This window comes from Artemia sp. Qi Xiang Cuo, chromosome 7, assembly GCF_049724085.1.
Source record: "Artemia sp. Qi Xiang Cuo chromosome 7, ASM4972408v1, whole genome shotgun sequence".
NCBI classification, from domain to species: Eukaryota; Metazoa; Arthropoda; class Branchiopoda; order Anostraca; family Artemiidae; genus Artemia; species Artemia sp. Qi Xiang Cuo.
The window spans coordinates 9,133,641-9,401,197 of record NC_142800.1 but is presented as its reverse complement, the minus strand read 5'-3'; the positions used below and the strand labels follow the sequence as shown (position 1 = coordinate 9,401,197).

Here is a 267,557-nt window from a genome sequence, read left to right as displayed (position 1 = left end):
ACACACACACACACACACAAACACAAAATTACACATGCACACGAAAACTAACAAGCACACAAAAACTAACATACACACAAAAAATAAAACACACACACACAAAAAAAAATTACAAACACACACACACAAAAACGAAAACACACACACAAACTCAAAAACACAAAAGAACACACAAAAACAAACACACACACACACATACAAAAAAACTTACACATTAACACAAAAAAACTCACACACACAATCACAAAAACTAAAACACACACACACACACACACAAAACTTACACACACACACACACACTAAAACTTACACACACACCAAAAAACATACACGCACAAAAAAATAGAAACACACACACAAACACACGCACACCAATACACACACACACACACACACAAAACAAACGCCCACAAAAACAAACACACAAACACACAAGAAAAAACACACACACACAAAAAAAATATATCAACAATAAATATCTTATACACACAAAAACTGACACACACACACAGAAAATTACGCACACACACACACCAAAAATAACGCACACACACAAACATACACAAACAAACACAAACACAAAAAAACACAAGAACACGAAAACAAACAAGCACACAAAAAATAACAATCACGCAAAAAAAAAAGAACACACACACACAAACAAAACACACACACACACACAAACGAACACTAAAACACACACATACACATAAACACACACACACAAAAATTTACACATGAACACAACAAAAATAAACACACACACACACAAAAAAACTTACAAACACACAAGAAAACACAAAACTTACAAACACACGCAAAAAAACTCACACACACACGACAAAACTAACACACACAAAAACTAACACACATAAACACACACAAACAAACACACAAACTGACACACACATACACAAAAACTAACACACACACACACACAAACACACACAAACTTACAAACACACACAAAAACTTACACCCACACACAAAAGCTTAGACACACAAAACTTACACACACACACAAAAACTTACACCCACACGCAAAAACTTACATGCACAAAAAAACAAAAATTCACACAAACACTTACACACACACACAAAATTAAACACACTCACAAAAACGGAAACACACACAAAAAAACTTACACACACTAAAAAACTTACACACACACACACACACACACACACAAAAAAAAACAAACACAATCACACGAAAACTTACATGCACACAAAAACTTACACACACACACACACACACATGAAAACTTACACACACACACGTCAAAACTTACACACACAAAAGCTTAGACACACAAAAACTTACACACACACACACACACAAAAACTTACACCCACACGCAAAGCTTACATGCACACAAAAACTTACATGCACACAAAAACTTACACACACAAAAACTTACACACACGCACAAAAACTTACACACACAAAAACTTACACACACTCACACGAAAACTTACGCACACACACGAAAACTTACACACACACACGCCAAAACTTACACACACACACAAAAACTTACACACTTACCATATCCCAGTTGCATTGTTTTAATTTTTCAAATTTCATTTGAATTTCTGTAGTGAAATGCAACAGTTGGAATATTTCAGTAGTGACTTGTTGTGCTTTACCTTCTCACAGTTACATTCTCTTGATTTTTCCAAGTTCATGAAATGCAAGAGTTGGAAAATTGGGGTCTCAGTCCACCAGCCCGAATGGATGAAATTCACTAGCTCAGTATTGGGGTCCCACTCCACCAGCCTGAACGGTGGAAATTCACTAGCTCAGAATTGGGGTCCTAGTCCACCAGCCTGAACGGTGGAAATTCACTAGCTCGATATTGGGGTCCCACTCCACCAGCCTGAACGGTGGAAATTCACTAGCTCAGAATTAGGGTCTTAGTCCACCAGCCTGAATGGTGGAAATCCACTAGCTCAATATTGGGGTCTCAGTCTACCAGTCTGAATGGTGGAAATTCACTGTTTAAGTTAGGTAGGTTAACTTATCATGTGCGCTCATGATAAGTTAACCTAACCTTTTTCCGACGAGTATGGTTAGGTTAGGCTAGATTAAGTTAGGTTAGGTTAAGTTAGGTTAGGCTAGCATGTACGCTTCACTTAGGTTAGCTTAGGTTAGGTGAGAGACAGGCAAAAAGTTAGGTGTATGATTAGGTTAGGTTAGGTTAGATTAAATTAGGTTAGGTTAAGTGAGGTTAGGCAAGGTAAGCCTACGTCCGCGCGCGGACGTAGGCTAACCTAGCCTAACCTCACTGAACCTCACCGAATTTAATCTAACCTAACCTCACCTAATCATACACCTAACTTTTTGCCTGTCTCTCACCTAACCTAAACTAACCTCAGTGAAGCGTACATGGGCTAACCTAACCTAACTTAACCTAACCTAACTTACTCTAGCCTAACCTAACCAAACTCTTCGGAAAAGGTTATGTTAACTTATCATGAGCGCACATGATAAGTTAACCTAACCTAACTTAAACAGTGAATTTCCACCATTCAGACTGGTAGACTGAGACCCCAATATTGAGCTAGTGGATTTCCACCATTCAGGCTGGTGGACTAGGACCCCAATTCTGAGCTAGTGAATTTCCACCGTTCAGGCTGGTGGAGTGGGACCCCAATATCGAGCTAGTGAATTTCCACCGTTCAGGCTGGTGGACTAGGACCCCAATTCTGAGCTAGTGAATTTCCACCGTTCAGGCTGGTGGAGTGGGACCCCAATTCTGAGCTAGTGAATTTCCACCGTTCAGGCTGGTGGAGTTGAACCCCAATACTGAGCTAGTGGATTTCCACCTTTCAGGCTGGTGGACTAAGACCCCAATTTTCCAACTCGTGCATTTCATGAACTTCGAAAAATCAAGAGAATGTAACTGTGAGAAGGTAAAGCACAACAAGTCACTACTGAAATATTCCAACTCTTGCATTTCACGACAGAAATTCAAATGAAATTTGAAAAATTAAGACAATGTAACTGTGATATGGTCAGTGTGTAAGTTTTTGTGTGTGTGTGTAAGTTTTGGGGTGTGTGTGTGTAAGTTTTTGTGTGAGTGCGTAAGTTTTAGTGTGGGTGTGTGTGTAAGTGTTTGTGTGTGTGTGTAAGATTTTGTGCGTGTGTGCAATTTATTGTGTGTGTTAGATTTTTTGTGCATGTAAGATTTTTTTTGCATGTAAGATTTTGCGTGAGGGTGTAAGTTTTTGTGTGTGTGTGTGTGTGTAAGTTTTTGTGTGTCTAAGATTGTGTGTGTGTAACTTTTGTTGTGTGTGTTTATTTTGTAATGTGTGTGTGTGTGTGTGTGTAATTTTTTTTTTGAATTTAATTTTTCTTTTGCATGTTTAAGTTTTTTTTGTGTGTGTGTGTGTGTGTGTGTGTAATTTTTTGTGTGTGTTTAAGTTTTTGTGTGTGTGTGTAATTTTTTGTGCGTGTTATGTTAGTTTTTGTGTGTGTGTAAGTTTTTGTGTGCATGTAAGTTTTTGTGTGCATGTAAGTTTTTGCTTGTGGGTGTAAGTTTTTGTGTGTGTGTGTAAGTTTTGTTTGTCTAAGCTTTTTTGTGTGGTTTTAAGTTTTTGTGTGTGTTTGTAAGTTTTTATGTGTTTTTGTGTGTGTGTGTGTAAGTTTTTGTGTATGTGTGTGTAAGTTTGTGTGTGTGTGTGTGTGTGTGTGTATGTGTTTAATTTTTTTTGTGTGTAAGTTTTGGAGTGTGTGTGTGAGTTTTCGTGCGTGTGTGCGTAAGTTTTGTGTGTGCTTGTGTGTTTTTTAGTTTTTGTTTGTGTGTGTGTGCGAATTTTTTTTGTGTTTTTGTGTAAATTTGTGTATTTGTGTGTGTTTATGTTTGTGGTTGTGTTTTTGTGTGGGATTGTTTGTGTGTAAGTTTTGTGTGTGTGTGTGTGTGTGTAAGTTTTTGTGTGCATATAAGTTTTTGTGTGCATGTAAGTTTTCGTGTGCATGTGTAAGTTTGTGTGTGTGTGTGTGTGAGTTTTTGTGTGTGTGTAAGTTTTGGTGTGTGTGTGTGTGTTAGTTTTTGTGTGTGTGTGTATGTTTTTGTGTGTCTTAGCTATTGCTTGTGGATTTTAGTTTTTTGTGTCTGTGTTTAAGTTTGTGTGTGTGTGTGTGTAAGTTTTTGTGTGTGTAAGTTTTTTGTGTGTGTGTGTGTGTAAGTTTGTGTGTGTGTGTGTGTGTGTGTGTCTAAGTTTTTGTGTGTGTAAGTTTTGGCGTGTGTGTGTAAGTTTTCGTGTGTGTGTGTGTGTGTAAGTTTTGTGTGTGTGTGTGTGTGTGTGTTTTTGTGCATGTTTGTGTGAGTTTTTTTGTGTTCATGTGAAAGTTTTTGTGTTTGTGTGTGTGTAAGTTTTTGTGTGTGTGTGTAAGTTTTTGCGTGTGTGTGTGAGTTTTAGTGTGTGTGTGTGTGTGTTTGTAAGTTTGTGTGTGTGTGTGTGTGTAAGTTTTGTGTGCATGTAAGTTTTTGTGTGCATGTAAGTTTTCGTGTGCATGTGTTAGTTTTTGTGTGTGTGTGTGTGTGTGTGTAAGTTTGTGTGTGTGTTTAAGTTTGTGTGTGTGTGTGTGTGTAATTTTTCGTGTGTGTTCGTGGTTTAATGAGGTCTGTGGCTTTGTCTTTTGAGGTGGGTGTGATTTGGGTTCGTGTGTGTGTATGAGAGCTTGAGTGTTTTTGCGTGTGTGAGATTTCTTGATATTTTATTTTATATCTAGAGTTGTTTTGTGTGTGGTTGTAAGTTTTTGTGTGTGTGTATTATTTGTATTGTTTGTTTAAGTTTTTGTGTGTGTGTGTGTTTGTGTATTTTTTTGTGTGCATGTAATTTTTTGTGTGCATGTAAGTTTTAGTGTGCATGTGTAAGTTTTTGTGTGTGTGTTATTTTTGGAGTCTGTGTATGTGATTTTTGTAGTGTGTGTGTAAGTTTTTGCGTGTGTGTGTATGTTTTAATTTGTGTGTGTGTGTGTAATATTTTGTGTGTGTGTGTAATTGTTTGTGCGTGTGTGTAAGTTTTTGTGTGTGTGTAATTTTTTGTGTGAATGTAAGTTTTTGTGTGCATGTAAGTTTTTGCTTGTTGGTCTAAGTTTTGTGTGTGTGTGTGTGTAAGTTTTTGTGTGTCTAAGCTTTTGTGTGTGGATGTAAGTTTTTTGTGTGCATGTGTAAGTTTTTGTGTGTGTGTGTGTTTGTGTGTGTGTGTATGTTTTTGTGTGTGTGTAATTTTGTGTGTGTGTGTAAGTTTTGTGTTTGTGTGTGTGTAAGTTTTTGTGTGTGTGTGTTAGTTTTTGTGTGCATGTAAGTTTTTGTGTGCATGTAAGTTTTTGATTGTGGGTGTAATTTTTTGTGTGTGAGTGTAAGTTTTTGTGTGTCTAAGCTTTTGTGTGTGGGTGTAAGTTTTGTGTGTGTGTGTGTGTAAGTTTGTGTGTGTTTGTGTGTGTTTGTGTAAGTTTTTTTTGTTTTAATTGTTGTTTGTTTGTGTGTGTGTAAGTTTGTGTGTGAGTGTGTATGTGTAAGTTTTTGTGTGAATGTAAGTTTTTCAGTGTGTGTTTAAGTTTTTGTGTGTGTGTGTGTGTGTGTAATTTTTTGTGTGTATAAGCTTTTTTGTGTGTCTGTTGTTACTTTTGTGTGAGAATTTGTGAGAGTTTGTGTGTGTATTTTTGTGTGTTATTTTGTTAGTTCGTGTGCATTTGTAATTTTGTGTGTGTGTGTGTTTGTGTGTGTGTGTGTTAGTTTTTGTGTGTGCGTTATTTTGTTTGTGTTTGTGTTTAAGTTTTTGTGTGTGTGTGTGTGTTTGTGTTTGTGCGTGTGTGTAAGTTTTTGTGTGCATGTAAGTTTTTGTGTGCATGTAAGTTTTTGCGTGTGGGTGTAAGTTTTTGTGTGTGAGTGTAAGTTTTTGTGTGTCTATGACTTTGTGTGTGTGTGTAAGTTTTTGTTTGTCTAAACTTTTGTGTGTGGTTGTAAGTTTTTTGTGTGTGTGTGTGTAATTTTTTGTGTGTGTGTTAGTTTTTGTGTGCATGTAAGTTTTTGTGTGCATGTAAGTTTTTGCGTGTGGGTGTAAGTTTTTGTGTGTGTGTGTGTAAGTTTTTGTGTGTGTAAGTTTTGGCTTGTGTGTGTAAGTTTTTGTGTGTGTGTGTGTGTGTTTTTTTTTTTTTGTTTGTTTGTGTTTTTTATTGTTTGTTTGTGTGTGTGTGTTTGTGTGTGTGTGTTTTTTTTTGTGTGTGTGTAAGTTTTGGTGTGTGTGTGTAAGTTTTTGTGTGTGTGTGTGTGTGTGTTAGTTTTTGTGCATGTGTGTGTGTTTTTGTTTTTTCTTTTTTTATTTTTTGTGTGTGTTTGTGTTTTTAATTTTTGTTTTGTGTGTGTAAGTTTTTGCGTGTGTGTGTTAGTTTTCGTGTGTGTGTGTGTGTGTGTTTGTAAGTTTTTTTTTTGTTTTTGTGTGTGTAATTTTTTGTGTGCATGTAATTTTTAGTGTGCATGTGTAAGTTTTTGTGTGTGTGTTTGTGTGTTTGTGCGTGTGTATGTGTGTGTGTGTAAGTTTTTGTGTGTGTGTAAGTTTTTTTGTGTGTGTGTGTAAGTTTGTGTGTGTGTGTGTGTGTGTGTGTAAGTTTTTGCGTGTGTGTTTAAGTTTTCGTGTGTGTGTGTGTTAGTTTTCGTGTGAATGTTTAAGTTTTTGTGTGTGTAAGTTTTGGCGTGTGTGTGTAAGTTTTCGTGTGTGTTTGTGTGTGTGTTAGTTTTGTGTGTGTGTTTGTGTGTGTGTGTGTAATTTTTTTTGCGTTTGTGTGTGAGTTTTTTTGTGTCCATTTTTAAGTTTTTTGTGTGTTTTTGTGTGTTTAGTTTTTTTTTTGTGTGTTTTTTTTGGTGTGTGTGTGTGTGAGTTTTGGTGTGTTTTTTTGTTTTAGTTTTGTGTGTGTGTGTGTGTGTGTGTAAGTTTTTGTGTGCTTGTAAGTTTTTGTGTGCATGTAAGTTTTCGTGTGCATGTGTAAGTTTTTGTGTGTGTGTGTGTGTGTAAGTTTTTGTGTGTGTAAGTTTTTTCGTGTGTTTTTTAGTGTTCGTGTGTGTGTGTGTGTGTAAGTTTTGTGTGTGTGTTTTTGTTTTTGCTATTTTTTTTGCGTTTGTGTTTGTTTTTTTTTGTTTTCATGTTTATTTTTTTGTGTTTGTTTGTTTGTGTGTGTGTTAGTTTTTGTGTGTGTGTAAGTTTTGGAGTGTGTGTGTGTGTTTTTTTGTGTGTTTGTGTGTGTAAGTTTTGTGTGTGTGTGTGTGTGTGTGTAAGTTTTTGTGTGCATGTAAGTTTTTGTGTGCATGTAAGTTTTCGTGTGTGTAAGTTTTGGCGTGTGTGTGTAAGTTTTCATGTGTGTGTAAGTTTTCGTGTGTGTGTGTGAGTTTTTGTGTGTGTGTGCAAGTTTTTGTGTGTGTGTAAGTTTTTGTGTGCATGTATGGTGACCGGGGGAGGACCTTTGGGGCCCAGGGAGGGCTTTTGGGGGTCTGGAGGCCCTTGAGGATTGAGTGGTATTTTGGGAGCCCGGGGGACCTTTGTGGACCGGGGGAGGGCCCTGGGGAGCCGGGTGGAGTTTTGGGTGCCCTTGGGGCCTTTGGAGGGCGGGGGGGCCAGTGGCGGGGCGGGGGGACCTTTGGGGACCGGTGATGGGCCTTTGGGACCCCGTTGGTCCTTTGGGAGCTCGATGGGGCTTTGGGGGGCCCGGGGATGGCCTTTGTGGCACAGGGAGGGCGGTTGGGGGACTGGTGGACCTTTGGGGACCGGGGAGGGCCTTTGGGGCTCGGGTATGGCCTTTTTGGGGTCTGGGGGCCCTTTGGGACTCCGTTGGTCCTTTGGGAGTCGGGTGGACCTTTGGGTGCCGGGGGAAGGCCTTTGGGGGTCCGGGGGCCAGTTGGGAGTCTGGGGGACCTTTGGGGACCGAGGGAGGGTCTTTGGAAGCCTGGGGAGGGCGTTTGGGTGGCCCGGGGATGGCCTTTGGGGGTCTGGGTGGGCCGTTGGGGGCTCCGGAGGCCATTTGAGAGCTTGGGGGGACTTTGGGGGGCCGGGGGCGGGCCTTGGGGGCACTGGGTGGGCCTTGGGGGCACAGGGAGGGCCTTTGGGGCCCAGGGAGGGCAGTTGAGGGCGTGGGGGACATTTGGGGATCGGTGGCGGGCCTTTGGGATCCCGTTGGTCCTTCGGGAGCTCGATGGGCCTTTGGAGGGCCCGGGGATGGCTTTTGGGGGTGTGGGTGGGCGTTTGGGGGCTCGGGTGGCCCTTTGAGAGGTTGGGGGGCCTTTGAGGACCGGGGGGCTTCCTTCGGGGCACAGGAAGGGCAGTTGAGGGCCTGGGGGACATTTTGGGACCGTTGGAGGGCCTTTGGGATCCCGTTGGTCCTTCAGGAGCTCGATGGGCCTTTGGGGGACCCGGGGATGGCCTTTGGGGGTCTGGGTGGGCCTTTGGGGGCTCTGGTGGCCCTTTGAGAGCTTGGGGGGCCTTTGAGGACCGGGGGAGCTTCCTTCGGGGTTGGGGTGGGGTATGAGAAGCCTTTGGGGTTGGGGTAGAGGACCTCACAACACTGTTAAAATACAACTTGTGTATTATAACGACCACACTCAAAACCTCTTCCAAAATCTCTTCAAAAATCACCTTTTAAAATGTCTCTAGCTGTTTCGCCGAAATAGTTCCATAAAATATCTAAAACGGTTTCGCCAAAATTAACCCTAAACGGAATTTCGGCATGTTCCTTTTGTTTGGCATCTCTGCGCCAATGCATTTCAAATTATTTGGAAACCTTTTCGCGCGCTAAGATCAATACGTCTGCTCGGAAACGATTCTCTTGTTAGAAACAACAAATTAATTTCCCTTTCGTGAATCAATTCTCTATAGAACAACAAATTAATTCCCCTTTTGTGCCAATCAATCAATCATGACATCATGTGTGATCTAACTGTTTCTCGGTGACAATTCTCTTTGGAAATGCAAGGACATTAATTAACTTGACGTCATCTGTCAGACATTAATTAACTGTTTCCGGGAACCTCATAACATCTGGCTCGAATAACAATAACAAATACTATTTCCGGATCATAACATCTGCCTCGAACAGGAAGGAAGTGTCATTAACTTTGCTTCGAACGACAACAACATTTGGCTCGAATAACAACAACAAATACTATTTCTGGATCATAACATCTGCCTCGAACAAGAAGGAAGTGTCATTAACTGTTTCTTCGAACGACAACAACATCTGGCTCGAATAACAACAACATTGACCCCATTAACCACGTGTTCTCACTAATGACTCTGTTCGAAACAACAGCAACATTGACCTTGACATTTTGCCTCGGAAACGATAACAACAACATTGACATTCGCTAAGAGCGTGCCAAAAACACACCTGGAGAAAGAGGTCATTGACCCCATTACGCAATCATTCGCCCTAATGACTCTATGCCCATATATGGACTCCTGTCCGGACTCAATAAGGCATCTCTACTGTCCAATATCTATAGTTTTTGTGATGATATAACCCCCCATAGTCTCTGGGGAAAGGGCTGTAACCTGTATCGGTATCTGACGTATCGATATCACGCGTATCTGTATGGTCGTATTGTTACTGGGCGCATTGGTATTGGGCAGGTATCAGGATCGAGTATATCAGTACCGGGTGTATTCCAATATTTCCAACGTTTTCCATGGTGTCCCAATATTTGAAAACGAATTTGTCCAAGACCCCGTAAGAAATGGCATCAGATAAAATTAAAAGTGCACCATTGGTATTAGCATGGTCGGAAACCATGTATAAGAGGATCCAGGGGGACCCGGAGTCCCCCCCCCCGATATTTTTTTGGTGCCTTCAATTCATCAAGGATTTTATGGTGATTTTGAAAAACAGTCTGAAAACCCTAAAAAATGGCGTCTGATCAAAAGAAAAATTCTACCATTGGAATCAGCACGGTCGAAAACGAAGAGGAAATTACAGCCCCCCTTCATTAATAACAAGGAAAATGACTTTTTTGCACTGATCTGTCTCCCGTTTTTTATTTTTATTTTTTTTCTACCAAGGCTAGGGGGTGACCAGAACGTCATAAAGAGACGAGTAATAGCTCATTCGGATGGAAGTTAAATTTGCTAGTGCCCTTTTTAAGTGACCAAAAAGATTGGAGGGCAACTAGCCCCCTTCTCCCTAAAGGCACCTCCCCCCATCCAATCACAATTTTGAGATAGCCATTTGTTCAACATAGTTCAAAAGTCAAATATATATGGTTTTGGTAGTAATAAGGTACTCCATAGTCACTGGGAAGAGGGCAACACAATGTACTGGTACTAGATGCACTAGTATCACATATATCGATTCTAAAGTGTTGGTAATCTATGTACATAGATTGAATGAAAGAAGCTTATTTAAAAGAAATTTCTCATTTTCAGGTTCATCCTATAATTTCAATCATCAGCAAGTTCAAAATGCCACTAAAAACGGCACTTTTGGTGCCATGTCTCAAGTGGAAAGCCTGGGGCTAGTGGGCTAGCAGTACTTTTTAGAGTGACATTTAATGGCTCATTTGGAAGCTATTGTTCGTATCTTACCTTAGACCTTAGTTCCTCCTGTGCCTCCAGAGGCATCTAGGGCATCCACGAAGAGTCTCCAGTCATCTCGGAGGTGTGTTGCAGCTAGTACGTCTTCCTCTTCGGGCTGTAGGGACGCAAGTACATTTGACAAGTCTCTTTTGTGTGAACGTCTCTGGGTGTTTCTAGGACGGCCTCGTCTTCTTGATCCTTCTGGTTGCCAGTAGAGGATGGAGTCAATCGATGTCTGCCCATCCTGGTGACATGCCCAAGATAACGCCATCTTCGTTGACGGATAACGTCTGTTATTAAAGGCAGTTGGGCCTGTTGTCTGATGGTGTCATTTATTATCCTCTGGGTCCAGTTTATATTTAGGATTCTTCTGAGGCAAGTGTTTTCAAATGATTGTATTTTTTTTTTCTCTTGTTGCTGATTGAGGTGCCAAGTCTCAGATCCGTAAAGCAGTACTGACAAAACGTTGCTTTGGAACAGTCTTATCTTTAGCCTCAAGGAGTATTTTTGAGATTTCCAAACTCGTTTGAGATGGTTAAAGGCCCCGTATGCTTGTTCCAACCTAAATTGGACTTCTCTTACGTTTAAGTCTCTTACGTTTAATCCGGTGCCCCCTTTATAGAAATGTCCCTTGCCCCAAAGAAATATCCTCCACGGAAAGATTCTCCCGAGTAACACCCTCCTCCCGCCCCCCCCCCATGAAAAAAATCCTTCCTGAAAATGTCTGTTTACTTCCCAATAACCAATACAATATGTAAGCAATGGGCAAAGTTCATAACTTGCAGCCCTTCCCCTGGGAACTGTGAGGGATTAAGTCATCCTAAAAGATATATTTATTAGATTTTCGACTGTGCTGAACAAAATGACTATCTCAAAATTTTAATTGGGTGACTTTGAGAAAAAAATGAGCGTGGGAGGGAGCCTAGTTGCCCTCTATTTTTCGGTCACTTGAAAAGAGGACAAGAACTTCTAATTTGTGTTCCAGTGAGCCCACCTACGCTTTTATAGGACCCCTGGGTCAATACGAGTATCCGTGGGGAAAAGAAAAAAAACCAAATAAACACGCACCCGTGATTTTTCGTGTAGCAAAAATAGGAAATTCAGCTGTTCTGTAGATAGTATTTTACAACCACAGTGTTATACTTCGCTGGTACATTAAATCTGATGTTGTGTCTCTCATTTAGGCTCAATAATTTGTAGATGGTCTTTTCCCCTTTTTTCAAAAACAAGCCAAACTTCCTCAGGTTTCCCCCCTTTTTTTCAGCTTTTATTTTGGCTCACCGTCATTGAATAAGTAAACAAAATTTGCCTAAAAATTTTACTTTTCTTTTGCTAAATGGCTGTCTCTAAATTTGGTTCTGACGTGATTTACAAATTAACTTACGTAACGAACTTCTATATTCGTATATTTTTCTTCTGGAAAAAAATACATAGTTGCAGATTTTTGCAGATATGAGCTTGAAACCTATGTAATAGGGTTTTCTGATACGCTGAATCTGATTTTGTGATTTTCATTAAAATTCTTTCACTTGTAGGGGATGTTTCCCCCCTCTTTAAAAAATCAGATAAATTTTCTCAGGCTCGTAGCCTTTGATGAGTAATACTAAAATTAATAAAATTTATATATTTAGAATCAGCATTATAAGCCCATTCTTTTGATACATTTATTGACATCAAAATTCCGTTTTTAAAAGTTTCGATTACTATTGAGCCGTATCGCTTGTTTTTTTTTTATTTTTTTTTTCATTACGTATATGTTATTACGTATATGAGGGGGCTCTCTCCTAAGTCAATACCGCGCTGTTTACGCTAAAAAAAAATTTTAATTCACAAACCCCTAAACCAAAAAGGCCGTTTAATTAGAATAGATAGGTCTTTTGAAAGCACTAAAAAAAAGAACTGTAGCGTAAAGAGCGAGGTATTGACTTGGGGGAGAACCCCCTCATATACATAATAATTTCTGTTGCTTCTTACTTTCAATTGAAAAAACTTGTTTTTTTTAATTTAATTTCTGATCGTTTTTTAAATAATGCTTGGAAATCCGGTGCCCCCTTTATAGAAATGTCCCTTGCCCCAAAGAAATATCCTCCACGGAAAGATTCTCCCGAGTAACACCCTCCTCCAGCCCCCCCCCACACCAGAAAAAAATCCTTCCTGTAAATGTCTGTATACTTCTCAAAAACCATTACAATATGTAAGCAATGGGCAAAGTTCATAACTTGCAGCCCTTCCCCTGGGAACTGTGGGGGATTAAGTCATCCTAAAAGATATATTTATTAGATTTTCGACTGTGCTGAACAAAATGGCTATCTCAAAATTTTAATTGGGTGACTTTGAGAAAAAAATGAGCGTGGGAGGGAGCCTAGTTGCCCTCTATTTTTCGGTCACTTAAAAAGGGCACTAGAACTTTTAATTTCCGTTCCAATGAGCCCTCCTACGATATTCTAGGACCACTGGGTCAATACGATTACCCCTGGGGAAAAGAAAAAAAAACAAATAAACACGCATCCGTGATCTCTCTTCTGGCAAAAAAGGGAAAATTCCATATTTTTGTAGATAGGAGCTTGAAACCTCTACAGTAGGGTTCTCTGATACGCTGAATATAATGGTGTGATTTTCATTAAGGTTCTATAACTTTTAGGGGGTCTTTCCCCCTTTTTTCGAAAATCAGCCAAATTTTCTCAGCTTTCCCCCCTTTTTTTCAGCTTTTATTTTGGCTCACCGTCATTGAATAAGTAAACAAAATTTGCCTAAAAATTTTACTTTTCTTTTGCTAAATGGCTGTCTCTAAATTTGGTTCTGACGTGATTTACAAATTAACTTACGTAACGAACTTCTATATTCGTATATTTTTCTTCTGGAAAAAAATACATAGTTGCAGATTTTTGCAGATATGAGCTTGAAACCTATGTAATAGGGTTTTCTGATACGCTGAATCTGATTTTGTGATTTTCATTAAAATTCTTTCACTTGTAGGGGATGTTTCCCCTCCCCCTCTTTACAAAATCAGATAAATTTTTTCAGGCTCGTAGCCTTCGATGAGTAATACTAAACTTAAAAAAATTTATATATTTAGATTGAGCATTATTAACCCATTCTTTTCATACATTTATTGACATCAAAAATCCGTTTTTAAGAGTTTCGATTTCTATTGAGCCTTATCGCTTGTTTTTTTGTTATTTTTTTTTTTATTACGTATGTGTTATTATGTATATGAGGGGGCTCTCTCCTAAGTCAATACCGCGCTGTTTACGCTAAAAAAAAAATTTTAATTCACAAACCCCTGAACCACAAAGGCCGTTTAATTAGAATAGATAGGTCTTTTGAAAGCACTAAAAAAAAGAACTGTAGCGTAAAGAGCGAGGTATTGACTTGGGGGAGAACCCCCTCATATACATAATAATTTCTGTTGCTTCTTACTTTCAGTTGAAAAAACTTGTTTTTTTTAATTTAATTTCTGATCGTTTTTAAATAATGCTTGGAAATCCGGTGCACCCTTTATAGAAATGTCCCTTGCCCCAAAGAAATATTCTCCACGGAACTATTCTCCCCAGTAAAACCCTCCTCCAGCCCCCCCCCAACAGAAAAAAATCCTTCCTGAAAATGTCTTTATACTTCCCAATAACCAATACAATATGTAAACAATGGGCAAAGTTCATAACTTGCAGCCCTTCCCCTGGGCACTGTGGGGGATTAAGTCATCCTAAAAGATATATTTATTAGATTTTCGACTATGCTGAACAAAATGACTATCTCAAAATTTTGATTGGGTGATTTTGAGAAAAAAATGAGCGTGGGAGGGGGCCTAGTTGCCCTCTATTTTTCGGTCACTTAAAAAGGGCACTAGAAATTTTAATTTCTGTTCCAATGAGCCCTCCTACGATATTCAAGAACCACTGGGTCAATGAGATTACCCCTGGGGAAAAGAAAAAAAAACAATTAAACACGCATCCGTGATCCTTCTTCAGGCAAAAAATGCAAAATTCCACATTTTTGTAGATAGGAGTTTGAAACCTCTACAGTAGGGTTCTCTGATACGCTGAATATGATGGTGTGGTTTTAATTAAGTTCTGTAAACTTTAGGGGTTCTATCCCGATTTTTTCGAAAATCAGCAGAATTTTCTCAGGCGCGTGACTTTTGATGGGTTAGATTAAGCTTGATGAAATTTATATATTTGAAATCAGAATTAAAATCTGATTCTTTTGATGTATCTATTAGTATCAAAATTCCGGTTTTTAGAGTTTCGGTTACCATTGAGCCGGGTCACTCCTTACTTACAGTTCGTTACCACGAACTGTTTGATAGTCTTTTTCAGGGAGAAAGACCTAGCCTTTTCTGAAGTTAAACAACCATCCCTTCCATAAAAACCTTTAATACCCCCTGTGCATAACTTACAACCCCTGCCCCTAATATCTGGGGTTTGTTTCAACCCCAAAAGCCTTGCTAAGGATATTTAAACTATTTTGAATAGAATGGCTATCTCAAAATTTTTCTTAGACGCATTTCGGGACAATGTGACGTGTGTGTAGGGGTGAGAGAGTAGCTGCCCTCCGATCACTTTGACTCTTAAAAAGAGCACTAGCGCATCTGATTGCCAATCCAATGAGCCCCCTTTGAAGTTTATATGATCACACTTTCCATATATACCTTATATGTCCCAAGGTCACAACTTACAACCCTTGCCCTGAGGACTGGGGGGATTTTTTATCCTGAAAGACATAATTTCCAGACCTTTCTGATAGGCTTAACAAAATGGCTATATCAAAATTTTGACTGGAAGTGTTTGGGGAAATGATAGGCGTGGAAGGAGACATTGCCCTCTGATCAATTTCGACTAACAAAAAAGGCACTAGTCCTCTCAATTTCTAATCGAATGAGCCTTTTTTGAAGCTTCTACGACTAAACTTTCTATAAAAACCTTATATGCCCCAAGGGCATAACTTACGACCCTTGTCATGAGGGCTAGGGAGGGGGGAGGTTGTCATCCTCAAAGACATAATTTTCCAGACCTTTCAACTACGTTGAACAACATGACCATGTCAAAATTTTAATCGGAAATTTTTGGGGAAACGATGGGCGTCGGGGGGGGGGGGGGGGAATTCTCCCTCTTATTACTTTCGACTATCTACTATCCGGACCCTTTAACTACGTTCGACAACATTGCTATATCAAAAAGTTGATCGGAAGTGTTTGATGAAATGATGGCTATGGGGGGGGGGGTATTCGCCCTTAAATTGCTTTTGACTATTAATAAGTGCACTAGCCCTCTCAATTCACAATTGAATGAGTCCTTTTTGAAGTTTCTGCGACAAGGCTAGCAAAGACCTAATTTCCTAAACTTTCAACTAATTTGAACAAAATCTCTTTTTGGGGAAATGGTGGGCGTGGGAGGGGTGTTCGTTTTCCTCCAATCACTGTTGACTATTAAAAAGGGCACTAGCCCTTCGAAGTTTTCGAAGTTTCTATTACGAAGCTCTATAAAAACCATATTTGCCCACAGGGCATAACTTACAACCCTTGTCCTGAGGGGTGTGTGTGTGGGGGGGGGGGGTTATCATCCTCAAAGACATAGTATCCAGAGCTTTCAACTCCGTTGAAAAAAATGACAATCTCAAAATTTTGATTGGAAGTGTTTGGGGAAATGGTGGGTGTGAGAGGGAGGTTAGTTGCCCTCCAATCAGTTTCGAATAGCCTGTTCAAAAGGGCACGAGCCTTTTTTGAAGTTTCTACGAAAACATTTTCTATAAGAAACCTCATATGCTCCCAAGGCATGACTTACAACCATAGTCCTGAGGGCTCAGAGAAAAGTACCATCCTTAAAGACCTAATTTCCAGAACTTTCATCTACTTTGAACAAAATGGCTATCTCAAAATTTTGATTGGATGTGTTTGGGGAAATAATGAGCTTGAGAGGGGGGCTAGTTACCCTCCAATCACTTTTGACTCTTAAAAAGGGCACTTGACCTTTCAATTTCCAATTTGAAGCCCTTTCCAATTTGAAGCCCTTTTTTGAAGTCTCTACGAAAACGCTTTCTATGAAAGCTTATATGCCCCCAGGGCATAACTTACAGCCCTTGCCCTGAGGGGCTTTCGGGGGGTTTGTCATCCTCAAAATCATAATTTTGAGAACTGTCAATTACGTTGAACAAAATTGCTATCTCAAAATTTAATTGAATGTGTTTGGGGAAATGGTGGGCGTGAGAGGAGGGTTAGTTGCCCTCCAATTACTTTCAACTATTAAAAAGGGCAGTAGCCCTTTAAACTCTCAATCCAATGAGCCCTTTTTGAAGTTTTACGACAATGCTTTCTATAAAAACCTCATATGCCCCGAGGGCATAACCCTTGCCCTGAAGGCTATGGGTGGTTGTCATCCTCAAAGACATAATTTCCAGAACTTTCAAGTACGTTGAAAAAATGGCTATTTCAGAGTTTTGACTGTATATGTTTAGGAAAATGGTGGGTGTGAAAGGGGAGTTAGTTGCCCTCCAATTACTATCCCTTCCGACTATTAAAAAGAGCACTAGCCATTTCAATCTCCAATGGAATGAGCCCTTTTTGAAGTTTCTACGACAACACTTTCTATAAAGAAAGTGTTATATATGCCCCCAAGGCATAACTTACAACCCTTGCGCTGAGGGCTGTGGAGGTGGGGGGGGGGGGGGTTGTCAACCTTAAAGACCTAATTTCCAAAGATTTCAACTACGTTGAACAAAATGGCTATCTAAAAATGTTGATTATATGTGTTTGGGGAAAAGCTGGACGTGAGAAGGGGGTTTGTTGCCATCCAATCACTTTTGACTATTAAAAAGTGCACTCCAATCGAATGCACCCTTTTTCAAGTTTCTAGGACAAAGCTTTCAATAAAAACCTTATATGCCCCCAGGGTATATCTTTAACCCCTGAGGGCTCTGAGGGGCTTATAATCCTCAAAGACCTAATTTCCAGAACTTTCAACTACGTTGAACAAAATGGCTATCTCAAAATTTTGGTTGGGTGGGCTTGAATAAATGTTTGGTGTGGAAGGGGTGTTAGTTGCCTTCCAATCCTATTTAATTAGGCAGCGCTATTGCGCTGCCTAAGTTTTCTTCTCAAGAAAACGCAACCTTTCTTCTCAAGGTGGTTACGCTTTTTTCTCAAGGTGGACATTTATCTTTCCTAGCAGAAGGAGGTCATACCCAAACTCTTGTTTGTGGTGATTTTTGTTCGTTTCAAGATGGTTTGCAAACTCAATTTAAGTTTCACTCGTTTTAAGATTTATTTATTAGTTTACATTAATATCTATTGTATGTTTGTTTGTTGAATATATCTTTGTTTTAAGTTTGATTTATATTTCAACAGGAAAATATTTTTTTTCGTTTTAAGCTTTCTATTTGTACTAAATCCAGCCATTATTCGCTTTAGTGCCTATTAATTCCTTTATGTTTTTACCTGTTCAATTTTTTTGCGATGATTGTTTATTTAATTTCTGTTTTAAAATGCATTTGTATCTGCTGAGCTTAAGTTTAAAATAACCTTTACTTTTCTTTGAAAAACCTATATCTTGTAAAGTTTTTTAATTATTTCTTGTTCGTCTTTAATTACAAAAAGTCTAAATTTTTTAAAAATTCTTTATTTCAAAACCAAACTTTAAAAAAACATCAAATATTCATCACAATATTAAAACTGATATCAAAGTAACAATATCAAAGGGAAAAAATGGGTTTGTGTCAACCTCGGAGTTTTATTATCTGATGTTTGAACTATTTTTCACAAAATTGCTATCTAAAAATTTTTATCGGATGGGTTTTGGGAAAAGGGGCGTGGTGGGCGGGACTAGATTAAGCTTCGGTCTATTTTGACTCTTTAAAAGTGAAGTAGAACTTTCTATTTTCCATCAAATTAGCCCTCTCTGAAGTTTATATGAGTATGCTTTCTATAAGAACCATATATATCCCCTGAGTATAACTTGCAACGCCTGTCCCTGGGCCCTGGGGGGGTTGTGTCAACCCTGGAGTTTTAATATCTGACGTTGAACTATTTTTAACGAAATGATCACCTGAAATTTTTATCAGATGGGTTTGTCCATCCGATACACCCAAAGGCGTGGAAGGCGGGAAGGGTTATTTGCCCTCCGATCTTTTTTCACTCTGATAAAATAAACTACAACGTTTGATTTCCATTCAAATGAACCCTCTCTTAAGTTTATACGAGTATACCGTCCATAAAAACCCTATATGCCCCCAGAACAATACTTACACCCCCAGCACCGGCCCTGGTGGGGGGGGGGGCTGTGTTGACACAGGAATTTTTCTTATCTGACCTTTGAACTATTTTTAACGAAATGACCATACATAAAGGAGTTTTTGTTATATGATCTTTGAACTATTTTTAACAAAATGGCTACCTCAAATTGGGGGATCCGGTTGCCATCTGATCACGTTTGACTCTTAAAAAGGGTACTAGAGCTCTCAATTTCCAGTCGAATGAGCCCCCTTTGAAGTTTATACGACGACCCCTTCTATATAAAGTTGTGGTAAAGTGGTATTTTGGTTGCTGAGGTGAAGTTGTTGTAGATACCTTTGTTCTCCCTTTATAGGGATATAAACTATGGCCCTAAGATAATAAAACTTTAGTAGCTCGCCTTAGGCTATGACCTGACCAATGGGGCGTACCAGATGGGTATTTTCGAGAGACTAAATGTAGATTGTAGAGAGATGGGCAATAACACAATAGTTGTGTTCAGTTAGCATACACTAGTACAAAGTTTTATAAAAGATAAATATTCTGCTGGAATTGTTTGTTTTAGGTAGACCACTAGCGCCAGAAGTTTGCAATAATACATCATAAGGTACATGTATAATTACAATAATCCGACAATATTCCAAGGTATTTCTAAGTCAACGGACCAGAGGTCAGTCAAGCATAAAGTAAGTATCAGGCTGCCCCTTCCCATAAAATGTATCTTTTATACATTTTATCAACGACACCTTAAACAACCTCATTTTGACCCACTAACATACATAACTAGGAAGTGGTAATTTCTCAATTTCCCGTTAAGCATTGACTTGCCAGGATACGTTTCTTATCTTAATAAAAAGTGGTATTTCTAAAATTTAGTATTTGCGTCTTAATATTTTTACTAAATTCCAAATTGACTTAATTAGAAAGCGTCACCACAATACTCCCTATTTTAAGAAGAGTTGTCCCAACTCTCAGTATTTTACTTTTAAAACAAATTAATTTTGTACATAGTTATATGCTGCCATCTTTGGGTCATTCTGTGCAAATACCCTCAATGGGTTTCCTTAGGGTCATGTGTATGGTCAAATATATACCATGTTTTTTTTTCCAAGGATATCAATTTTTAAAATCATCCTTGTTTCTCTTTTTTCTGTCTTTAAGACTGTAAAATCTCTTTTCACCCTCATTCTCATATGCATCTTCTGTTTTAGCTTAACCCCCCGTGGCTTAAGTATTATATTATTGATTTTACTTAAATTAGATTTAAAGTTATATTCGAAACGTTTATTATTTATTTGAGTTTAAATTTAATTCCCATTAATTATATAATTTACCTGGGTAATGTGGTTGATATACCGTTTATTTTTCTGGGTTGAAAATGTCTTGGATAAATTACACATAACAATTTTGGTTTTTAAATTTTCACATATTTTTCTAACACAAAGAATTTTCCCATTCTTTCAAATATATACAGCCAATTAGGTTACGTAGCATATTTTCTAGGCCTAAATTAAGTTCTGATTTTATCTCACTTTATGATGAACTTGTAGTAAAGTCTGTAATACTGCATACAGTTTCCAAAATATTAGTTGACCAGTTATGGTTTGGTTTCTGATGGTATGAGCTGTTAGTATCAGGATACAACTGAACTGGCTTTGAAATTTGTTACTTTCCAAAAATGTGTAAAAAAAAAAAATGATGGAGAAAATGTATCCGAAAGGATGTTACGAAAAATTAGATTTCCAAAAACAACTAAGGCTGTATCTAAAATAAATATTCACATTAGAATACACATAAAGCATAAAGTGTAACATATATTGTAAAAAGAAACACTCAATTTTGTAAAGGTTAATTACTTTTAATTACTTTTCTCTCTTTTTACTCTAAACATAATATGCTACTTAAACAGAAACATTATGTTTCTTGCTGGTGATTTGTTTCATCATCCTTTTCAAACTTAATACTTAACAGATTATTTCACAATAAAAATATTTATACGTTGACTCGAAGTCAAACATTTATATATAACATTAAATTACTATTTAAAACTTAAAGTAAATAAAAACATAGTATATACACAAGCATTGTGCAATAACTTACACAAGCATTGTTAAGTCACAAAACTAAGATAGAACATTCAACTATTGGTTAAAAAACTGGGACACGGTACAGACTAGCATTGGAATGTATTCCAATTAGTATTTTGTTAATTGCTTATAAAGTATTAATGTAAGATATTTCTTGAATGATACAAAAAGCAAAATAAAAAAACAAAAATACTCAACATATTAATTCACTATATTTACTTATATATTTAGGTTGGTTTGAAATAGAACCAAATTCGTAAGACAATTTAGGTTATATTGGATAATTTAGGTTATATATATATATATATTAACAGAAGTTATGTTGATACATAACTTAATTTTTAACAAACAAACAATAATTATGTACCCTAACCATTTATTTAATCACTGCAATATTTGTTCTTTGTACAACTTTTAAATAAGTCCGTCAAGACTTTTATCTGATAAGTCTTAACTGCAATTAAAATATTTGCAAAAAAAAATTCAACTCCAACAATTAAATTTATACATTTTAAACGAGAACTGTGATTAGCCTCTATATAAGGGCTTGGCAATAATTCATATAACATGGCTTTGCTTTTAACATTTCTATATTTACATTTTTGTTACGATAACAATTCTATGTTAATTAAAAGTTTTTAGAATACCTTTATAACTATATATATTATCTCAGTAATATTTGTTACCTCTATATACATTTTCCATATACGACTATAATACAACTATTTTTCGTTTTTTTCTTATCTTTGTTTTACGAATTTGGTTCTATTTCAAACCAACTTGTGACCTTAACTGTTTTTAACTTACTCTGTCTATTTCTTTTTTTAAGACTTTTGAGATTTTTAATTCTTTTTGAATTTCAGGTACTTGAATCAGTTTAATAACGTTTTCGCCTGTAGTCTCTTTTTTTCCAGTTTTAATGTCCTTTTGGGACAAGGCTCCGTTTACAGCTTTGATCTGATAAGCTCAAAATTTAGCTGTTCATCTTTTTACCTGTTATTACCTAGCAATGGGCTTGTGCTTGCATTCTAAGGTTTGCTTACCAGGGCTGGTTTTTTCTAACTCCTTACAGCGCTTCCGGGTTTTCTTGTCATTGGCTGCAGTAAAAGGACTATTATGAACCTGTACACACAATAATTAATTATTTACGGCCATACTTTTTATTTTTGGCCGGAGTTTTCTCTTGGGCTATTCTTTTATCAAACAAAATTGCCCTTCTGCAGAAAATATACTTTGCCCTCTGGTACACGGTAATTTATTTTTTACACACAAGTGATAATGATTATTTTCACTTTTACTTCCCAACTTTTAGTGGTCTTGTCTTAAGTTTCAACTTCAACTTAGGTCCTTTAGGCTATTAATGTGCCTTCTTTTAATTGTTCATGTCATGCTATTCATTTGTTTTCGAAAATGACTCTCATATAAAAGAGCATAATTTTCCTTTCTCTACTTGGAGCATATCTCCATTATTTTTATTTAATCTCGGCCAGAGATTAGTTATTTTGTACTTATTTGGTACAAATGCACGTATGTCAGAGTTTAACTGACTACATTCAATTTTTTTTTTACTTTAATTTCGTCTGAATATTTTTTTCAACTTGAATCTTTAGGTTCAAGATGCTGTCTTACGTGTTATAGGGCTTTCCAGGATATTAGGGGTTTTAAATAAAAGATTGGAAAATAAGTTCCTAGCCCTGATAATTCATTGGTTACCATTTTCCCGTTATCTTTGTATACTGTTTTCATTAACGGATCTAGATTGTGTATCACTTCACAGGAGTAATTTGAGAGTCTGATTATCCATCTGATATTTTTTTTTTGAAACACCTCTATAAGTTTCTTTGAATCTGCTTCTTCTTTTAAAACTTGTAACAATTCCTTTTTTTCTTTCGTTATTTTTGTGTTAGTTTCCACCACCCCCTTTAATTTTGGTAAAAATCTGATATTATGATATTTTCCTACCTCTGAGAGGATTTGTATTAACACGGTTAACATACATTCTTTAGAAAAGTCTTCTATCACTACGGAATGGCGTTTACTGGCTTTAGTGAACTTTTTTAAACCCTCTTTGTCGCTTATTGGTGTTGAGAATTCGTGCGTCATGCCCTAGAAATTTATTTATTAACGTATAATTACCATACTTTTCTAATTGTATGCTTTCCGCCAAATTGTGTGGTTTTCATCGCAGACATATGTTTTTTTGCCTACGGTACCCCACGAAAAAATAGAAAAAAGAAATGGTTCGTGCCAAATTCTGTTTTGCGATAGGGGTTATCAGTACCCATTGCGGTTTTCCTATAATCTTTTATATTATTCGTGACTGGCATTTATCCTCAGTTTAATTTTCGCCTTAGTTTTATATAGTATCTGAGTGCAATTTGTCTCTTTCGTGATATTTTGACTATTATCCTGTTCTAAAAGTTTATGGGTTTAGTGCCCGGGTAGAGTGACAACATCCTATTTATTTATTTTTCTAGGATGTTGGACTCCACCCGAACATTCTGCTCAAATCTCCTCCAAATTTTGACTTTTATTTCTGATAAAAATTTGGTTAGCCTGGTGGATCCCCCCAATGACAATACGTTTAGCAGTTTTTATTTTTAAATGCCAATGGTCTCGTCATCGGTGTCTTTCACTTGTAATTTCCTTGCCCTGGTTATTTCTGTTAATGGTGTGCTATGAATTTATTTAATATGTGAAATTATATATACCCAAAAAACTTTGTTTTATACTGTGCTATACTTTTTAAATTGTGACAAATTTTATCGACGGATCTTATTTATATTTAGTGTCCTTATTTGGTAAGTATCCATTCCTTATCTCGTACTGTTTATAATAAGATTACAGCGAACTTATACATGTAGGGCACTTAATGTAAACTCTTACTGTATTTCCTATTAAAATTATTTTTAAATTTATTCAAAACAATTTTTTTTAAATTCGACTGGAGGTGCCACCCTAGAGGGTCAAAGGTCAATAGATGCAATGTCAAAGAATTGCAAAGGTAAAAGAATTTTTTCAATATACATATCAAAAGAATCGCCTTTTAATGCTGATTCTAAATATGTATAATTCAATTAATTTTACTACACCTATTAAAAGTTACGAGGCAATAATTAATTTCTTTCATGAAACGTAATTTATGACGAGTCTTATCAGAACACTATTCGCGAAGTTTTATTTCGTCCTGGAGACAAAATCAGTGAAGGAAAGCTGTGTCATGTCACTTACATCCGAGTTTTTTTCTCTGGGAACTTACGAGTCTCTAGGCTATAATTTTTTATGAGTTTATTTTCGATGTTAATTATTGTTACTGACAAGATACACTATGAAGGAAATTTTCCGTTAATAACATAACGATTAATGGAATAAAAGAATATAGATATTTCTTTCTAGGCTCTTTACTCGTTTTCTTTTTCCCAGGTTATCATTATTTTATTCAAATACTAATCAACTGGGAGAAACACTAGTTCTCCCTTTATGTGTTTCTTGATCTGGATTTTGAATTCCGAAATTTTTGTCTCTCTTCTTTATAATATTGACAAGTTTTTCCATGGACTCTATAATGTGGTTTACATGGTTCCGAATTCAAGCGTGGTTTTTTTGCTTCGTTAAATGTCTTTAGCCTCCGTTCTTTATGACGTTTGGCCTTTTCAATTAGTGATTTATCCACTTGTGCTGCTGAAGAAGGAACTTGTTGCTGTCTTTCTGGCTTCTTTACTGTTCTCCATAATTTTTCTCATAAGGAGGTTTTTCTTAACGAGGGCCCAGGTTTAGTTATATCCGTATCTGTAGAAGAATTATCGGTTTCACATTCTGTTAGCTCGCGTCTGATAAATGGCGTTTGTTCCAAAAGCCATTTTTCTGTTAAGACTGTAGGCGAGTCTAGCGTATGAAAATCAGATAATTCTTTGGTTTCTTCCAATTTTTCTTCCTCTTTGGATTTAACCTTTGGTTTATTATGTCTTAAACCAGTAGGTTGTGTTTGAGGCTCCTCTCCATCGCTTCCATCGCTAATATCCGATGAGCATTGCACTCTCCCCTTTTTCTCTTATTTGTTGTAGAAAGCGTGTAGGCAAGATTGGACTATATGCTTCTTCCACTTCTCCCGACTGTTGTGGTCGTTAAAAAGGTCATAGAAGTCATATGGCCTTTTGATGTATACTGGTGCAATTGCTTCACCCATTTTCTTGCCTGAAGAAATGGGCTTTGACTTCCGTGGTTTTGAGGGAAATCCTTTTTTCATTCTATGATGATGTAATATTTCTTCCTTCTCGTTATACTGATGTTTTAGAACATAGGTTAATTTATTCGGTAGAATTTTTACAATTCTATAGGGCCCGTCCCATTTCGGTTTTAACTTTTTTTGTCCCTTCTAGATTGGTTTTGTATACATAGACCAAGTCTCCTAAACAATAATTAGTCTTGTTTTTTCTTTTTCTGTCATATTTTTCTTTTTGTTCTGTTTTCGCATTTTCCAAATTGTCTTTAACCTGTTCCATAACTTTTTTCATTCATGTGGTCGTCCCAATTCTCATTTTCCTCTCTTGCGTGTATCCTCAGCATGTAAGCTAATTTCCTATGTTTGCGTTCAACTTTTCCATTAGCTGACGCCATGTAAGAGGAGGTAAACCATCACTTTATACCCAAATATTCCGTAATTTCGTCTAATAATTTGGCTCTAAAACATGGCCCGTTGTCACTAAGTAAAATTCTAGGGAAAATTTCGTGTTCCAAAAATAGCTGGTTGACTAAAACTTTTGCAATGGTTTTTGCATTTTCGTCTTTAATTGGGAAAGTGTATAAATATGAGTTGAAATGGTCAGCTATGGTTAGTATACACCTATTTCTTTTCCTGGAAAACGGCAAACTTCCTCCTACCCCCCAAATGTCTATAGACATTAATTCTCTTGCCCCTTGAGGGGATGGGGTATTGACCCAATTCGGCCCTAGGGGTCTTTGGTGGCGACTTCTGTTTGGCACACTCTTGGCAGCTTTGTATGAAAGTTTTTACTTTTGAGTACATTTTTGGAAAAATAAAATTTTCTTTTATCCTCCCAATAGTTTTCGCTTCTCCAATGTGACAGCCACTAGGTGTTTGTGCAATCTGTAAAATTTAACCTTCCAACTTTTTTAGACTTACTGCAACAATTTTTAAGTCATTTTTTCTATATTCTTGTGGTGCTCTGTAATGTCTTATTAAAATGTTTTTACTTTTATCTAGATCAAAATTATCTAAGTCCTTCAAATAAATGTTTAAAGTGTTCCGGTAATTCTATTTTTCTTATAAAAAGGATTTCATGGCTGAACAAAAATCATCTTTATCTTGATGATTCGAAATATTTCCATTACATAGTATTTCCACCCCGCCCAATTTGTCTTGGATGGTTGTTATTAAATTTCTTTCCGTGTCTGGATTTCGTGACAACGAGTCTGGTAAAATGTTTGTACCGCCCTTTATAGATATTGAGGTATATGAATATGCTTGCAGACGTAGTATCCATCGTATCAGCCGTGCTGAAGTATTTTGCATCGTATGTAGCCAAATTAGTGATTTTTGGTCTACGCTTAGAATGAAGTTTTGTCCAAGCAAAAATTGGCAAAAATATTCTGTAAAACCTATAACGGCTAGGCATTCTCTTTCATCCGTTGAAAATTTTCTTTCTGCCTCTGTCAGCGACCTGCTGGCGTATTGGACTATTGATTCTACTCCTTCCGAATTTATGTTTTATAATATGGCCCCAATTCCGTACCCCAAAGCATCTGTTTGTAAACAAAAGTTTTGTGACCAATCTGGTATTTTAAGTTTTGGCGCCTGTAATAATTGCCTTTTTGTTTCATTCATCGCTTGTATTGCGTCCGTTGGACATTTGTATTCGCCTGATTTTTTCAGAAGGTTTGCCAAAGGTTTTGCTATTGTCAGATAATATTTAATATATCATTGGAAATAACTTAACAAACCACAAACTGATCTGCAGCTTTTTTTATATTTCGGTGGCTGTAATTTTTCTATGACCCTAAATCTTTCTGATTTGGCGAAATAGTACCTTGGTTTATCAGATGTCAAACAAAAACTAGTTTTGGTACTAGTATTTTTATCTTTTCTGGTTTTAATTTTAATCTTACTTTTTCAAATTTTTCCAGTATTTTTGTAAGTCCAACTAAATGGTTTTCCAGGTTTTAAGTAAACAAAATTATATCATCTAAGTAAGCCAAGGTATCTTTTTTCTTTCTGGTTTGTTATCTTTTAACGTTAAATTTATTAGTTAACTAAAAAAATTTGGACTGAAGAATAAACCGAAAGACACTTATTCAAATACAAAAGTCCATCTTTCATCGATGATTACTTTTACCTTGTCATTTGTTCTTGGGTTGATGGCTATTTGACAACATCCTGTTGTCAGGTATAGCTGGTGTAGTATTTTAAACCTCCAAGCAAATACATGGTGTTGATTCGTGTATCAATTATCGTAGAACTATAATCGCTTTTAGCGTGACTGTATTTAGCGATCTAAAATATTCGTATGACCTCCAGGTATTATCTTTTCTTCTTACTACTACTATTGGAAAACACCAATCGCTAAAACTCTCTTTAATGATACCTTGTGCTTCTATTTCCTTTATTTGGTCGTCCAGCCATGGTTACAAATGATAAGGTGTTTTATGCGGTGATTTTTTAATTGGAGGGCCCTGTGTTTTATGTTTTTGGGTAAATGTTTTAAACCAATTTATTGCAAACCTTCAGTTTTGTCATTGTACACTTTTGGTGCGATTGCGGTTTTGGCGATATATGTTTGCGGCTAGTGAAATTTACGCTTAATTCTGGGCAGCTTAGAGATTTTATTGTTGAATTTGAAATCTTTTCCACTGATACAACCACTATTGTATTCAGCTTTACTTTGTTATTACTTAGATTTGATAATTTTTAATATGTGATACAATTTTCAATTTTAATAACTTGATTTTCCGTGAAAATCGTGGGGTATTCTTCGAGGGTGTATCCCCCTATCATGGCATTCATTGTTTTAACCTTTCCCTCTTTTGTTTTTAATGTCACTAGCACTGGAGCTGTTTTTCACCCTTGTATTGTGATATTTCCGTTTATTTTTAGGTTATAATCCGAATCGTCACTCTCTTTTTCTGTTGTTACGTAGATTTGCCTATTAGTTTCATTTGCCTGGCTTATGGTTATTTTATCAGTTAGGGGTTCCCATACGATCCCATATTTTCTTATAGCATCTACTCCTAGAACACAAGGAAATGGTAGCTGCTTACATATCATCACCGTTACTGTTATTTCCTTATCCCATGTGCTAAATTTTAATGGGCATTCCCCCAAAATTGTCAGTTTGTGACCTGTTACTAATGTCAGGGTATTTTGGCATCTACTTACGCAATTTTTGACACTAGGAGGAAACCTCTTAAAAACTTCTTCTTGAATTAATGATTTAGTCGCACCCGTATCCAGTAAACACGGTAAATTTTGGAAATACTCAATTTTAAAACAACGCAAAATCGGTAGATTATTATTATTTGCATCTGTATCACAGCACGCAAACTATGAAGGGGTCTTTCTAAGGATTCAGCTCTGTCGACCATTACAGGCTGGTTCCTCCGTTTAAAGGCCCACTACGTGACAAAAAGGTTCTGGGGTTATTCTAGTTTTCTTCACCCTTACAATTTTGACCCTAGGTATTGTTACACGATTGATTTCTTGGCCTAAATTCAGGAATATCATTCGGCGTTTGCCTAGGATTATTTGTTCCCTGCCTTCCTAAATTTCTGCCCTCCTGCGTTCTGAACTGGTGTCTTGTCTTGTACGTCTGGCCTTCCTTGGGTATTCTATTCCAGAAATCTGCCGCATAGTAATTTGGTTTGCCACAATAATAGCAATTGAATCTTTTCCTATATTGCTTGGTGATTTGCCCTTCCTCATGGGGTCTATACCTATTTCTGTATATTCTTGACCTGCCACTATTTGCTCTATAATTTTCCTCGGGAGGAGGAGGTGGGTGTCCATAATACTTGGTATTCCAAGTCATTAAGGATCTAATACCATGGGATTGGTCGTCAAATGGGGAGAGGTCAGTCCATGGTGGGAGAAATCGGCCTTCCTCGTGCCTTTTTCTTTCACGATTTGGCTCCCCAAAGCTCACCCGCTTTTTTTCCCCTTTCATATTGTACACTTCCTTGGGTTCCTGTGTTATTTATTGACATCTGATCAAACCTATTCATTGCCTCGTCAGTTTTTACCCTGTTTTTACTATGATTATAGCCTGCTCTAGATTATCAGGTTTCCGTGATAATATTAGTCTTAATAGCTTTTTTGGTAACCCTTGCGTAAAAGTATGTAATTGTATTTTCTGTAGTGTCTCATCATTTCTGCCCTTCTCTGACTGTAAGGATACAGATCGACAAATTTTTTCTGCATATTCCCTGATGCTAGATGATGTATTTAATGTCACTATCTCTGTTCTTTGCCTCTCGAAGATACTCGTTTCTATGAACCTTGTTTTAAAAGACTCGATTATAGTGCTAATGTCCTTGGGCTCTTTTTCCTTAGTCGCCTCAAAGTGTTTAAAGTCGCTTCCCTTTAATCTAGCTGCAACGCATTGCTCTTTGACCTTATCGTCAAATGACTCAGTTAGTTCGTCGAAAATTTTCAATTTTTTGATAAACTCAGCTACATCTGAAATTCCCGTGCATTCTTGTATGATTTTGGCAATTTCAAGTACCGTTCATAGGGAAGCCATTTTTTCCTCTCGTATAGCCATGTTACTTCAAAAATGAAATTTTATTTAGTCCTTTCGGCCCAGTTTTTACAACCGCCACCAGTTGTGGTAAAGTTGTATTATGGTTGTTGAGGTCAAGCTGTTGTAGATACCTTTATTCTCTCTTTATAGGGGAGATAACCTATGGACCTAAGGTAATTAAACTTTGGTAGCGTACCTTAGGCTATGACCTGACTAATGAGGCGTACCAACTGGGTATATTCGAGAGACTAAATATAGATTGTAGAGAGGTTGGCTATAATACAATACTTTTATTCAGTTAATATACACTGGAACAAGGTTTAATAATAGATATATATTTTGCTGGGACTGGTTGTCCCAGGTAGACCTCACGTATCAGAAATCTACAATAATGTATAATAAGATACTTAGACACTTACAATAATCCGACAATATTCCAAGGTATTTCTAAATCAACGGACCAAAGAAAGTCCGGCATAAAATTAGTATCAGGCTGCCCCTTCCCATAAAATGTATCTTTTATACATTTTATCAAACACACCTTAAACAACCTTATCGGGACCCACTGACGCACATAGCTAGGAAGTGGTAATTTATCAATTTCCTGTTAAGTATAGACTTGCCAGGATACGTTCCTTATCTTAATAAAAAGTTGTATTTCTAAAATTTTGTGTTTGCGTCTTAATATTTTTACTAAACTCCAAATTGACTTAATTAGAAAGTGTCACCACAAAGTGCCTCTGGGGAAAAAATATGGAGTGTGGGGGGAGGCTAGCTGCCCTCCAATCACTTTTGACTCTTAAAAAGTGAATTACAACTTTCAATTTCCAATCAAATGAGCCCTCTAGGAAGTTTATACGAGCATCCCTTCTATAACAACCATATATGCCCCCAGGACATAATTTACAACGCCTAACCCTGGGTCCTGGGGGGCTGTGTCGGCACCGGAGTTTTTTGTTATCAGAACTTTGGACTATTTTTAACAAAATGTCTATCTCAAAATTTTTATCTGATGCATTTAGGGTGTTTAGGAGGGGGGCTAGTTGCCCTCTGATCTCTTTTGACTCTTAAAAAGTGAACAAGAAATTTCAATTTCCAATCAAATGAGCCCTCTTCGAAGTTTATACCAGCATCCCTTCCATAAGAAATATATATTCCCCTAGAGCGTTACTCATAATGCCTGCCTCTGGGTCCTGGGGGGTTGCATCGACACGGGATTTTTCTTATCTGACCTTTGAACTATTTTTAATGAAATGGGCATTATAAAAATTTTATCGGATGGGCTTGGGGAAAAAAGGGTGTGTGGAGGGGGGGGGGGGCTAGTTGCCCTCGGATATCTTTTGACTCTTAAAAATTGAACTAGAACATTCAATTTCCAATCAAATGAGCCCCCTCTGAAGTTTATACGAGCATCCCTTTCATAAGAACCATATACTGCCCCAGGACAACACTTACAACGTCTATCCCCCGGGGTCTGGAGGGCGTTTTGTTATCTAATTTTTGAACAATTTCCATAACACTGGCTAACTCAAAATTTGTAGCGGACAGGTTTGGGAAAAAAGAGCGTGGGGGGATAGTTTAACTCTCTTGACTCTTAAAAAGTGAACTAGAACTTTCAATTTCCAATCAAATGAGCCCTCTATGAAGTTTATACGAGCATCCTTTTCATAAGAAACATACATGCCCTTAGGGCATAGCTTAGAACGCCTTCCCCTGGGCCCTGGGGGGTTCTATTGAAGCCAGATTTTTTCTTATCCAACCTTTGAACTATTTTTAACAAAATGTTTATCTCAAATTTTCATCAGGTGTGTTTTAAAAAAGAAGGAGTGGGGGGAGCAAGTTGCCCTCGGATCTGTTTTGACAATTAAAAAGTGAGCTGGAACTTTCAATATCCAATCAAATGAGCCCTCTCTGAAGTTTATACGAGCATCCCTTTCACGCGAACAATATATGCCCCAGGGCATATCTTACAACGTCTGCCCCCGCGCCTTGAGGGGTTGTGACGCCACGCGAGTTTTTGTTATCTGACTTTTGAGCAATTTTTAACTTAATTGTTATCTCAAAATTTTTATTGGATGCATTTGGGGAAAGGGGGGCGTGGGGGGGGCCTCCAATATCTTTTTACTCCAAAAAACTGAACTAGAACTTTAAATTTCAAATCAAATGAACCATCTCTGAATTTCTTACGAGCATCCCTTCAGTAAGAACCATATATTCCCCCAAAGCATAACCTACAACACCTGCCCTCGGGCCCTGGGGGGCTGTTTTGACCCCTGATTTTTCTTTATATGGTATTTGAACTATTTAAACAAAAACTATCTGAAAGGTCTTTTCGGATGGGTTTGAGGGAAAAAGGGTGTGGAGGGGGGGGGGGGCTAGGTGCCCTCCAAACTCTTTTCACTCTTAAAAAGTGATCTTGAACTTTCAATTTCCAATCAAATGATCCCTCTTTGAAGTTAATACGAGCATACCTTCCATAAGACCCATATACGCCCCCAGGGCAAAACTTACAACGCCTGCCCCCGGGCCCTGGGGGGTCGTGTTGACACCGTAATTTCTGTTATATGATTTTTGAACTATTTTTAACAGAATAGCTATCTCAAAAATTTTTATTGGATGCATTTGGGAAAAAAGGGTTTGGGGGGGAGCTGGTTACCCTCCAATACCTTTTGACGCTTAAAGAGTGAACTAGAACTTTCAATTCCCTATCAAGTGAGTCCTCTCTGAAGTTTGTACGCATAACTTATAACCCTTGCCCCTGAAGACTGTGGGGGGAATGTCCTGCTCAAACATATAATTTCCAGAAATTTCCACTACGTTGAGCAAAATGGCTATATCAAAATTTTTATTGGATGTGTTTGGGAAAATGGTGGGCGTGGAAGGGGTGACAGTTGCCTTAAAATCACTTTCGACTATTAAAAAGGGAACTAGTAATTTAAATTTCTAATCGAATGAGCCCTTTCTGAAGTTTCTACGACAACATTGTCTTTACAGAACCTTATATGCCCCCAGGGCATAACTTACAACCCTTGCCCTGAGGGCTGTGGGGCAGTTGTCATCCTCAAAGACCTAATTTCCAGAACTTAAAACTACGTTTAATAAAATGGTCATCTCAAAATTTTGATTGGATGTGTTTGGGGGAATGATGGGCGTGGGGGGGGGGGGCTAATTGCCCTCCAATCACTTTCGACTGTTAAAAACGGTACTAGTCCTTTGAATTTCCAATCGAATGAGCCTTTTTTGAAGTTTCTACGACATCTCCTTCTATAAAAACCTTATATGCCCCCAGGGCATAAGTTAAAACCCTTGCCCTAAGGGTTTTGGGGGAGTGTCCTCCTCAAAAACATATTTTCTATCTGGAAATCAACTACGCCGAACGAAATTGCTATCTCAAAATTTTGATTGGATGTGTTTGGGGGAATGATGGTCGTGGGGGGAGGCTAGTCGCCCTCCAATCACTTTCGACTATAAAAAAGGGCACATCCCTTTGAGTTTCCAATCGAATGAGCCTTTTTTGAAGTTTCTACGACAACGCCTTCCATAAAAACCTTAGATGCCCCCAGGGCATAACTTAAACCCTTGCCCTGAGGGATGTGGGGGTGTCCTCCTCAAAAACATATTTTCTATCTGGAAATCACATATGCTGAACAAAATGGCTATCTCAAAATTTTGATTTGATGTGTTTGGGGAAATGATGGGCGTGGGGGGGGGCTATTTGCCCTCCAATCACTTTCGACTATTAAAAAGGGCACGAGCTCTTTGAGTGCCCAATTAACTAAGTCTGTTTTGAATTTTAAACGACAACCCCTTCTATAACAAACATATATGTCCCCAGGCCATAACTTAAAACCCTTTCCCTGATGGTTGTTTGGGAGTGTCCTCCTAAAAAATATATTTTCTATCTGGAAATCAACTAACGCTGAACAAAATGGCTATCTAAAAATTTTGATTGGATGTGTTTGGGGGAATGATGGGCGTGGGTGAGGGGGGGGGGCAAGTTGCCCTCCAATTACTTTCAACTATTAAAAAGGGCACTAGAACGCTCGATTTCCAATCGAACGAGTCCCCTTTGAAGCTTCTACGACGACCCCTTCTATATGAAGTGCCTTTGGGGAATAAATAAATAATAAAACATTGGAGCCGTATGGCCTTTACTATAGGCAACGCTACATCGTTGTCTCTGAGGAGGGGGGCTAGTTGCCCTCTGATCTCTTTTGACTCTTAAAAGGTGAACAAGAACTTTCAATTTCCAATCAAATGAGCCCTCTCCGAAGTTTATTTGAGCATCCCTTCAATAAGAACTATATATGACCCTAGAGCGTTACTCATAATGCCTGTCTCCGGGTCCTGGCGGGTTCCGTTGACACAGGAATTTTTCTTATCTGACCTTTTGAACTATTTTTAATGAAATAGAATATTATAAAAATTTTATCGGAGGGGCTTGGGGAAAAAGGGTGTATAGAGGGGGGGGGGGCTAGTTGCCCTCGCAAATCTTTTGACTCTTAAAAATTGAACTAGAACTTTCATTTTCCAATCAAATGAGCCCCCTTTGAAGTTTATACGAGCATCCCTTTCATAAGAACCATGTACGTCCCCAGGATAACACTTACAACGTCTATACCCCGGGCTCTGGGGGCGTTTTTCTTATCTAATTTTTGAACAATTTCCTAAACACTGGCCATCTCAAAATTTGTAGCGGACAGGTTTGGGGGAAAAAGAGCGCGGGGGGCTAGTTTAACTCTCTTGACTCTTAAAAAGTGAACCAGAACTTTCAATTTCCAATCAAATGAACCCTCTATGAAGTTTATACGAGCATCCCTTTCATAAGAACCAAACATGCCCTTAGGGTATAACTTAGAACGCCTTTCCCTGTGCCCTGGGGGTTCTATCCAGATTTTTTCTTATCCGACCTTTGAACTATTTTTAACAAAATGTCTATCTCAAAATTTTCATCAGATGGTTTTTGAAAAAGAAGGCATGGGGGGGGGAGGGCTAGCTGCCCTCGGATCTCTTTGGCAATTAAAAAGTGAGCTCGAATTTTCAATATCCAGTCAAATGAGCCCTCTCTGAAGTTTATACGAGCATCCCTTACATACGAATAATATATACCCCAGGGTATAACTTACAACGCCTGTCCCCGGGCCCTTGGGGGTTGTGACGACACCTGAGTTGCATACCTATTGTAAGCATAACTTATAACACGTGCCCTCGGGCCCTGGGGGGCTGTGTTGACCCCTGAGTTTTCTTTGTATGGTCTTTGAACTATTAAAAAAAGCTATCTCAAAGGTCTGATCGGATGGGTCTAAGGAAAAAAGGGCGTGGAGGGGGGGGGGGGGCTAGGTGCCCTCCAATCTCTTCTCGCTCTTTAAAAGTGAATTAGAACTTTCAATTCACAATCAAATTATCCCTCTTTGAAGTTACTACGAGCATCCCTTCCATAAGACCCATATATGCCCCCAGGGCATAACTTACAATGCCTGCCCCTGAGCCCTGATGGGTTGTGTCGACACCGTAATTTTTGTTTTATGATCTTTGAACTATTTTCAACAAAATAGCTATCTTATAATTTTTCTTGGATGCATTTGGGAAAAAAGGGTTTGGGAGGGGGGAGCTACTTACCCTCCAATGTCTTTTGATACTTAAAAAGTGAACTAGAACTTTCAATTTCAAATCAAATGAGCCCTCTCTGAAGTTTATACGAGCATTCCTTCTATAAGAACCATATTTGCACCCGGGGCCTAACTTATAATCCTTGCTCCTGAAGACTGTGGGGGAGTGTCCTGCTCAAACATATAATATCCAGAACTTTCAAAAACATTAAACAAAATAGCTATGTCAAAGTTTTGATTGGATGTGTGTGGGGAAATAGTGGGCGTGGAAGGGGTGTCAGTTGCCATAAAATACTTTAGACTATTAAAAAGGGAACTAGCCATTTAAATTTCCTATCAAATGAGCCCTTTCTGAAGTTTCTACGACAATGTTGTCTATACAAAACCTTATATACACCCAGAGCATAAATTACAACCCTCGCCCTGAGGGCTGTGGGGCAGTTGTCATCCTCAAAGGCCTAATTTCCAGAACTTAAAACTACGTTTAATAAAATGGCTATCTCAAAATTTTGATTGAATGTGTTCGGGGGAATGATGGGCGTGGGGGGCTATTTTCCCTCCAATCACTTTCGACTATTAAAAAGGGCACTATCCCAATGAATTTCCAATCGAATGAGCCTATTTTTAAGTTTCTACGACCTCTGGGGAAAAAAATAATAATAAATAAATAATCATAGTTGCAGCGGCAGCTGCAACCTAGTAAACAGCGAACCACAGCCCATAGTAATCAAAAGTTGAAAAATGTGTTTTCAAAAAAAAACTGTCCTTGATAATAAATTGCCATCTAACACTTAATCAGGAACTATAACTATTGTTTCGGTTAATCTTAAAAGTAAAATTTTGTGGCAGAAAAAAGTTTATAGTTATCTAAAAAAAAGCCTGAATACCCTTGAAAATGGCGTTAGCTCGAAATAAAAAAGTGCACCATTGGAATCATTATGGTCCAAAACCTTTTATAGGATAAATACAGTCCCCCACCATTAACACCAAGGAAAATGACTTTTTTGCGTGGGTCGCACTGATCTGTTTCCCTTTTTTTCTTTCTGTTTTTCTAGAAGGGCTAAGGGATGGCCAGAGCATCATAGAGAGGTGTGTAATAGCTCATTCGAAAGGGAATTAAATATGTAAGTGCCCCTTTTAAGTGACCAGAAAGATTGGAGGGCAAGTAGCCCACCCCTCCCTACAGGCCCCTCCCCCCCCCCCCCAGCTGGCCCTATAAAAATTTTGAAATAGCCATTTTGTTTAACATAGTTCAAAGGTACAATATATATGGTTTTGATGATAATATTGCCCTCCATAGTCCCTGGGGAAGGGCTGTATGTGGTATCGGGCGTATCGATACCGCGCGTATCTGTATCGTGGGTATTGTTATCGAATGTATCGTATCGAGAATATCGGTATCCGCTGTTGTTTTTTTTTCGTCATTTTGTAGGCTCATTTTTTTAAAAGCATGTCCCGGCAAGGTATCATGGTTGCAGCGGCAGCTGCAACCTAGTAAAGAGCGATCCACAGCCCATAGTGACCAAAAGTTAAAAAACGTGTTTTGAAAAAATCTGCCTCGTGAAAAAAAATTTTCATCTGACACTGACTCAGGAAAGTTAACTATTATTTCGGTTCGTCTCAAAAGTAAAAGTTTATTGCGAAAAGAAATTTATGGTGATTTCGAAAAAAAAGCCACACCCCTCGAAAATGGCGTCATATCAAAATGAAAAGTGTACCATTGGAATCAAAATGGTCAAAACTTTGTACAGGGAAGTTACAGTCCCCCTCCCTGAACAACAAGGAAAATCACTTTTTTGTATCGTAGCATTTTTTTTTTTTCAACAGGTCTAGCGGGCTACCAGAACATCATAAAGAGATTCTCAATGACTCATTCAAAAGCTATTTCTCATATCTACGTGCTTTTTATAAATTTTGCCATCTGCAAGCGCCATATGGCACTAAATTGGCACTTTTTGTGCTATTTCTCAAAGGGTGGCACTATCAGGCTACCAGAAAATCGTTGGTAGATCTTTTATAGCTCTTATAAAAGATATTGCAGATATCTACGCCTTTCATATAAATTCCATCATCATCAAGTTCAAATGGCACTAAAAACGGCACTTTTGGTGTCGTGTCTCAAGTGGAAAAGCTGCACTGTAAAAAAAAAAATTATTTCCAACAAAATGTTTTGCTCGAATTCAAACGAGTCAAAAAAAAATCCCAATTTTTCTATTGGAATTGTGACTTGCTTATTTAGTTCAAACAAGTCACAAAAAAATCAATTTTTTTCTGTTGGAATTGTGACTTGCTTATTGAAGTCCACCAAATTATTGAAATTATTAAGATTTATGTACTTTTCAGTAGAAAAAATGTAATTTTCACCGTAAATATGCTACATCAATGAACACGGTTTGAACTTCAACAGTAGTTCGAATTTTCTTAAATATCATTTTAAATTTGACTATAGGGCCATTGAAAGTAATGTAATATGTTCAGTATAAGTTCAATTTAAATATTTGAATTATAGCAGAAAAAGGGGAATGCTAATTGAATTTTGAGCATTAAAAGATGATTATAAAAATAAGGAATTATATTTTTACTTTGAAATAAGTTGAGCTTTCTTGTCTGCAAAATGAACATGCAGAAATTTATGTACAAAAATTATCTTTTAACTTTTACAATCGCTTTTTTTAAATACATTTTTTGTGAGTTTCTGTGGGTAGAAAATTTCTTAAGATGCTACCCTAACCTTAACAGTACTAACGGTGAAAATATATTGCTTTCTGAATTCAGTTTTTTCTAATTAAGAACGAAAATCTTTTGTGGGAACAACTTATTTGAACTTCAACAGTAGTTCGAATTTTCTTAAATATCATTTTAAATTTGACTATAGGGCCATTGAAAGTAATGTAATATGTTCAGTATAAGTTCAATTTAAATATTTGAATTATAGCAGAAAAAGGGGAATGCTAATTGAATTTTGAGCATTAAAAGATGATTATAAAAATAAGGAAATATATTTTTACTTTGAAATAAGTTGAGCTTTCTTTTCTGCAAAATGAACATGCAGAAATTTATTTACAAAAATTATCTTTTAACTTTTACAATCGCTTTTTTTAAATACATTTTTTGTGAGTTTCTGTAGGTAGAAAATTTCTTAAGATGCTACCCTAACCTTAACAGTACTAACGGTGAAAATATATTGCTTTCTGAATTCAGTTTTTTCTAATTAAGAACGAAAATCTTTTGTGGGAACAACTTATGTTTTTGCAATGAACGTCATTTTTGTAATGAAACCCAAAAAGCGTTTCAAAAAAAATTCTTCCCTGGATTTGCCATAAATTTGCTGCTTACTCTGAATAACCAAGTAAGCAAATATAGAGAGAAAAAAGGATTTATTAAAAAAAAATAAAACACATTAACAACAAAACCCGAAGTTTAAGAAGACGAGGAAAAGAAGAAACCTGTAAGGGTATTTCAGTCCTTTACGTATACGTAAAGGAACCAAAAGCTTCCCCAAAAAAGAGAATTTTCTAAAATGGTGCACATTTCAACTGGACTCAGTAATACCACACTTTAGTAGCATGAATCATGCTTCAAAAACTCCGGTTTGCTCAAGGATTAATTAAAAAATAGGACGTTAGCCCAATAACTTTTATCAACCAGTTCATAGTGTTAAACTGTAATTAAGGAGTGACTCAGCTAAATTGTAATCAAAACTCAAAACTAGAATTTTGAAAAAAATTGATAAGAAGTAGGTTTTTATGCAGATTGCAAATATATAAATTTCATTACGTTTAACCAAAGGCTCCAAGCCTCTGAAGAAAAAGGGATTTTGAAAACAGGGAGCCTGATTTTCGAAAAAGGGAGAAACAACCCCCAAAAAGTCAATAAGTCTTAATGTATATAGTAAATCAGACCTTCAGATTCAGCGTTTCAGAAAATGTTGTTGTGGGGGTTATGATCTCCTATCTGCACAAATGTGGAATTTATGTTTTTGCCAGAAGACTGATCACGGATACGTTTCTATTTTTGTTTTTTTGTTCTAGTGTCCTTTTTAAGAGACCGTAAAGATTGGAGGGCAACTAAACCTCCTCCCAAGACTTAATTTGTCTCTTGTTTTGTTTTTGAATGTTATGATTTAAGACCAATTTGACAAAAAAAATCATCTCCTTGAACTACCTACAAACGTATAATACCGAAGTAGATTTAATGTTAAGACCTTCAAACGACGAAGCGACGATTTTACTTAGGGGGCATTCAGATCCAACAGAGAAGTCATTCTGATTGTGATGGGAAGTATTCAGTTTAATTTATTAATATTGATAACTTGTGTCTTATGTTTCCCAAAATGTTAAAGATAGTACATTTTTATAAATAAAAAAAAGTTTGGTAAAATTCTACGGTACTGTTCTATTAGCTGTAAACCATGCAAGAAGTGAAGTTTGGTTAATGCTAATAAAATAAACAAAATCGGAAAAAAATTTAATAGTTTAGAAACACAATGCGGTTATATATTTGCGCATTAGGGGGGTGGGGGTAAAGGAATGCATATATTATATACGTAACCTCACCTAGGCACCTCCCCCCCCCTAAATCCAAAAAAACCAAAGTTTAAATATTGTAAACGCAGTTAGAAACCACTGTTTGCAATCCAATTCTCCGTTGAGAGAACCTGTTTGACTAGTTTCTTTTATCATCTATCGTGCGTGGCTTACAGCTAATAGAACAGTACCAATTCTACTTTAGCTACTTTTGGCTATCTTGGAAAGAGTAGAAATGACCCTATTGATCCCGCACCCACACCATATATGGGCATAGAGTCCCTAGGGGAGCTGGATTTCTGAGAAATTGATTGCGTAATCAAAGTGTGTCAATGACCTCTTTTTTCAAGGTCGATTTGTTTGGTGTTTCTAGGTGTAATAACTCCGGGACGAAGGTTGCACATGCGCATTGAATTCTAACGGGAACAATGTTATTGATGTAGGACTCGAGGGGGAAGTGAATTTCCGAGAACTTGATTGCGTAATCGATCGTGAATGTCAAGGTGTCCAGAAATAGGAAACAGCATTTGTTGTTGTTGTTTTGGGCAAGTGCATGCTCGAGGCGAATGTTATGAGTTTCCAGAAATAGAAAACACCTGTGCTGTCGACCTCAATTCACCTATCGTGAATCAATAATTCCCCTTAGAAACAACAAATTAATTCCCCTTTCTTGACAGATCAATCAACCAATGACATCATCTGTCAGAATTTAAAAATTTTCGCCTAGAAACGATTCTCCAGGAATAGATCCAAGTCATTAATGTCTTTGCCTCGGAAACAACTCTACTGGTCGAACTCCAAAAGATATTAATAACCAAACGCCATGGAAACAATTCTCCAAGAAACATCTTAGCGATGAATTGTTTTAGCGCGGGAATCAGGTTTCTTAGTAATTTGAAATGTGTCAGCGCAGAGATGCCAAACAAAAGGAACACGCTGAAATTACGTTTAGGGATTATTTAGGCGAAGCCGTTTTAGCCATTTTATGGAATTATTTCGGCGAAACAGTTAGAGACATTTTAAAAGATGATTTAAAAGATGATTTTAGAAGAGAATTTAAGGGTGAAACTCTGTGGTCGTTATAATACACAAGTTGTATTTTAACAGCGTCGTGAGGTCCCCTACCCCAACCCCAAAGGTTCCGATCCCCCTACCCCAACCCGAAAGGGTTCCAATCCCCCTACTCCAACCCCGAAGGAAGCCCCCGGTACTCAAAGGTCCCCCAAGCTCCCAAAGGGCCCCCGGATCCCCAAACGCCCTCCCCGGGCCCCCAAAGGTCCTCCCCCGGTCTTCAAAGGTCCCCAAGGCTCCCAAAGGACCCCCGGACCCCCAAAGTCCCTCCCCGGGCCCCCAAAGGCCCTCCCCCAGCCCCCAAAGGTCCCCCAGGCTCCCAAAGGACCACCCAGCCCTAAAGGGCCCCCCAGACCCCCAAAGGACCCCCAGCACCCCAAAGGCCCCTGAACCCCCCATTTTTTAATACTTTTTATGGCTTTATTATATCTTTTCAGAGCAAGTTACTTTCTTAATGTCCCACCTAAACCCATGTTGAAGTACTTATATTTTTCAACCAAAACTATACTTTACTGCTTTTAGGATACCTCAACACCAAAAAATACTTTTCAAAGGCAATTTCAGAGCAAGTTCCTTTCTTAATGTCACTCCTAAACCAAAATTGAAATACTTATCTCTTTCACCCAAAACTATACTTTACTGCTTTTAGGATACCTCAACACCAAGAAATACTTTTCAAAGACCATTTCAGAGCAAGTTACTTTCTTAATGTCCCTCCTAAACCAATGTTGAAGTACTTATCTTTTTCACCCAAAAGTATACTTTACAGCTTTTTGAATGCTCCAACACCAAGCAATACTTTTCAAAGGGCATTTCAGAGCAACTTCTTTTCTTAATGTCCCTACTAAACCCATTTTACAAGTTGAAGTACTTATAATTTTCACCCACAACTATACTTTTCTGCTTTTATGATGCCTTAACACCAAGAAATTCTTTTCAAAGACCATTTTAGAGTAAGTTACTTTCTTAATGTCACTCCTAAACCCATTTTGAAGCACTTATCTTTTTAACCCAAATCTATACTTTACTGCTTTTAGGATGCATCAACACCAAGAAATACTTTTAAAAGACAATTTCGGAGCACGTTCCTTACTTAATGTCCCTCCTAAACCAATTTTTAAGTACTTATCTTTTTCACCCAAAAGTATACTTTACAGCTTTTTGAATGCTCCAACACCAAGCAATACTTTTCAAAGGGCATTTCAGAGCAACTTCCTTTAATACTGTCACTCCATAACCAATGTTCCATCTTTTAGTTGTTATCATCTTCACCAAAAACTTTACATTACTGCTTTAATGATAACTCAAAACCAAGATATTCTATCCAAAGACCATTTCAGAACACGTTATTTTCATAACGTCCCTCCAAACCCAATTTTACAAGTTGAAGTACTTATCTTTTTCACCCAAAACTATACTTTACAGCTTTTAGGATACCTCAACACCAAGAAATACCTTTCAAAGGGCATTTCAGAGCAAGTTCCTTTCTTAATGTCCCTTCTAAACCTATTTTACAAGTTGAAGTACCCATCATTTTCACCCACAACTATACTTTACAGCTTTTAGGATATCTCAACACCATTAAATACCTTTCAAAAGACATTTCAGAGCAAGTTCCTTTCTTAATTCCCTTCTAAACCCATTTTACAACTTGAAGTACTTATCTTTTTCACAAACAACTATACTATACAGCTTTTAGGATACCTCAATACCAATGAAATACTTTTCAAAGACATTTTCAGAGGAATTTACTTTCTTATTGTCCCTCTAACAAACATATTACAAGTTGAAGTACTTATCTATTTCACACAAAACTATACTATACAGATTATAGTATAAATCAAAACAAAGAAATAATTTTAAAAGACCATTTCAGAGCAAGTTACTTTCTTAATGTCCCTCCTAAACCCAATTTCAAAGTCTAAGTAATTATCATTATCACCCAAAACTTTGATAAAAATCTTTTATGATACATCAAAACCTAGAAATACCTTTCAAATACCATTTCAGAGAAAGTTCCTTTCTTTATATTCCTCCTAAACCAATTTTACAAGTTGAATTACTTATCTTTTTCACCCAAAACTACACTTTACAGCTTTTAGGATACCTCAACACAAAGAAATTCTTTTCAAAGACAATTTCAGAGCAAGTTCTTTCTTAATGTCCCTCCTAAACCCAAGTTGAAGTACTTGTATTTTTCATCCAAAACAAGACTATACAGCTTTGAGGATGCCTCAACTCAAAGAACTACTTTTCAAAGACCATTTCAGAGAAAGTTACTTTCTTAATGTCCCTCCTAAACCCATTTTACAAGTTGAAGTACTTATCTTTTTAACCCGAAACTATACTTTACAGCTTTTAGGATACCTCAACACCAAGAAATACTTTTCAAAGATAATTTCAGAGCAATTTCATTTCTTAATTTCACTCCTAAACCCATGTTGAAGTACTTATCTTTTTCACCCAAAACTATACTTTACAGATTTTAGGATACCTAAACTACATGAACTACCTTTCAAAGACCATTTCAGAGCAAGTTACTTTCTTAGTGTCCCACCTAAATCCATTTTACAACTTGAAGTACTTATCTTTTTCACCCACAACTATACTTTACAACTTTTAGGATACCTCAACACCAAGAAATACTTTTCAAAGACCATTTCAGAGCAAGTTAATTTCTTAATGTCCCTCCTAACCCCATATTACAACTTGAAGTACTTGTGATATCCTCAAACATATATTCTTTAATTCTTTAATGAGAACTATAAATATATAAATAATTTAGATAGACAATGTAAGAACAAGTTACTATAATAATGTCCCTCCTAAACACGTTTTCAAAGTCGACGTACTTATCTTTTTCACCCAAAACTATACTTTACAGCTTTTAGGATACCTCAACACCAAGAAATACTTTTCAAAGACCATTTCAGAGCAAGTTACTTTCCTAATGTCCCTCCTAAACCCAAGTTGAAGGAATAATAAATTTCACTCCACTATTATATTTTACTGATTAATAAGGAGAACCAAACCAGACATAAATTTAAAATACCTGTGCAGAACAAGAACCAATCCAATCATCCCTTCTAAACCAATTAACCAACCTGAAGTAGATAACTTATTCACTAACCTTATACCATTAAATCTTTTAGGACCCACTGTACCCAATGAAATGAAATCTAATTAAATTATCGTTGAACTCTCTATTTTACATGAAACTACTAAACCCAATAAAAAGCTTGAATTACTTATCGTTTTCACTCACAAATATACTTTACAGCTTATATGATACCTCAACACCAAGAATTGCTTTTCAAAGACCATTTCAGAGCAAGTTACTTTCTTAATATTCCTTCTAAACCCATTTTCCAACTTGAAGCACTTACCTTTTTCACCCAAACAATACTATACAGCCTTTATGATACCTCAACACCAAGAAATAATTTTCAAAGACCATTTCAGAGCAAGTTACTTTCTTAATGTCCCTCCTAAACCCATTTTACAAGTTGTATTAATTATCTATTACATAAACAACTATATTTTTCATCAGATAGTAAACACCAACACCAAGCAGTAAAATCTAAATACCTAATCGGTACGAATTCCAGTATGAATGTCCCTCCCAAATCCAAATACCCGGTTGAATGGCTTATATATATAAACAACATTTACAAAAAACAGCTTTTAGGATACCTCAACACCATGAAATACTTTTCAAAGACAATTTCACAACAAGTTATTTTATTAAGGTCCCTCCTACACCCATTTTATAAGTTTAAGTAGTTATCATTTTCACTCATCAATATACTTTACAGATTTTACGATGCCTCAAGAAACAAAATGCCTTAATAAGGCCATGTTAGAGAACTTTACTTTCTTAATGTCCCTCCTAAACCCATGTTGAAGTACTTATATCTTTCACCCAAAACTATACTTTACTGCTTTTAGGATACCTCAACACCAAGAAATACTATTCTAAGACCATTTCAGAGCAAGTTCCTTTCTTAATGTCCCTCCTAAACCCATTTTACAACTTGAAGTACTTATCTTTTTCACCCACAACTATACTTTACAGCTTTTAGGATACCTCAACACCAAGAAATACTTTTCAAAGACCACGTAATATCTCGTTAAGGTATATACGTACTTTCCGAAACAATAATTACAATTTTAATTACTTAACAATTTCACCAAAAACTATACTTTACAGCTTTGAGAATACCTCAAAACCAAGCAATACTTTTCAAAGACCATTTCAGAGCAAGTTATTTTCTTAATGTCCCTCCTAAACCCATTTTACAAGTTGAAGTACTTATCTTTTTCACCAACAACTATACTTTACAGCTTTTAGGATACCTCAACACCAAGAAATACTTTTCAAAGACCATTTCAGAGCAAGTTACTTTCTTAATGTCCCTCCTAAACCCATGTTGAAGTACTTATCTTTTCCACCCAAAACTATACTTTACATCTTTTATGATTACTCAAAACCAAGAAATACTTTTCAAAGAACGTTTCAGAACAAGTTCCTATCCTATTGTCCCACATAAACCAATTTTCCAACTTGAATGACTTATATATTTAAACAACATCAAAAAAAAAAAGAATATTGGAAACAAATAAAAAAATAAAAAAATTCAAAAGACAATTACAGAGCAAGTTACTTTCTTAATGTCCCTCCTAAACCCATTTTACAACTTGAAGTACTTATCTTTTTCACTAAAAACTATACTTTACAGCTTTTAGGATACCTCAACACCAAGAAATACTTTTCAAAGACCATTTCAGAGCAAGTTACTTTCTTAATGTCACTCCTAAACCCATTTTCCAACTTGAAGTACTTATCTTTTTCACCCAAAACTATACTTTACAGCTTTTAGGATACCTCGACACCGAGAAATACTTTTCAAAGACCATTTCAGAGCAAGTTCCTTTCTTAATGTCCCTCCTCAACCCATTTTACAAGTTGAAGTACTTATCTTGTTCACCTAAGAGTATACTATAAAGCTTTTATAATAGAAAACCACAACTAAATACTAGACAACGACAATTTCAGAGCACTTTAAATACTGATGGGCCCTCCCAAGCTCAATTTCAAACTAGAATTACTTATCGTTTTCACCCTCTTAATTAAAAAAAATATGGATAAATACATCAAAACAAATAAAAAATAGCCAAAGACCATTTCAGAGCAAGTTACTTTCTTAATGTCCCTCCTAAACCCATTTTACAACTTGAAGTACTTATCTTTTTCACCCAAAACTATACTTTTCAGCTTTTTAAATACCTCAACACCAAGAAATACTTTTCAAAGACCATTTCAGAGCAAGTTACTTTCTTAATGTCCCTCTTAAACCAATTTTACAAGTTGAACTACTTATCTTTTTCACCAACAACTATACTTTACAGCTCTTAGTATGCCTAAAACCCAAGCAATACCTTTCTAAGACCATTTCGTAGCAAGTTACTTTCTTATTGTCCCTCCTCAACAAATATTCCATGTTTAATTACTTACTTTTTTCACCCAAAACTAGACTTTATAGCTTTTATGACACCTCAACACCAAGAAACACTTTCCAAAGTCATTTTCTGTATAGATAACATGTCTAACTTTCCGCCGCTCCACTTTGAACTTCTTGAAGTAATTACTTATTTCATTCAAAAATTTATTTTACATCTTTTGGATACCTAAACACCAATGAAAAAAAATCCAATGACCTTTTCGGTGCACTTTATAATATTAATGTTCGTCCTACAATAATTTTACTAGTTGATGTAATTATCTTTTTCACCCAAAACTATACTTTACAGCTTTTAGGATACCTCAACACCAAGAAATACTTTTCAAAGACCATTTCAGAGCAAGTTACTTTTTTAATGTCACTCCTAAACCCATTTTACAGCTTGAAGTACTTATCTTTTTCACTAAAAACTATACTATACAGCTTTTTTAATACATCAACACAAAGAAATACTTTTCAAAGACCATTTTAGAGCAAGGTACTTTCTGAATGTCACTCCTAAGCTTATTTTCCAACTTGAAGTACTTATCTTTTTCACCCAAAACTATACTTTACAGATTTTAGGATACATCAACACAAAGAAATACTTTCCAAAGACCATTTCAGAGCAAGTTCCTTTCTTAATGTCCCTCCTAAATCCATTTTACAAGTTGAAGTACTTATCTTTTTCACACACAACTTTACTATACAACTTTTAGGATGCAACAACACCATTAAATACTTTTCAATGAACATTTCAGTGCAAGTTCTATTCTTTATGTCACTTTTAACCTCCATGTCCAAGTTGTGTTAATGATATTTGCTAAAAACACAAAGACTTTAAAGATATAAAGATAAAACAAAGCCAAGAAAAAATAAAATAATCCATATTAAATACCCTTTACTTTCCTTAATTAATTCAATAACCAACATCCCAACTACATCTATATTTATCCAAAATCTTAACTTAACTGCTTTTAGGATACATCAACACCAAGAAATACTTTTCAAAGACCTTTTCAGAGCAAGTTACTTTCTTAATGTCCCTCCTAAACCCATTTTACAACTTGAAGTACTTATCTTTTTCACCAAAAACTATACTATACAGCTTTTAGGATACCTCAACACCAAGAAATACTTTTCAAAGAGCATTTCAGAGCAAGTTACTTTCTTAATGTCCCTCCTAAACCCATTTTACAAGTTGAAGTACTTATCTTTTTCACCCACAACTATACTATACAGCTTTTAGGATACCTCAACACCAAGAAATAATTTTCAAAGACCATTTCAGAGCAAGTTACTTTCTTAATGTCCCTCCGAAACCCATTTTCCAATTCTATGTACTTATCTATTTCACCCAACACTCTACTTTAGATCTTTTTGTATACCTCACCAACATTCAATACTTTTCAAAGACCATTTCAGAGGAAATTATTTTATTAATGTCCTTTCTAAACAAATTTTACAACATGAATAACTTATCTTTTTCACAAACAAATATACTTTAGTGATATTACGATACCTCAACACCAAGAAATTCATTTCAAAGACAATTTCAGAGCAAGTTCTTTCTTAATGTCCCTCCTAAACCCAAGTTGAAGTACTTGTATTTTTCATCCCAAACAATACTTTACAGCTTTGAGGATACCTCAACACCAAGAACTACTTTTCAAAGACCATTTCAGAGCAAGTTACTTTCTTAATGTCCCTCCTAACCCCATTTTACAAGTTGAAGTACTTATCCTTATTACCCAAAACTTTACTTTACTGCTTTTAGGATACCTCAACACCAAGAAATTCTTTTCAAAGACTATTTCAGAGCAAGTTCCTTTCTTAATGTCCCTCCTAAACCCATGTTGAAGTACTTATCTTTTTCACCCAAAACTATACTTTAAAGCTTTTAGGATACCTCAACTCCAAGAAATACTTTTCAAAGACCATTTCAGAGCAAGTTCCTTTCTTAATGTCCCTCCTAAAGCCATTTTACAACTTGAAGTACTTATCTTTTTCACCCACAACTATACTTTACCACTTTTAGGATACATCAACACCAAGAAATACTTTTCAAAGTTTATTTCAGAGCAACCTACTTTCTTAAAGTCCCCTCCTAAACCATTTACAATCTCGAAGTAATTATCTTTTTCACCAACAAAACAACTATAAATCTATTAGTTTACAACTACTCCAAGTAATACTATAAAATGAAAATTTATGTGCAACTTACAGTATTTATGTCCCCTACTAAACTCCTTTTCCAAATTGAAGTATTTATCTTTTTCACCCAAATGAATACAGAATTTAGGATACATCAATTCCAATGACCATATTAACAAATACAATAAATTTAAACGGTAATTTCCTTTTGTCACTCCTAAACCCATTTTACAAGTTGAAGTACTTATATTTTTAACTCAAAACTATACTTTACAGCTTTTAGTATACCTCAAAACCAAGAAAAAATTTCCAAAGAAAATTTCAGAGAAATTTACTATATCATTGTCCCTTCTAAACAAATGTTCACAGTTGACGTAGTTATCTTATTCACCAACAACTATAATTTAAAGCATATTGTATAACTCAACACCATGAAATAATATTCAACTACCATTTCAGAGCAAGTTACTTTCTTAATGTCACTCCTAAACCCATTTTACAGCTTGAAGTACTTATCTTTTTCACTAAAAACTATACTTTACAGCTTTTAGGATACCTCAACACCAAGAAATACTTTTCAAAGACCATTTCAGAGAAAGTTACTTTCTTAATGTCCCTCCTAAGCCTATTTTCCAACTTGAAGTACTTATCTTTTTCACCCAAAACTATACTTTACAGCTTTTAGGATACCTCAACACAAAGAAATACTTTCCAAAGACCATTTCAGAGCAAGTTACTTTCTTATTGTCCCCTCCTAAACCCATTTTATAAGTTGAAGTACTTATCTTTTTCACCCAAAACCTTACTTTACAGCTTTTAGGATACCTCAACACCAAGAAATACTTTTCAAAGACAAGTTATGAATAAGTTGCTTTCTTAATGTTCCTCATATACCCATTTTACAAGTTGAAATACTTATATTTTTCATCCAAAACTAAACTTTACAGCTTTTAGGATATCTCAACACCAATAAATAAATTTCAAAGAACATTTTAGAGCACGTTTGTTTCTTAATGTCACCGCTAAAACCATTTTGAAGTACTTATATTTTTAACCCAAAACTATACTTTACATCTTTTAGGATAACTCAACAACAATAAATACTTTTCAAAGACCATTTCAGAGGAAGTTACTTTCTTAATGTCCCTCCTAAACCCATTTTACAACTTGAAGTACTTATCTTTTTCACTCAAAACTATACTTTACAGAATTTAGTATACCTCAAAACCAATAAAAACTTTTCAAAGACCATTTCAGAGTAAGTTACTTTCTTAATTTCACTTCTCCCCAAAATTTACAAGTTGATGTACTTATCTTTTTCAACAAAAACTAGACTTTACAGCTTTTAGGATACATCAACACCAAGAAATACTTTTCAAAGACCATTTCAGAGCAAGTTACTTTCTTAATGTCCCTCCTAAACCCATTTTACAAGTTGAAGTACTTATCTTTTTCGGCCAAAACTATACTTTACAGCTTTGAGGGTACCTCAACACCAAGAAATACTTTTCAAAGACCAGTTCAGAATAAGTTTCATTCTTATTGTCCCCTCCTAAACCCATTTTAAAAGTTGAATTACTAATCTTTTTTACCCAAAACTATACTTTAAAGCTTTTAGGATACCTCAACACCAAGAAATACTTTTCAAAGACCATTTCAGAGCAAGTAACTTTCTTAATGTCCCTCCTAAACCCATTTTACAAGTTTAAGTACTTATCTTTTTCATCAGCAACTATACTTTACAGCATATTGTATACATCTACAACAAAAAATAATTTTCATAGACCATTTAAGAGCAAATTGCTTTCTTAATGTCCCTCCTAAACCAAATTTAAATGTGTAGTAAATAAAAAAATAAACAAACAAATATAAGTTACAGATTTTAGGATAAATCAACACCAAGAACAAAATTCAATTCTAATTTCTACAGAGAAAATAAAAATCTTCCACTTCAGTTCTTTATTTCACAAAAGACATAAAGAAATTTAAAGTTCAATTCGAAATTTTTCGGTGGAAGATAGAAAAAGTAATACCATACTTGTGAATATTTGCCCGGAAGGTAAAAAGTTCTAGTTCAATTTAAAATTTTCTCAACGAAGTGAAGAAAAGTTCAAGTTCTCTTCTGAACTTTACCAAAGAACACACTTCAATTCTAGTTTCTCCAGAGAAAATAAAAATCTTCCACTTCAGTTTTAAGTTCCCCAAAGAAATAAAGAAATTTAAAGTTCTATTCTAAATTTTTAAATGGAAGATAGAAAAAGTAATACTATGACTGCGATTGTTTTCCATGAAGATCAAAAGTTTCACTTTATTTATAATTTTTCTTAAATTCAGTTCTGATTTTTCTCAAAGAGATGAAAAATTTAAAGTTCTGTTCCAAATTTTTCATAGAAGATAGAAAAAGTTATACATTGATTGTGAATATTCAACATGAAGATAGGGAACTCCACTTTAATTCTGAGTTTTCTCGAAGAAGTGCAAATTGTTCAAGTTCTCTTCTGAATTTTCTTAAAGAAGAGAAAAAAGTTAACTCAATTCTGAATTTTACCAATGAAAATGAAAAAACCTTCCACTTCAGTTCTTAATTTCTTAAAGACATAAAAAATTTAAAGTCCAGTTCTAAATTTTTCCGTAGAAGATAGGAAAAGTTATACTATGATTGTGATTATTTTCCAGTGAAGATAAAAAGTTTCTCTTTAATTCTAATTTTCTTAAGTTTACTACCGATTTTTTGCAAAGAGATGAAAAATTTAAAGTTCTGTTCCAAATTTTTCATAGAAGATAGAAAAAGTTATACATTGATTTGAATATTCGACATGAAGATAAGGAGCATCACTATAATTCTGAGTTCTCTCGAAGAAGTGCAAAATGTTCAAGTTCTCTTCTGAATTTTCTTAAAGAAGTGAAAAAAGTTAGCTCAATTCTTAATTTTACCAATGAAAATGAAAAAAGCTTCCACTTCAGTTCTTAATTCCTCAAAGACATAAAAAATTCAAAGTTCTCTTCTAATTTTTCCAAGAAAATAAAAAGGCTCCACTTCAGTTATGTTTTTTTTCTCAAAGAGATGAAAAATTTAAAGTTCTTTTCTAATTTTAAATTAAATTTTAACTCCTTTGTCTTATGGATTTACCCATCAAATTTTTAAATTAGAAAATGAGTGACTCGTTCTATTATTAAAGACAATCGTTCAAACTCTTTCATCTAACCTTCAAAACAATAGGTTAGGTATAAATAAATATTAATAAATAAATAGAAGCATTCCTACATGTTTAAGTTAGGTTAGGTTAGGTTAACTTATCATGAGTGCTCAAGGTAAGTTAACCTAACCTTTTCCGGCGAGTATGGTTAGGTTAGGTTAGACTAGATTAAGTTAGGTTAGATTAGGTTAGGTTAGCCTATGTACGCTTCACTTAGGTTAGCTTAGGTTAGGTGAGAGACATGCAAAAAGTTTAGGCTAGCCTACGTACGCTTCACTTAGGTTAGCTTAGGTTAGGTGAGAGACATGCAAAAAGTTAGGGGTATGATTAGGTTAGGTTAGGATAGATTAAGTTGGTTTAGGTTAAGTTAGGTTAGGCTAGGTGAGCCTACGTACGCGCGCGTACGTAGGCTAACCTAGCCTAACCTAACTTAACCAAACCTAATCTAACCTAACCTAATCATACACCTAACTTTTCGCATATCTTTCATCTAACCTAAGCTAACCTAAGTGAAGCGTACGTAGGCTAACCTAACCTAGTCTAATCTAACCTAACTTAATCTAGTCTAACCTAACCATACTCACCGGAAAAGGTTAGGTTAACTTATCATGAGCACTCATGATATGCACATGTGTATACATGTGTAAACATGTGTGTACATGTGACAAGGTAAACCACAGCCAATCACTAGTGAAATATTCCAACTCTTGCATTTCAACGAAAGAAATTCAAAATGAACTTTGAAAAATCAAGAAAATGTAACTCTGACAAGGTAAACCACAACCAAACACTACTGAAATATTCCAACTCTTGCATTTCAACGAAAGAAAAGACAGGATTCATGGCATTATTATTGCAACCGGTCACCTCTGGAGGTAGAAACAAGGGGGAAGTCTTTCTTTTATTTGTGCCTCGATTTGATTTCATCTTCACTTCAGGTCCAATTGTCACTGTTTTCCTGATTGGAAGATATTTCTTACTCAAGTGTCTTCTGTCGGCCTGCTACGCCATTGATTTACTTATTTCCACCATGAAAAAATGCAGCCGTTAAGAGGTGTCATATTATCTGGGAGAAATTTTTTGTTGTAATTTTCTGTTCTTGTAAAATAAATGAGATTGTTTGTTTTTGTATTTATTGATGCTTCAGAAAGAAGAAAGGGAAACTGAATCCTGAGAACTGGATATTAGACTGTAGACCAAGGAAATTGAACAAAGCTATTGATGGAAATCCAACAAAAGAACGGGAAATCCAGCAAACAAGATGGAAATCCAATAAGGATCTTAAAATCCAACATATTGTTTTGTCAACAAACTGAAAACAAATTCTCAACAAATTGGAAATTCAATAATGACCATGGAATTCCAAAATGGTCTCCAATATTCAATTTCAGCTGTTGAAATTCAAATTTTGTTGTTGATCAACATTAAAAACAATTTTGTTGAATCTCAAACGATTTTTTTTTACAGTGTGGGGCTATTGGGCTAGCAGAACTTTAAAAAGTGATATTTAATGGCACTCATTTTTAAGGCATATCCCGGGAAGGCATATTTTAAACCTATTACTCATATCTACGTGCTTGTTATCAATTTTACCATCCAAAAGTGCCATATAGCACTAAAAACGGCACTTTTGGTACCACTTCTTAAGTGGAAGGTTTGGAAGCATGAAACTGTGCCATTGCAAATAATTATAGTCCAAAGCCCTCAACTGCAGGCTTATAAGATCCCTTCACGTATACTCCCCCTCCCGACCCTCTTGGTATGTTCCGTAAATCAAAAGTAAAAGATTATTGCGAAAGCAAATTAACTAAAACTAAAAACTTTTCAACTAAACATCTACCAAAAATTAAGCTTGATAGATCAACAGTTTTGAATTGAACCTTCAAACTTCAATCTGTGATGAAGCCTGTGTGCTAGTTCTCACGCCAGTAACTGATGAAAAGGGATGTCCTTGCCCCCTTAATTTTTGCTCTTTCCTAGGTTTAGAAATCACCTTTTCTTGGTCATTTCATTGGGAAAGACACTTGTTTCATATAAATAAGTGGTGGAAACGACCGACAATTTACTTTGTGTGATTGTGGTATCAAGTCAAATTTATAAGAAGCAATTAAGTGTAAATATAAGCTTATAAATGAGCCCTTAAACAGCTTTATTTTGTTACAGAAAAGAAAGTCTTCATTATGGCCCTGTCTTCATTATGGCTTTTTCAGGCGAAGTCGGCCGAGTAAAAACAGCTTTTTTCTCATCGAAAAACAAACATTCCTGAAAAACATGTATTGTTTTGCGAAGTATGGATAATGAACTTTATGTTATAGACTAAAACTTTTCTTAGCTGTCAAGGTTGTTTGCAGTATTTTTTAGAACTGTCTTATCTCCCCTAGACCAGTGATAATTAAAAATTATATTAAAAATAAGTTTTAAACTGAAACTAAGAAGTGGCATGAAACCTTAAAATGAGCATATATTATTCTTTATAAATAAGAAACATCATGGCTGCGTTGTTTCTACATTAAATTCTAATCAAAAACGAAGAAAGATTAATTTTAAAAAACAAAGTTTTTCTAATGGAAGTAAAGAGCGAAGTTGAAACTTAAAACTGACAAAAATTATTAATTCACAGCCTGTTTAATATATACTAATATAACTGGTACAAATAAACCAACTAATTATGTTTCCCTATGCTTTTATGATTATACAAAACTAGCGCTTTATTGAAAACACAAAAGTCAAGTTTAAAAAACAGCATTATTGATTTAAGAGTCAAAAGTGAGTATGCAGCCCGACAGAACTAAACGAATGTATAAGGCTTTTTTATCTTATTATCTAAAAACATAAGCGTAAAACTAAATATTTTTTAATAACTGCCAAGTAATTGAACAACATACAAAAATATTGGACTGATTTATCAAGCAGCATTATGCTCTCACCAGCTATAATACCAATAGTAGGTAATATACCCACTCTGGAAAACTCTGGAAATCCGATTATTTCTCTCTATACAAGAGTGAATTTCAAGCTATGATACAAATTCTAAAGCTAGTCTATAGTCCTAGTACTATCAACACGTCTTTACTTTGAACTTGTGTACAAATTAATCATGACATGGCCTTTTAAGAACCAAAACGAGAGCCAGTCATTTAACTGAGCAATTGTGCAGAAGTGATACAAAACTAATCGTAAAAAAATAAAGGCAATCCTAAAATGGATTGTTGCTTTATTTTAAAAGGGATTGATCCGAAAAGGGATTGATAATATTTTGATTCTATAAAAAGTGACGTTAATTGGTTTTCTTTTACTGTACCAAAACTTCTATATTATTTTGTGTTTTCAGTAAAGCGCTAGTTTTGTATAATCATAAAAGCATAGGGAAACATAATTAGTTGGTTTATTTGTACTAGTTATATTAACATATATTAAATAGGCGGTGAAGTAATAATTTTTGTCCGTTTTAAGTTTCAACTTCGCTCTTTACTTCCCTCGGAAAAATTTTGTTTTATTAAAATTAATAAAACATTGGAGCCATATGTCCTTTACTATAGGCAACGCTACAGCAATGCCTCTGATATATATCAATCTGGGGTTGATAGGTTTCCAATTAACGATGTATTTGGACTCTTTTCCCGACAGAGTAATGACTACCCCATGTTCTCGTTTATTTTCAGGCCCACTGTACGCTATTGTGGACCCTCCAGGTAACCTCTGTCTACCACTTCCAAGCCTTCGGACCCTTGCCAAAGCAAGAAAGTCGATATTGTATCATTTCATCTCTTTTTCCAACTGCTCCAGCTTGGAAGGTTGTGCGAATGTTCGCACATTCCAAAATCCTATTTTCAGTTTTTTTTTTTCTCGCATTTAAAATCCAGGGGCATGCATTGGTCGTTGTCGTTGAGATCGGTCCGGTATTCTTTTCTTTGGATGTTTCGGTTGCGGTTAAGTTACTCTCTCCGGTTTCCCCTTCAAAACTCGGGAGTGAGGTGCAAACCCACTGCCCAACCCTCCTCCTTTACACAAGCTTGGGACTGTCGTAGTCCAACAACTGTTGAACCAGGTAAGTGTGATATAGCACTAAAATCAATAATTTTGATGTCACTTCTTAAGTAGAAAAGCCTGGAAGTATAAACGAAATCATCATTGTAATAATTATGGTCCAAAACCCGTAACTGGAGGTTTGCAAGAACACCTCTCGTATGTTCCTCCCCCAAGCCCCCTCAAGGTACAAAGAAAACTGACCTGTTTCAGTGGATGCTTGAACTATGCAGGCTTATCTTAGTTTTGACAACATTTTTGGAGAAACTGAATTTCAGCTGGGAGGGAGGGGGGCAAACTGGGGTCTGGAGAAAAACCGAGGTCTGGAAGGGGAAGTTGCCCCCTCTGCCTCATAGCAAATTACGCCCCTGACCCCAACCCCTTGCCAGTAAGTGATTGGAGAAGCCTAGGCATGTGGTTCTGAAACCTCTCAAAGCTGTATATTAAAAGAAGGATTACTTATTGTTATACTTAATTATTCAAATTGTTTACTTGACAATTCCACCGTAATATTCCCTCCATACGTAAGATTGAGCATCCACAGAGGAAGAAAGACAAGTGAAAACAGCCCTGTATGAGAATTCAGGTAATTCTTCCCAAAATTTTTGAAACGAAAACAAACTTAGTTTGTAATACCATTTATCGTACCTACGCAAGAACTGATCTTTTTTTGAAATTTCCATTCATTTCTGAGTAATAGGTGGCTTTTTATTTAGGGACAGGTCAAATACATCCCTAAACCTGAAGGCACATTTCTATTCAATTTGAAAAATATCCCACAAGTATGTCGATACACAAACCTGTCCGCTCAGTTAACCTTTTGTGTCGTAGCTACTCCCTGGAGCTACTTTCCTTAGTGTAACTAAAAATAATTTTTTATATTTTTTTTTAAATTTTTTAATTAAAATTGATTAATTTTTTAAAAAACAAAGAATTTCTTCTTTTTTATTTTTTTTTAAAAAAATAAACGACACTATGTTTTTATTTTTATTTTCATTCTAAACTTATTTCTTCCTTCAATTCTTTCACGGCTTCTTAGTTCAGCTCCTTAATAAGGGCTGAGGTGTCTTATCTCCCCTAGATTAATGGTTATTAGAAATTATATGCAACAGTTGAAAATTTTTTTCAACTGAAACTCAGGACCAACAACTTAAACTTAAACTTAAAACAAATTATTCCGTATAAATAGAAAAGGTCATAGCAGTGTTGTTACTAAATAAAATTTTAATCAAAAACGATCAAAGATTAATTTAAAAAAATATAGTTTTTCCGAGGGAAGTAAACATCAAAATTAAAACTAAAAATGAACAAAAATTTTTGGTTCAAAATCTATCTAATCTGGATCAATAAAACTTGTGCAGATAAATTTACTGGTAATATTTTTCTCTGGTTGTAGGACTACAGAAGACTATTGCTTCACTGAAGTATAGTCCATCTTTTGAATTCTGAGAGGCCCCCGTACAAACAGGTTGTTTGTGTACTTTCAAGTAATTGGGTTACCAGGGTCATTTGCCTATTACAATGAGCTCTACATGGCTTGGCAGACATGTTTTTTATTATTATGACATTGATTTTTTTGTGTGTCGGTCGATTAGAGAAAGTTTGTGACTATTACAATATAATAACTTGAATGTTCGGTTTTCTAAAAAAAAAAAAAAAACTTGTCATGCTATAATTTACTTAATTTAAAAAAAAACGATGTAATGTCCCCACACTGCATTCCAATTTTCATTATGCATTAAGACATAGTTTATAGTACACCATACATTTTTAACTTTTGAAAACAATGGATTTGTCTATTTTCAATGTGAGTAGGCCTACACTTTTCATTCTTTTATTTCCCAAAAAAAATAAAGAAAAACGTTTTACGGGTAAATTCAAATTTCAGAGGGACAGCCCCAAAACAGTTCTTTATCATTCAGAAATAAAGCTTTTTCCTAACATGATGTATTTTTCTGCTTTGAATGAAAAGCTTGCGTGTTACAAAGAGTGTGAGAGTTTTTTTTTGGGGGGGGGTTAAATTTCACAGGCTCTTGCTATAAACGGGGTTTGTCTAATTCCGATGTCACGGCGGATGACTTTGGGAAAAAATTAGTGTGGGAGGGGGGCCTAGATGCCCTCCATTTTTTGGGGGGTTACTTAAAAAGGACATTAGAACTTTTAATTTCCGTTCGAATGGGGCTCCAGATAGGAGCTTTTAACTTCTATAGTAGGGTTCTCTGATGATGTGATTTTCATTAAAGTTCTATGAGTTTTAGAGGGTGTTTTCCCCCTTTTTCGAAAACAAGGCAAATTTTTCTCAGGCGCATAACTTTTGACCGCTATAGCTAAACTTGATGAAACTGATATATTTGAAATCATAAGGATTCGCTCTTTACGCTAGTTTTTTATTGTTTGAAAAAAAAAAGTTGTGAGACAAGGTCAAACTTTAGCGTAAAGAGCGATGCGATGAGGAGGGGGACAGCCCCCTTCATATAGGGAATAATTTCTGTTCGTTTTAATGTCGCTCCTTACTTTCAGTTTTAAAAAAACTTTTTTTTATTTAAGTTCTGATCGTTTTTTAGTTAATGTAGCTTTTATTTGCACAACAATTTTACTTTTCTTTTCCTAAATGGATGTCTTTACAAATTAACTTCTATATTCCTGTATTTTTCTTCTGGCAAAAAAATACAAAGTTGCAGATTTTTGCAGATATGAGCTTGAAAGCTATGTAATAGAGTTTTCTGATACGCTGAATCCGACGGTGTGATTTTCATTAAAATTCATTCACTTGTAGGGGGTGTTTCCCCCCTCTTTAAAAAAAAAAAAAAGACTCAAGTAAGGTTTTGTAAAATTTCGTGGCAAACCCAGTTTTTGTCGAATTAAGATTCAATCGCTCAAAAAAGTAATTGAAAACCCCTGATTTTGAAATCAAGATGTTTTTTACACTACTTTAGATGCATAACATAAACTGAATTATTTTCCAAACCCAAAATGCGTTTTTTTGCTAGATGCTAAATTTTGCCTTTTTTTAAAGGAAGAAGATACGTGCTATAATGCCCCTCTGGAAAAAAAAGCAAGATATAGCGAACCTGCACTAATGCAAGCCACAAGCGCATCTTTTATCAAATACGCTGCTGGAAGAACTACAAATGACCTTGACCAACCAATAACCGTGACTCATTTAATGCCAGGGTCCTCTGACCCCCAGTGTTAGCTGCAAGCAAGATGGAATGAAGTTGAAAAGGGAATTGGCTGCTTCATACAACGCCTCAACTTCATCTGATCAAGGTAGGAGGGAGACTCTTCTTCAAGCCATGCCAGAGACTTCTGGTGTGCAGCCAGAACTTGTAAGTGTATATATTTTTCTATCCCTATTTTCAAAAATAAGGTAAATTTTTTCAGGCGAATAGATTTTTACTAGTAAAAATTAAAATTTTTTTCTAAAATTTTAAATTTTACTTAATTAAAAAAATTATCGATATATAAATTATTTATTATAACTCATTTCTATAAAAAAAAAAAAAAAAAAAACTTAAATTTTAAATTATAAACAAGAAGAATAATAATGCAAAAATTAAAATATTAATTTTAAACAAAAACAAAATATTTTAAAAAAAAAAAATTACATATTCACTGTTTCAAAAATCGTTCTCAAACTGCCGTATATTTTTTACTAAGCCGTCACACACATCCGGGCTCTTATCGCCAACTTCATCTGCTTTGAATTTTAATTAGGGGTTTCCTTGTAACAGAATGTCTTTTTGTGGTAAGAAAGTCCTTTTAATAATCACCGATTATGCGTTTCACAATAATGCGAAGAAAACAATAGTTTGAACCAACTCAGGCAATTATTTTCGTTTGAAAAAAGTTGCATTTGAGAAAAGAATCAGAGACTGTTCTATTTGAACAGTGTTGTGAAGTCCGATACCCCCAACTCAAAAGGGTATACCTCGATGGAAGCTCCGCCTACCTCGAAGGAAGCTCCCGGTTCCCACGGGTTCGCCCAGGGAGGAGGGGGGGAGAGGGGGAGGGGGGCACTAAAAAGGACAATCCAACATTTTAATTGCACTTTAATTGTTGATATGGATGGAGAAAAAAGTTCTTCTCTCTTACAATCATTTATTTAGCCCAGGCCAACTTCAAACAAATCCGTTTGCAAAAGACACAGGAAAATACGGATTATTGAGAAAGTAACACGACCAACCACCAATATATGGGACTCGTGTCCATTAACTGAAGCTGAGGAGCAAGTGTTCATACATCATACCACGTCAGTCGAACGATGGTCAGATTTTATTGAGAGTTAGAATGACAAGGGTCAAACAGTCGAATTGGACCCATATTTTGCATTTTTATTTAAAAAGTTTTTTGCGATAAAACCATTAGTTTTTTTTATCATTCTCTTGTTCTAACTTACCCTTCTAAGAATAAGACTACATTTTCCTGACTAAAAAAAAAATATATATTTTTTAACATGTTCAGTTGACATTATGAAAGACATAAGGCAATGTAACTTTTTTTTTCTTCTTCTTTTAATTGTTCAGGTGGTGGTGGTAGTGAGACAATGACTATGAGAAATTGACAAAGTTTATTAACTATAAAAAAAAATGGTTATTTTACATAAGAAATAAAAAACTTTTTTTTTCTACAGATTAAAAATATAGCACAACCAGCGACACCATTGAGTGATGAAGCAAGTATATTTACAGAACCAATTCTGTCACCACCAGCAGAGTTCAAGGATGAGCCTACACTGGTTCTAGAGAATTTGCAGTGGCATAGAGGGTTCCTTAACGATGTTTTTTGGGGAAATTGTCAGCCTGGAGGACATATCTTGCGATATTGACATGCTTGAGGACCCAGAGTGGTCAGATAGTTTCATGTGTGAATATTTAGGTGATGTTACAAGTAAATCTGAGCCAGGTCCTCATATCGAAATTCCATCGGAGGACAATACAGGCTGGCTCGATCAATAGTCACCAAACACCTTTGAATATGTACTAGGAAACCTCATGTCACATCCCCCCAATGTGGTAGACCATTGACATTTCCCTGTCACCTGATGGGAGTGGTACTATTGACGAGTCCCTGTCATCCTCCTCAACCATCCACTTAATAGTAGAGATAGTAGTAATACAACAGCAGTTCATTTTCCGGGGACATTTTTAATGAGAACTTTACTATTAGTAAATTGAGTCCTGAACAAACAGGGACAGGACATGAAAATAGTGCTACGTCCCCGGAATTGCCTGATTTTTATTTGTTAGAATCTGCTCTAAGCCATTTGCAAACATACAGGGTAGATTTTAGCGTTCCCGAGGAAAACGCTAACATTATTTTAAATGACCCAGTGAAAGTTCTCCATAGCTATATCGACAGAATTCGAGCACTTATTGATATTCAGATCCAGAATTGGGGAGGTCGGGGGGGGGAATTAAAGCATCGGTGAATCAAAAAATTTATTTACAAAAGGGGACATCCGGTGACGTTTTTTATTTTAATTTTTCGACAGGCAACCAGACTTTCTACCCAGGTCTAAACGATTTTGAATACAACTTTTTCAACGGGGTAAATAAACTAATTTCAACTTTGGATGCATTTAATGACAGGGGGAGTGGGTCCACCAATTTATACATTGAATGCATGGATCTGAATCTCAGTAGATTTAAAAAAAACTTTATTTTAAGGGGAGGGAAGGGTAAAGAAATAAAATGCCACCCAGATTTGTCGGATACCAAAGGAGTTCAGGGTTTCTATTTTGACACTGGATTGCAATGCCTTAAGTATTCGTTTTTAGCAGCAGCCCATAAGACATTAAAAGATGAATCAACAATGAAAAATCTCAACAAACTTGCTCGCAACAGTGGTAAAATTTTTCATAACTTAATTTTTTTTTTTTTGGTGGTAATTTATCGGGGTTCATTAAATGAAATAAGAATTTTTTAGAACCCAATTTAAATTCTTGGGGGGGGGGGGGTTGTTCTCCAGTATGACACTGAATTTGTAGATGGGGGGAAAAAACGAATAAAAAAGGGGTTTTGTATTCAGTGAGGACACCGTCGATAGATAATGTAAAAAATTTCGTATGGGTTATTTACGAACCTCCCAAAGATGTAAATTCTTATGGTAATTTTTTCCCCGTTACTGCGATAAGTCGACTCTTATCTCAAGGCAGAAAATTTGGAGAACGTTTCTATTGTCCCATGTGCCTTTCCCCATTCACATCTGAGTGAACATTCTCAGATCACATGGGGCATTGCAAACTTCATGGAAATCAAAGAATAGAAATGCCGGTAGAAGGCAAAGACATTTTACAATTTAAAAATTTTCAAAATTCGCTTCTACAATATGATAAAGTGTCTTTGGATTGTGAAACAAGACTGGTTGAGGTATCGGACCCATCAAGGCCAAATATAGTCAAGGAACACAAACTAGTTGCGTGTTCCTTTGCGCACGCCCGTCGCGACGCCAACAATAAAATGCAATTGGAAGAGTTTTTTTTACTATCGACGAGGAGGGCATTATGGAAAAGTCATTGGTTTCCTTAATAAAAACGACAAAAAAGGTAATTTCACGACTACGTCATATCACTTATCCAATGACATTGTCGGATAAAGAGCAACTGGCACTGGAAAAGGGAACAATTAGCTGGGTGTGTAGGGATGCCCTTGCCCCAAAAGACCCGGGGCAGGACCACAATCACCTTATTGACCCCAATTCAATGGGGAAAAGTAACTTTCGTGGGTGGGCTCACAATTTATGTAATTTAAAAATTAAACAACAACTTTTTCTACCGGTTTTATACATAACTCTAACTATGATCTAAAGTATGTGCTACCAGCATTGGCACATCTTCAAAGAAATGGAACAGTAGATGATGATGCATGGGTGATAGACAGCTTTACGTACAAAATCATAACTAAATCAGCGGAAAAGTTGCTTGTTTTGGGATTCATGTGGAAATTTGTTGAAGCCGGCGTTGAGTACCCAAATAAAATTTTCTTTTTAGATTCCTACAGTTTTGCCCCTTAATCATTGAGTGAATTAATTTAAGTGCAGAAAAACGATGACGGCAGAAACGCTTTCCCCCTTCTAAAACACCAATTTCAAAATGATTTATATGATTTGTTAACGGTCAAAGGCATCTATCCTTATGATTATTATTGTTCTATGTCGAGATTTGCCGAGGAGACTATTCCTTATATTGAATTGTTTTCCGTCAGTCTTCAAGATCGTAGTTGCATCCCCAAGGAATACAGTTGTTCTAAAAAAGTTTGGGCAGGGGGACGGTGTAAACATGGGTTTGACTCCTGCAAGCTGTATTTGTCGAGTGACGTGTTAACCCTGTTAGACATTATGTGTAGAAATACTGATAAAATCTATGAGGAGTTTAATCTTGATTTGGGTTATTATTTTCCTTCGTCTCATCTAGTGATGGACCTCATCCTGAAAATTAGTGGGGAAAAAATTGGGCTAATCACTGACATTGATCAGCATCTGTTCATCAAGAGGTCAATGAGGGGGGGTTTTGTTTTTCATGAGTACCATATCTTGGATTCTCGTCCAACGGGAAAGAAGACGGGGACAAAATCGAATGCTTTGTTCTTCGATATGAAGCCTCTAGACGCCTCAGCCATGTCTCATTATTCGCTACCTTGCGGCGACTATAAATCGGTCAATGACCCTCAAGCTCTCCATTTCCCCAACATTGACAGTGTTGAGGAGAATAGATCGGTTGGATGGTTTTTTGAAATTGATGGAGAGATACCAGTCGAGCTTCACGATTCAGTAAAGGATTTTGTTTTCCCGTGAATCAATAGACCTGTGACTAAGGACTCTTTGAGTCCTCGCAATAGGCGTTTAGTCAAGGTGGACGGATTGCATTGGGTGCCTTCAAAACAAAAACTTATTGCTGACCTTCTGCCGAAAAAAAACATAGTTGTACACCATGTAGCATTAAAATGAATGTGCAACAACGGTTTCAACGTCACAAAGGTTCACCGAGCACTTGAGTTTAGTCAAAAACCTTATTTGAAAACGTTTGTTGACACTTTTGTCGGCAAACGTTCTGCAGCAAAGACGAAGGCCGAAAAAGAAATTTATAAACTCATTTTAAATTCAGCTTTCGGCAAAATGTGTGAGAGTGTTCGCAATAGGAATCGTTGTGACGTTGTGACCGATCCAGAACAATATGCTCGAATTATTGCCGATCCCAATTACACTTCCTTTACAATCATTGGCCCGGACATGGTACTTTTGAATAGGAAAAAAAGACGCATTGTCCTGAATAAAAATATTGCAGCAGGCAGTGCTATCTTGGAGATCTCAAAAAAGCTCATGTTGGAATTCTACTACAATGTGGCTCGGGTCCAGTGGCCGGCAAAGGGGCAAGTATAGGTCTGCTACAGTGTTTCTGGGTCACCACGTTTAAAAGATACAAACTTAACCCGCATGGATTAGATGTCAACTGTCTTTATCACAATCCCACTGATGGACAACAACAATTGGTGTGGTGGTCTTACTCACGAAATCGTGCATAGTTGGGCGCCCAATCCACTTTTATTTCTTTTATCATAAACAGGACACGCCCTTATTTCACGTGGTATGCTTGTAGGTCCGAAGGTGTACTTTATACAGACATACGATGAGGAAAACAAGAAACGTTGCAAAGGAGTACCCACGCGCTATGTGGACAAGAATTTCGACATGAACATTTATAGGAATTGTATTGTTCAAAATGCTAGTCCACGAGCCAAATTGTCGGCAATTCCTTCATTGAACTAAAGAAACTATAATGTAAATGTAGAAAAAATAGCCATGAGTACCATTTCCAACAAGGTCTATGTTTGTCAAGATGGTGTGACCACCCTCCCCCTTGGACAATATTTAACTTCAGACCGGATCGAGTGTATTGCCCACTGGGAAAGTTTCGGTTTAAATAAAGTCCTGTAAATTATTTCCTAAAAACCTTTTGGGGGGGGGCCTCGCGGCCTTTGGGGGGGGGGGCCTCGCGGCCCGGGGGGGGGCGGCAGCCGCCAGCGCGGGGGGCTCACCGTCACCAAAGTTATCTTTTTTTTTGGACTTAGAGCAGATTTTTTTTTTTTTTTCAAGTGCCATCTCTCTCTCTAATTTAATGTTTTTTTTCTCTATAAAAAAAAAAGTGTTTTTTCTCTCTGTACCTATGTAAATGTTGTTGTATTTTTTTTTATAAATAAATTTAAAAAAGTGTATTTTTTCAAGTGCTCTCTCTAATTTAATGTTTTTTTTTCTCTATAAATAAACAAAAAAAAAGTGTTTTTTCTCTCTGTGCACCCATGTAAATGTTGTTGTATTTTTTATTATGAATAAATTTAAAAAAGTGTTTTTTTTTCAATGTATTGTTACTTTTTTTATGTGTATATAATAATAAAAAAAAATATGATTCTTTATTCGTCTTTGTCTTTGTCTTCTTCTTCTTGAAGAACAGAGTAGTAGTAGTAGTGGGGAAAAATTATTTAGTCATTAGACAATTAGGGTCTACAGTTAGTTGTCCAGATGAACTGTTGAAAGGAACATGTATCAATTTAAAACACCATTCAGATCGTTTCTGTGTGGCCCCTTAATGTCGGGCAAAACAACGCTCTTAACTAAAATAATTAAAAATTGTGATAAAATGTTTGCGGAAAAGCCGAAAAAAATCTACTATTGCTATAGTATTTGGCAGGAGTCATACAATAAAATAAAAGCAATTGCGGCCGCCACCAGGGGATAGATGCAGATACAGTTCATACAGGGACTTGATGTTTTCAACATTATTGAACCAAACTCTTGGCTGATCATTGACGATCTGGCTGAATCTATTGAACAATGGTCCCAGCAAATGCTGCAATTTTTCACTGTTCGCTCTCATCATTAACAGATTTCCGTTACTCTGGTTCTACACAATCTCTTTCATCAGAGCAAATGTATGCGAACACTTGCTTTGAACTGTACCTACTATATCATCTACAGAGTTGTTCGTGATTCTACCTCGCTAATAACCCTTAATAAACAAATCTATCCAGGAGCCCTTAAATTTCTGCTCTCAGCATACAATCAGGCAACTAATAAACACCACGGTTATATCCTATTGGATCTTAATCAAAATACATCAGAGGATCTGCGTGTAGTCACAGATATTTTCGACAATGAAATTACAGTATATCTCCCGGTGAACACTAAAAAGACCTATTAGTCGCTATCATGACACTGAAGAAACTACATGAAAATAGACATTTGTTTTCAGTTCTAAGCACTTCAAAACCTCTGATTAGAAAAGCCATACTCAAACATGGTATTGACAATGATGTCATTAATCTAATATCCGAACTTTGTTTAAATTTGACCGAGAGCAATGTTCAACTGCCGGATGTAGTTAACCAGCGGTCAAAGCAACATCGATCCATTGTACGTAAATTGGCCTCTAAAAAAAAGGAAATAATTTCAAAAAGAAACGACTTCTTCAGGCGGGTGGTTGCTTTTTCACGCTTTTACTGCCAATAATTGCAGGACTTGTAAATAGTTCTCTCTAGTGAGAATGGCGAAACCCTATAAATTGAATCCAATAGAACTTGCTCTCTCACCTGCCAAACACTTTGAGGACAATCTGAGTAAATTCCTCGACAATGAAACTATTGATGATGATAAAAAACTGATTTTACTTCAAGATGCACTTCGTCGAGTGGACAAACACTATCGATCAAAGCCCACTGCTGCTGCTGCTGATCCCAAAAAAGAATCATCTTCTCAAGAGGCTACTGCTTCTGTAAAGAATTAAAAGAAGTTTTATTTGTATAAATTTGTTTTGAATATGTGAATAAAATGCCCCAAAAATTAGGGTGAACAAAGTACACGACTCCTAATCCATCTCTTGGAAAGTGGTCAAATTCAAGTTGAAAGCAATGGAGAAAGGATTATAATTCAGGGCAAGAGCTAAAATCTACGTGATTTAATGTATGACATGGTTACAAATCGTAAAGGACTATTATCATTTGACACTCGTCTATACAACTTTCTAAATACATTAAACTTCCCCAAAAGTCTTATTGTAAATAGGCAAATTCTAAAAAATCTAAATGAACATGCATCATCATCATCATCATCAACATTAAAAGATGAACTTGAAGAAGAAGAAGATTTTAAATCAATTTTGTAAAATACTCGCACACCGATTATAGCTAAACAAAAGCGAAGACGTATCAAGTCAACATCACCACCACCACCAGCAGCCAGTATACGAAAGGGTATTGGACATTACACAACTTGTTTACGTTCAAAATGGCTGAAGTTCTGAAAGGTGTTTATGAAAATATTGGCGAGGCGGGGAGTCTAATTTCCCCAACAACTCTTCCCAAAGTCACAGGTGTTTGCACTAAAAGTGTACAAGACTGCCTACAAGATGAGCAAAGTTACACCCTGCATAGAAATCATAGACTTAGTGCCAATCAATATCGAAAAACTAAAGCCTTTTACCCATTGCATATAATGCAAGCAGATCTCCTGACTCGAAATGAGCTTCAAAGACGTCAAAATACACCATACAAGTACATTCTACTTGCAATCAGTGTTTTTATTCGCTATGCATATTCATTTCAATTGATATCAAATATAGGTTTTTAATTTGATAAGGACATTGAAAGTATTATAGAAAAGTATTCATATAAAAAAATTCAAACGGATCGCGGTAGTGAATTTGTTAATCCTCATGTTGCAAAAGTACTAGACAAATATAGTACACTTCTCTATCATAATCACAGTCCTATAAAGGCTGCATTGTCCGAATGACTTATAAGAACTATTCAAATCTTAATTTCAAGATATAGTAAATGGAAAAATTAAGATGATTTTATTCATGTTTTAGATAAAATCATGTTGATTTATAATCAACGACCCCATCGATCATTATCCAACTCAACACCAACGGAAGTTCATCATTCGGATCATAATACAATTGACACCTTTCTTAAACAATATTCCAATGAATAAAAAGTCAAGATGAAGAAAAATAAATTCAATGTTTGTGACACTGTTCGAATTAATAGAACAACTAATGTTTTTGAAAAGGGGAATTACTTGTGGTCCACTGAACTTTTTAAAGTGGCAAAAATCCTAGACACTAAACCCATAACTTATCGCCTGCGTGATACCAAAGATGAAGAGATTCTCGGCGTCTTTTATGACTATGAATTGCAAAAATTTAAAAATGCTAGTGAAATCTATCAAATTGAAAAAAATATTTAAAACACGTACTCGCAGAGGTAAGAAACAGTTACTTGTTCTGTGGCTAGGGTACAACTCTTAGTTTAATTCTTTGAATTGGTGTTGAAGATATTGACAATTCCAAATCATCTCTATTTAACTTTCGTGTCCAGTGACTCTAATACTCTCTACGATTACTTGAATGAGATAAGTGATTTTAGGGCGAAACTCTCCCTCACTGGCCCTATTTAAGGCGCATATGAAGAGGCTCTTGTCGACTGTATTCTCAAATATACCTATGACATCCTGAGAAAGGATCGTAAATATGAAATAAAAATTAGACCCTATGATTGGCCGCCACCACCAGGTGATCAAGAAAAAAATTCAAAAAATCAATTGGATGGATTATCCATATATTGAATTACCCTACGAGGAGCTCACCTGCATGAATGATTTATGTCGTACTATCAATAAAAGAATTTCTGCTTGTAAAAAAGGAGCTTTTCATTTCAACTATTCAAAGGAAGAGGGCAAGATCTACATTAGTTCACCTATTGCCAATGAAAAGATTATTCTCAATGATAACTTAAAGGACGTTCTTGGCTTTAAGCTCAATATAATCAATGGTAGAAGTGCCGGAAACACTAATTTCAGTTTTGCTGACTACCCACTTGCCTTCTCCACAGACACTGGTATATTTCTCTACGCTTCATTTGTGGAAACATCTCGGGTTATTAACTCAAATATCCCTCTCCTCCGAGTCAGTGAAAAAAAAACTCACCACGAAACCACTCACTCTCATAATGTAAATCATCGTAAGCGCGGTCATATAAATGCTTTCTAGTGCGAAATCAGTCAGTGAACGATCAGAACCAACTTAGAGGATTCTCCAGCAATATAAAAATGCTTAGCTGTGATTACATGTCATTTTCGACCCATTGTCAACGACGACGACGGTACAATAACCTAAAAAAATTAACAATAAAAGAATTCCATTTGTCTGTCCCGATATCGATTGTTATGTTGGTGCTTTGAGTCCACGTCAAATAGGCAATGGATTGGACTACTACAAGGGTCGTACTACAATGTCTGGCTATGGTCTTGGTAGCTGGTTTGCTAGGCTATTTTGTTCTGCACTACCCCTGGCCAGAAAATATCTTGTACCTGCTGCATCAAATTTTACTGCCTCAACATTACAGGACTGGGGATTGGGCAAGAATTTCAAAGAGAGTGTTAAAGAAAATATTAGATCTTCAGCAAGAGCTGTTGGTGAACAATTAAAATCTCGAAAAAATGGGTAGGGATTGAAAAGGATGCGTTCATGTCATTCACTCATCAGTCTCCACCCAGGCAGGAAGCAAATGACATCAACAAGGACTTTGAGAAATAAAACAACAAAGACCAATAAGCAGCAGAAGAAGAAGAAGAAAAAGATTGTTAGATCAAAGAAGGATTTCTTCTCTTAAGATGGCTTATCTTCTTCACAAAGAAGCATATCCATAAATTACCTCTTCATTGAATCTGTGCAATACTGAAAATGTTGATGTCAGCGTCAAATATGGCTACTATGAACAATTTCACCCCCAACAACCCCTCTCAGAAAATATACACTTTCAAATATTTTCCAATGAAGACTATTTCATTGGTTTGTCGTCAAAATTTATTTATTTAGATGTTGTGGTGAAGAAAAAGTCAGATCATGCAACTCCAACTGCCGGTGATGGTCTCTCCTATGAAAACTGTATTCTACACAACCTATTCAAGCAAATTAATGTATTTATTAATGGAACATTGGTGAGCACTAGCAATAATTTATCAAACTATGCAAGCTACATACAATTTATGATGATGACGCCAAAAGCATAAAAGGAGTTGAGAGGACAATCATTTCGCTATGAATATCGAACAGGTGTTGATACTGACGATGAGTTGACTACTGCAGTGACCCAGGAGTATCATCTGGTTGGAAAATTAAATCATGAGATATTCAATATATCCCAATGGCTACCCCCCAATGTCAAGATTGACATAAAGTTACAGATGGCTCCAGTGAATTTCATTTTGAGAAAAACACTTCCTGCAGCACCCGATTCAAATGTTATTATCACATCGGTAATTCTCTAGGTCCAAAAACGACAAGCTATGAGCTCTGTTGTATTGGCAATGGAGAAGCTAAGAGCCAATGGTAACAACATTAAACTTCTTGTCACCCATATGATCACCAATCAACGTCACATTGCCACCGGCTCTCGTAGCTATAGCGATTCATCATTTATCAATGGAGAAATCCCATCAAAATTGGCATTGGCCCTTTTGAAGAGTGGCAGTGCTGTTGGATCCTGGACTAAATCCCCCCAGGATTTAAATTTTTTTGGTCTATCTAGCTTTGATTGCAAAGGGAATGGTATTCCACTGTACACTCTATCACTCGACAAAAAATCCTAAAGAACTCTGTACGAATTGACCATGCAATCCCTAGATCATGACTCTCAACTATTTGACAATGGAATAACCGATTCAATTTTTTCAAAAAATCATGGGGTTATTGTTTTGGACTTGTCAGGCACACAGGATATGACCATAGTACGAGCAGAGAATGTAAGTTTAGAGTGTACATTTGCCTAAACTCTAACCGATAGTATCACGCTAGTATTACTAAATCAACTTTGAACTTATTTGGAAGTCTTGCCTAGCGACGTTGTTCTACTAGACTGTAGACCATGAACACAAATCAAACAATAAACGTATTTAGTAAGGATCAATACATATCCCAATAAAAGTCCTATTGCATACCCTCGGACTTCATTGAAAAAATTCCTAGTGTTAACAATAACCTAATAATTGTTAATAGCAGTCCATCGACTTTGAAGACCGGTCATTGGATATTCATCTTTCAAAAAGTTAAGAATATTGAATTTTTTGATCCTCTTGGCCTATCGTATAAATTCTACACTCCATACATCAGCAACTTTATTGAAAGCAGAGGGAAAAGCATTATTCAAAATCAACGAAGAGCACAGGATTTAACGACTAAGACATGTGGCTTTCATGCACTACTCTTTTTTATGTTCAGATGTCGTGGCTATACCTACAAGCAGTTTCTCAACATCTACGTTGACTTACCTCGATTGAACGACTTTCTAGTGGAGAATATACTCACAAGTGTATTTAATATTGATTTTAGTGCCCTAAGAATAAAATGTTCTAAAGATGTATGTGAAATTGTTTATTAATAAAAAAATTATATACATGATAAAACAACTTTTCTACTATTTAGATTTCGTCCACTACTAGGTATTTGTCGACCACAATTAGTGCAAGTAGATTATCTTAATTCCCAATGTACTGGTCTTGATGTAGTACAATGTCAGGGTCACATTTTTTACAGTAGAGTGTGACTTCACTCTTGTCATATCTCTTTGTATAGTCAATGATTCTATTCTCATTCATTCTATAGAATTCACATGTTTCAATTTGCCTATTTGAAGCAATTTCACAAACAGTGTCCTCAAGTGTCGAATCACATTCCGTCAGAGCCAAACAAAAATCATTGGGCTTATAATCATAACACTTAGTGTCTTCACAATGATAACGTAGAAACCATATTCTCTTGTTGTTCCAACAGTTGAATCTTTGACCTGGTTCCTCCTCCCAAAACAATCTAAAACCACGACGATACCAATCTCGTACCAGTAAACTAAAATCATGGTGAGGATTCTTTCCAATCATACCGGGATATTTACTCTCCCACTGCTTACATTTATCATAGTGACAATTGGAACATAGGTGGCCTCTAAGATGAGAGTCAAACACCTATTTAAGACAAGAATTACAACCTTTAATTTGTACAGCATATCCTCTATGCAATTTACACGGGTTGCATAATCTACACTTTTCATCATACTCCTCAATCATTGTGCAATTCTCACATGATGACCAGCTGTATGGAACATTTTACGGACATAACGGACATGTATGGAACATTTTGTCATGTGTTGACACTCTCACTACCACAATGAAACTGAGCTAGCAACAAAAAGATTGTTTGAGAGAGAGAGAGAGAGAGGAGTAAATCATCCTTGAGCACCATCTTTCTTATGAAAAAAAGTCCTAAATTTCTAAAAAACTAATGTTTAAAAGCATATCCACAATATCATTTTGCCGTGTCGTGATCAATATATCAATAAATTGTGTAAATGCATTTGGACCACAATGTAGAAGATTCATGCAATAGTCTAATGATGGAGAATCAGTTTTCATTATATCGACAAGCATTCCCCGAGAAAATATCTTCCTTTGAATAGACAACTCTAGAAAATCATCATCTAGAATTAAATGTTTTTCCATAATAACTATATTTCTCATGATTCTATCATTCTCGAATCTATCCATTTTTTTTTTTTAGTCCTAAATTTCTCACGATCAACTTCAGACTAACCAGAATTTTTTTTTTCTACTCTATAGAATATACGCTTGTATACTAAAGAAAGAAAAAATACCTCTGATTTAGAAACAGCTTCGTGGGGCATAATTACAATTATAGTAATCACTGATGCATTTTGTTCTCATCAATATATTTCGATAGATCAAATAATGCTGTCAGGAGTGTATTCATACGGACACCCTTCACTTTTCCTGCAAAATATTGCAGCTCATCCTGCTTAAATTTGCTTAATGATATCACGTATCTCGCATACATAGTGTCCCATTCAAGACATAGTCTACAACCAGCAGTTATTTCTACAGCTACATTAGGTACTCGTATATCGTTGCTGCTGCTGCTGTCGGTTCCATCATTATTCTCCAATAATGTAAATGTACCACTCATTTTTTTTTCTCCACTAATATCTTTAAAAATAAAAAGTATTCTCTTTTAATTCAATTCTCTTACTAATATGAATTGTACAGAAAACTATTCCTTTTATTCAAATCCTAATCACCAATCAAGTTATACTTATTCCTCTCAGCAAAGGTGTAATGACCTGTAGAATAGGACTACCAGAAAAACCTGTTTGGTACGGGGGCCCCTCAGAATTCAAAAGAAGGACTATACTTACTGAAAACACAAAACAGTATTGGTGTTTTGGTACGGTAAAAGTAAACCTTTTAAGGACACTTTTAACAGTATAAAAGTAAAGAATTTTTAGATTGTTGTTATATTTATTTTTTTGCTTAATTTGGCATCACTTCTGTATAATGAGCTCAATTCATTAATTGACTGTGGTCTTGGATCTGAAAAGGACATTTCATGATTATTTTGTAGACAAGTTCGAAGCTAAGCAATCTTATAAGTGTTAGGACTATTAACGTTTTATATATAAAAAAATGTTTGTATTAGGTATTATGGACTTATTATGTACCTTATAAGTGGAGTTATAATGAAATTATTATGGAGCTTATAAGTATTAGGACTACCTCCGTTTTATAAAGAGAAATAATTGGATTTCCAGAGTTCATATTACGGTTGATATGTTCTTCATTTCGAGTAATACTTGGTGAGACCAAGATGTTACCTGATAAATCAATCCGCTATTTTATATGATGTGCAATGACTTTAAACTTATTATTTTTATCCCTAAGTCTTCAAGATAATTTTAATTGTATTCTGAAAGTTACTTATATCACAGCTCCTGTAGTGACAGCTCCTGATGAAACTTTTGACTCCTCAATCAATATTCTTGTTTTTATACTTGGCTTTTGTGTTTTCAGTAAAGCGATAGTCTTCTGTAATCCTACAAACATAGGGAAATATCACCAGTTGATTTATTTGCACTAGTTTTATCGATATATATTAGAGAGGCTGTGAAGTAATAATTTTTGTTCATTTTAAGTTTCAACTTCGCTCTTTACTTCCATCGGAAAATTTTTTTTTTTTAAATTAATTAAAATTAGAAAGGAAACTCTGTCAGGAAAATTTTTACACTAGTTAGGAGGGAAGGTATATACAACTTCTGACAGAATTCTCCTTATTTCTTACGCTTTTTTTATTTTACTCCAAATTCATAACCAGCAATTCGTTGATATTTCCTCCCTTAATTAGTTTCCCCTCCTTAATTCCATTATACGTTCTTATTCCAGACCCCAATGCTGAAGGGCCGATAGCTATATTTTAATATTTAAACAGCTTTTGAACATAGAAGAGGTATATAAAGGTTGCATGGACAAAGCTAAACAATATAAACTCTCGGCCACCATGTCATCGATGTCTATACTGCAGAATACCCTGCCCTCCATTTGACTCATATTCAAGTTTCGAAGCCAAAATTTTAAACACCTGCAACATGTAACGTTATTTAAATCACTGATGCTTGTTGAGTGAGCCAACAATGTGTCTGTAAGTCTAACAGGAGTAAAGAATGTTTGCTTAAAGAAAATGTCCCTTTTTTCATTTTGCACCCTACCCAATTGGAAAGGAAAAGTTTTCAGGTGGTATCCCTCTGTACTTTAGCTTACGTTTAATTACTAGCAGAAGGGCCAGCTTGTTTTTGCCTCCCTCCACCTATTCAGATCTTTAAGTTTCACAAATATAGCCTGGTGTAACCTCCCTTTGCCCTCAACGCGTCCTACGCTTGTTATTTTGAGGTCACATTTTTGGTGTCGTTAGAGATTTTGTTTATATTTGGGCGGGGGGGGGAGTTTTATAGCCCAGATACTGCCACATGGTTCTAAAATTGTTGTACATGCATTTTTTTGTGTTTCTAGCGTAATTAGTTTAGCTTAATTCGAAACATACATACACAAAAACATATGTAGACACTCCAAGTACAAAGAGACACACACTCATACTAAAACACATACAGAAATACACACATACACACACAGAAATACACAAACATCGGTACTCAGCACAAGAATTACGCCAATCCCGTTTTATTTATAGGCTGCCCAAGTTAAGTGGAAAGAAATATATTCATAACCGTTTACCTCCTTTTTTAAATTTCAAAAGCACGGCTTTTTTCTTGGGAGGGGGGGGGGGGAAACAAACTTAGTTTGTAATACCATTTATCGTACCTACGCAAGAACTGATCTTTTCAAACAGTTCGTGGTAACGAACTGTAAGTAAGGAGCGACACGGCTCAATGGTAACCGAAACTCTAAAAAACGGAATTTTGGTACCAATAGATACATCAAAAGAATCAGATTTTAATTTTGATTTCAAAAATATAAGTTTCATCAAGTTTAGTCCTACCCATCAAAAGTTACACGCCCGAGAAAATTTGGCTGATTTTCGAAAAAAGGGAGAAAGACCCCCTAAAAATTATATAACCTTAATTAAATTCACACCATCATTTTCAACGCACCAGGGAACCTTACTGTAGAGGTTTCAAGCTCCTATCTACAAAAATGTGGAATTTTGCATTTTTTGCCAGAAGAAAGATCACGGGTGCGTGTTTATTTGTTTTTTGTTTTTTTTCTTTTCCCCAGGGGTAATCGTATTGACCCAATGGTCCTAGAATATCGTAGAAGGGCTCATTGGAACGGAAATTAAAAGCTTTAGTGCCCTTTTTTAAGCGACAAAAAAAATGGAGGGCAACTAGGCCCCCTCCCACGCTCATTTTTTTCTCAAAGTCACCCAATTAAAATTTTGAGATAGCCATTGTGTTTAGCATAGTCGAAAATCTAATAAATATGTCTTTTACGATGACTTAAACCCCCACAGTTCCCAGGGGAAGGGCTGCAAGTTATGAACTCTGCCCATTGCTTACATATTGTATTGGTTATTGGGAAGTATACAGACATTTTCAGGAAGAATTTTTTTCTGGTGGGGGGAGGGGGCTGGAGGAGGGGGTTACTCAGGAGAATCTTTCCGTCGAGGATGTTTCTTTGGGGTAAAGGAGATTTCTATGAAGGGGGTGCCGGATCTACAAGCATTATTTAAAAAACGATCAGAAATTAAATTAAAAAAAAACAAGTACTTTCAACTGAAAGTAAAAAGCAACATTAGAACTTAAAATGAACAGAAATTAGTACGTATATGAGGGGGTTCTCCCCCAAGTCAATACCTCGCTCTTTACGCTACAGTTTTTTCTTAGTGCTTTCAAAAGAGCTATCTATTCTAATTAAACGGCATTTGTTTTTCTGGGTTTTTTTAATTAAATTTTTTTTTTATGTTTAACGTAACTTGCGTGTATTTGAATAAGAGGATAACCTACTCATATGTATAATAACATATACGTAATAAAAAAAAAAACAATAAAAAAAAAACAATCGATGCGGCTCAATAGTAATCGAAACTTATAAAAACGGAAATTTTATGTCAATAAATGTATCAAAAGAATGGGCTTATAATACTGATAGCCTCAGAAAGGGCTTTTTTCAAGAGGGGGGAAACATCCCCTAAAAGTGAAAAATTTTTAATGAAAATCACACCGTCAGATTCAGCGTATCAGAAAACCCTATAACATAGGTTTCAAGCTCATATCTGCAAAAATCTGCAACTTTGTATTTTTTGCCAGAAGAAAAATATACGAATAAAGTTCGTTACGTTAGCCATTTTGTTAATTACGTCAGAACCGAATTTAGAGACAGCCATTTAGCAAAAGAAAAGTAAAATTTTTATGCAAATTTTGTTTACTTATTCAATGACGGCGAGCCAAAATAAAAGCTGCATTAACTAAAAAACTATCAGAAATTAAATAAAAAAACAAGTTTTTTAAACTGAAAGTAAGGGGCGACAATAAAACTTAAAACGAACAGAAATTATTCCGTATATGAAAGGGGCTGTCCCCTCCTCAACGCCTCGCTCTTTACGCTAAAGTTTGACTCTGTCTCACAACTTTATTTTTTAAAACAATAAAAAACTTTAGCGTAAAGAGCGAGGCGTTGAGGAGGGGACAGCCCCTTTCATATACGGAATAATTTCTGTTCGTTTTAAGTTTTAATGTCGCTCCTTACTTTCAGTTTAAAAAACTTGTTTTTTTTATTTAATTCTGATTAATAGGTGGCTTTTTATTTAGGGACAGGTCAAATAAATCCCTAAACCTAAAGGCACATTTCTGTTGAGCTAGCAAAATTTTCCGCAAGTATGTCGATACACAAACCTGTCCGCTCAGTTAACCTTTTGTGTCGTAGCTACTCCCTGGAGCTACTTTCTTAAGTGTAACTAAAAATTATTTTTTATAACAAAGAATTAAAGATCTGTTTCTTCTTTTTTATTTTTTCCTTACAAAAAGAAACGACACTATGTTTTTATTTTTTTTCATTCTAAACTTATTTTTTCCTTCAATTCTTTCACGGCTTCTTAGTTCAGCTCCTTAATAAGGGCTTACTTACTTACTTTTTTTACTTTCGGCGGGAACCAGACGATGAACTGTCCTGCCCGGCACCAAAGGATTTTGGGATGACTTCTGACGACCACTTGGACCTGTCTGCTGCAGCTTCTCCGGCGATCTTCAGCCAGTCTTTGTTCCATCTCCGACCGTGTCTCCTGAATCCTTCCCACGGTTCCAGGTCCTCCTTGAATTTTTGCCACAAGTTCTTCTTTTGTCCTCCTGATTTACGTTTCCAGGAGGGGGCTGGTTTGCAGACAAGGACGTCTCGACATATCGTGCCTTCGGGACGACGCAATGTGTGGCCGAGGAGCTTCAGGCGACGTATTTTAATGATAAGCGATAGCTCTTCTGATTGGCCACAGCGACTCCTTACTTAGCTATTGGAAATCCTGTCCCATCTCTTAATGCGGAGGATGTAACGAAGGCAGCGGTGGTCGAACACGTCCAAAGTTCTCGCATCTTCAGTCTTGATCGGCCATGTCTCGCAAGCATAAAGTAGTACTGCTCGAACAGTTGCACCATAGATTCTGACTTTTGTTTTGGTTGAGATCTCCCGTCTGGTCCATAATGTTTTTTTCAGACTAGTAAAGACTCCCCAGGCTTTTGCTATGCGGGCAGAGATATCCCTTTCAGCTCCGTCACCTGGTGTTATGATAGAGCCCAGATACTTGAATTCCTCAACGTTTTCTATTGGCTTGCCGTCAAGGGTAACCTGGCAAGGAGCAAGTTGGTTGAGAGCCAATACTTTAGTCTTTGCGCCGCTGATGGCCAGTCCGATGCACTTTGAGACCACATTCACATAAGTATCGTCGATCATGCCTTGTAAGCTGTCGGCGGTAGTTTCCAGCTCAGCAACGTCGTCTGCGAATTCCAGATCTGTCAGGGGCTGGAGGAAACCAGCTATTTGTCCGAAGACTATTCCGCTGTGGTTTCTCATTGCATTATACATGATCCAGTCTATCGCGTAGTTGAATAATCTAGGCGAAAGGGGGCATCCCTGCTTTACCCCAAACTCCACTGGAAACTTAGGGGTGTCATTGCCGGAAACACGGACGCAAGTCTCAGTCTCCTTATACGCACTTCGGAGTATCTCAATGATCTCCTGTGGCGCACCGTCTTCAGCCATAATTCTCCATAGCTCCTCTCTGATGAGAGAGTCGAAGGCAGCTGCAAAGTCAATAAAGGCGATGAGAAGGGGTAGATGAAACCTGCTGTACTGCTGAAGGATGAGGCGAATCGTCAATATCTTTTCTGGACAGCCTCTGCCTGGTCTGAAGCCTGCTTGTTCAGGACGGGTTAACTTGTCACGTGCGTCTTTGAATCGATTCAAAAGAATGACGCAGAAGATCTTCATGGCATGGTCGATCAGGGAGATACCTCTATAGTTTCCGCAAATTGGCTTATCTCCTTTTTTTATAGCGGAACGAGGACTGATACTTTCCAGTCTTTTGGGAAGGTCTTCGTCATCCACACCTGGACAACAAGGTCGGTTAGGCGGCATAGTAGAGTTGGTGATGACGTGAACATTTCAGAAGGGATCCCATCCTCTCCAGGAGTTTTATTGTTTTACATGCACTTCAGCACTTTTTGTACGTCCGCAATACTTGGTGGATCGAGGTTTATTGCGTAGGGCTCTCTAGCAGCACTCGAGAAGGCAGGTAGATCGCACGGGGGTTTGACAGGGTTCAGTAGCTCAGAAAAATGCTCTTGCCAGTGTTCCATGCGTCCTTCTTCTGTTCGGATGATTTCTCCGGACTTATCTTTCAGTGTGTCAACCGTTACAGGAGCTTTTCCAGTCGCTTCTTTCAGTAGTTTGAACATTTTTCTGCTGTTGTGGCTCCTGGACGCTTGTTCCAACTCAATCGCCAGATCTGACCAGTATTGTTCTCTGTCCCGTTTCAGTGACTGTTTAACTGCTTTGCGGGCTACTTTTAAGGGTTCTTTTGCACCTCCCACGAGGGGTCGCTTCTTCTCAACTAGTTCTATGGTGTGGTCAGAGATCCAGGCTCGCTGTTTTCGTTTTGTGTGGCCAAGCACCTCCTCAGCTACGTCCTGTGTCGCAATTTTTATCTGCGCCCAGTCTTCATCGACGAGTGAGAGACGATTCAAGACATCTAACCGGTTGCTTAGCTTTAACTCGAAGTCGGCTTTGATTTCCGGGCATCTTAGTTTCGAAACATCGAAGTGCTTCCCTGCCTTCCGTCGCTTCAGTCCACTAAGGCGGTGACGGACTTTGCAAATGAGGAGATAGTGATCGGATTCATTTAAAGGTCCTGTGTCTGCTCCTCTGTATAACCGGGCATCTGTGCAGCAGCTCCTCCATCTTTTGCTGACTAAGATGTGGTCGATCTGAGCTGTTGTTAAGCCGTCGTTCAAACACCAAGTAACGAGGTGGAGTCTCTTGTGCTCAAACAGAGTGTTTGTGACGCATAGGTTGTTGTATCTGGCTAGCTGTAAGAGCATTTCTCCATTGTTGCATCTGTCACCAACGGAGTGGCGGCCAATAACTGCTGCTGTGTCGGGGTCTACTCTGCCAAGCCGGGCGTTCCAGTCTCCAGCTACAAAGCGCATGTCACGCCTTGGTGTCTTGTCGATGATTCTTTGTAGGTCATAATAAAAGGCATCTTTGACCACTTTACTACTGTCCCCTATCGGAGCTTACACGGCGATTATGGTTATGTGGCCAATGTGGCCTCTCAGTCTGATCATGGCGATCCTTGGTGACACTGGCTCCCAAGAGGTGACGCATGATGCAGTAGGACCGTCTATTAGGAACCCAAATCCTTGCTGGCCGGAACCATCATTGGGACCCGAGTTATAGAACTGGAATGAGTCAGATTCGGAAACGGTCAACTTTTTGGACAGAACATCATTAAGTCTCGTTTCTGACAGACAACAAACGTTGATTTTATACTTCTGCAGCTCCCTTGCAAGGAGCAGTTGCGTGGATTTCCAGCTTGCAGCTGTGAACATTCCACGCGCCAATATTCAGATGTTTTCTTGATCGGGCTTGCATACTTGTTGGGCCAGGCATAACCCTGACCTGGTCCGCGTCGGCTACCGCAAACGCCGTAATAGTAGTATCTCTCTGCATTTGATATTCAATATCCATTGGTGTTTCATAGGAATTGACTTGACCAAAGGCTCCCCAGACTTTTGGCGCCCCGTTGCGTTAGCCATTCTATTTTTCGGGCTAGGCTACTAATAGAATGTTACACCACTCCACCGCTGTGAGGTGCAACTTAGGGCTCTCCTCCCGGCTCGCTAGGGACGGGGGCGTGAATCCTCGCTCCGAGGCCCCAACCATAGCTTGGGATCACTTGTGCTTATCAGGCCCTGATTCCCACCTAGGAGGTCGGGAGGTTGGAGTGGTGTCTTAATAAGGGCTGAGGTGTCTTATCTCCCCTAGATTAAAGGTTGTTAGAAATTATATGCAACAGTTGAAAATTTTTTTCAACTGAAGCTCAGGACCAACATTAAAACTTAAAACAAATTATTCCGTATAAATAGAAAAGGTCATAGCAGTGTTGTTCCTAAATAAAATTTTAATCAAAAACGATCAAAGATTAATTTTAAAAAGCAAAGTTTTTCCGAGGGAAGTAAAGAGCGAAGTTGAAACTTAAAACGAACAAAAATTATTACTTCACAGCCTCTTTAACATATATCAATAAAATTAATATAAATAGATCAACTAGTGATATTTTCCTATGTTGGCACGAATAAAAGAAAATAGTAGTGTGTTGAAAACACAAAACGGAACTAGAGTTTTGGCATGGCCCATATAATCCACTTAAAGGCACTTAACAGTGCTCAATTAAAGAATTTGTTAATAGTTGTTATATTTATTTTTTTGCTTAATTTGGCATCACTTCTGTATAATGAGCTCAATTCATTAATTGACTGTGGTCTTGGATCTGAAAAGGACATTTCATGATTATTTTGTAGACAAGTTCGAAGCTAAGCAATCTTATAAGTGTTAGGACTATTAACGTTTTATATATAAAAAAAAATGTTTGTATTAGGTATTATGGACTTATTATGTACCTTATAAGTGGAGTTATAATGAAATTATTATGGAGCTTATAAGTATTAGGACTACCTCCGTTTTATAAAGAGAAATAATTGGATTTCCAGAGTTCATATTATGGTTTATTTGTTTTTCATTTTGAGTAATACTTGGTGAGACCAAGATGTTACCTGATAAATCAATCCGCTATTTTATATGATGTGCAATGACTTTAAACTTATTATTTTTATCCCTAAGTCTTCAAGATAATTTTAATTGTATTCTGAAAGTTACTTATATCACAGCTCCTGTAGGATTACAGCTCCTGTAGTGACAGCTCCCGATGAAAAACTTTATAGACTAGTTTGTTGATGCGAGGCTGTTTACTTTTGACTCCTCAATCAATATTCTTGTTTTTATACTTGGCCTTAGTGCTTTTAGCAAAGTACTAGTTTTCTGCGATTTTACACACATCAGGAAATACTATTAGGTGATTAATTTGCACTTGTCTCATTCATACATGTTGGATAAGCTGTGAATTTATAAATTTTGTTCGTTTTCAGTTTCAAATTGAGCCTTTACTTTCATCGGAAAAACCATTTTTTTTTTAAATTAATCAAAATTAGAAAGGAAACTCTGTCGACACTAGTTAGGAGGGAAGGTACATACAACTTCCGACAGAATTCTCCTTATTTCTTACGCTTTTTTTATTTTACTCCAAATTCATAACCAGCAATTCGTTGATATTTCCTCCCTTAATTAGTTTCCCCTCCTTAATTCCATTATACATTCTTATTCCAGACCCCAATGCTGAAGGGCCGATAGCTATATTTTAATATTTAAACAGCTTTTGAACATAGAAGAGGTATATAAAGGCTGCATGGACAAAGCTAAACAATATAAACTCTCGGCCACCATGTCATCGATGTCTATACTGCAGAATACCCTGCCCTCCATTTGACTCATATTCAAGTTTCGAAGCCAAAATTTTAAACACCTGCAACATGTAACGTTATTTAAATCACTGATGCTTGTTGAGTGAGCCAACAATGTGTCTGTAAGTCTAACAGGAGTAAAGAATGTTTGCTTAAAGAAAATGTCCCTTTTTTCATTTTGCACCCTACCCAATTGGAAAGGAAAAGTTTTCAGGTGGTATCCCTCTGTACTTTAGCTTACGTTTAATTACTAGCAGAAGGGCCAGCTTGTTTTTGCCTCCCTCCACCTATTCAGATCTTTAAGTTTCACAAATATAGCCTGGTGTAACCTCCCTTTGCCCTCAACGCGTCCTACGCTTGTTATTTTGAGGTCACATTTTTGGTGTCGTTTGAGATTTGGTTTATATTTGGGAGGGGGGGGGAGTTTTATAGCCCAGATACTGCCACATGGTTCTAAAATTGTTGTACATGCATTTTTGTGTGTTTCTAGCGTAATTAGTTTAGCTTAATTCGAAACATACATACACAAAAACATATGTAGACACTCCAAGTACAAAGAGACACACACTCATACTAAAACACATACAGAAATACACACATACACACACAGAAATACACAAACATCGGTACTCAGCACAAGAATTACGCCAATCCCGTTTTATTTATAGGCTGCCCAAGTTAAGTGGAAAGAAATATATTCATAACCGTTTACCTCCTTTTTTAAATTTCAAAAGCACGGCTTTTTTCTTTGGAGGGGGGGGGGGGGATAAAAATAGGTATCTAGCTGTCATTCCCATTTTAATATTATTCGCTATCTTTTGTAATTGTCCCATAATGTTTTGATCCTGTTACTGGAACGAACCACTCACTTGATCCTAAATAGCCAAAACAATTCCCTGTCGCCCCCCCCTTAATCTTGCAATGCGGAACAGTGAACAAGTTTTGGCTACCTTCCTGAATCCTATTTGAACATCATTAAGAGCAAAGAATATTGTTTGAATGGTCACGCCACAAAGCATGACCGGAACTTTACATTAAGCTGATGGTCATCGCTCAGTTAGTTCATTGACACAAAAAAAAAGTCACCAGTCAAGATTCACTGAATGGAAAAAGAACGAAACAGTCATCCGTTTGGCACGATAACACTTCAAACCCAATCAAGTTTGTGAAAATGTAAATTAATAGTAAAGTACATAATATAAATGTGATATAACAAAATTGTAACATAATTACAGCATAATATAACATAATTATCATAAATCTAACATAATATAAAATTGTATAAATGTAAATTAATAGAAATGTAATTAAAAATATGAAGCAATTACTTAAATTCACCCTCAGTTTGATGTCAAAGTAAAAAATGCTTGATAAAGTAGCAAACGAAAATTTTAAACCTCTCCTTGAATAAAATTTAACAATTAAACAAATTTTTTCTGAATTTTCGGACTTTGAAACCCAAGTTTCATCCTTTTAAACTTAATTTAATCGATCAATTCAATTTTTTAATTACAAACAAAACATAGCAACTAAATTACTAATAACCACCCCAATAAAGATACAAAAAAGCACTTGCGACGTGGTGGCTATTTACATTTTTTTTAAAACAAATCAAATTAAAAACAATTGAAGTAAATAAAAAATAAATAAATTACATAAACAAAATAAAAACTATAACCAATCTCACATCAACCATTCTAGCATAATAATAAAAATAATAGGAACAATAATAATGAATAAATCAGATCAACAACGCTTCTTGACAACAAAAGTCCTCATGTCGGCCCTCTGGTTGATGGGATCTAACCCCGGGTTTCTGAATTGCCAAGCAAAGATTAATCTGATACTGTTTTAAGGTTAAGAATTTTAGTACTAGGTCGAACAAATAAACGTTCAAATGGGGATAAGATTAGACAGTGAAAACAGATACAAAAGTCTGGATATGCAGCAAATCTGGTCATCAGCAGATATACTAAAGGATGAATATTAGAACTAGCATATTTATGCAGAACGAAATAATAACTTCAGGTTCATTCACTAGATCTATCTGAGAGTTCAATAACTGGGTTCATCCAAGGTCTTGAATTTCTAATGAAGGTGGCAAAACCTTCTTCGTCTTCTAATTGCAAAAGAAATGTAAAACCCCCTAATTGCAATTTCTACTTGCGGAATCCCAATTTAAACGTTTATTTGTTTGTCATAGAAAGGCAGCGTGGTCTTCGGAAAAACACCTTATTTAAGGTAGTATTCCAAAAAATTTAGTACCAAGTAGTTTGAAACTTAAGAACTAAGCAGTCTTAAAGAGTTTCAGTGCTTTAGGAGAATATTTTAGGAGCAGATTTGCTCCGCAACATTCGTCCAACTCTCCACTACATACAGAAGCTTTGAATTGAAGTTATCAAGTATTTTGCAATAGGTTGCATCAAGACATGGCTAATTGTAGACAGAGAAAAGTCAAGACAGATAGTCCAATTAATTGAGGGGCACATGTTTAAATGGCTGGGACACGGGTCAATGGCAGGAGTATGCATGACTCTCTTATTGGACACATACATGTTTGTTAGTTTTTGGAAAGGCATGCCTGCCTAGAGTCTCAGGCATGCTGACCAAGAATTCAAAAATTGACATAAGACCGTTAGATTGCCTGTAATGTGAGGCAAACAAGGCATGCCCACCTATGGTCTTAAGAAGGTTGACCAAGAATTTAGAATTGATATAGGACCATAAATTTTCTTGAAATAACAGGCAAAAAATCGTTTAAAGCCATCTTTATCTTTCAAATAGTACCTATTCGTTGCCTAAGCTTAGCCCCACATTCTGAAAAAAATTTGAATTTTTCACAAATTCAAAGTGATGCCGCGTGGCACCACTCCTCATGGTGCCACGCGCTACACACCAAGAATCTCGAAGTCCTTGGGGGTTCAAAACAGCCAAAAACTTTGAATGGGTGGCAGCCCCTCAGAATAAAGTGCAAAACATCATTTTGAATTCAGGTTGCTTTGACACATTTTTGAAGACGAATAGTTGTCCCAGTAAATGAATTCAAATAGTATGAAACAATAAAAAATATTGCAAAATATATTCAATTGGAAATAACCCGTAGAGAAAGATCTTTGTAAGGGGGGGGGGGGTGCTTGAAGTATTTATTTTTCGTGTTTTTAGCCATGCCCCGTGTGGGCTTAAAGCATTTAGTAATTATCTATCATGTGTGTGACATTTTTTGTAATTATTTGAGTTAGTTTTATGGTATTATGTGCTTTATTAGGTTTGTTTTTGTTTTTCAATATGTTTTGTTGCTTGTGTTAGTATTATTTGAAAAAAACTACGTTTTCTAAAGAGTTAAAGAGGCTGAGTTACAAGGTCGAACCTTAAAACGTACAGGGATTAGGAGGCACAGTTGGGGGGCTGCCGCCCCCAAACCCCCGCTTTCGCAGCCTTTAAATAAAAAAAAGTTTTTTAAACTGAAAGTAAGGAGCGACATTAAATCTTAAAACGAACAGAAATTATTCCGTATATGAAAGAGGCTGTGCCCTCCTCAACGCCTCGCTCTTTACGCTAAAGTTTTTATTGTTTAAAAAAAGAGTTGTGAGAAAGTCAAACTTTAGCGTAAAGAGCGAGGCGTTGAGGAGGGCACAGCCCCTTTCATATACGGAATAATTTCTGTTCGTTTTAAGATTGAATGTCACTCCTTACTTTCAGTTTAAAAAACTTTTTATTTATTTAAAGGCTGCGAAAGCGGAGGGTTTGGGGGCGGCAGCCCCCCAACTGTGCCTCCTAATCCCTGTACGTTTTAAGGTTCGACCTTGCAACTCAGCCTCTTTAACTCTTTAGAAAACGTAGTTTTTTTCAAATAATTTCTGCACGTTTTTGTACAGTTTATTACTTATTATTGCTTGACTAACTGTTAGATGATTGTGTATTATTCTTTTCTTTCTCGACAGGGTGTTTTAAGGGTCGACCTTGTAACTAATTTTTTTTAACTCTTTAGAAAACATAATTTTTTTCAAATAATTTAAAAAAGAAACTGAATTTTTTTTTTAAATTTAAATTCAGTATATAAAAAATTTGATCTATCGGTGAACCGATCTCGGGTTTTCCGCATGACACCCAGAACTCTCACCGCTACACTACAGAGAAATAATTGAAATTGTTTTTTAGTGAGGTGATGAATTTTTTTGACGCAAGCAAAACTTGAGAGTTGATTTTTGGAAAACAGGGAAGGAGTGATCAGATTGAGCTGAAATTTTGAGGATAAGCTCCCAGGCCCCAGGAAAGCTTATCCTCTAAATTTCAGCCCGATCAGACAACGTTAAAGGGGGGGTCTGGTGAAAAAAATTAACATGGGCTAATATAGGAAAACAAGGTTTTTCGTAAATGTAAATTCGGGGGATAATATTTTCGGTCTGAAAATATCAAAAGGCCCTAACAGGTTGAATTTTGCTTTGATTGAGTCATCATTCACCTAGCTTCGCGTCTACCTGGGGCATGTAGGCGTGGCTAATAAAAAAAAAATACATGATGAAGTTTAAGTGGCGCGGTTTGTTTTTTTGAAAACAGGGCCAGATTTATTGGATTAAGCTGAAATTTCGAGAATAAGCTTCCGGGCCCAAAGAAAGCTCAACCTCTAAATTTCAGCCCAATCGGACATCGTTAAAGGGGGGCTGTGGTGGGAGGGTCCAAACTTCCGGCCCAGTTTACCCCATGAAGATAAAGTCGGAGGAGGATGAAATTTTGCAAGTTTCTTAATTTGAGCTTGGGCTACAAAATGCGATTACTGCCGTTTCTCTGCGACCTCTAGGACCTGAAATCGCTTAACATTGTGGTGGTTCAACTCTTTATAGAGGCACAAGTGTGCCTCCTTGATCATGTGCCAATATTTTGTGTCGTTTTTTATTTATTGTTTTTGTTGCAATTTTTTTACCATGGCTTTTGTTGCAATAAATATCTATCTATCTATACAGTCAAACATGGTTGATAAATTCTCAAAGATTACCAGAATGCTCGCTGAATTACCTTGTTTCTCTGTGTACAGGATTTTTAGTAGTGGAAATCTGCATATGTTGGAATTTTCCAAAATATAGTTGAATCTTCTGTTCAACGACTCATTATTAAGTCCCATAAGATCAGCTCATTCCAGGGGTTACTCTTTCCTTATTTGCAGGTGCTGCAGCATTGTATATTATGCCTTTTATGTCCTTATTTCCAGGAAATTAATTGAAAAAAAAAACTTTAGATAAAAAAACGTTTTCAAAGAAAAGTAAAGAGCCATCTTAACTTAAGACCAGCAGAAATAAAGTCCTAGGATAGTTCAAACTCAAAATAACCAGGAATCACCTTTAAAGAAAATATGAAACCCAAAAACAAAAAGAATTATTTAATATACAAGGTTGTATTAAACAAAAGATAATTTGTATTAAACAACTTACTGCAGCACCAAGCCACACGAGGCCAACACAGCTACGCACACTACTCCTAATTTATTCAAAGCCTTCCTATTTACGCCGTTCCAGGAAATCCTCATTTCCTTTAAATCTTTCCTTGCGACATCCTCCCACCCCATTCGGGGGTTGCCTGCTTTTCGATTGTCACTAGACGGTTGCCCGACATGGAGGATCTTGGACAATCTGTCATCCTTCATCAACAGATCGTGTCCTAGCAATCTCTACCTTTCTCTCATTATAGCCCTAGAAAGTAGGATTGACCCATATTTTCCGTATACCTTGCTGTTTGAGATGCGGTCACTCAGTAAGGTACCAAAAACAATTGGTAGGCAATTTCTCTGGAAAAAATTTAGCAAATCCTCCACCGTTTTTTGGAGAGCCGACGCTTAAGAACAATACTTGACCACTGTCATCACTGTAGTTTCCAATATTCTAATGTTGGTGCGCAGACTAATCTTCGCATTCTTCCAAATTGTTTCAACTGTAAAAAAAAACACCCTGGGACTTGGCTATTCTACTTTAAACATCTTAACTGCACCCACCGTCTTTGCTAAATTACTACCTCTGTAAGTAAAGCTGTCTACTTGATTGATCTTATCATTACCCAACATCGCCTCTCCACCTTCACTTAATCCTAGTCTTAGCGATTTAGTCTTCTTAATATTGATTTTCAGACCTATTTTAGCACCCTTAGCTCGCAAAAACTCTACAAATTCATTCATTTTTGCTAACATTTTCATCAAGGATGCTTGAATCATCAGCATAATCTAAGTCTAATAGAGTTTTACTTCCCCAATTGATTCCATGTTCTCCAATCGCCTTTGTTGTGCTCCTTAGGAAAAATTTCATCAAAATAACCCATATAAATGGGGATAGGACGCAACCCTGCTTAACTCCTGATTTAATACGAAACCAGCTACTAACCTATTTTTCAGCCTTAACCGCAGCAATGTTATTCTCGTACATGGCACTAATCACTTTAATATATTTATCTAGTATATCTTACAAGGATAGGACCTTTGCTAAAGCTCATCTATCAGCTGAATCAAAAGCTTGCTCATAATCTACGGTATAAAACTCTATAAAACTGAGTACTATAGGGATTGGATGACTCAGGCACTTCTCACAATTATTATTCTAAGAGTGAAAACTTGGTTGACGCATCCTCTTCCCTTCTTAAAATCCCACTACTCTTCTCTTAAATCTGTCGCGTTTTATTGAAAACTTGATGTATTTTGAACGGTGTGCTTTTGTTTTTTTCTCAAAACATCGACAACAAATAGAAAATAAGTCACTACAATAATCAAGATAATAGGAAGAACTAATGAAAACAAAGTGAATCTTTAATAAATAATGGTATTAATTCTTGGAAATCTCAGCAATTTAAGATTTGATCCCATTGTATTTTTCAATGTTATTAATGTTTAAAATGTTTATAATATATTTTGTTGTTGGTAAAGCGTAATGTCACAATAGGCCTTAGAACTTTTACTTTTAAGTGAGGGGGAAGGGGGAAGGGTTTAGTAACCAAACTCCTCTTTGTTGTAGTTTTTATTCGTTTTAAGTTTGGCCTGAATATTCAATTTAGTTTTTACTCGTTTTAAGATTTATTTATTCATATATACAATATTTGTACTCTTTACGATTAATAGGATCATATATTTGGATTTATGTCGTTTTGGGTTTGAATTATTCTTTAAAAGAAATTTTTTCTCATTTTGAGTTTGAACTATCATATGACTTTATTTCTGCTGGTCTCAAGTTTAATGTGGCTCTTTTTTTTCCTATGAAAAACTTCTTCTATGAAAAGTTATTTTTAAATATTTTCTGTTCGTTTTGATTGCCGAAGTTCTGTTAGTGGTTTATACAATGAATATTTCTACATTTTTTCACGTCTTCGATGTAAGAATTATAACATCCGATTCCAACTTATGAGTTCTAATTAGTGTCTTCTGATTTATTTCAACGTCCCCTCAATCCCTTAAAGTTTGAACTATCTGGATGTTGGAGATAATACGTTTTGACAACCTCGATGCATTATGCCATTTTGACTTGCAGGATGCAGTTAAACTCTTTTATAATTTAGTTCAATAGATTCACTTGTAATTGTAGTATGCACAGTCACAATCGCAGTAGCAGTACTAATTTTTGTAGACACAGTCACAAGCAGTAGCAGTTACAGTCACCAGTTTTTGCATTCTTAGTCCCAGGTTGTCCCAATTCCAGTCGCAAGTAGCCGCAGTAGCAGCCGAGTTGTATTCGCTGCCGTAAGCAGCCGTAGTCATAGTCGTAAGTTTTCCAGGTCGCGATTAGTCTCAGTCGCATGTATTCCCAGGCTTAAGTACTCGCAGTCGCAAGTAGTTATATTCGGAAGTAATCAAGGTCGCAAGTTGTGATAGTTGCAAGAAGTTTCAGCCACAAGTAGCCTTTGTCGCAGTGACAAGTAGTCGCATTCGCTAATATCTTCAGTCATAATTCAGTCATAGTTCAGTCATAATTCAGTCATAATTAGTTATAGTCCGAAGAAGTCACAGTCGCAGTTGCAAGTAGTCGATGTTGCCGCGACAATAGTAGTAATAATAGTGGCCTTGAAAGGGTGAAGTTAATACCCTTAGTCACCCCTAAGATATTACGGATATACCCTTTGATAGCCTGGATACAAATACACCTTTATCAAACAGTTCGCGGTAACGAATTGTAAGTAAGGAGCGGCTCGGCTCAATAGTAGCCTAAACTCTAAAAAACGGAATTTTAATATCAATAGATACATCAAAAGGATCATCTTATTGTGCTGATTGAATAAAAAAACAAGTTTTTTTAACTGAAAGTAAGGAGCAACATTAAAACTTAAAACGAACAGAAATTATTCCGTATATGAAAGGGGCTGTCCCCTCCTCAACGCCTTGGTCTTTACGCTAAAGTTTGACTTTCTCACAACTCTATTTTTTTAAACAATAAAAAACTTTAGCGTAAAGAGTGAGGCGTTGAGGAGGGGACAGCCCCTTTCATATAAGGAATAATTTCTGTTCGTTTTGATTTTTAATGTCGCTCCTTACTTTCAGTTAAAAAAACTTATTTTTTTATTTAATTTTTGAATGTTTTTGAATAAATACAGATTTTGATCTTGGCTCACCGTTCATGAATAATTAAAACAAAATTTTCATATTAACTTACTTTTATTTGGTTAAATGGCTTTCTCGAAACTTGTTTAATTTTATTTACGAACGTTTTTATTAGTAATAAATGTAAATAACTTACGAATTAACTTACGTAACGAATTTCTATATTCATATATTTTTAATTTATTTATTAGGGGGTTCGCCCCCTAGTCAGTATCTTGCTCTTTAAGAACGCACACACGCACACGGAATAACAACTAACTTTTATTCCGAATATGAAAAAGGCTGTCCCCTCCTCAACGCCTCGCTCTTTACGCTAAAGTTTTTTATTGTTTTAAAAAATAAATTTATGAGACAGAGGTAAACTTTAGCGTAAAGAGCGAGGCGTTGAGGAGGGGACAGCCCCTTTCATATAAGGAATAATTTCTGTTCGTTTTAAGTTTTAATGTCGCTCCTTACTTTCAGTGTAAAACACTTGTTTTTTTTTTATTTAATTTCCGATCGTTTTTTAGTTAATGCAGCTTTTATTTTGGCTCACCGTCATTGAATAAGTAAACAAAATTTGCATAAAAAATTTACTTTTCTTTTGCTAAATGGATGTCTCTAAATTTGGTTATGACGTAATTTACAAATCAACTTACGTAACTAACTTCTATATTCGGATATAATTTTTCTTCTGGCAAAAAATTCAAAATTTCAGATTTTTGCAGATATGAGCTTGAAACCTATGTAATAGGGTTTTATGATACGCTGAATCTGACGGTGTGATTTTCATTAAAATTCTTTCACTTGTAGGGGATGTTTCCCCGCTCTTTAAAAAATCAGGTAAATTTTTTCAGGCTCGTAGCCTTTGATGAGTAAAACTAAACGTAATAAAATTTATATATTTAGAATCAGCATTATAAACACATTCTTTTGATACATTTATTGACATCAAATTCCGTTTTTAAAAGTTTCGATTACTATTGAGCCGTACCGCTTGTTTTTTTTTATTTTTTTTTCTTATTACGTATATGTTATTACGTATATGAAGGAGTTCACCCCTTAGTCAATACCACGCTCTTAACTTTAAAAGTTAAAAAAAAAAATTGATTAACAAACCCCAGAATCACAAAGGCCGTTTAATTATAATACAGAGCTATTTTTAAAGAAATAAAAAAAACTGTAGCGTAAAGCGCGAGGTATTGACTTGGGGGAGAACCCCCTCACATACGTTATAATTTCTGTTCGTTTTAAGTTCTAATGTTGCTTCTGTATACTTCCCAATAACCAATACTTTATGTTAACATTGGGTAAAGCTCAAAACTTTTAGCCCTCCCCCTGGGGACTTCGGGAGATTAAGTCATCCTAAAAGACATATTTGTCATATTTCCGACCATGTTGAACAAAATGGCTATCTCAAAATTTTGATCGGGTGACTTTGGGAAAAAATAAGCGTGGGAGGGGGCCTAGTTGCCCTGCATTTATTTTGGTCACTTAAAAAGGGCACCCCACCACCCCACTACCAGAAAAAATTCCCCCTAAAAACGTCTGTATACTTCCCAATAACCAATACTATGTGTTAACATTGGGTAAAGTTCATAACTTTCAGCCTTCCCCCTGGGGGCTTCGGGGGATTAACTCATCCTAAAAGACATAGTTATAATAATTTCGACCATGTTGAACAAAATGGTTATCTCAAAGTCTTGCTCAGGTTACTTTGGGGAAAAAATGAGCGTGGGAAGGGGCCTATTTGCCCTCCATTTTTTTTGTCACTTTAAAAGGGCACTAGAACTTTTAATTTCCGTTCCAATGAGCTTTCCCACGATATTCTAGGACCACTGGGTCGATACGATCACCCCTGGGAAAAAGAAAAAAAAAACAAAAAAAACAACAAATAAACACGCATCCGTGAACTTTCTTCTGGCAAAAAATGGAAAATTCCACATTTTTGTAGATAGGAGCATGAAACCTATACAGTAGGGTTTACTGATACACTGAATATGACGGTGTGATTTTCATTAAGGTTCCATAACTTTTAGGGGTCTTTCCCCCTTTTTTAGAAAATTAGCCAAATTTTCTCAGGTGCGTAACTTTTGATAGGTAAGATTAAACTTGATGAAACTTATATGTTTGAAATCAGAATAAAAATATGATTCTTTTGATGTATCTATTGATATCACAATTCCGTTTTTTAGAGTTTCTGTTACCATTGAGCCGGGTCACTCCTTACTTACAGTTCGTTACCACGAACTGTTTGATACCAAATATATAAGATTCATCAAGTTTAGTGTTACCCATCAAAAGTTACGAGCCTGATTAAATTTGTCTCATTTTTTAAATTGAGGGGGAGGGGAGACACCCCCTAAAATATTAATGAAAATCACATCATCAAATTTAGCGTACCAGAGAACCCTACTCTAGAAGTGTCAATCTTCTATCTGCAAAAATGTGAAATTTTACTATTTTTGCCAGAAGACATATCGCGGATGTGTGTTTATTTATTTTTTATTTCAGGGGTGATTGTACCAAAATAATGGTCCTAGAAGATCGGGAGAGGATACATTCGAAGGAAATTTAAAAGTTCTAGTGCCCTTTTTGAGTGACCAAGAAGATTGGAGGGTAACTGGACAGCCTCCCACGCCCAGTATCCCCCAAAATTATCTGATCAAAATTTTGAGATAACCATTTTGTTCAGTATAGTTGAAAGGTCAAATAATTGTTTCTTTAGGTGTAAAATGGACCCCCACAGTTCCCGTGGAGAGGCCTGTAAGTTATGAAATTCGCCCATTGTTTACGTATAAGATTTGTTATTGGGGAAGTATACTGATTTTTTTTGGAAGGGAAGGGGTTGTGATTGGCGTGGATTTCTATAGGGATAATATTCCTTGGGGAGGTAAATTTCTTGGGGGGGGGGGGTGAATATTCCAGGGTAAATGTTACAGTGGGGGGATTTGACAGAAGTACTCTAAGAAATTCTTTTTAATAGTCTTACATTCTCTTTGCCAAATTTTTCATGTGGAAATGTTCTGCGGGAATCATCCATGGGTTTTCTCCGCGTGCTTTAATTTCCAGGAAACAATTTCCACGGAAGGGGGCATTTCTGGAGTGATCGAGAAACCGATTAGAGATTAAAGTCTTATTCAAAAGAAAGAATGCTAAGGAGAATTTTTCAGGCTGAATCGTCCGCAAGCAATTTGACAGGGAGGGGGGATTCTCAGCGAGGATTGAACTGGGTGAAGGAAATTTGACGGCAGGGGGGGGGGTACATGTCACGTAGGATGAGATTTTTGTTTTAATATTTCATGTACGGTGAGCCAAGTTCGAACATGCATTAGTTGAAAATCGTACAGAATTAAAAAAAAATAACACGTTTTTTTTACTGGAAGTAAGGAGCGACATTAAAACTTAAAACGAACAGAAATTACTCCATATATGAAAGGGTCTGTCCCTTCCTCAACGCCTGACTCTTTACGCTAAAGTTTTTATTGTTTTAAAAAGTAGAGTTGAGACAAAGAGTCGAACTTTATCGTAAAGAGCAAGGCGTGCCTCTTTCATATACGGAATAATTTCTGCTCGTTTTAAGTATTAATGTCACTCCTTACTTCCAGTTAAAAAAAAGCTTTTTTTCATTTAATGCTCCAAAAGATTTATCTTATAACAGAAAATTGCAAAAACCTGTGAACCAGTGCCCATAAAAAAAAACCTGTAGCGTTTCACATAAAACTTGCGACAGTGGCAACACTGATAAGCACATATTATGAAGTAGATTTTTGTGAATCAGAGTTGTTTCTGACAATTCGTTGATATTTAAGGATAATTATTATGCATCATTATTCAGAAAACAAGATGTCAATTTTTTCATTATTAATCAGTAACAATTCCCTCTTTTCTTTCCTCGATTTAATGAGAAAGAAAATTCTCCAGATTTGAAAGCAAATAAAGGCACAATCGATGAAGATCAAGAAACTTTTTTCTTCGCCAATACCATTTTTTACATAAAAACTACTCTTCCAGAAAGCAGACAGTTGGTTGGCCAGATCTTGACCAAGGTCTCCTCGGTTTCAGCTGACGGTCAGTGTTTTCTTGTGTTCTACAACCGTTGCGTCACTTCCCAGAAGCGTAGAAACTTTTCTAGTGAAGCTTTTTCCGTACAAGTCAGAGGCGGTTTTAGGGGAAAGACAGAGGGGGCACTTGTCCTTGGCGCAGAAATTTTAGGGGCACAAAATTTCAAATAAATAATCCAACCGTTATAATCTTTTTGTGTTTTTTTAAATTTCATTTCTATTAAAATAAAGTAGAAGGCGTAGTTAATAAACGAAAATAATTCATAGATTATTAATTAATTAATAAAAATAAATAAAAAATAAAATAATTAAATAATAATAATCAAAATAATTAAGTTAAAATAATTAATGATCATTAAATAACTTAAAAATAATCGAATAATTAATCAATAAATTGAAAATAATTTCGCTAACAAAAGAAAATTTTGTTAAAATTTGACCTGACCTGAGCCAATCAAAATTTTGGCCCCGGCGCAAGAGCGGCTAGAACTGCCATTGGTAGAATTGCGCTCGCATTAGAATTCGAATTTTGCTCAGATCTTCAGATCTGAGTGCAATTTATAGCCTGATCGCAGAGTCTTGCCAGTTTATTCTTTGTGTCATCTGATTGCAGATCTCAACTAAGAATCTCGCACAGTTGATACTAATGGTTTTCAGCGAGTCCTCGGTAATCTTTGGTCTTCTTTTTTCCTCGAATATTTTTCCTTGAATATTGGCTCGAGTGACCAATATAGCGTTTGAATTTTTGCAATACAAACTATTTAATTCAAAGAATGAAATTTTCATCGCTAGGATGGAGGAGGATCGTGCACAGCTATTTTGGCCTCAGGGGGCTTGGTGTTGTAGTTTATTGTTAGTAGTGGCTATTTTTATTAGTTTTTTTAGTGACACCAGCAGAATTAGACTTAAGTGACTGCACAACTTTACGCGCACTTCTTTACTTGTGCACGGCTGACCGTGCATCTAATGTTTCGCTAGGGACGTCATTAACAGTACTGCGGTTTATTTCAATATTTATTGCTAACGCTAGGTTGCACCTCGGAGCCAATATTCGAGGAAAAATTCCTCGAACTTCCTCTAGGCAACATTCGGTATTGGTGCCTAGTTTCATTTCCTATAATTTAAGATAGGTCATGGGAGGCGGATCTACAAACAAAGATGAGTTCGATAACAGAATTCGCGAGGCGTTTCAAGAACGTTCGGAGCAATACTATTTACGTTGTGTTGAAGCTGCTCGCCAGTATGTGAATTCTTGTTTCACTGCCCTGAAATTGAGCGTCTAGGGATTTGGTAATCCCAAGAACATGGAGAAGAAAATAGAGGTGGGCTTTTATGACAGCACTGTTCAAGGTCCAAACGCATTCTAGAAAGATGAGGATTTTCACCATAATTTTGAATTTACTTCGTGATTTGCACCCTTACTCCGGTTTGCACCGTGACACAATTACACGATGTCGAAAACCTAAGCGTTTTCAATAGAACTGTAATGGGTCAATCAATGGATTAGTCCTATAAAAAAGGGCTAGTAACGCAAACAGCGCATCGTTTGTTTTGCAGCGCTAACTATTTTGTGAAAAATTTAAAACTTACGGTTACGGATAATTGAATTAAGGGTCTGAACAAATAAACAAATGATTTTTTAGTAATTTCTTTATAATACAATCCTTCTTAAAGAAATATTAAGTCTTCCTTTCGCAATATTAAAAATCCTGTGTAATATATGCATTTTTTCCTGTGTAATGCACACATATATTTTTTTTGTCAGAAATGAATTGCTTATCTTCTATATCATGTGTTGTCTAAATATCTAATTTATTTACTTTGTGGAAGCGGCGGACAGCGGAGTGGATAAAGCCACGCCCCGGTAAAACAGAACCGTGGTGCAAATCCCCGTGTTGCAAGGAAGCTATGAAAATTAAATTTCTCGGACGGACAACTCAAATTAGTTCGTCAATGCGATGTATGACATCACCAATCACTTCGTTTTCAATATCTTTTTGATCTTCATTACTCTTCCTGCATTTTTGACTGCATATATGTATCATACCGTTTGTATCTAAGTACAGATTTCGATCTGACACCATTATAGGGATTCCTGGCTATTTTTTGTTACTGTTGCACGTGTTCATTTTTTGCTAGGTTGCACCTACCGCTGCAACCACAATTATATTATTTTGTTGAAAGATAAGTGTATGTTGAATCATCGTATGTATAACGATTCATTTAAATGCTTCAGTTACAGTGGATAATTTAAACAAAATTTGTTTTGTTTAAATTTGTTTTACAATTTTGTTAAATTAGTTTGTCTTACAATTTAAATATTTTTTTTGTTTAAATTTTAAATTGACTAAAAGGTTAAACCGAAATGCAATTGAACCAGGAACTGATTTCATGGAATAACTCTTAAAATATCTCCACTTGGCTATATATTGGCTATAAACACTGCTAATAATTTATCATAAATAATTTTATCGCTGTTAGATTTTTTCCTATATTTCATAGATAGATTTTATACATACAAAAATTTCGACACAGATCGACGAATATAAAAATACGGTTGAGTCAGGGACGTGCCGTCAGTGCGCATGGATTTTATTTTTTTATGTTTTTCCGAAAAAGAAAATCTTGGCCTTGAAGCTTTACATTAAAAATCAAAGAGGACATCATCTTTTTGATAATATACTTGATATAACTTTGATGTAAGTGCTTCAGATTTGTTTCTAAACAAAGAAAAGGAAACATATGTAAACTCCGCTAACTAAATCTCTCATGAACTAAAGATTCCTAAGCACTCGAGATAATGACATTATGATTTCTTTTAACTCGAAATCAAAAAGCTTTAAAAAACCTTTTTCATCCAAAAGTAGTCACCTTCAGTTCCTAGGAGTTAAATCTCAGAGATAGAGCACGGATCAGATTTCTATTCCTATATTTTAAACAGTTCGTGGGAACGAACTGTAAGCAAGGGGCGACTAGGCTCAATAGTAGCCCGTAAAAAGAATACGTAAAAAGAATGAATTCCAAATATATAAAATTTAACGTTACTCATCAAAAACTACGAGCCTGAAGTAGGGGGTTTGAACCCCCCCTCCCCCTAATATTTGTCCGACTCGTGAAAACGTAACAGAAATGAATATAAACAAATTTTTGACGTGGTTTTTAAAGTTTTTTTTTGCGAACCCCCCTCCCAAAAAAATCCTGGATACGACTCTGGTCGCCAGCCTTCCCTCCTCTAGTCAAGTACTTTTTACGACTTAACGCATAATTGCCAAGGAAATGGCTTACTTTGAAAATTTTTAAACCCGACTTCAATCCCCCCTGTCTTGTATACCGTAAGTAAATTCGTGACAGTTCTCTTCATCTAGTTGTAGGGTTGCCAATAACAACCAGATTGGTGAAGTCAGATCGTCAATGAGAATGGAAACACTACAACTTAACCCTCAATTTTAGAACTATTCATATCAAAAAGTTTGTGGTAGCAAACAATAAATTCGGTGCAAATATCAATCAATCAATCATTTATTTGAAAGAAATTCAAAACTCGATTTTTTATAGAAATATGTAGCCTACACAGCAAGAATCTCATATCCTTCCCCCCCCCCCATTCCTTATGTACAGGATAATTTTCAGTTCGTTTCAAGTTTTAATGTTGCTCTTTACTTTTAGCTACTAGATTTCGGCTAAGAAAATACCGGTCACTTTTTTCTGTGTAATATATACATAATTTTTTTTCAGAAATGAACTGCTTATCTTCTATATCGTGTTTTATCTAAATTAAATAAAAAAAAACAAGTTTTTTTAACTGAAAGTAAGGAACGACGTTAAAACTTAAAACGAACAGAAATTATTCCGTATATGGAAGGGGATCTGCCCTGCTCAACGCCTCGCTTTTTGAGCTAAAGTTTTTTATTGTTTAAAAAAATAGAGTTGTGAAAAAGTCAAACTTTAGCGTAAAGAGAGAGGCGTGGAATAATTTCTGTTCGTTTTAAGTTTTAACGTCGTTCCTTACTTTCAGTTAAAAAAACTTGTTTTTTTTATTTAATTTTTGAACGTTTTTGAATTAAAGGTTTTGATATCGACCCACCGTACATGAATAATTACAAAAAAATTTGCATATTAATTTTACTTTTATTTGGTTAAATGGCTTTCTCGAAACTTGTTTAATTTTATTTACGAACTTTTTATTAGTAATGAATATACGTAACTTACGAATTAACTTACGTATCGAACTTCTATATTCATAGATTTTTAATACTTATATTAAGGGGTTCGCCCCCTAATCAATACCTTGCTCTTTAAGCCCTGAGAAAATTTGGCTGATTTTCGAAAAAAGGGGGAAAGACCCCCTAAAAGATCTAGCGCCTTAATGAAAATCACACCATCATATTCAGCGTATAAGAGAACCCTACTATACAGGTTTCAAGCACCTATCTACAAAAATGTGGAATTTTGTATTTTTTGCCAGAAGAAAGATCACGGATGCGTGTTTATTTATTATTTTTTTCCCAGGGGTGATCGTATCGACCCAGCGGTCCTAGAATATTGTGGGAGGGCTCATTGGAACGGAAATTAAAAGTTCTAATGCCCTTTTTAAGTGGCCAAAAAAAATGGAGGGCAACTAGGCTTCCTACCACGCTCATTTTTTTCCCAAAGTGACCCCATCAAAATTTTGAGATAGCCATTTTGTTCAGCATGGTCGAAAATATGAAAACTATGTCTTTTAGGATGACTCAATCCCCCGAAGTCTCCGGGAGGAGGGCTGAAAGTTATGGAACTTTACCCAATGTTAACATATAGTATTGGTTATTGGGAAGTATATAGAAGTTTTCAGGGGGGATTTTTTTGGTAGTTGGGGGGGGGGGGGGTCAGGGCTTATATGGGAGGATATTTACGTAAAGGAATTTTTCATGGGGGAAGGGACATTGCTATGAAGGGGGCGCCGGATTTCCCATCATTATTAAAGAAAAAGATTAGAAATTAAATAAAAAAAAAGTTTATCAACTGAAAGTAAGACTAACTTTGATGGGTAAGACTAACTTGATGAAACTTATATATTTTAAACTCAGCATTAAAATCTGATTCTTTTGATGTATCTCTTGGTATCAAAGTTCCTTTTTTTAGAGTTTTGGTTACTATTGAGCCGGTTCGCTCCTTACTTATAATTCGTTACCAAGAACTATTTGATATCTAAATTGTTCACCTTGTGGAAGCGGAGGGGTTAAAGCCATGCACTGGAACCAGCAGGGACCACGGTCTACCCGTGCCGCAAGGAAAATGGGGTTAAAAGATAGGGTAATCTTCAATAATTTTTTCTAAATACATATCGAAAATAGTGATGCATTAAAAAAATGTAGGCAATATTTACGTTTAGGTGTATAGGCTGCACTTACATCTATGATGTTGCTTAGCTCTATGATTTGCTAAATTATAAAATTCTAAATCTAATAACTAAATAGAATCTCTAAAAGAAAGTAAAAACCGTAATAGAATCTAAAGTAGAAACTCAAGGTAGTGGGTTTGAATGGCAATTAAATTTAGCCAGGCATTAAAGGCTTATCAGGAATTTTCCCAGTTGAGTCGACTAGGATAACAAGGTAATGGGAGGTAGAAGTAGATGTAGAACCATCTTCTTCTTCTTCACTCCATTAAAGTAGTCTCTGATCGAAATGAAAACTGCACTGTTGGAATATCCATAACTGAAAATCCTATTTAGGTATATCATTGTCCCATAAGCACTAAGGAATATATGGAGGATCCTCACAGGGGCATTGAGAATCCTCATAGGATCATTGAGGATGCTCATTATATTCCTAGCAGGTTTTAATGGCCATTAGGTAATTGAAAAGTTTCCATCTTTCAGGATATCCCTTTACAAGACTCTTTATGATAATTAAAAAAGGAGGGATACTTAGGAGAGTACCTTGGAGTACTCCATCGTGAGCAGAGAAGGGGATTGGGATGGTAATTACATTTAGCCAGGCATTATAGGCTTTTCAAGAATTTTCAATTGATTTGACTGGGATAACAAGGTAATGGGAGGTAGAAGTGGGTTTGAGGCTCCCCAACTACAGTGGGTAAAAAAAAATAACTACTAGGTTTTTTAAGGATTATTTTTAAGTAAGTGAGGTTTCTCCTTCCTTATTCTCCTGCTTCTTTTTCTCTTTCATTGTTATTTTTTCTTATCCAGCCTTAGTGGGGGAATATCATAGAGATGTGTTTAAGGGCTGATTTGAAAAGAAATTGCGATATCTATGTGCTTTAATAAGTAACAAGACTTATTATTTAGAATCAGACGCAATTCTTGGCAAAAGGCTGCATCTTCATATACAAGATAATGTAATGCACGTATCTTATAAAAAGTTGCTTCTCTGGGGTATGATGTCATACATGAATGTCTCCGCTTCCTGATTTCCTGGGGTTCCTTCTCTACTAGACCCCGCTAGCAATGAGGAAAAAAAAGATGACACATCAACCATGCAAAAAGTGATTTTCCTTGTTGTTCAGTCCAGGGGGCTGTAAGTTTCTGGTGCAGGGTTTATGACAATGACATTCCAATGGTGAACATTTTGTTTCAATCCGACACCTCTTTTTTAACGGTTCCAGGCTGTTTTTCAAAATTCCCTTAAAGTTGTTTTTGAAGCGACATTTTAATATTAAGAGTAATTAAGATAATTATTATAATTCCTGTATCAGCTACAAATGGCAATTTTTTCTTGCTAGTCAGTTTTTTTTCAAAACATTTTTAAAAATTTTGGTTACTATCGTCCATGGTTCGTTATTTACTAGGATGCAGTTACCACCGCAACTATGACTTCTGACGTTGTCTTATTTGCATGATTACCAAGCAAAATCATAGAGGCAAGTGCAGCCTATAAACCTAAACGCAAATATTGCCTACATTTTTTAAATTTATCACTATTTTCGATATTTATTAAAAAAAAAATTATTTAAGAAACTGAAACCCAATACTATTCCTTGCGACGTGGGGAATTGAACCACGATCCCAGTTGCTACAGGGCATAGCTTTATCCACTCTGCTGTCACAACATAAATAAATAAGACATTTAGATAACACGTGATATAGAAGACAAGCAATTCATGGTACTCCTATGTTAAATGTTCTTTTATATACTGCAATAGAAACCAGTCACGAAAAACCTGTTTTTGACGGGTTAACTCAAGACACCGCTATAGGGTAATGCAATGTATAGCGTGGTTTTCAGTTCGTATACGATATTTAAACTGTTGTGTTTTGGGGTTTAGAGGGGGAGGGGAGGTACCTAGATTAGGTTACGTGTTTAATATATGGTATGCTTTCAGCGGCCACAGCACAAAATTCAGCGGCCACAGAGAAAGTATGACAAACAAAAATGATGAAGAAAAGAAGGAATCTTGAAATATCCACCTAATATTCCAAAATATAGGTAAAATATGTGGTGTAGAACGTTTTATAGTATTTATTTTTACATTTTTATTTTAGTTCTTTTTTTTATATTTCTGGGGGTCGAATTATTATAGCAAGGTAAGATAAAGTTTAGCATTGGGGCTGTGGGGATAATTTAAACCCAAAAGGCACACTTATTATACATCTCGAAGTTTTTGAACAAAACAGATATCTCAAAAGTTAATTCAATATCATAGGAATCAGCGTAAAGCCGAATAGCAGAAAAAGAAGTGCATTGTGTATATAATATGGAATTTTTTCTACGTACTTTCTACTTATTCTCCGTTCGCTCTTTCTACGTTTATGTTTTCTATGTTCTTTCTGTTTATTCTCCGTCCGTTCTTTCTACGTTTATTTTTTCTATGTTCTTTCTATTTATTCTCCGTTCGTTCTTTCTACGTTTATTTTTTTTTATGTTCTTTCTATTTATTCTCCGTTAGTTCTTTCTACGTTTATTTTTTCGATGTTCTTTCTATTTATTCTCCGTTCGTTCTTTCTACGTTTATTTTTTCTACGTACTTTCTATTTGTTCTCCGTTCGCTCTTTCTAAATTTATTTTTTCTACATTCTTTCTATTTATTCGCCATTCGTTCTTTCTACATTTATTTTTTCTAGCCTGAAGGGTATCTAAGGGCTTTAGTTAAATTTATATTTTGTGTTTTTATACCCTCATGGTAGTGGTATACCTACTATTTGTACAAACAGGCTTCAGGGCTAGTTTCATGTGCCCAGAGCGGTCACTAGTTAAAATGTTGGGGGGGGGGGGCAACAGACTTTAACGAATTAGTTTTCCATTTTTACAGACTGGGACTGATATTCTTTCATTGATTCTAAGTCATTTATTTCCATCAGCCTAATTACTTAATGAAAAAACTGAGCCAATATTTTACCATCTCAATTTTGTTTACCGACTAACTAAAAATAATGGGGGCATGCCTCTCCTCCCCCCTAACTAAACTCCTCCCTAACTAAAAATATTGGGGGTACGTCCCTGCATGTGCTGGGATTTTAGTATACTCATAATTTCGTAAATTTGTAAATAGTATGTTTGGTTTACATGTCTGGTTGCTGTTCATTGGTAAACGTGTGTAACAATACTGCAATCCAAAACTCTTGCTCCCTTATTATAATTTGTTTTGACACATCTCGCCAGGCAAAAGAAAAACTCTCGAAAACTGCAACATTGAAAAGTTTGCTTGTACCACCTATTACTGAATAATTTGCTACTATCATCCTCTTACTCTCTACCAAATCAGATACTTAAAATCAACTCTAAACACATAAATATGGTTAATTTATTACTCATTCATACAATACATAAGGAGCTAGAACAAAGCTCATCACTTTCATCACAAGAGCCCCTTCAACAAGAATAAAGACTCTCATGGCGATGACATATGAACACACACTGACAACAACTAACATAAAAGACTAGGCATAACTAGGAGAAATTCTCTTTTTTCACAGGACACAAAAAAGGCATTACTTCAATTGGGCAAATTTATCAGTTAAAAATAAATACTGCATTACAATACGAGGGAAATTGGGAAATTCTTCCACTAGTCCTCCCTATACATAAATTTAAAAAATAATACAGGGTTATTTTTAGAAGCTTATGGCCATGACAAAAACTAAAGGAAATCTGAGCTATTTTATTCCGATCTTCTTAAAAGATGAAGAATTCCCGTTACGAAGCTTTTCCAGCCTTACTCGACAGGTGACGTACCCTGTTTTTTTCCCTACAAACCTGCATTGACGATTGGACATTTTTACACTTCGGTTTACTTTTGGTGTTGGTGAAGCAATACTGTTTTCAAGAATATTCAATAACTATCAATCACAATCACGATCAAGAGTTATACGATTAAAATAACAAATTATTGGTATTATAAATAAAAAAACTAAGTTTGTTGTTTTGCGTCAATACTTCAACATTCTTTTGGAAGAGGTAAAAATAGAAACAGGAACACAAATTCACGAAAATGTGGGGGGGGGGGGGGGCAAAATGTATCATCCAAAATTTAGGATAGGAGGGACAATTTTGAGTTTTTTTAATCAATTATTTAATTGAAAATACTCAAAAAGGAAATTTTCAATGAAAATACCAAAAAGACCCATTGTCTAAACTTAGGGGGTGGGGCAGACAAATTAACCCCCTTACCATTGGCAAACCTAAATTAAAAGGGAAATATTATTTGCGTTAACATATTACTGTGAAATTTTCATCAATTTCCCTCGTAAAAAATGCCCTGAAGTAAAAATAATTAAAAAATCGTTACTTATACTGAATGAAATGTGAAAATTGCAATTTTAAAAAAATTGCACAAGTTTGGAAAAGTCAAGAAAAATTGCACATATAATCCTACCTCAACAAACCGAATACTGAATTATGATGAAAAAAACTACATTTTAAATAAATTTTGACAGTTTAATTACCGAATGAGCCCCCGCCCTTCTATACCCCACAGGTCCACCAAAGCGAAATAAAGGCAATCCGTATAAAAACGGAAATATGATTTTGCCGAATTCAAAAATATTTTACAAAAATTTTACCAAAATATCAATCTCTGTTGGTAAAAATTCGGTAAAAACAACTATCCAGTCGGCAAAATCCGCTTGTTTTAGTTCATTAGACTCACAAAAAAATATTGAAGAGGACTAAAAATTGAAATTCCGGAAAGAATACCGTCCTCCATCACTCTTCATCGTTTTCATCACTATAAACAAATACTTGTAAATTTAAAGATCTGATTCTCCGTAGAGGGCAGTTGAAAAAGACATGTAGTCTAAGGCGCCTGCCACTCCATCAGGTCCAGCATACGGCTGCATTCTCTGGATGCAATATTCGGCCTGGTCAGGTGGCAATTCTCGACGCAATTCGTCGGCCAAGATAAAAGGCTGAAAAATATAAAGGTTTGATGTTAGTAAACTGCATTTAAAATTTAAATAGCTTCTACCCAAAATTGATACATTCCATGTAAATTGGCAACATCATCATCAATATAGATGAAAGTACTCTTTATAGTATATACTATACTATTCCTAACCATGTCTACACGGATGGCTTCCAAATACATATAATGGGTTTTGATAATATCCTTGGGCGTCTGTGATTTCGCTACCCTCGTAAGGACTCAAAACATGTCCCTAGTTAGGCGATTGCAAATTTTCAGAAAACTGAATTAGCTTTTTCTTATAAGAAATACAAATATCTTATTCAAAGAAGAAAAGGCTATATTATAGTAGATTTTTTCTTCTCATTCAAAACCATATCTTCTTCTGAGACATCTACCTTTCTGAAAATTTCCTGCCACCTGCATGGGTAAGCATTTCTAAATTCTGAAAAGGCGATCCCTGGACAAGTTGGGAAAGGGACAGACGCCATTAAACTTTACACTGCCCTGGCTTAAGAGTTTGCAAATTCAAAAACTATTGGATCCTTTCGGAGTTGTAAAATTGTCAGAATTTGTAGGTCCATTCCATACATGTGTGAAGGATTCTTTTTTCGGGGGGGGGGGGTCAATTTTTTGTATACAGGTTACACGGCTCCGTCAGAAACAGTGATATGCCACTAGTTCTGGTAATTACCACGCTAATAACTTTTAAGATATTTATTATACGTTCTTTTGAACGCCCCAAGAGAAAGATTTTCCAGGATTACCCATACTGCGATGCCGATCCATGTGGCAACGGATCGTCGAGGGAAACTTGTCTTCAAGTATTCTGGTGGGGTGTGCCCTGCACAAGATAGTCCTGTCGATCTGAACTTTAGCAAGTTGATCGCAAAGCCTTTATTTTATCTGGAACAAGTCTTGATACCTCCTCAGATGGAGGGCAATGCATTTTATTTGTATAATATCGACATTGAAGCCCCGTCAAATCGATCCTGGATCGACTGCAGGGGTTTGGAATCAGAGTTGCTAGAAACTGCTGCACAAACTTCAACGAGAAAAAACATTCAATTTTGATTAAAAAAGATTAAAATTAAATTAAAAAAGTAATAATTTAAATAATAAGTGTCCAGAAAGTATGTGAAATTTAGAATTTCAGGCAAAGAGAGGTGGGACCGAGATCCTCCCCATGTTTGTGTTCCTGGTCTATTTAACTTAGGTCTTTTGAACCATTTTTTTTCTCTTTAAAGCAATGAGGCACGATTTTAATCAATATGCTACACCGTGTAAGAACTACGTAATCACCTTAAAGTAATATATCAGCTAATTAAAAGTAAAAAACAAGAAAGAAAAAAGAAAAATCTTTATTTTGAGTAAAATTGTTGACTTCCAGCTTACTGAAATACAAAAAGTATATAGGCTACTACAGTAAGCAAGTGTATTATGCATTAGATTAACGATACTTCTTGACTACTAAGGTCCTTGCGGCGGCTCTGTCGGGTGTTGTTACACCTGAGTTCAAACTATGGGTCTCGTATTACCAAGCTGAGATCAAACCCACTGCGCCACCACAGAACTAAACCATATTAAAGTGCAAATACTGGAGACTTTTAGAAGGTATATTTTCCATATAAACCATACCCCATCTAATATTTAATTGTTCTAAAATAGATGTTGTAGGTGAACGACAACCCCCCAAAAGACCGGATTAAAGCTTAGCGTTTTATATCAAGTTTTTTTTTCAGCGTTTCATAACGAGATTCTAGCTAGCTAGAGATTCAAGACTGAATTTACAGGTTGCAGCTTATTTTTGCGATGTTTTCAGATATTTAGCATCCATAGTAAGCTCGTGGTATATAATAAAAGAAATAATTTTAGAAATGCCCAGCAGATCTCAAGCCCAATACTGAAATAAGCAAAATTAGTTGTAATCCGTAATACTAATAAAATATGTAACTATAAATTTATTTATTAATTTTATAACCACCTAGAACTGACATTATTTCTCTCCAAGCAAGATCTAAAACTATCTCGATACTAAATAAATTAGAAAAATCAATGTTGAGGGATGTGAAGTACTACAAATGACACTGTAAACTTTGTTTAGGTTCTTAGAAACCATAGAGGACATTTAGAAAGCTTGAGAGAAGTCAGCTTTATGATTACAACGTTACTTGAACGTTATATTAAACTGAATTAGAGGTGTGTTGCATTACATAATTACTACGACATTGAATTTATCTGGTGACGCTAAAAATAATATTTCACGAAAAAAGTCGAATTCTCTCACGTAGGACTGCTCCACCATTTCTTTTCAAGTTTCATCAAATACAGAGCCTACCCTACCCTATTCTAAGGTCAGGAACTTCTCCATTAAGTGGTGAAGGTAAAAGGTAAAGAATACGGTACTGGACTTTACAGTCCGTACCGACATTACTCATCTCCGCTTCATGGCCCTTCAGCCAGGAATGGCAATTGGGGGTTAGAGGCCAGCAATCTTGTGATTTCGCGCACCCTTCTTTTTAACCTTTCCCAAATTTCTCAAGGTACCCTTTAAGTGGAGCATCCTTCCAACTACGCAAATTCAAAAGATTACTATATTTTTTTAGACGCTATTTGCCTGTTATTCCTCAGCAAGAAAGATATTAAATTGTTACTTAATACTTACTAAAAATGGAACGATCGATGCAAAGTATATGAAACATAAAAGAATAACAGAAGAATATGGTCATATAAAAAAACTTCTTTTTTTACAAGTCCAGTTTTTTCCGCATAAGAGTTTTTTCTTTTCTTTTTATAATAATGTTGGATTTAGAGCTTAACATGCATTTTTCGAGCCATATTTTGGAATCAAAAACTTCCCTTTTAATTCTCAAAAAACCTCGCTATTAGTACTTATAATAAGATATTCAAATAATTCCCTACCTTATCGGCAGCCAGAATACGGAAAGAGTCAATAACTTGTTCGGCAGTGTCAGTGTCTGTAGATTCTCTCGTCATAAAGTCTAAGAAGGCGTCAAACATCACACCCCCTGATCCATTGGGGTCAACAATTGCCATAATTCGCTGGAACTCAATCTCGCCCTGCAAAAAAAAAAAATAATATAAATAATGATGCAAAGACTGAAAGTATGATTAATTAAATTGATCAAGTACGATTTATCAAATTCATTACACTCAGAAACTTCAATAAAAGCTAGGCTAATTCGTCTAGATAAGAGCCATTAAACTAAACAGCGAACATATTCATTTGGATTATTGACTGTTCTTAATTTCATTCTTAATTCATAATTTTGTAATATCTTTGTTCCTTAGCAAGATAAAAATCCATCTGTCAGATTATTTTTGTAAAATTTAATTATTATAATAGCTGTTTTATTGAAATATTTTATATTTTGTTAATATGTCATTATCTCACAATAATATTTTGGCAACGGGTCATCATTTATCCGTAAAAACGTAGCCTAGTCATCTTAACTTGTCTTTTGTTAAAGGGCTATAGGGCTACAAATAGGCTTTATAGAGCTAGGCCGAGTTGTACGGATGAAAGATGATTGGATGATTGGCCATGACTAATTGGAGTAAAGCCATGACAGATAGTCTCAGTTAGAGGCAAAGCTGGCATAACCCTTTTTTAAGAATTTAATAAAAATGATGTCATTTCATAGTCTATCATGATAAATAGTTTATCATCCTATCCTGATAGTCCTCCATCCTAGGGCAGAACTAAGGTAGATAGGCATGGATTAAGGGTAATTCAAATGAATGGTAATTCCAATTACCAAAGACTGTGCTCTTTGGCCATCTATGTGAGGCCAAGCAAAAACTACAGATTATCCTGATCAAAGAACGCGCAGTTTGTGAAACAGATAAACCGTGGTTAGATATCCAGTTAAGAGCTATGATCAAAGAACGATGTAAGCTCCATGCCCCAGGAGATACACTAAATGTGAATAAGATAAAAATAAAACTGTCTTGTCACAGAGTACTCATACAAAGAGTACTCATCTTTCCTGGTCAAATCTGTCGTATCAGTAATAAACCAGTGTTTCTCAGAACATCCTTCCCTAAATTGTATAAAGCTGTGTATGTCAGTGTCATACCGAAAATCAGAACTTTCTAGTCCTGTGATCTACTGTGTCCCATATCTATAGTTCCCAATTTAGCAAAGATAGCAAATGGTTTATTTCCCGTGCCCTGTTACAAAAGATTGTGCTTACGATAGATCCATACCAATGTGATTGCATATGAGGAAGTAAGGCGGTAGTAGACTACAGGAAAGCATTTGATCTCACATAACACCTTATCGCACTGACAAATCTGAAAAAGTTGGGAGCGAAAAAACACAAATTACTATTTGTTACAAAATTACTACGAGAGACACGGCAATCAGTCTGCTCACTGTTCACCCAAGACAGCTGCTCTGAGTGGCTAGAGCTAATCTACGGCTGCCCCCAAGGAGCGACTCTAGGTCACCTTTTATTCCTTGTCTTTATCAACGAAATCGTATCGGAGTTTCAGATATAGAAAGTTTTATGGAATAAAAAATTTTACGATTCAATCCATTAAAGCAGGATATGATGGCCTCAGATGTACCGTTTCCAACATTTTGAAGTGATTGCTCATTTAAACTGAAGTGATTTCAGTGATTCCAATCATACATTTTATTTGTACCTGGATTCAAATGACCTTTTAGTTGAGCACCAATATGGATTACGCTGGAAACGTTCAGCGCTCGACTGCCTAGTGCCCCGGCATAAGGGGGGGGGGGGATCGAACTTCTAGGAAAAGAATACAACATCAAACTATTTTCATTCGACAGAGTATGGTATCGTGGCCCACTAAAGAAACTTTACGCGTATGGTGTCCAAGGAGGTCTGTTAGAAAACGATCGAAAGCTTTCTTTCTGATCGTTCAATGCGGGTTGTTCTTGACGGGTTCACTTCTCGCGAATATCTAATAAGGCAGGCGTACCCCAGGATATTATATTGGGACCTACGCTTTCCATTATCTACATAAATCACATGGGAGACAACTTTGAAAGGTCTCTGCATCACATTGCCGACGACACCTCGACACATATAACCATCCGCAAACATTAAGACCCAACCCAGGCCTCCCTGCCCCTACAGACGGATCTTTTTGAAACTACATTGATTGTAGTTTCGATGCATCAAAAAAAAGGAGCTGCTAATCTCCCAATCAAAAGTGCCAAACATACACCCCAACCTCATCGTCATGAATGAAGCTATGGAAAGAGTCGACGAGCTAAGTCTTCTCGGGATCCACTTTTACACAGTTCTCTATTAGAAAACCCGCATTGATCGGGTGAGAACCTCCTATCCAAGAAAGCTAGGGATCACTCTTCGCTGCAAAACCTTTTACCGCTCAGCTCAATCGCCCTTTGCAATTCTTGCATCAGACCCATTGCCGAGTATGGGTGGCCACTGTTTTCTGGTGCTCTAAGAACGCTATTTGAATTACTTCACAAGATCCAGAATAGAGCCATTAGGGCATGTCCAGTCGTTTTCCATGACTCTCTCCAATTTGTTAGCAAAAAGGTTGATGTAGTATAGATGGCTGTTTTCGACAAGTACACAAATTCACCTCTTTCTCTAGAGCTTCTCGTTCTATATCCCACATTGTCCAAACAACAAGACAGACTTGAAGGTACACAGGTCGGTCGAAATATCTCAAGATTGACGTTCCAAGGAAAGAGTACTTGAGAAACAGCTTCATTCGATGTTGCACTTCGATTTGGAATGATCTTCTTTGAGGCCTTATCCCTAAGTTTCTCTGTCTACTCTTTCAAAAGAAGACTCAACAGCCATCTAAAACCTCGTGATGGAGCGATGTAAAACAATAGCGGCGAATCAGATATACAAACCTACCCGGTACTGCAAATTTAGGGACAAAAAAGAAGCTGCATGTTGAAAATATTATGCGCAAAGGGTAGTGCTCAAGCAAGGATTAAAAATATGCACAGGATAGGCTTATCAGACCGTCAACTACAACTTACGTATAGCACCTATATCAGGACTATCCTCAAATACTGCTGTACCGTTTGAGTTCCCAAACTCAGAACATTACTTATTTGTCAGTAATCAACACAATCAACATCATACTCGATATCCAAACCAATCTCTCATAAATCTGAAAACAGGACGGTCGGCAATGTAGCGTCATCATCTTCTGGAACGATATGGGCAATATAAAGATGATCCAACCCCTTGGCTTTCTATATGGATCTTCTCACCTTTCTTTCTTTTCTTGATTCTCAACTATGAAGGTACAATAATTCAAAAAATACACACTGATTAACTACTCCGATTAAAGACCAGAAAATCATCACAGGACCGCTACGTTTAAAAATCAGTTGTTGGTTTGGTTGTTGGTTTTTCGCGCCTTTGGCTTTGCTTCCTTTATACATTCAAAGGTGCAATTATGAGCAACTGCCTTTATTTCTACATATAAGTACCTGAGTACGTTCAACAGTTGCTGATTCATTTTTTTATTTGGTGTGCAATAAAAGCGTCCCGTCAAACATGGTTTGGGTGAGCTGAATTTCATGGTTAGGGTGAGCATTTAAAATGCCCATTTTAAGCCGATTTCTGGCTTCTTCAAACATCTTGCCAGTAGCTTGCTTCTGTACCTAGCGTTTTTTTTTCTTTAGATGACTTTTCAGAGCCTCTATTCTTTGCTTGCTGAACAAAGATTCAGCGAGTATTTGCTTTTCTTTTTCTGTTTTTTTTTCTGCAAGCTTCCATCATTCTTCTTCACTCTTTCTTTTCCATCTCTCTCTTGTTTTAGAGATAACTTTCGTAACTTGAAACGGCATTCTTGTTTCACGGTCGTTGCTTTGATTGGTGATGGGGAGAGTAGTGCTTTAAGGCTGAATAAAGTACATGTTCTGAATAAAGTACATGTACAAGTACATGTACATGTTCTACTTGCTTTGACACCATTTGCAAAAAACCTCAAGTACGAACTCGAACCTCACACTTCATTTGGTTTTGACGAGAGGGCTCTAAACCTCTAATGAAGGGTTTTCGAACATGGTGATTCTAGTGGTGTGCTTTTCGATCTTAGGCCGTCATTTTCGAGAGATTTCAGCCGTTTTTCTTCTTTTTTTGAATTACAAAAGAAAAATCTCGAGACTATAAATTAATGTTGAATTGAAAGTGGATAACAGTTACCACTCCTGGATTTCTTTTAGTTGAGTATTTTTTAGCATTATTTTTTTTTTAAACCATTTTTTTAACTTTCGGTTAATGGACGAAGGATTGTTATTTATTAGATTGCAGCTACCACTTTAAAAATGACATAAGGATTATGTACGCAAGAGTTTGACATCAATCGCCGCTTTGATGAAGATATTAGTCCATGAAGAGCAAGCTGAGAAAAAATGTCGAATCTATGGAAATACGCATAAAAAAAATGAATACAAAAATCGTGGCAGCTTATGTGAATTCAGAGGTCACGCTTAGAGGTCAGAGGTGCAGCTTAAATGACATGAAATCTTTTCGCCCACCATCATCAAGAAGACTTGGACAATGTAGCCTTGAAACTATTTTGCAATCTTCATGACACTAATGACCAATAACATTACGAAAATACTTCTTAGCTGAAGTGTTGACGTGGCTTGCAAAAAGAGACTCTAGGGACATGAGAGCTGTTTTAGGGACTATTAGGAACCTTCTCCAGTTTTAGGAAATTTAGGAACCTTGTGGCAACCCTGTGATAATGGATTTTGGTAAAGCGATGTTAATAAATAATAAACAAAGATATTTCTATCACCTTCCACATTGATCAGCACTTACCAGTGATCAGAACGAACTACAACGTTCAAGAGCCACACAAAAGGTTTCTATTTATGAAAGAAAGGTTACGATGGCTAGATCACTATTTATAGATGAAGAATGATAGTTCACAAGAAATTGGCTAATTTCGCCAATGTTACACGGCAGTAGGACTTTCTCAAAGAGGTTGGAACCCGTAACAATAAAGGATTCAGATGAAATACGGGTCTGTATGAACAAGGCAGAAGAATGCAGCTCATAACGCATTGAGGTGGAGGAGCGTGCGCAGCGGTGTAGAGCATAGACAGCTTGGCACTGCAATGATGGCCACTATTTGTAGTAGTAGCAGCAATTTTTATTTCATCTTCCATTCCAATCGTATCTGTTATAATCTCTAAAGATTCTTTTTTTCCTCCATGGTTTATTATATTTACATTCAACCCTTACCTGTCCAATTTAAATTGGTTATTAAATATAAAACTAAACAACTGAGCTGTTTTACATGCGAACAAATGAAATTCATGTAGTGCCAATCTCCTGACATTCTGCCATTGGCCGGGAGGATTATGCGTGGTTTGCTGCAAATCATCCGACACTTCCCGTGTTTTCCCCTAGATTTCTCGAGGTATATATTTGAAGCTGGGTTGAATCTGGCTGAGCTTACAGAATCACGCAACTTATCCCATTCCCAAACCACATAGTTGGTGACGCCAGAATTCGATCCCCCAATCTAAAGCATAAAACAAGTCCAGCAGGCTAACCACTCGTCTAGGATGGCTTCAAGGTGGACATTTTTTTTTTTTCAAGTATTCCCAAAACTCTTAAAAACTACAATAGCTTGAGATAGAGTCAAAGATAGACTGATATAGACTATCGGGATTTTCTGTCACTTTTAGCAATCAGGTGTATGCATATCTAGTCTACAAATGAAAACTGCAAAAAAACTGTCTTACCTGTTTGTCTTTGCCAATAGAGTAGCCCAAGCTAACAAGGCACGATTTGAATTCCTCAGGGGATAATTTCGCTAACTTATTCTTGTCAAATTGGTTAAAGCTGGCCCTGTATTCGTTCAACTGTTCTTGAGTAATACCCTTTGAGTCACGGGTCAAAATCTGATTCTCAATTTCATTTATACTGCAATTAATAGATGTCAGCAGTTGTTCCCAGCCAACACGCAGTGTTTCCATTGTATACTGAGTATACCTGAAATATATTTATTATATTAATCAAGTATAATTTCACTGAAAGACTGCGAGACGGTTTATATACGTATGACAATGTGTTGTATCAGAATCAGAATCATTTTAATGAAAACAGCTGTCATAGATACATTAAAAAAATGCACTAACAGGCGCTGTTTTTTGCATGAAAACATTTTTACAATAAAACACTTCTCTTCACTTCATTAAAAGAACTTGTAAAAAAAGGAACAAAGGAGTTACTAAGTCTGTTTGTGCGGCAGGAGACGGGCATAAGTTTGCTTTTGCTTCTGGTATTTCCGCGGACAGGCATTTTAGGTGGTAATATTGTACTATGTACAGGACTAGACAATAAAAACTGGCCAAAACGAATCATCAGCTGAAAACGGCGATCGCGAAGTCTTGGTATTTCAAGTGACTTCAGAGCGGAGCTGTAATCTACATATTTGTCGCAAAGAATCATCTTTACAGCTCGTTTCTGGATCCCCTCCAAATCATCACTTAAATAATCTATGTGATGAACTTGTGTGGGCCCCAGACGGGACACGCATATTCAAGGATGGGTCGAATAAAGTGAGGTACGCTGTTTTCAGCTGATACACTGGAAAACCTAGGCGGCGCATTGCCACCAGTGTCCGCATATCATAAAGTCCCTTCTTAACCCGCTCTTGTACATGAATAGAGAACGAACAGTCCACACTAAAGGTGACGCCCAAGATAGTCGCACACGAAGCAGAAGGGAACAAAGTCGCGGGGTAGGTAAAATCGCGTTTAAGTGGTTTGAACCTCAAAACCTTTGATTTATTCTCATTAATTTGAAGACTGTTCGCAGTACACTGTGATTTAAACTGATCGAAAAAATTTGGGTCGAACTGGGCTACAGCTTGCGAATCCTTTACGTGGTATTTAAGAAGCACAGACAAATCATCGACGAATTTAAAACGATCGTCAAAGTCAGAAAGCACATAGTTGATAACAGCCAGGAAAAGAAGAGCTGCTGACTTGGTACCTTGTGGGGCCCCACATGTAATTTCCACCCTTTCCGATTCAATATCACCGTGAAAAAGGGCGTACACTTTTTGATACCTGTGACGTAAGAAATCAACTACTAATTGGAGGATGTGCTTACGGGCACCTATTGACTTGAGATTCTGGGCGGCAAGAGGGTGCTTAATCAAATCAAATGCCTTTCGGTAGTCTACCAGAAGTAAATCTACAAACGAGCTTCCAAACTCCAACCATTCAACTACTAGGTGATAAAGCCGTGCTAAATAAACAGACGTGCTGCATCCCTTCAAGCAACCATACTGGAAAGGGTCAAGTGACGGTGAAATGTCCGTGAGAAGTTCACGATATATGAAAGATTCGTCAACTTTAGCAAAGTTCGGTGTGATCAAAATAGGTCTTAACTGATCAAATGTCTTAGGTCCTTTAACTTTGGGTATTACGCGAACATAGGCTCGCTTCCAAGTATCGGGAAAGGTTTGTTCACTGAAGCACTGATTGATGATTGATGTCAATGGTTTTGCTAAAAACAAGGCACATTCGCGAATAAGTTCGACCGGCAACTCACCAGGGTAGGAAGAGCAATTCGGTTTTAGTTTTTTAAGTTCTTTAAAAACAGCAAATTCGGTAAACTGTTTTATTTCGTCAGTTTCACAATCGACTAAGACTATGACCCTGTTATAATACTAAACAGGGGAGGGGAGTAGAGGGTATTCGTGTCAAGAGTCGTCAATAATAGACATCAGCAGGTGCTCAGAGTCTACGTGTATTTCGCCATTGTACGTATATTCAGTATTTCTGAGGTGATTGTCTTAAGTAGCTATAATTCCACTAAAAAAAGGCAGGAAATATAAATTTGTACAACCACGGTATAACCATGTGTTGCATAAGACTGGGCAGGAGGGAAAGTTAGGGAGTATTCGTGTCAAGAATCGTCAGATTCATTAATACTACGGTTAATAGATGTCAGCATTGTTTTTCTAGCCAAATCATAATGTTTACATTATATATTGATTTTAACTGAAATATATTGCCAATTTCAAGGAAGCATAATTCCACTAGATAATGCAGAAAACTTTAACTTAAAATTTTGCTTTGTATATACGTATAAAAGTATGTTGTATATGACTGGACATGAGAGCACGGAACGGAGAATCCGGAACATGTGTCAAAATGTGAGAGTTGTGTGTATGTTTGGAGATATGTCGTACAACCTCCGGGACAGGCTACCAGAGGGCAAAGTATAATACCAATGCCTTAGTATTACGCTATGCAATCAATTTTTAGACTCTACTCATATAGCTTTGCACTGATATTTAAAACTAAAGAAATCTATCTTCAAAAACGAAGAACTTAGCTTAAAGTAAAGCACACGTGATTGTATTCATAATTCGTAATCATCAGCCCCTACGGAATAAATTCATCATCTTTCCTCGATTAACGTTATTAACTTCAAAATTTGTTATGACAACAACGAGAATACTTAATGTTTTATTTTCTATAATCTATCATAGGAATCATTTTAAGCTATCAAAATTCTGGGAAATATTATTACCTTATTTCCTCAGAAATAACACTAACATTACGGTAAGTCTTTCATATCTTGCCAAGCATTTTAACTATTCAAATTTTTTAACTTATATTGACATTAGACTATTGAATTTTACATATACACAACGCATGCCATTTGGACACAGCCCTAGACTGCTCCCCACTTTTAACCATGGGGAGGGGGTAGAATCCAGCGTGGACAATCTACTCCCCCCTCCCCGTTATGGCCTTAATGCAGAAATAGCTATCAATTAAATCAGTTTAGTTTTCCATACCATCATCGTCAGTTACATAACATTAACTAATTAGTTCAGTTTAAATAATACAAATTTTCATGGATTCAAATTACAAGGTCAGAAGTCTTTTAGTGAAAGAACAATTTCCTTTTTGGTTTTCTAGAGGCCCATTCAAAGATGGATCAGGATCAAAATATTTTGGAATGTTGTCATTGCTTGTCTTTATAGTTCATTGTATTAAGTAGTAAATATTTTTAGTAGTATTTTAGTATTTAAAGGAGTCTTAAAAAGTAGTATATTTTTAAAGTAGTAAATCTTTTTCCGTTATTAATTACAACAAATCATTACCCTTAAATTTAAATGAATTTATGTCAAAAACCAGGGAAGAGTTTGAACTTAAGTTTTAATAAATTTTATTTTTCAGACTTTCCCTCTTTTTAACATTAAGGAAATGCGGAAACAGTACGTTATTCGCTATCCTTATAAGAGAATACGTTAAATACTCTGAAACTTACACAAACAATAAATGAAAAAGAAATATACTAATCAAGTAATTAATGGACGCAGATGAAAAGTAGAAAGCACTTTCTTGCAGGAATTGAAAATCTAAAAAATATTCTATCACATCCAGCTCCTGCTATATCCCCACATGAGCTATTTCAACCTAACCCCCTTCCATTCCCACCTACAGGATCAAAAAGAATAAACATTAATCACTAGCAGTATAGTAAATAAAAAGTTGAACACAAAGATAGGACGCGATAGAAAACAATTGCAGTGAAATATATGCTCAGGGCAGGAACAACTACAGTGCAATCAGTAACATAAGGAAAAACTTTAGCCAAGATATAATGACAAGGGACGAAATATACAATATACAATATACTGGCCCCCTTTCCATAATGCTTTGCTGTAGTTTCCATAGTTTTGTTACTAAACTATTAAATGTTCATCATATTTTGGTATATGTCATTATGATTAACCTAACTTCAATTCTTGAATGTGTACTAGTTAACAAGGAAGTATATAAACCATTTAATAAAATGCGTTTTTTGGGGCCTTATTTCCATAATTCTCAGTTTTCGTTTCCATATTCTTGTTACAAAAGTATTTTACTTTCATCATAATTAGGTATATTTCACTAGGATTAACCTAACTTCACTTCTTGAGTGTTGTGGCTATAAGATAAAAGTAACCTATCTTGTGCTATTAATCTTTTAAATTCAGTACTATACATTTTCTTTTTTCTAGTATTTCGATGTTATCTGTCGAACTGTTTTATTCTTCGTGTAGCCCATTATTTTTATTCTTTTCGGTTTTAACCAGACTTCTTTTTATTTATTCTTCACTTTTGTATTTCATCTGTTGCTGTTTACTTTTTTTATATATTATATATTGTATATTGTAATCATGGGACGAAACATCAAATCCCAAGAAAGTGCAAATAAATACCAAATTGTAAATTGTATTTCAATATTAAAGTACTTCATTTAACTCCAATTTTAAAAGCTAAATGCAAAAGACATTACTGTTTCCACCTTTATTTGTCAAAGGCACAGAATTAGTGTTTTTGACGTTGAGATGAGAACTGAATAATAACAAAATATGTCATGTTCGTCCCACGCACTCATTATTATCTCGTGCAACAGAAACGATTTCAACAAGGAGCAGGGATTTAATCTTATTTTTTAAGTATACTTGAAGATAAAAAAAATTAATTCTTTGTTAAATCATTTATTTTATTTTAACGTAATGGGACCATCAGACCACCACCAAATGTTCAAATCGTCTCCTACAACTTTCTTGAAAAGAGCAATCTTGGATAAATCTGTGTATCTGGAGCAGTCTGGGGTCAATTTTCCTCTTTACACTCTTTTCGACTCTCCTTTTTCTATCAATGGAATTGAAAAGCCCGCAACTTTTCTCCTTTTTATAATTGGATTTTAGCAGGTATGTCAAACATTCCAAGAAGTGGTAAATTCCCAACACTGATAAACAGCAATAACAGATAAGGGTGCAAGAAATTTTTTTTTTTCAGAGACCTGGGAAACTATAATATTTCACAACTTTAACTCACTAACGTACTCAACGTTACTGATGAATCAAACTCCCATTGACAAAGCCTCCTCACTTTCTTAGATATTTTTTTTTCTAAAAAAAGGCACAAAGCACATGACCTTGGTCGACAGCAAGTCGACCATTGAGATGAAAATCCTGATCAGATGCTTGGTCACTCTTTTTGATATTTTTCTCCTTTTTTATGGCAAAACTATAGCAAGCGCAAGCTCTGCTAAAACAAAACACAAAAAAAGCACAACAAAACTGGCGAGCAGTGTGACGAGGCTGGTTACCATTGACAAATAACACAAACAAAATTCGAGCCCCCCTCCCCCCATGGCTGGTTTAGTTGCACAGCGAAGGATTCACCCAGAGACTCACAGGGGCCCATACCTTGGGGCTAAAAGATTAGCGACTTCGTGCGTTAATCCAACCCGAGAGCTGAAATTTAGTAAAAGAGAAGTTGGTAAAAGCAAGTAATCACTAATCTGAAACTAATATGGTGGAACTAAAAAAATGAGGGTAAATAACAGATTATGAGGTTTGGACAAAGATCTACGACGATTTTAGCATACAGCACTATGTAAAATGTGAAGCATTATGTATATGTGTGAAGCAATATGATAGTATTAAGGTGCAGCTTTTATAAGAAAATTTACCCACTTAAAGTGATACTTTATAACTTACTGTCTCAAAATTTAACTAAATCCTAAAACGACACAATTTTAAAAAGTTCTACGATCAAAATGAGCATATGTACCTTACTTCGGAGACATAAAAAAAGGGAGGAGAGGTATTGAAAGACTGAAAACAGGCAAACTGTTCGTGAAAGGTAGGCATTTCTGGGGGAAATTGTTAACAAAATTATTATTTTGGGAAGGAGGGCGGGGGAGAGAACCCTCCTCTCACCTATAAAAAAAAGAAAAAAAGAATCATTTCAGACAATATGGAAGTAAAACACAATATGAAAATTAAATTAAAGTCATTGAGTAGAGGACACTTTATAGTTGGAAAACGGTCTGAGGATATATTCCTATTAGATCACTCAGTTCTTCCATATTACCGATAAAATTTTCTTTTTTTTTTTTTACAAAGGTTGCAAATATATTTTCATAAACGAGAGCTAGTTTTTCGAAGTCTAAGTGACTAAAACATGCCTCATATCTTTGAATATGATAAAAGTGGCTTAACGAGTGAAGTGAATGGGGAGGGAAAGATTAAAATATAAATTTTGAACGGTACGCCACAAATCTTACAAACACCCCCCGCCCCTCCACACTCACACACAAACACACTAAAAAATAAAGAATGAAACGTTTTCTAATTTTAGTTTGTAATTAAAATTCCAAATGAACTTTTTTAAATTATAAAATGAAGTTATTTTACATTTTAATTATCAAATGAAGTTTTGTTTACTATGAAATTTAGTTATAATGAAACGTTACAACAAATTTTAGACGGATACGACCCCTCCCCCCTCCTCTGTGTGCACGCGTCCAATACCCTAGTAGCCAATTAAGAACTTTTATACTTTCATCAAGAAAAAGAGAAAGAACAAAGAAAGTAATATATTCAATTCTTATATTTACTCTATCGTTAGCAAAACTTGCACAGTTTTGCAAAACTCGCACAAAAATCGCACTAAAATATAAGAATCGTCAAGAACCCTGGCAAAAAATATATTCAAAAAAGCTTTTCAAGTATTACCCCCAAAATAAAAATTGGGTTCTTCAAAATCCTCCCACAATTTAAAGTCCGTATATGCACTAAAGATACACCAAAACATATGACGATAATTTTTGGGGAAATTTCTGAAAAACTATTTTCCTTTCTAGAAAATTTCAAAAAACCCCGTAAAATTGGGAATATTGGAAGCACTATTTTAAAAGTTTTTTTTATTTTCTGTTAAGCAAGCTAAAGTTTATTTTTAACTATTTTAACTTTTATTATTTAAATTTTATATTAATTTTAATATTCAATTCATTATTTAATTATGTAATTATTTATTCATTCTTGAATTAAAATTTATTTTTAGCAAATAATAAGACGTATTTTGAATTAAAACTCAGCACGTAAATGATAATTTTAGCTTAAACCTTAATAAAATAAACAAACCTGTTTTCAAAAATCATGCCCTCTTGTATTCCCTGGTGTATTTTCTCCAGTTCATCCATATGCCCTTTGTAGGCAATGACATTCTGTTCATAGTCTTTAAGACGATTCAATTGGTCCTCCAGAGCACCTTGCATTCCCATAGCAATGCCTCCCACTGCGTCCATTTGAGCTTCAATCCATGGCCCAATGTTATTGGCCTTCTCAGCAAATTGACGACGCATCATTTCGTTGTCTACAAAAATGAGGCCAAACTTACTGACGGCGAATGAGGTGATAGTAGAGTTGCAGAGGGTGATAAAGAGATTTAACTCTCAATATCACTGTTAGAACTGGAGCTTCCACTATCCAAACTTTTTGGGATTCTTCTAAATTTTCCGACAGAAACTGGGCTCTCCAAAATACCCCCAACAATTATTAAATTAAATAAACAAATTAAAATAGAAGTAAAAATTTGTAATAAAATTTAAATGATAAAAGTTAAAATCAAAATGAATATATTAAATGAAATAATTAATTAATTTAATTGAAAGTAAACTTTAATTTTTATGAGAGTTTAAGTAACAGAAAAGTAACCTATTTCTCGAGAGCCTAATCAGTGCCTTCAGTATCCCTGAATTTCCCAGATTTCATCAAGTGAAAATTGGGTTTTCTGAAATCTCCCCGGAAATTAGTTTCGTAAATAAAAATTTGTAATAAAATTTAAATGATAAAACTTGAAATCAAAATGAATATATTGAATGAAAATAATTAATTAATTTAATTGAAAGTAACCTTTAATTTGTATGAGATAGGTAACAGAAAAGTAACCAAATTCTCGAGAGCCTAATTAGTGCCTTCAGTATCCCTGAATTTCCCGGATTTCATCGAGTGAAAATTGGGTTTTCTGATATCTCCCAAGAAATTAGTCTCGTAAATAAAAATTTGTACGTTACCATAAACACTTAAATCTTCGGGGAGATTTCGGAGAGCCCCAATTTCTTTCGGGAAATTCAGGAAAATCCCAAAAAGTTTGGGAAAAGTGGAAGCTCGGAGCTTAACAGTGAAGTCGATTATATTCAATAATTTTCATGATTATTATATACTATAAATATACAGTCCATAATCCTGATAACAAGTAAATAAAATATAAATACGAGGTTCTTACCACATATGACTATAAAGTTTGAAGACCAATTAAAAAAAATATTGAAACAAATTATGTGATTAAATATTGGATCCTTCAAAGCGCTCCCCCTGGTCTGTAAGGTACTTCTCATTCGCCCTTCTCCAGCCTTCAAAGCACCCACGAAACTTTTCCTCTGTTACCCTTGACACACCTCCAATATCAATTATTTAATGGCCTCTAAAGTCTGAAAAAGGATCCCTTTCAATTTTCTTTAATTTTTGGGAATAGAAAATGTCAAAGGGGACCAAATCTAGTGAGTAGGGGAGAAGGGGTTCAAAGGCCATTGTGGCCGTTTTGGTAAAATCTACTTGGCGATAATGGCTGTATGAGGGCGCGTTATCATGATGAAGCATCCACGGCTGATCTTGCCAAAGCTCGAGTCTCTTTCTAGGAATTCTTTCACACAGTCATTTCAAAACAGTGAGTTAATAAGAAAAGTTAACTGTATGACCCTACGAAATTTTTGGAGCATAATTCCACGTGAGTCTAAATAAAAACCATCAGCATGGCCTGGATTTTTTTTTTTTTACATTCTGCTTTTTTTTCCTCCATGGCTCACCTGTTGCTTTTTTTTACCATTACATGCTCTGTATTTTAGTCTCAGGATCGAACTAATGAATCTATGTTTTGTTGCCCGCAATTATATTTTGAAAGGTGTCTGAATTCTCCAGTCAGTCTTGACAAACACGCAAACACTTTTCCTTTTGTTTGATAGACAAATTTTTGGGAAACATCTTCAGACAAAGCTTCGACATCTCCAACTCTTGGGTAAGGATGGGACGCACTGTTCCTCGGTCAATTCCAGTGACTTCGACGACATCTCTGAACGTCACGTGATAGTTTGAATTCAGAAAGTTTTTTCAACTTCTTGCAAAAAAAAATCATTACAAACAGAAGGAAGGCGCATCAAACGGTGATCATCCTTCGTCAAGATTTTGCCCTCACTGAACCTCGGCAGTCAAATGAAGAACGAACTTTGCCCTCACTGAACCTCGCCTCACTGCCCTCACTGAACCTCACCAGTCAAATGAAGATTTGAAAACAAACAGAAGGAAGGCACATCAAACGGTGATCATCCTTCGTCGAGATTTTGCCCTCACTGAACCTCGCCAGTCAAATGAAGAACGAACTTTGCCCTCACTGAACCTCACCAGTCAAATGAAGATTTGAAAACAAACAGAAGGAAGGCGCATCAAACGGTGATCATCCTTCGACGAGATTTTGCCGTCACTGAACCTCGCCAGTCAAATGAAGAACGAACTTTGCCCTCACTAAACCTCGCCTCACTGCCCTCACTGAACCTCGCCAGTGAAATGAAGATTTGAAAACAAACAGAAGGAAGGCGCATCAAACGGTGATCATCCTTCGTCGAGATTTTGCCCTCACTGAACCTCGCCAGTCAAATGAAGAACGAACTTTGCCCTCACTAAACCTCGCCTCACTGCCCTCACTGAACCTCGCCAGTGAAATGAAGATTTGAAAACAAACAGAAGGAAGGCGCATCAAACGGTGATCATCCTTCGTCGAGATTTTGCCCTCACTGAACCTCGCCAGTCAAATGAAGAACGAACTTTGCCCTAACTGAACCGCACCTCACTGCCCTCACTGAACCTCGCCAGTCAAATGAAGAACGAACTTCTTTTTAGAAACTGGTCTCTGTAAACTAGATCCATCCCCCAAGAATTTCCTAAAATTTCATTCTTTGTGATGTCAAAGAGATAAAGACAAACGGAATAAACGGCTAACACAACAAACACTTTCATGGCATAAAGAAAAAAAAAAACGAAGTTATGAAAATACCCAATTCTTAATTAAGACTAGGCAATTTCAGCTTTAAGCCTGCTCTTATCTTCAGAAGACTTTTCGCCTCAAAACGAGAACAATTTTGTCGAATTCAAAATGGGTAGAACATTAACCACACCTGATGGCTCCAACCCTCAGGAGGGGGGGGGGGGGGGGTTCGACAAATTCTTCTGATGAAGGGGATTTCAACAAAGCCGATTTAGAACCAATACTTCGTGATTCTTCCACGAGGGGAAGGGGATCGAAACAATCCAGCGTCCATTTCACTCAGCAATTCCCCCAAATTCTAGCGGAGTCCAAGCGCAGTTGCTCAAAAGCTTCATTTTCAAGTAAAAATTGTGTCTTGCTTAAACAGGAATGTCTTTCAAGCTTCAACAAAATCGATTACTCCAAATACTGTGAAGTTTCAAAGAATCTCCTTTGTTTTTAACTTTGAGTGAAAAATCTCGTGAGCCTTGAACATAACCCTCCTTTAAAACATATAAGTTACTATCATCTAGAACAAAAAATTGGTGTGGAGAAAAAGAGAAGAGAGAGAAGGGGAAGGGAGAGAGAGACAGAAGAAAGAGCAAAAGTGAGAGATAAAAAGAGAGAGAGAGAGAAAAAACGAGAGAGAGAGAGAGAGAGAGAGAGAGAGAGAGAGAGAGAGAGAGAGAGAGAGAGAGAGAGAGAGAGAGAGAGAGATGAACAGATTATTTACTTACTCTGTTGCTTTCTCAGCTCAGCCTGAAGAGTGCCATCTCTTTGAGGAACCAAGTTCTTCACATCACCCCATTTAGAGGATATATCCTAAAGTGATAATAGAAATGTAATTAAAAAACACTGAACTGAACATATCATCTTACAGCCGCACAAATTACTACTGACCCTTTCGCAGAATTAGAAGTTCTTATTATTCCTAAACTAGGAATCTTCAAATCCCCTTGGGATCAGGTTTTGTCATGCTTGTCTTCTTTGACAAGTTAATTGTATTTCCTTCTATTCGACCAAAGAAGAAGAAAAATAGAAAATAAGAGGAAATAAAAAGGGGCAACCCCCAAAACAATCAAATTCTAGATAGCGACCTTCCTAGAATACGACTTAGGTTCCAACTTGTTCAATATTTAGTAAAATAATCATAGTTGTTTCGTCTGCGGGTTTTTCCGGCTTTTTTAACTTTACGAATTTCAAATGTATAAGCAATTAAAAAAAATATAAATATAAAAATAAAATGATCAAATACAACATTTAAAATTTTTAAGTTAAAATATAAAAGTAAATAAGAAAAATTATCTGGTTGATTCCCATAGCAATGAAGTTTTTAATTTGTATTCAATAGCTATCTTTGGCTTTCACCTCTTTTTTTTTGAAATACCAATGACAGTGAAATGAAATCTAACAGTTTGAATTGGTTAGGTGGAACGATACAAAGCCAAATGCATCTTAAAAAATAGGAAAAATCAGGAACATAATTTTCAATTGAAAAGAGCTTCATATTCTGCTATGCGGTAGTGGACAGTATTGTGTCATATTCTGCACATTCTGCTGGTTGTAGTGGGCAAAACAAAAGTCAGTCAAAAGAAGCGAAAACCATATGGCACAGAGATGCGGTTTTAGGGGGGATATTTACGGTGAACATTAATTTTTGTGTTTTTTGGGGGATATTTTGTAGTCAATTTTTGTTAATAAATGAAAATTTTGTTAAAATTTGTCTTGAAAGTTTTTCGGAGACAGGAAAGGGGGGGGGGGGGGCTAATCAAGTTTTTACCCCGGACGCAAGAGAGGCAACAACCGCCACTGTTGGCACCGAACAGCAAAGAAGGTGTAGCCTTTTCTTTGATTGTTAATTACCTCCAGTAATTAACGGATTGTTAATTTTACGAATCGAAACGTGCTTAGAAGTTTAATCAATTAGTCTTGCTTATTTATTTTCAGGATTGGCGACACTGACACAAATGTGGTACAACCCTAAGAGCTCCATAATTTGAAACAAGCGAAAGTAAAATCTTAGAAAATCATGTTTTTTTAGGATAGGACTTAAGATGAGTCAAGGGGCAAGCAATGTTTTTATTTGGATGCCCTTGGTAATTTAAGTCTGGCACTGGTCCAAAAAAACCCACATTATATAATGGCATACATTCAGCACACTGCGTTATGTAGCCGTATATTTTTATTTTCTTTTTTATGTCGAAATTTAAATTATTTGGAAATTAATACCAGAATTGAGTTTAGGAAGGGTTTATGGGGCAAACTTGTATTGTGAATTAAAATGCTATATCTATTTCTTTTACAGCGCAAGTTGTTGAATAATGGATTTTTGGACTTTTTTTTTACATAATGACTTTTAGGAATCCTATTAAAACGTCCACTACAAAATCAATAAATTGGACAAAAAATTTTAATTTTCTTTTTTTGTTAAAAATTATATACTTTGGATTGAACACCAAAGTTGCTTTTCTTTAAAACCAAAGTTGACCACACCCTTCCCCGCCCCCCAAATCGTTACAAGAAAACTAAGCTAATAGCATTTGTTTGCCTTTCCTGATTTCAAACACGTTAAAATGTACAAACAAGCTTAAAAAAAAAACATTTCTTCCATTGGATTACGAAAAAGAAAACAAAATCCAAAGAAAATTTGTATTATGAGCTATATAATTGAACAAATCATTTTTTCGTTCGTTTCCAGAAATATATGGTTGATTAATCGCAATGACATCCTTTTCCCATTGGTTTAAGGTAAGTTCCACGTGTGAATTCAGTATGAAGCATTATTTTTTTTTATTTCACAATCTGTTAAAGGTTCTTTGACCTTATTAGCATTAAATGAAATTTTTAAAACGGTCAACGATTTGAGTAAGCTCTATTCAAGAAGCCAAACATCTTAATAATACAATTTTGAAAAACTAACGGAAATAAAACTTTTAAACCTTTTGTAAATTGGACGATATGAGGTAAGACCGACCAGCTCATTTTTTTTTTTAGAGAAAACTGTAAAAGAAAAATTTTAATATACAAGGGACGTTCAAAAAACACGAGGAATTTTGTAATTCTTTTCTAATTTTTATAATGGAATGAATCTATTTTCCAATATAACCTCCGTCAAAGTTGTTACATTTCTCCAAACGGTGCTTCCATCCTTTTAGACCAGTGGTTCCTTCCGATTTTGGGCCATGCCACAACTGGCCATTTCTAAAATTCTGATACCCTCCTCGAGATATTTAAATTTTGTTATTCAAGAATTTTACGTGTATTCACCTGTATTTTTTTGGGGTTGTTCTCTAGGCTATTTCATACTAATGAAAAAATATTGTCTGAATACAACACATTTTATGCAATGTATAACATCATTGCAACACTATTATGTCTCTTTTCCTCTTTAAATGCATTTAAATGTAATGTTATTGACATCAATTTTTTTTTCTTCAAAATTAAGACTCTAAAGTGTAGTCAGCTGAAAGGTATACGACCTGCCCATGACCCACCAAAATATTGCCTTCCCCCACCTTAGGAATCACGGTTTTAGACCCTTTTACCAGCCATATTTTGTTGCATGTTTCGTTTCATCATTGTTATCAAAACGGATGCCTTTCACTGTTCTTTGAGCTTTGGTAATAAACAAATCTCAGATGGAGCTAGGTTTGGGCTATAATGTGGATGTAATTTCCAAGAAAATTTTATCACAGCTCTTTTTTTGTAACGCGTGAAGAATGTACTGGGACACATTTGTGATGAAATACGATTCCACAATGGAGAGAATTTTGAATCCTCTAATGGATATTCCATGAAGAATTCCATAATGGAATTCTGGACGCTTTTTAGCTGATTCTGCTCTCACTTTCATTGAATTTCCTATGTAATAAGCTACAACTAGCATAACATGTTAAGAGTCCTACAAAACGGTCGATATTAACTTATTGACAGAAATTACGCGTAATTTTGGAATACCCCTCCCATGCTGCTCATAGCAGAGATAGGGAGCAAGTCTTGAGGCTACTACTACTAACAACTCACCGCAGCACCAAGCCACCTGAGGCCAACACAGCTACGCACGCTCCTCCTTCATCCCAATCTAATCAAAACCTCCCTCGTTACAACCTCCCAGGAAGCTCTCATTTCACTTAAATCTTTCGTTACGACATCCTCCCGCCCCAACCGAGGACGATCTGTTTTCCGTTTACGCCCTAGACGTTTGGCCGAAAAGGACAATCTTCAGCAAAATATCATCCTTCATCCGCAGAACATGCCCTAGCCATCTCAATCTTTCTTTCATTATAGCCCTAGAAAGCAGGATTAAACCAGAGTTTTCGTACAGCCTACTGTTTGAAATGCGGTCTGTCAGCCGGGCAACCAGAACAATTCATAGGCAATTTCTGTGGAAAACACCTAGCAAATCTTTAACCACTTTTCGGAGCGCCATGCTTCAGAGCAATGAGGCTCCTTTGATCTAATTAGCTCCAATAATGACATTAAGACGTTCTAGAGCCCAACTGGCAATACACGACGTTTGACAAAGAAGATAAAGAGGGAAAAAACAATTAAGAACCCGAACGAGGGTGACACTTTACTGGAATCACCCTCGTTTAGTTTATCAATTAATTTATTTTTCCTCGTTTATTTTATTTTTGTCAATCGTCAGGCATAACCAGCGTCGTTTAAGAACGTAGCAACGTCAAACTTACCGAGAACGTTTTACAGAAGTTGTTTTAGATCTTTCACTGATTAAAAACCCCCTTGGATGGCTTCTCATTTTTTTTTTTTATCTTCATTATCTTCGCTTTTGTCGAACGAATCCCATTTGAGTTTCAAAGCTAGGTCAAGCACTGAGTCTTACCTTAGAGGTCAAGGATGTGTAGGGGTTGTCCAATCCTCCAGGAATAGAGTGTTGCTGCGCAATTTGTTGAACTTGTTGATAAAGTCCGACAATTGATAAATGCTCCTTATCTGCTTCTCCAAGTGTCGCCTAGTAGAACAAACATAAGTCATAAGAGAGATAACAAGTTGAAGAGGATAAGGACAGCAATAAATAAGGTTCAAACCTTAGGACTTGCTACTATTTCCATACAACCTAGCATTTCAAAAAAGGTAATTAATTAATTAGCAATGAATTAACAAACTAAAATTAATTAGCATGGTGATACTGATGGACTAAGAAATGCTGTAAAGTCTTAAGAAAAGAAAAGTATTGTTTTAGGAAGAGGAGAGGAGGGTTGACCAAGTTTTCACTCTAAATCAATTATTGAGAAGTATCTGAATCATCAAACCCCTTTAGTCCTCAGTTTCATAAATTATGAACAGGCGCTTGACTCAGCTGAAAAACTTTATAAAATATCTTATTCTTGTATTGTACACGCGTGTAAAACCAAGTTGTATATGAAGATGCAGTTTTTGTCAAATATTTTATTTTAATACTATGTTTTACTGCTTGTAAAAAGCACGCAGCTATAAAAAATAGCTTTCATATGCGGCTTAGTGATGTTCTAGTGCCCCACTAGTGATGACGAAAAAAAGAATTAAAAAAAGAGACACATCATTGCGTCCGATGCGAAAAAGTGTTGTTTTTATTTGCTCAAGATGGAGAGCTATAATTCACCAAAATGAATTTTTCGGTTATGGACAGTTCAGTTTTCATTTCGATATGACTTCATTAATTGAAATGATAGCTACCACTTCTGAATCAGAAATTCTTACTCACTTGACAGTTTTTTTTACGCGTTTTTAAATTTTCAATTACTAGGAGCTAGATTTAGCTCTTTACTGGGTTGCGTCTATCGCTGCAACCATGATGCCAGAAAAGGATATTAAAGTGATTATTCCTGTATACGAGCAAACTTTTGCCGCGTTTTAGATAAGAAGCAAGGTTAGAAGCAAGGTTTGGTGCAGAATCAGGAGTTACGCAAGGTTGTGTCCTATTTCCGTTGATACGGATCATTTTGATGGACTTTGTCCTCATGAAAAAGGCAAAGGCTAGGGAAAACCATGGAATCAAATGTGAAGTTAAATTATGCAGATATTCTAGATAAAATATTAGCAAAATGAATGAATTTCTAGAGATTTTGATACTTCAGGATGCAAATTTATTCAGAAGACCAAATCACATAGACCAGGAATAAATAAGAATGAAAGTGACGCTAGCGAGCAGGAAAACTGATCAAGGGGATTGCTTCACTTGCCTGGGTAGCATTGGTAAAGATTTAGGTAAAAATTACTGCTAATGTAATAATTGCTAAAAAAAAAAAAAATGTATTTACTCCTAATTTATAGAAAATTACGAATAATTGGTAAATTTTATTGGCAAAAATATTATTGGTAAAATTTTTGGATGCAGTAAAGAGGTAAGACTAGAATAGCGAAAGTTCGGGGTGTTTTTTTTTTTCACAGTTAACAAAAAATTTGGAAGCAAAGGAATATAGGACTACAAACTAAGGTTAGAATATTATAGGCCAGGGCTTTGGCCTTATTCAACTATGGTTTTGAAACAAGGGCGATTCAAAAGGATGAGATGGATTGGCAGAATGTTTTCGAGTAAAATAGTGTAAGGATAGTCATAGATACTCGTTTGACTGACGATATATAAAACAAAAACCCATAACACAATTATGGTCGGACCATTTTCTAGGGCTATGGTGAACATAGTTAAAATGGTTAGGCCAGAATTACCGGATGAAAAATGGCAGGTTACCAAAGATCGCGCTTTTTTGGGGATCCATCTGAAGCTAAACGAAGAATAAGATTGAGGCGGTGGGAAAGCGTGCGCAATTGTATTGGGCTTAGACGGCTTGGTGTTGCATTGAGTTATTAGTAGTAGCGATAGAAGTAGCCTAGCTTAAAACTGCTTATAATTTAATTTTATAAGGCTTACGTTTTGATCTTGGAAAGCTGAAGCATGTTATTGTCTTAAACCTTTTATAAAGAGATTGAGAAAGTTCCCGTTTATTAATCCTAAATTTAGAATTTTTATCTTCTTTTTTGTTGAGCAGTATTACTTGCTTTTCAGTGTCTTTTTTCAGCTAAACATGCCATTTGTTTGCTACCACTGCTGATATTATCTAAAAAAAAAAATTGGGCATAGATTTTTTTTTTACTGAAGCATGCAAGTAAAAACACTTTCATGGAAAGAATTCAGTTTCTGGATTACCAATTTCCTTAGAACAAATACTCATTAAGTAAATTATGAAACTTAGAGGAGTGCTACCCAGAACTTTATTTTTTACATGATTTAAAGGGGAATATTTTTCATTTTCCTCTTTTATACGTTTGTAATGACTTTATCTTTTAGGAGGGGAGAGGTATCGCCTCCTAACGGTACCCATGCCACCCTACCACTGTTAGTTCCTGATAAGTTTTCTCACTCCAATGTATAGTCTATGGTTATAAAAGAGGTACACAAGGAGAATTTTGTTCCAAGAGGGGTCCAACTATTTCTGTTTTTCTTTTTTTTTTTTGGTTTGGTTTTTTGAGAGGCAAAGAGGTAGCACTTCGATAGAAGACTATAACTTATCCATATGCATAGTTATACAAGGAGACAACATTAACATTCTATTTGCAAGCCAGACATTTTACATTAAGGTCCCAGATAAGAGAGGGAGGGGGTGGTAATCCTCATCTTTTTCTTAAGAGGCTACATTTACTATAGTTCACGTGTAGCCTCTTAAGAAAAAGATGAATATTACCCATCCTCTTTCATATCTGGGACTTTAGTGTAGTTCCATCTTAATACCGCTGGCCGTTCCTAAGGCTTTGCAGATATGCACTTTTAACAACCTGGATGCGCACAATGTCTTTTTATTTAGTTTGACATCCCCTTCAACATTCCCTGACAGATTTAACTTAATACTCTTATCCGTTCCTGAGATATTGCCCTTAAGCCTCCTTTTCCATTATAAAACATATTTCCATTATCATTTACAATCCTTGCCCCAGGCCCTGTCAGGGTGATGTCATCTCTAGAGGCATATTTATTGGACCTTCTGACCATTCTAAACAGAGAGGCTATCTCAAACTTTTGATCGAATGTCTTTGGAGAGTACAGGAGGTCTGGCCAGGGACCGGAGGGCAAGAGGGGAGGGACCGGTTGCCCCCCTATTTTTCTTTACTCTTAGAAGGGCACAAGGACTTTCAAATTCGAATCGAAGAAGTCCCCTCTGAAGTTTCTACGATAACCCTTCCATATATAGTGGATCTGGAAAAAAACAAAACAAAAAAATATAGAAAACTAATGACTCTGTAAAAGGCAACGCTAGATGGCCATTTTTTTGTTAATTGAATTTTCTTTAGTTTTTTGTAGAAGTATCTAGCAAAGGGTTAAGGGTATTTATTATTAATTCCTTATTTTGTAATTAATGTTTGTAATTACTAATTTTGTTCTTTTTTTTCTCTTTAATCCATTGTCGTATATTCCTTTGGAGATATATTTCTTAAGATCAGGGTTGCCATTAACCGAAAAAAAATATATGGTCGGGCTCTGACATGGGCTTAATAGACTAGGTAATCCTAAAAAGATTGCCCATTTGTTTCGAAGAATTTATTATTTCTTACCTTGAACTGTTCATGGGCTTCAATTAATCCTTGGATTTCTTCCATTGTATGGACAATAAACATATCAACTAGGTCCTCACGAGCACCATCTAGCCAATTATTGAAAGGCTAAAATGGAAAAAAATCAAATAAATCATTAAAATCAATAAGGAAAACCGTCGCTTCATTCGCCTTTTTCAGGCGAAGTTTGCCAAGTGACGTCAAAATTGGTAACCAATCACAGTGGACCGACCTGGGGCAGTGTCCGTCCCACCCCGTAGAGGGCACATATTAATTGGTCGTCGTCTCTGACATCACTTGACCAGCCTTGCCTTAAAAAGGCAAATGAAATCGTACTCAGATACTGTTATTTAAGTATGTTTATTTAATAATGTTTATTTAAGATATCGTTATACAACTAGCTACTGAAAACGCCCAAAACAACCACTCTCTCGACTCTTGTGATACCACAATGTTATAAACAATCACCAAAAGCTATTGAAACTAATAGTTTTAACTATGTATTATAAATTTTGACAAAAAAGCTAAAAATTACAAATCTACTACTTTGAAATACGCGTTTGCGGGGTTAGTATGACTTGTATTCGCTACAAAAATTTACAAAAAGGTAAGTGAAAACTAATCAAATTAAGTAACCACCCCCTCCCAAAATCCAAATTTTTGGGTTTCTTTCCCCTAGTAAATATTCCCCTGTCCCCACATCTTCATATAAAAACAACCTCATGCTGATAATATAAAAAATAATAGTATTTATAATAATGGTAGAATAGCAAAATACGAAAACATATATTTAAATTGCTTGGTTTACAATCATAAGCAAGTCAGCATATAATGTTCGTTTTTATATTTATGTTAAAACTCTACGCGTGTTTCCGTTAAGGAGTTTCTTTTTTGTGGTTTTTCTTCACATTCCTCGCATTTTATTTTATCTCCACAGAGGGTTTAGATAGGTTATTCAAGGGTTGAAACAAGGGTTGATGTTTATGGTGATTTAGACTAATATATTTTCGAAAGATATTAGATTTCGTTTTTTTTTTCTTTATTTCTTCATTCATTTTGCTTTATATTTTTTTTCCGCTTTACTTTATATAGTTTTTTTTTATTTTATTCTCTATTATTATTTTGAATTAGATTCAAACCCCGTTGTTTAATAATATTATTAATGGTTGGAATTTTAATAAATTACAGTTTGGATAAAATTTATCCAAATTTTCAGTTTGGATAAAATTAAGTCAAAGGTTATTGTGTAGCAGTTGTTTGTTTTTTGTTGTTTTTTTTTGTTGATTTTTCTCGCATTGTGTTTATATTTTTGAGATATTGTTGTATTTTTTTTCCTTCCCTGATTTGTTTTGTGTGGATTTTGTGATGATAGGAGGTCCTCTACAAGCTATGCTTCTTGGGACCTCTAGCGCTTAAGTGTATTTATGTGTCTATTGTAGTACTTAATAAATTGAATTGAATTGAAAGCAAAAAGCACCAAAAAAAGGATACTCGTGTAAAACACGGTTTACAGAGTAAAATTCTTATTCGTAGCATACTTTACATGTGTCAGTGAGTACTTTGTACAACATTAGATGGAAGGAAGTATTTCGTCAGTCGGGTATCAAAAGGACGTATCTCCATAATTGTAAATTTTCAGAAGAGCAGAAAAAAAACCTCACAGCTTTTTTATTTCCCCTCGGACAACCATAAAACAAAACGGATTGATATGTATTGATTTCAGGTACCGGTTCTTTTTTGTTTAACAGTTATCGGGGGTGAAATAAAAAGTTGTAGGTTTTTGTTTTGCTCTTCTGAATATTTACAATTATGGAGACCCGACTGGCGATTTGTTGAATTTATGCGCTGTTATTATACACACAAAATTACATCGTCAAAGTACAAAAAAGGGAACAGAATTAATGGCAAAAAGAAAAGGGTCAGTTACAAAAAAACATTCGTCGATAGAGATCCCAAGGAGTTTTTTTCAACGGAAATGAAAAAGGGAACAAAATTGATGAGAAGGAAAACATTACAACTAATTAAAAAAGGTAAAAAACTAAGTCGTTAAAAATACAAAAGATGATTTGGTAATAGTTGAGGAAACGGGACTCCGGGGCTGGTCGGCCGAGTGGAGGTATTGCTATTCTTGCTAGAAGTGCCCTCATGCCCGAACACTTTCCCGACAGTGACTATTTTACGGCAGTCAAAATTCAGAATTATGTGGTGGTCTCAGTGTATTTATCCACTGATTACCGGAATGCTGCACCAGAAAGACAATTTGATCAAGCTTGCCGCCTAGTCAGTTCCCTCGTGTCTGATTGTGGAGTGCAAAACCTAGCAGTAATCCTTGCTGGTGATATGAATTGTAATCTTTTTGACGACAGTAGCAGTCGTGCAAATGTTCTGAGTAGTATGTGCCTTCAGCTCTTGGAGGTCGAGAATGCCCGAGGTTTCACATATATCCATAACTCTGGCAATACATCTTCTCTAGACTTTTGCATGTGTTCCCCGAACGTAAAACCAGGTTCAGGATCCTCACTTATTTCCACTTTCCAAACCTCAGACCATATGCCTATCAGTAATATATTCCCTGTTCAACTTATTGTACAGAACGATCCGAGTCCTGACAATGATAGTAAATGGCATGAAACCACTGACTGGGCTTGTGTAGATGTTTACATACCGGGCTGTTAATGATTCTATTTTGAAAAAGATCAAAGTGCCGTTTTATCTACTTTCTCAAAAAGCCCATTAACCTTCGCAGAGAAGCAAATATTGCTGAATAATTACTGTGCAGAGATCGTTCACGCTCTACGCTCTGCCGAGCGTGCTAGTTTACCCATACGAAGAGTACGTCTTGGAACTGAGAAGCATGGTTGGTCAAGTAACCCTGACCTCGTTGATTCTTGTGCTAAATCAAAATTCTGGTTTCATGTCTGGGAGTGCGGTATGCCACGGCAAGGTTTGGTAAATGAAATTCGCCTGAAAACAACTGAGCCTGATCCATCATTGTCAAATCAATATAAAAGGAAGCTTGATGGTTGCCTAGGCCAATCAATTGATGAGATCAGTTTTATTGTTATTCGATTTGCATTTACTGAGTGCATTTCTAAGCTACAAAAGAAAACTTCTCGTGGCGTTGATGGTTTCTGTGCAAAGCACCTAAGATGTGGGTCCCCTCTCCTGATTGAGAGGGGACCTTACTCTTTCAGATGATATTCTGTTGTGGTATAGTTCCTGATTTGTTCACTACTGGAGCAATAGCCCCGGTATTAAAAGGAGAAAACCCTCGGACCAGTGTTCTTCTTTTAGGCCAATTACGGTGTCACCGGTTTTGTGCAAAAATGTTGAGTTACTAATTATTAACGAGACATCTGATAAGTGTTATACACCAGATAACCAATTCGGCTTCAAGAAAGGAGTAGACCGCGACCATGCTCAGCATTTGATTGCTAATTTACTTCTACATGCTAATGAAAATAATGAACTAGTATATTTTACTGTGTTAGCTTTCGACACCTGTATACATTCGCATATCTTGTTGACTGCTTATAAGCGTGGAATTAATATTTCTGTAATCAAATCGATGCGTGGTACGTATAAAAAGCTAAATGCCAGAAATAAGGTCACCATCTCACCTAGTACGGTTGGACTCACTCCTGCAATTCCAAGAAAAAAACGGTATTAGACAGGGCGCTATTACTTCTCCACCCCTGTTTAATAATACTGTCATTGTGCCACAACAGAACGTTCTAATCACATTTAGATTTAAAGGTATTGATGTTTCTCTAGCTAATTATGCTGATGACATCCTTGATATTAGTAGAACAGCTTTTGGAATTGAGGAAAATTTTCGAATTCTCGATAGGGAGTATAAACATATGGGTCTCCGATTTGATGAGAGTAAGACTGAGTTCCTGGTGTTCAATTACCGTTCAGATTGCCCGACAAATGTTCAGTTAGGTGAACCTGTTATTAAAGCACAAGATGCACTAACGTATCTTCGTGTACCGATTGGATCATATCTTCGCGCCACGCGTCAACTTTTGAAAGATTTTTTTGCCGGAAAATCTAGGAATACGTATGGTTTACTAGTTGCGCTAAAGTTCAAATTTAACCGCCGTATCTAAGCTAGCGTTCATAATGCATTTGCTGTTCCGCATCTACTTGCCCTTGCACCATTTTGGTCTCTTCTTAATGCTTCAGAAATAAGGGTATACGGAAGTGTTTCTACAAGTATGCGAAATATTTGCTACGGCTGCCTCTCTCGACTAACAAAGGCCCCCTATCCTCGCGGTATGGAGTTGCTAGTCCAGTGTCCGCGGTGCAGAAAAGAAATGAGAGATATCTGAGGCAGATTATTGGTGAAAGCACCTCTGAAATTGTCCTTCGTTGATAATGAGTTTGTTCTTACATATAACTGCCCTTATTTGTATTTTTTTTTTCTTTTTCTTTATTTCCTGTCAATTCTTCTTTGTTTTGGTTTTGTTTATATTTGTCAGAATTTATCTGTATCTTTCCCTTTTCTTTCTTTATACTCCATCAGTGTTGTATTTTACATTCATGATGGACAATAAATTTGTACATACATACATTCATACGCTATCTCAATCCCAAACATTATTGAAAAACAAGATTTGAAGGAAACCCTAAAAAATTGTGAGAACTACCTTAAATCAACCATAAATACTTACTTAACTCATTCCTAAAGGCACTTTGCTCTAATATATATAGCCCAGTCTATATATTACTGAGCAATATATAACCCAGTCTATACAGTACCATTACATTTTACAAAAGCAGTACTCTTTTTTTCGTTATTTTTTGTTTAACGGAAAACGGTAATCAAGCAGCGAGAAGAAAAGGGTAGTTTGACTGTAAAACATAGTGGAAATATTTAAACTAGGATTAGTGAATATTTATTATTGTTTTAAAGTTGTTTTCAGAGTTTATTAGTGCTTTCTTCAAAAGGTCCATAATATATCTAAAAAATTATTGCCTCTAAATAAGAGCCATATATATATAGTGATTAATTCTTAGCGATACTTATTAAGGTTTATTTGACACCCCCCCCCCCTATAAATTCTAGAAAAAAGATTGAAATACGAGAAAAACTGCCAGCTTTTAAACATCTTTTCATTTGAGACATAATATTCACTAATTATTCAATTATAACAAATGACTCATCGCTCAGTCTCCTTATATTGTAAAATTATTCGCCGAGGAAAATACAAATCGAGACACATGCTCGGAAAATTGGGATATATATATATATATATATATATATATATATATATATATATATATATATATATATATATATATATATATATATATATATATATATATATATATATATATATATATGTGTGTGTGCGTGTGTGTAGGGTATTTTAACATATCCTGTTTCTTTATAATCAGTATCTTTAGACATAATTGCTCTTTAATAATTCCATTATCACACATGACTCATCGTTCCAGTCTCCTGACAGTGTATAAATATTTGCCGAGGTGGCCTCTACTCGATTCCAAGATTCTATTTCTAATCTACGGCTCAACTCCAAGGAATACTTGGCACATGAAGGAAAATCTAGGACATTTTAAGGTGGCATCAAAAACAGATTCCTTGCCAAACATACCGACACGATTCCAATAAAACAGAGGAAATAAAACACTTTTGGAAAAAAAGACAATAGGCTAAGCAATTCTTCTCTATGTTTGAATTTTTCTATGGTAAATTACATAATAATTATCGTGACTTAGTTGAAATAAATTAGGTACTTTTACTTGGTTTGTACTACGAGGAAAAACTGGAAAAGACAATACGAAAATTCCAGCTAAGTGAATTTTTGTCATGTCTTTCAAAAAATTCAATTTTCAGATTCAGATACATATTTCAAGATTGTCCCCAGTATCTGTGGTATGTTTCTTACAGCTCCTACATTTTCAGCTTTTTCTTTCTATACTTCATTCTGAATGAATGAAGTAAAAAATATGTGGAGTAATAACCCTTCTTTCTTCCGACACACAAACAGACAATAAGTTATGACATGTCCAATAAAGAGGGGGCTAAAATACTTCAGGCAAATATGGCAATAAGTTAGGGTTTCCAAAACTTTTGATAAATACGGCCGTTATTCCGAAGGGGGGCGTGCCAATTATTATAGAGGCAAATTGCACATCTTATGAGGACAGCAAGCAGACACTGAGGCTTCAGAAGCTATCTGACAGGCGCCACCATCTTCCACTCGTTTTGGAAAAGAATGCCTAAACTCTGATGCCCATCGCAAAATTTTCCCGGGCTTTTAGAAACCCGAAATCAGCGGGCCAAAAACACAAAGGTGAATCCTTACTTCGTTATGCCAATTCTTTCGTCCTCGGAACCCCAAATCAGTCGGCCAAAAACACATAGGCGAGTCCTTACTTCGTTATGCCAATTCTTTCATCCTCAGAACCCTAAATCAGTCGGCCAAAACACAAAGGTGATTCCTTACTTCTTTATGCCAATTCTTTCGTCCTCGGAACCCAAATCAGTGGGCCAAAAACACATAGGTGAGTCCTCGCTTCGTTATTCCAATTCTTTCGTCCTTCACCCGAAAGGCATCGAAACGGTCTGTTCTTATCGTTCTTTGTTCCGTTCTTTATGAAGCACTACAGTGGTGAACTTCTTGAAAATGCTGTGCAAAGTTTTGATCATTTATTTCAAAATAATGTGTGTTATATTGGTAAAAACTATTTTTGTCTCCACCTCATCCTTTTTTAGGGGAATAAACCAGCTACACCCACCTACAAACATGGTTTTGACTTTAACAAAAATATAAGTCAAAAATGTAAGACTATTTGACTCCTAGACTACTAGAATTTAAGAAAGATATAGGCTACTATTGCAAACAGAAATTTTTAAGTTTTTATTTTACATTTCCTAGATGCAAAATGTTACCACTTAATTTTACATTGCCCAAAAGTATATGTCTTCAGTAAACCACCAATCAAAAACCACTAATAATTCCAAAATAACTGCCGATTGTTAATTGACTTACAGTTTTGAATGTAAACTTATTGTAATTCAATAAATTAGGAATTAATTACGTTAAGCAAACCCATTATAATTAATAATAATTAATAATTACATTGAATAGTAAATATATAAAACGAATTTTAAATTAATTCCATTAATGTGATTAATTCTTCGCAACAATGTAATTAATCTCATTCAATTTATTACATTACATTCATTGACTTAGTCTGCTCAAATACGGTATAAGAAAGATGTATCTTACCATTGAAAAGTGCCAGCATGTGAACCTTATAAATTTACAATTTCTGCATAAACAAATATATTTAATTAACTCAAAGTATATAATATCAGTTAACAATCTATCGGCAACTACTAAAAACGTAAAAAATTGCAATAAGTAATTGATAATAATTTACCAAACTGATAATAAAAGAACGTCAAGAAGATAGTGGTGGTGAAATGTTCACCGCCGTTAGCACGTACAGTGCTACAGGTGTATTTTCTACCAGAACTCGGAGCATCTAAGTGGCGTCAATTAGCAAAAATTGAGAGAGAGGTAAAATTTATTTTTCAATATCAAGGGGGAGGGAGGGGAGAAAATTTTATAATTTTTTCAGTTTCTCAAACAAAGGTAACGAAAAATGGAATTTTTCAATAAAATACCACGCTAAAATGATATTTATCAAAATATAGCATATCCTCCCCTGTTCCCCCTCCGCAGTTGACACCATTGCAGCATCTCAGACGAAAGCGATAAAAGAAACTGAGTAGGTTATTTTTGTCCGATGTGTGGGGACGAAAATGATTATTTAATTCACGTTTTAGGTTTATGTAAGGAATGAAAGAGGTTTGAGAGAGCAAATTTTTCCGGGGTGGTTCGAAAGGGAGGAATGGGTGGGTAATATATTAAGAGATAGAAATGTTCTAGGGATAAAGAATTTGGGAAGGTTTATTAGACTGGGCATGGAGAATAGAGATTATTTTCTTTAGATTTATTTTTGTTTATAATAAGGGTGTTTTCATTTATTACTTTTGAAGTGTATTGTGTATTAGCCGTGGCCCAGTAAGGCTTTTATTGTTAATAATTCATATCATATTATATGGCAAAGAAACATTGGCAAAAAAGATAAAAGATGGGAACATGCTAGAAATGTTCCAGAGAAATTGTTTGTTGATAAGTATACGAGCAAAAATTCCTGGAGTCTTTTAAGAGTCTCTTAAGTTAGTCTCTTAAGAACGAAGCAGTCAAGAAAAAAAAATCACTAAAAAAATTGTTAAGATGTCAAGATATTGATAGTTTTAATGACAGTTTTACCGAGTAACCCAAAAGGGTAAAAAAAAAAAAAAAAAAAATCAATTTATATTATAGCTTCTAAATAAATTATTTATTTATAGTTTCTAAATTATTATAGCTTCTAAATTATTTAGACTTTCTTTTTACCATTAAAATTGTTTTGAGCAACTTGACAATTTTTTTTTTTTTTTTTTTTTTTTTTTTTTTTTTTTTTTACAAAAAACAAAACAAAACAAAAAAACATAGAAGATCTGGAAATTCAAGAAAACAAAATCTTTTTTCCCCCTTCGAGATTTTTACAGGTTTTTTTTCGTTAATTTCTTTTTCTAGCGTCTATGCATTTCCAAAATAATTGTCTGTTTTTAGCACCTTTTTTAGATCAATCTTATTTTAGATCTTAGATTTGCGATATTAATTATACAGTTAATTTTTATTAACAAAAAAAGTAGTTAGCATGCAGTAGTAGTTAGCATGGAGGATATGAAGGATAAGAGGATAGTAAAAACTAGTTGGCATATGAAACTAATAAGAATAGGGGCAAAAACTCACAGCAGCCCTCTTTGCAAACTCTAGATGAAGCTGGTCAATTTTCTCCAGTAATTTTTCTGCTTCTTCTAGAGCAGTTCTTCTAACTTGGGTGAGGGAACCCAATCGATCCCATTGGTCACAAATCCTTTGGCAACGTGCGTTAATTGTTGCCACGTCATGGTAATCCAAAGCACTACAAAAAGATTAAATTCGTTTTAACAAATGAAAAGAAGAAACGTTGCTGCTTAAACAATTAGTAGTAATTCAATCTCTGCTGAGCCACCGAAAAGCTCACATTATTTTTTTTTGCAAAAAACGTCACGAAATTTTCTAATTAACATTTCATGGTTGAATTTATAAATACTTATTATAATTCCACCATACAGTGGGGTTCAATTAATAGTGAATTCCCAAATAATTTTTCAAACAAGAATTTCTAACAATGAAACCTTGATATAAACATTTTGTGAGTTTTTAGGTAAGAATTAAAATTGGTATTTGGCATCAGAGTGATCGAATCAAAACAGGGCCAATTTATGAAAAAAGAAGAGGAAACGCTCGGACCAATTCATGCTTATGACAATTTATAAAATGTTGGAATTTAGAGTAGAAACTTGATAACTCCATTATAATAAAAAAAAGAAAAAAAAGAAAAAAAGAAACCGATTCGACTATTGGAATAATTATGATAGATCTGATCGATATTATTTAATAAGTTTTGGCACTTGGCTTTTAGAGAACAGCTTGACTATCCAAATAATGTTGTTAGCTCCAGACAAAAGTATTTAATCCATTTAGTTATTGGCTATTGGAAACCAATTTGACTACTCTAATAATGGTAATAGGCCAGAACGACAGTACTTGAACTAGTTTTGGCTATCGGAGGCCAGTTTGGCTATTCAAATAGTATGGATAGATCTGAACGGTAGCATTTAATGAATTTTGGCTATTGGCTACTGGAAACGATTTGGCTACTCAAATAATATTGACAAAGTTGAACGACAGTATTTAAGGAGTTTTTGCTATTCGAATATAATTCATAGATTTGAAAGATAGTGTTCAATGGGTTTTGACTAGCGGCTATTAAAAACCAGTTTAGTTATTCAAATAATAGGGACGGATCTGAAAAATAGTATTTAAGGAATTCTGGCTACCATCTATTGGAGCTTAGTTTAGCTATCATTCCAATGATACTGATATATCTGAACGATTTTAATTAATGATGTTTGGCTATTAGAAAGCAATTGGCAGTTCAAATTATTCTTATGATCGGTACGACAGTTTTAACGAGTTTGACTTTTGGTTATTATGGCTCAATTTGGCTTTTCGGGTAATATGGAGGCCAATAAGCTACGGGATTACGAAATGAAGGACGTTTTGCTTTTTGACCCAAAATATTTGAATTTGGGCAAATATTTTCGACTTAGTGGGCAACAATGGACCATGAAACAAGGGAGTTACTTACATCCAACAACTTTGAATGCAGCCAAACACAGGACGGGAAGAACATGATGGTCTTACAACTCCCTCGGTCTTACGGCTATGACTGTTATCATAAATAATAGGCTACTACGATAAATTAGAAATACTATAGATAGATAGATAGTTTATTTTAGCCCACCAATAAAACAAAAAGATGGCGGAGTAAGGGAAAAACAAAAAAAAAACATTACTTCAAAAATAAACGATTAGATTATATACACTATATACATTCACAGCTCGTACATGACGTGCAACGGAAGAAAATCGTAAAGGTGCTCCAGTGCACCTTTTCTAGCATTGGTTTCCTGCGTTACCACAACTTCACGAGCCTCAGGAATAAGATACTTGTCCAAGAGAAATGTATTTCTCTCGAACAGCGGTACTCGTAACAGAAATTTTAAATATTTGCAGAACGCAGATCTAGCCTTTAGTCGCTCTGTTTCGGTAAACCATTCCCATACAGGGGACAGGTAAAGAATAAATTTAACACAGTGTACTCTATTTTGGACAAATATGTTTAGAATTGAGGGGAATGAGCTATGGGATGACGGAACAAAGGACTGACAATGACTATAACAATTATTAAGCAAAAGTAGAATTAAGGGGAATGAGCTATGGGATGACAGAACAAAGGACTGACAATGACTATAACAATTATTATTAAGCAAAAGTAGAATTGAGGGGAATGAGCTATGTGATGACAGAACAAAGGACTGACAATGACTATAACAATTATTATTAAGCAAAAGTAGAATTGAGGGGAATGAGCTATGTGATGACGGAACAAAGGACTGACAATGACTATAACAATTATTATTAAGCAAAAGTAGAATTGAGGGGAATGAGCTATGGGATCACGGAACAAAGGACTGACAATGACTATAACAATTATTATTAAGCAAAAGTAGAATTGAGGGGAATGAGCTATGTGATGACGGAACAAAGGACTGACAATGACTATAACAATTATTATTAAGCAAAAGTAGAATTGAGGCGAATGAGCTATGGGATCACGGAACAAAGGACTGACAATGACTATAACAATTATTATTAAGCAAAAGTAGAATTGAGGGGAATGAGCTATGGGATGACGGAACAAAGGACTGACAATGACTATAACAATTATTATTAAGCAAAAGTAGAATTGAAGGGAATGAGCTATGGGATGACGGAACAAAGGACTGACAATGACTATAACAATTATTATTAAGCAAAAGTAGAATCGAGGGGAATGAGCTATGGGATGACAGAACAAAGGACTGACAATGACTATAACAATTATTATTAAGCAAAAGTAGAATCGAGGGGAATGAGCTATGGGATGACAGAACAAAGGACTGACAATGACTATAACAATTATTATTAAGCAAAAGTAGAATGGAGGGGAATGAGCTATGGGATGACTGAACAAAGGACTGACAATGACTATAACAATTATTATTAAGCAAAAGTAGAATTGAGGGGAAATTGAGCTATGGGATGACGGAACAAAGCACTGACAATGACTATAACAATTATTATTAAGCAAAAGTAGAATTGAGGGGAATGAGCTATGGGATCACGGAACAAAGGACTGGCAATGACTATAACAATTATTATTAAGCAAAAGTAGAATTGAGGGGAATGAGCTATGGGATCACGGAACAAAGGACTGACAATGACTATAACAATTATTATTAAGCAAAAGTAGAAGTGAGGGGAATGAGCTATGGGATGACGGAACAAAGGACTGACAATGACTATAACAATTATTATTAAACAAAAGTAGAATTGAGGGGAAGAAGCAATGGGATGACGGAACAAAGGACTGACAATGACTATAACAATTATTATTAAGCAAAAGTAGGTTGCTGATTTACATTTTAAACAGTCGTTTTTTTTACCCACGATATTCAATGGGCAAAAATATCCAAACTGAGGACAGCAAGCTATAAGACCATCATGGTTGCGGCGTTCGCCGCAACCTAGTAAAGATTGAATTCCAGCTCATAGCACCTAAAATCAAAACACATTTTGAAGAAAACTGCTACGGGAAAAAGAATCGCGAAAGGAAGGACAGACTTAAGATTATTAAACAAACGTGAATTGCTCTTATAAGTCTTAAATATTTCGCAGTTTTGTGTTTTTTCTTAATAATCTATTTTGGGCAAATACATTCAAAATTGAGGGCAACAAGCAAAACCATATTCAAGATGTTTGTTTAGGGGAGGGGGGAGGGGAACTTAAAACCCGGTACCCATCCCTGGATGCAGCCTTAGCAAAATGCTACATGACAATGAAATAAAGGACCTACTAATGTATAACATCCTTGGCTGTAGTCAAACACTGAATACGACAAAAATACTCAGAATATTTCATTTTGAAAAAATAGTTTAAACATTGAGGGCAACAAACAACAGGGCTGAGAGAAAGGACTTACTTAAGCTCTTGAGCAATAGCTGCAATCTGTTCAACTCTGTCTTGATGTGCAGCCAAGTCTGACTCAAAGGCTTCATGCTTTTTCTTCAATGCTTTGACTTCTGCAAGCCGACAATTTCTGAAATCCTGTGAAGCTAGCATATCTTCTTTACCTGTAGTCCATGCCTCGTGAAGATCAGACTTGTGTTTCAGCTTTTGCACCAAGTGCTCAATACGCTCAAGCCTACAAGCAAAGTAAACAATCACAGTCCTTACAAATTTAACCCAGAAAACACAGGTTGGCACAGATTTACCAAATAATTCCTCCCGTAATTGGAAAGAGCTTTTTTTTATTCTGTTAGAGATTATATACTGCACTTACCTGCTTAACTAACGAGGATCTGGAACGAGGATTGCTGAGGATCTGGAAGATGCAGCTAGACGGCATACTAGTAAAATATTGTACCGGCATGTTAATAAATTAAGAGGGAGTAGTCAATCCGGAAGGAGATGGGTGGGGTAGGTTTTGGTTTATACACAGTTCATTTTTTATGTGCGTCTTTCAGCGCTATTTCTAGTTCTTTTTTCTCTCTTTAACATTATTGTATATTTTATCGTTATGTTGGCTGGTAAATTAGCTTATATTCAATGACAGGTGTTGAAAATTCACGTAGGTTGTATCGCTCTCCCACCATGATTTTTTTTTGAATGGGAGGGGGGCCACATACCTGGTGGTGACCAGGATATCAGCCGTCATATGAAGTACTTGGAGACGCTTGACGTCATTAATAATGTAAACTGAAGCCGAGTAAAACTGCTCGGGTCTCAACTCCCTCCGAAGAATGAAAAATTGTATCCTTTGCCCTCCCCTTCATATATGATATAATAATTGTGAAACATTTTATATTGGTAGGTTTAACACATCTCGATTACTTTGATTATAAGTTGTTTCAACCAGTATACTAACTATTGATTAATTGAAAATATTTATCAAGACAAGTTTTTTAAATATTGTATATTTGCATATATAAAGCATTTTTTTAAATACAGATGCAAAGAGCTGTATTACATGCGTATTCATGTTAATTTAAAGTAAACTTTACAACAGAAATTGATATAAATTAACTGAAAAATAAACGTAAGTAAAAAAGAACCATAAAATAAAAATAGAAGAAAAACAGAAAAAGAAAGTAAGAGAAAAATATACTTGTTTCCAAAGAAGAATAGCGCAGCCAGGTTAGGCTAGCTTCTACAAACGGGAAAAGTTTCTGTGAATCAGGTTATTACGAATTGAAATTGACTAATAAATAAAAGAAAAAGACAAAAAAAGGCCAGTAGGCTGAAAAAAGAAACAATAACTAGCTCAAGAAACAGAAGAAACATAGAGAAAAAAAAATAGAGAAAAATATATCTGTTGCTGGTGAAGAATACTACAGCCATCTTAGGCTAGTTTTTATAAAAGAGGATAAGTTTCTGTGAAACAGGTTATTATAAACTAAGATTGGCTAATGAATAAAAAAAGACAAAGAAAAGCCCAGAAGAATAACAAAGAAATAACAATTATCTCCATATGAAAAAGTTAAATTAGCACATTTTGGGTTAACCATTTTATCCATTAGCGTAGAATAATCTAAGAAAATCTGGTAACTCTAATTCAAGTGAACGCCACTTCCAATTGGAATGTAGGAGATGCTTATGTTAGTGTTAACAACATAAACAACCACCCACTTGACGATTTCATCAAACCTAGCGGATTACTGAGAAAATTGACTAAAGTCTTTTTATGAATACCAGATGTTTTATTTATCTAAAGACTTCCTTTGCTTAATCTTGGACAGTAAAAAGGAAATCTGACTGTTGGAATTGGTTAAGTGGAATTTTACACAACCATATATGTTTGTAACCATATATACTACAGAGTTTACACCATAAACCAGGGCCGTATCCAGGATTTTTGTTCAGGGGGGTTTTTACTAATTTGTGACTTTTTTTTTGGGGGGGGGTTACTAATTTTTGACTCAGTTTTCGACTAATTTTACTGATTTTTGCCTAGGTTTAACTAATTTTCGACTTATTTTCGAGTCGGTCAAAAATTTCGGGGGGGGGGGGGTGAAACCGGGTAACCCCCCCCCCCCTGGATACGGCCTTGCCATAAACCATAAAGTACCAAGGACATTGAATATGAAGGAAACTTGCACAGCTAAGTATGTCTTAGAAATTAAAAAAGACTTGGGGATTCAATTTCTAATGAGAAGACTTCTATATGGACGTTTGAAATAGTGGATGCCAAATAAAAAAAGAAACGCGGATACAAAATTAGCGAAAAATTAGCTAAAAACACATGACACCAAACAGTTTAAAAAGTTGTAGCTTTTCTTTGAAGGGGTACTTGTCTTTGGGAGTCAACCAATCGTTACTGTATAAATTATTACGGACGAAAGTGTTGCCAAACTTAACTGACTTAACTAATTAATTTTGCTTAACTAATTTCGCTTAACACTTAATTAATTAATTTTGCTTATTTGTTTTCAAGGTTCAACCCGGCAATGTTGACAAAAATATGATTCTGTCCTAATATCTTCACAATTAAAAAAAAAAAAAATTATTGTAATCGTAGTTTTCAGGTATGAAAAGACCTAAAATAGGTGCAGAGGCAGAATTTTTTTTTTAAATCTGTTTGACCCTTGTTGCAGCCTTTGAAACCCCATTGCAGCTGATTTCGACTATTGGCCTCCCTTAAGCTGCAATTTTGTTGTGTATATATTATATATCAGGTAGTATTTCAGGAGGCGGAGATAACGATAGGTGGGCGGAGATAACGATTAATTCAGAAAATTAATACAAAAGAGCAAAATATATGTCACTCATCACTCAAAATACATCTAACTTCATATTTGAACATTTTCAATATTCTAAACATAATCTGTTGTAGAACATTTAGCCTGTTGGCCTCCTTTAAGCTGCTACTAAATGCATATGCAATGATTTCCGGACAATTATTTCTCTTGGAGGGTTGGGAAGATCGAAAGATGAATACAAAATTTGCATAAAATTTAAAAGTATCATCACTCGGAATATATTTAAATCTATCTTTGGCATGATAAAAGTCGAAATTTAGTAGCATTAATCGACAAAACCGATATAATTCAAAATGAATTATGAATTTTGAAAAATTCAAAAATTCAAAAATTTTTGAATTATGAAAAAAAAAAAAAAAAAAGACTTTTTAAGAAAACATGAATCCACATGTGATCTCTCAGGGACTAAGAAAATTATATGGGAAATATATGAAATTAAAGAAAAATCTCAAGAGGCTTTTACTTTTTTTTGTTGATGGTGGAGGGGGGGGGGGGCACGATTCTGAAAAAAAAAAAAAAATCTTGATCCAAAACATCTAAATTATTTCGTTTCCACCAAAGTTACAGGGACAACCTAAACCCTTGCCTTCCATTGACCTCACACTAAGGCCCAATGACCAAAAACCATAGGTAAAATTACCCCCTTTCCTTTACAGCTAGGTGCAAATCTCCTCAATTTGGCAAATAATTCAAAAGGAGGTATTTTGCTCAACATAAATTCTAAATGAATATGATTAAACGAAAACATGCTTCAGTTTTTAACTGTTACTAAGGACCAATTTGTTTTTACCAAGGTTTGTTTTAAGGACCAAGGTTGTTGGGTATCTAAGATACGAAGGAAATACAGTTGCATCACAATATCCGTTCCTCAACCTTTTCTCAGTGGGAACATATAGCCCATCGTGAAAAAAACAAATAGCTTCTAAATAACTTGAGAACCAAATAAGAAAGAAGACAAGATACAAGTTGAGAGATAAGACAAGGTACAAGATATATATATATATATATATATATATATATATATATATATATATATATATATATATATATATATATATATATATATATATATATATATATATTTGGGGGGGGGGAGGAGCAATACATTAATGCTGTTCAAACTACGTTCAATAGAGCCAAAGACTTACGATGATTCAGTAAGTTATGGCCGTTTATTGCAATAAGCTCTGTTGGGTCAGTTTTAGAAAAATACGACAAATGGTAGATTGAAATGAGTAGACATAATTAACACTGTGTTCTCACTTAAACTTTTCCAATACAAAAAAGCGCAGGAAAACAAGGAAATTTATAACGAGAATAAAAAATTTAAAATGTAAATGAAATAGCTACTGAATATTTGATACCAATTAAGAAAAAAAAGTACCTCATCATTTCAGCCAAGAGCCACTCTTCAAAGCATTTTTCCCCATTTTCCAGACCTTTCCAAGCGTTAGAAATATCAGATATCATTTTCCCTTCTGTGGGCATATAGGCAGGGCGATTGGATAGTCGTAGTTTGGTTTGGAGGGTGTTGAAATTGGTTTCTAACTTGGCCTTCTGTTCTACACGGGGTGGTTTATGTTTCCTTCTGTATTGACGGTACTCATCCAATTTCTTCTGAATTCCAGCTAGGGAATTGTCTGTCTGCCTTGATTCTAACCAAGGAAGAGTACGTCTGATCCATTCCAAAAGCTAAAATAGTAATCTTCATGAATCAGCTACAGTAGTACTTGAGATCTCCATTCTATTATTACTACTAAACTACTGTTTACTACTAAACTAACCAAAAACTATTATCATTACTAAAACCCAAAAACAATTAAAACTACCTAAGTTGCCTGAGTCAGAACTATTACTATAGCGGAAATAATCACTTCTTGGACAACACTTTTTTTTAAATAATAATTCAGACCCGTGTAGAAAGCTAAATAATTTTGCAATCCCGACGGTAGCGGTTATTATATTCAAAAAGTGTATTCCTTTTGATTGCGAATTGTTCTTGAGGGCCCACTAAGTTCACTCTTGTTTATCTCCCTCTTTTTCTTTTTATAGTTTGTTTCTTTTCTCTCTTTCTAGTTTCTTTTTCTTTTCCGTCTTTCTTTCTAGTTAATACCATTTGTGCTTTTGTTTAATTTACCTCTTCCTTGATCAGCCAAGACGAGGGTTTCCACCCAGAGGCGTCATTGTCCTTAGGATACCGGAACCAGATAGGGAGGCAAGGTATCTGAATCGGAATTCAGCACTATTCACGCACCTAATTATCTTCTTTAGGGTAAAAAATTACTTCTTGGCCAATAATTTCTTTAAAAATAAAGCAAAATCGTATAGTAAGCTAAAGACAAGAAATGGTAAGAAGTATTCAATTCCCCTCAGCATTACGGCCCTTAATATAACAGCAAAATTTTCACCTCCGGTACTTTAACGAATTAAAAAACTTCTTAATTTGACAGTACTTGACAAATTTAGCAACTATTTCGGAATAAATACGGAATAAAATTAACAGAAATTTATAGGGGGCGGGGAAAAGATATATTGTCCAAAATCTAGTGGGTGGGCAATTTCAATAAAAAAATAAAACCCATAAATAATAATTAATTGGTGTATACAACCAATTGATGTATATCCTCGCAAAGTGTATTTCCTTGTTATGAATTTTTACTTAAATTAAATTAAAATTTTTTTTTTCTAATTTATGAAAAAAAAATCTGAGGCTTAATCTGAGGTGTATACAACCGTAATACAAATTGGTGTATAAATAAAAAATTACAACCAAAGGTGTAAATTGGTGTATAATAAATAGTCCAAATTGAGACCCCAAAAGGGTCTCACTCGGGGTCTCAAATGTGGGTCGCATCCAAGATGCGACGAATAACGTTGGAAAGGCGTATGGTTACCAAGTTACTTTTTTCCGGAAAAAGGCAGTATTTTCTTTGCAAATGATGTAAGTTTTATAATGGACACAGAACGAAGAGCATTCGTCTGGTGGAGCCATCAAGCAGCATTTTAAATGAAACCGGACGAGTTAAGAACACTCAAAACAATCATTAATCTAAACAATTTTTTTTAGGTCGAAAGATACCGTAACATATACCCCAAATTGAATGAATACGTCCATTTTAGTATGACAGAACGCCAAGTTTGTCCGACTCTCTAAACAGTCCAAGGCTCGCAAACTAGCAACCAAGGATAATTCGTCCTAACGATTTTAAGGCTTCATCCCTGAGCACCTCCCAAATATTCAAAAGGATTTATTTTATAACCACATCCATTCCTAATTGGGGCATCCTTCCTTCCTTCGGCCCCTTGAGCATCACCACGTGGTCATTATAATAAGTGATAATTATTTTGGCCCTGATATGCAAAATAAGATAAATCAAACAGTAAATATATATGTGCAGTATAATTTAAAATAAGAGAAAATTCATATAATTTATGAGATTTTTCTCATAAATTAGAAAAAAAAAAATTTTTAATTTAATTTAAGTAAAAATTCATAACAAGCAAATACACTTTGCGAGGATTTAGCAATCAAATATTAGCTTAATCTGAGGCATCCTTCCTTCCTGTTGACCCCTTAAAAAGGAGATTTTAATAATGTAGAATATAAAAATCCGTTCATGACATATGAACAAAGTACGATATTCATACAGTCCAAAGGAATTTCATAATAAATAGTCCATAGTCCATACAGTCCATAGGAATTTCATAGTCTATAGGAATTTCATAATAAATATCAAAAGAAATTCAAAATTGGGAAATATTTAATATAATATTAATAAATATGCAATACTTATATAAACATACATGTGTAGTAACCATAAGAATTTATATAAAACGCAATTTAAATTAAGGAAAAAATTATCTTAATTTAATAAAGGAAATCTATTAAAATCAAATAAAATCTGCACAGATTTGTCATATTTCAATCACACACCACTCTAATCTGGTCATCCTTCTTTCCCCTGAACCCATAAATAAGACCAAGCGGGCATTACGAACAATGTTGTATCATTTTTTTTCAAGATATACGCCAAAATATATCTGCAACATAACTCATGAGAAATCAACTAATCTGTAAGAAAAATAACGTATTAAATAGAACATTATTTAAAATGTACAAAAATATGAAGTATTTTGCAGTCAACCACAATAAGCCCTGCCTCGTATCTGCAGTGGCGTCAACTTATGACGAATTAAGGAGGTGGGGGTGGGGTGGAGTGGGGGCAAAATGTACTTTTAAAGATCTTAGGAGGTAGATTTGTCGTTTTTTCAATGGAAATACAAAACAGAGCATTCTTCACTGCATATACGAAAAAAAAAAAAAAAAGTCCAAAATCTAGTGGGGGGTGGGAGGCAAACACAACAAGGAAGAGGGGAAGCACCCTATCCCCAACCAATCGAAACCACTGTTTGTACTTAAAAATAACCACACAGGCATCATAAATAAAGCAGTAAATGATTCATGGCATATATAAGTACTAACGTGATAAACTGCGTCGATCAGACGGAAGTTAAACAACAATAAAACGTAAAATTTCACATTAGATTACGTATTAATTATCTTAAGTTAGTTAAATTAATTATACTAACTCAATTACATTTTATACATGAAATTATAGTCATCATGGTATCTAAAACAGGAGCTGTTGGATATCCACCAAACGTAGTCACAAGTAACAGCTTGTATCCTAGTCAAGGCTGTATCATGGGGAAAGTGGAGTGGGTACGGACATTGACCCCCCCCCCCTCCCCCCAAAAAAATCTTGTCCGACTCTTAAAAAATTAACAATATGCAAATTAATAAATTTTTGAACTTTTTTTTACCCCCCCCCGAAAAAAATCCTGAACACGCCCTTGGTCCTAGTTATGCTATCTAAGAGTTTGGGACAATTTGACCTCTATAGGACAGAAGTTATTTTATTGTACTAAATAAGGTTTATGAGTACCATTACCTTCATTAGACTTATTCTATTATTAATAATACAGCAATTTATTCAAGTCACAAATAAACATATAAACACAAACATTATGAGCTTAACAATAAAACATTAAAAAAAATGGTACTTACATCACTAGCAAGCATTTCATACTCTTCCATGAGTCTTTCGTTTTCCTGATTTACTTTTAAGACCTTGCAAATACGATTAGCAGCAGTTTCGGCCTAGAAAAGATTCAGAAAGTTATATATTTTTGTAATTTCCTAAGATATCCTTCGTACTTCACTTACATATCAGTAGAATTACTCATAGAATGAAAGAAAGCAACACTTATTCGAAATATAAAAAAAAAATGAGAAAATATAATACATTTAAATATGAAACAAACATAAGAAATATAAGGACAAAATTCATTAATAAAGAGAAAAGGATCTGCAACAACAAACCCCAAAAGCAAGATAAATCAGTAGCAACTTTATAAACAAATAAAATAAAAAAATTGAAAAGCAAAGCAGAAGACGCATAAGCAACAAAGCATCGATCTTATTCTCAGATTTATTAACTAAACATATAAAACAAACCATAGAACATCTATATAGATCAGTAACAATTTTGTTTTTGAAAGATTTGTTTTTGAGACAAAAAACAAAGGTCAAATCCCGCTTTTTTTTTCGATGATGTGCCATACATTGGATTCACACTCACTTTTGACAATTTTCCGGAGAAGGGGAGGCAGGGCGTCAATTCGAAGTAAGAGCAAAGGGGAGTGTTTGCCATATTGATTTTTTTCCACCGCCCTATTAAGTTTTAAAAAGAACTTTTCTGGTATTTTTATGGAGAAATGTATTTTTTGTATTTCTATTAAAAAATTGTAAAAACAATAAAAATAACCCTCCCCCCTCTAGACTTTCAAAATACACCCCCCTACGTTCATGCCTAGTTTGTAGGTGAGAATATTGTGTACCCATGAAACTACTATCTATAAAATCTAAATAAAGACAATAATTTTCTTCACAATCTACTTACTCTAACTACTTTATATCCGCTATATCTACTTTATTATCCACCGTAAATATTCATTTTCATTCTTATTTCGTTCTCATTTTCCATTGATTATATCTATTTATTAAATATTTCAACAGAAATTAAATTAAGAACTACAAAATCACTGAAACCTCCTTTTTCGGAGGAATATTACGGTCTATCAGATTCGATTTTAGTTTTATTACAGAGAAACAGAGAGATTATTTGCTAAAAAAAATCTTGCAACTCAAAACATTTTCGATTTTTTTGCTGGCTTAAAATTGTATGTAAGAAAATTATGAGGCGGAATTAAACTTTTTTTCTTTATATAGGCTCAAAATTTCAATGAGCACTGTCATTACCGTGGCTTCCAATATTCTAATCCTCTTCCTATCCCTTCCCTATCCCTATCCTTAGTCCCTATCCCTTCAAACTTTTTCAACTGTGAACTTTTCACATCCAAGGTAAGTGAAGCGATCCACTTGATCAATTTTCTCGTTCTCTAGCATTATCTCTTGATCTTCATTTACTCCTATCTAAATGAATTAGTCTGCTTTACATCACTTTCCAAACTTATTTCAACGCCCTAACTTTCAGAAACTTCCAAAATTCGTTTATTTCGTTAGCCAAGACATTCAAATCATCTGCACAACCCATGTCTAGCAGAGTTTCACAATCCTATTTGGTACACCTTTCTCCCATAGCCTTTGCCATGTTTCTTAGGACTAAGTCCACACAAATAATCTAGGAACAGGACGCAGCCCTGCTTAACTCCTAGTTCAACACCGAACCAGCTATTAACCTCACTTCTCACCTTAACCATAACAATATTATTCTTGCGCATAGCACCAACCAAATAAGTGTACATATGTAGTATCGTAGTTGCAGCGCTAGCTGCAACCTAGTAAAAGCCAAACACGGTCCATATTAACCAAACAAAATAGCCTGAAACCCCCCTAAAAATGGTGTCGGATCGAAACAAAAAGTACACCATTGGAATTACCTTGGCCGAAGACCCTGTACAGGGAACTTGCAGTCCCCTGGCTTGAACAACAAGGAAAAGCCCCTTTTTGGATGGTACCATACACGGATAGGACGTGTACTAAAGCGTTTCTATCCGCTAAATCAAGTATCTGTTGCCTAAGTACACATTCCTCAATTATTAATTTAAGCGTGAAAATTTGGTCGACAAAACCTCTCCCTTTCCTAAAGGAGCACTGTCCTTCTCTTAAAACTTTGTGAACGGTTTTAGAGTTTTAGATCATGCTAAGTAATTTGCTCCATACAGAAATCAAGCTAATTTATCTGTAATTACAACACTCATTTTTATCTCTTTTCTTATTAAGGGGTTGATTAAAACTTGCCAAAAATTAGTGGGACTCCCATTTCTGAAAAAAAAAAAAAAAAAAAAAAAAAAAAAAAATCGATATCTTCAGGCCAAATCTGCTCTCGCGAATTGCTGCATAAGCTTCCAAAGGTGCAGAATCCTTACGATGGTTTTCGTCGCTTAACCGGTACATTTTTCTCTCCACTTTAAACTTTATCAGGAGATGATGGCTTATACTTCCATTGGATAGAATCTAAAGCAAATGGTAAATGATATCCCCTACTGATTGACGAATTACCGCCATGACGATCCTGAATACCAGTGGGTGATTCAGAAGATAATGATTTGTACTTCCAATATAAAGGCTCCAGATATCTAAGCTGATCCGCACTTCTTATCAATACCCAGGCGTTCAAAGAAAAGTTATCATCATGTATGGACACCCCACTGACTTCAGGTGATACAAGAATAAAACAATTGCAACAATTCTAATAGAATTTTTTCAAGTAAATCGAAAATGAATAACTATAATTAAAGTCTGATCGGCATTAATTTTAAATTTTATTTTATTTTTAAAGTAATTAATTATGCTTAGTTTCTTTTCTATTTCACAGATGACGGCTGTTGGTTATGCAGCCAAAATAATCGTATTTATTGGTTTATATGCCACTGTCTTGAAACATTCTTCATTCATTGGAGTTGCATTATGCTTGTATAAACGTCACTGTTTGTCAGACGACACTTCTTGGCAACACCGACACCCGGTTCCCTCTTAAATAATGGCAACAATTGCAAAAATTAACTATAATGAACTGTGACAATATTAATTACTCGTCAATAATTGTCCCTGTGTCAGAAAACATTCTCCATTGTCTAATAAACCAAACTATCCTTTTATACGATTCCTAAAACAAAATTTCCATTCTCTTGCTTTTTACTTCAGCAGTTCTAATCACAGCTTGGGTAATCTTCCAACCAACACCTACCCCACTGGACTTGAATACCCCAGTTTCAAGATGGTCTGAAAATTCAGACCCGCCAAAGGTCTTATGATCATGGATTGCATTTGTTTCGTCACTGTATCAATTAAGATGCTACCTTTTTTACTGCGTTCAAAACTATCAAATCTCCTACTTTCTTAAACGATTCTTTCTTTCTACTTTCTAACTTTCTACTTTCAAAACTTTCTTTCTTAATCTTCTACTTTCTAAGTTCAAAATTTCAAATCTCCTACTTTCTTAAACGATTCTTTCTTTCTACTTTCTTACTTTCTACTTTCAAAACTTTCTTTTTTAATCTTCTTGTTTCTTAGATCTTCTACTTTCTAAGTTCAAAACTTTCAACTCTTCTACTTTCTTCAACTAAAGATCCCATCTTCTTGCATATTACTTGAGAAGTCCTTGTGATAAGCTAGAATAATCTCGTTATTAAATTGAAATATTCCAGAATTAGCCTTCACTATCTAAAGATACCAAACAGCTATATGCCTTAAGATCATGGATGTCCTTCGCTCCGTTCCTTGTTCTATGACCCTGGCCAATAATAGTTGCTCAAAACCAAGCAACTCCCTACTAGTCTATCCGACTAAAATGGGTTCATATTCTAAAACGACATTGTTTCACCTTACTCCTTCGTAGTGATATAATTAATAGAGCTGAAACTACGCATACACCCTCTCAGGATGAGCAGCAGAGTTTGGCTTAGCCTCGTCGCATTAAATAAATTACTGATGCCCACTGATATGTGTAAAAGATAAAAAAAATATAAATAGTTATGTTAGTTTTATGAATCGATTGTTTTTTTTTTCTCACAGAAATGACATGGATATTTTCATTCATAAAACTAAAACGAAAAGATCAGATTTTGATCCAGTTTTATGTTTTGCCTCCATCTGGATTTCCCTACCTATCAAAATTCTGCTTTGTCATTCTTATGAACAGTTTAAAAAAAGATAACTGACCACCTCCTATGCCTAGATAGTTAGTTCTCTCCTCCCTTCTTTTTCCCCCTCTATCTTTCCTTTTCAACTGTTTTTTGTGCTATTACATAATGTAATTAGTGCTTAACTTAATGCTCAGTTAGTGCAGTAATTTAATGTAATGTTTAGTATCTCACTCTCACAGGCCAATGAACCTTTGTGGGGGTCCTGTGAGATGCATCCTCTGAAGATAATTAATATCGTTTGGCTTAACAATGAACCTTTGTGGGGGTCTGAACTTTCGTAATTTTTTCTCTGTTTTCCTTAAATTTCAGATTGATTGATTCAACGTGGCTGTAAAATATGAATATCAAGTTCATCAAATACAAACATCAAATAGCATTTTGTTTGAGCCGGAAAAAACCAATGATTTTCAATCTTTATGATCGGACACAAAAATTTGGTTGTTAGCCCCTTCAACCAAAAATCTGGTTGATAGACACGCTTTGCACCATATTTGAATCAAACCACGTCAAGATTTTCTTCTGTAAGAAGGGATAGACGAAGTAGGTCAATGGCTCCTCCAACAATTATTCACGTCATCAATGACGTGAATTGTGGTAAGGCATCAAGTTGCCTTACAAAAATTTGGCTTTACAAAAAGTAGAGCTGAAACCGTAGATGCATCCTCTGAAGATAATTAATATCGTTTGGCTTAACATCACAGCAGAAAAATAACTCTGATAATGATACAGGGCAAACATTGTAGACAGTTAAATATAGCAGAAAAATACGTAAAAAGATCTCATTTTTAAACAAAAAAAGGAGAAGGCGCTATCTTTTAAACATTTAGTACGTAGGCTCTTATTTAAATCACCTTCGCTTTTATACTCTTTTGGAATTTCGTCTAATTCCAAGACAAATTCATACCAATGTCGAGAAGACAGCTGATGGTATACAACATTCGGAACAAGACTCTGTAGGTCTCTAACCGATACAACTGAAGGTCCAGCTTTGACTCTGTAAGGATCCAATTCAATGTCAAACATCCTAAAAACCAGTGCATTTCAATTTTGCAGCTTTCCTACTAGGGATAGTCATTATTCTAGCTCAAAGACACATTTAAAAATGCAATATTAATGATAAATGCTTCGGATTTTCGGGTGACATTTCTCGAACTATATATGAAAGCCTTGAGCCAAAATGACCTATGGCATACTGGGAGCATTTACTACCATTACTATTACTACTAATAACCATTACTCAGTGCAGCATCAAGCCGTCTGGGGCCACCACAGCTACGCACGCTCCTTTTCTATCCTAATCTATTCAAAACTTCCCTCTTTACACCCTGCCAAGGAGTCCCAGTTTCCTTTAGTTTCTTTCTTACGACCCCTTCCCACTCCAATTAGAGACGAGCTGCTTTCCGTTTGGCCGTCGATAGATTGCCGAAAAGGACGATCTTCGGCCATCTTTCATCCTTCATCTGCAAAAGGTATCCTCTCAAATTTCCATCATATACATTTGGGGAAAAGAGAACAGGGGAGGCTAGGTGCCCTCCAATCACTTTTGACTCTTAAAAAGGGCACTACAAGTTCCAATTTCTAGTCCAATCAGCCCCCACCAAAGTAGTAGTAGACTAGTAGCAGACTTCCTACTACTAGCAAATTATTGTAGTACTAAGTGCCATCGATCTTTATAAAAGAAAAATTCTAATATTTAACAAACATATTTGTCATTTAACCGTGTAAATCTCAACCTTTTCCTCGTTATAGTCCAAGAAATTAAGATAGAACCACATTTTTCGTACGGCTTATAGTTTGAAATACGGTCAATCAGACATCAAAAGACAATTACGGTGAGCAAGATCTACAAAACTGATTTGAAGTAAACATCAGCTCCAAGAAGCATTTTCCCCTATACTTACCTGGAATCAGCTAGAAACAATCATCATTAAACAAAAAAGGTCAATATACGTGAAATAATGATTCAAAATACGTGCACCCAAATCCACCAGGGTTAGCTAACACCAGGATTTACCTTCTGAGCACCAGCAAATGTGTGGTAGTAACAGGAAACATACGTCATTGTGGCTCTCTCATCAGGCATGGGACTGTTATCATAATCTGAATATCAGGCAGGCAGCACGAAATGGTAAGAAAGCAGAGTTAGTTGATTGATTAATATAAGCAAAATTCCAAACCATAAGTTGCCATACTCAACAGGCATATTAAACCTACTATTAGACGCAAGAAACAATCTAAATAAAAAAAAAAATCAAAGGTCGTTTAAATCTTCGATGCCAGCAAACAACGTATATATTACCAATTGTATCAGTTTCACAGTGTAAAAAGAGAGACGTAATATTGGACAGCCTTCAAAGCAGAATTTTCACAAAACGAACAGAAATTATTCCGTACACGAGGGGGCTTTCCCCCTCCTCAATCCCTCGCTCTTCGCGCTAGTTTTTAGTACTTTTAAAAAAGTGTCTTATTCTAATTTTAAACAGCCCTTGCGTTTCAAAGGTCATTAAAAATCAAGCTTTTAAAGTAAAGAGCGAGGTATTGAGGAGGGTACAACCCCCTTATATACGGAATAATTTCTGTTCGTTTTATTTTAAACATAGAAGAACTATGATTAAGAAAGTTACTCTTGCTTTTGAGCTGGTACTAGCCATTTACGTGTTGCCGACACCTCTCTCACATACTGTCTAAGACAGTTCAATAAAGTCGTATCTTTGAATTGATTACCACCGTGACTAATATTAAAAATATATATGATTACGTCACTTAAAGATTATTAAAATCATCTTTTTATAATAAATATAAAAGAGTGGAAAAAAAATATAGTCTTTGAATAATTGGAAGTAATTCAGCTACGCGATTCTTTCCTCTGTTCCTGAAAAAGGTTCAGAAGAATTTGGCGGTTAAAAGAATATCAATGAAAAAAAAAATTAATTGCCCTAACACCAGTTGTTAAATTAATCGACCATAAAAATGAAAACAAAAAACGGTTATTTCAAAGTTAAACTCAAAGCATGCTCATGCGGTCACAAGAGACCATACAACAACACAAAAATCTGAATATAAATCAGGGATATATAAATTTCTGACATATAGCCTACCAGGGATTAGAAACACATGTGTATCAGAGATACTCCAGCCTGAGATCTCTTAAGAAATGGATCAGCTTGTCATCTCCACCCTTACGTAGCAAAGATTCAAGTTTGTATTTCAGAGCAAGTGATTGGTTCCACACCCGACTAGAATACCAAACAAAGTGGCAGAACCGCAAGGTCACCCATTAACTACCACCTGTTATACATCTCGGAGCACCACTTGTTCCGCCAGGCATGGAACACCCTACAGACAAATTTTCTTCACACCAAGCAGGACACACCTTCACCAAATATGGAACACGCCTCCTGATTTACACGATTTCAAAAATTAGGATGAACATAGCCAAGCAATTGGTTACGATATTAAAACAGAAAACTGAAGAAAATGACAGAACCGAAGGGTAGCCCCCTCTCTACCATCTGGTATGCATCTTGGATCGCCACTTCTTGAGCCTAGCAGGGAGTACCCGTCACGCCCAGTTCTTTTGATTCCACCGCACATGGTACGCAGCATCTGATGTACACAATTTTGAGACTGGACGGCCTCTCGGACAGAAAGTGATCCAGCAAATCCTTGGCACCGAATGGGGATGAATAGTCCATGGCCATTGTAAGTACAAATAAGTAAGTCCAACAAAAAACTCAACTTCTCATTATTTACGTGTTCAAACCATTTTCAACATGAACCCGACAAATACACATGATATCAACAAGGTGCCAAAACTACAAATCTAAAAGTAATTAAATCGAAACCCTTTAAACATCTTACTCTGATAATATACGCTAAACCTACGGGTTCGCCTGACTTAACCACGACCTTACCTTTTGCCTATTCAGGGAATCATGATTCTATTAACACATTCTATAACTTTTCACTAACAATGGTTACGTTAGTGACCATAAATAGGCGTCTAATCTTAAAACGCTCATCCGCTATGAACAATTATAATCGGCTTGAGCATTCCCTTTCGTAGGTACGGCTAACATTACTACATGGATCAGTCAGAGGAAAAGATGTATCGGAAAAACAAAATAGTCCATACCTACATTGATTTGATACTTCCTTGAAGAGCCACTCAGGTTTAGAGGGTTGCCTGCTCAGGATTTTTAAAGACTTTGCTGGTCCTTCTTTATTGTACATAGAAGCTACGAGACTACTTACAATAAGATTCGATAGAGAGGAAAGGCCTTTTTGAAGGCCTCAGCGAAGCGTAACTTGTCCAATGATTTTTCGGAAAGAAATATATGTCTAGTAATTTCGGGTACCAAACTATTATCACAAAAAAACTTAATCTTCAGCAACATGAGAGAAAATAAATAGTAGGCAAAGTTGACAGCAAGTCAATACGCACATTAGCTTTATCTGCTCAGCTATAAAGCTTAAAAACAAATGCAATGCATATATAAAAGGCCGTACGAGGCCGTATGTATAAAAGGCTGTGCAAGGCAATGCATCCAAGGCCGTATCCAGGATTTTTGCTCGGGAGGGGGACAAAACACCTTAAAAAGGCTACAAAAGTTTTTATGCACTTTTACTACATTTTACGAGTTGAGTACATTTCGGGGGGTCAACCCCAAAACCCCTCCTCAGGATATGGCCTGAGTTTATACCAGTTTTTTTTTTTATCAAGGTTCCTCCAAATCAATAAGATGCGTTTACCAATAACCTGTCTGCCCTTAAAAGTATAACTCGAGGGAATATTTTGGTAAGGAAGCTGAGGGAACTCTTTTTAAAAGCAAGAATACAATTGCAATTATCTGCCAATTAGATAAGCTCTTGGCATTCCTCCGAAAGACCCTAACTGAAAAATTAAAAACACTGGCAAATCATGCAGCTTTTCCAGATTTTGCGCCAGCCCCCAACCCCCTATAAATCCCCCTATTAAATCTAATAAATCAACAATGCGTTAAATTAGATAGCCTAAAATAGGTTAAATAAAATTAGAGGTCTACTTGGAAGGAAATTAAGTCTTCTTCACCCAATACGCCCCTCTTTGACCCAAAGCAGCATCTTCATTTGTCATTATCCGGGAAGATTTACTGAGTAACGCCAAAATAAACTGTCGCTTAAAATTGAGAGACTAAAACAGATTTCGTCTAATAAAACGTTTTGGCTGACGGTACAGACAAATTACCATACAAAATCAGCATCAAAAGGTGATTACCTCAAAATTATTATAAAAACAAATTACCATAACAAATATAAGAAATTACAAAAGGAATTGCCACAAACTTGAAAACAGAGATTCCTCGAAAGATGGGGATCATTAAAATCTCTAATAAATAGCGCTAGAGAAAAGAACAAAATTAATTGGAAATAATTCTAGCTTGGCACTGCTCTTACCCAAAATTAGTTCTTTAAATTGATAATACCAATTACTTTAAACAAAAACTAGATTGACAGTTTCTTTCATAGCTATTTTTTTTATCAAAATTTATTATAAATAAAAAGCATTAAAATAATTTTCTAAAATATGATTCAGGAGAGGTAATTCAGCTTTATCAAAAAACGTTTTCATTTTCAAAAAGAGAACTTTGTATTTCCGCACATTTGTGCCCCGGCATATGTTAGATGGCGTTATGATATTCATAGCAAAAACTCCTCAAATTTATATTCCTCTAATATTTGTAAATACTCGATAATCCACTTTGACATTACTCAAGCCTGTTTTGCAAGAGAAAGAATCAATATGTAGCTTTAGGTAGCTTAGCTGACAACACTGGCAGAGATAACATGAGCGTGCAAAATATAGTCAGGCTAACGCATGCGCTATACTGTTACCTGTTGCGCTCCTTGGAAAGCGTGGTAGTAACAAGAAACATACGTCATAATTGCTCGTTCGTCCGGTTTCGGTGTGTTTATCAAGTCTAAGAAAATTCAAATTAGTCAAGTAAGTACAACCTCCTTAATATAGGTTTGATGAATTTTTGGGGTAGGATCCAGTGTTTCCAATTCTATATTATTTTTTTTCTGTCCCAACAATAGGTGAAAAAATCCTCTGAACGTTTCTTATTACTTATCATAAAAATTTATCAATACTTCACTGTTTTGAACATCGGTTCTACAGCAATCTATTTTACTTCCTTATTGTCTCAGCTGTTTTTCGAGTAGAAAAAAAGAAAACACTTGTGGCACCATCTTTAATTCAAACCACTTTTTATACTACGATGTAAAAGAGCAAGTTCTATTCGCATAAAATTGCAGTCTTTTACTTCACTTTTTTTTTGGGGGGGGGGGGGCTTCACATAGTAGACATTTTTCAAAAGCTATATTTTCACTTAAGTTTAATTACATTGAAACGTAATTTTAATTATTTAAAAGGGTACTGTTCTAAAATTCGGAAAACACGCGATAAGTGAAGTTTGGTTAATGCTAATGAAATAAAACAAAATAAGATTAAAATATAATAGTTTAGGAACAAATTTCGACTATATATTTGCACATTCGGGGGGTGGGGGTAAAGCAAAGCGTATATTAAATACAGAGCCTAACTTAACATAGGTACTTTTTTTCCCCTAAACCCAAAAAACTAAAGTTTAAATATAGTTTCCGGAGTGAGGAACCCTTATTATACAGCGTCAGACATCCAATTACCGGGTAATGGCTATTTGAGCTTTGCTTTTCTCGATGCGCGTTTCCCGCGTTTTAGAACACCACCATTAAAAGCTTAGTATTGCTACATTAGGTAGTCAATAGAACGTCGACTAACTTACTGTTTGATTACGTCACTAAGAATGTCCCTAAAACCTCTCCCTGTATATCTCCACTGTCCACAACTTGCTATCTTTTATTGTTTACTATTTTGATATGATTCGTTTTTTTCACTACTGACGGTGAAAAAGAAGAAGACGCATGAATTCAACGCACATCATTTTAGATGACCAAGTCAAGTTTAAACTGTACATATACATAGGTATGTCATATTAAGCAACAATTTGACGAAAAGTTACGGGGGTGTCACAGTTGAAATGATTCGCAACGGCGTAAAAATCAGACAAAAGATATATAGAAATAATACAAGGACACCGCTCACAGGGTGGGGGAGGGGGCAATCTTCCACAGAGAAGGTGGAATTGCGTTATATCATTTTGAATGTGTTACTAGGTAGTAATATCTTCGCAAAAATGAATTTGCTTGGTTTTACATAGGCGGGAGGAGAAAGGAGGGGGTACACAGGAACATAGGTCTTAAAGGCAGGTCTTTTACTTCCGCAGGTTGCCATGGCCTCCTGGTGGCACCTATGACAGAATCTGCTCTTGGTTTTACACAAATCGTTTATCACATTTAGATAAAAGGTATTTAAACATATACAGCAGATAGTCCTACTTCTGACTATCCTGAATTTTTTTTTTAATGCTAGATGGCTGCTTGGTCTCTATTTAAAGGGAAAATGTAAATAGTGAAAGCTGTTTCGACACATAGAAAAGTATGCACTCAAGGATTCCATAGAAACGTCCGCTAGAACATTTTCTGTAGTTCCACTAGCAGCTCATTAGCATGTACTATTGCATCACGGATTATGTACTACTCTATGTATATATACACTCTATGTACATATTATATACACGCATTGGAATAATTAGGGTTCGATTACTGGGGAGTCACAATAGCAATTAGAACTTGGGATAATATGCTGATCGTGTTTATCTAGATGTTAATATTATTTTAGTACCTAAAACTGTTATAGTTTAAAATTATGTAAATTTCTTTCTATTCTGATATTCTGTTCACTAAAAAACAAGTATTTTTTACACAGCATAAAAGAGTCGTCTTTCGATTTATTCTCCTTTCAATTGAATAAAGCGCAATGGTTAGCGTGGTTCACTATCTTTCCCCTATATAACTTGTTCGCTTCCCAAAGCGCTGAAGTTTCACCTGCTCGTCAAAGGCCCGAGGGCAGACATGGACAGTGCGTGCCCCTAAGCTAATGAGAATTCGATGACCCTTAGATATGGCAGATTTGATCAAAATACTAAAGAAAGCATATCAAGTGCCTGAAATTGAGGTCACTTAAACATAATAACAAATTCACAATAGTGCACAAAATAGTGCAACAAATTCACAAATGATGAATATCCAATCAGGGGCTAAAGTCACAACCAATTTTTCAATTGTCTTCTGGGTACAATTAATTGAAATAGAATCTTTTTTGAGCTACGAGACCAATTTCAGCAATGCAGCAATTAAAAATATTTCACTCCGGTTCTAAAATGTTACAACTTACAAAAGGTGTAGGTAGGCTACAACATATACTAGCCTATTGAATAACCAGCCGCTGATTGTGTCTCTTTTTCTTGGATTTAGAGATGCTCTCAAAATTAATATTTGCTACCAAGTCATTTTGCTAGGCCTTGAGCAAACTAAATTAAGCTTTGCCAGTGAAAAAAAAACTGACCCACAGACACGGAGTCACTTATCACTTTTTTTTCATTTTCCTGCACAATGCATGTTTTATAATTGAGCCCATTCTTAATGAAAACGCCCAATTTCGCTTTTAAATACCAAATTCAAGTGTTTTTAGTTTATGCTTTGTTTTAACCCGAGTTTTCTGATGCTGAATATGTCACCTAGACGATATATATATATATATATATATATATATATATATATATATATATATATATATATATATATATATATATATATATATATATATATATATATATATATATATATGTATATATATTACCGACTATAAATAACAGAGTAAAACACACAAAAAAGAATAAAATAATATCAAAATTTTCGTATCGAATTCATTGGCCGCTGTTGGTTGATTTTTTTTTTTTTAGTTTTAGCATTCTGATAGTTAATATTTGAAAATTTCCCCTTGAAATGTTTCATTTATTTCTCTTATCTATATGTTATGATTATGCACCTGCAGCTTAACTCACTTTTTAACTCTTTATCTAAGCTTAGCCATAATAAAATATAATAAATAGCCATAACAATAAAATGTTAAAGCATTCCAAGATAAACCAAGAACTTTCCAATGTCTCAAGGTCAACTTTCCAACTTAATTCTAAGAATTTGATAGAAAAGGACAACCAAGGTCAAAGCAAAAATAACAAACACTATTCTATGAATTTAAGAACTCGGTTGTTTATTCCAAAATAAATGCTTCAAAGAACGTTGACAAAAAAAAAGTTACCCAAGTCATTTAGTCAAAATAAAATGCCAAAAGATATTTATATCAGACAACTGAAAAATAACATTCTTGCCTTAAAATAGCTGTCAAAGGGTGTGTGAAACTGATTAGAAAGCAAACTCAGGCACTTTCATATTGGTCTTATTGGTCATATTGGTCAGATTGTATATTTCCTTCTTAAGCTATTTGGGGCCATATGTTTTTCACTTATTTCTTTGCTAATTTTTCACCCACGTTCTTTCTTTTTAAATTAAACGCCTGCTAATACCCATAATTGCATAGGAAGGTCTTTATTTTCTATTAAAAATTGAATTCCCGTTTTTTTCTGATTGTATAAGATATATGCGGTTGTGTTCTTTCCACTTAACCAACTGAAACAGTAATTTTTTTTTTCCATTGTCATTTGTATTTTAAATAAATTCAAAGCAACAACAATATTGTCAGGGTTTCAAGACTCATTTGTCTATCCTAAAAATATATGAAAGAGCCACATGGACTAACAAACGGTTACCTAGGTCATTTAGTTAAATAAAATGAATTTCCATTAGAAAACTAGAAGTTTCCATTTCCACAAGAAAGCTAGAAATGTAAAAAAAATTTCTTGAGATAGCAGGCAAAGAGCATGAGAAACTGATTAAAACTTGAAAAGAAAAAAATGTTCACCATTTCAAGATAAACCAAGAGACTTCCAAAATATTAAGGTCCCTTTTACAATTTATTTCCAAGAATTCAAAAAAAAGAAAGTCAAGTATTTCAACTGAGGTCAAAACAAGAATAACAGACGCCGTTCACATGGTTTGAAAACTTATTTGTCATCTTAAAAAGGTTTCCTTGAAATCACGGGGAGAAAAAAAAAGGGTTATTGTTGGGTGTCATGGTGACACAAACTTGAGTATCAGATAAATTTCCTTTCCTTTTTTACATAAATTCACTTTTTCCTTTCCTGTTGTTCTTTAAAAGATTTTAATCGCATTAAAATTCTTGTCTTATCAATTCTGCTTTAAATTAATGCCTGATTATCTGATTTTTCCGTCTGATATTTCGTAACGATGCGTCACTGTAAGTTATTTTGTTAAAATAAGTTCAAATTTTATAGCTTGTTATTAAAACCAGTGAAATGGATGATAAAAGCCCCATTTATTTCACCCTTCTCTTATTGGTCTCGCTCTCTTGGCCCCGCCCTCTCACCGTCTTGTACACCGCGATGGTGTACAATATTCTTAGTTGATTTTTTACGTTTTTGGTTCATTCTTAAACCTGCCATTGGCTTCTGAATTAAATGTTAGCTCTTTTTAATGTTACGAAAGTTATTTTCCTTAACCTGAGTGACTCTTGGATATTTTACAGCTTTGACCGGTTCAGCCTGGGCGCGGGGTTCCCAGACGTGGTAGTGGTGTTCCTAGAGACATGCCAGTATACCAGAGCATTGGGGTTTTACGCACCCAGATAAAGCCGGGTAGTTATGGGTTATAGGTGCTAGCCTGTAACAGTAGATTAACGGCAAGCACTCTTAATCATCCCATTAAGTGTCGGCTTCCTTCCCCGTTTACCTAACTCTTCGTATGATAACATTGGTGGTAACAGCATACTGACTCCTTTTTTGACGACAATACTGGTGGCCTAACGCTTTGTATGATAATATTCGTGGTAGCAAACCCTATTCCCCGGAGTTTTGATTAAATTTACCCATGCCCATTAGAAAAAAAAAACAGCTAAAAATGCTTAAATTAGAAAACTAGATATATCAGTCTTGCCTTAAAAGCATATAGCATTCAAAGATTATGTGAAGCTGATAAGAAAGCAAATTCCGATACTTTAACTAGTGCCAGACTCAGTGGCGGATCCAGGGGGCGAGGGGGCGCGCGCTTCTTAGCGTATTTAAAGTAGTGTAATTTACTTAATTAACTAAAGTTTGCGTTAATTAAACTTGCTCCTAACGCAAGTTTATCGGATCAACCTATTTTGCACCCCCCCCCCCTAATTTTTTTTCGGATCAACCTATTCCCCCCCCCTCCTAAAAAAAATCCTGGACTCGCCCCTGGCCAGAATTAAGCTATATAGCTAGAATTAAATACTGCTTGCGCCACCAACAGTCAGCCGAATGAAAAACTCTTCAAAATAAGTGTTGATTTTACTTTATTAGAAACTGTATTTAAAAGTGAAAGTCAAGTTTGGATCAAACAAGACATTTTCTTTGAAAACATAGATTCTTCGGCTGTTAAACTATTTATTATGATTATTAACTAGTCAGGACTATCATACAAAGCAAGGGCTACTAAAAAAAGAAATGCCCATAATTAAATATTTCATGTCTTTTTTTAGCAAAACTGGTTCCTTTTTTACTACTAATACTACTAACAGCAACTTGTTGCTGCACCAAGCCACCTGAGGCACACAGAGCTACACAAGCACCTTCTCCGCCCAATCTATTCAAAGCTTCACTCTTTAATCCCTCTCATAAAGTTTCAATTTCCTTTAAGCCCTTCCTTATGACCTCTTCCCATCGCATTCAGGAATGACCTACTTTTATTTTTGGCCTAATGTGCCCAAATTGGCCCATTGGCAAAAAGAAAAGAAACGAATAAACACGTGTTTAATAAGCTTATTGTAACTCATTTTTTAATTTTTGGCATTCAACAGGCAATTGCAATCCAACAGGTGATTGCAATTCAACAGGCAATTGCAAATGAGTCGTATGCATTTCTTTGGAAGACCAGTTGGCATTTGTATGATATGCACCCTACCTAATGTGCTTGTAATATGTTTCTCTGACAATCAATACTTAAGAAATATAAAAAAGTAAGATGAAAACATAATACTTTAGAAACAAATTTTTTCGCTATCTTTGAACGTTAGGGGGGGGGGAATTATAGCGAGTCTGCATGCCTAATGTGTTTGGTACGATTATTCTGCATATTATGCAGTAAGAATTGTTTTCTAACTTCGCACTGTCCAAATAATTTACTCCCCATCCCCAAATGTGCAAATATATAGAGGTATATTGGGCTTCAGAGCTAAATAAACTGCAATTTGTTCACAGATAGAAAGCTCTTGGAATACTTATCTGTCAGTACAAGCTAAAACTATTTTTGGTTAGTTTCAAAGGTTTTATTTAAAGTTACAAGTTTTTTTTTTTTTTGCAAGAAATTAATTTTGATGTTCAAACCGCGTTCAATAGAGTGCAATAATTATGTTTGCTCAAAAAGTAGTTGCAACCGATTGCAATTAGTCCTGTTGAACACAGGGTAAATAAATGAAACATTTTTAATGCAAGATGCTAAGAAATACTGAATTATATTTAAAGCTTGATTAATATTACCGTAATGTCTAAACCGCGCATAATATATCCTCATAATTATTCATTAAGTTATTGCTACTAGTTACAATTAGCTCAGTTGGATGCAGGGTAAATACCTGAAATACTTTTAATCCTAAATGGCATAATTTTTTTTTTTTTTTTTTTTTTCTGAGACAAATTTTATTTTCTGAGCGTAAATTACCTTCAGGATCCAACATTCTAGGGATATCTAAATATTTTTCGGCAATATCAAATGCCAAGTTAAGATTTTCCAGTGGATTATCTTTGGAGAGTTTGCTGTAGTCAAGTAGGTCTGGACGATGACGATGTATGAGAGCACAAAATGCAAGACCATCTTTGAAGCTGAAAAACAAAATTAAAAGAGGTTTCACTAAAAGAGGTTTCCAGAATTTAAGAGGGAAAAAACGTATTTTTTTCAATTTTAAATATAGAACTATAATATACTTAAATTTAGATATAATTAGAATTTATATAATTCATAGCGCAAATATATAATTAAGATTAAAAATACATATAAATATATTTTATAAGAACTTTTTAAATATATTTTTATAAAAAATATATTTATTATAATTATTCTATAAAAATAATTAAATATTTTCAATGCTAGAAGCTAAATAAATAGTAAATTATGTTTAGAGCTTAATTAATATTGATGTTCAAACATGAGGTCACACTATTTTTTGGTGACATCAATTTTTTTTCGGTTGATAAAGGCTCCTGGACGTGGAGTCGAAATATTCGAATTTTATTATTTAAAGTTTCTTTTTTTTATTCTTTTATTTAAATTATACCTCTTTTCCCTCTCTTAAATTCTGTAAATGGAAATACAGTTTGGTCTAAGAAATTATTGAAAAAAGGTTTCCAAAATAACGTGTGCTCTAAGCAAAAGCTACATGCGCGATTTTTAAAATACCGTGTTAAAAATTGTTTGAACTTCTTGAAGTTAAAAATAAAAAAAGTAAATTGGTCACTATAAAAGGTTTCCAAAATAGTGTATGCTTAAAGTGAGCAAAATCAGCGTGATCTTTAAAACTTTGTAGCCAATTGAACCTTATCCTTGTTAGTCGTTATTAAAAGTAAAAAATATGTTCTTACAAAGCCCAATTAGTACTATGTATCTATCCCTAGCTTTTCAGAATGACATTGCTGCAGTACTCTTTACTAGAATAATTAATAACCACTGCATTGCTAATCTGAAGCTTCAATGTGTTTGAAGTTCTTGAAGCTGAAAACCAAAAGTATATTGGTCACCAAAGAGGTTTCCAAAACAACATCAGTAAAGAGGTTTCCGGAATAGCGTATACTTTAAGCAAATCTAATTAGTATAGCATGGTAAAAATGAGGTTTAAAACTGTCTAATGCTATTTGGGCGCTGAATTAATTAGAAAAGAGCAAATCCATTGAAAGAAGCATTGTATTTCAAGAAAAATAACGGGAATTTTATTTATGGAAAATTAAAGTATATTCTAGATGCTATGATGCTGACTTTATAAATAATTTTTTTGGACTTCAAAGTCAGAAATCCAAATGGTAAATTTAACAATATTTTTATTCAGATTTGTCGTTTAGAAAGAAACATCTGAAAAAATAAGGTGATACTTATTTCGAAAGTTTGTTTTATCTTTCCTGGAAAAGAGTGATAAGCTTTTCGCTCATTATATTACGTTAATCTTGAAATCTATAAATTACGAAAAATAACAAGTTCTGTCCTTATCATAGGGTTATATATATATATATATATATATATATATATATATATATATATATATATATATATATATATATATATATATATAGGAATACATTTTTATTCACATGATTCCAAAATTATTTTCCAAAGTTTTTGACGTTTTTAGCTTGAGTACATAAAATATTCCGTCAAATGTGACAAAAAGGATTGAAACTTTTTCGTTAATGAGATAGAGGCTCAATAGGAGTGTCTCAGTAAGTAAACATTACATGATAATCACAACATGCACTAGAATAACAGAAAAGTTGTGGGCTCTCACTTCGCTAGAACCGGTGCTTGGGTTTTTGGCTCCCGCTGGTGAACAACGGATCACACCGACTGGTGCTTGATATCCGTAATCAGTTTTTGCTATACAGCTTACATCCATAACTATACACAGGAAAGAGTTGTTTTTCTATCCCAACTTGGTTCCAGTAAGAACATTTTGACGACTCGAGACTACATTTAACGGACCAATATGGTTCCATTCCATAGCCCTTCATTCAACTATACAAAAATATCTATACTATTTACATTAGTTGTCAGCATAATTTTCAAACACGTATCTAAGACAAAGCGTTAGGTTAGACAAGAGACAAGACAAGCCCTGAGTAATATATAAACGGCCCAACTCCTAAAAAGTGGTGTAAAAATATTCATTTACATGCTTTGACCCCACTCCCCTCCAGGAATATATATATATATATATATATATATATATATATATATATATATATATATATATATATATATATATATATATATATATATATATATATATATATAAAAATCACAGTTCTATTTTTCCTTCCTTCGTTCTGATAATTAAGCACTAAAAACCTTCGAGTTCAATATGTAAAAATTTGGTAAGGACAATCTTGGAGCCATGAGACAGCGGATATATATATATATATATATATATATATATATATATATATATATATATATATATATATATATATATATATATATATATATATATATATATATATATATATATATATATATATATAAATCACAGTTCTATTTTTCCTTCCTTCGTTCTGATAATTAAGCACTAAAAACCTTCGAGTTCAATACGTGAAAATTTGGTAAGGACAATCTTGGAGCCATGAGACAGCGGATAAGCTTTCAAAATCTGATTACAAACTAAATTAGAATGAGGGCTGGAAGTTCTCCAGTTTTTGCTCCTTTTTTTTCTTACATTCAAAAAAAAAAAATCTCGTTTATTTACAAGAAAAAGTAAACAATGCTGAACAGTATGTTTATACATCTGTCGGACACTAGTATTTGAAATGATAAATAAAACGTTAACATAATTTGTGAAGGTATTGTTTTATCAAATAATTAAAGGCAGAGCACTAACATTTCTAAATTATACAATTGAGTTTTCTCACTCAAACAAATTGGACATAAGAGTTTAGACCTGCTCAAAAATATCAAGAATGTTTAGCATTCGGATCCCCACTTCCTCAAAAAAAAAGAAAATCAACTTTCAGTAAATATCAATAGCAAGGTCATTTTAAATCTAAGAGAAGCAATTATATTGTATTTTTTCAATGAAAATACTAAAAAAAGGAATTTGTCAATTAAAATACCAAAAAAGATACTTTTCAAAATCTAGGGGGTAAGATCCCCCCTCCACAATTAACACTCCTGCCCCTGAAATACCCACGTGTACACTCAATTACGCACTTTTCGGGTATTAACTCACAATTAAACATTCCTGTACAGATGGGAGGATTCCTCCTTGGAAAGATCCCCCCTTCCCCAGAGCAAGTAATCATCTCTCGGATAAAACTCGTGTGTGTTTATTCTAACGAAGAACTTTTCATTAGTTGAATCCCCGTCCCCTCCTAAACTAATCTCGGTATGTTCTGGGTATGTTGATGATCAGAGTGTAATTATATTTGTTTTTCTTTCAACTCTAACTCTGCCGGGGATAACAAAAAAAAATCCACTCTTATTTCCGATAATTTTATAACAGCCAACATTAAGACAGAGTAAATTAAAGTGTAATCAAGGCGGATATATGCTCTATTATGTAAAGGATATAAAATATTTAAGCCAACCATTAACGTTTTAAATGGCATTGTTCAGGCACGTTCTTTAAATAGTTTTTATTGCCTAGATCAGGCCTTCCTAAACTATGGGTCGCGACCCCAAATGGGGTCGCGTAGCAGAATCATGGGGTCGCAAGAAATTTTAAAGTCAAATATTTATAACATAATACAGAAAAATATTTATATTGTAAAGTTGATGAAGTTTTAAAGACTGAAGGTCTAGAATAGAAAAATTGCTGTGGAATACGCACAGATGGTGCATCCCATTACGCACAGATGGTGCAAGAGCGAGGACGGGAAAAAACATTGGTTTTAAATCATTTTCAAGCTACTCATTATGACCATATAACTTTTACTCATTGCCTTATTCACCGAGAGACCCTTGCAGCAAAAAATTAGCACCATAATTGAACATTGTACTTCAGAATGATGTTTAAGATTATAAATTTTATGAAGAGCCATGCCCTTAATAGTCACTTATTTTCAAATATTTGTAAGAATATGGATTCCGTCTATACAACTTTATTATTACATGCAGAAGTAAGATGGTTGTCAAGAGGTCAAAGTTTAAGAAGATTATTATTATTATTAAAAGACGGAACTGAATTATTCTTAACCGAACGAAAATGTGAAGTTGCTGCTTTTCTTCAAAACGACTTATGGCTATCCAAGGTGTGTTATTTGTCGGATATCTTTGCGAAATTAAACGACCTACACTTGTCTCTTCAAGGAAAAACTTGCGATATATTTACTTCTAATGATAAAATTGAAAGTTTCATTAAGAAGATTGAAATTTGGAAAAATAGGATAGAAAAAAATCGTTCGAAATATTTTTCAGTGTCGACAATTTTATAATCATCTGAAATCTTTGTAAATCGTTTATTGCAAACATTGTTTTAGATCACTTAAAAGCGCTAAAAACCTAGTTCCGTACATATTTTATATTAAATATTGATTTCAAAAAGGTAGCTTGGATTCAAAATCCGTTTTGTATTGATTTGACTGAGGTTGATCTCATGCCACTTAAAGCTCAAAAGGAATTTGCTCAGCTTTCAAGTGATTCAAACTTAAAAATACAATTTCCAAAAAAGTCCTTGACTAAATTCTGGATCAGAACTAGCACTGAATTTCCCACAATTGCCCATATTATATGTTCTTCTGCCATTCAACACCAATATTTACGCGAAGTTACTTTTTGAGCTTTAACACATATCAAACCCCAATATCGTTTATAGCTAAAAAATGTTGAAGAGGTCTTACGTCCTGCAATGTCAAACATTCCAACAAGATTTAATTAGTAATACAATAAAAAACAGGCACATTCATCTCACTAAAGTTTTTGCTTTCATTTCAATTTAATATTTACCACCCAACGACTGCGTTAGAATATATTCGAATGAACTAAGACGGTCAGAATTCTCTTTTATTTGTGTTATTGCAAAAAATTTAATTTTGATGATAAATAGGGCATATAATTTTTGTAAGCATAATAAAGAGAACTTTCCAACCTTTGTTGAATTTTTTTATTTTAGATTTTTGTGTGTTTTTAACGAATTCTAAAACTATATATTTTCATGTGTATATTTATATTGTTAGCTAATAAATGAATCATAAAAAAATATTTATTTATCTTTCAATTATATTTATATGGGGTCGCCAGGAAACTTGTAATCAGAAATGGGGTAGTGAATGAAAAAAAATTCAGGAAGCCCTGGTCTAGATTAATGTTTCTCCACTTACGACTGACTAAAGGTCTTTAACGGGAGGAGAAAAATCAACTGCTTTATCATGCCCCTGAAGTAATCTTCGAATAATATATGGTCAAAGTTGAGGTGATAAGAGTAGCTCCAAAAAATTGAAGGCAGGATTTTTTATTAAAAATATTTTTCCGGCGATAGGCAGCCACTAGTGGTGGATCCGGGGGTAATTATGTTCCTCCTACACTCTAATGGGGGTGATACATACTTTCGTGCAGTATTCACTTAAGTTTAAATGATTTCGTCAAGCAAAAATTAATTACCATTATCACACATACGCACTTTGAGTTTAAAAATTAATCTAAAGCTAGAAATCTGAATTGCATTCCCTCTCCAAATTCTGAGTCCGCCACTAGTCCCCATACGGGAGTTCCCGTAGCCGAAAGAACTCTCAGAAGCTCATCTTTATGATCCTTTAAGAGGACTTTTCATTGTTTATAAACCTACAATAGGGCCAAGACTAGTGTCATATCATCATTCTCATCCCTTCTGCCGCGAATATTACTGTAGCCTACAAGAAATACTATACATTCTCAGAGTGACGAACGAGGTTCACCAGTCTCATTCGCGTAGCCTCCCAGTATGTTTTTTTTTTCAAAAGTAACCCAAAATGACCCAGGAGCCGTATATTTAAAAATTGTATCATCTGCCTCAAGTTTGAACCAACAGTACTCAAGAAAATGTAGTTTTCGTTGGTTGTTTTGTCAGCGACGCTTTGACTAAAGGCATGAAATACGACTTTCTCTTTCAAGAACTTTGCGGGGCAGTGAAAAATGCCTTTGATTAGTTGAAAGTGACGTCATACGATCAATTTTATCCAATCAATGCCCATTTCACAATCCTTCTGGTTCAAATTTGGGACTTCTGGTACAGTTTCTAATACTCGCCATACATGAACACGCGCATTGAAAATGCGCAAGCGCGCTGGTCCGAAATGGCGATACTGGGGGTTATGTTTTTAGAATAACCGTGATACGCTCGAACCACGTTCGCCACCCCGATTCTGCGCATTGAAAAAGAATTAAACTATCACTTTCAAAAAGCCCTAAAAAAAACCCTAAAAAACTCCTAAAAAAAATAAGAGCAATTGAATTATATATATATATATATATATATATATATATTTATATATACTCGTCTATATATATATATATATATATATATATATATATATATATATATATATATATATATATATATATATACATTTATATATACTCGTCTATATATATATATATATATATATATATATATATATATATATATATATATATATATATATATATAAAGAGAAAAAAAAGAAAAAACAGCTACCTGAGATGGAAGTTTTGGACATTGACATTCTTGTATGGAGCCGTTTTTCTTTGGCACCAAAGCAGTAGACCTTCCTTGGCCGTCATCTCTTCAACGGAGATATCTTGAATGGCGAAACGAAGAATAATTGTCCAAATCATACCAAGGGTCATCTTTACATTTCCATCAACAATTTCTATTAAGAGAACGAAAGTAGTTATTGACAAACGAAAATAGAACATGACAGACAGTAGAATTTTGGTTGAAAACTGCCACTGGAAGACCTCATATCATCTTAGTCAACAGCCTGAGTGTGAAGAAAAACTTCACTGTTTATCTGTCAAAGGCCTTCTTCGGCCACATCTCGGCCGTCTTCTAACAAACCCAGAATCTTAACACAAAACGGGTTTTGAGATAAGGACGGTCCTCCCTAGCCTTTCTACCTGGCTTAATTTCTGATATTCAAATTAGAAACTATACATGGGTATAAATAGATTTCATCGTAGGAGAAATCCTAATACCTACATCACGCAGTACTAGGACTAGCAGAGCAGTACTAGCAGTACCAGCAGTACTAGGAGAGTAGTGCTGGTACCACATTCAGCAGTACTAGGACTAGCAGAGCAGTACTAGCAGTACCAGCAGCACTAGGAGAGTAGTGCTGGTACCACATTCAGCAGTACTAGGACTAGCAGAGCAGTACTAGCAGTACCGGCAGTACTAGGAGAGTAGTGCTGGTTCCACATTCAGCAGTACTAGGACTAGCAGAGCAGTGCTAACAGTACTAGCAGTACTAGGAGAGTAGTGCTGGTACCACATTCAGCAGTACTAGGACTAGCAGAGCAGTACTAGGAGAGTAGTGCTGGTACCACATTCAGCAGTACTAGGACTAGCAGAGCAGTACTAGCAGTACCAGCAGTACTAGGAGAGTAGTGCTGGTACCACATTCAGTAGTACTAGGACTAGCAGAGCAGTACTAGCAGTACCAGCAGTACTAGGAGAGTAGTGCTGGTACCACATTCAGCAGTACTAGGACTAGCAGAGCAGTGCTAACAGTACCAGCAGTTCTAGGAGAGTAGTGCTATAACTACATTCAGCAGTACTACGTCAAATCCTAGTACCTACACCCAGCAGAAAATTGCGTGACAAAGACGGGAAAAAAAACAACAGGATTTTGAAAACCTATTGACGATGATCTGTATCTTTATCTATTTCTCCTATTCCAAAAATGAAAAAAAAGCTAATTTTGTATTTTTTCAAAAATCTGAAAAATGCACATACTAAGCAGAACAGCCAATATATACCCGTCAATTCAGTATGTTATCACTACCTATCTAGTCAGTCTATCATTGTGTCAAACCCACAGAGGGACATATCCAGAATTTTTTTTTGGGGGGGGGGGCAAAAGAATTTTTTCGGGGGAGGGGTTATTACAAAAAACTTTTATAAACGCATCAAAAATTGATTTATATTCACTTTTGTTAAGTTTTAACGAGTCAGACTAACATTTCAGGGAGGGGGGTCGGCACCCCCCCCCCCCCCCAGAGACAGCCTTGAACCCGGACCAGTCACAACTGTTAATAACAAACTAATACGCCTGAATCATATGCTTTTTCCTGAATTTTAACGTCACACTTATAGTACAAAAGCGGAAATTAAAATGGCAGGAGAATAGCGGGAAAACCGGCACGAGCGCTTTATTTTTTCTTAAGTTTCGTCTAGAAATCGGTGGCGTCAATTCTTTTAGAAATGTATTAAGTACGAGAAAAAAGGAAAAATAAACAGAAATAATTGCGATAAAATTATATAAGGCCTTTGTTATGACACAGAGTCTTATAAGAGTTGGATTAAATTAAATTTTATTTACTAAATTCATATTTTATTTTCTGAATTTTGCTTCAACTGAAGCCTTTTTTTTGTCAAGAATAAATCTTTCCTTATGGCTCATAATTAAACAACAACAATTAATAGACTTTCACATCAGATATATATATATATATATATATATATATATATATATATATATATATATATATATATATATATATATATATATATATATATATATTTTGATTTGTATAGATTTGTCTTTTTTTTGTTATTTGATTTTTCTTTCTTTCTGTGAAAAGAACTTCCATACAAAAAATAACTTTTGAATGAGGAGTATTCATCGCTGGGGATGAGCACGGATCCTATATATTACCGGGAAATATCTTAGGTGTAAATCCGGTGGAACGGAAATTCTATATAGCTTTGTTCGGTTGTTTACAGACAGATTCCAGAAATCCCTAAGTTGAAAGAATGTGATGCGCACCTGGGAAAATAAATAACCAGTACTAGAAACCTTTGTTTCAACATTCTGACTCACCTTTTTTTTATGCCCCTACAAAAAAAATAAAATAATGAGGATGAAAAAATTGTGAACGGAAAAATTTAAAATCAAGGATCTACAGACTCCTGATAAGAATTAAGCAAAATAAAATAAAACATGATTTATGCCTAAATGTATGACAGGATAATTTTTTTGGGAAAGTGGGTTTCAGGTGGTGATTTTTTTGGTTTTATATTCATTATTATTGTGAAGAATTTATTAGTATGTGTTTTGTAGTTTACAGATGGCCGCACAAGCATATGGCTAGAAACCTTTATATCACCATTCTCTCACTTTTTTTTACCTTACAAAAAAGTGATAAAACAATGAATAACATTCAACGAAGAAAACATTCCGACATTTTTTTTTTATGTCCCTGAAAAAAAAAAAAAAAATCGAATACAACCCTCAAGGATCTACAGACTCCTGATATAAATTAAGCAAAACGAAATAAAAACAGAAAACGAGGCATGATTTATGTTTAATGGTGTGACTTATCAATTTTTTTTAGGAAAGAGGGTTTCAGTAGTGATTTTTTTTTTTTTTTCTTCATTATTATTTTGGATAATTTATTGTTACGTGTTTTGTATTTTAGCGATGGCTGCACAAGCTCATGATTACAAACCTTTGTTTCAACATTCTAACTCACTTTTTTTACCCTACACAAAACGTGATAAAACAATGAAGGTGAAAAAATTGTAAAAGAAAAAATTTACAAAAAAAACCTCAAGGATCTACAGATTCCTGACAAGAATTAAGCAAAACGAAATAAAAGTTGTAAAGTAGGCATGTTATATGCCTAAATGTAATACTTATTAACATTTGTTCTTCAATATTATTTTGAAGAATTTATTATTATATGTTTTGTAGTTTACAGACGGCCGCAGAAGCATAGGACTAAAAGCCTTTGTTTCAACATTAGCCCCGTTTTTAGCAAATCAATGTGCTAAGATCTTATATCTTTAGACAGAAAACAATTTAACGAAATCTGAGGACACTGATTTTACTTCATGTGTTTTTTTTTTTTCGTAAACATCTATCTTCATTTTACTGTGATCAGTTGTCTAAGGACTCTGATGAGTGAATCATCAAAGTTCTCTATTCAACTTCTTATTTGGTAGTGATCTGCAAGCTCTTACCACATTGTTGAGTCAAAAAACGGGCTTTCTGTTTCAACATTAACCAAATTTTTAAAAAAAATCAATATACTAAAATCTTAATTTTTTAAAAAGAAAACGACTTTAACGAAAATCAGAGCATCCTGATCTTGCTTCTTAGGCCAGTTTTTGCAAACATCTTTCTTCATTCAACTCTGATCAGTGTCATAAGGACTCTGATGATATTATCATGAAAGTTCTTTCTTAAAAGTCTATTTCGCAGGGAGCTATAAGATCTTAGTAGTTCGATGAGTCAAAAAACAGGCTTATTCTGACTTCTGACTCATCCTTTTTATGCCCTTTGGAAAAAATATAACAAAATATAAATATGAAAAAAATATAAATATAACAAAACTATAACAAAAAATATAAAAAATGTAACTCGACTAGGTATTTAGGCATTATTGTAGATGAGACGCTTAGTTTTTCAGACCTTATAAATTGTATAACATCTAGAATTGTCCGTAATGTTGAAATTATTAGGAAATTGAAGCCCATTTGTCCGAAAGTTGTCCTTCGACTTTTGTATTTTTCACTTGTAAATTGGAACAATTTACGAATAATAATCGTCAAGAATCTATAGTATCTTCGTGGATATTAAGCAAAAAATTAAACAGTAAACCAGGCATGATTTATGCCTAATTTATGATTTATGATCCTTTTTTTTGAAAAGGGGATTTCTGATGGCGATTTATATTTCGTTTTTTTTCAATATTATTTTAGGGAATCAAATACTGTCTATTATCTTGCAGTTTAGAGATGGCAACACATACCTTACGGATTATTGGTAAATTAACACTTTTTATTTCCTTTTTTTTGTCTATAGATATTCCCTCTTGTTGAAAAAAAAAAATATTTTCCTCTTCACTAAATGGCCACAGCAGATGTCTCTATCACTGGTTCCCAAATTCCATCTTGTGAACGTAGTTAGATGTCTGATAGCACAGTGATGACAGCAAAGAGCGACTATTACCGTTAATGGCTTTCCAATTTAAAGATGCCCCTATCGTAGCAGTTGCTCAGGTTATTTACGATTTTAGCAAAATCAAATTAAATTTTAAATCTTCTTGATTAGATTTTAGAATCGAACCGAAGCTTTCCATTCAAAAGGTATGACAAATGACACTTATCACATTTCGAAATATATTTACCTAAGAGATGTCAAAAACAATTTCCAAAAAATTCTTAAAACAAAGATAGGGCTGAGAGAAAAAAAGTACAAAACGAAAACAAATGCTTGCTCTTCCCAGGGAGTTAAAACGCTCAAATCCCTCAAACAGAGACGGTTTTAATGGCGTTAAATATTTACTTTGTTACAAACAAAGTATATTGTGTTTACTTTGTAATAGCATAGATGTTTACTTTTTCTTCTCTTTTTCATATTATTATACAGTATGACGTATTTTGTACTTTTTGTCACCCAGCTTATGACTCAGTTTTACACTGCAAATATTTTGCATCATTTTTTTTAGATAAGTTATTACGTAATAAATTCAAAAATATATAATCTCACTATTGATAACAAAAATGGTTTTTCTCTGCCTCTAATAAGCTACTTTTATTATTTAGTCATTCTATTAGTCTGGCTAGGCTTAACCAAGAGATTAAATTGTTTCCCTAAAAATACAAAAGAAAATTCTATTATCTTTAGCGATTGTAAAAGTACGATAAATAACCTAAATTAAAATAAGATTAACTATCAAATGAGAATCTTGGAATCTCGCCAAATCATAACATTTCAGCCATGGATATATCGAACATATAATTGCGGCCTAAATGGATGAGGATTTATGGAATTCGATTCGGTCAATTCAAAAATTTTGGCAACCGCTTTTTTTTTTTATAATAAAAAATCTGGCGCAAAAAAAATGTTCTCTTAGGAGCAGAAAAGTCAATAAGTAAACTGCAGAAAATAAAAGACATATTTATAAGGTTCTAAATATCCCTTAACCGGCTTTGATATCGACAACTTTTAGAATACAATTTTAATCCTCTGAACAATTTAAGCACGCTCAGTCTTCAGTAAAGTTTTAGTTTTAGAGTTTTAAAAATATAGCAAAATACCACTAGTCAATTTATTTGACCTACAACTACTACTACTAACAACTCATTGTAGCACCAAGCCGCCTGATGCCAACACAGCCGTGCACGCTCCTCCTACACATCCCAATCTATTCAAAACCTCGCTCTTTGGAGCCTCCCAAGATGTTCCCATTTCCCTTAAATCTTTCCTTACGACATCGCCCCACCCCGACTGGGGACGACCTGCTTTTATTTATTTGAGCGAGTTTGATACATAAAACTTACGTAATCTGCAAAGCAATAGTTTTTGTTCGCTTTAAGCTTCAACTTAGCTCTTTGTTGCCCGAAGAAAATTTTCACTTTTTTCAATGAGTTTTTATTCGTTTTTAGTTTTTATGGAGTTTTTTTTTTTATCAAAGATTTATCAACCACAATTTGGTCATTTCGAAAGGGTTCTGCCAATTGATATTTTTTTGTTAAATTTGTTGAAGTAATTAATATCACTGACCACTAGAATCCCTATATGCAATAACAGATAAGGCTAAGTTGCACAGGCCACTAGTGAAAAAAGCGAGCATTGGCTCTCTAGGCATAGGCTAGATATCTATGCTTCGAAAGAAAAATGTCGCCAATTAGACCTTTATAATTAAAACACTTATTTAATCTTGGGAATTAATTATCTCAAACAGAAAGAAATTGGACAAAAAAACATATATCTAACTAAATTCGAATAACGTTAATCAGTCTATCCAGTAGAGACACTTTTCATAAGAAAGTATAAAATATAAATATCACTCATTTTACTATTTAAACCCAATTTACAGGGAACTTTAATTTTTATTAAATAAAAAAAAAAATTTAACTGAAAGTAAGGAACGACGTTAAAACTTAAAACGAACAGAAATTATTCCGTATATGAAAGGGGCTGTGCCCTCCTCAACGCCTCGCTCTTTACGCTAAAGTTTTTATTATTTAAAAAAAATAGAGTTGTGAGAAAGTCAAACTTTAGCGTAAAGAGCGAGGCGTTGAGGAGGGCACAGCCCCTTTTATATACGGAATAATTTCTGCTCGTTTTAAGTTTTAACGTCTTTCCTTACTCTCAGTTTAAAAAAAACTTGTTTTTTTTTTAATTTAATCTTTGAACGTTTTTGAATTAATGCAGGTTTTGATTTTGGCTCACCGTACATGAATAATTAAAAACAAATTGAACATTAATTTTACTTTTTTTTTGGTTAAATGGCTTTCTCGAAACTTGTTTAATTTTATTTACGAAGGTTTTTTATTAATAATAAAAATACGTAACTTACGAATTAACTTACGTAAATTACTTCTATATTCATTGATTTTTAATACGTATATTATGGGGCTCGCCCCCTAGTCAATACTTTGCTCTTTAAGCTAAAGTTCAAATTTTGTTCCAATTCTTTAAAAATGACCAGTTAATCACAAAGGCCGTTAATTAGAATAAATAGCTCTTATGAAAGTACTAAAAAACCTTTGGCTTAAAGAGCGAGGTATTGACTAGGGGGTGAACCGAATCAAATACGTAATATTTTCTGTTCGTTTTAAGTTTTGATGTTGCTCCTAGCTTTCAGTTGAAAAACTTGTTTTTTATATATTTAATTTCTGATCTTTTTCTTTAATAATGCTGGGAAATCTGGCGCCCCCTTCATAGCAATGCCCCTTCCCCCATGAAAACTTCCTTCATGGAAAGATACTCCCACATAACCCCCAACCCACCCACCCCCTCCCGACCTACCAGAACCCCCCCCCCCCCCCTGAAAACGTCTGTATACTTCCCAATAACCAATAATATATGTTAACATTGGGTAAAGTTCATAACTTTCAGCCCTCCCCCCGGGGACTTCGTGGGATTAAGTCATCCTAAAAGACATACTTATCATATTTTCGACCATGCTGAACAAAATGGCCATCTCAAAATTTTTATCGGGTGACTTCGGCAAAAAAAATGAGCGTGGGAGGGGGCCCTCCATTTTTTTTGGTCACTCAAAAAGGGCACTAAAACTTTTAATTTCCGTTCTAATGAGCGCTCCCAGGATATTCTAGGACCACTGGGTCGATGCGATCACACCTGGAAAAAAAAAAAAAAAAACAAAATAACAAATAAACACGCATCCGTGATCTTCCTTCTGGCAAAAAATGCAAAGTTCCCCATTTTTGTAGATAGGTGCTTGAAACCTCTACAGTAGGGTTCTCTGATACGCTGAATATGATGGTGTGATTTTCATTAAGGTTCTATAGCTTTTAGGTGTTGTTTCCCTATTTTTCTAATATCAGCCAAATTTTCTCAGGCGCCTAACTTTTGATGGGTAAGACTAAACTCGATGAAACTTATATATTTGAAATCAGAACTAAAATCTGATTCTTCCTATGTATCTATTGGTATCAAAGTTCCGTTTTTTATAGTTTCGGTTACAATTGAGCCGGGCCGCTCCTTACTTACAGTTCGTTACCACAAACTGTTTGATTCAATGATATTATATTAGACTATGATTAGAACGGATTGATAAGGAACTATGGTAGCCAACTATCTGGCGTTGTTTGGGACTCTTTGCAATGATTCATTATATACTTTTGGTGTCAGCCCTATGGCACCTAAAATTAGGTATTTTTTTTCTAAGACCACACTGGCTTTCTAAGACGAACAAATAAATGTTCAAATGGGGATACGCCCATTTGTTAGACAGCGAAGACAGATACAAAAGTGTGAATATTTCGATCACATGTAAAGCGATCTTCATCAGCAGAAACACTTAATCATTACTAAAAAATACTAAAGAATTTTTTCATGGGGAGTACAATTTTTTTTTAAATGTGTTAATTGCTTTAACCTTTTTTAGAATTTCTTGGGTGCTTGTGTATTACCCAGAACACACTCAAGAAGTGAAGTTAGGTTGATCATAATGAAATATACCAAAATGTGATGAAAACATAAGAGTTTGGAAACAAAATTATGGAAACTACAACAGAGAATAAAGGAAAGCAGGCCGCCCAGAACGCATTATATTAAATACCTAACTTACCCTGACCACCTCTATAGTACTCTATATATTAAATATTTAATCAAAATATACTAGCATCCTAGTTTTTCTCATTCAGACAAAGCTAATTATAACCGATTGCAGACAGTCAAACCGGTTCTCCTCTCACAAACAGAGCAGACTTCTTGAGTGTATTCTGGATAATACAAAAGCACCCCTTCATGTCACTCTTACCACCAAATACCCCACCCACTCCACCAGACTCACTCTTATCAATAGTAACTCTTTCATGCCGCTACCCAGCAATTACTATCGCAAAAGCAAAATATTAAATAAATGAAAACAGTAATTCTATCCGAAATCAGCCGTGAAACCTAGTGCGTGAATAAAAAAAAAAACAAGCAAAAATGATAGACACCACTCTAGAGAAGCTTGTAACGGATCTTATACAGACTATTACAGACACCTAAACGTTCTTTAAGTACGTTTTTACTCATTGTTAAATACATCAAACGCGTTTAAAACTTGCAAAAATAACGTAAATTGTTGACATACGTTTTGACAACACATTAAAAAAAATTAAATATATGTAAACATGTTTGAATCATGTTACAACTTATCAAATTATTTTTTGAACATTTATAAATTAAAACTACATAAAAATTTGCGAAACGCGCTTTAAATGAGACTTAAAACATTACTACCCCCAACCCTCCTTCCACCCTCTTCTGGACCTTCACCGACCAAGAAGGGGCATACGCACCATATATCCCTATGTTCTGTGTGCAGGTTTTTGGGATTATGTTTTGCTATCAAGATTTTGACACACCACTCAGTTTCACTGCAATTGGTAATAATTCTCTATTTTACCAAGGACTTCATGTAAAACAATGTAAACCATCATGCAAAATAAGAAAATATTAATTAGACTTCAGAAATTTATAGAAGCATAACAAGAAACTAAATATCTAGATCGACATCTAAGGCTTTTTTTTCAATTCGTTCCGACCTAAACCCTTCTACAGATCAATAAATCCCCCAAAAAGAAATGGATCATTGGGCTTAATATAACATAACTTAGTGTTTAAAGTATTCTAAACACCTAAACATATTCTTCTTCTTCTTGTTTGATTATTTGGAGACGTTAACGCATAATCTCCACACAATTCTACGCCCAGCGCCAGCTGATATTGAATCCCGTGCCCCGTATTACCAAGCAGAGGTCAGTGCCACTCTGCCACCATAGGGTTCACGCAGACATTTTCTTCTTCTTGTTGTTTGATTATTTGGAGGCGGCAATATTCCACGGGCCGTGTGGAAGATGAGATCAAACTTTGGGTCCTATATTACCAAGCAGAGATCAATCCTACTATGTGGCCATACGATTTATGTAGACGTTTTCTTCTTCTTCTTGTTTGGTTATCTGGAGACGCCAACGCATAATTCAATTCAATTTTGGGGCCTTTGGCCGCTGAGGTCGAGCTCCGGGTTCCACATTACGAAGCAGAGGTTAATGTCACTGTGCCAACATAGGTTTTACGTAGACAAGTTCTTCTTCTTCTTCTTGTTTGACTATTTTGAGACCCCAATCCATAATCCCAATACAATTCTAGGCCACTGCGGTAGCTGAGATCGAATGGGACCCTAATCGGGTCCCATATTACCAAGCAGAGATCAATCCCAAAGTGCCACCACAGGGTTTACATATATATATATATATATATATATATATATATATATATATATATATATATATATATATATATATATATATATATATATATATATATATATATATATATATATATATATATATATATATATATATATATATATATATATATATATATATATATATATATATATATGTTTATTTGTCTTCTTCTTCTCGTTTGATTACTTTGAACGCCAATGCACAATGTCAATGCAATTCCGGGCCATATAACAACTGAGATCAAACTCCGGATCCCTTACTAAGCATAGAACAATCCCACTGTACCACCATAGGATTTGTGTAGACATTTTCTTCTTCTTGTTTGATTATTTGCAAACACTACTGCATAATCTTAATACAATTCCAAGTCCTACCGAAGCTGAGATTGAACCCCGGAACCCGTGACATCTAGAAATACGGAAATTTTTCTATCTTCAGGAAGACTAACCGAATACTTATTGCACTATCAAGCATAATGAGACAAAATTGAAAGCACAATTGCAATTTGCAACAGGTTGCAATAATCACTATGGCAATGATGTCGGAGAGTTCGAGTTTTTTTTATGTACCCACATCTCCTTTGTATTTAAGAATTTGTTTCAGATCAGGCACGTACCCATAATTTTTAGGAGGGGGAGGGCTTTTTTTGGGGGGGGGGGGGGGTGCCCTGTGGCTCCCCCTCTGCATACGTCTCTGTTCCAGATCCTAATTGTAATTAATAACAACAGACAGCAGATAAAATAAAAGTCAATTTTTATTACTACAAGCGCAGAAGGGACTATAATGTTAGTTCCTTTCGTGTACCGTATTGTAATACATTTTAGAGGCTAAATTTGTTATCAGTTATTCATTTTAGGGTGAAGATAATAAAAAAACATTTCATTATCGATAATGATTATGAAATTCTTCCCATATTCATAGGATCTTTTGAGCCTTATCAATGGGTTAAAAAGTGAAATTCAGAACTTGAAAAACACTGCTGAGCCAAGCAGGGGATTATGCCTTAAATTTTCACCAAAATCTGGCTATCTAGGACTATAGACCCCGAGAAAGATGATTCCCAGGCACAGTTTGTTAGTTTTTTTCAAAGTTTTAACAAATAAAGATAATAAAATAAAAAATAAAGAAATAATCAGAAATTGCAAAAATACATAAGGTTCAACGTGTAATTAAGGATAATTAATGTCAATTGAGTTCTGGAGCACAATCGCACTAACCTACGGAATTCCACAGTAAAAAAAAATATTTTGGACAAATACATCGTACAAACAATAGACCAAGCAAATATTTTTCACCTTCTGTCCAAAGCATTAATTGTTATCACAAACTTGACTTTTGACTTTTTGACTTTTATTTGCATAATAAACAAAAATATAAACTATCACAGATATAAATCACTACACTAGGGAAAAATTTAAATTTCGCTAACGCGTAGTGACTACATTACCATTCCTAAAGGCACCCTAAATTAATAATAATAAAAAAAAAAAAAAAAACTACATAAAATTTTCTAGAAGCATCCTAGAGTAATTATAATAATAATATAAAAGGAATAAAAAAAGAAAATCACCTTCTCCCATACACCCCCAGGTGTTTACCCCAATTCACTTAATCCAAGTAAATGTCTTGAAATCCTTAGAACTTATGAAAATATCGATTACGCCAGGGGTTCCAAAGCTTCTTTTAGAGGGAGTGAGACAAATAATTTGAAAAAAAAACTATTCGTAAAATCGTTCAAGCCAACAATATCTTTTGACCTGATTAAAATAAGGCTGAAACACAGAAGCTAACAAATTGTGTTAGCTTTTTGAACACGGTAAACCCCTTTCGTTCAACGAAGCCCTTACTTTATCTTATAAGCAAGGCCACGTTACCAATTATTGTTTCTATCCATCCTATACTAATTTACTGAAGAACAACTGTCAAGTTGAAAGCAACAGAAACCCCTTTCCAAAAATTGATTCATCAAAGGGACATTTTCCCCTTACACCTCGACCACCCTCTCGAACTTCACTGCAAAGTCACATTTTGCTCACTCTAAATTTTTCTACCGGCCCACCCTTATTTTAGGGCAATATGTTTTATTTCAATAATCTTCAAGGGGAAACTTATTTCTCATCTTCTAACCTCTTAGCCAATATGTATTATTTGTATTTTATATAGTAATTTTTATGTTGTCTTTGCTTTAGCTTTTCTTTTATTGTTCACATTCATTGCTTTGCATTGGCCAGGTTTACTTAGATTTTAACAATTATAAAACTATTATATTATATTCTAATATATTTCAATTATATACTTTTTTTTATCTTTTGGTTGTTTTATATAGAACTTTTTGCTTATTTTTGGCCACACAGGCTCCCTCGAGCTAACTATTTTAATATTTTTTTTATTTATTATTCCCCCCCCCTAATAAATCAGTTCTCTTTCTCTCTATTTTTGGGATGAAAGTTGAAAACGACTCATCAAGCTTGTGATGTACTCTTTTCCAAACAAATCCATTTCTATTGGAAAGAAAATATAGAGACCCTCTTACAAGACATTAGAGTTTTCTAAGACGTTAGAGGTTCTATGGGGAAATCACTTTAGGAAGCAGTAAACCATACATACGTGTTTCATACTTCAATTATAGGAGTGATGAGATGGCTACAGGGGTGATGGGAACAAGATGAAAGAGAAAATAAACAAGAATTTTAGAGAAGAAAATGACGCAGAAAAAGACCCACTTACCATTTGTTACAATTCCCATTTTATCCCCCCTCCTTATTGCTCCATCGTCAAAAACGAAGCAGTGATCACCCCTAATATTACAAAAAAAGAAACATTACCCCATTTGGTACTTATGCATTATTTGGTACCAACGAAAGAAGTCAAGTTTGGTTAATGCTAAGAAAACAAAATAAAATAGGATGAATATATAATAGGTTAAAACAAATTTGGGCTATATATTTGCACATTAGGGGGTGTGGGTGTGGGGGGTAAAGCATAGGTCTAGCATATATTAAATACGTCACCTAACCTAGGTACCGTTCCCCTCCCCCCCCCCTAAACCCCAAAAAACAACAGTTTAAATATTGTAAACGCAATTATAAATCGCACTTTGCCATCCATTTATCTATCAAATAGCCGTTTGTCTGGTTTCCTGTAGTAGTTCCTTGTACAGTATATAGCGGTGGGCGACATATAATGTACAAGTACCCCCCATTTAAATATATAGTGTTGGATTGGCGTTGAGAGGGGGAGGGGTTTTCAAGGGGCCACGGACCCACGTAGTTCCCTAATAATACAAAATAAAAATACATGCGTGATTCCGTTTCAAACTGAGTGCAATACGCCAGTCTTTCTGTACGTAAAGAAGGAGGGAAAGAGGATGCTGAGGGGCCCAGGCCTTTAATATTTATTCCTAATTATACTGATCTAAAAATCTTTGTATGATTCTAGAGCAAAGTAAGTGCAGCATACCAACTTTTTGCTCAAAAGCTCTACATTAGATTTGCACCAGTTAAAAATCCTTGCGTGATTGTACACTAAGAAAACTTCGGTGTCAAAAGTCAGGGGTGGGAGGCAGGGGATGACAATAGAGGCCCTTTCGTCAACTTTGGTTCTCCAATAATACCAATTGAAAGTCCTTGCCTAATTCAAGTTCAACTAAAATGCAACATGTTTACGCTTCTGCAGGGAAGTAAGCAACAGGAGTGGGAGGACATAGGAGGGGTAAGGGCCTAGTTTATGGCTCCAATAATATTAATTGAAAATCCTTTTCATGATTCCATCCAAACAATGTGCACCACGGTACCATTCTGCAAAAACGATATTAGAGAGAGAACAGATGGGGTGGCATTTGAGGGACCACAGGCCCACTTTTTAGTCCTACAACTAAAAACCCTACATTATATCGGTTTGAACAAGGCGCAGCATGCCTAACTTTTCACTAAAAGATTGATAATAGGGGACAGAGGGGTTTGGGTGTTAAGAGAACTCACCGGCCCGCATTGAACTTCCAATCATAAAGATTGAAAGGCATTGCATAATTTCACTCCCAACAAGGTGAAACATGCCTATCCCTTTACTAAAAAGTTGTCAGTAAGAGGCACGGGGGATAAGGGGTAGGGATAATAGACGGGCCATTGGCCTACTTCTGGATCATCTTCAATCATAGAAATTGAAAGTACACATAAAGATGAGATGGGAGATGTGGGGAAGGGTTGATGAGTTTTTTTTTTAGTACAACCATTATTCAATTGTTTCGCTGTCTGTAAAAACAAAGGAGTCGTCATCCCCTCGAAATTTAAAAAACGATGTACCCCATGAATTTTTTTTTTTTTACCAACACAGAAAACAAAATAGCCAATTTAACCGAAATTAAAAACAGAAATCACTTGTGAAATCGTCCTCTCTGACATGACTATAAGACTCCATTTCAATCAACAAAATGCTCTGATCCGAGGACAAACAAAAATCTCCTTTTTGGCCCCATGGAGGAATCATAGATAGCTTTCCGAAACGTAATATCAGATTCATGTATCCCGATGGAGGACCAACTTTCCGTAAAAACCAAGCATGTTAGACCCTTACAAAAGAAAGTTTAAAAAAGCGCATCAGAAATTCGTTTCTATTCATTTTTGTTGCGTTTTTTACGAGTCAGACAAACATTTTGGCGGGGAGATCAAACCCCCGGCCGCCCCCCCCCCCTAGATACGGATTTCCCATCTGATGAGATAAAATTTTGCGAGTTTTTTTAGTTACATCGTTCATCGATGCTTCAAAAATGTATACGGAAGAAACCTTAACCAATTATTCATCGCAAGGACACGACATCACACACAGCAGCAATTCCTTTTCCAAATTTACAATGAAGAAATTACGAATAAAAACCATCGATTCCTGGATATTTAGAGCGAAATTAAGTGAGAACTTGGAAACAAAATTAATGTTTTCCCGTAAATGCCAGAACTATGGAGTCACGCTTCCTAAAAATACATCAGCTGGCCAGCTCCCAGAAATTTGTAAATAGAAGTCTCAACATATCTATGGGCAAATAAAGGGACTAATTGACACCACAAGAAACTGAAATGAAGGAAATAGCCATTTATTAAGACCCGAAGAAGGTCGATATCAATTTTCCTACGTTTTTTTTTCAAAATTGGCGGGGAAATTGGCGTAGAATATTTCCAATGATGGATAATAACAAGCTAACCAAATACACCAAAAATTTGCCTGAAGAAGGTCAATATCGATTTTTCTACGGTATTTCAAAATTGGCGGAGAAATTGGCGTAGAATATTTCCAATGATGGATAATAACAAGCTAACCAAATACACCAAAAATTTTCCCGAAGAAGGTCAATATCAATTTTTCTAGGGTATTTCAAAATTGGCGGATAATATTTCCAAGGATAAATAATAACAAGCTAACCAAACACGTCGAAAATTTTCAGTTTTATGTTCTGACAAAACTGACATTTTAGACGTCTTTCTGATACTTCTCGGTTATTGGAAATGGAAACACATTCAAGAATTACGCTTAGGTTACGTCTCAGAAAACCGGTTTCATAGCTACAAAAACAAGTGATGGATGATACAATTACTGGACTTAGACAGAATGCATTGGACGCGTATAATTTGAGCTATATATTTGCGCATTAGGGGGTGGGGTGGGGGTTAGATTAGGTTACGATAGGCTGGGTTTCCATAACTTTCTTTCAAAAGTATTATTTTATCATCAAGTTTTGTTATTTTTCATTAGGATTAACCTAACTTCACTTCATGGGTGTGTTTCCAATAGCCGCCAAGTACCGTCTTACGTTATAACAATAAGATGAACAAATGTACCCACATTTTTCAGTTTTCTTGTCCTGGCAATTTTCATGCTCTGATAGATCCGATAGTTTACACTTCTTTCAATAAACACATGTGGATGATTTATCTTTTCTGGTGGAATAGACGGGAAACTCGTCTTAACAGTAGCAACAAGAGAATAGCATTGTTTTTTCTTAGAAGTGTGGAACATTCATGAGAACCACATGTTTTTAGGGGGAGGAGATATGGGGCATGTGCCCTCCCTTTCCCCATAACTCTAAAACAAAACTTATTACTGTTACTGTGTTTTCTCATGCCTTTCATGTAGATAAAAAGTGTAATAAGACTTTCTCAGTTTAGATAGAAAACATTGATAATAGAGCTTACTCAATTTGGCTAAGAATGGGAATTGGATTGGGACTATGGTATGGAATTAGAATCGGAAAAATATTGGCAATGCCTCATTAAAACTAGAATATGAATGGGAATTCGAATGATTTGGATCAAAAACTGCCCTTATTCTGCGCCAATGAACACTATGATAGGGAATAGGAATCAGTAAAGACTTTGGTAAAGCCTCCTCTCTACTAAAATATTAAATAAATAAAAGTTCAAATAGGGATAAAATCCTTTTAATAGATAGTGATGATAACAGTGTATAGAAATTCACAAAAATACCAGATATTTCGGTCACACATGCAGTGACCGTCATCAGCACAGTATATAAATTATACGTCATCAGTTATACTATATCTTTATACTGTGGTCATCAGTAATAAAACTGATGTATAAGTAGTAAATACCAGTAAAATATCTGGTATTTTTGTGAATTTCTATCACTGTTATCATCATCACTGTCTATTAAAAGGACTTTATCCCTATTTAAATTTTTATTTATCGTCATGGAAAAGCAGTGTGGTCTCCGAAATTATCTACGTTATAAAATATTAAATGAAATTTTCAAAGTATTCATCAAAAAGATGCCAGCAGTAGGGGTTGGATAAAAGCACATTATGAACTAAGAAACTCTGCATATACCCATTTTGGGCAACTGGAAGACCGCGGTACAGAATTAGAATGGATGAAAATTTTGGCAATGCCTGAACTCTACTAAGGACCGGATTCAATAGGTGCGGGGCCCGATTGGATTTATTTGCGGGGCCCTCTATATATATTAAATGGGTACTTGTTAATTATACAGAACACACCCAAGAAGTGGAGTTAGGTTAATCCTAATGATAAATACCAAAATGTGATGAAAATATAGGCCTAATACTTCATTAACAAAATTATAATAACTACGACAAAGAATTATGAAAAGTAGGCCACGCAGAACGCATTATTGTAAATACCTAACCTAACATAGCCTAACCAAAATACAAACTCTATATATTAAATATTTAATTTAAGTATACCTACAACGTAGTTTTTCACTGAGCTGAAGCTAATTGTCTCCGAATACTGACAGCTAAACCGGTTTTCTCAGATCTTACATATCAAAATTCTTGAGTGTCTTCTGGATAATTAACAAGTACTATTAAATGTTTAATAAAATATACGTACGTAAGATATGCTATGAATTACGTTTGTAAGAAAATTCACGTACGTAGTGCTAAATCTCTCTAATATAAGAATACCCCGATTAAATTCAATAAATCTGACATGAACTTTAACGGGTGTCACTTTTCTATATTATAAAGTATATGTTATATAATCACAAATACATTAATAAATCCGATACAGTAATACAAATTTAAAACAAATATATTAAGTTATTTGAATAAATCATAATTTATCCCTTATCGCCAAAAAAAATTACTTTAAATTTCAAAATCTTTTTTTGGTTCATTTTTATGATAACGCGGGGCTCTTTCAAAAGTGCAGTCCGATTAAGCCCAATCGCCCTACATCTGGCACAGACTCTACTGATGTGTGAAACGAACCTTAAGCAATTTTTATCAAAACGCTTTTATATTTACTTAATTAAACGCTTTTTTATTTGACGACACGTAAGAGTTTACAATCAATCCTTACTTTGTTGAGATACCTGTTGTTTTTTTCATTCCATGAAAATTTGGAGGCACTTTTGCTTCTTTTTTTTTAAATACAGTTTGATAGCCGTGTTTTCTAATAGAGTCGTCAACAAGGCCGCATAGAGGGAGGGAGGTTAGGAGTTTGACCCTCCTCCCCAAAATGTTTGTCTGCTCCTAAAACGTAATAAAAATGAATTTAAACAAATTGTTGATGCGTTTTTTGAAGTTATTTTTGTAACCCCCCCCCCTCCCCAAATAAAACCCTGGATACGACCCTAGTCGTCAGCCTCTCCTCCTCCAGTCGGGTAATTTTTACGACTTAACACGTAATTGCCAAGGAAATGGCTTGCTTTGAAAAAGTTGACACTTAACCCCATTCCCCCCAATCTTATATCCCGTAAGTAAATTCGTGGCAGTTCTCTTTATCTGGTTGTAGGATTGTCAATAACAACCAGACTGGTGGAGTCAGATCGGCAATGAGAATGGAAACCCTATAACCTAACCGTCAACTTTAGAACTAATCATATCAAAAAGTTTGTGATAGCAAACAGTAAATTTGGAGCAGAGAGTAATCAAAATTCGAAACTCGAATTTTTAAAGCAATAGCCTATGTACACAGCAAGAATCTCCTATCCTTCCCTCACTCCTTATGTACAGGATAATTTTCAGATCGTTTCAAGTTTTAATGTTGCTCTTTACTTTTAACTACTAGATTTCGGCTAAGAAAATGCCGGTCACTTTTTCCTGTGTAATACATGTATAATTGTTTTTTCAGAACTGAATTGCTTATCTTCTATACCATGTGTTATCTAAATATCTAGTTTATTTACCTTGTGGCAGCGGAGTGAGCCACGTCCTGGAACCAGCAGGGACAATGGTTCAACCCCTCGTGTCGCAAGGAGTTGGTAATTCCTCAAACAGTTTAATAAAAAAAAATTTATAATATCGAATATATAAATATAAATATCGAATACAGTGATACATTTAAAAACATGTAGGCAATTTTTCTGTTTAGGTGTATAAGGATGCATTTGGCTCTATGATTTTGCTTGGTAATATAAGATAAGAAAATGAAACGATCAAAAATGGGGTTTTTTGGCCAAACGAGAATACTGAAAAGACAAAGCGAATATTTCGAGGAATAATATATTCAAGGAAAATGCCGGAAAAAAAAGAAAAAAAAGCGGAAAGTCAATGTGAAAAGAACCAAAAAACCAAAAACCAATATCATTCACCAATATCCGCGATTCGCACAAAATCCAAAAAAATTATGAACTGCCATAGAGGATACTAGCGACAAGGCCGTATCCAGGGGGGGGGGGGGGTTACCCAGTTTGAACCCCCCCCCCCCCCCGAAATTTTTGACCGAGTCGAAAATAAGTCGAAAATTAGTAAAACCTAGGAAAAAATCAGTAAAATTAGTCGAAAACTGAGTAAAAAATTAGTAACCCCCCCCCAAAAAAAAATCCTGGATCCGCCCTTGACTAGCGAACAACTGAGAAACAAAAGAAAACAATTCATTCACTCAAAAACAAATGAACCAGCAATTAAATAAGTTAGAGAACTATGCCATCTGATTTCTGATTTTAATTATTGCATTCCCTATAAAATAGTTAGATTATTAGAAATAGTTTAATTGTTTTCTAAATAAATAGTTAGAGTTTCTACTTTTCTTTTGAAGCAATTGGTAAAACCTTCACGACTTTAAATAAGAAATTGGTATATGACAAAAGACAAACAAATAAATAAATAAATAATAAAACAATCTAAAAAATAAATATCTACGTTTGCCGGTGATTAGGCAGACAATTACAGTTCTTGCAGTTCAGGAAGTGTTTGGAATGCGAGTTTTATTTATTTGTTTGTCTTTGGATATTTTTTTCTCATTTTCTTGTTGTATTGTTGTTTTTTAATGATTTAAATTATTTTTGTTTACTCTCTTTTTTTCCCGTTGATAAAGGCTCTCGAATATGGAGTTGAAATATTCGGAAATTTTTATTATTTAATGTTTTTTGTTGTTTAATTTTTAGTACGTTTTGTTCACTGCTTGATTAATCAAATATAAAAATTATATATAGAAAAACAGTATAGAAATTATCTATAAAACACAAGTACCAACATTTTCATCAAAATGCTGTCAGATTATAGTAACTTATGAACTAATTAAACCTAGTATATACCCACCTTCAGCACCGATGGAGACAAGTTTTACTCCTTTGCTGGCAATGAAGTCAAGTGCTTTGTTTACGTTAGCAATTTTGTGAAATCGCATTTTGCCTCGATCTGGCTTAGGCAGAGTCTCACCTAAAAAATAAAATAATTATACGATTGACATAAAAGTAAATAAAAAATTAATATTATTGTAAAGCAAAAAATAAGGCAATTGGTAATTTCAGTTGTTTTAAGAGTAACTGTACCAGAATAGTTTTTAAATCTACTGCCAAGGCCGTACAAAGGAGATTTTTCGGAGGGGGTTTTACTCAAAGATTTTTTTTTTTTGGGGGGGGGGGGGGTTACGCAAAAAAACATCAAAAAACGAATAAAATTTTTTTTATGTTCAGCTTTGTTACGTTTTTACGTGTCAAAAAACATTTCGGGAGGGGTTCAAACCCCCCTATCCCCCCTCTGGGTACGGCCTTGTCTACTGCCCATTCTTGTATAGCGGGTTTGCATGCCTAATGTGTTAGGTACAATTATTCTGCATATTATGTAGTAAGAATTATTTTCTAACTTCACACTGTCCAATACTTTACCCCCCCCCCCCTAACCTAATGAGCAAATATATAGCCCAATTATATATTTTCCATCTATTCTGTCACTTCTCTTTGTCCTGTCTCACGCTAAGATGAAAGAAACTAACAAAAGGCCAGTTCTGCAATGCGTCAATGAATGAAAAACTTGAGCGATAGGGTGTTTATCATACAAGTACCGATTTTGTATGTTTTTCTACTCTTACAATTCTGATCATTTATTGAACATGAATAAATGAGACTTGGTATTTCAAATAAACGATTTATTATTGGCTATTTCCTTATTAATCTTAAAACGTCCCAAAACAGCACGGACTCATTTCTGTTTATGTCTATGATAGATTTACTATACGGTTCCCAAAACGAACCTGAGACGAGCAGGAATAAAATCAAACATTTCGTGGTAACGAACTGTAAGTAAGTTAGTAAGGAGCGATGCGGCTCAATAGTAACCGATACTATAAAAAACAGAGTCTTGATAACAACAGATACATCAAAAGAATCAAATTTTGATGCCTGTTCAAAATATTTAAAATTCATCAAATTTAATGGTATCCCTCAAAATTTACGAGCCTGAGAAAATTTGCCCAATTTTCGAAAGGGGGGAAACACCCACAAAACATCAAGTGATCTTAATGGAAATCTTAACATAAGATTCAGCATACCAGAGAACCCTACTGCAGAGGTTTCAAACGTTCCTACGGTTCCTACGGATGCGTGTTTTTTTTTTTTTTGCTTTTTTTTTTACCAGGGGTGATCACATCGAACAAGTGATCGTACAATATCGGGAGAGGGCTCATTTATCAAATCACTGATCGGAAATCAAAAGTTCTAGTGCCCTTTATAAGTGATAAAAAATACTGGAAGGCAGCTATCCCCCCTCCCATGCTCATTTTCCCCCAAAGTCACCCGATCAAAACTTTCAGATAGCTATTTTTTCAGCACAGTCGAAAAACTTAATAACTATGTCTTTGAGGATGACTTAACCTCAGTCATCCTCAAAGCATATAGTTATCATATAGCCTAGTATTAGTTATTGGGAAGCATACAAATGCTTTCAAGTAGGATGTTTCTAGTAGAAGGGGGAGTTACGTGGGAGGAGGATTCCAGGGAATAATTTTTCACGGGGGAAGGGGAATTCCCATGAAAGGGGAGCCAGATTTCCAAGCAATACTAAAAAAAAAAGGATCAGAAATTAAATAAAAAAAACAGGTTTTTTCAACTGATAGTAAGGAGCAACACTAAACCTTAAAATCAACAGAAATTATTACAAGGTGGGTCGCCCCCTCGTCAAAACATCGCTCTTTATGCTAAAGTTTTTTTTTAGTAGTTTTAAAAGATCTTTTTATTCTAATTAAACGGCCTTTGTGATTGAGAGAGAGAGTGAGAGAGAGAGAGAGAGAGAGAGAGAGAGAGAGAGAGGGAGAGGGAGAGGGAGAGGGAGAGTGAGAGGGAGAGAGAGAAATAATTTATTAGCTAAAATAACGCTTACATAATCTTTCAACAATCATCGGGGGAACCCATTGGGTTGTATATGATGGTTATTTCCATCCTTATAATCTAGTAAAATATATTCACACTTCACCTATAAATCAAAATCACCAAAAAAAGTGAAAATATAACAACTTTTAACTATTTAACTATTGGTATAAAAATTTATTCAGGAGTCATTCTTAAAGGATTGAGACAAAATTCGAACTTAAGGGTAAAGAGTGAGGTATAGACGAGGGGGCAACTTCCCTCATATAAATAATAATTTCTGTTCGTTTTAAGTTTGAATGTTGCTCCTTACTTTCAATTGAAAAAACTTGTTTTTTTTTAAATCATATAATAACTCGAGCTTAAAACAAACAGAAATTACTATCAATGAGTATATGAAAACCAAAATGAAATTTAAAATAAATAATCCCATCAAATATAAATAAAAGATACTGATCGAAATAAAATTCTTTTCGTTAAAGCGCAAAGAACGTTCCACTGGAGCTATAACACGGTAACTTTAAGGCAAATCGGTGATATATTTTTTTCTCCGGGAATTTTTTTTGCCCCTTGTTGGGGTTCTACTCCTGTTTCTTTTCCTTTCAGATAGATGACCTATTTTCGTTTCTTTAATTGCATTTGCTCATAGCATAATTTCAAAAGAAAGGTTAAACTCCCGTTACTCAGCGATAGTTGTTCTGAAATAGGTAATATTTGAAGCAAGTTTTATTTTTTTACTTCTTGGTTTGGGAGTCATTGAAAGATAAATCTGAGAGTTAGAATTGGGTTTGAATGGGGATGTAGCTGATTGGCTGGGCCAAGCGGAGGTCCACCCATATGAACAGTGGTGTGTAAAATATCATTATTTTTTAGTCTATGTTTTGACCCCGTTTGGGGAAAGAGTCTGCGTTCTGACCCCAGTCGGGGATATATATATTTTTGTGGTATTTGTGACCCTTTTGGAAGAATACAAGTAAGGTATCTTCTACAAAGTGCTCACTATTTTCTGTAACCCAGGCAGGGTAGGAATAGAGGTACAAGATACCGTCAGTATTATATTGACAGGGAGGGTTGTTACCTCCAAGGAGAGAGTAGATATTTTCTAGCCGTAACCCAAGGCGGGTACATTTGGCCTTAGAAAGTGGCCATTTGACCACTCGATCGCGTTATCACACCCTGGGACAGGGTATACTGTAAATAGGGTAGTACCAAACCCGATATTTACAGAACCGTTGGGGTAAGAGCGGGAATCTCACTAACATCTGGGCCGACAAGGGGTTCTCCCCATAGAGTAAGTGGCATAGCAACCTTTTTTGCCTTTAAAAGTGGTGACCCCGCACATACACCCCAATAAGTGGTGGCAGCGAGTTAAGGTCCTATCAGTAAATCTGATAATAAAAGAAGTCCGCGCTTTCGAAGAGACAGGTTAGTTTAGCCAACAAAAGTAGCCTATTGTGGTTACATATAAAGAGAAAAGAAAGAAATACTGAATCAATTAATACAATTATGAAGATCTATTATGGGCTATGCCTTGTGAGATCACAATTGGAAAATCTACAAATCAATATATCACGCAACTAATTAGTATTCAAAAATATAAGGCTAAAATTGCTGCGTGTCAAAACAATTTTTCGCAAGAGACCGGAAGTACATTGATAAAAGAATTTTCATTTAGACTGAAGAGGTAATTTGAAGTTAACGAAATTTTGAAATTATGTCGGATAGAGATGAGATTAATTCAAGAGCGAAAAGGGCGAGGGAAGCCCATAGAAAAAAAAAGAGAGAGAGAGATAGAAAAGAAAGGGACAAAGATATGAAACAACGTATATTAAATTTCATGGAGGAAGTGAGAATAGCCAGAGAACGAGAAGACGAAAGAGATAGGAAAGAAACGGAACAAAGAGAGAGAGATAGACAAGAAAGAAAGAAAGAGAGGATAGCTAGAGAGCAGAGAGAAGAGAATATTAGGATAGATAGAGAACGAAAGGAAGAGGCTGATAGAATAGCCAGAGAACGAAAAAAGGAGAATGAGAAAATAGCTAGAGAGAAAGAAGAAAGATATCACCGAAAGTTTAAAAGAACCATGATAGGCCTAATAGAAACCTGCTGGGGAATTCCAGAAAGTGATATTTTATCACAACTAACTTATAGGCTGTCGGATAGCCATAATAATTTGTCTAAGAATCAATCGCAAGAAAATGAAAATGACCAAACATTAAACACTTTTACGAGAAAATATACAACTTCGCTAACTAGGGGGGAAGGTGGACCTGCCCATAAAACAAATGGGGTAGCTGTGCCACCCTGTCGGAAAAGCGAAATACTGGATACTCGGGTTCAAAATGTTGATAATCCACAAAAAGGGGATGCGGAAGTAAAAAGACCACAAAATATTGAAAAAAAGACGCGCGAAATTGATTTTTCAGGAAAATTTAAGAATAATATAAAACTTGAGAACATTTTTGATAAATATGAAACGATACCAAGTGCAGGCCAAAATGAAACGCTGATTGTACCAGAGAATAAGGAGACGAAATTTATTGTACGCGCTTTTCCTCGGAAAGTTCGAGAAATTTTGGTAGAATATGAAAAACCAAATGTCGGAGTTCAATTCCCATTTGATAACAAAATATTTGTTTCTGCAGTAAAAATAATGAAGATTAGAAGAGAGAAAAGAGATATTAAACGGAGCTACAATGAAGTAATACAGTCAAAGATAGTGGACACTGGAGTCCAAATCAGATTTAACGATGATTTATTATTTTGCGCGAATGACAAAATTCAGAAAAGTACAGACGCAAAGAGGAATGCAAAGAAGAAACAAAATTTGGACATTCAGCCTGCAGTGGCGAAAAATAAAAAAATATTGGATGGGCTTGGCCTTGAAAACATAAATAATAGGGACTAAAATAAAATGTTGGAGGGGCTGTGCCTTGAAAACATGGATAATAAGCGGGAAAAAGAGGTCAAAGACCCATGGGGAATAAAACAAGATGGTTACAAAAGAGAGATGAAGGACCTACAACGGGTTGGGGGAAAGTTGGGAGATATTGAATGTCGAGTCGGATTAGAAAAATTTGGAAAGGAATCTGATATTGGTTTGATTAACTCAAAAGAGTGTTTGTTCTTTTATGAGGGGGAGGAATCCCTTGGGGAAGATCCCCTGCGGGAAGTCGCAAAACATAGCCCTTTTCCCAAATGCACAATTGACGGACAGGTTGTAATATCTTTACCGAAGTTTTGCCCTTCTGACAAAGAGTCTATGGGGGATACTCTCTCTCAGTCACTTAAAACTTAACCCAATCCTTTGCCTAGTAACCCTAATCATAGTTGTTATTCTTCATAGGGACCGACGATTAATTCCAGCAAATTGTATTCAGTGGGAGATGTATCTAAGTTTCATCTTCAATTAGCATCAACGTATATTCTTCAGTTAATTATCCCAGGGGAGGGAACCCAGAAAAAAGGCGATTCATGGTTCACGAAAATTTTACTTCATTTCCAGTACCCTTATCGTTTTCACAGGCCTTTGTATTTTCGGCCTTAGAATATTTGAAATTATGCCAAGGGGCAATTTACTTTTTGATTGAGATGTGGGGTTGTTTCCAAAGATGGAAATCAAGAGGCTAGTGCAGCCAATTTTTCACGATGGCTGGCATCATCGCATGTGCCAGAAACTGATCCTCTGCTCCACTGAAATGTAAATTCGTGAGAGCGATAACATTTTTTTGTCTTTATTGTGCTACGCAAAATCACTGTATATAAATCTTGAAAACTTCAACTTACAATATTTAAGGCGCATACTATATGCAGTAGACCATGGTGGTCCTACAGTAGGGACGTGTCGAGGACGACCGATTCAGATTCCAGAGCAAAGCGGTAGAAGAGAGAAGGCGAATGGATTTTGTAAAGTTGAAGTTAACTGTTTATTTTGGTAAGGATGGACCACGGTAGCGCGTGGGCGGTCATTCATCTTACGGGGGGAGGTGTTGGGGTTCCACCCCTGCTTCTTTTCCTTTCAGATAAATGACCTATTTTCGTTTCTTTAATTACATTTGCTTATAGTATAATTTCAAAAGACAGGTTAAAATCCCGTTACTAAGCGATAGTGGTTTTGCAATAGGTAAGCTGTGAGACAAGTTTATTTTTTACTTCTTGGTTTGGGAGTCATTGAAAGATAAAGCTAAGAGGTACAATTGGGTTTGAATGGGGATGTAGCTGATTGGCTGGGCCAAGGGAAAGTCCACCCATATGAACAGTGGTGTGTAAATTATTATTATGTTTTAGTCTGTATTTTGACCCCGCTTGGGGAGAGAGTCTGCGTTCGGACCCCAGTCGGGGAAATATGTATTAGTGAGGTATTTGTGACCCTTTTGGAAGAATACAAGTAAGGTATTTTCTACAAACTGTGTACTATTTTCCGTAGCCCAGGCAGGGTAGAAATAGAGCTACACGGTACCGTCATTATTATATTGACAGGGAGGGTTGTTACCTCCAAGGAGAGAGTAGAGATTTTTTAGCCGTAACCCAAGGCGGGTACAGTTGGCTTTAGAAAGTTGCCATTTGACCACTCGATCGCGTTATCATACCCTGGGACAGGGTATACTGTAAATAGGGTAGTACCAAACCCGATATTTGCAGAACCTTTGGGGCAAGAGCGGGAATCTCAATAACATTTGGGCCGACAAGGGGTTCTCCCCTTCGAGTAAGTGGCATAGCAACCTTTTTTGCGCCATTTTTGCCTTTAAAAGTGGTGACCCCGCACATACACCCCAATACCCCTGTACCTCCGCTCTCTAATCACAAAATCCGATGTCCCCTGCCTCATCCCCTTCAACACTCCGAAAACTTGAGCTCGAACCCCACCTGTCGTTCCCAAGATATTGAATACATAACGTTTTAGAAGCCTAGACATAGGTATTCTGTATATTTCGGTTTATCTGTATCTTTCATGGTCCATTCGGCCCCTTCGCCCTTAAAAAAGCTCAAGCTATTCCTAATATAATGCAGAAACACTATTTTGATAATCCCGTACCCAATATTGTCTTTTGGTTTACCTCACTACTTAGACGTGAATGAATTATAATCCCCACAGGGACTTGTCGCGCGAAGAAGTTTAAGGGAAGTAGAGACATAGCATTTTAAGCGGCTCTCCTCAACACAACATTAAAAGTCCTCTCCTTCCATCTAAAAGGCTATCCCCCCCTCCTATTCCTATACCCCCAACTCCTAGCATATCAGACAATCAAGACCAAACATAGCCGTCTTTTCTGCTAGAATCTATCAGCGGACAATGAGTAAGTTATAAAATTTAAGGACAGTGCCCCCGGGGCTGTGGGGACGATATTCGCCTTTCAATTATTACACACCACACTCTTTGAATTTACTTTTACAATTACTAGAATTCACAGTTATTAGAAATTTCCATTCTTTTGAAAATGATCACCATCTTAAAATGTTGATTCAATATCAGAGGACTATAGGAGGAGGGGCTAGCTCAAAAGGGCAGAGGGCGGAAGTTGGTTTCCTTTCAATCACTTTCGGCTTTAAAGCTTGAGCCAGAAATTGTAATTTCCAAGCTACCTTCCAAGTTTTCTATTACCATCCCTTCCATGCCAGATGGCTGGGGTTTGCTGGTTTTTTCCCTTTTCTGGCTCTATTGGAAGTAACCAATATAGTTTCCTATTTTTCCTTCTGCCTTAGGGTCTCCCGAGCCTGAGGACTTTTGGGTACAAATTTCAAAAAACGAAAGAAAAGTTTGTTGCCCCTTTGTTCCCCTTGGCCAAAAGATTTCTGTAGCTTTCAGATCAGAGATTATCTGATCAAGACAAAAAGTTTTCTGACCCATTTATGGACACCCTAATGCCATTCGTTACAAAACAAGATGTTCGATCCTTTCGACTCTGATAGTGGTCCCTGAAAGTTTCGAGCTAATCGCACACCCAAAATCCAATAAGCCCTCATTGTTCCACTATAAATACCAACGTTCAAACAACTGGCAGCTTGTATTATTTCCCCTGGGAGCTGCGTAGGTCAAGCTATGTCTAGAGTCCTAATTATTGGAGGTTTCGACTATTTTGAACTAAATGGTTGTCTAAAAAAATATGATCGGATGTCTTGGGGGTTAGGGAATGAGTGGATGGGGAAGGGATATATAAAAATACCTAAGAGGGCGGTCAACCTGCAATACCTTTTCACTTTTAGAATTGCACTCTTAACTTCCAATTTACAAACAAATGATCCATCTCTGATAGTGATCTAGGATAGTTAGAACAATGTTTCTGAGAGGTTGGAAATGTATCCTTATGTTTAGATAGATTATTAATATGTGTCTATAGTTCTACGGTTCTGGATTAGATATGAAAGTAAGAGACAAGTAGATTTTTAAATGTACAAGTAGTTCGTTTGTTTATTTCATTAATAATCTTAAACAACCCAAAACAGAATATGCATTTTTTTTTCTTTTTATGAATGAATATGTTTAATACCCATCAATGGAAAAACAGATGGAGCACAAAAAAGAAAAAGAAAAAACCAAAAAAAGCACAAGACACTAATTCATCTGACACAAGCAAAACCAAAAACAAAACAATCAGAAAGGTTAGATGACCTTATGAAAAGTTAGAAATGTACCATGTACATTCAATAGATTTTCAGTCGGTTTGTACTTCTACAATTCAGGATAAGACACAAAATCAATATATAACACGTATAAACTTAAAATTAACAAATAATGTGTTTAGTCACTTCATTAATAGCCTTAAAACTGCTTCTAAGTCTTGATTAGGTTGTAAAGGTATCAATAAAAAAAATCAAGCTGCTCACTTCACGACCAAAAAGCGCAAGGTATCAGTCATGGTTGTATATGCCCCTGTTCAACCGACTGACAGCGATAATAGTGACTCAGAAGAATGTTTACATACAGTAACAGGTACGGAAAATTTCAATGCTTGATGTGAATCTCTGAACGATCCTAACCAGGGTTGCAAACTGTCACACTTTTGTGCTTCTGTCGCACTTTTTGTTAGTGTCGTGCTGTAATACGTACGACAGAATACCACACTTTTCATGAAAAGCCAGAAAGTGTCACACAAAAGTGATAAAAAAAAGGTAAAAAACACAGTTTTTCGGATATCTTTGTCGTACGTTGTCTACCCTCGGCCTAACACTACACGGTAAAAAAAACGTACTTTGACGTTGACGGCATTATTTCACGTTTGATCAGCGTACTTTCTAGTTGTTGGATTAGCGTGAAAATACACTTTTTTAGTGTATAGGTACTTCTGCCGTATTTTTAAATTCATCGAATGTATGTTTAAACCCGATCAGTGTACTGGGAGGATCTAATGACAATCAACTCTTGCGAAAATGGGTCATACCGCGGGGCACGACCGATGCAAAAATATTGTGAAAGGGGGTCAGTCGTCCGGGTTTTTGATCTATTGGGATTAAAAGCTACACAAACGAAGACCTTTCACTTGTTGTTGCGGACTTATTTCTGAAAGGAAAGTTCTTTTGATTTTTTTTTTTTAATTTTATACAAGTCTTATGAGCTTTGCAGATGGAATGGTAAATTTCTACTTTTGGCTATCTTGGAAAGAGATTAGGTTAAGAAAATGAAAGATTCAGGGATACGTCTACAGGCTAAAGAATGTACCGAGAAGGTGTTTTGAAATATTTACCTCCACTCCTCCCTTTAGAGGGTCCTAACTTTTGATGACCTTCAAAAATCTGTGTATTATAAAAGTGAAACCTTGTTAAATAGATCTTCTGCTTAAATAAAGTACAACAAAATTCTTTTCAGCTTCACAACTTTGCTCAATCCCAATTTATAAGGTTTTAAAGATATGCAAATATAATTCCAAATTAAAAAAAACATAGATACGGCTTAAAATTCTTCTCAAATAACAGGAATTGCTAGCTGTCATGTAGGCAAATTTCAGGAGTCTCTAGAGGCAAAAAGAGTGGAGGTAGGTACTTCAAAATACTTTCCCGGGACATACTTTAGCCTGTAGACCTATCCATGAAAGTTTCTTTTTTCTAGCTTAAGCCCTTTCCAAAATAGCCAAAAGTTGCTAAAGTAGCATTTTACCAATAGAATTAAACAATGCCCTCAGTGATTCTAGGCGTTTACCCCTCCCTGGAAAATACCCCTGCGGAAAATACCCAGCGGGGTATAATATTCAACGGGGGGTATTTTCCGGGGGGGGGGTTAACGCCAGTGACCACTCTCTGTACAGTGGCGTCCATTTGTGAAATCAAAAGAGAAAGGAGATTCTTATCAGAAAACACTTTTATAATACACTATTAATCTACATAAGAATTCTATTAATAAGATTTTCATGTTTCTTTCCATTTTTATACATGTTGTCAAATAGTAATTAGATAATATATTTATCCGACTTCAAATAGATTGTAGGATTGTACTAATATAAATTAAGCAGATTAAGTAACATTTGAGTTTTGTGTTAGCTTCAAGAGGAGGTACGGGATAAAATTCATATACAAAGGAGCGTTGGCCTCTGGGTCCCGGCTCCTTCCAATGTAAAATTTTCTTATAATCGAATCCGATATTTTACGGGTGGCGCCTCATCTTCGCAGAGAAGTGTAACATAATGGAATTGTCTTATTTTTCATTCTTTAAAAAAATCACGTGATTCGGAACTCAATCCTCCATTTGAATGTAACGGCCGCTTCCTCTGGAAGCTCCAGTCAGAAAATTAGAAAATTCTGGAATTTCCACATTGCATCCTACACTAAACCACGAAGTTGCAAAAGTTTTCACATACTTTAGTATATTAGAAGTATTCTAGTAGTTGAGTCAAAATTCAGAAATTCTTGTTCACTAAAAGTTTTTTCTGCACCTTCATCTGTATGTCAAATTTGAAACATGTGAAAGGTGTTTTGGCTTCCACAGTACCAATAGGAGCTGTTCTGTCTTTCACTTTTAGCCTACCTGCCAAGAAAATGGCTGAAATACATTGTTGACTTTTTTTTTAGAATGAGCTTTAGCTTATTTTAACAGGTTGGGTCACAAGTCACCATACAGAAATAAACTAACTATGTTTCTTTCAGAAACACATTATTCATAGAACCTGCTCTGTAGGGTTATCAATATTTTGGATGTGCATTGCAATATTTTTTCATACTCTTAATGAACATAAATTATCAAACCATGATCTGCTGCAAAAATATAAGCATTTATTCTATTTACTTTATTACTCGTTCATTCATACTTAAGGTTCTACTCGAAAGAACGTTAGAGGAAATTTAAGCTACAAATTGAGGACGTTATTCGCTATGGAAAAGGGGGGGGCGCATCGAGAATTTTCTAAAGCCATCTTTTCCAGTTTTGTATATTGTCAAACTTCATTGTAGATCCGATCTTGACGGCATCAAATTGCAGAACTTCATGGCAAATCCTAGTTTGTTCATTTTGTTCATTGGAACTTCACAGCCTGCGAGAAACAATCTGAACACTCCCCATGACCATGATAAAGATTATGTTGAAGAAAATGAATCTTTTGAGCCTCTAGACTCAGAAATGCTAGATTTGAACCAAGATGAAATAATGGGAGCTGGTTTTGCAGCTACAAATGAAACATCAAGATAGAGACAAACATCCTCAGGGGACTCGTGTATCTGTGATATGGAGCCTAGAAGGCAAACACTTGCGGATGGGTTTGCTTTGCTTCCCCTTCGATTAGAATCAGAGAAACATGTAGCTGCCTCAACTGTCAGTTTTATTATTGAGAACTTTAGACTTCTCTTCACCGAGTCTCATGAAATTGTAGTAGAAGAGCTTAAAGAAAGTGTTGCTAAATGCATGTATTCTGTTTTTCAGCCAGATTTGTTTCAGAAAATATGTGATGAAATTGAAAGTCATTATATGCAGGATCCTTTGCTGCTTGTTACAGACCCTGCCACTGGATCACTGAGATGTCAGTACATGAGAGACCAGAATTTTGCATGTTGCGGTACTGTGGTACCGAGGCAAGTCTTTATCAGACTTTATAAGTATAGCAACGGAAGATTCGTTCAAGTAGTTTCAGTTGAAGCCACCTAGGAGAATCTTTTCAAACATAGAGGACTTCTTGGATTTCTGGATTGGTATCATCCTTCAGCAGAAGGTGTATATAGAGACGTCTATGATGGTAACCGTTTTGCTTCTTTATATGCTTCTGATCCAGACATGAAGAAAAATGTGATATTTCTTCAGCTCTACCAAGATGAGGTACAAATAAAAAAAAACACTTAAAAAGTATAAATCAGGAAAGTACAGCACTATAGCTTTTTATATATAAGGTCTCAACATCCCACCTTGGCTTCGAGCAAGGCTAGATCTAGTGCAGTTAGTTATGCTAGTGCTGGCATCGAACTTCAAGATCATTAGTACTGAAAAAGTCTTCAAGAAGGTTGTGAATGAATTAGAGTTTCTTTGTACTTAAGGCATTGTGATTGATGGGACAAGGTTCAAAATTATAGTTTTCTGTATATGTAGAGACAGCTTGGGTTCAAATTTTATTGGGGGGGTTCGTAAAAGGCTTTAACCGAAATGTGTAGAAACCCTGCGGAGTCTACATCTTCTCAGGAAAAATGCAGCTAAAGACTATTGTAAAGGTTTGTTTTCTCTTAAATCTAAAGTATCCTATAAGGAAACTCTAAACAAGCTGCAAGACCCAAATTTTAGGAAGTAGTCTGTAAATGGCGTGAAGTTCAATTCTAATTTCAATGCCTTGCCCAACTTTCATGTCACAGATTACCACCATGCATAGCCCATGACTTGTATGAAGCTGTTATGAAGTGGGATGCTGGAAAATGTTTACGGCACTTGATTATTGATGGTGTTTTCAAAGTATCAGAGCTTAGTGCTAGTGTTGCCAACTTTGATTACAAGGATATAGATGCTAAGGACAAACCTCCCCCTTTCTCAAATGATTTCAAATGCCTTGAAGGTGATGCAATCCAAAATCCGGTATTTCTTCATCAGTTTCCTCTAATACTTGGCCATTTAGTTCCAAGAAAGGCTGAAAATGAATGTTGGTCTCTAATGTTGCTGATGAGGAAAATTGTATTGCTTGTCTCAAGTTGGAGGTTTACAGACATGCTTATTGCAAAGTTAGGTTTTACAATAAGAATGTACCTTGAATTGAAAGCAAAAATATTATAGGATGATGAAAATAGGTTCAAGGACCATACAATGCGTCACTTTCCTTTGTATGTGCGAACACTGGGCCCCCTAATTCACTATTCGTTTTTCAGTTTGAATCAAGACATAGATATTTTAAAGATGCTGCTAAAAGTGCATCCTCAACTAAAAATCTGACCAAGACAATGGCCAAGAGTTACCAGAAGTACCAGAATTACCTATCTCTTTCAAATTGAATGTGTCAGGAAATCAGGTGTACAGTTTAAAAAAATGGAAAGCTGACAAACACTTCGTACTTGACACTCTCTCCACATAAGCTGGGAAAAGACGCATGCTCAGTCCAGGAGCTCATTTTCAAGCGTGTTGTCTATAAGAAAAGACTTTATGTGATTAGTGATGTGACAGACTAAGCTATAGAAGCTGCTGAAATAGTGGATATGGTTAGGTCGCTGGGACAGTTCTTTTTTATTATGTCAATGAAATCACTAAGCTATGATCAAGAGCTGGTGTATCTTTACTGTGTTGCTGAAGAGAGCTCCACTCTTGTTTGCTGGAACATTAGAGAAGTACCTGATTTTGATCTTAATCCTGCATCAACATATCATTCGTGGAAGGTGTTATCTGTCCTTTAGAAGCGTTGTTTTGATGGTGTGTATGATTGTTAAAATTAGAGGCTAACTGTCCTGTCTCAAGACAATGTATCTGTACTTTTCCCTGATGCTTAGTTACAGAGCTTAGTCTTTAATAGTCTTTCATTACGAATCATGCAGTTTTTCTTCAGAGAGTTTGAGACAGATGGTCATTGGATGATGTATCAGCACATCATAGCCATAATTTCAAGTTCAAGATAAGGTGTTTCGAATTTAGAAATCCGAAATATCCTTTCTCTTTTTTGCCTGTTAAACTCATCTTTGAATTTTTATGGGAGGAGATGGTTACATTTCCCAATCGAATACTTCTATAATAGGAATTTTTTTCCTTTTTCTGGTTATATGTATAAATTACTATGAATTTCAGCACACGTTAATGTTTTGGATATTTCGGTTGAAGCAATGCCTTCTTGTTCAATTTTAAAGGCTACTGTGCCATCTACGTTTTGCTCTAACTGATGTCTACTTCTAGGTGTAAATGATGTGCATTTTGCTAAACTGAGCGTCTATCACAAAGACATCATAACTCTATTTTACAAATATCTCATCTTCGTTTGATATTTGCATAGTTCAAGATCGTGGTCTTATCTGGGAGTGTTTATTCAAAATGGATTCTTTGTCATTAAAGTCCATAAAATTGGAATATCAGCAACAGAAGAGGGTTATTTCAGCCATGTGTTAGGAGGAGCTCTTATCAAAAGGGTAAATAAATTCTTAAGTGAAATAGCCTTAACTTGTAAATAGCCTTGATACATTTTTTTTGTTTTATTTTATTTAGAATATTACTTGACTGGAAATCATTAGTAAGAATGCTGTATATTTTATTTGTTGTCAATGCTTCTGTTGCATAGCTACTAAGGGCAAGTTCGACGTGGCTGATCTTAGGGTAAATTTTGGCAAAATAGTAAATTCTTTGTATTTCCAAAATATGTAGGAAAATGGAACGTTTTGGGGTATCATTGACTTGTTTTATGAGGGGTTAACTAAAGAAAACGAGTTTTATTTTTACTGAAAGTAAGGAGCGACATTAAAACTTAAAACGACATTAAAACTTAAATTCTGAATCTACCAATGCCCACAAGATGGGCTTCCACTTCGAAGTTTGACCGTTTTCGCAAAGAAGCAAGCTTATTTGACATATTATTGATCAGTTTTAGATTCCTTCAAATTTTGCAAGTTGTAACTTGTTTCGAGCATGCAATCCTTTGCTTGTAAGCAAGACGTTAACTCCCCAAAATTTGGATAAATCATTCGTAGGTCCCAGCTTAAAATAAAAACCCTCACCCCACTCCTTCTTGACTCCTGCATAAAACTTCAGGGAAACTGAGCTATCTTTTCGGGTCTATTATGTCTGTATTTCCTGGCCTCCTTAAACTCTACTGAACTAATTTTGCAACCTGTTCTACCTCTATCTTGCTAAAAATAACCTAGCCTTCAATAATTTTAAATCACTTTTACTTGATATAACCAAGGAGTCATTCGTCTTTTATATTCTAGGTCTTCCTCCGAAAACAACATCCTGTCTTCGCTACTGCCGTTGCTGAAGATATTGTTAATCACAGCTTGACCTAACATGAATACTTTGTTACGAAGAACCCTTCCTGATTGTAGCAACCTTATGAACTATCTTTGCAGGTAGGTTGCCAAGATAGAACCAGTGAAGAAAAATCTACTACCAGAAAGAGTCAGCGAATTTTGAAGCAAGCTTAAAAATATTTTTTCTTGTTTTTATTGTAATTTCTTAGTCAAATATTTGTAATATTGATTATATTGAGTTATATAATTATATTGAATAATAAAGAAATAATTGGATTCGTTTGTCTTTTTCCCTAGTGTTTGGTCTGATGGTCGTGTTTTCTAGTTGATAACAATTAGTCAAGAGTGATAGGCCAAGGCTGTTTGTGCTTTTTTTTTCGTCATGTAGTTGGTTTCCGTTTATAGTTTTTAGTATACTGGGCAGGAGCAACTGCGCTGGACATAGTAGAGGTTTCGCTTGGCAAGTTTCCCTTTGAATTTAAGCTTTGTATGGTACGATGGATCAAGGTCTTTTCGCACTTTTTTCTACTGCCATTTGCCTTGATATTTTCCCCAGCAATCTGGATCTGTGTTTAAATCCAGCCTTTCAAACAGTTCGTGGTGACGAACTGTAAGTAAGGAGCGACCCAGGAGAATAGTCACTGAAACTCTAAAAAATGAAATTTTTATACCATTAGATACATTAAAATAATTGTATTTTTTTTGCTGATTTCAAATATATAAGTTACGAGCCTGAAAAAGTTTGCCTTATTTTCGAAAAAAGGTGGAAACACCCCCTAAAAGTGATAAAATCTTAATAAAAATTACACCATCAGATCAAGCGTATCAGAAAACTCTTCTGTAGAGGTTTTAAGCTTCTATCGGCAAAAATGTGGAATTTTGTATGTTTCGCCAAAAGAAAGATCACGGATGCATGTTTATTTTTTTTTTTTTTCCAGGGGTGATCGTATCGATCCAGCGGTCCTAGAGTATCGCGAGAGGGTTCATTCGAACGGAAATCAAAAATTCTAGTGTCTTTTTAAATTACTAAGAAACTGGAGGGCAACTAGACCCCCCCATGCTTTTTTTCTCAAAGTCACCCGATCAAGATTTTGAAATAACCCCGTGGTTCAGCATAGTCGAAAATTTAATAACTATGTCTTTAAAAATGACCTAATCCCCCAAAGTCCCTGGGGGAAGTGCTGCAAGCTATGAACTTTGCCCATTGTTTACATACAGTATTGGTTATTGGGAAGTATACAGACGTTTTCAGGAGGGATTTTTTTTAGCAGGGGGGGGGAGGAGATTACGTGGAACGATATTTTTGTGGGGGACGGGATATTTATATGAAGGGAGCGCCGTATTTCCACGCATTACTTAAAAAAACAACCAGAAATTAAGCTAAAAAAACAAGTTTTTTGAGCTTAAAGTAAGGAGCAACATTAAAACTTAACACGAACATAAATTATTACGTATATGACGAGGTGCACCCCCTAGTCAGTACCTCGCTCTTTACGCTAAACGTTTTTTAGTACTTTCAAAAGAGCTATGTATTCTAATTAAACGGCCTGTGTGATTCAGGGGTCATTCTTCAATAATTGGTACACAATTTGAACTTTAGCGTAAAGAGCGAGGTATTGACTAGGGGGCGAACCCCATCATATAGATAATAATTTTGGTTCGTTTTAAGTTTTAATGTTGCTCCTTACTTTCAGTTGAAAAAGCTGTTTTTTTGTTCAATACATTAGGATTCGATTGCGGTACACCTTTCGAACTACTGTTTTCCAGTCGTTTGACAACCTGTTTGCTATTGGAAACAATTTAATTGTAATACAGCTGTTAGATTATAGACTATTTTTACCAATTGTTGAATAATAATGTTAGTTTGAATAATAGTTGTACATAATATAGTTGGACTATATTAATTTTAAAATTAATCAAATTGTAAAAGCTGCAATTCAAAATTTCCACTCGGGACCCTCCCCGTTACAAAAATTTTTTTATTTTGTCTTGACCCCAACAAATCACGGGCACCCCCCCCCCCCCCATATAAACTTGTATGGGTTGCCCCACCCCTAACGGCTAATTATTATCCATTTACGCTAAAGGACTGTAATTGTACGCCAAAAAATCAAGACGCGGAGGCTTCTTTGATACGTAGAAATGAAACTGGAAGGCCACGCCTCTCACGTCAAACCAACGAAAAAAATACGCTAAATGACTGTAGTTTCTCAACAGAAAAGGGTCATTTTATGTTGAAAAATTGTAATTTCAGGATCACAGGGATTGGCTGTGACGAATACAGTGGGTCCGCCCATAACGTTAAATCAATCACAATGTACGCTAGAAGATCTTATTTTTGACCCTCTGACTGAAACACGCTGAATTAGCGTCCGTTAGTAAAAGTACGCTATTTTAGCATAAGGCCCACTTGTTGCACCATAATTTAGCGTAAAAGTACGAACGGATTTTTTACCGTGTACGAGACAACTTAACTTGGCATTTATCAACAAATGACATTGAATTCGGTACACAAAAAAAGAGGCTCTCGTGGGATAGAGCTGATTTTGTAGACTTATAACAAACTCAAAGCATCGGAAACAACAGGCGTCGTTTGCGGGAGGGGGGGGCAGTTGCCTCCTCCCCCCAATAATGTGGAGAAAAAATTATTATATATCCCATGCCCCTTGACAACCCGGATATAGACCCCTCTTGTCCCCCGAATAAAATACTGGAGATTCGCCCCTGTGCGAAACTTAGCCCTTTGTTTTTCTGCTGTAAATAACGTCCCATAGCACTTAAATGTTTCAATTATACAGAAACTCTATTTTGTTTGATTTTATAGTGTAATTAACAAAATAAATATATTGAAATACTAGCAGTCAGTATATTGTGCACACATAATTCGTAGCACCAGCCTCTAATCCTAAGGTGAAAACCTAGTTCTTGCTATTCTTCTTTAAAGTTGCAAACAGGCATATACACAACAAGTTTACCGAAATCTTGAGATCGTTACGATTGCTATCCACGCAATTCGATACTTCTTGGTACTTTTTCGTCTTTATTGCACCGGTGCCACCAAAATAAAACCAGTGCCACTAACAAAATAAAAGTGAATATGTTCACTAAAGTAATTACAAGTCTCCGCCTTTATACACAAAACTCGTAGCATCAATTTCCTTCCAGCCTTAACGTAAAAACTTTAGACTATGTTTCTTTAGACACGTACAAAATCGGTTACTTTCCCTTAGAGGTCCCGCACTCATTCTCGTGGGAATATACAACTTGGTGACCTTGACATGACCCCAATTTACCATCCTGTCTTATCCCTATTTCAATGATCAGCCAATATTTGGGCTTATTTTGATCTTTTAAAGGCTTAGCGGAGTCGGTTCTCAAGATATCTTGGTCGAGCAGTGAGCGATGTATTTCAAATTACGATAGCAAAATACACTTTTACGCGGGAGTGGATATTTCTGGAACCGAGTTTTTTCAAGAAGAACACCATAAAATTTTCAAATTTTAAGTGTATTTTCCTTTCTAACACATTTTGGTAAACAAGACCCAACCGTTCCTGTGGGCACAGTGGGATCAGGGTTGCCAACTGCCGACGTCTAAAGAGTGCAAATCTAGGCCAAAACAGAGTGAATTTTCCTCAAAAAGAGTGCAAGTCAAAAAATTTGCGCATCCCCTCTTCTGCACCCCCTCTGAGGTAAAAAAAAAAGGTGCATTTCACACGAAAAAAGTGCAAGTTGGCAACCCTGTTCCTTGGGTTAAATGCACTTTTGAAAATATGTCAACTACTGACGTTTAAAGGGAATGAAAACTGACACCCAAAAAGAGTGATTTTCACTCTTCCGCATCCCTTATGAGGTAAAAAAGAGTGCAATTTCACACGAAAAGTATGCAAGTTGGCAACCCTGAGTGGGATTGGTTTATAAAGACGAGTAATCTTTTTAAGTAAGACAAACCCTTACCTGAAATAACCTCAAGCAGCAGCATGAGTTTGAGTCCATTTCGAAAGTCTTCTTCGATATTGTCTATTCCGGTGCCGGCTTTCCTGAGGTGTGAATTGCACCAAGCAGTAAACGTCTGAAAATTAATATGTAAAGTAGACATTTACTAATGAAAATAATACAGAAAAAATTAAACGTTAAAAAGACCGATACTTTTGTCTTATAACCACCACACTCAAGATCTTGTATTGTGAACATGAGGGAATAACCGGTTTTCGTGGTCTTTATACCAGACAATATTAGCTTCAGCTCGGTGGGAAACTACATTGTAGCTATATTTTAATTAAATATTTAGTTGGTATTTGGTTTAGGTTAGGTTATTTTATTTATTATAATGTTGATTTAATACGTTTATTTAACGTATTTAATATAATGCAGTCAGGGCGGCCCCCCTTACATAATTCTTTGTTGTAGTTTTCATAATTTTGTTGATAAGGAATTATATTTTAATTATATTTTGTTTTATTTCATTAGCATTAACCAAACTTCACTTCACGACAGAACTTGAGTGTGGTGGCTATAAGACAGAAGTACCAAAATACCTTCTTGGTTCACACATAAACAATAATTGCTTCTCGTGGTACTTAGCAACCAACAAAAGTCGCATAAATTATTAATCAGATTTTAATAAACAACAGGAATAGTAAAAAAAAATTCAATACTACGCAAAGATTATGACAATTTAGATTGTTCACTGTTACAAATCACGAATATTGCCAATCGACACAATTATTTCTGGGTCAGTATAGAGTGATTACATAAAATTCAGCAATGAAGGCATGCATTCTATATCTATCAAGAAAAAGGGAACCCTTCATAGCGAAAATTTACTTCCACAATAACATTGTTCATCTCTTTTTCGTTCCATTTTCTATTTTGCTTTCTTGCGACAGGCCGGAATTCGGTCTAGGCCTAAAAACTGAATTTACTTTTTTGTTAACTCTATTAATAGTCTTGTCTTCCCACGCTTCATGGTAAACAATTAAAAAAAAAACTTTTTCCAGGAAATATATTTTTCAAAGAAAAGTAAAGAGCTACATTTAACCAAGAATGAACAAAAATAAAGTCAAATAGTATTAACCACCAATAAATAAATGAAATCGCCCCACCAAAAAAAAAAAAAAAAAAATAAAAGGCAGCAGTGCGCTGCCTAAGTAAAGAACGATGTTGGGCAAAATGTATATATTTTATTTTATTTTTTTTTTTTGTTTTGGCCAGGGCACTTCGTATCGATGGAGTTGTCTTAGAAACTTCGAAAAGGGCTCATTCGAATGGACATTGGAATGGCTATTGCCCTTTTTAATAGTCGAAGGTGATTGAAGAACAACAAACCCCCCTCTCACGTCCACCTTTTCCCCAAACACGTCCAATCAAAATTTTGAGATAACCATTTTGTTCAACGTAGTTGATTTCCAGATATAAATTATGTTTTTGAGAAGGACACTCCCCCACAGCTTTCAGGACTAGGGTTGTAAGTTTTGCCCTGAGGGCATATAAGGCTTTCATAGAAAGTTTTGTCGTAAAAATTTCAAAAAGGGCTCATTCGATTGGAAATTGAAAGGGCTATTGCCCTTTCAATTTTTTATGGAAGGGATGGTTGTTTAAATTCAGAAGAGGCTCAGCTTTTTTCCCTGAAAAAGACTATGTCAATATAAAAAGAGCAGAAATTAATCAAAAAAAATTTAGCACAAAATAAGCATACAATTACCCCCAATCAGTATCAATAAATAAATGAAACCCAAAACAAACAGAAATTAAAATCAGTCAAACTCAAAACGAGCAGAAATTAATCAGAGTGGTGTTCTAAACCCAATGCTTTCTAAAATCCAGAATATAATTCTTTTAAATGTTTTCACTTTTATAACTTTAAAAAATCAAAAATTAATTAAGATTTTAAGGAATAAATATCAGCATATGTATATTAAACTGACAATGCACATTTTTTCAGTAAATTCATTTGAATTTAATCTTTAATCAATTTTTGAAAAAGGGGAAAACATCCCCAAAACATCAAGTGATCTTAATGAAAATCGTTCAATCAGATTCAGCATACTAAAGAACCCTGATGTAGAAGTTTCAAGCTCCAATGTATAAAAATGTGGAATTTTGCAATTTTTACAAGAAGAAAAATCACGAATGCGGGTTTTTTTGTTGTTTTTCTTTTACGGGTGATCATATCGAACCAGTGACAGTATAAGATCGGATGAGGGCTTATTTTATCGGAAATCAAAAGTTCTAGCGCCCTTTTTAAGTAACCAAAAATATGGGAGCCCCCCCGCCCACAGTTATTTTTCCCCCCACAGAAAATTTGAATATTCTTTCAAATTTTCACCTTCATATGCTTATCCTTAATAGTTCTAGGCAGGTATGGAAAAATTTACAAAGCTGCAAGTGGCAGAATTTGAGAGAATTCCAAAAGCTGCCGACACTCTAGCAGCACAACTTGTGTTTTGACAGCTTTTCTTTGAGCAAAAAGTATTTTTATATGTAAAAATGGTATTTTGAGACAAAATCTGCCTGCACATTCGAAACTGCCAAGTAGCGTTGCTACTTTACTACCCCACTTTTTGCACGCTCTCCTTTGGTGGCGTAGCTAGTGGTGTTAACTGAACAAACATTTCAATTAAGGGATTTTCTAAGGAAAATCCCTGACGACAAATGGTAGGCTAAATTTGCCACAGTAGAAACGGGCTAGTTGGTCTGTTCACTTTGTGTTCTCTTTGGCTGTTCACTTTGCTCACTACTGTTTTAACTAATTCTATAATTACCTTCATGTCTAAAGGCTAGCCCACCTTTTCCGTGGTTTATTGAAATGAAGTTACAGATGTTCCACAGTTTTCAGGTGTGTTCTCTGGAAATTTTATGTTATGCATAAGGATCCTTTGGAAAATATTTCGATAAATAGAATATAAACCATTTAGCACTAAAACATGCATAGCTATAACCCAACTTTAAGCTTATGCAAGCGATCGCCGAAAACTGTTTGTCAAAGAAGGATTTTATGTTCACTGCCCTGACATAAATTACACATAATTTTCATTTTTCAGTTCAAATATGCAGAAATAAGTATGGTACTTGTTAAGAATCCAGTAGTCACGCGAGAATTGTACTGAAGATCAAATAGGCATTACCCGGAAATTCATATGAGACGCTGTATAAACAAAGGGTTTCTCCCTCCGGGAACTATATTTAAACTTTAGTTTTTTGGGGTTTAGGGGGACTAAAAGGTACCTAGGTTGAATTAGGTTAGGTTATGTAATTAATATATGGTATGCTTTACCCCCCCCCTAATGTGCAAATATATAGCCCAAATTTGTTTTTGAATTATCATATTTTCATCCTATTTTGTATTATTTCATTAGCATTAACGAAACTTCACTTATCGCGTGACTACTGGATTCTTAACAAGTACCATAAGTATTTGCATTATACCTTTACCTTTTAATTACGTGTTTACACATATAATTTTTGGATAACTGAATCTTATCAGAAAATAATTTCTCTTTCTTACTTCTACGTTTTAAGGCAAATTAGTTGAAATTAGTTGACGAATTAGCTGAAAGGCCAATCCACGGATATTGGAACATGAATCAAGTTCAATGTTTCAATCATCTACTAATTCTATTTTTCGAACGACCCATTCGACAGGCTGGTTTCTTGTTTTACTGAAACCACTGAAACAGATGACGTTCTTGGTTTACTGAAACGGTTTCTGACGGTTTAAGGCTGGACGATATGAAAACCGAAAATTAGCTATGCAGAAGAGATTTTACTGTGCAAAAAGGGGGCGGTTATCTTTTGGTGAATACAAACGGGTTTAGAAGGCGGCCTTTAACTTGACTCTGTAAAACTTAAGTAACAGGGTTTCGAGCTTTCATCTGATTTTAAAGACAAAATCGCAAAAAAAGGTAGAAAGCGGACAGATATGTATAATTTTGTTTCCCTCTCAGCATTAGCCTTTAGTCAAATTGAGAAAAAAAAAATACAAATTTAGAAAAGAAGAGGGACCAATAAAAGAACAACGTAAGGACGTTTGATAAAACGTTGACTGGAAAGAATACTCGTATTTAGCGAGGGAACCGGCAGAAAATCTCCCAGGGAGGCAGACAGCAAAAAACCAATGGTGGTTGGGGGACAGAGAATATATTTCAGGATATTTATTTTTGTGGGAATAAGTTTACTTCTAAATGATATTTGTGAAAAACTCTCAAACAAAAAGAGCAGTTAAATTCTATGCAAAATGAAACAAAATACAGTAAATTTTAAACAATAGTTCCTGGCAAAGGGGTCGCTTTATTTAATCAATAATATATTTAATTATTATGCATATAATATTAAAAGAAAATCTAACTCAAAACAGAGTTACATAAAGATTTATTGCTTCTATATATTATAACAGATGTAGCCTATACTTGGCTTTATATAATTTTCTGCTCCTTAGAATAGTTTACAGAAAGACTAGAGATACTCAAAAATCATCCTGCCTGCATAGATACCACGTCTTGATTTTATACCGGCCATGTAAAATGTATTTAGAAAGCCCAGAAAACTAAAAATAAAAAAATAGCAGACTCAGATTATGTTCCTAGATCAGGGGAACAGATAGAAACCAAAATTGATGCATTTATGCGTCTTCTGTCGCCAGACAAGCTAAAAATATTTAACATGGAAGAAATAGCCGGGAGTTTTCCTCTACCGTTCCCCCTTAAACGGTTTACTGAAATGTTTTCTTGTTTTACAGAAACAGATGACGAAACCCTGACCCAACAAATAATAATATGGTAAGAAAGTATTGAAACTCTAAGAAAAAAAAAAACACTATCTATAATCTAGCATGACTTTTCAGCACTAAATCGTGTACAACACACGAGTAGAATAGTAGATCAATCCTCAGTTGTCAAGATCCGAATAATGACAGGCCAACACCTTATCACAAAAATCAGCTACCCATACCGCTGGCAACCTTCAAGCGGTAATCTGTAGGATCGAGGAAGAGATATCGTTCTTAAAACACCCTAAACCGCACACACAAGTCAGACCTCTGAATTCTACCACGTTCCTGCAGCCTGAATCGGAAGATTTACTGGCAGCAGCAGCGTACCAAGAAGAATGGATATTCGTTGTCGATGAAGCAAAAAAAAGCCAAATCAAAGTGACAGTTTTGATGAAAGTGGGCAATCCCCCAGCCACGAAACCCTGGGCAGCTGACCCGGATACCCCGGCCCTACGAAAAATGTGGTTCAATACTGCTCTCTAGGGCTATAATGAAAGAAAGGTTGAGGTGGGCACGTTGTGCGGATGAAGGATAACAGATTCCCGAAGATTGTTCTTTTCGGCCAACCGTCTAGGGCAAAACGGAAAGCAGGTTTTCCTCGTGTGGGGTGGGAGGACGTCATCAAGAAAGATTTAAAGGAAATGGGAACTTCGTGGGCGGGTGTAAAAAGGGAGGCTTTGAATAGATTGGGATGGAGGAAGAGCGTGCGTAGCTTTGTTGGCCTCAGGCGGCTTGGCGCTGCGGTCAGTTGTTAGCAGTTGTTTGGATTTTACTTATTCAAAAAAATGAATCCCCTATTTCTTATCCTGACAATAGTTTTATAGACAATTCTTTGCATTGCCATGCCAATTTTATATTTTTCATAGCCAAAGTAGACGTAATTAGCGAAAAAGATTTATATGACAACACTGGTGTAATAGTTCTGTAAGCCACCACTACATCGCTAGTATTTTTTAATTCTTTTAACAGGGAGATAAAGGTATATGCACCTATTATTACACATAATAACTATGTGGTTCTGATTTTTATGCTTTTTAACAAGAATACTAAGCTTACCTTAATTTTTAGATCATAATATCTTCTATTCTTTAAATAAGTTATTAGAGTTTTCCATGACTGACAAACACACTGAGGATCATTACACATATCAAGTGCCAGCGAAAGAACAAGATAGAAGACGAATAAAAATTTTTAGATATAAAGAAACCAAAAACTGATGCGTGCCATAAAGCCGTGGGATTTTCAGTATTTTCTTGTGAAAATTTATTTCTAACCAACGGAATGATACTATCCAGAGATGGCGTGTCAATAGATCAAATTTCCAATCACGGAAGATACTTGTCAAGCTAACACCAGGAAGATCTGTAAAACCACGAAGAGACAAGGTAAAAGTCTTAGACAAAAATGTTATTATTTGTTTAGGAAAAAGAAACAGTACCCACCGACTTGTTTTAAGGGGGGAGAGGGTGGGAGACTGAAAAAACAAAACAAATGAGTTATTTGAAAATAGGGGAAATTTTAAATTTCTCAGATAAAGGCCTGAAACTTCCTCCCCTGATTATGTGCCTAATTTAAACAAGCACATAAACGGGAGAGGAGGACATTAAACAATGAGCCTCCCCCCCCCGCAAAAAAAAATCTCGATATTTTTGCGATTATCCATGCAATTACTCATGTTTTTTATACAATCATGTTTTTCCCCGACTTGCTTTACTCTTCCGTTTTTAGGCTATGCCTCCTCCCCCTCCCCAAGAAAAATAAATACAGTATACCTGCCTGGCTACAAAAAATAAGTTTAAGCCAGGTAGAATTACCTATATCCTATAATTACCATGTTTTTATATACCACCTTTTTTCTCCCCTCCCCCATAAAAAAAAAAATACACACACGTAGGTAGCTAGGTTGAATTGTATCTTTATGCCTATAAAACAAGCGTATCCAGTCTAAAATACTACAGTCGTCATCACATTCAAAAATGATATTTTTATAAGATGGCATAAAACAACGTAATTTAATGAGTGGCATAGATAGATATGTTTATATATCTATCTTATATATATAGATATGTGAATATGTTATAGATATGTGTATATATAGATATGTTTATAGATATGTGCATTATAGATATGTGTAGGCTATATGTTTACAGATATAACATATCTATGTTTATATATAGATATGTTATATATCTATAGATGTGTTATATCTATAGATTATATCTATATCTATAGATGTGTTATATATCTATATATATATATATATATATATATATATATATATATATATATATATATATATATATATATATATGTTTATATTTCTAGATAGATATGTTATATATCTATATGTTTATATATGTTTATATATTTATAGATAGATATGTTTACTCAAGCCAAAAGGCAATAAATAATAAATAAAATTGACCAGCAAGCACAATAAGTTCTAAGTAAGGAATACAAATTTAAAAAAAAACTTGAGAAACGCTTTCCTTATTATACTTGTCTGAATGCGGCCCTTAAGGAGCGACTAAGGTCACAAGAAGGCACAATGTCCTCTGACCCGCTAAGGCCATTGGTGTCGAGACACGCTCGTTTTCCAAAAAAAAAAATTATTCTGATTTCCCAAGTAGCTACAGAGCTTTCAGTGACAGCAAAATGTAAAGAAAGAAATTTTATTACTATATTAATATTTAACGTAGCTCAACTAGGTCTTTATTGAAGTCCCTAGGATATAAAAAGATTTACCCCCCTTCCCTGGATCCATCCTAGGTTTATCCATACCTGAAAACTGGGATTTTCTAGGATTTTTATTTTGGCTGTTTCAAAATTAAGAAGTTTGTTAGGCTTAATCACGGTTTTGTCAGTTCAGCCATGTTGAACCGTAAAAATGAACAAGTAAAGCTAAATAGTTGAATTTGAAAAAAACGGTTTTCCCTAGTCCCTAGTACTATAAATTTCCCTAGGATATAAAAAAAACTTACCCCCCTTCCCCTGGATTCATCCTAGATCAATTCATACCTGAAAACTGGGAATTTCTAAGATTTTTATTTTGGTTGTTTCAAAATTAAGAAGTTTGTTAGGCTTTTGTCAGTGCAGCCATGTTGAACCGTAAAAGTGAATAAGCAAAACTAATTAGTTAAATTTGGCAACGCTTTTCGTCCACAAAAATTATAACATAAACAATCCGTTGCGCCCCAAAGATACTTACACCTTTAAAGGAAAACTGCACTTTCTTAAGCTGTTTGGTACCATGTGTTTTTAGCTTACCTTTTTTTCTGATTTTTAACTCACATTTCTTTCTTTTAAATGTGGTGCCCGCTATCATAGGCAGCGCGATAGCGCTGCCTAAGTATAGAACGATGTGGGCAAAATGTATTATTTATTTTTTTTCTTTTTCTCCATACCCGGGCACTTCGTATCGAAGGAGTTGTCGTAGAAACTTCGAAAAGGACCCATTCGATTGGAAATTGGAGTGGCTAGTGCCACACCCATCATTCCCCCAACCACATCCAATCAAAATTTTGAGATAGCCATTTTGTTCAGCGTAGTTGGTTTCCAGATAGAAAATATGTTTTTGAGGAGGGCACTCACCAAATGTCATCAGAATAAGTGTTTTAATGTCTGTCCTGGGGGCATATCAAACCAATGCAGGCAAAAAGTGTTATTTATTATTTTTTTCGTTGTAACCTAGTGATGACGTTAAGAAGAAATCTTTGTAGAAATCACGATAGAGGCCTATTCAATTTGGAATTGGAGTTGAGTTTGCCGGTTTTAGTAGCCGAAAGTGATTAGAAGACGACTATAATCCTATACATACCCACCATTTCCCTAAACAAATCCAATCAAAATTTTGCGATAGCCATTTTGTTCAGCGTAGATGATTTCCAAATAGAAATTATGTTCTTGAGAAGGACACTCCCCCACAGCCTTCAGGGCAAGAGTTGTAAGTTATGCCCTGGGGACATATAAGGTTTTTAAAGAAGGCATTGTCGTAGAACTTTAAAAAAGACTCATTCGATTGGAAATTCAAAGGACTAGTGTCCTTTTGACGAGTTAAGAATTATAAAAGGGCAACTAACCCCCCTTTCATATACATGATTCCCCGTAGCACATCCAATAAAAATTTTTAAATGGCCATTTTAGTCAACGTAGTTGCATGCTATGTAAATTAGGTCTTCCAGGTTGACAACCCTCTCACAATCTCTAAGACAAGGGTTGTAAGTTACGCTCTGGGGGCATATAAGGTTCTTAAGAACACGTTGTCGTAGAAATTTCAAAAAGGATTCATTCGATTAGAAATTGAAATGGCTAGTGCCCTTTTTAATAGTCGAAAGCAATTGGAAGGCGACTAACACCCCTTCCAAGCCCTCCATTTCCCCAAACACATCCAATCAAAATTTTTAGACAGTCAATTTGTTTCACGCAGTTTAAAGTCAGGAAATTATACCTTTGAGCACAATACTCTCCCCACAGTCTTCAGGCCAAAGATTTTAAGTTATGCCCTGGGGGCATATAAGTTTTTATTGAAATCTTTGTCGTAGAAACTTGAAAAAGGGCTCATTCGATTGGGAATTCAAAGGTCTAGAGCCCTGTTTAATAGTCGAAAGTGATTTGAGGGCAACTAACCCCCCTCTCTCGCCCACCTTTTCCCCAAACACACATCCAATCAAAAGTTTTGGATAGCCATTTTGTTCAGCGTTGTTGATTTCCAGATAGAAATTATGTTTTTGAGGAGGATACTTCCTCACAGCCCTCAGGGCAAAGGTTGTAAGTTATGCCCTGGGGTCATAGAAGGTTTGTATAGAACGCGTTGTCGTAGAAACTTCAAAAAGGGCTCACTCGATTGGAGATTGAAATGGCTAGTGCCCTTTTTAAAAGTCGAAAGTGATTGGAAGGCAACTAACACCCTTTCCACGCCCACCATTTCCCCAAACATATCTAATCAAAATTTTGAGATAGCCATTTTGTTCCACGCAGTTTAAAGTTCCGGAAATTATACCTTTGAGCAGGACACTCCCCCCTCAGTTTTCCGGGCAAAGGTTATAAACTATGCCCTGGCGGCATATAAGTTTTTATTGAAATCTTTGTCGTAGAAACTTGAAAAAGGGCTCATTCGATTAGAAATCCAAAGGTATAGAGCCCTTTTAATAGTCGAAAGTTATTTGCGGGCAACTAACCCCACTCTGACGCCCACCTTTTCCCCAAACACATCCAATCAAAATTTTTAGATAACCACTTTATTCAACGTAGTTGAAAGTTTTGTAAATTAGGTCTTTAAGGATGACAACCCATCCCCCCCCCACCAGCCTCAGGACAAGGATTTTTATTTCTACCCTAGGAGCATGTAAGGTTTTTATAGAAAACAATGTTGTAGAAACTTCAAAAAGGGTTCATTCAATTAAATATTGAAAAGACTGGTGCCGTTTTAATAGTCGAAAATGATTGAAGGGCAACTAACCCCCCTCTCACGCCCACGATTTCCCCAAAAACATCCAATCAAAATTTTCAGATATCCATTTAGTCCAACGTAGTCGAAAGTTCTGGAAATTAGGTCTTTTAGGATGATAACCCCCTCAGAGCCCTCAGTGCAAGGGTTGTAAGTTATGCCCTGGGGGCATATAAGGTTTATATAGAAAGTTGTGGTAAAAGTTTCAAAAAGGGCTCATTTGTTTGGAAATTAAAATGGCCCTTTTTAATAGTCGAAAGTGAGTGGAGAGTAATTGACCCCCCTATCACTCCCACCATTTCCCCAAACACATTCAATCAAAAGGTCTGTTTTTTCACTCATCAATGTGCTAAGAGCTTACATCTTCTGTCAGAAACCGCTTAAAAGTGAAATCTTTGAACAAAGATCTTACATCTTTAGTCGTTTTTGTGCAAACGTCTTTCATCATTCTGCTCTGATCAGCGGTCTGAGAACAATGATGAGTAGATCATCAAAGTTCTCTCATCATTGTTCCATATGGCAAAACAGTGGCGGTCTTCACACTTTTTGCTAACATCAGTGAGCTGTAAGATCTTAGAACAAAGATGAGTTAAAAAACGATAATCTTTGCAGAAAGATGTAAGATCTTAGATGTAAGATCTTAGTGCTAAAAAACTGGCCTAAAGTTTAGAGATAGCCATTTTGTTCAACGTAGTTGAAAGTTCTGGAAATTATGTATTTAAGGATGACAAACCCCCCAAAGCAAAGGTTGTAAGTTAAGATTAAATCAAAATGCACTGTGTTAATGCTAATTCTCAATAAGGCATCTCAGAAGTATCCCAAGAACGACTGAGGGCTACTTCTGCTCTTGAAGTTTAACCAAATCAAAATAGCGTAAGTGTATGAAAGCTATCAAAGAAAGTGAGGATATTTTTTTGCGAATGGTATCAAGTTTACTATGTCAGGTCAACTAGAGGAGGTATGGAACTAAATTAAACACTACTATTTGTGTCAAGATTTTTAAAAGGGTTCATGTTGTTAAAAATTGCTGAAAATTTTTAATTTTCAAACAGTGAAAAGTGAATCTAACCATTTAAATTGGCTGATTGAAACCTTACACAATCATATATGCCCTTGAAAATCTGAAAAAAATAGCTCTGCATACAGTTTTGCAGTTTTTGGCAATTAACTAAAAAAACCTTTTCCACAAAATAAGTTTTTCAAAGAAAAGTAAAGAACTCCACCAAACCAAAAAGGAGCAAAAATAAAATCAAATAATCTACCAAGCGTGAAACTACCACAAATCAGCATCGATATATAAATGAAACCCAAAACGAACAGAAGTTACAATAAATAACCGAGTCAAACTCAAAACGAGCAGAAATTAATATCTGTAGGGTCAAAACCCCTATACCTTCCCAAGGCCAGAACATAATTTGCATTTTACTGAAAAAATACAAATGGAATGTGCATTGTCAGTTTAATATACATATACTGATATTTGTTAATCAAAATGTTAATATTATTTGATTTATAAAAGTTATAAAAGTAAAAACTTTTATATTTTTTTTCAGTAAAGTGCAAGTGCACTTTTCACTGTTCACGGTAGTTTAACTTGTGCTAAAAATGCGAAAAAAAAAATCATTCCGCTGTGCGGAGGTCTTGTTTTTCTAACAAACATTAAGAACGATTAGAAGAGCTTGGCTATTCATTGATGTAGTCAATGAAAGCTAATTTTTGTTTCCATTTACTGAGGTATGGACAGTCACTGAAAGCTACTCAGTTAAGGCAGTAGTCCATGATGGGAGTTTGCAAGCTACAAGCGGCTTTCTCACAAGCAGCTCGTTAACTAGTCCCATGTACTCGATGCACTCGCTCCGTCATCTGCTTCTATAAATGCTCAAGAAATTATTGAGCTGCGGAGTGAGCTGACTGAGCTAGCTTATAAACTAGTCACATACACTCACGTTAGATTGAGCGCAAGTTGCTAGTAGCACTGCCCTTGAAGAGTCTTGAAGACGACAATTCGTGGTTTCCACGCGTAAGTGGGACATTTTGCGTTTAATTGACAACTAACGTAACCGTCATATCTTTAGAAGCCGACTTGTTAGCTGGTAAACTGGCCACATACACTCACATTAGCTTGTGTGCAAGCTGCGATTAGCACTGGCCTTGAAGGATCTTGAAGAAGTTAACACGTGGTTCCCACACGTCAGCTAAGTTGACTATTGACAAAGTGTACTTGGAATCGACAGCTGGTTAGCTTGTAAACTCGCCCAAGTATTGGACAATTTACTTGGCAAACCAAAAAAAAACTTGTGCAGCGAGTGCAAGTTACAAATCCATGCCAAACTTTAACTCAAACCTGACTTATTTTAAATAATGTTTAAAAGCATGCTGTTTTCTCCAGAAAGTAACGTTTATATATCTTTAAATCAAGAATTTAATTTTATAGATCAATAAAGACGATAAAATATATCCCAAGTAGCTATAGAACTTTCCGTAAGCGTACGAGCATCAAAAAAATCGAGATAAAGTAAAAGCTTTCATTTACTATAGCAGTACAAAGCAAAGCTCTAATATTTGTTATGAATATGAAAAAGAATCCTTCTGCCGAGTGTAACTCCAGTTTTGCTGACAAACCTTTAAAACGACGAAGTAGATCTTGACTATGTACTGATTTAGTTAATGATATAGTTAATAGCTGATCATGGCCACATCCAGGGGGCGGAGTTACCCGGTTTGAATCCCCCCCCCCCCAAAAAAAAAATGTCCAGCTCGTAGAAAAGTAGCACAAATAAATTTTTGCACACAGAAACCTTGATAATCACAAACAAGGGCCGACTTTTGTTCAGGGGGGTGGGGGTGGATAATTTTTGGGGGGAGTATTTTTTCGGGTGGGGTGGGGGTAAAAAAAAATTAACTCATCAAGAATTTGTTTATATACATTTTTGTTACGTCTTTACAAGTCAGACAAAAACTTCGGGGGGGGAGGGGGGTTCAAACCTTTTAACCCCCACCCTAGATACGACTAATCTTTTTTTGTAAGCCCCTCCCCGCGAAGAAAAATCCTGGATACGGCCCTGTAGCTGATAAAGCTATGTACTGATATAACTATGAAAGTTGATTTTTCTCGCTACTAGTTGATGTATGCAAAGCTACTGTAAGCCCTATAGTTACTTGGCAAATCAAGAAAAAGACTTGACGACTTTAAGTCATGAAACCGAAACTAAACTTTCACCCAAACTGACTAATTTAGCAGATATTATATCTTTGGTGAATGTGTAGAGGCATACTGTTTCTACACATCACAACATTTCTATGTCCTTGCATAACAAGAATCTAAGTTTACAGATCAATAAGGAAATAAGATAAAAATTTTCCTAGTTCCCGCGTGTCTGTATGTGACTTGCATAATTTTTGTATCTCATCTTTAATTGTCTTTCTAACCAAACCACTTCCTTTCAGCGCCATTTGAGCACACACTGATATAAATAATTTGAATCGTTACAAAGTGGGTGGGGAAAGTATTTAATTCTATGCAATATAAAACAAATTAGTTTAGTTAAATTATGCTTCAAAAAATAATTGTCAGAAACATTCTTCAATAAGAAGGGAGGTATCACCTTGCAGCACCCTTGTTCAGGCTTGTTCTAAATTAAGGGAGGTGACAGATTAATTCCTACCCCCCCCCCTCATAACAGTTTCTATATTTATCTAAAGGCTCATGGAAATTTAGACAATCTGGGCATTGAAATGCACTCTTTTAGGCCTAAAACCCAACACCATCCTTTATAATAGGTGATTGTAATCTTTTCTTAATTCTTTTTATTTGTCTTAATTTCCCTTTTACTACTTAAATTTACATTTGGAGATATTTTTCCACAGGAAAATTGCCGGAAAAAATTTTCAGAGGGGGGTGGAATTCCAGGGAAAATTTCCAGGGGGCGGGCATTTCCAGGGATAAATTTTACACAGAGGGAATTTTCCGTGGGGAGTAAACCGGACCCCAAAAAATCAAGCCAAAATCAGATTTAAAACAAAGAGCAGCATGTTAAAAACATGTAAACATATTAAACATAATAAACATGTAAAACACGCTTGTTTTTACACGTTTTGAAGCATCAAAGACCTCATTTTAGAACATTTCCCTTCCCTGCACTCATCTTAGGTCTATTCATATCTGAAAACCTTAGCTTTGTTCTTTCAGTTGTTTCAAAATTATGAAGTTTTTATAACAATATCACACTTATGCAAAAGTTGCCACGTTAAATCGTAAAAGTAATTAGTTAAAAAAAAGTAAAAAAAAACACCTTCAAAAAAAGTTATACCTTCTTAATCTGTTTGGTGCTATATGTTTTTACCTTATTTTTGCTGACTTTTCAGCCACATTTTTTTTTTTGACGATCCCTACTATAAAAAAACTGCATAACTTGAATTTATAAATTAACTTGAATTAATATGGAGGTCTTTCATTCAAACTTGATTTTTTCTTAATTTTTAAGTCACAAATGGTTGTCTAAGTTTCCACGTAACCAATCAAAACAATCATATTTCATTTTCACTGTCCTTGGAACTTTGCGGAGTTCAAACCGAAGATTTGTGTTTGAAAATATGAGTTCTGCAAGGTAGCAAGATGATTTTGCAATTTTCTATGTAGCCTGCACTGAATAGAAAAAAAAAGAGTAAAACAAAATCCTGTAAGAATTCGTCACGGAGAGACAAAGAGGGGAAAGATCGAAAGCTTTAATCAGCTCATTGCAACTACTACTACTAACAACTCACCATAGTACCAAGCCGTATGAGACCAACAAATCTACGCAAGCTCCTCTTCGTTCCAACCTATTCGAAGCCTCTCTCTTTACACCCTCCCAAGAAGTTCCTATTTCCCTTAGTCCCTTCTCACGAAATCCTCCCACCCAATTCGGGGACGTCCTGCTTTTCGTTTGGCTCTAGCCCCGTGATTCCCAACGTGGAGCGCAGGCCCCAAGTGGGGCATGAAAATATGTAGGGGGGGGGGGGGTCAGAGGTATGAAGCGCGCCCTTCGGCTGACTATACTTTAAAGTCTTAATTCATAAAAAAAAAATCATGTGAATGATGTCAAAACATCATTACGCTCTTAAAGAGCAAAAAAAAAAAAAAAAATACATGCTAGTATTGTAATAAGTTATACATTATGTAAAAATTGTTGCCTTGAGATAATATTTTTCATTAATAAAAAAAAAGCCGAAAAAATGACCCGAAAAAAATTACCAAGTTAATGGCTTTTAAGCTTCCTTCGTGTGAATACACATGAAATTTTGAATAAAAAATTTGAATATCACGAGGGGGCACAAGCATGGGCACCCATAAGCTGAATTTTAGGGAAGGGGCCTTACCTAGTCTAATCAGCACTTTCAATGCTGTATAATAGAAATCTCAAAACAAAAATATAAAAATATAAGACAGCGTCATTCAGCCAGGGTTTCTGGTGCTCCCACCCTTGCTCCCTCCCCTTATGGACGCCCATGGGCACCGACAAGGACAATCTTCGGTAATCTGTCATCCTTCATCCACAGAACGTGTCCCAGCCATCACAACCTTTCTCTCAGTACAGCCTTAGAAAGCGAGATTGGACATCACTTTTCTTATAGCTTCACGGCTGAAGGGTGACAGGTTCCCAAAGATAGTTCTTTTTTTGCCGTCAATATGCTGCCAAACGAAAAGCAGGTCATTCCCAAATGGAATGGGAAGAGATCATAAGGAAGAACTTGAAACTCTAGGAGAAAATAATGAGCGGACCTTTGAACAGATTGGGATGATGGAGGAGCGTACGCGGCTATGTTGGTCGCACGCACTTGACGCAGTTGAGTTGTTAGCAGTAGTAGTAGTACTTGTCGGTTATTGGAAACAAACCCAAAAAGTGAAGTTAGGTTAATTTTAATGAAAAATAAGAAAACATGATGATAAAATAATACTTTAGAAACAACATTACGTAAACATAACCTAACCAAACCTGACACAGCCTAACCTAATCCCCGCTTCTAATGTGTAAATAAATAGCCCAAATTATACAAGTCCAATTCATTATGTCTAAGTCCAGTGCATTGTATCATCCATCACTTGTTTTTGTAGCTATGAAACCGGTTTTCTGAGATGTAATCTAAGCATAATTCTTGAATGTGTTTCCAATAACCGACAAGTACAGTAACAGTTTCTAAGGCCCTTCCTCTATCCGTCAATGCCTAGACTATATGAATAAAAATATGTAATGTCAACAATTTCTCAGCTAGGTTTAAATATTATTAAAAAAAAAAACTACTAAAAAGCAATTTTGAAAATTTCCCAATGTTCAACGCTACTCTGACCACAAGATTCAAATGTATAGTTTGTTGATCTTTAAACTGTATCATTTCATGTTTCTGAGGTACCATTCTAGGTCATCACTTTCTCGGGGAATTTTACACTGAATTTGTTTTTGTGTGGGTGTTTTTAACTTTTCTAAATAATGAAGCAAGAATTTTGCTATTATAGCAGTTACTCCACATGAGAGAATTTCAGGATAAATCCGATACGACCCATAGCTAAAGTGGTTCTTCCCTTGCCTCTTCCAAGAAAAACGCAATTGAATCCAAATACGCAAAATGATACTTTCGTTTTATTTTAATTTACATAAATGGCATTCTTTCATACGAGAAACGTCAGATGAAAGACACCCAGGAATGACTAATGTTCTATCATTTCCTATCATCTTTTGCAGCAATCAAGCGTCAATGACAAACCGCAGCAATGAACGTCTACTCTTAAGAACGAAAGAAATCTTAAGCAACTAAAATCTTTCTCAACCTTTTTTTTTCAAAAAATTAAGAAGTGTTACAGTGAAAGTCGACCGCAAATCTCAAACCGTTTTATTATTTGGTTAGTCAAGAAAACATGACCAACAGTTAATATAAGCGGAGAGATGATCTAGATTGTCAAATAATTTAGAGTTTATTTTAATCAGCATTGTCCTCAATTGGTCAATACATATATTCTGTGAGGGATTTCCCCAGTCCACCTGGGATACAGACCTGAACACGGGCGCCGGAAGGGGGGCCATGCTCCCCCTGGAAATTCGGGACTATAAAGTAGGCTAATTATAAAGAAACCAAAGGAAAGAGACCAGAATAGGGGGAAAACCATGGAAAAAATGTGTTGCTCCATTGTTGGCTGCCTGCCAATAGATTTTGACCCTTAACAAGGAAAATATAAGTTCAATCTGTAACTGAGTGACCCCTTTCACGTTTTCCACCAACATTTTTTCTATATGATTTGGTTGGAGCAACAAAAAACAACCAAATTTTTCATAGTAGTGAATGGTAAGTAAATAACAATCCTTGTCAATAACGAAAGTATACAAGCCTAACTATTAATGAATTCAATAAAAGAACCAGCTTTTTACACTGATCTAAGAAAGTTCGTACACAAGAAAGTTCGTATAATTATAGAAAACACAAGGAAAAAAACTTAATAAGGGGCAATTTCAGTAGAAATATACCGTCAACTTGAGCTTGCATTGCAAGAATACCCATGAGCTGATACACGAAGCCACTATAATCAGAAATGTTTCCCATGAACGGAATGCTGGGAATATCTATATTTCCCCCGAACGGATACGTTTTTGGGTTTTATCATTATTTTTTTTTCATGAGTGATTGTATTTATGTAGTTGTGACTTTGAAAAAGATTTAATTTTTTACAGTTATGAAGTATAAAGGTGTCAAATATATTGGTTTTTGGTATCAAATTTAAATTAAAAATATTGAATTAAATATTTTTATTTTTATTTACTTAATCTTAATTAGGGGCAGTTTAAATATTTCATTAAATATATCAAGTCATTAAAAATTTTGGTGTTGGATAATCAAGTTCAAAACTGTCGATACTGTTAAAAAATACCCGTCCAACGCTTCGGCATTGCTCAACAGAGCTGAATGCTGGGAGTTCATATTTTAGTTTTTGTAAGTAGGCTCTTGTTTTGTGTATTTTTTACAATTATTTACTTTTTTCATTTTTATTTACTTTTACTTTAATTGACATACTTTTTCCATCGTCTTTGGAAAAATGTTTATCTCTAAGCTTCATTAAATAAATAAAAAAAAACAAGTTTTTTTCAACTGAGAGTAAGGAGCAGCATTAAAACTTGAAGCGAAAAGAACTTAATACGTATATGAGGGTGTTACCCCCCTCCTCAACACCTCGATCTTCACGCTATAGTTTTTCGGTACTTTAAAAAAAAAGTTACTTATTGCTCTAATTAAACGACCCTTCTGATTCAACAGCTGTTTTTAAAGAAATGGGACAAAATTTAAACTTTAGCGTAAAGAGCGAGGTGTTGAGGAGGGGGAAATCCCCTCATATAAGTAATAATTTCTGTTCGTCTTAAGTTGTAATATTGCTCTTTACTTTCAGTTGAAAAAACTTGTTTTTTCTATTTAATTTCAGATCGTTTTTTAAATAGCGCCAGGAAACCTAGCTGCACCTCCACGGAAAAATCCCCCTCCCCACGGAAATATCTTCTGGACAATTCAATCCTGATGAAAATTTACCTCGGAAAATTACCCTTAACATCTCCACGCATAAAATTGGATCGATAAAGAAAAAGCAAGACATAAAGAAATTTCGTATAGGAATTCTGGCCGATTCACCCAGTGTAAAATTTCCCCTGAAAAGTTCACTCCCCTGGAAACTATCTTCTTCATGGAAAATTTTCCCCGTTCAAAATCCTCCCAGCAGAAAATTCTTCCTCCCCTCCCCACCCGAAAAATATATGCATACTTCCTAATAAAAATAAAAAAAGGGCAAATTTTATAACTTAAAACCTTTCCCCAGGGACTTTAGGGGGGTCATTGTATCTCCAAAGACACTGAAGGAATCTGTCATTTAAACTTTCCTGAATTTTGTTTCATTCTGCATGCAATTTAATTGCTCTTTTTATTTGAAATTTGTTCCTAAAAGTATTTAAAATAGACTTATTCCTACGAAAAAAATATCCTAAAATATATTTCCTGTCATCCAATTACCACTGCTATTTTGGCGTCTGTTCCCTCCCCTGGAAAATTTTCTGCCGGTACCCTTGGACTTGAAACGACATGACTCCCTAACTTAAATTTAAGTTAACTTAGGTTTAACCAGGGACAACCCCACTGGCGCGTAGGAATTCGCGTAGGAATGGGACAACCCCATTGTAGACACAATGGTTTTTTTTCCTCCATACCTAGGCACTTCGTATCGAAGGAGTAATCGTAGAAACTTCGAAAAGAGGTAACTCGATTGCAAATCGGAGTGGCTAGTGCCCTTTTTAATAGTCGAAAGTAATTGGAGGGCAACTAGGCCCCCCACGCCCATCATTACTCCCAACACATCCAATCAAAATTTTGAGATAACTATTTTGTTCAGCGTAGTTGATTTCTAGATGGAAATTACCTTATTGAAAAGGAAACTCCCCCACAGCTAACAGAGCAAGAGTTAAAAGTTATGCCCTCGGGGCATATAAGGTTCTTATAGAAAGTATTTTCGTGGAGACTTCATGAAGTGCTCCTTTGAATGGAAATTCAAAGGGCTATGTGCCCTTTTTAATAGTCGAAAGTGCTTTAAGGGCAAATAGCCCCCCCCACGCCCATGATTCCCCCAAACACATCCACTCAAAATTTTGAGATAGCCATTTTATTCAGCGTAGTTGATTTCCACAATCAAATTTTCTAGTACATTTCGGATTTACTAGCTCCTTTACGATTCGGATATGTATTCAAGTTTTAGTTAGTCGACAATTTTCTTCTTGTTGCGGCTAAAGTTTAACCTACTCTTAAGATGATAAATATTAATCTTTTGTGGTACAATTTCAGAGGCAACACCATAGCATTGCCTATAATGAAGGCCATAAGGCTCCAATGTTTTATTATAATTTTTTTTTTCCCAGAGGCACTTCATATGGAAGGGGTCGTCGTAGAAACTTCAAAGGGGGCTCATTCGATTGGAAATCGACAGTTCTAGTGCCCTTTTTGAATAGTCGAAAATGATTGGAGGGCAACTAGGGCAAGGGTTTTAAGTTATGCCCTGGGGGCATATATGGTTTTTATAGAAGGCTTTGTCGTAAAAACTTCAAAACAGGCTCATTCGATTGAAAATTAAAGGGCTAGTGCCCTTTTAATAGTCGAAAGTGATTGGAGTGCAACTAGCCCCCCCCCCCCCCCGCCACGCCCATCGTTTCCCCAAACACATCCAATCAAAATTTTGAGATAGCCATTTTGTTCAGCGCAGTTGGATTCCAAATAGAAAATATGTTTTTGAGGAGGACACTCCCCCAGAACCTTCAGGGCAAGGGTTTTAAGGTATGCCCTAGGGGCATATAAGGTTTTTATAGAAAGCGTTGTCATAGAAACTTCAAAACAGGCTCAGTCGATTGAAAATTAAAGTGTTAGTGCCCTTTTTAATAGTCGAAAGTGATTGGAGGGCAACTAGTCCCCTCCCCTACGCCCATCATTCCCCCAAACACATCCAATCAAAATTTTGAGATAGCCATTTTGTTCAGCGTAGTTGATTTCCAGATAGAAAATATATTTTTGTGGAGTAAACTCCCCCAAAACCCTCGGGGAAAGGGTATTAAGCTATATCCTGGGGGTATATAAGGTTTTAATATAAGGCGTTGTCGTAGAAACTTCAAAACAGGTGAAGTAATAAATACTTAAGGTAAATGAATGAATAAATCTTAAAACGAGTGAAACTTAAATTGAATATGCAAATCAAGTTTGAATCGAATAAAAATAACTACAAACAAGAGTTTGGGTATCGTATCACTGCAGAAGCCTAAAACCTACTGCGTCATTGGCGCTTTACTGAAAACGAATTATATTACAAATGTTTTCTTTTGTACTTAATATTGAAAGTAAATATTAAAATTACAGTAAAATTTTGAACTGAGAGCTTTTAGCAATTAATATCATTATGCATCATATATTCAGTTTAATTTATTAATTCTTTTCAAGATTGGTCAAGACAAATATAGTTTCACTACAAGCAAAATTTGGATACTGCCCCCTTCTTTAACTGTAAAAACCTAAAGCCTTCTGCGTCATTGGTACTTCACTGAAAACGAATTACTCGTATATTACAAATTTATTATTTTCCAGTTCTTACAGTATTGAAAATGAAAACAAAAATTACAGTAAAAAAAAAATCTTGAACTGATGGATCTTTCAACAATTAATATCATTATTTATCTAATATTCAATTTGATTTTGTTTATATTTTCCAAGACTGTTCAAGACTCATATAGTTTTGCCATTTTTTTTAACTCTGCCATTTTTTGTAATTAATCGTGTTAGTTTGTTATGAAAACATTCTATGGCTTCTAAGCATTTCTATTTGAGCGGAAAACTGCACCTCAAACTTTGTAGAACATGCATTTTCTTGCATGAAACACCAAAATATAATAAAATGTCAAGCTTCGGAGGGTTCCACCACTCGCAAGCAAGTGTCATTGGTATTTTTGAATCCGCATAGTCAATTTGGGGGGGTGGAGGGTAGACTAATTCTCGTAGCAGCCCCATTCCGTTGTGGCATGGTTCACATTTTCAACACCTGGCGTCCGGACTATCATATAATCTACGAAGCATACAACTACCCCAAATCAGTATCAATAAATAAATGAAACCCAAAACAGAACAAAAATTAAAATAAATATTAGAGTCAAATTCAAAACGAGCATAAATTAATGCGAGTAGGGTTCAAAACCCCTATGCTTTCTAAAAGCCAGAATATAATTTGTACTTTACTGAAAAAAAATTCAAATGAGTTTACTGAAAAAAAATGTGCATTGTCAATTTAATATACATATGCTGGTATTTATTCCCTAAAATCTTAATTAATTTTTGATTTCTTAAAGTTACAAAAGTGAAAATATTTCAGAGAATTGTTTTCAGTAAAGCGCCAATGACGCAGTAGGTTTTAGGCTTCTGCAGTGATACGATACTCAAACTCTTGTTTACTCAAACTCTCTGACCCCTTGCATAATAATCAGTTTTATTTAACATATGTCTGGTGGGCTAGCTAGTGTGGCAGGAATAGACAAATTTAGATCATTGACATCGCATCAAGTAATTATCTAATTATAACTAGATATAAGTATCATTATAATTAGTACCCAATTGTATAATAAGGGTAGATTCTGCAATTCGCCTGTGTTCAAAATTATTTTATAAGCTAAAAAAAAAAAACAGGTAATTTTGATATCATAAATATAAGAATTCTGAGACTTACTTTAAGCAAAAGTTAAATATTCAAATGCAACTAGCAGCAAGCCTCGTCAGTAGTAACACCAATTCAGGGAAATATAGAAGGGGAGGACAAAAAAATATTTTTCAAAACATGGGGAGAGGGGTATTTTGTTTTTTTTACAACTTTTTCAATGAGAATACCTACAAAGGTAATTTCCACACCTAGGGGGAAGGGGAAAAAAATCTTGGGATGGGGTAATTCCCCCACTTTCACCTTTACTAGTCATAAAAGACTGATGATTCTGAAGTTTAAAACAGCACCGAACTTAACTAGCTATTTCAGAAAACAAATTTCAGGTGGAGGATGGGAAAAAATAGATTTGCAAGAGTAGTTTTGTCCCTTTCTTTTAAATTTTTGAACATCTTGGATGATATCCTCTGGCTTAGTACCGATGCTACTCAGTAGATATAAGCCGATTGATAGATCTATGTACTTCCTTTTGAATGGAATTGAAAGCAAGGTCCATTTTTGATGACGAGCCCAGCAAAACCAAAAAAGAGAAAACATTCAGCACACTGATGATTCAAAGTAGGCTACTTGTCTTCTGTCTTAAATATTTCTCGCAAAGTTTCTGTAGCTCGTGTCAGTAGGATTGATTCCAGTATCTAGCTTCCTCCTCATCTGAACTTTTAGGGAAATTCGGATAGAATAAAACTTAAAAGAAGCCCAAGTTGGTAGTAATGATTTTGAATCAACAGACACCGAGGATGTGGCAGTTTCTTCAACAGAGTTACGATATGTTAAGTCGTTAACTCTTCCAGCATGTATGAATAAATCAAACTCACATAGATACTCTTCTCAGTTGCCAGTTCTATTGGCTTTCACGAATCTTTTGGTTCTGTCAAGCATGGTCACGCAGGACATCCTAAGTCCTATAATTAAAAATTTATGACAGGAACAATTTTTCATAATGATGAAATTCGTCGCTACTTCACTTATTTCTTTTTTTTTTGCTTTTTTGTCACCAATTCTCATATGGCCACAAAAAAAAAAAAAAAATACAGCGCATGCCTGATTGAACTGATTGCTTATTTAAGAATGACACAAGAGCCATTAGGCCCGTTCTTTTGCACTAAGATCTTACATCTAAGATATCACATCTTTCTGCAAAGATTTCCCTTCTTTTAACTCATCTTTGTTCTAGGATCTTACAGCCCACTGATATTAGCAAAAAGTGTGAAAGACGCCATCTTTGTGCCATATAGAACAATGATGAGAGAACTTTGATGATAAGTGCTAAGATTTTACTTTTAAGCGTTCTTTGTCAAAAGATGTAAGATCTTAGCACATAGATGAGTAAAAGAACGGCCCTATTGCTACTCATGGTCTTATCCCTATTTATATGGATCACTTTGATGGACTTTGTCTTACGGAGCACAGCGAAGGAAATGGGGGAACACGGAATCAATGGGGGAAGTAAAACTCTCCTAGGCTTAGATTATGCTGATGATTTAAGCATCCTAGATGATATTTTTGCAAAATGAAGGAATCCTTAAAGGTTTTGCGAGTTCAGGGTGTAATAACAGGTTTGAAAATTAACGTTAAGAAGACTAAGTCGCTAAGACTAGGAATAAGTGAAGGTAAAAAGGTGATGTAGTGTACAAAGAAGATCAATCAAGTGGACAGCTTCACTTACCTGGGTAGTATTATTAGTAAAACCAGTGGGTGCAGTTGAAGATGTTAAAAGTAGAATAACCAAGGTCCAGGGTGTTTTTCCACAGTTGAAAAAAGTTTGGAAGAATACAAACATAACTCTGCGCACCAATATTAGAATATAAGAAACTACAGTTATGATAGTGGTCAGGTGTGGTTCTGAAGCGTGGGCACTCCAAAAACTGAAAGAGGGTTTGCTAGAAGTTTTCCGACGAAATTGCCTACAGATTGTTTTGGGTACCTTACTGACTGACCGTATCTCAAACAGTAAGCTGTACGGAAAATGTGGGTCAATCCCACTGTCTTTGGCTTTAATGAAAGAAAAGTTGAGATGGCTAGGACATGTTCTGGGGATGAACGATGATAGATTCCCAAGGTCATCCTTGTTGGGCAGCTTTCTAGGGCCAAACAAAAATCAGGTAGCCCCTGAATAACCTGGGAGGATGTCGCAAGGAAAGATTCAAGAGAAATGGCAAGTTCTTGGGAGGGTGTAAAGAGGGATACTTTGAATAGGTTGGGATGGAGGATGAACGTGCATAACTATGTTGGCCTCAGGTGAATCGGCACTGCAGTGAGTTGTTAGTAGAAGTAGTGAAGTTGTTACCAGGTTGAGCCCCATCAGCTCAGCAAGCAGCAATATGCCGAGAGATCATCTTGTAAATAAATATCCTCTAGTTGGACAACAATAAGCTTAAGCGCTTAATATATAAAAGACATTGTTAGGAGCTTAGGTTTGTTCCAGAGTATCTTAAATTTTAACATTTGGATCACAGTGTCAGTACTTCTTTCCAAGAAGCATTACGAAAATGCGGAAGCTTTCAATGATTGTGACTGTTTCCTTAACGACAATTCTCAGCAACTCAGTTTCGACGATGCTATATGCCATTTAATATAAATTTTAAGTTATAACCCCTTGCATACAATACTTTTTGCACTACTTAGCTACAAAATAAAGGGTAGTGTAGAAACTTGAAGTATCTGCCAGACAGATAAAGAATACGGGCACGAAAAGTATGGTTAAGATGCTTCAGTCCACTCCATCGTTCGAAAAAACGTCCATCATAGCCCGTTGCCGACTTGGAAACCATTTGGACATGTACACACTATCATACATATCATTTGGGCTTAAATCTGAGGAATCAGAATATGTTAGGTCATAACACCTTTTCGAGCCCGAGTTCCCCCAAAAACCCACCTGATCCAACTCAACAGTTTTAGCTATGGGCGCCAACAGATATAAAGTATAGGTCCTTAAACAAAAGCACCTGGCAGTTTGACTCTGTGCATCTATGCATATAAGGTTCATTATAATTGCAAACATATTTAAACTTCAACACATTTACCGCAACTGAGAAAATCGACCAGTTATGTCAAGTTTTTTTTTGTTCTTTGATAAAACTAATTATTAAAAATGTAGAAACTGCAAAATGATAGGATTTTTTTTAAGAAAAAAATATAAAAATTTGCCCACCTGGTTCAAAATTAAAAAGGAAATAAGGAAATCAATCAAAAGGAAACAGACAATCTCATAACGGTCGGTCAATTTGATGCTATTAAATCTAGGTAATCTGAGTCGCAAAACATCTTTTACACTAACGAAATTGAACCAGATGGACTTGTAGATGAACAGCTCAGTGGAGCATGTAAATAGCAAAGGCAATTTGTTCTTCATCTGCTCAATTTAACATCCTTGAAGGCATTGTCTTAGCCAGCCAGCAGGTCTTTTATTGGATAGTTGTCATTCTAGTTTGTCGTTTGAAGGGGGGCAAGAGCCATGAATTGTGGGGGGCATTAACTCTACTTTGAAGAGGTAGAAATAGGGCCGAAAGTTGCATTACCTTTCCGTATTTAAAGAAAAAAATAAAAAATCAACAAGAAAACTTGCAATGAAAACAGCGGAGACGAAACTGCATTAACGGTCGGAATTTTGGACCAGATGGCCATGCTTATAATCAGTGATCAAATCAAATCTAAAATTAAGAATCTGGCCTAAAGTAAGGATGAAAAAAAAACAATTTGATAGATATATCAATAACTGCAAATCATATCAAACAGTTCGTGGTAACGAACTGTAAGTAAAGTGCGACTAGGCGCAATAGTAACCGAGACTCTAAAAATCGGAATTTAGATAGCAATTAATACATCAAAAGAATTGGTTTATTATACTGATTCCAAATGTGTAAATGCGTATCAGCTGTTTTGAAGGGAGGATGTTGGGTCATTTTGTAGGCAGGGGGGAGGGGCAGACGCCCCAAGAAATGTACTTTAATGCACAAATATCCCAATTCTCATTAAGCCTTCAGATAAATATAGAATTTTTATGGAGGGGAGGTGTTGGAACTAATATATAGCCCCCCATAGAGCCCCGGAAAAATTAGGTTTACGCTAGTGGTTCTAAACGGGAGGGGGGGGGGGGGGGTAATAGTGCCCCTCCCATTGCGACAATCTTTTTCTGTGTAGTTTAAAATATAGCATTCACATACCTAGCGGCACAGAGTTAGAAATAATGAGCTGGGCATCATGCACCTCGTCACGGAATTTCTTGGGGATGGGGGTGGAGAACGAGTGGTACCAGAAGCTTTGTTTTCAGCAATTTGAAGTGGTAATATTTCTGTTTTTCTTATTTACATACAATGTATTCAAATGTGTGTATACAATGTATTTAAACATCAGAGAACCTTATTACAAAGTTCGCGATGGCTTCAGCCGCGAAGGAGATAAAAAGACACGCAGGATTTCCATCCATATGAACAGTAATACCCCTTTCCGTCTACACGAAATTCTGTAGTGAAAACATTAAATTAAAATCCAGCTTTTAATTCTTAAGCAGAAAAACTCAAAAAGCAGAATGCTATGAATCAATTTACAATTATGTGGACATACAATTTAACAGTAAGAAATCAAGGTTGGGGTTTATTGGACCGGTCGTCCACATTATATCTTGGTTGGGCCTGGGCAAGATTTGAAACTGGGCAACACGAGTTTTTTTTCAACTGAAAATAAGAAGCAGCTTTGAAACCCAAATGAACATAAATAATTAACGTAGGCTAACTGAGAGGGGCTGCTCTCTTTTGAAACCCATTCAATACGCTGAAGTCGAACTTTTTGTCTCAGTTCTTTGGGGAGTACTGCCCAAACACAATGGCCGCTTAATTTGAATAAAAAGTTTTTTTTAAACCATTATAAAATTTTTCGTGGTTTAGTGGCTGCCCCCTCCTGAACCTTTTTTTTTCATTTAATCAATACCAAAGCCGATGGCAACATAGGTTACATTAATAATAATAATTTATTTCAACCCTCTGTACAAAATGGAATAAATTGAAACGTGAAAAAAATGTAAAGGAAAAATAAAACAACAATTATAATAACACTGAGATAAAATCCCACAACTCATCTACTTAGACTACACAATTAAGTGGTTCACAATAATATCAAGATGTTAACAAAACATATCCCTGAGCAGTCCGTTGTCGAAGAAATATATAAACTCCATACTACTACTACTAACAATTCCCTGCAGCATTAAGCCGTCTGAGGCCAACAACACTCCTCCTCCTCCATCCCAATAAACTCAATTCCTTCTTAAACTTAAGTAGTGAGTCCATATTGACACTTGAAGAAAAGATTAAGAACGGTTAGCTTACATTGATAATGCAACAAAAGGTGTCTCGGTCAGGACAAAAGGTGATAATACAACAGAAAAGGCCAAAAATAGTGTTTGGCAATTTTGCGCAGAACATTAAAATTTTAGACCTAAATACTAGTTTGAGAAAATTATGGGACATTGAGTTGTTTTAAAACTTTAGATAAGCTATGTATAAAACATCCTAGCTTCTATAGATATAATGCCGTGCTGTGATGCATTCTATCTTTAAAGCGTAGGCAACAAGTTCATGCATAATTGACTTTAATTAGAGACAATGATTGAAAGTTTCATTTGACTGATTTTAAACTCATTTGATAAATTTCTTGTTTTGAATAGTCCTATTTGAAAAGAAACAATTAGACTAAGGAGAAGGTCAGTACATATTGCTTGTAGTGAGTTCCAAAAATTAGGTGTCAGGTTCTATATGTCCTCATGGGATAGCGTCACTTGAAAAAACAGAAAATTTACATGATTGTAACCTGCCTTTCGACAATTTTTTTTTTGATTAGATGAATTTTTTTTATGCTCATAAAACATTTGAGTCATTGGTACTTGTATGATATACCCCCTGTAGCTCAAGTTGATCATTCTTTGACTCACTTTAAACTAGTTTCTTCTACTAGTTTCTTTCAAATCAGCGTGAGAATATAAAAAGATAATTGACATACTACATTGGAAATATATAATTTGGGCTAATATAAGTGCTCATTAGGAAGGTGGGGGTAAAGTATTTTGACAGTTTGAAGTAAAAAAATACTTTTTACTTAATGCTATCAGAATAATTGTAGCTGACACATATTGCATCCAGACAGGCTGTACTTTGCCCCCAAGGCCCTCCACCTCCGGAGCCCAAACATCGCGCGAATTTTTTTCAGATTCTTATTTTTTTTATCAATATTATTAATAATTTAATAGGATTAAAATCCATTCACTTAGTTAGATGCAGGGGGTATATAATGCAAGTACAAAAAAATTTTGGAAATAACTGTGTCAATTAGATTAAGATATCAGTATATATTATTTGTTGGACACACTTCCAGACGGTAGTGGCTTTTGTTCTTGAGCGCATTATTTTATAGCCTAGGCCTATAAGTAACCTTATGTAATAAAGTTAAACATGAGCAAAAATTTTCTTACAAATCAGGTATGTTGCCACACACCTAATTACCTACTCTTTATGCTAATCAAATCTCTTAATTTGCCTGACTGGTAATTGCAAGCGTTGCCTTTCAAAATATTTGAACTGGAAATTTGGCCGTTCCAGTCTTATTCAAAATGTTATATATTAAAACAAAACACCTTGAATGAGAGGATTCATTATTTGTGAAAAAGAGTAGGCTTTAAAATGTTAATTTTGTTTCATTAAAGTACAAATTGAACTTTAGTGTAAAAGCGGGGGTTGAGGGACGGTAGTCCCTCATATTTAGGATAATGTACGACATTTTTTTTTAGCTTTAACCTCGTTTTTCACACGGTAGTCCCTCATATTTAGGATAATGTATGATATTTTTTTTAGCTTTAACCTCGTTTTTCACTTTCATGCAGATCACTTACTTTTCCACTTGTTTTTTTTTTCTAAAGTAAAGATCCCTATTCACTGCCAGGGTTCCAGTTTTAAGATAAGAAAGATTCATGATCAAAATATTGTTGGATAAAAAATCCCTTGATATTTTATAATAATAATAAATACCCTTTTTGAGTCTAATTGGACATACATATGCTTATTCCAAGATCCCAAGCTATGGACAAAATCCCAAAATTTCGGGGGAAATCCTGAGGAGTTACAAACCCGATTACCGCCTCTTTAAACGATAAACCTTATTTACGAAAAAAAATCTCCTCGAAATCACATGTGTTTTAAAATTCCCTTTTATTTTTTCTTAAAGCAGGAGTGTGACTCCTATTTTCCAATTGTGACGACTGTGACAACTATCGTGAGAACTCGTAAATAATGCAACATATACAGGTATAGGCCATAACAATAACTAGAATAACTTGAATATTAAGAGAATAAATAGAAACCATTTACAAAACTAGGTAGGGGACAGAGGGAACAAAACCCTTCCTAAAAACGAAGTCATCATAATTAGACCCCAGAGAGAAAATTTAGACCGTTCGAAAAAAGGTCGGTTATCAATTATCAAAATCTTCTTTTTTAGTACCGTTTATTATATCCAAAATAGGGGAGAAATGCATTGCACTTGTAATATTTTTTTTTATATATATTCTCAAAAAATATCCTGCAAAATATTACAATTTTATTATATTATTCCTCAATAATAAAATTTAAACGATATACCAGCTAAAATAAATTTCAAAAAATGTCTCAATCCTCCAAAGTGATCCGAAAATCAAAATATCCCGGAAGCCGTTTAAAAACGGACCTTGGCGCCTTGTTTGGTTTGGGAAGTAATTCGAACCGTATGATTGGTCCTTTGCCAGAGTACGGACGAGAAAGTTGCCTCCAGACCGGTAGGATATCAAAAGAGAGAACGCACAAAATCCTCTGAGATCTTTCTTATTTATTCTGACACATCCAAGGATAAATTGCAAATGAAAAAGGAGATGTAATATGTGAAATGCACACAGATGCAAAACAATCAAGCGTCTGGGTGGCCATACCAATTTTCTAGAATAAGGAAAGTGCTTTGATGCCTCAAAAGTGTGTTTTAGGCTCAAATATCAAGATTTTAATGCATTTTGCGTTCATTTCAAATAATACTCCCGACGAGGAAATCAAAATAATAGGCTACAGGGGGGGGGGGGGGGGGAAGGCGCTGTGCTGGTTGTTTGTTGCCTCCCTTTGCTCGGCTGGGGCTTCGGCCCTCGCTTGGTAGAGATCATGACTTCACATTTCCTCTTTGTTAGTGTTTTTATCGCATTTAATAGCCTATGCAAATTTTCACAGTTCCAGAATTATTTTGCCTTAATTTCCATGATTCAAGCTTGATTAGTTTAGCTTATTTTTGAGTTTTCACAAAGACACACACATAATACAGAAAGAGAGAGGGGGGGAGAAAGAGGGAGAGAGAGAAAAGAGAGAAAGAGAGAGATAAGACATAATTTAAAGATTGCGCTGTGTGTTTCACTTTCCATGTCTTTATATTCTGCTACAGATAAGAGAACCAGTTATGACAAAAGGGCGCAACAGGCATACTGTGTATATTTTGTTTTTACAGGCCAATGTTCTCCATACTAACTTACCTTTGAACTATTTTTACCAATAAAAACAGTTCAAAAGAAAAGAATTTGCTCATATTCCAAACTTTTTGGGTTGGGTCCAAATAAATTAGGACCTTAACCGCGAAATTTGGGAGGGAGTATAGATCCGAAGTAAACCTACAAAGGGATCATTAGAAAAAATTTGTTATTTCCGCATAAATAAAGGAAGGAGGTAAGAATGTCATTTTAGGGAACCATATTAGGAAGTTCAATAATGTAGGTTCAAAATAAATCAATATTTAATTTTCTGTCACTATTGAAGCAAAAACAACGAAACTGACAAGTTATATGTCAATGAAGCCGAGAACTCATATTAAACGATTTTATTGTTGCACGACAAATGCATATTGCAGAAACAATTCCATTTTGAGTTAAGTTTATATTTTTAAACTTATAATTAACCGCTACAAAGTACATGATGAGAAGAACTGAAGGAGCAACATTTGTCTATGGAAACGAAAATTCTTAAAAACAAGGATGCTTCACATCAGTAAAATTCATCAAAAGGACCTAATTTTGTTGGTGATTCCGAACATATAAAATAAATTAAGCTTTACGTTTATCCTTCATAATTTATAAATATGAAACTTTGTATAAATCTAGAAAAAGTGGAAAAGCCCCAAATTGAAAGCGATTAGGAATTACTCCATCAAATTCAACATGTCTCAGAAGTCTCTATATCGGGGTTTTAGCCCTAAATCTCAAAATACGAAAGATTGTGTTTTCCCCAAGAAAGATGGTCACGTGAGCAAGTCTATTTGCTGTTTTGTCACCACGGGTTGTTGCATCAAATCAACTTTTGCAAACCATCAGGAGAATGAGTATTTGAATGGAAATTTAGAGCCCTTTTAAAGTAACAAAAGTTATCACCCCAAAACAAAATGTTTACTTCTGTCAATTCGTGGTGCATGACAATAATTTTGGCCTAGTGCCAAACTGATATTGATACTGATACTAACACTTGATACCTGATATTGAGCAAAAAAAATTCGAGACGACCAATTGATTTAGAATTATCAAACTATTTGCAGAGCTCCCCATTTCATATTGCAGCGGTATAGTTGTCCACACAAAATTCTGGTTACTATTCAGCAATATTAATGGTTATACAGCATTGCATTTTGGTACATCAAATATTAGAGGGGGATTTGGTGGAGTGTTATTTTTTAGGAGGGCAGAAGCCTCAAAGTGCATTTATGGCCCTTATTTCTTAATTTTTCACGAAAACCTTCAGATCAACATTGGGGGGGGGGGCACTTACTGACTTCCCTTCATTTAAAGGGATAATTTAAAAAACAAAGTTTTTCCGAGGGAAGTAAAGAGCGAAGTTGAAACTTAAAACGGACCAAAATTATTACTTCCCAGCCTATCTAATACATGGTCGCCGGCGTTTACCCCCCCCCCCCGGAAAATACCCCCCCCCCCCCCACGCGGAAAATACCACCCGTGGAAAATAAGGCTTTCCAAATTTGAGAATTTTATTTGAGTTTTATTTTTTTAATTTCCGTAGAGGGTAGGAATTTTGGTACTTGTATATTATACGCCACTCACTCAAGTTTATGCTGTGTAAAATTAAAGAACACCGGTGTTTTTGTTAGTTTATTCGTTACTTTAGAAATAAATTTGCGCTATATATTTGCACATTAGGGGGGGGGGGGTAAGCATAGCGGGTCTGCATGCAAAATGTGTTTGGTACAATTATTCTGCATATTAAATAGATAGACAAATATGTTTAATTTAGAGCCAAATATACGGCCACGAGGATAGTAAAATAACACAAATGAATATAGTGAATGGGGGGGGGGGGGGTGTTTAACTCCCTGGAAAATGCCCCCACGGAAAGTAACCCCAATGGAAAATACCCCCTCCTTGGAAAATACCTTCGTGGAAAATACCCTCCCCCTCGGTGGAAAATAAGGTTTCTAAATTTGAAGCTTTTATTCGAGTTTTTTTTAGTTTCGCTGAAAAGTGCTAAGGAACGGGAAAAAGAGAAATTTAAACACCAGAAATGTCTTAAAAACTTAGAAACAAAATACAAATACATTTGTGTTGAAAAGACTTCCATCTACAGTAGGGTTTTCTGTTGCACTTAATCTTGTGGTTTGATTTTCATTAAGATTCTATCACTTTTAGGGGGTATTTCCCCCTTTTTTTAAAAATAAGGTACTTATTTTCAGGCTCTTAAATTTTGATAGTTAAAACTAAAATTAATTAAACTTATGTATCTAAAAGTAGCATAAAGAGCAGATTATTGTTATGGATTTACTGACATCAAACTTCCATTTTTAAGAATGTCGGTTACATATTGAACCGGGTCACTCCTTACTTACAGTATGTTACCGGGAACTGTTTGATCGCTGATCAAAGTTTATGTTATTCATGCCTTTCATTTATGTTATTTACTGCGTTCATGGCCGTATATTTGGCTTTAAAATACACTTATTTGTCTATCTATCTAATATGCAGAACAATTGTAACAAACACAATTTGCATACAGACCCGCTATGCTTACCCCCTCCCCCTAATGTGCAAATCTATAGCCCAAATTTATTTCTAAAGTAACGAAGAAACTAACAGAAAAACGGTTTGTTCTGAAGTTTTACACAGTGTAAACTTGAGTGAGTGTTGCACGATACACGAGTACGGAAAGCCCATCCTCCTACGGAAATAAAAAAAATTAAGGTCAAATGCAATTATCAAATTTGGAACGCCTTACTTTCCACGGGGGAGGGGTATTTTCCGCGGGAAGGTATTTTCCACGGGGGGTATTTCCGGGGGGGGGGGGTAAACGCCTAGAACCCTAATATATATCAGTAAAACTAATACAGATAAACAAACTAATTATGTTTCCCAATGTTTCTAGGATCATAAAAAACTAGCGCTTTACTGAAAATACAAAAGTCATGTATAAGAAACCGGAATAATGGTTTTGGAGTCAAAACTGAGTATGTAGCCTGACAACAATAAAGTAATCTGTAAAGCTTTCCATAGTCTTACAACAGTTGTGACATCCGTAACTTTCAGTATACAATTAAAATCCTCTTAAAAACATCAGTGTAAAATTAAACATTTTTTTAATAACTGATTATAAATATAAATTTATAATCAGTTAGTATAAATAATTTTAAATTAATTTAAATATTTCATTTGGAATTAATTCCCTTCAAAGTGCATTTATGCCACATATTTCTTAATTTGTAACGAGGACCTTCCAATCAACATGGGGGGGGGAGACACTCCCTGACTTCCCTTCATTTGCAGGGATAATTTAAAAAACAAAGTTTTTCCGAAGCCTCAAAGTGCATTTATGGGTCGAAGCCTCAAAGTGCATTTATGACCCATATTTCTTAATTTTTAACGAGGACCTTCCGATCCACATTGGGGGAGGGGGGGGGGGGGTGTGAAGACACTTGCTGACTTCCCTTCATTTGGAAGGATATAATTTGGACTAATCATGGACTATCTACTGTGGAGTGCCACAAGGAACAACCCTTGATCGTCTTTTGTTTCTTGGCATGGTTAACGAGCTGATAGAGTCCTATCCAGAAAGTTGGAAGTACGTCTATGATCTATAATTAACTGAAATCTCCACAAGGACTCCCCAAGCAACGCGTATAGTATCATCGAAGACATTAAGGACCAGGCTGCCAGTAACGACATTGTGATGAATATGGACAATTCCGTTGTACTTCAAATTTCTTCCTTAAGGACCAAACCAGCCTATTATCCTCTAGTACACCAACAGCAGATGGTGACCGTAATTAAGCTGCTAGTAGTCCATATTTCATTCGGTATGAAGTGGGAAAAAGAAGTAGGAAGCAGACTCAAACGTAGAAATATGGGTATCTCTCTTTGAAGTTGCTATCTCCTTATGATGTTCCTTTTGATCATCTTCTGAGGTTCTATCTTTCTTTCGTTAGACCTATCTTAGAATATTGTTGTCAAGTATGGCATTTCTCCCTTACTCATGACCAGTTGGAGACATTGGAGCAAGTTCAGTACCATGTCCTGCTTGTTGCGTCTAAATCTCATAAAGTCCCCTATATATTGCTCCTCCAAGATTTTAAACTTGTTATCATTGAAAAAAAGAACGCAGCAACTTGGTCTCAAGTGGTGAAAGGGTATCTTGAAAAATTAAAACCTCTGTGATATACTTCCTCAGGATTTTTCCCTTGAGACAAAGTTTGCAAAGGTCTGTTGCTGAACCTATACCAAAAATACAACCAGTATTTACAACCCATACAAGATATGAAAAGTTTTGTTCCTGGGTTTGTTTGCCTTTATTTTCTTCATTCAAGACTGTTTCTTAATGCAAAAATCACTGCTGTTGTCATTTCCCTACCCTAACACAATCAGATGTAGCCTTAGGCTATATAAAAAAATTCAGATTTTGTCTCTTTTTACAAATTGGCTTTATCTGGTATCACCAACCAACTATTAATGAGAAATAAACACAGAAATTAGTAATTTTTTTGGTTTCCTCAATTAATTTGTTGACTAAAAGAGATACATACCACTCAACCTGCCTTTTAATGTCAATTCATTTATACTAGTAGCTATCCTTGCAATTGTGCCTCAGCCCTCCTAAAGGGGCAAGATATAACCAGGTTGCTTTTTTTTGCTTATTTCTCATCAACAGATGATTCATAATGCTAAATAAACTCAATTTAAAAGAAGGCAAAATTTTACAAATATATCTTGTTTGTGCATCCAAAATCTAAGCAGTTTTCATTTGTGCATCACTCGGGTTCTACTTCTGATCTTGTCCTTTGTAATGTTCCTGGGCTCCAGAATGCCATGGTTGATGTAGCCAATGATATGCTCACCAGCAACCATATGCATTTGCAGTTCCATTTGAATTTGTCTCTTCTGCAAATATATAAAAAGTCCAATTGGTTTTAGAAGGTGTTTTAGGATAGTATTGACCTGCCACTTTATCAAAGTGTACTGGAATCAATACTTTCAGGATTAAAATCCCTTTCCACCTGTTCTCTATAACGCTGAAAGGTGATTGCCTCGATCTGGATTGCTATCTTGCCGAAATCACTCATTTGCTGAAAATTGCCGCCTTAGCAGCAGTTCCATCAGAAAATATTCGTGTTGGTACACGGAAAAAGGGATGGAAGGATGATCCCGACCTGAATTTCGCAAAGCACCATCATAAACTATGGTTGAAGATATGGGTTGGTTGTGGCCATCCAAGATCCGGTCTCATTTTTGGAATTGGCAAATCTACAAAGAGAGATTACCGGAAAGCAGTACTCTTTTGGAAGAGACAGCAGGTATCTAACCTGTCACATGATGTCAGAAATAAGCCACAGCAGCTCTGGAATCAAGTATCAAACTTAACTTCATCTTCTTCTTCGCATTCTAATCCATTAGATATAACTTCATGGTAAAGACACTTCTCCTTTTTATTTTCTGACAGGCCTCCGCCTTTGGATACACCATTCCGCCAGACCCTTGTTCTCCGTTTTTCTCAACTAGATCATAGCCGGAATTTCATTCCTATAACGCCGTCGTCCGTTCTGACCCAGATTCGTCTACTTAAGAAAGGTAAAGCTTCTGGCTCAGATGGGCTTCAACCTGAACATCTGATGTATGGTACCAAAAAGCTAGTTGAACATATTGCGTTTGTCTTCCAGGCTTGTATTGCACAGCAATACATATCCAATGCTTTATGTGAAGGTATTGTGACTTGCGTTCCCAAAAAGAATAAGGATCCTCAGTCTTGTGATTCTTATTGTATGATCACAGTTTGCTTAGTTTGCGCAAAACTCTTTGAAAAGATCCTTCTACTAAAAATTTTGGATAGGTGTGATCATGGTGATTATCAGTTTGGTTTTTGTGGGGGCCTTGGCATCGGAAACCCTCATGCTGTCTTTGTGTCTATTCTCAAAAAGCATGAGAAACTATATGTTTGTGCAATTGATATATTTAAGGCTTTTGACTTGGTCCTTTGCTTGCAAGCTATATTAGCTCTCCTAAAATCAGGAGCAAATCCATTCATCTGCACCTCTATATGGCAGTGGTATCAGAGGGCATCTATTTGCATATGAGGGGAATGTCTTTATAGTGTCTGGATTCCTGTACGTCGTGGAGTTAAACAGGGTTTGGTCTTAAGTCCTGTAATCTTCGACAATGCTATCCATTCTGCCACATGTAGAATACCATCTTTTCTCATTGAACTGTCTATTGATGCAAGTCATCTTGCATACACGGATGATATTATCCTTCTGTCAGAAGATGTGCAGTTGCTAAAGATTGCTGTGGATAACCTTTATGACGGTCTTCTTGATATTGGATTATCAGTTGCTTCCCCAAAAGCCAAATTTCTTGTTTTTGGTAGTCGACAGCCTCCTAACTCCCAGAACCAGGCTTGCACTTCTACTATTTCTGCTTCTGCTTCTCTTAAATATGTTGGGCTTCCATACGGGACAGCAATTCAAGCAACACGAACACTAAATATTAAAGCATTGAAGGAGAAGCAGAGAAATTCCTATGGACTTCTCTCCAGGGTATAGGGTCAATTCAAAAAGAAAACACCCAGAAAGGGTGTCTTTACAGTGCGTTTTTTACTCCTCTTGTTTTCTTTTTAAGCCCCTATTTGGAAGTTTTTAACCACTTCTCAATGGAGAAAAATTTGTTTGCTATTTTTTAAATTTTGTAAATATCTTCTTTGTATTCCAATTTTGACCTGTAACACATACATATCAAGACGTTATGGAGTCTTCAAAATTTGCAAGAAAATGGATAATCTAATAGCTAAATTCAGAGTTAGGTGCAAGTCAGTAGTCGATTTTCAACTCAACTGTATTTCATTGATATCCTAGGGCAAAAATAAGCAAAATTTTATAAATATATCCTAGGGCTATATTTGGCCCCATTAAAAGGGTAGAGGCTTGGCAAATCTTCAAGGATAGTAATAAATATATTTGGAATCAGTATTAGAAGGTAAATTGACTAATATGCTTATCTTTTAGCAGGTAAGTTCATGAAGAAAACAGGAACTTTGCCCAAAAACAATGGCAAACCTACACAATCAGCAAACCAGTCTCACTAAGGGCATAGACAATGGCAGGGGTGACAAGAGCAGTGGCGGATCCAGGACTTTTAAGGGGAGGGGCGCAAAATAGGTTGATCTGATAAACTTGCGTTAGGAGCAAGTTTAATTAACGCAAAATTACACTACTTTAGACTATGTTAGGGGGGCGCACACCCTCCTCGCCCTCCTCTGGATCTGCCACTGGACAAGATCACCATCCACCCCCCCTCCCCCGGAGAAAGAATAATACATTAAAGAATGTCTAAAAAAGGAAAATGAGAAAACATTCTGATTTAAATTTTTGTGAAAAAAAAAATAAAGCTTCAAGTAGCACTTTGCTCTACTTCCCTGGGATGTTTCCTGGTAGCACATATGGTTAGAGGGGGTAGGGTGCTAGGATGCAGTAGTAAAAAGGGTTTAGGAGATTTTTGAATAGAGAATTTAATGGCGTTTTTTTTATGTTTTAATTAAATATCAGTAAGCGTAATTGGAAGAACACAGATAAAATAGTATCTTGTAAATGGAATCTTTTTTTGCAACTTTTTGCAACACCCTTGACAGTAGTAAAAAGGGCTTAGGATATTTTTGGATAGAGAATTTAATGGCATTTTTCTTATGTTTTAATTAAATATCAATAAGCTTAATTGGAAGAACATAGATAAAATAGTATCTTGTAAATGGAATCCTGCTGGTATGGGTCATTACTTTGTACCTACACATTAAGTTGGTGATGTTTCATTAGATGGATTAATTAGGTAATGAAGATAAAGAGAAACAATGCACTTTTAGGAATATGATAAGTTAGTATTTATAGTTTTTTGGTGAAATTCTAGACTATCAACACTCCCTCCCCCTCCAAAAGGCACTGACCTTTGATGATCAGTTGCAATCTTTGTCTTATAAAATGAAACCTTGAGAAATAGATCTACTACTCAAATAAGGCATGAGAAAAGTATTTTGTCTCTTATACCTTTGCACAATCCTGATTTCTAAGGTTTTAAAGATTTGGTAATCTATTTATTAAATTTTGGAAAAGAACCTCAATATGGCTTAAAACTCTTACTACAATAATATGAATTGCTTTTTTGAAAACTAGAGCCAATGATTAAGAGATTGAAAACACAAAATTAAGGTAAAGCATTTCTTGTTGAAATGTCGATAGGCTTAGATCTGTCATATATGCATTTCTCTAAGCCCTAGAAATCAGAAAAGAATAGAAATAGTAACTTGATAACACCTTACTGGGATATATTTTGGGCCCTGGATTCATTCCTCAAACGTTCAATTCACCTTTGTCAGCTACTTTTTGCAACAGCATGAAGCCCCTCAATTAAAACTTTACCAGTTTTTTTTAAGTAGTTTTCAGAATTTTTGGCAAACTTTCTTTTCTGAACATCTTTTTCTGGCAAATAATAAGGAGGACCATGTTAGCTTTAATAGGGCAAAATAGAATTTGGAAATGAAGCAATTAGCTTATTTGGAAAGAGCATACAAAGTTAAAGTGAGTTATGTGTTTAACTTCTACCTAGCCAAGTAGGGGCGTTTTTTTTTGTGGGGGGGGGGGGCAGTTGCCCCCCGATAATGTGGAGAAAAAACTAGTATATACCCATGTCCCCCCTCTTGCCCCCCCCCCTAATAAAAATGCTGGAGATCAGCCCCTATAGCCAAGTAATATAAAAAACAATTAATTGACCTGGATGACAACTTAAAACACAGTGCCCAGAACTAGGTTGGGATGTATATCCACTACCTAAAGTTCTATTCCCATTTCAAGAGCTTTTGAGTTGTCAAAAATCTGGGTAAATATACAGATGATTATATTACTGAAAAAAGGCACATTTTTAAATTGCTAATTTTAAGCTTATTTTTATGTTTTGGTTCACATTTTTGAAAATTCATCCTCAGGTACCCTCTAATGGTCTTATAAAGCCATATGTTAAATAAAGCAACTAACCAAGAAAGTGATGAAATTCTTGCTTTATAATATACAGGAAGTATCAATGGATCATATCTCCTTGTTTTTTACCATTTAGTTCAGTTTTTATCAATTATTATGTTACTTTTTTTCTAAGTAGCCTAATGCTATACGAGACCATTAGAGGGGGGCTGGGGATGAATCTTCAAAAAAAAAAAAACTGGTACATATGGAGGAATTTAAATTACTGACCTACAAATAAAGTGAAAATACTACTTGATGCCTTTTTTATGCTTTTTCCAAAGTATAACAATCATTTTACTTGAAAATTCAATTTTAATCACTTTATGGTCCCTTGAAGACAATAACTTATTTTCTTAAGTTTGTTATAGAAAAGGATTAACATAATGGTTAAAAACATAACACTATTTGATTATAATTCCATTTTCCTAAAATGATATAACCCACAGGCCCTGATTCATGATCCAATTGAATAAACAATTAATAAATCTTTAAAGAATTGCTTTGTTTACTTTAAGCTGTTAGCATTACTCTTGTTTAACCCAGCTTACCTGTAAATTGAATTGACTGTGATGAAGTTGAGAACCTGTAAACACATGGGAAATAGACTATATAGTGTAGGCTATATATTTGAACATGAGGGGGTAAAGTATAGTGAAGCTGCCAATGAAACATGGGTAAATTTTTAGTTGGCTATATAATTCAGCTAGGATGAAAGTGAAAATGTCATTTGATGCCTTTTTTATGCTCTTTCATAATTCAGTAATTGCTTCTGGGGCTAATGGTATCTTGCACAATTAAAAGGACCCCAGAGGTATTTCATTTTTGTAAATGTATTGGAAATTGGTTAAAGACATATTACTAGTTTATAAATAACTTGTTGGAATAAGTATTCCAAAAATACTTATTTATAACAACTCAAACCTCATTTATTAGCAAATCAAATTTAAACTGTTTTCTTATTGTTTCAATTTAACTGTGTGTTTTTCAGATGCCATCAACAAAATAGTGCTGAATTTTGCAATTCAAAACTTTGCTTTTGACAATTCATGGTATATATTTGCAAATTAGGGGGGTGGGGGTAAAGTTCATGGTAAATCTGCAGTGGGTCATATAATTTTGCTAGGATGAAAGTGAAAACAATATTTGATGCTTTTTTTATGCTCTTTCATGATTCATATAAAATGCCTTCAGGGCCCCTTAAAGGGCTCAAGATGCAATTAGCCCCAGAAGCAATTAATGAATCATGAAAGAACATAAAAAAAGGGATCAAATAACATTTCTACTTTCATCCTAGCTAAATTACATAATCAACTACAAATTTACTGAAATGTGTTAACTACAAATATTCTGCATATAATGAAGTGAGAATTATCGTTTTTAACTTTTTTATATGGCCAAAAATAAGAGAAAAAGGTACTATTTTTGAGGGTCCATTAAGGGCTTAAAATTGAATTTCCAAGTAAAATGACTGTTATATTTGGAAAGAAAATAAAAAAAGGTATTGATTGATTTGTTCAACTTATTTATAGGTCAGTAATTTAAACTCTTCCATATTTACCCACAAACCAAAACATAGAAATAAGCATAAAATTAGCAATCTAAGAATGTGTCTCTTTTGGTTGTAGCAGGTCTCCTTCTGAAGAGGCTTAATTCTAAACCTTTACCCTATATATGATCATCAGGGGGAAGGAGGGAGAGGGGGTACATTTGCAGGTGAAACAATTATAATTAGCCTAGGCTATTTTGAAAAACCCTAAAAAAGGCATTGAGTACATTATTATTGAGGGTAAAAGTCTACTTTAGCTACTTTTAGGTATCTTAGAAAGGGGTTGGGTTAGGAAGATAAAACTTTCAGGGGTGAATCTACAGGCTAAGGTATGTCCTCTGGGTATAAATTTAGAGTTGGTACTGTTGACAAGGAGACATGTTAAGAAAACAATTCTTACTTTAAAATGTGTATAATGATCCTAGTTAACATATTATCCAAGGAGAACCTTTATCATCAAGTCTTTTCTCTAAAAATCCTTCTTTTTCCAACTTAAAAGAAAAAGTTTACAATAGACCCCATGCTAAAATGAAACTTGAAATTGCTGCAATAATAAATTGTTTTTACAGATAGCATTCATTCCAGCCATTGTTAATTGTGTTTTTTTTAATGAGCAGTGGAAAAAATACAAAATATTAATTCAACCTAACCTAGGTTAGGTTGTATTAATATTTTGTATTTTTGCCACTGCTCATTTAAAAAAAAAAACGCAATTAACAATGGCTGGGATAGCACTATCTATAAAACAACTTATTTGGCAATTTATAGCGGAAATTTCAAAAGATTTATGCATTGCATTTTAGCATGGGGTTTATTGTAAACTTTTCTTTAAGTTGGAAAAAGAAGGATTTTTAGAGGAAAGACTTGATGATAAAGGTTCTCCCCTTGGATAATATGTTAACTAGGATCATTATACATATTTTAAAGTAAGAATTGTTTTCTTAACATGTCTCCTAGTCAACACTACAAATTCTAAATTTATACCATCCTCTGAAGATATTTTGAAGCACCTACCTCTACTCCTTCTCCCTCTAGAGGGTCCTGACCTTTGATGACCTTTAATAATATGTGTGTTATAAAATTGAAACCTTGAAAAATAGATCTTCTGCTTAAATGAAGTATGGAAAAAAAATTTTCAGGTTCACAACTTTGCTCAATCCCAATTTATAAGGTTTTAAAGATATGCAAATACATTTCCTAAATTTTGAAAAAAAAACATTTGAAGATATGTCTGAAAATTCCCTGTTCGACACGCATTGGAGAAGTTCTCACTACTTTTTTGAAGATATATCTGAAAATTCCCTGTTCGACACGCATTGCCAGCCCAGTCTTGATGCAACCTATTGCCCAAAATACTTGATAAATTCAATTCAAAGTCACATGGCTTAAGATTCTACTCAAATGACATGAAATGCATTTTCAGAACTAAAGCCAGAGAAAAAGAAACTGACAACTGAAAACTAAGGTAAAATGTTGTTGTCAGAATTTCAATAGGCCTAGCCTTCGTCTCACCTGTTATGTAGGCAAATTTCAGGACCCTCAAAGGGGAGAAGAAGTGGAGATAGGTACTTCAAAATACATTCCTGGGACATGCTTTAGCCTATAGACCCATCCCTGAAAGTTCATTTTCCTAACCTAACCTCTTTATTTAAAATCCCCCTTCCCCCCAAACTCAAAATTTTCTAAAATTCTACTTTAGGAGCTTTTTAAATATTTCTAAAGCGCTAAAACATAGAGTGCTAAAAACATCAGAATCAACTTTAGAGGACACATTATATCACGGGAAGAGGTTTTTAAAATCCCCCTTCCCCCCAACCTCAAAATTGTCAAAAATTCTACTTTAGAAGCTTTTAAATTATTTCTAAATCACTAATAGATAGAGTGCTAAAAACATCTGAATCGACTTCAGAGGAAAATTTATTTTACGGGAAGATGTTTTTGGAATCCCACTTCCCCCAAAACTCAAAATTTTCTATAATTCTACTATAGTAGCTTTTTAAATATTTCTAAAGCACTAAGAAATAGACCGCTAAAAACATCATAATCGACTTCAGAGGACACGTTATATCACGGGAAGAGGTTTTTAAAATCCCCCTTCCCCCCAAACTAAAAATTTTCAAAAATTATACTTTATAAGCTTTTTTAAATATTTCTAAATCGATAAGACATAGAGCGCTACAAACATCAGAATCAACTTTAGAGGACAATTTATATTATGGGAAGAGGTTTTTGAAATCCCCCTTCCCCCTAAACTCAAAATTTTCCAAAATTCTACTTTAGAAGCTTTTAAAATATTTCTAAAGAACTCATCGATATAGTGTTAAAAACATCAGAATTAACTTAAGAGGACAATGTGTATTATAGCAAGATGTTTGGAAAATCCCCCTTCCCCCCAAACTCAAAAATTTCTAAAATTCTACTTTAGAAGTTTTTAAAATGTTTCCAAAGCACTAATAGATAGAGCGCTACAAATATCGGAATTGACTTCAGAGGACAAATTATGTTATGGGAAGATGTTTTTGAAATCCTCCTTCCCCCAAACTCAAAATTTTCCAAAATTCTACTTTAGAAGCTTTTTTAAATATTTATAAAGCGCTAAGACACAAAACGTGCAGAAATTATTTGAAAAAAAACTACGTTTTTAAAGAGTTTAACAGTCTGAGTCACAAGTTCGAACCATAAAACGGACAGGGTTTAGGAGGTACAGTTGGGGGGCTGCCGCCCCCCAAACACCCGCTTTTGCAGCCGTTAGATAAAAAAAAAAAACTTTTTTAAACTGAAAGTAAGGAGCGACATTAAAACTTAAACCGAACAGAAATTATTCCGTATATGAACGGGGCTGTCCCCTCTTCAACGCCTCGCTATTTACGCTAAATTTTTTTATTTTTTAACAAAAATAGAGTTGTGAGAAAGTTAAACGTTAGCGTAAAGAGCGAGGCGTTGAGGAGGGGAAAGACCCTTTCATATATGGAATAATTTCTTTTTGTTTTAAGTATTAATGTCGCTCCTTACTTTCAGTTTAAAAAACTTTTTTTTTTTTAAAGGCTGCAAAAGCGGGAGTTTGGGGGGCGGCAGCCCCCCAACAGTGCCTCATAACCCCTGTTTGTCTGAAGGTTCAAACTTCTGACTCAACCTATTTAGTCCCCGCCCTCCCCCTTCTCCTGCGTAAAAAAACCCTTGCATCTAACCTTTAAACCCTCGAAATAAATTTTTTATATAAGTTATAGCATTTTCTGCATATTATTAATCACAGATGTAAAAAAGAAGAGCAAAATTTTTAAACATTATTGAATTAAGCTATTTGAACATGTTTTATGTGGTTACCCAACTCAAAATATTCAGGGGTTTCCAAAAAAAATAATCAAAACACATATAGATTATTTGGTACTTGTGCATTATAAATAACCCACCACTATAGACTGTACATGGAAACCAGACAAACGGGTATTTGTTAGACAAATGGATCAAAAAGCGTGATTTCTTATTGGGTTTACAATATTTAAACTGTTGTTTTTTTGGGCTTAGGGTGGGAAAAAGGTACCTAGGTTAGGTTACGTATTTAATATATGCTATAATTTACCCCCACCCCCTAATGTGCAAATATGTAGTCCAAATTTGTTTCTAAACTATTATATTCAACCTATTTTATTTTATTTCATTAGCAGTAACCAAACTTAATTTCTTTCGTGTATGGTGGTGGGTTATTTATAATGCACAAGTACCGATTATTCTATAGTTAAATATTTACTTCCGCCCCCTCTCTCCCCCTCCCTATTTACACTTCAATAAAGTCTCGTAGCTTCAATAATGAAGATTGATACACTAAAATATTCGGAAAAAAACATTTGAATTGCTTTAAGAACAACTTTGGTTAGATATTATTAAGTGCCATATTTTCTGTTGCAAAGTTTTTAAAATTAATTAGTAAATGATACCCATAAAAAACAAATTAGTTGGGGTTATAAAGCTACGATATATGTTTCATGAAATGGTGTATTTTTGAGGAGATTGAATTTTTTTTTTTGGAATAGTGCTCTGCTAGATATCCTTCCATATGTTCTTCTCTTCTGCCATATTTGGGTATATTTTCTCGAACTTCAAGCCAGTGTCTTTCGATGTTTTGTGTGTGAGTACCTGTTGCAGGATCAACAAAATGTATGCTGTGATTGACATGTAAATGCTAATAGCCCTGGCTAGCCAGGCAATCGTAGGCCCTCCAACAGTCACTGATAATTGTTGTCCCTGGCAGGATTCGGTTTTGGATAATTCCCAACAACGTGGCACTACTTTTATCCGGCACAGAAACCATGAATGAATTACCAGTTCCTCGCTCTATTCCACCAAATACCCAAGCACCCGCGACAATCCGACCACGATTATATTTACGCTTCCCAAATTTGGCTTCATCTATCTCAATAATGACTCCTTCTCCTCCCAAAGGAGCGGAGTTTGAATGACATGTACATACAAACCTCTCTGTAGAACTGGCTCCAATCCACAAAGGTTTTTTTTTACAACAAATAACATTTTTGATCATGAAATTCTCCCTTGGAGGCGGTATTTGAAGCTAAATCACCAAAAAACAGAAATTTTCTAGCAGAGAAAGGTGTGAACCAGCCATCCATGTTTTGTCATAGACCGATTTTGAAAAATTACACTTTACCTGAGAATATTTGCGGCCACCTCGGATAGGTATATGCCTAGACTTCTGGCAACAAAACGAATTTCTATATTTTACGCAAATCTGGCCACAGTTATCACAATTCCTGCTTCTCAATAACATGCTATGGTTTTAATACAACTCTAAGACTGCCTCGACAGTAGAAAATTGAATCATTTGGCTTGTTTAGTCCCAGGTTGCAGAAATTTAACTTTGGCAGAAACCGTAATGCTTTCAAGTCGGCACTGATGTTTGTTCAAAAAAAAAAAACCTTAAATGAAAGATTACATTTACTTTATACAAGGATGTTATTTTTTTTTTTTTAGTTAACAACATTTCCAGATACCTTGCTATTCTTCTGTAATTTTTTAGTGGCCCTATTACATAGAAATAATTATTTTCTGACTTAAAACGTTCCAAATACTTTGCCACCCGGGGAAAATATCCCCTCACCCATGGAAAAGAAGGCTAGAACTTTACAAAATTTTGAGTTTGGGGGGAAGGGGGATTTCAAAAACATCTTCCCATGACATAAATTGGTCTCTAAAGTTGATTCTGATGTTTGTAACGCTCTATGTCTTAGCGCTTTAGAAATATTTAAAAAGCTTCTAAAGTAGAATTTTGGAAAATTTTGAGTTTGGGGGGAGGGGGGATTTAAAAAAGATCTTCCCATGACATAAATTGTCCTCTAAAGTCGATTCTGATGTTTGTAGCGCTCTATGTCTTAGCGCTTTAAAAATATTTAAAAAGCTTCTAAAGTAGAATTTTGGAAAATTTTGAGTTTGGAAGAAGGGGGGTTTTAAAAACCTCTTCCCGTGATATAACGTGTCCTCTGAAGTCGATTCTGATGTTTTTAGCACTCTATCTATTAATGCTTTAGAAATATATAAAAAGCTTCTAAAGAAGAATTTTGGAAAATTTTGAGTTTGGGGGAAAGGGGGATTTCAAAAACATCTTCTCATGACACAAATTGTCTTCTAAAGTCGATTCTGATGTTTGTAGCGTTCTATGTCTTAGCGCTTTACAAATATTTAAAAAAGCTTCTGAAGTAGAATTTTGGAAAATTTTGAGTTTGGGGGGAAGGGGAATTTCAAAAACATCTTCCCATGACATGAATTGTCCTCTAAAGTCGATTCTGATGTTTGTAGCGTTCTATGTCTTAGCGCTTTACAGATATTTAAAAAAGCTTCTGAAGTAACAATTTTGGAAAATTTTGAGTTTGGGGGGAAGGGGGATTCCAAAAACATTTTCCCATGACATAAATTGTCCTCTGAAGTCGATTCCGATATTTGTAGAGCTCTATCTATTAGTGCTATGTAAATATTTCAACATCTACGAGAGTATGACTTTATAAAATTTGAGTTTGGGGGGAATGGAGATTTCAAAAAAATCTCTTAATAACAAAACTGATCCTTACAAGTTAAGTCTGCTGTATGTAGCAACCGATTTCTTGGTACTTTTCACATATTTAAATAAAGCTTCTAAAGTAAAATTTAGGAAAATTTTGAGTTTGGGGCAAAGGAGGATTTCAAACACATATTCCCATTACATAACTTGTCCTCTTAAGTCGATTCTGATGTTTGTAGCGCTCTGTGTCTTACCTAGACCCCAGCACCATGCCGGTGCATCAACCAAACGCCGCCAAAGAGACGCTCGGTTGACCGCCACTGAAGTGTCACAACATCGCTGGCACGCCGCCGGAAGAGGCGGCAGTGTTTGGTTGACTTTGAATTAATTTTGCGGCAATTCGCTATTGCGTCAACCGCAAAGTTGAAGCTTTTCTTTTCTCATGTGGTTTAAGCATTTCGATTTTCCTGATTAGAAAACAAGCAAGGCTTGCACTATTCCCAAATTTCCGGGGATTTCCCCAGAAATCTATGTGCCACCCCAAAAAAAAATTTGGTTCCCCAAATCTCCGAATATCATCCAATCATGTTGCCACCCCTATTGATTTATGACTACTGACTATCCCTGCCAAATATTCTTTTCACACGATAATTTTTCGCTACTCTCCTGTACATTAATTTTCGCCTCTTGTGTTACTTTGCATATAAACCAGACAGATATGACTGCAATATACATGGCTCTTCATATGCTGACAGAAGTATTGTCTTTGTGAGATTAAGTTATAAAAACAAGTTTTTTTTTTAACTGAAAGTAAGGAGTGACATTAAAACTTACAACGAACAGCAATTATACTGTATATGAAAGGGACTGTCCCCTCCTTCACACCTTGCTCTTTATGTTACTTTAGCGTAAAGAGCTAGGGGTTGAGGAGAGGACAGCCCCTTTCATATACAGAATAATTATTGTTCATTTTAAGTTTTAACATCGCTCCTTACTTTCAGTTAAAAAAAATAGTTTTTTATTTAATTTCTGAACGTTTTTCAACTAATACTGCTTTCATTTTGAATCACAGTGCATTAAATATTAAAACACAATTGGCATATTAGTTTTGGCAGGTTTATTCCGGATATGAAGTGTTGCCCCTCTTCAATACCTTGCTCTTTGTGCTAAAGCTGTTAGCACTTTAAAAAAAGCTTCCTATTCTAATTAAAAAGCCCTGTTTTTCAATTTTAGTAAACAGTCAAACTTTACTGCAAATAATAAGGTATTGAGGAGGGGCAACCATTCATATCTGGCATAATTTCTGTTTATTTTTTGAATAATGCTGCTAAGTCTTGCTCAACCTATATGAAATACACCCCTTCCCCTCACGGAGCTCCTCTGTGGATATTTCATCCAACATAAAGTGCACCTCCCCCCGTCAAATTCCCTCCAGACAATTCATTCCACGCTGAGATTCTCCCTTCTTTGTAAAATTGCTTGTGGACAACTCACCCTGAAAAATTCTCCTTAGCATTTTTTCATTGGAAGAAGACTTTAATCTATATATTGGTTTCTTGGCCACTCCAGAAATACCCCCTTCCGTGGAAATTATTTCCCAGAAAACAAAACGCACAGGAAAAAGCCCCCGGAACATCTCCAAATAAAAAATTTGGCAGAGAATGTAAAACAATTAAAAAGAATTTCATATAGTAATTCCGTCAATACCCCCCAGTGTAACATTTCCCCCAGAATATTCACTCATTTGAAATTTCCCTCCCACAGGAAAATTCTCCCCTTAGAAATCCACCCCAAGCCCAACTTCCCCCCGGGCTAAGGTGCATCTTTGCACTTTTCAACGTTTTATGGAGAGTCCGTAACTACACAAAGTCCATGCTAGTGTTTCAATAAACTCAACAGAAACTTTATGAGCGAATGGACCAATAAAAATAAAAACATCTCATAACATAATTTGTCCTCTAAAAACAATTTGGATTTTTTTACTGGTCTTATCTCTTGTCAAATCCTTTCCCTAACTAATATTTTAAATGGCTTGCTTATCAACATACCCTTAAAGCGGTTATGATAACAAAGTTCTGACATCACAAACAGGTTTCATAAGCAGGTCAGCTATATAGTAAATAAGTTTAAAGAGATGAATGTTAAAGGAAAATAGGATTTTGGAATATATTTTAATGAACAAGGTTAAAAGCTGAAGTTGTGTAATGTAAGCAGTGATTTATAATTATGATAGTAATATAGGATGAAATGTGAGCTAAAACAACTAGTAATGTGCAGTAATTTACCATTATATAGAGGGGGGAGGAGTGGAGGTAGGTACTTCAAAGTACGTTCCCGTGACATACCTTAGCATGTAGATCCATCCCTGAAAGTTTCATTTTCCTAACCCAACCCCTTTCCAATATAGCCAAAAGTAACTAAAGTAGAATTTTACCTAAATATTTACTTAAATATGCACTCTGATACTCTTGGACTTCCATTAAGCTAGGGCTAATTAATGTAATGTGAAGCAGCCTTATAAAGTTATTGGCTCCTACCTTTCTCTGTTGCTTCTCCCAAGCTGGATCTAATAATCCTTCCCTCTCCCACTCTTCTTCTTGCTCCATATATCCATAATCGCCATTACTGTTCATCATCACTTCAACCATGTTTAACTGACTATGCTAAATATCTCTCAACTTGGAACACCTTTTCAGGCAAGACTAAATTTCAAATCATTTGCTAGAAATGCACTTCTGTCGGTTCTTCAAAATTGGCAGCACATTTGTAAAATAGGCGGTCCCCTAAGTTCGAAATGTTGGCGCCATCTTATCTAATTTATCTCGAATCATAGTGTAAAGTAGTCCCCGAAGCCGCGCCACGCCGAAATGACGGCAGCAAATGTATGATTCAGTATCGGCGGCGGCGCGCCGCCAGGCGCCCCTAAATTTTTTTGGCGGTGCCCCGCCTTTTTTAACCGGGGGGCGCGCCACCGCGCGCCAAATTTTATAATTAAAAATAATAATAAAAATTCCACTTCACCAAGCACGTTCAACCTCGATTTTAGTAAGGATGTTTAAATGACCAAGTAGAATTCTCATTTGTACCACTAATGACCACATTTGTACAAGTAGAATTCTCAATGACCACTGAAAAAATATAAATGTTTTTACTTTTATAACTTTAATAAATCTAATAATATTAACATTTTGATTAATAAATATCAGTATATGTATATTAAACTGACAATGCATATTCATTTGTATTTTTTTCAGTAAAGTGCAAATTATGATCTGGGCTTGGGAAGGCATAGGGGTTTTGAGCCCAACGTATGTTAATTTCTGCTCGTTTTCAGTTTGACTCGGTTATTTATTGTAATTTCTGTTCGTTTTGGGTTTCATTTATTTATCAAAGCTGATTTGTGGTAGTTTCACGCTTGGTAGATTATTTGATTTTAATTTTGCTCATTTTCGTTTAATGGAGTTCTTTACTTTTCTTTGATAAAACTTATTTTTTGAAAACAGTTTTTTTAATTAATACCTGTTCGTTTTATATTGGCATAGTCTTTTCAGGGAAAAAGAAAATCATACTTTAAATCTTTTCGTTTTTTTAAGAATTTATAGTTTGGCCTGCTATTTGTATGGTGGAAAACAATTTTCAGCAAAATTTA

At 35.5% G+C, this 267,557-nt stretch overlaps 1 protein-coding gene across 3 annotated transcripts; it reads right to left on the bottom strand.

Annotated features, from left to right (window-relative positions):
• Positions 1-103,453: 103,453 nt before the first annotated feature.
• On the bottom strand, positions 103,454-266,627 carry Actn (alpha actinin). Of its 3 annotated transcripts, XM_089092000.1 has the most exons (19): positions 266,446-266,627; positions 216,318-216,432; positions 196,982-197,101; positions 176,725-176,899; positions 170,040-170,200; positions 163,167-163,258; positions 160,587-160,597; positions 159,313-159,385; positions 153,136-153,228; positions 149,452-149,759; positions 145,232-145,453; positions 141,352-141,523; positions 132,509-132,616; positions 128,805-128,933; positions 124,699-124,783; positions 121,027-121,258; positions 113,816-114,065; positions 107,989-108,147; positions 103,454-105,070 (listed from the first exon to the last, which is right to left on the bottom strand). In XM_089092000.1, the coding sequence occupies exons 1-19, from the start codon at positions 266,554-266,556 to the stop codon at positions 104,912-104,914; spliced, it is 2,775 nt and encodes a 924-aa protein (XP_088948126.1). In that variant the 5' UTR covers positions 266,557-266,627; the 3' UTR covers positions 103,454-104,911. The 3 variants fall into 3 exon arrangements, with proteins under 3 accessions (XP_088948126.1, XP_088948125.1, XP_088948124.1); XM_089091999.1 differs by lacking the exons at positions 160,587-160,597; positions 163,167-163,258 and having other exon boundaries at positions 159,313-159,398; XM_089091998.1 differs by lacking the exons at positions 159,313-159,385; positions 160,587-160,597 and having other exon boundaries at positions 163,173-163,258; positions 266,446-266,626.
• Between the last annotated feature and the right edge of the window lie 930 nt (positions 266,628-267,557).

Bases quoted from the DNA above. Each gene is read 5' to 3' on its own strand.
- Actn (XM_089092000.1), bottom strand. From the start codon at position 266,556: ATGGTTGAAGTGATGATGAACAGTAATGGCGATTATGGATATATGGAG. The intron at 153,229-159,312 runs GTAAATCCTGGT...AATCTTTTCTAG, and splicing joins CATTTGCTGGTGCTCAGAAG to GCCGAAACTGCTGCTAATCG. The intron at 105,071-107,988 runs GTAGGGAATTAT...TATATTTTTCAG, and splicing joins GTATTCTGGCTGCCGATAAG to CCTTTTATCTTGGCCGACGA.